Source organism: Erpetoichthys calabaricus, chromosome 13 (assembly GCF_900747795.2).
Source record: "Erpetoichthys calabaricus chromosome 13, fErpCal1.3, whole genome shotgun sequence".
Classification (NCBI taxonomy): domain Eukaryota; kingdom Metazoa; phylum Chordata; class Cladistia; order Polypteriformes; family Polypteridae; genus Erpetoichthys; species Erpetoichthys calabaricus.
The window spans coordinates 84,104,910-84,393,267 of NC_041406.2; the positions used below are offsets into that span (position 1 = coordinate 84,104,910).

At 39.9% G+C, this 288,358-nt stretch overlaps 1 protein-coding gene across 1 annotated transcript; it reads right to left on the minus strand.

Moving 5' to 3' along the window:
* Positions 1–70,069: 70,069 nt before the first annotated feature.
* ctdp1 (CTD (carboxy-terminal domain, RNA polymerase II, polypeptide A) phosphatase, subunit 1) lies at positions 70,070–210,291 on the minus strand. The gene is made up of 13 exons (XM_028817195.2): positions 209,735–210,291; positions 189,471–189,554; positions 187,391–187,484; positions 186,865–186,993; positions 181,600–181,750; positions 174,065–174,155; positions 170,522–170,688; positions 162,924–163,958; positions 155,068–155,209; positions 152,390–152,620; positions 143,398–143,560; positions 132,296–132,480; positions 70,070–71,084 (listed from the first exon to the last, which is right to left on the minus strand). Exons 1-13 carry the CDS (start codon positions 210,085–210,087, stop codon positions 70,928–70,930), a joined length of 2,982 nt encoding a protein of 993 aa, XP_028673028.2. The 5' UTR covers positions 210,088–210,291; the 3' UTR covers positions 70,070–70,927.
* Positions 210,292–288,358: the final 78,067 nt, after the last annotated feature.

A 288,358-nucleotide genomic window follows, 5' to 3' on the forward strand; every position in this document is an offset into this window, starting at 1 on the left:
GTCACCGTCCCTGTGCATAATTTTTATGGACAGAATTTCTAGGTGTAGGATGACCTGTTTCGATGGCCTCAAGATTCCACTTCTGCTTTTTGCGAATGATGTGGTCCTGTTGGCTTCATCACGTGGTGGCCTCAAGAGCGCACTGGTTGAGGCTGAATGTGAAGTGCTCTGGATGAGGATCAGCACCTCCGAGTCTAAGGTCATGGTGCCCTCTCCAGGTTTGACATGAGGTGCTGCCTCAAGCGGAGCAGTTTTAGATTCTTGGGGTCTTCTACATGAGGGAGGGAAGATAGCAGTGAGGGATCGGAAAGGTGTCTGCAGTGATGTGGATGTTGTATCAGTCAGTTGTGGTGAAGAGGGAGCTGTCGATTTACTGGTCGATCTACATTGCTATCCTCAGCTATGGTCACAAGCTGTGAGTAGTGATCAGAAGAACCAGAGTGGCAGAAATGAGTTTCCTTCACAGGGTGTCTGGGCTCAGCATTAGAGATGGGGTGAGAAGCACAGACATTCAGAAGGAGCACAAAGTAGAGCCGCTGATTCTCCCCATTTAAAGGAGCCTACTGAGGTGGTTCGATATTTGATTAGGACACCACTGTTCAGAAGTGTTTCAGGCATGTCCGACCAGGAAGAGACCTTGGGCAGACCTAGGAAACACAGGTGAGATAAGATACTGGCTTGAAACATTTAAAATGAGATTTAACTACTCAAAGACAAATAATCTCCTCAGACAAGCCATCATGAATAGTCATTTGTGGAGCAGCCGTTTAGGATCAGCAAGACGGAGATGGATGGCGTATTACAGAATGCACTTGACCAGTTTAAACATCTCAACAGCACAGAGAAGAGCCAGTTGATGTTCGTGGGGTGCAAGTCACAAGTGCATCTCAGGGCCGGAAAACTCAGAGTCAGCATGGAAATCATAGCTCAGGGTATTCGAATGAGATGCCACAATGAGCAACTCGAAATCAAAGCCTCGGAAATGCCAGACGCCACACAGCCACATGCAAGAAGATTATTTATCATGGCCTTGTGTGGAATTGTGTGCGCCACAGGAGCAAAGTCCTTCTGCTGCTCTGCTTCTCGACAATGGCTGCCTCAATACACTGACTTTATAACGTTCTATCTATCTGCATATCTACATACTATATGGTGCCTTTCACATCCATCAATCTGCACATCACATAAAACATTTTTACATCTATCTGTTCTTTCCATTATAAAGTGCCTTTAACATCCAACAATATATTTATATCTGTACTACATATGTAACTTATTAGCTGTCTTTCCTGAATAGCATGTTACTCTCTATTATACAGTGTCTTTCATATTAATTTATATATCTATCTCAGCACTATAGAGCACCATTTATCACCAATTTATCTTTTCTAAATAGCTCATTCCATTCGAATTAGTGTGGTGCTGAGGTGTCGCCCATTGAGCAGATGTGCTTGGGTCCTAACTTGGGATCCTGAGGTGGTTTGTCATGTGGTGGGTGCAGTAACACGTTGTATCAGTGCATGCTCACAACCTCGCTCTCTTTCTCCCTTTTACTATCTACCGTATTTACTCGTGTACCACACTCCCTCGTGTAAGACGCGCACCCTAATTTTTACAAAGAAAATCACAAAAAAAATTTTCCCCGTGTACGACATGTGTTGTGATTGTACTTAAAGAGTTTAGGGCACGTTTTCCGTGAAATGCCCTTCTGTTTTTGTTGCATGACGAAGAGCGAGAAAGGGAGAGAGCACGCGCGAGCGAGCAAGAGAGAGAGAGAGAGAGAGTGCACAAGAGCGAGAGAGAGAGAGAGAGAGAGCGCATGCGAACAAGCGAGAGAGAGAGAGAGCGCGAGCGAACGAGCAAGAGAGAGAGAGAGAGGGAGAGAGTGCATGCGAATGAGTGAGCAAGAGAGAGAGAGAGCGCACGCGCATGAGCGAGAGAGAGCGCGCGCGAGCGAGCACGAGAGAGAAAGAGAGAGAAAGAGAGAGAAAGCGCGAGCGAATGAGCAAGAGATAGAGAGAGAGAGAGTGTGCGCGAGCGAGCGAGCAAGAGAGAGAGAGAGTGCCCATGAGCGAGAGAGAGAGAGCACACGCGAACGAAGAGAGAGAGAGAGAAAGTGCGAGCGAATGAGCAAGAGAGAGAGAGAGGGAGAGTGTGCGCGAGTGAGCAAGAGAGAGAGAGAGTGCCCATGAGCGAGAGAGAGAGAGCACACGCGAACGAGGAAGAGAGAGAGAGAGCGCACACGAACGAGCAAGAGAGAGAGAGAGGGAGAGAGTGCATGCGAGCGAGTGAGCAAGAGAGAGAGAGAGCGCGCATGAGCGAGAGAGAGAGCGCACGTGAACGAGAGAGAGAGAGAGAGAGAGAGAGAGAGAGAGGGAGAGAGTGCGCGCGAGCGAGCAAACGAGAGAGAGCCCAAGCAGAAGAAGTAAACATTACAGAAAACAATTTCCTCATGTATGACGCGCACCTGATTTTCTAATGCTAATTTTCAGGAAAAAATGTGCGCGTGGTACACAGGTAAATACGGTATTATAAATTGCCTTTCATATACATCTTGTGATGGATGGCTGAAACTCGCAGGACGTTAGATGGTGACTTCCCTGCAGTTTAGCGGTGCCCCAGATTCCCACAGGGCACTATGGGAGATGGAGTTCGGCTTCATAGCCCTGCTGGGTACTGTGGGTGCCACCAGGGGACGCTGCAGGGAGACATGGGGACTTCTGTTTCCCTTATAGCCCGGAAGTACTCCCAAGTCATGGGGACGGAAGGCCAGAAGTAGTTCCAGGCTGAAGAAAATACAAGTCCCCATCTGACCCGGAAGTGCTGGTGAATCACATGGGTGGAAGGACAGAAGCACTTCCGGGTCAAGGACTATATAAAGGACTAGTGGAGACCCAGCAAGAGAGCCGGAGTTGGGAGGGAATGTGATGGAGCTGCTGGGAGGAGAAAATTGTTATAATGATTGTATTGTTATTATAGTTATTGCCTGTTTGTTGTGGTGGAGTTGCTTTGGGGCACTATTGAGAAGACAGTAAAAAATATTCTTAGCACTTTTAACCCGTGTCCAGTGTGGTTATCTGTTGGGGAAAAGGTGAGCAATAGTGCCACCTAGTGTCCACGATCACTATATATTTATCTCTGCTTTATATACTGACATTTATTATTTATTTATCTTTTGTAAATAGCTCCTTTCATATCTATTATATTGTGTCTTTCATATCTGTATTTAATATAAAGTCATTATTTATTAATTTATATCTCTATCTCTGCATTATATAGGGTGTCACACACGTGCACATGGGAGGCAGCTAAAGGGCTGGAGTGAGTGCAGTTCTGAATCATACCGGGATGTGGCAGAGTGCACCGACTCTTTTTCTCCCTTTTCTGCAGACCATTCACGGGAGATCTCACCTGGCCATCTTGACGTCACTTCCGGGTCCAAGCCTATGGAGGAAGACCTTGCCGGCTCCGGCCCCTTTGATGTCACGTCCAGGCTCGCACCTATGGCTGAAGACCCTTGTGAGCCCGAGCCCTTTGACCTCACTTCCTGTCTTCCCCTTTAAAAGCCTCCACCTTTCCCCTAATCCCTCAGTTTGGTTTTGTGCACATCAGTGCTGTATTCATTTTTGGACTTTGCAGCCAGGATACCAATTATACGGGTGGCAGCCCCAAACCTTGCTATGACTCTGTGTGGAGTTTGTGACAAGGGACATTTATTATTTATTTTTCTAAATAGCTCCTTTACAATTGTATAGTGTCTTTCATATACATATATCTACAGGGTGGTCCAGATCTAATTATGCAATTTTCATTACGCTATAACTTATTAAGTTTATTACATAGAGAATTCACAAAAAATTATTTTTGTTGCTGAGAGATGGCAGCACCTGCCCTGCATTCATTTATTGCAAGATATTTCGAACAATTCTTTGGTCTTGCATTGTTTTCCTGCATTACATTAAAAGTTGCATAGTTAGATCTGGACCACCCTATATATTATAAATTGCATTTCATCTAAATCTCTCTCTCTATAAATATAGATATATACACTGTATATATCTGCAGTATATAGCACCATTTATGATCTATTTATCTTTTTATCATACAGTGCCTTCCATATCTATCTATCTATCTATCTATCTATCTATCTATCTATCTATCTATCTATCTATCTATCTATCTATCTATCTATCTATCTACATACATAACATAGTGACCTTTATTATTTATTTATCTTTGACAATCAGTGGGGGGTATCAATAAATGGGAATTCATCAAGCTCTGTGGCGGTATACACACAGTCTGGACTGTGAGCTCCAGGCATTGATGTGCTTCTTGTAATGATGCAGGTGTTCCAATATCAGAGACATTTTCAGGATGTCTCATTATTGTTTGGCTACTAATTAAGGAAAAAGAGACAAGTAAGGGGCCTGAGTCAAGTTAATTAAAACTAAAGCAAAAGAAGTTAATTAGCAATAAAAACGGCTCACTAATGAAGACGATGGTTAGAATGAAAACATGCAGCCACTGCGGCCCTTGAGGACCGGAGTCCGACACCTGTGCTTTAGAGACAGAGGGTCTGCAGTTTACAATGCCAGTGGGCGACTCTTTTATTATTCACTTTGAGTGGCATCTATAGGTTGGACTGCTGGACACTTGACAATGAGTATCTTATAAATCTATAAAGCCACACATAGCGCGTCAGTGGGTCGCCCTCCGGGTTCCTCCCAGGTATGTAATTCCACTGCAGGCCGAGAGAGGGCACTGTCTCTAACTATATCATTCTCCTTTGCCTCTACAATGCCAACAAAGCATCCAGTGAGGGCAACTGACTCCGCCCCTTCCTGCCCCAGGACCATAGAAGCCCAGGCACCCAGAAGGAGGCATCACTTATTGACGGGAAACTTGAAGAGATGGAGCTCCCCAACTAAAGTGATCCAAGATGCCTTTAGAGCACGGGTGTCAAACTCCGGGACTGGAGGGTCGCAGTGGCTGCAGGTTTTCATTCTAACCTTTTCCTAATCAGTGAGTAGTTTTCACTGCTAATTAACTCCTTTTCCCTTCATTTCAATAGCCCCGTTTTTAATGGATTCAGTCCTCTGAATTGATTTGTTTCTTCATTAAATGGCAGCCAAATAAAAATGAGACGTGAAACGAGCCAACAGATGACCAGCTAAACTGGGATTTCCAACTCCAACCAATTTCACTCCAAACAGTCTCTTAATGAGAAGCCGATTCTCGCTGTTAATTAAGCCCGTTATTTAATTCAGTGGCTTGTTGCTGCTCTCATTCTGCCACAGCAGATATTTCCAAATTTGTCGATTTTTCTGTTTTTTCTAAGAACATCGTCAAAATGTTTTGGTGACCTGAGAGATCAACCTTACTGAGACCTTCACCTTTCTTTATTTTCAGATATTGTGTGACGGGCACAGGTGAGCTGGTCATATGGTGGCTTGTTTTGTGTCTCATTATTGTTTGGCTAATAATTAAGGAAAAAGAGACAAGTAAGGGGCCTGAGTCAAATTAATTAAAACTAAAGCATAAGAAGTTAATTAGCAATAAAAATGGCTCACTAATGAAGAAGATGGTTAGAATGAAAACCTGCAGCCACTGCAGCCCTCGAGGACTGGAGTTCGACACCTGTGCTTTAGAGACAGAAGGTCTGCAGTTTACAATGCCAGTGGGCGACTCTTTTGTTATCGTGCCACAGTGTAATATATTTGGTCAAACTTTGGAAGTAAACAGGGATGGCCGGGTTGGATCCCCAGCATTTATCTTGTCTTTCAATTTGTTATTCCCTCAGACGACCTCACTGGATATTTAGGCACAACAACAAGCAGGATATGGTGCTGCAGGAGATGTAAAGAAGAAGACAGGGTGGCTGTCCACATTCAGTGAAGTGCCAGGCACGAAACCTCCAAGGACTGGCATGCCATGACCCCCAAGATTAAACATAATAAATTACAACGGATGCCTGTGTTCTCTGAATATACAGACCCCCTCCAGGGAGGGATGCGTGTCCATCTCTAAAGGGGCTTGACATGCATTGCCATTCACCCAAAAGACTCTGCCTGCCTCCCTCTCAGACGGCCCCCTCGACACACTTCAGTGTGACAAGGACACAGCTGACAAAAGAGGAGAGTGGCACACCTTCTGGGAAAGGAATTCTTCTTCTTTTTTCTTTCTTTTATTCACACTAAAGCTTGGAGCCCAGGGAGATCGTAACATTTTCCTACAGCAGACCTTTCATTGAGAGTTCACGAAAAGGCGTGCTGCTCCATCAGGTGGCTTTGCTGGAAACCGGTGTCATGTCGGGTCACATCATCGTCTGATGAAGGGATTGTTAAACTGGAAAAGGGCGGCTCCATGGGAGACTTCAGAGTGAGTTAGGAGGCATTTGTTTCTGATATCAACAGTAGAAGTAGAATGGTATTCAGTGGATTCAGGAAATATTCAGATCCATTCACTTTACACACAATTTGTTTTGTTGCAGTCTTTGTGCTAAAATCATTTATATTCATTTTTTCCGATGTTCTCAGGCTCTCCTAAAGTATGCGGTACTATCCTGTGACGAGAGGGGGTGCTGTTGCTATCAGTGTTGTCTCCATCTCCCTCACAGCACCTTGAGGGCAACAGAGCCAGAGAAGTCTCGCCCCCTCCAGTCCGACTATTTGGACCTAAGAGCCCAACTGTCAGGGATGACTCCAGACTTGTGATTCTCTAGAACACGCCACTAGAGGGCGATAAGAGGCCACTACTGGTGCTGCTGGTCTGCGCCATCATGCACCTCTTCTCTTTGTCTGTTTTGTTTGAATTTAAAAGAGGTTTGGAACAGCTGGCACCCCAGTTATTTTGGGACTTGTTCTGCCCTTCTCACTCTGCTGCTCAAAACACCGACATCTCTCATCAAAAATTACTCAGTACTCCACAATGTCAAACTGAAAAGAGGATTTTAGGCATTTTTGCTAATTTGTAAAAGGTAAAAACTGAAACATCGCATTGCCACAAGTATTCAGACCAATTTCCTCAGTTACATTATGAACTCGGTGTTTTCCACTGCATGCTTTGCTGTTTTGTTTCTGGGTCATACTGGAATCATTGAGTTCTGTCATCACAACAACAAGTCAAGTGGTTTTAGTGTCATATCATCTGTACACCATATTGCATCATACAGTTACATGAAATCACGTTCACAGGAGTGCATTGCAACATATAAATAAACAGAGGGCAAGTGCAATACAGATAGTGAACTATATCTATATATATATATATGTATATATACATATATCTATATCTCTATCTATAAATATCTATATCTATAACTCTATCTATCTATATCTATATCTCTGTCTATCTATATCTCTATATATCTATATCTCTATCTGTATATATCTCTATCTCTATCTCTATCTATATATATCTATATCTCTATCTCTATCTATATATATCTATATCTCTATCTCTATCTATCTATATCTATATCTCTGTCTATCTATATCTCTATATATTTATATCTCTATCTGTATATATCTCTATCTCTATCTATCTATATCTATATCTCTGTCTATCTATATCCATATCTATCTATATCTCTAACAATATCTTTACCTATCTCTATCTATCTATCTATCTATCTATCTATCTATCTATCTATCTATCTATCTATCTATCTATCTATCTATCTATCTATCTATCTATCTATCTATCTATCTATCTATCTATCTATCTATCTATATACAGTTGTTTTTGAAAGTTTGTGAACCCTTTAGAATTTTTTATTTATCTGCATAAATATGACCTAAAACATCATCAGATTTTTACTCAAGTCCTAAAAGTAGATAAAGAGAAACTAGTTAAACAAATGAGACAAAAATATTATACCATCCATCTATCCATTTTCCAACCCGCTGAATCCAAACACAGGGTCACGGGGGTCTGCTGGAGCCAATCCCAGCCAACACAGGACATGGTCATTTATTTATTAAGGAAAATGATCAAATATTACATATTTGTGAGTGGCAAAAGTATGTGAACCTTTGCTTTCAGTATCTGGTGTGTCCCCCCTTTGCAGCAATAACTGCAACTAAACGTTTCCGGTAACTGTAGATCAGTCCTGCACACTGGCTTAGAGGAATTTTAGCCCATTCCTCTGTACAGAACAGCGTCAACTCTGGGATGTTGGTGGGTTTCCTCACATTAACTGCTCACTTCAGGTCCTTCCACAACATTTCGATTGGATTAAGGTCAGGACTTTGACTTGGCCATTCCAAAACATGAACTTTATTCTTCTTTAACCATTCTTTGGTTTTAGGTCATTGGTTTTGGGGGGGACTGTACAATCTATGACATCCCCCTATCCCAAATCCAACCATCGCATAGCTACGTCCAGAAACAGGCACACCGGGCACATCAGTCCAGTACCATCTCCTAGTACAACAGATATCACTAGTAGTGGAGGACTTTGGTAGAACAGCAGTGTCATATCTGAACCCAGCAGCTTCACAGAAGGCAACACTTCAGCGGTGTGCCACCATACTGCTTACCTTGGACAAACCTCAAACACCTAATATCAGTTACAAACACCAACGTTTGGGGAAAAAAAATAAAAAGGGTCGGGATGTGCATTATGTGCGTCAATTGAGGTAGAAAACTCGTTGAGTGGCGTTCTGTCAGATTTAATTGTGTTGTCAGACACTGAGAAGAAGGCAGTGTTTCCATCCTCATGCTGTTTGAACCTGTATTCGTTTTCTCCTTGATTCCCTAGCAGGCAGTATTTTACATTTAATTGTCTACCATTGAAGACTGTTTTACATTTTACAGATTCTGCTAAGAGGCCACTGTGCTGCAGCACTAAGAGTGCCGACTCATTGAGCCCTGCGTACAGTCTGTCATCATACTGAACATCAGCTTATAGACATCTGTCCATCTTACCCAACCCTTATCCAGGGTGGAGCCAGGGGGGCAGCTAGAAATAGAAATTGAAAAGATTTCAGCACAAGGCCGCATCATAACAAAATGAGAAAAACAGGAAGGGTGTGAAAACTTTCTGAATACACTGTAGAAGTGGGCTCTCTAGCCCCCCATTTTCTGAATCAAGTGAATCGAATTTTCTAGTCATGGAGGTCCACAGCCTAACATAACAGCGTTTAATTTGCAAGGCAGCAGTCATCCCCTGATGCCAATCTTGAGTAATTCTGACCAGGATGGTGGAGCCTTCGTATTTTTTTATCGTTAATCCTCCAAGTCTCAGCGTTTGCACAAGTTGTATGATCTATATCAGCGTTTCTCAACCTTTAAGTATTTGCAACCCGAGTTTTCATAACAGTTTTAATCGCGCCACCCTAACGTTTTTTTGAAACCCTAATAAAATTTATTCCTATATTTTTTGCTGCTGATACACTACTACAAGTTTAAAATTTCCCTACGAATAGCGAAATTATGCCACATATGGCAACATTCGCGACCCTGGGGTGGGCGCCAATGTTCCCTCTAAGCTGAGCGCGTGAGCGATCGCTCACACGAATTCAGAGCGTCGCTCATACTTCCCGCATGATCGCTCATTCCGACGGCGTCGCTCGTACTTATCGCACGATCGCTCACTCCGACCGTCGGAGTTGGTGCTCATAAATTTTTGGCTTAAACAAAATGTCGCTCATAAGCAATGTTTTTTGCTCACTATATGCTACTCCTTAGAGGGAACATTGGCGCTCACCCCACAGTTTGAGAACTGCTGATCTATATATCGATTTTCAAAAAAAAAAAATTGCACCTGCCACCAGGAGAAACTTGAAGTTTAACCGGTTCAGATGCCCGTTGTGGTCTCTCTGGTAGTGCCAAGCTCTAAGCTCAGTGTGAATATTCCAGAAATAGCCAATTCTTAAATTTTTAAAGTCTGTTTAAGATGTGGCCCAACTCCCTGGGCTCCGCTCTGCTCTGCTCTCCTCCTCACTTTGACCTCCTCTGTGCATGTTGGACCGCCTGCAGATTTATAGCAGTGGCCTTTACTTCTCAGCCATTTAAATCTATCGACTCTGTGATATGGTAATCTTACGCCACTGCAGAGAATCCCTGGCTGCTGATGCTGTAGGTTAATAACACGGAATAGCGGGTGATATTTAAAGCCCGCGGTACGCAGGCGTGAGCGGTGGCAGCAATTCAACAAAAGGATTTACGGAAATCTCCACATATTGGATGATTCCCAGTATGACGACAGCTGTTCTGAGGAATGAAGAAGATCCCGTAAGAATATGGGAGATGATTCCTCTTTCAGCTTTATTAATTCCCTACTCTGCCAGCTTTTAGGATATTGGTGTCTTTGCCATCCTTCTCAGCTCAGTCCTCATGGGGCACAGAGCTCAAAAGTACAGGACACAACTCATAATGGCAGACGTTTGATTGAAGCGCAGTTTCCTGACAGTTTCTTACTTACTTATCCTGTACTGGCCACTTATCCTGGCACATGGCACTGAACAACCCTGGCAATGTTGAGTAGTTTCAGAACTTATGGTGAGGCCTTTAGACTACTAGGGCTGAATGGCCAGTTCTTGTCACAGTTTTTTGAATGTACTAAATACCGCTCTCCATTGAACTAATTCTGCGACCTCTAAAACCAGGTGGCGCAACTGTGATGCCCCGGTGCCCGCAGTCATGGGCTTCTTCTTCATAGCTCCGCAGGGACTTTTTCCTTAAGGGGAGATATGTTATTACTACTCAGATTACTTTTTTACCCTTTTTTTCAATAAAACCTCCGGTGCGAAACAGGGCCTTGCATGCACACTTTAAAATTTGAAGGCACAGAAGAATTTCCAATTACATTCTAACTGAACATTTTCTATTGCGAATGGCAAAAAATGTTCCGCTTCACTCATTTATCAGTCACGGGGACAAAACAGCTGCAGCTGCTCATAAAGGCGGGCCTCGGTGGAAAAGTAAAAAGCCTGCCGCCGAGTGCTGTCCCCACTGAATGCGGACCTTCAGTAAGCCAGATAAAATGTCATTTGCCTGCCGTACTAAAGGGCCCGAAGACTCCTAATTAGTTTTGTAGACTTCATCACTGGGATGATTATCATTCAAATCAGCTATAACTTCAAGAATATTAACTTGACATGGCCTCCCAATGGACTGGCCTTGTACCCTCTGGCACCAGTGTCGTCACCAGCCCCCCTCATGAACAACCCCTGAATTGGATAAAGCGGGTTTGAGAATCTTTTGTTATTTTATGTTCTGTTTATTTGATGTGCAAATGAGTCTTTTATATTTTGATATTTGATTCATATTAATCGTCATGAGGATGGTAAAGGAGTCTTCTTCTTCTTCTTTTGGCTGCTCCCGTTAGGGGTTGCCACAGCGGCTCATCTTCTTCCATATCTTTCTGTCCTCGTCATCTTGCTCTGTCACACTGATCACCTGCATGTCCTCTCTCACCACATCCATAAACCTCATCTTAGGCCTTCCTCTTTTCCTCTTCCATGGCAGCTCTATCGTTAGAACCCTTCTCCCAGTATACCCAGCATCTCTCCTCTGCACATGTCCAAACCAACGCAATCTCGCCTCTCTGACTTTGTCTCCCAACCGTCCAACCTGAGCTGACCCCTCTAATGTCCTCATTTCTAATCCAAATCTTAGCATCTCTAACTCTGCCACCTCCAGCTCTGTCTCCTGTGCCACCGTCTCCAACCCATATAACACAGCTGGTCTCACTACCGTCCTGTAGACCTTCACTTTCACTCTTGCTGATACCCATCTGTCACAAATCACTCCTGACACTCTTCTCCACCCATTCCACCCCGCCTGCACTCTCTTTTTCACCTCTCTTCCACAATCCCCATTACTCTGTACTGTTGATCCCAAGTATTTAAACTCATCCACCTTCGCCAACTCTACTCCCTGCATCCTCACCACTCACTCCACTGACCTCCCTCTCATTCACACACATGTATTCTGTCTTGGTGGTCCTACTGACCTTCATTCCTCTCCTCCTCATATCTCCACCTCTCCGGGGTCTCCTCAACCTGCTCCCTACTCTCACTACAGATCACAGTGTCATCAGCAGACATCATAGTCCACAGGGACTCCTGTCTAATCTCGTCTGTCAGCCTGTCCATCACCATTTCAAATAAGAAAGGGCTCAGAGCCGATCCCTGATGTAATCCCACCTCGGTCACTCCTACCACAGACCTCACCACGGTCACACTTCCCTCGTACATATCCTGTACAACTCTTACGTACTTCCCAGCCACTCTCGACTTCCTCATACAATACCACAGCTCCTCTCTCCTCACTCTGTCATATGCTTTCTCCAGGTCCACAAAGACGCAATGCAAATCCTTCTGGCCTTCTCTAAACTTCTCCATCAAGACCCTCAGAGCAAACACTGCATCTGTGGTGCTCTTTCTTGGCATGAAACCATCCTGCTGCTCACTAATCATCACCTCACTTCTTAACCAAGCTTCCACTACTCTTTCCCATAACCTCATACTGTCGCTCATCAATTTTATCCCCCTGTAGTTACTGCAGTCCTGCACATCCCCCTTATTCTTAAATATCGGTACCAGTACACTTCTTCTCCACTCCTCAGGCATCCTCTCACTTTCCAAGATTCCATTAAACAATCTGGTTAAAAACTCCACAGCCATCTCTCCTAAACACCTCCATGCTTCCACAGGTATGTCATCTGGACCAAAGGATGGTGAAGGGGTATTATGGCAAAAATATGCACTTGGAAAAAAATATATACTTTAGGAACCAATTGTTGTACTTACTACAGGTCAGAATGAGTATCTGTTAATTCTTAGGAAAAAACGGTTAAAAAAGCCGAAATTGACTAGCCAGCTAGCCTGGGGGAATACAGATGGCTGAGATGGAATGGGGATGAAATGAGACTGCAATCTTACTGAAAAAGGACTGGGGTGAAGCAGGGAATCGTCTTACACTATCATATCCTATTGAAGGTATAGGAGGTACATCCATGAAGCTGGACTAACATAAGGACAGGTGTATGTGATACTTCGTGTCAAAACGGTGGATGCAGTTTTTAATCAGGCAGGTGCTGCTGCTCAGATTTGTGAGTGAAAGAAGGATGAGCTGACACAGAGCGGTTGATGGGGGAATGGACTAATTAATTATCTACCTGCAAGTGAGAGATCAGAGCAGCCATCTCTCAAATTAGCAGCTCCGGGCAGCAATTAGTGCAGCGCCTACACTAAGGGTATAGAAGCTCCGAGTAAAGGGAGAAAGGTGAGAAAAAAAAAGAAAGAAATTGGGAGAGGAGCTGAGAGAACCAGAGCGTGCTTGGAAGTGTGGACCAGTTGGGTAAAAGTCTCCAAGAGGGAGCATGAAATGCAGTTCTGGGGAGATGGGTCAAACTTGATGAGCAGAAGTATAGAACAGGGGACATCGAGGGCTTCAGTGGACTCATTGTGTGTACCAATGGAGAAGGCAGGGAGAGAGAGCTGAGCTCTAATGAACTCTCGGTGGGTAACAAAGGAGATGAGGCGAGAGAGAGAGAGAGAGAGAGAGAGAACTGGGTTCTAGCAAACTCTCAGTTGGCACCAATAGAGATGAGAGAGAGAGAGAGCTGGGCTCTAGTTAACTCTCAGTGGGCACCAATGGAGGTGGAAAAGAGAGAGAGAGAGAGACGAGACTCTAGTGAATGCTTGGCGGGTACCAAAGGAGATGAGGTGAGAGAGAGAGCCAGGTTCTACTGAACTCTCGATGGGTACCCACAGAAGTGGCAGAGGGAGAGCTGGGCTCTAGTAAACTCTCAGTGGGCACCAATGGAGGTTTAAAGAGAGAGAGAGAGATGGGACTCTAGTGAATGCTTGGCGGTTACCAAAGAAGATGAGGCGAGAGAGAGAGACAAGTTCTAGTGAACTCTCGATGGGTACCCACAGAAGTGGAAGAGATAGATAGATAGATAGATAGATAGATAGATAGATAGATAGATAGATAGATAGATAGATAGATAGATAGATAGATAGATAGATAGATAGATAGATAGATAGATAGATAGATAGATAGATAGATACTTTATTAATCCCAAGGAGAAATTCACATACTCCAGCAGCAGCATACTGATAAAGAAAATATTAAATTAAAGAGTGATAACAATGCAGGTATACAGACAGACAATAACTTTGTATAATGTTAACGTTTAGCCCCCCGGGTGGAATTGAAGAGTCGCATAGTGTGGGGGAGGAACGATCTCCTCAGTCTATCAGTGGAGCAGGACGGTGATAGCAGTCTGTCGCTGAAGCTGCTCCTCTGTCTGGAGATGACACTCTGTCTGGATGAACTCTCGGCGGATAACAAAGGAGATGAGATGAGAGAGAGAGACAGGGCTTTAGTGAATGCTTGGTGGGTACCAAAGGAGATGAGGTGAGAGAGAGTGCCAGGTTCTAGTGAACTCTCAATGGGTACCCACAGAAGTGGCAGAGGGAGAGCTGGGCTCTAGTGAACTCTCAGTGGGCATCAATGGAGATAGATAGATAAAGTATGATGATCGATAAAGATGAAACTCTGTCTGGATGAACTCTCGGCGGGTAACAAAGGAGATGAGGCGAGAGAGAGACAGGTTCTACTGAACTCTCGATAAGTACTCACAAAAGTGGAAGACAGAGAGAGAGAGAGAGAGAGAGAGAGAGAGAGAGAGAGAGAGAGAGAGAGAGAGAGCTTTAGTGAATGCTTGGCAGATACCAAAGGAGATCGGGTGAGAGAGAGAGCAAGGTTCTAGTGACTTCTCGCCAGGTATCCCCAGAAGTGGCAGAGAGAGAGAGAGAGCTGGGCTCTAGTGAACTCTCAGTGGGTACCAAAGGAGATGAGGTGAGAGAGAGAGCAAGATTCTAGTGAACTCTCGATGGGTACTCACAGAAGTGGCAGAGAGAGAGAGAGATAGAGAGAGAGAGAGAGAGAGAGAGAGAGAGAGAGAGATAGAGAGAGCTGGGTTCTAGTAACCTCTTGCCAGGTACTGACAGAAGTAGCAAGGAGAGATCAGAGAAGACCGAGTTCAGTGGTCTGCTGAATGATTGTGAGCGAGAGCACAGGAGACTTGAGGCTTGCTGGTGAGAGGAAATTAGTGACGGCGAATCGGGACTCTAAATTTACCTTTTATCTATTTATTGCATTTACTTCACCACACTGTTTCTATGGATGTAGTTATTTATTGAAGCATTTTATGACTGTACAGGGACTCTTTTGTTTTAAAAAATATACATTTTTTTCCCCTGAGAAGTTGTTGTTGTCTCCTCACTTGCCCTAGTCCATCTTGGTCTATGAACTACTAGATGTCCCGATAGAGGTCAATGCCCATTGGCTGTGTACAAGGGGCATCACAATGTAACAAAGAAGCTGTTTCTTTCTGCCACTTTCCATCCTGAGGAGATGCCATTTCTGCTACCCTATACAGAAGGCAAGATGGACCAAGCTGGTCCAGAGACTAGGACAGCGAGCCACCAGGTAAGCTAAGCATACTGGATGCTTAACACAAACCTGTGTGTATTATTATTATTTTGCCATCGTTTGCACTCTTCTTGCTTATATTTTGGGCAATAGTACCTAAATAAATGTGTAACCTTCTCTCCTGTCTGTTCTAGTGGTCTATCTTGTTGCCTGAGATCATAGATATAAAAGGTAGTGTAATATTTGAGGTCTATAGCAGAGATTCGGGGTCATTTTATTCGGGTCTATGTAATGAAGGGTTAAAGGGAGAACAGGGTGATCCTACCAAGAAAACACATTAAGTATTTGTACATATATTCTCAATTCCCTTTAATTCGATTCAGGGTCACAGTCTGGAGGCAGTTCACCTTTCGTTAAGAACTGGAACCAATATGAGGTTAATCAATAGAACAGCTTTATTGGAAAAAGGCAGCAAGCAGGCTGACAAGCATTTCTGATTAATTAGTCAAAGGCTCTTTCTTTTATAGAAGGTGTAACATTAGTAAAGAAATAAAAAAAAAACAAACTACCTGGGGGTGGGCCACTTCTCCCACTTCTCTGCTGGGAAATGAAGGTCTTAGCCTGCTTACGTGGCTTACTTTGGAGGCCTCACATTCGTTTGCCATATCAAGAACACCGGCGTGTAGCATTGTCAGTGTGCTGACACCTAGTAGACAGATGGGAAGGTTTCATATAAAAACACGGACAGACAGACAGCACTTTATTTGTCTCTGCTCTTTACAGAAACTCAATAAATAAGTTATAGCAAATCCCTTTACTTGCTAAAAAGAATGAAAAATCGTGACTTGGTCAAGGATAACAAAAAGGCAATCATAGTCCCAGTGAGCCTCTATGAAGGCATATTCTTGTTGGTTGGTTGCCCCCATAGTGTTTCTTCACACAGTTCAGCTTAACCACCCAGCTACCCATGATGAAGCAATCTACTATTCTCAGGCCGAAATGACTAACGGGGAGCCTTGCTACTGCACTGCATTGTTAAAATTAGGATCAATTATCTCCTAAGGAGCTAAGTCACCCAGGGGCTTTGGAGGAGATGGGGGGATAGCCTTAATTTGGCCTTGACACAATCCAAATCACGATGTTCCAAAGCATCAATTTTGGACGTCCTTTTATGATTTCAAGACTTCGGCCCAAGCACTGTCTGAGGTCACACTCATATAGAGCATCTAGAAAGTATTCACAGCGCATCACTTTTTCCACCTTTTGTTATGTTACAGCCTTATTCCAAAATGGATTAAATTCATTTTTTTCCTCAGAATTCTACACACAACACCCCATAATGACAACGTGAAAAAAGTTTACTTGAGGTTTTTGCAAATTTATTAAAAATAAAAAAACTGAGAAATCCCATGTCCATAAGTATTCACAGCCTTTGCTCAATACTTTGTCGATGCACCTTTGGCAGCAATTCCAGCCTCAAGTCTTTTTGAATATGATGCCACAAGCTTGGCACACCTATCCTTGGCCAGTTTCGCCCATTCCTCTTTGCAGCACCTCTCAAGCTCCATCAGGTTGGATGGGAAGCGTCAGTGCACAGCCATTTTAAGATCTCTCCAGAGATGTTCAATCAGATTCAAGTCTGGGCTCTGGCTGGGCCACTCAAGGACATTCACAGAGTTGTCCTGAAGCCACTCCTTTGATATCTTGGCTGTGTGCTTAGGGTCGTTGTCCTGCTGAAAGATGAACCGTCGCCCCAGTCTGAGGACAAAAGCGCTCTGGAGCAGGTTTTCATCCAGGATGTCTCTGTACATTGCTGCAGTCATCTTTCCCTTTATCCTGACTAGTCTCCCAGTCCCTGCTGCTGAAAAACATCCCCACAGCATGATGCTACCACCACCATGCTTCACTGTAGGGATGGTACTGGCCTGGTGATGAGCGGTGCCTGGTTTCCTCCAAACGTGACGCCTGGCATTCACACCAAAGAGTTCAATCTTTGTCTCATCAGACCAGAGAATTTTCTATCTCATGGTCTGAGAGTCCTTCAGGTGCTTTTTGGCAAACTCCAGGCGGGCTGCCATGTGCCTTTTACTAAGGAGTGGCTTCCGTCTGGCCACTCTATCATACAGGCCTGATTGGTGGACTGCTGCAGAGATGGTTGTCCTTCTGGAAGGTTCTCCTCTCTCCACAGAGGACCTCTGGAGCTCTGACAGAGTGACCATCGGGTTCTTGGTCACCTCCCTGACTAAGGCCCTTCTCCCCCGATCGCTCAGTTTAGATGGCCGGCCAGCTCTAGGAAGAGTCCTGGTGGTTTCGAACTTCTTCCACTTACGGATGATGCCACTGTGCTCATTGGGACCTTCAAAGCAGCAGAAATGTTTCTGTAACCTTCCCCAGATTTGTGCCTCGAGACAATCCTGTCTCGGAGGTCTACAGACAATTCCTTTGACTTCATGCTTGGTTTGTGCTCTGACATGAACTGTCAACTGTGGGACCTTATATAGACAGGTGTGTGCCTTTCCAAATCATGTCCAGTCAACTGAATTTACCACAGGTGGACTCCAATGAAGCTGCAGAAACATCTCAAGGATGATCAGGGGAAACAGGAGGCACCTGAGCTCAATTTTGAGCTTCACGGCAAAGGCTGTGAATACTTATGTACATGTGCTTTCTCAATTTTTTTATTTTTAATAAATTTGCAAAAACCTCAAGTAAACTTTTTTCACATTGTCATTATGGGGTGTTGTGTGTAGAATTCTGAGGAAAAAAATGAATTTAATCCATTTTGGAATAAGGCTGTAACATAACAAAATGTGGATAAAGTGATGCGCTGCGAGTACTTTCCGGATGCACTGTATATAAAGAGAGTAAACCAGAAGCCCTTAAGCCTCGATCACAGCGACGTGCCGTTCTGATTTTTGCTTATAGCTGCCACACACTGCAGGCTCCTCCTCCTGTATCCCTGTACTGGATTAAGCCAGTTTCCGGATGTCGATTTATATTAAATATCCTGCACCTCCTGTACATTCACAATTTTTTTCTCTCTCTCTCTCATCTGCCTGCCCTTGAACCCAGGGCACGTCTCTTTCCTGATTTATCTTTGTGTGTCTTTCACAGTCTGGTCATGAACAAGCACTTTGAGTCTCTAAATAGCTGAGCTGCGTCACCAGCACTATTTATATGTTATATTTGAACATTTCAGCTAATATTTCAGAGCAGTTTAAGGAAATTTAACAAGACAGCTTGTTAGACTTGGGCCAATGAAGTAGACCGAGTTCCATTAGTTAAACAGTAATTGAGTCAAAGATGTCTGGCATGCGGTATGAAGATGGAAGGAGCCAAGGCACAAAAGGGCAGCAGATGCCATGGCACCGGCTCTCTCAGTCATCTCAATATACTCAAATGTGAATTATTGTCTTGTTTTTATCATGAAACACCAAGTGATCATGGGAGATCATGCTGCTCATGAACGTTGTTGACATCAACTGAACCTTAAAAACATTTTTTTATGGAGAACATGCGAAGTCGGATAATTGAGAAGCATCTATAGTGTTACCTGTAAATCAAATCCCCAAGCAGTGAATGTTCTGTCAGAGAGAACGTGTCAGGGTGCACAAGGATTCGGTTCTGATGTTTCACATAATCCTTAATTTGTCACTGTCACACATGTGTGTTTCTGTGGATCACACTCCTGACGGACTCACATCTTGGGACGAGAGGGGGCGCTGTCGCTGACGGTATCGACTCTTTATATTCTAGCAGCCAGGAGAAGAATGCAAAAGTGCTTTATTGTCATGCCATCCATATATCGAACTGCAGCATACAGTGGCACGAAATCACGTTCCCCAGGGCACCGTGGAGCAACACATAAACACGGGACAAGTGCAAGACCAGTAACAAACTATACTCTACTATAAATAGATGAATAAATAATAGGTAAGCGAATAGACTGTAATAATTTGAAATAGCAGTAAATAAAGAAGTAAATAATAATAACTAATAATAAAAACACAACAGTAGTAACAAGCATAACATTAAATAAGCTCCTAGGAGCAGATCTGAGGGCAGGGGGGCAGCAAGGAGTTCAGCATCCAGACCACCAAGGAGTACAAGCTGTCACAGAACCGGGCAGAACAGGTTTGGATGCTATGGTGCCTTCTGCCAGATGGAAGAGGGACAAAGAGACCGTGGGAGGGGTGGGAGCGGGTCCTCCGAAATGACGTGGGCTTTGGAGATACAGTGGTACCTCGGTGTAAGTCCTGTTTGGACGTGAAAAATTTTGCTTGGTATACAACATTTGTTTGGAATACAACTCACGTGCTAGAACACTGCGTGCTGCCCTTGTTTACCTCTCTCTCGAGACAAAGCCAAGACTGCCTGTGGTATAGCGGGTCTGCGACTTCAAAAAAAAAAGGGCCAGGTTTTAAATCCTTATAGCCGTGTCGTTTTTCCGTGGGCGCGATTGCACGACCGCGGGGAGTTAATGAGGTAGTTGGAGTGAGTCGCACCTGCACGTGTGGGTGCGATCGTTCTCAGTTGCTTCATTGGCTTCCTGCGGCATGTGATTAAGGCGCGGCGCCCACGGAGGCGCGGGTGGATGTATATATACGGGTCGGCACCAGGAACGGGGGGATAGATGGATCGAGGAAAAGAGGAAGACGGGAAAGAGCAGTCTTAGCAGGCACTCGACTCTTCTCAGCAAGGTAAAGTGAGGATAAATTTTCATTTTTTTCATCTAATTGCTTTTGTATTTATGTATTTTAGTATTAAGCAGTGTTTCAATTATTTTATACAACCCCATCAATGTATAATATACCAATAACAATAGGATTTTTTTTTCATGGGAACGGATTAATCATTTTCCTTTTATTCCTTATGGGAAAAATTTGCTTGGTATAAGTCCTGTTTGGTATAAGTCTAAGGATCTGGAATGGATTAAGGACGTATACCGAGGTACCACTGTACAACGCTTTATAAAGTTGTCTTTAATGGAGGACAGAGGTGTCCCAATGATCTTTCCTGCTCTGTGCACTATACAATAAACTTATTTTTTTGTATAGTGCTCTTCACTGAGTGCAGGCGCTGAGCACCGTGAACACTTCTCAATTAAAATACAAGAATAGATTATATCAGCGTTTCTCAACCTTTATTTGTGACCCGAGTTTTCATAACAGTTTTAATCGCTCCCCCCTAACGTTTTTTTGAAAGGAGCCCACTAATACCAGTTTGTTCTTTTTTAATTAATGATATATCATAGATGCATATTTTATTATACCTACTTAACTTTTATCGATATTTACCTAACTCTATATTCATTTTTCTAATATCAGAATGTAGTTTAAGTTAATTTGTTTTGGTTTCAATAGATGAATTTTTCATATTTTCGATTCTTGTTTTCTTTTTTCCACACGCCCCACAGATTGAGAACCACTGGATTATACTAATTACTAAATACAGAACTGGTAACAGCGAAAGGCGGATTTGTTAAAACACAGAGAACAAGACTAGAAACTGATTAGACATCAATGGAAGCCAACGACATCTGTCCATTATAATTGATGAACTACAGCCAGTTTACAATGGTGAAGATTAAAACTATAAAAGTGAAAGTCAATAATAAAAAGTCGCAGTCCTGGAGACCTCGGCTGCCATGCCTGCCCATTCTGATGAGACAATCTTTCCATCCAAGATGAATTTTCCACAGTGGCGGGCCGTCAGGGCCTGCAAGGCCTTCTCTGCTGGCCTAAAAAAATATCTTAACCACAAACTGATGTTAATTATGTTTTGTCCATGAATGCTTATTAAATAATTCCAAATAGTCTGTCCGCTTCCTTTCATAGCTTTTCCGATGGTTGTGCTGCGCCTGCTTCCAGACATGTATTTTCGTATTAAAGCATTTAACCAATCACATTTCAGCCATCATTTGTTGCCAGGCAGGGTCAAAGTCAAAGAAGTCTGCCAGGAGGCCTTCACAATCCGTTCTGCAGGCCCTCTAACACAAAATAAATGTCGATTAAACCGTTGCTTCAACCAATCAGATTTTGAGTTGGTGTCACTAGGGCCCTCAAGCAGGCGTATGGCAACGTCACCGTATTCAGACCCGTTGATTGGATAGGATGGTGTAATATAAAAATGTGAATGAGAGCATCATGGGGCAGCTGTACACATAGGTATGTTTGGCGATGACCATTCCCGTGTCCACTGCTTCTGACGAGCGGACATTTTCAGCCCTAAAGCGAACTAAAACTTATGCCGGAAATACGACAGGGCAGGTTCAACTTTCAGCATTAGCTTCGATGGCGATAGAAAGGGACTTCGTGATGGAACTGAAGTGCACGGATAATCTGTACGACGGAGTAATTGAACTGTTTTTGAGGAAAGAGAGGAGGATGGATTTTGTTTACAAATAATCCGAATTTTTGATGAGTAAAATGTTGCGATTTTCCTAAATAATATTGCAAGTTTATGAGTTATTATTGATGTTTTTTATGTGTGTCGCGGGTATGTAAATTTCCCCTTGGGATTAATAAAGTATCTATCTATCTATCTATCTATCTATCTATCTATCTATCTATCTATCTATCTATCTATCTATCTATCTATCTATCTAGCCTACTACACTAAAATTAGTACCTATCTATCTATTTATCTTATCCTGCCTACTATACTAAAGTCTATCTATCTATCTTGCCTACTACACTAAAATTAGTATCTATCTATCTATCTATCTATCTATCTATCTATCTATCTATCTATCTATCTATCTATCTATCTATCTAGCCTACTACACTAAAATTAGTACCTATCTATCTATTTATCTTATCCTGCCTACTATACTAAAGTCTATCTATCTATCTTGCCTACTACACTAAAATTAGTATCTATCTATCTATCTATCTATCTATCTATCTATCTATCTATCTATCTATCTATCTATCTATCTATCTATCTATCTAGCCTACTACACTAAAATTAGTACCTATCTATCTATTTATCTTATCCTGCCTACTATACTAAAGTCTATCTATCTATCTTGCCTACTACACTAAAATTAGTATCTATCTATCTATCTATCTATCTATCTATCTATCTATCTATCTATCTATCTATCTATCTATCTATCTATCTATCTTATCCTGCCTACTATACTAGAGTCTATCTATCTATCTATCTATCTATCTATCTATCTATCTATCTATCTATCTATCTATCTATCTATCTATCTTATCCTGCCTACTATACTAAAGTCTGTCTATCTATCTATCTATCTATCTATCTATCTATCTATCTATCTATCTATCTATCTATCTATCTATCTATCTATCTATCTATCTATCTATCCTGCCTACTACACTAAAATTAGTATCTATCTATCTATCTATCTATCTATCTATCTATCTATCTATCTATCTATCTATCTATCTATCTATCTATCTATCTATCTATCTATCTATCTATCTATCTATCCTGCCTACTACACTAAAATTAGTATCTATCTATCTATCTATCTATCTATCTATCTATCTATCTATCTATCTATCTATCTATCTATCTATCTATCTATCTATCTATCTATCTATCTATCTATCTATCTATCTATCTATCTTATCCTGCCTACTATACTAAAGTCTATCTATCTATCTATCTATCTATCTATCTATCTATCTATCTATCTATCTATCTATCTATCTATCTATCTTATCCTGCCTACTATACTAAAGTCTATCATATCATATCATATCATATCATGTGAAATGTTTTATTTAGGATGACGTCCCAACAAAGTAAAATGATATCCTTGTCAGCTTATACATTTTCCTATTCTTATCTCCAATTTCGGGCCAGTATTGATCATAAAAACACTGCTATTGATATGGAGGCTCAGTGTCACCATGGCAGGCCGAGTCCTATTGATGCGATTGGCAGGCTCTTTCCATTCTTACCAAGCGTTGTCCCATAGGGGCCACTGATGCAGCCAGCTTTAAATGGTGTCACTGGGATTTGTCATTTGAGGCCTTTTCTTCACGTTCCAGAATTCTCTCCTTCCGGCTCAATTAGCCAACCCCACTCCCTCTCATTTCTCTGCTCAGGCTGTCAATTAGACTCAACAGAAAATGAACAAACACGTAATTATTGAATTATAAATTGTTGCATCCATACTTTTACATTGACAGTCACCAAAGCTGCAATTGACTCCAGTTAATAAATACAGCTGTATGTTCTGCTCTGTCTGGAATAAAATGATCATTAGGAGACCCGTTTGATGTTGTCCAAAGTCCCGACATCCAAAGTACAACAAATGTAGAGAAAAAGAAAAGATAAAGGGACACGTGAGGGAGCTGCGATGTTCAGTATAATAGCAATCCGGCAAGTGTTGTCCAAAAATTTACAAATTACACAAAACCCACCCATCTTCTAAACAGGCCTGTTCAGACGGGGCCTTGGCGCTAATCCGAAATGTAAGGCTGGTAGATCAGCTGTCCAGTTGCTTTCTACGGTACCACTTGTTTAAGAGGGAAGCACCCAGGAGCTCGCTTTAATGACTCTGCCCAGCGTCTTTCTTCAGGGCTGAAGCTTCTCGGCAGAGTCAACTCACTCCTTGTTCCTCATCATTTCATCATCGCCTGGAGGGGAAAAAAGGGTTTCTATAAATAGCGGCCTTTTCTGGGCAGCATTCGTTTTGATTGTAATAACGCTCCTGTAACAATGTGGCTGTTTGGAAAGGCCATTAAAGTATTAATATGGCCGTCTGAAAGTATTGGTTCACTTGAAATAGTGGCTTCATAAGTCCTGATTGCACTCAAGGGGGTCTGAAAGGGCCAAAGGCCTACAGAGAGCGCTGATGGAACGGAAATAACCAAACAAACAATTATCACCGCCATCTATCATAAATGTGACCCCTGAACGAGCTTCATTAGATCGCCCGAATGATGTTGCGGAAGGCGCATTAGTATCAGCTGGCGAACATTTTCTTGATGGGTCTGAGAACGCTTTTAGGCTTTGTGTGTGAGGAAAGTCTTTCATTTCTTTGCCCCCCCCCGCATTTTTTAAATGTGGAATTGCTGATGATCATTTGGTCTTTTGCATCTGCCGTCGTTCGTCTGTTTAAGTTAATTTTCAAAATGTGCACACAGTTAAACATTCACAAAAGAAACAAGACAGAAAGTGATCTTGAACCCTGGGGCACTGAGTTCATTTCGCACGTTCTGTTCAGGTATTCCCCCGTGCTCCTGCCACACTCCAAAGACGTGCACATCACGATCACTGGTGACTCTAAGCCGGCATCGTAGGTTATGGCTGGGGTTGTTCTTTTTCATGGGATTTTAGGTGATTTTTGTTAATACAGAGAGGCAGGGCCACCATGACATCGTGTCTAAGAGACCACCTTTATATTTAAGTAGATGAGATGGAATTCTTTAGAGGGTCATTGGAGTTTGGGGATTGTGGATCTTTGTAATTATTCCTCTGATTTGTTTGTGGATATTTTTGCTTTTTGTTTTTGGGGTTACTGATTATTGGAGAACAGAGCAGACTGGTTTCCTTTGGATTGCCTTTTAGTTAAGTTCTTTTGCCCTTTTTTCCATTTATTGTTCTCTTTTTAAAATACATTTAAATACATCTGTTTATTCAAATAAAGTTTCTGCATTGGCCTTGTCCTTCCACACCAGAGGTTTTATGACTTCCTGTGCCTTCAAGAGTATTTTTGTGCATTTTGAACATGTAAAGTACTTTTTGAACTTTAAAAGCCACTTCCCTATTTTGGGCCTGTGCAGGCCAAAGCCTGCCTGCAAAGTTTGGGGTCTGCATGCCTGTTATATAGCTTATTTTTGGGGTCAGACCCAGTGACAGTCCTGGTCTGGCTGATGGTATTTGCTGGCCTGCTCTCCCTTTTTGCTGTTTGGCGTGCACATATTCACAAATGTGAGTATTAGTTGTTAAAGTCATTTATTGCACAAATGTTACAAAGTTCTTCGCTCACACTGAGAACCATAGTCACATGGAGTAAAATACCAAGTAGTGTGGTGGGCAGCATGACTTTAAGGACCTTCAGAACTCAATATGATGTAATTCAAGAGAAGTTAGGTTGGACTGAACGATCTGTTCTTGACAAAATTGTTCTAATGTAACAGAGTCATATGCATTGCATTTGTCATTCCAAAGGTTGGCACATCACAAAGATTAGATAGATAGATAGATAGATAGATAGACAGATAGATAGATAGATAGATAGATAGATAGATAGATAGATAGATAGATAGATAGATAGATAGATAGATAGATAGATAGATAGATAGATACTAACTTTAGTATAGTAGGCAGGATAGACAGACAGACAGACAGACAGACAGACAGATAGATAGATAGATAGATAGATAGATAGATAGATAGATAGATAGATACTAACTTTAGTATAGTAGGCAGGATAGACAGACAGACAGACAGACAGACAGACAGACAGACAGATAGATAGATAGATAGATAGATAGATAGATAGATAGATAGATAGATAGATAGATAGATAGATACTAACTTTAGTATAGTAGGCAGGATAGACAGACAGACAGACAGACAGACAGACAGACAGACAGACAGACAGACAGACAGACAGATAGATAGATAGATAGATAGATAGATAGATAGATAGATAGATAGATAGATACTAACTTTAGTATAGTAGGCAGGATAGACAGACAGACAGACAGACAGACAGACAGACAGACAGACAGATAGATAGATAGATAGATAGATAGATAGATAGATAGATAGATAGATAGATAGATAGATAGATAGATACTAACTTTAGTATAGTAGGCAGGATAGACAGACAGACAGACAGACAGACAGACAGACAGACAGACACTAACTTTAGTATAGTAGGCAGGATAGACAGACAGACAGACAGACAAACAGACAGATAGACAGATAGATAGATAGATACTAACTTTAGTATAGTAGGCAGGATAGACAGACAGACAGACAGCTCCTAATTTTAGTATAGTAGGCAGGATAGATAGATAGATAGATAGATAGATAGATAGATAGATAGATAGATAGATAGATAGATAGATAGATAGATTAGATCCCAATTTTAGTATAGTAGGCAGGATAGATAGATAGATAGATACAGTAGATCCTAATTTTAGTATAGTAGGTAGGATAGATAGATAGATAGATAGATAGATAGATAGATAGATAGATAGATAGATAGATAGATAGATAGATAGATAGATAATGTTTGTCTCTTATACAGAAGCTCAGGAAATATAACAAATGACAACATGTAAAATCCCCTCAAATATGCACAAGAATTCTAAAAGCACTTTTGAGGTGGCTACTGATATTAAATGATAACATTTTATTTTATATCACTAAACCAGACAGGTCTTGTGTCAGTTGGAGCCTGTCCCGTCAGCACTGGTGGTAAGGTAAGCGCTTTGCCAGAAGAGGGTGTCAGTTCTTTGCATGGCCCATTCACAGACCCCTACATTAGTCAAATGAAATCCACAATGAAAGTAGCAGTACCCTGAACGTGAGGGTTGAGTCCCCCGAGAACATCCCACAGACATGATGAGAATGTACAGACGCTCCACTGACAATAACTGGGTGTGGGATCCTAATTCAGAACTGCAGCGGTCAAAAGTACCGTTATAAATATTTACATTGCCTCCTCCCAGGGAATGTGCAGCAAATTCTTTTAATTAATTGACAATAACTTTCATCTTATATTTTGGCTCCAATTACGTGAAGTTATTTTGATTCTTTAATTTACAATTTTGATGTTATTATAGTTTTGTCCTCTTGATATCGACGATTGCCTGTTAATAAAACCCGACACTGTATCCTGATTCCATTTGTTGCGGAGTTGTTTCAGGATTCATATATTCACACACAGCCCCTTAGCCTCTCATGCTTTTCCAATTTTTGTCACCACTATTAACAGACAACTATGAAACAATAAAAATAAGTTACAAGAAAAGCCAAAAAAAAAAACTTTTTGCTTAGGTGGAAAAAAAAAATGAAAAGACAATTGAGAGAATTATAAGAAATGGTTAGAGCTGCTCCAGATAAATGCCTGCGCTACAAAACTGCAGCCTCTCGAACATTACTGATGAGTCAGGCAGCACATGCACTGTCAGAGAAAATGATAGCCTGCTGCGTTCTGAAGCTCTCTGCATGGCGATTGATACGTAGAAATGTGCGAGCTGGGAGCTGCAGGCCCCGAAATGATGACACTGACACAAAGTGTTGGCGCTTCTGGATTGCAGTCTAATGCTCACATAATCATCAGAGCGGCGGTTTGGGGGGGGGGCGCCTCGTGCATGAATTGACACGTGGCTTTCTCTCTAATATCTGAGTCACTTTTAGTAAGGAACGGGTGACATGGCAGTGATGCCTCACGCATCCCGTGTTTCGAGTTTGAATCCAGCACCTGCATGGAGTCAACGTGTTCTCTCTCTCTCTGTCTGCTTGGCTATTCCTACGGTTACACCAAGATGTGAATTGTTGGGATGATGGCAGACTGCACAGTGGATTCACAAAGCATTCCGACCTCTTCTCTTTCTGCAAACTTTATAGTGCTGTAGACTTCAAGTTTGCCATTTTGGCCCCTCAATCTACACTCAATAACCCGTAATGACAAAGTGAAAACATGCTTTCAGAAATGTCTGCAAATTCTTAAAAATCAAAAACTGAAATCTCTCTTTCATAGAAGCACTCAGCAGTTTGTAGCAGCAATTCCACTTTCCAGTCTTCATGGGTAAGTTCCCCCCACCCCCAAAACTTTACTTACCTGGATTTGGACAGTTTACTCCATTCCTCCTGGCAGATCCTGTCAAGCGCTGTAAACTGCCATCTTCAGGTCTGTGGTCTTTGACCGGGCCACTGAAGGACACTCAGAGACTTCTCTTGGCAGTATGCGTCAGGTCACTGTCATACTGAAAGGTGATCTGTCACCGCAGTCGGAGGTACTGTAGTGTGCACTCTGGAGCAGGATCTCTTCCGAATTTGCCTACATGTCATCCTTCATTCAATTCTGACCAGCCTCCCTTGTCCCACTGTGTTGCACCATAGGGACGGTATTAGGCAGGTGTATTAATGAACCTTACAGGTACGTTTGTCAGATGGGGACATTTTTTTGTGCACTGGGTGGTTCCATTAGGCACCCATTGTTGGGACTGGGGGGTGAGAAGTTAAAAGGCTGTCTGCAGGATGGAGGTATTTGCCGTATTGCAAAGGAGTCACCACTTTGAAGTTTATGGCTGACTGAGATTACAAACAATACCAAGTTGTGATAACAGAACTGCTCCTTCATTGGAGGATGTCTGTATTTACCTGACTTGGAAATATTGGTTTCTAATCAGCAGATCTGTACTCATTAATGGCCGGTAAAAATACAGTTTTGTTAACTTGGTGTTTTCATTAATCATTAAACCCAGGAAATTTAGATGTGCCATTGTTCAATCCGATTGTCCAGAACTGATAATGGCAGGGACTGAAGGAGATTTAAACTTCTGGGCTAGGAGAAGGCAAGAGAGAGGAACCATTCACTGAGAACACTGCCGAGATACTCACAGAGAGCACAGGGGCTCGCTGGCAGACTGGGGTACGTGGCATGGCACGACATGAGGCACAAGGACGGCAACACTTGCTTCCAGGGAGGAAGAGACAGCTCCACAAGGAGACGCCAGTTGTGGGTCCAGCGAGAGAGGAAAGCTGCATGAAAGGACCGAGCAAAGCTGGCGGACGAGAAGTGAGGCGTCTCAAGGTCACACCAACACAAGGAGTGGGAAAAAAAGAATGACGAGGAGACACTGACAGGGATTCCACGATTTGACAAAACTTCTGTTGGGAAACGAGTGTCCTGTGAACAGAGTGCATCGGTGGACAGTTGGACGATTAATTGTTGTTGTTGTGGTGGCTCTGAGGCTAAGGATCTGTGCTGGTATCCTGGAGGGGTAGGGTGGTCAGGCAGGGGCGGGACTTCAGGCTCTGGAGGGGTGGGGTGGTCAGGCAGGGGCGGGACTTCAGGCTCTGCAGGGGAAGGGCTGTCAGGCAGGGGCGGGACTTCAGGCACTGGAGGGGAAGGGCAGTCAGGCAGGGGCGGGACTTCAGGCTCTGGAGGGGAAGGGAGGTCAAGAAGAGGCGGGACTTCAGGCTCTGCAGGGGAAGGGCGGTCAGGCAGGGGCGGGACTTCAGGCTTTGGAGGGGAAGGGAGGTCAAGAAGAGGCGGGACTTCAGGCTCTGCAGGGGAAGGGCAGTCAGGCAGGGGCGTGATTTCAGGGTCTGGAGGGGAAGGGCAGTCAGGCAGGGGTGGGATTTCAGGGTCTGGAGGGGAAGGGCAGTCAGGCAGGGGTGGGACTTCAGGTTCTGGAGGGGTAGGGTGGTCAGGCAGGGGAGGGACTTCAGGGTCTGCAGAGTAAGGGTCCGGTCAGGCAGGGGCGGGACTTCAGGCTTTGGAGGAGAAGGGAGGTCAAGAAGAGGCGGGACTTCAGGGTCTGCAGAGTAAGGGAGGTCAGGCAGGGGCGGGACTTCAGGCTCTGGAGGGGTAGGGTGGTCAGGCAGGGGAGGGACTTCAGGGTCTGTAGAGTAAGGGTCCGGTCAGGCAGGGGCGGGACTTCAGGCTTTGGAGGGGAAGGGAGGTCAAGAAGAGGCGGGACTTCAGGGTCTGCAGAGTAAGGGAGGTCAGGCAGGGGCGGGACTTCAGGCTCTGGAGGGGTAGGGTGGTCAGGTAGGGGCGGGACTTCAGGCTCTGGAGGGGCCTGAACAGAGTGCATCAGTGGACAGTTGGACGATTAATTGTTGGGGTAACAGTGCACAAACTGGACTCGGCACCATTAAAGGTTGTATCCTCCAATTCTTGTTTTTAACAGACTTTTAGAGTGTGGACTGTGTGTTTTCCTTTTTTAAAAAAAAGGAAATTCATTCCTGATATTTTTAGATTTTGTTATGTTCGTTTATCTTTTTAATGTACTTTATATTATTATGTACTGATATTTATATCAGGGCGGAGTGGTGGCTCTGAGGCTAAGGATCTGCGCTGGTATCCAGTAGGTTGCCAGTTTGAATCCCCATCACTGCCAAAAAGAGATCCTACTCTGCTGGGCACTTGAGCAAGACCCTTAACCTGTAATTGCTCCAGGGGTGCTGTACAATGGCTGACCCTGCGCTCTGACCCCAAGGGATATGCGAAAACTAACAAATTCCTAATACAAGAAATTGTATAAAGCGAAATAAAGAACAAAAAAAAAAAATATTGTCTTGTGTAATAGAAGTTACTGTTGCTTTTCCTGAAATTAATGTTGTGTCTTTCATTGTGTGTTTACTCACCGCCCAATTTAAAGAAACCTGCGTGCTATTATCAGTAAATTTCAAGAGTTCCCAGTCTCTTAATAAAACTGGGAGGCGTAGTCGGATATTTTAATGGTGTCTAAGTTAGATTACCTGAAAGTGTGAGCAGACACCTGTCACACGTTTACTAGGTTCATCTACTCCCGTCCTTGAAGATTAACACACACAGAGATACACACATGCAGTCAAAGTCTCGAGTGGTGTCCAATTGCCAGTCACTCTGCCACATTCCGCATAGGATTCTCCACATACTGACTCTCTACCAGCAGCGCTAACAAATACGCGGCCATCTTCGTGACACACATTCTTTTAGTTATATGCCACAAGCAAGCAATTCTCTAAGTTGGAGGCGTGTCTCAGCCAAAATCACGTCTCAAACGATGCATTTACTCAGTAAGCTGCAACCCGCAACCAACCAACTGACCTTCCTCCTTAATCTCCGTCATCTCAAGACATAAAATGTGGCGTTAATGCTGAGCAAAATCAACGTGAAACCTAATCAGAGTCTAGACGGAAAACAATCACAACTCAGGAGAAAAAAAAAAAATTTCCATCGAGATGTATTTGGACGTGGCCGTCTAACGAAGCCGGAAAGCCTTGTAAAACACAGCTGGAAAACTCAACATATCCATTTAACCGCCAACGTGATGAGCAGCTCCGACAAAAACACAAAAGAAAATGTAGCGACACATGCCGAGCTCAGCACGTCAAAACGATCGCAATCCAAGGGGCACCGGCAGCCAACAAATGAAGGCCCCTGATGGGACAATTGAGAACTTCAAAACTGACTGACCGCTCTTCCTACTCATTCTGTCCATTGGGTGCCATATTCGGGAGGAGCAATAATTATGGCTGAAGCTTTACAAATACAAAAGGAACTGTTTTGATTTGAACGACTCGTCTGAGTGCAGCCACTTAACGCTTGCCAATCACCGCTCGCATGCTTAACATGATGGATGTACTGTTGAAAAATTGGAACATTTAAGGAGGCACAATGAAGAAATTATGGCTGACAAAAGAATATTAGTGCTTGGAAGTCTTTTTAAAAGCATGTCAGAACAAACGAGTAATATGCTCTATGTTTGATGGTGTGTTATTCAAGTCACAGATACGGAATGAATCTTTGTGTAGGATGTAAAGAGTTGATCTGATGATGCAAGCTGTGATGACATCCGAAACAACATTCCATGGCAACCAGGAGCAGTGCGCCAGCATGGCCGCGCCCAAAAGCAAAGTAAAATTATGTTATGGTACCATAAATGAATTAATCATTTCATTTGCAAAAACATTATTTTGCATTACGTAGTCAAATAACAAAGCAAAGGTCAACCGCCTGAAAATCAAAGGAACGAAAATGACAACACCAGAATGTTAAGCAAAAATTTTAGTTGAAAAAAGACATCAACAGTTCAAAATCAGAGAGATGTTTTTAGAAAGCAAATTTGTTCAGAAAGGTTTGTGTTATCCGGAATCTCGGGCGAGGAAATGATGTTAATGACCTTAGAGGACATGCCTCCTAGAGACCAGGGGAGGACGGGTCCTACCTAGCAATGAGTACAGAAAATAGCGGAGCCCAATGCCTAAGGGAAATGGCATTATAAAATGGTACAAAATAAAAATAACAAACTCGAAATACTTGAGCTCGGGGCAATTTAATACCATTGATTAAATATTTAATCTTGAAAACCACAATTGGTTTTGGCAAATCTGAGAAAGTGCCACAAAAGGGAATACCTGATGTAAAGACTGACAGGGTGCACATGAAATATTGGGGTACAACCGTGGAAAAACTCAAAATACTGTAAGTCAAACTTATTACAAAGTGGGTGTCAGTTCTATCTATATCGAGTGCTGGTCCCAGAATGAATAGTCTCCACTAGCGGTTTGTCCGGCTTATATAGGGGATCCTTCTGGAAGAGGCAAGACTTCAGGGTCTGCAGAGTAAGGGCGGTCAGGCAGGGGCGGGACTTCAGGCTCTGGAGGGGAAGGGCGGTCAGGCAGGGGCGGGACTTCAGGGTCTGCAGAGTAAGGGTGGTCAGACAGGGGCGGGACTTCAGGCTCTGCAGGGGAAGGGAGGACAGGAAGAGGCGGGACTTCAGGCTCTGCAGGGGAAGGGTGGTCAGGCAGGGGCAGGACTTCTGGCTCTGGAGGGGAAGTGAGGTCAGGCAGGGGTGGGACTTCAGGGTCTGCAGGGGAAGGGCGGTCAGGCAGGGGCGGGACTTCAGGGTCTGCAGAGTAAGGGTGGTCAGACAGGGGCGGGACTTCAGGCTCTGCAGGGGAAGGGAGGACAGGAAGAGGCGGGACTTCAGGCTCTGCAGGGGAAGGGTGGTCAGGCAGGGGTGTGACTTCAGGCTCTGGAGGGGAAGTGAGGTCAGGCAGGGGTGGGACTTCAGGGTCTGCAGGGGAAGGGCGGTCAGGCAGGGGCGGGACTTCAGGGTCTGCAGAGTAAGGGTGGTCAGACAGGGGTGGGACTTCAGGCTCTGCAGGGGAAGGGAGGACAGGAAGAGGTGGGACTTCAGGCTCTGGAGAGGAAGGGCAGTCAGGCAGGGGCAGGACTTCTGGCTCTGGAGGGGAAGTGAGGTCAGGCAGGGGTGGGACTTCAGGGTCTGCAGGGGAAGGGCGGTCAGGCAGGGGTGGGACTTCAGGCTCTGGAGGGGAAGGGCGGTCAGACAGGGGTGGGACTTTAGGGTCTGCAGAGTAAGGGCAGTCAGGCAGGGCCGGGACTTCAGGCTTTGGAGGAGAAGGGCGGTCAGCAGGGACGGGACTTCAGGGTCTGCAGGGGAAGGGCGGTCAGGCAGGGGTGGGACTTCAGGCTCTGGAGGGGAAGGGCAGTCAGGCAGGGGCGGGACTTCAGGGTCTGCAGAGTAAGGGCAGTCAGGCAGGGCCAGGACTTCAGGCTTTGGAGGAGAAGGGCGGTCAGGCAGGGGTGGGACTTCAGGGTCTGGAGGGGAAGGGAGGTCAGGCAGGGGCGGGACTTCAGGGTCTGGAGGGGAAGTGAGGTCAGGCAGGGGCGGGACTTCAGGCTCTGGAGGGGAAGGATGGTCAGATATCTTCTTGGACTTGCCCATCAGTACAGCAGATGAAAAGGGAGAGGCAGTTACCAACAGCACCTCCTCTCAACCCATTATGAAACTGCTTACCTTACGAGAGCCTTGAAGGTGTCTCCTAAGCGTGTGCATGTCCCTGAATATACTGTAATCATAACAGGTGCCAGTCCATGACAGCCCCTGTCAATAGCCTGGCTCAATCAACCTAACATCCAAGTCTTTGGGATGGAAACTCCACCAAAACACAGCATGCAAACTGCTCACAAACAGTGGTCAGACTAAGATTTGAACCCAGGACTCTGGAGCTGTGAGTTGGAAGTGCTCAAATTTCAACAAGACACGATGGTTGAACCAAGTGGACATAAATCCTTTTCAGTTTTATTACCAAACAGACATAAAGGACACATGACTCCTTACAATCTACAGCTCATCCAGCTCTGAAGTGGCATGCAGGCAGGAGGCAAATTGAGGCCAAGTGTAATGGTCCCATTTTTCATAGATAAGCTGCCCAAAGCGACGTTTATATAAATGCTCTACACAGGTCAATTAATAGGCAGCAAATGGTGAACTGTGTTTATGTACAAAGTTAAAGTACAGCAGAGAAAGCCTTGAGCGACGGAGTCTCAGCTCTAGTGAGTGATGAGGATCTGACTTGAAATATCCACGCATAAGCCTAGGAGGCATTTGTCTCTCGATATAAAAAATAAATGTGGTTCAAAGATTCATCATTTAAAAACAAGACAAAGCAATTAAAGCACAGTGAGTTCTGTGACGAATGGAAAGGTCATTCCATAACAGTTGTCATGGTCCTCTGTGCTTTCAACATGTCAGATGCACAGTCGCATGTCAAATTGTTCAATGGTGTATCGCTGGCCAGAGGTCTGCACAGTTGGTACTGGAGGGCCATACAGGCTGCAGGTTTCTGCTCCAACCACCTTTCTTACTGCTCAGGTGACATTTTAGTTGTCTTGTCACCATTAACTGCTTATTTATGTCTTAAAGCAGCTGCCTTGACCATCTTGAATTGCTCGTTATTACCAATAAGGTTCAAATGACAGCAGTTCTACTTCTACCTCATGTCCATGTTCATAGTGAGCTATCTGGTTATTAAAATACTTGGAAAGAAACTTAAGAGAAAAAAATGAAGGAGTAAGAATTGGACATCAGCTTCAGGCTACCACTTTGGATGACATCCTTGTGAAGAAATGCCTCACTGTCAGAAAGTTCACTTTCAACCTGAAGGTCAACTACCAGACATAATCTTCAGTAGAGTACATGGATGGTGAGGTGGCACTGTTTTGAGGAAGATAGATAGATAGATAGATAGATAGATAGATAGATAGATAGATAGATAGATAGATAGATAGATAGATAGATAGATAGATAGATAGATAGATATGAAAGGCACTATACAACAATAGATAGATAGATAGATAGATAGATAGATAGATAGATAGATAGATAGATAGATAGATAGATAGATAGATATGAAAGGCACTATACAACGATAGATAGATAGATAGATAGATAGATAGATAGATAGATAGATAGATAGATAGATAGATAGATAGATAGATATGAAAGGCACTATACAACAATAGATAGATAGATAGATAGATAGATAGATAGATAGATAGATAGATAGATAGATAGATAGATAGATAGATAGATAGATAGATAGATAGATATGAAAGGCACTATACAACGATAGATAGATAGATAGATAGATAGATAGATAGATAGATAGATAGATAGATAGATAGATAGATAGATAGATAGATAGATAGATACTTTATTAAGCAGCAGCATACTGATAAAGACAATATTAAATTAAAGAGTGATAACAATGTAGGTATACAGACAGACAATAACTGTGTATAATGTTAACGTTTACCCCCCTGGGTGGAATTGAAGAGTCACATAGTGTGGTGGAGGAACGATCTCCTCAGTCTGTCAATGGAGCAGGATGGTGACAGCAGCTGCTCCTCTGTCTGGAGATGATCCTGTTTAGTGGATGCAGTGGATTCTCCATGATTGACAGGAGTCTGCTCAGCGCCCGTCGCTCTGCCACAGATGTCAGTCTGTCCAGCTCTGTGCCTACAATAGAGCCTGCCTTCCTCACCAGTTTGTCCAGGCGTGAGACGTCCCTCTTCTTTATGCTGTCTCCCCAGCACATCACTGCGTAGAAGAGGGCGCTTGCCACAACCGTCTGATAGAACATCTGCAGCATCTTATTGCAGATGTTGAAGGACGCCAGCCTTCTAAGGAAGTATAGTTGGCTGGATATATAGGAATAGGCTGACAGCTAGGCTGGATTAAGACCCCCCCCCCCCCCCGCGCCCTATAGGTAAATTTGCAAAGCGGTGTGTGGCCACTGGGTTGTAACGCAGTATTTCTCATTCTTAATTTCACTAGGAGACTTGATCGATTCATCAAGCCCACCTTTTGTCATTCCAGCTTGCAGTTGGTCTGTTGTTTCATCAAGCAGGTGGGAGTGGATTGGTGTAAACAGCCCTTTGCTGTCACGGGCACCTGATTGCACACCTGGAACAACTTTATCATCGATCCACCTGTGGCTGACAGGCAGGTAACCCGTCTTGATGGCCTCACTAGGGGACTGCTTTGCTGGTTTGCTCCACCTGTGCCCAGTGTTGCCAACTTGCCCATTCTGTCACGATATCTGGGGACTTTTCAGAACCCTTTGGCTACTTTACTTAAGAGCTTAGTGACAAATCTAACACCATTTTCAATTGACATAAGCGACTTTTCTTTTCTAAGGTCGCTGCCAACACTTCATGTAACAACTGATTGCTCTGCGCTTCAACAGAGCGCACTGCCCACAGTGTTGATTCGGAATCACAAATGAGCTGCACTTGTGCGAGGCAGAAAGAAGCTAAATGACCGACCATTAAGTGCAACTGTTGCTCCACCTGGGTGGGTGCCCTTTCTTCATTTTAAACTTGAAATGATTTTAGCTAATGGTGAGGCTATATTTTTCAAGTAGCTGACAAAGAGAGCAAACTACTTCTTTCCCATTTTTGCCAAATCTGCGTCAATAAGACACATTTTTAAATACTACACATACCAGACACATTTAAAGAATGGTGATTGTTTGGCATTGGTTGAAAATGCCCCATTCAAAGTTATATTTGCACAAATAGAGAAAAGAATGGTAGTCAAAGCAATGAGATTAGCGATTTTGAGGGGGATTTGATTCTCTTGGTGCCACTTGACGTTCTGATATATGAAATTCATAAAATTTAAAATTGATGGTCAGATTTTAGACAACAAACACAGACTAATATACAGTTAGGTACATAAATATTTGGACAGAAACAACTTTTTTCTCATTTTGGTTCTGTACATCACCACAATGAATTTTAAATGAAACAACTCCAATGCAGTTGAAGTGCAGACTTTCAGCTGTAATTCAGTGGGGTGAACAAAACGATTGCATTAAAATGTGAGGCAACTAATGCATTTTTTGAACACAATCTCTTCATTTCAGGGGCTCAAAAGTAATTGGAAAAATTAAATAACTGGAAATCAAATGTTCATTTCTAATACTTGGTTGAAAACCCTTTGCTGGCAACGACAGCCTGAAGTCTTGAACTCCTGGACATCACCAGATGCTGGGTTTCCTCCTTTTTAATGCTCTGCCAGGCCTTTACTGCACGGCTTTCAGTTGCTGTTTGTTTGTGGGCCTTTCTGTCTGAAGTTTAGTCTTCAATAAGTGAAGTGCCTGCTCAGTTGGGTTAACATCAGGTGACTGACTTGGCCATTCAAGAATTTTCCACTTCTTTGCTCTAATAAACTCCTGGGTTGCTTTGGCTGTATGTTTTGGCTCATTGTCCATCTGTATCATGAATCAATGTGACTGCTGTATTTAGCTGGATTTGAGCAGACAGTATGTCTCTGAACACCTCAGAATTCATTCGGCTGCTTCTGTCCTGTGTCACATCATCAATAAACACGAGTGTCCCAGTGCCACTGGCAGCCATCACACTGCCTCCCTCCACCATGTTTTACAGATGATGTGCTATGCTTTGGATAATGAGCTGTTCCACGCCTTCTCCATACTTTTTTCTTGCCATCATTCTGGTAGAGGTTGATCTTGGCTTCATTTGTCCAAAGAATGTTTTTCCAGAACTGTGTTGGCTTTTTTTAGATGTTCTTTAGCAAAGTCCAATCTCGCCTTTCTATTCTTGAGGCTTATGAGTGGCTTGCACCTTGCAGTGCACCCTCTGGATTTACTTTCATGCAGTCTTCTCTTTATGGTAGACTTGGATATCGATACGCCCGCCTACCCCCTGGAGAGTGTTGTTCACTTGGTTGGCTGTTGTGAAGGGGTTTCTCTTCACCATAGAAATGATTCTGCGATCATCCACCACTGTTGTCTTCCGTGGACGTCCAGGTCTTTTTGCGTTGCTGAGGTCACCAGTGCTTGCTTTCTTTCTCAGGATGTACCAAACTGTAGATTTTGCCACTCGTAATATTGTAGCAATTTCTTAGATGGGTTTTTTTCTGTTTTCGCAGCTTAAGGATGGCTTCTTTCACCTGCATGGAGAGCTCCTTTGACTGCATGTTGTCTGTTCACAGCAAAATCTTCCACATGCAAGCACCACACCTCAAATCAACTCCAGGCCTTTTATCTGCTTAATTGATAATGACATAATGACGGACTTGCCCACACCTGCCCATGAAATAGCCTTTGAGTCAATTGTCCAATTACTTTTGAGCCCCTGAAATGAAGGGATTGTGTTCACAAAATGTTTTAGCTGCCTCACATTTTTATGCAATCGTTTTGTTCACCCCACTGAATTAAAGCTGAAAGTCTGCACTTCAACTGCATCTGAGTTGTTTCATTTAAAATTCATTGTGGTAATGTACAGAACAAAATTAGACAAAAGTTGTCTCTGTCCAAATATTTATGGACCTAACTGTACGTGTGCACCACACTCCACTTACACTGACGAACATTTACACAAAGTAGATGCTTGGGCAGTGCAAAAGGCATATCGTTTAAATTAAAGTAGGCAATAAATCTTACAAAGTGTTCAACTTTTTATTGTAAAAACAGATGTTACCAGGTTGTTAAACTGCAGTAATCGCTGCAACATCATTTATTCTTGTTCCGACCTGTGACTTAAAATGTCGATAAAAGTTATTTCCTTCATATTGTAACTAAATGTGTTGTATTTCTTCATTGGGTCATTAAATGACACACAATATATCATTTTTATTTAACTTTTATTTTAAATGTACCGAAATGGACTTTTTTGTAGACATCTGCCAATACATGAATGTGTGCACACACTTTATGTTTTTAATTAGAGATCTATAATCTACATGGTGGATTTTAATAATAATACAGTGGTGCCTTGGTTGGTGAGCATAATTTGTTTCGGAAATGTGCTTGTAATCCAAAGCACTCGTATGTCAAAGCCAATTTCCTCATAAGAAATAATGGACACTCAGATAATTCATTCCACAACCCAAAAATATTTATATAAAAATGATTAATATAAAATAGAGTAAAAATGCAAAAAATAAATTAACCTGCACTTTACCTTTGAAAAGAATCGTTACGCACACACTCACGTGGTCACAATGCTTTAGTGTACAGTATACGATCATACAGATGTTGACTTTATGAGTGAGGCACGGCGACTGAAATCGAGCATTGGAGATGATTACCCACAATCCCGCAGCGAGAGAGAGATACCATCAGATTAGTTGTGATCACGTAACGCTCGGCAGACAAAGCGTATACTGTTGGGTTTTCAAGAGACCGAAACTTTATTTGAACACAGGCGGAACAAACACAAGTCTCTTTTAGGATCTATCCGGGCCCGCTGTCAAAACTGGTCACCACAGCTCCGCCTCTTCATCAAAAGAACACAGAAATCTTCCTCCTCAAAGGGACGCGGCGGCTCAGGAGCCCCGACCAGAGCACAGAGGATGTCTCAGGAAATAGAGAGACAAGGCAGTGAGAAACTAGGACAGCCGCGGTACGGACTTTTAAATGTTCGAAGCTCCGCACGAGATGCAGATCACGCAACAGGCTAGCAGCTGATCCTACAAAGAGGAGATGAAAAGCTGTGTTTGTTTCCCATTGTATCACTATGTAAGAGGGAGGAGCGGCCATGTCCCCTTTGGGGCTGCGGTCACCGTGTTCACAACACGTACTACTCTTATTGCAAGACCTCACTTGTTTATCAAGTTAAAAGTTCTTAAAAAATTTTGCTCATCTTGCAAAATACTTGCAGACCAAGATTTTACTGTAATAAAAATAATGCTTTACATTTATACCGAGCTTTTCACACTGCTCAAAGCATTTCAGTGAGCCACCTCAACCACCACTAATGTGTAGTATTAACCTGGATGATGCGATGGCAGCCATTTTTGCACTAGTATATGAGACGTCAGCTGGAGAAATGGTGTGAGAGAGAGAGAGACAATCAGAGACGGGAGATGATTAGGGGGCCATGGTGGGCAGTTTAGCCAGAACATCGGGATACACCTTACTCTTTTATGAAGGATGCCCAGGGATCTTTTATGACCATTTTGCTATTCACAAACATCAGGACAGAAACCCATCCATCCATCCATCCATCCTCTTCCGCTTATCCGAGGTCGGATCGCGGGGGCAGCAGCTTGAGCAGAGATGCCCAGACTTCCCTCTCCCCGGCCACTTCTTCTAGCTCTTCCGGGGGAATCCCAAGGCGTTCCCAGGCCAGCCGGGAGACATAGTCCCTGCAGCGTGTCCTGGGTCTTCCCCGGGGCCTCCTCCCAGTTAGACGTGCCCAGAACACCTCACCAGGGAGGCGTCCAGGAGGCATCCTGATCAGATGCCCGAGCCACCTCATCTGACTCCTCTCGATGCGGAGGAGCAGCGGCTCTACTCTGAGCCCCTCTCGGATGACTGAGCTTCTCACCCTATCTTTAAGGGAGAGCCCAGACACCCTGCGGAGGAAACTCATTTCAGCCGCTTGTATTCGCGATCTCGTTCTTTCGGTCACTACCCATAGCTCATGACCATAGGTGAGGGTAGGAACATAGATCGACTGGTAAATTGAGAGCTTCACCTTACAGCTCAGCTCCTTTTTCACCACGACAGACCGATGCAGAGCCTGCATCACTGAAGACAGAAACCTATTAGACATAAATGGAAACCAACAATATCTGTCCATTGATTTCTTAATTGATGACTGACAAAGGTTGAGATTACAATTGTAATAGAGACAGCTAATAATAAAGTCAAAGTCCTAGAGACCTTGGCCAACTGGCGACCTACCTGTTCCTGGGTTTCTGTGCTGGCCTTCAAATCTGATGATTCCAATGTTCCTTGATCCAAGATTACTTTTTCCCCGCACACAGCCTGCCAGTAGAGCAGTGCCACCAAATGCCACATCCAGATATCGAGAAGAGAAACAGAATAGCGGGGGGGGTTAATAAATATTGAATTACTTATATTTCTGGCAATTGATTAACAAACTGAAATGGAGTCTACAAGGCTAATCAGCAGCTCTAGTCAGGGTATGCTAGACTACAATGGCGAGTCTTCAACTGGAATTTAAAAGTTGAGACTATAGAGGCATCTCTTATATTAGCAGGCACTATCCGTTGTAGGACCATATAGCCAGAGACACTGCAGGTCCCAAATGAGGCCTATTCTGGGGTCAGATTGAGTGATGGTCCTGGTCTGGCTGGTGGTATTTGGCGACCCTGCTCACTCTTTTTTGCTATTTAGTGAGCACTTCTTCAATAAAAAGTTGGACATACTGTGATGCCTTAGATTTGGAAGGTCAGGTTGCCTGGGGTGAGGCCTATTCCAAGTAAGCTAGGGAAGGCCTTGGCCTGTTTTTTTTTTTTGTTCTTTATTTCGCCTTATACAATTACTTGTATTAGGAATTTATTAGTTTTCGCATACCCCTTGGGGTCTGAGCGCAGGGTCAGCCATTGTACCACACGCCTGGAGCAAGGGTCTTGCTCAAGGGCCCAGCAGAGTAGGATCTCTTTTGGCAGTGACGGGGATTCGAACCGGCAACCTTCTGGATATCCTTAGCCTCAGAGCCACCACTCCACCCTAAACTGGTTAACAGGTCTTTTTCAAGGCCTCACACCCACCTTTCACTATTTTTGCATTGCACTGCCACTCTGAACGGGTCTGACTTTGTCTGTTGTAACTGGCTGTCGACCGCCCAGAGGTTTATTTTCTCCAGGGATGCTGCTGCTGATTGGAGGTTTTGTTTTCCTCTCGTCCGTTGTCAACTGTCCACAGTTCAACAATTAATGAATGTACTAATAGTGCTAGGCTCCATTTATGTTAATTGGTTTCAAAGTAGTTTTGTTATCCTGTCTGTGTCTTTATGCGGACTCTTTATGTAATAAGCACTCTGCGATCTCTGCTCTGTGCCTGCACTCAGTGGAGGGCACTATACAAACATAAAGTGAAGCGAGTTAAATTAGGAATGCTGTAGATTGTCATTTATTTTCTTTGACGGGTGTTTTGGTGGCGTTTGGTTACTGACATAGTTTGTCACGTATGGACTCTGCATATCTTTCTCCAGGTACTTTCTTCCACATCCTAAAACAGTGTGTGTTGGGTAAACTAGAAGCTCAAAATTGACCCCTATTTGATGGACTGGTGTTTCATGCAGGGCGGGCGGAACTGGACAAGTGGAAGGAACAGAAGAAGAAAATCAACATCCTTTACAGAGCATACCACCACAGGACAAAAATACAACTCCAGGTAATGAGATGAAACACAAGGTCATTCAGTACACGATAAACCTTGGTGAGTCTGAAAAGTGTATGCAGCTCTAAGATATTTTACAGCTAATAAATTCTAAAAATAAAAAAGGGACTTGGGAACAGCAAAGTTGTTTGTCTTCAGAGTCCTTCTTGATGTTTGTACCTGTCCTTAGCGTGTCTCTCTCTGTCTCTGTCTCTCTCTGCTTGGTGGCTCTGGGCCCCCTGAAGTGACAGAGCTAACCGGCATCTTCACAGGAGCTAATGAAGTGCTGCTCTCTGTGACCGTGACACTTCGGAGTCGTCGTCATCTCTGTGCTGAGCCCTGGAGGCAAGAAAGGCAAGGCGGCCGTTTATCATGTTGTGCCGAGTAGACTCCGCGGCGAAAGACCAACGCAAGGCATTGTGAAGGAGTGTGACATCTGGATGGACCGCCAGCTTCGCATTATCTATTTACAGTCACTGATAAGAAGTGGCTGGCAATGAAATAAAAAAGGTATTGGTATAAATTCCTCATATTGAGCCATGGTCTGCCATACCAAGCAGCGAACTGGAATAGGGTAAGATAAAATTTAGTTTGATTAGAAACACAGACATCTAAACCCAGCATGGGCTACAAGGTGGGAGCCAACCCAGGATGGCATATGATTCCATTGCAGGGCAAAGATAATCCAACAATCAGTCGTCAATTTGTGTACTGAACTCATTTAATTCCATTTTAGACTTGTAAGTTCTGATTGTACTGTGTCTGTTTATGAGATAGAGAGATATGAAAGGCACTATATGATAGATAGATAGATAGATAGATAGATAGATAGATAGATATGAAAGGCACTATATAAAATAGATAGATATGAAAGGCACTATATAAAATAGATAGATAGATAGATAGATAGATAGATAGATAGATAGATAGATAGATAGATAGATAGATATGAAAGGCACTATATAAAATAGATAGATATGAAAGGCACTATATAAAATAGATAGATAGATAGATAGATAGATAGATAGATAGATAGATAGATAGATAGATAGATAGATAGATAGATAGATAGATAGATAGATAGGAAAGGCACTATATAAGATAGATAGATAGATAGATAGATAGATAGATAGATAGATAGATAGATAGATAGATAGATAGATAGATAGATAGATAGGAAAGGCACTATATAAGATTAATTCCATTTTAGACTTGTAATTGTACTGTGTCTGTTTATGAGAGAGAGAGATATGAAAGGCACTATAGATAGATAAATAGATAGACAGACATTATATAATATATATATATAACAGACTGACAGACAGACTGAATGGCTAAAGGTATGTGGAATATCCTCCAAATTATTGACTTCAGGTTTTCATTGTTGGCTGCTGCATAAACTTAAGCACATAGCCAAGCAATCTCCTTTGTCACCCACTGGCAATAGAATGGGCCGTACTGAACAGCTCAGGGACTTTAAGTGTCTCACTGTCACAGGATGCCAGTTTTGCCACAAGTCAGTCTGCTAGATCTGTCCCGGTCAACATTATCTCAGCCATGACGTGGCAGACCATGCAGACTTACATCACACACATTTGTAGTAATAATATGCATTGCATTTGTCATTCCAACAGATGATGAATCATAACTATTAACACTGCTTTTACAAATCCCATACCAAATAGCATATAACAGAGACATATGCATTGCATTTGTCACTCCAACAGTTGGCGCATCACACACATGTGTAGTAATAATATGCATTGCATTTGTCATTCCAACAGATGATGAATCATAACTATTAACACTGCTTTTACAAATCCCATACCAAATAGCATATAATGGAGGCATATGCATTGCATTTGTCACTCCAACAGTTGGTGCATCACACACATGTGTAGTAATAATATGCATTGCATTTGTCATTCCAACAGATGATGAATCGTAACTATTAACACTGCTTTTACAGATCCCATACCAAATAGCATATAATGGAGGCATATGCATTGCATTTGTCATTCCAACAGCTGGCTCATGACAAGCAGTTGTAGTAATAAACTCTATTTCACTTGTTATTCCAACAAATGAAACATCACAAACATTAGCACTGTTTTTACAAATCACATACCAAATGGTATATAAAAAAGACATACACATTGCATGATGCACTGCAAACATTAATGCTGAGGTCTACGTTGGTTACTTAGATTTCGGCCCACCTTAGATGGGTAGAGCACTTAGCATTCAAAATAAAACGTGTACCCTCCCAAGGGGATAGATACTTTGCATAGACACTAATTCTTTTCTATCTGTGTTCTTTTAAAACATATTCATTTATTATATGTAAAATAATCTAGTGTACTGTCAGTCCATTTAATATAATTAGACGTAAGGGGCCTCCTGTGTCTGGGCCTTCTCTTCTCGTCGCCTCTCACCCACTAATGAAGTCAGTTCAATTTTTCTACCGATTTACGTCTTCTCTTTTCTTTTGCTCTGCAGTTCTTGTGGTGACACGCACTCCTTCTGTGTTCGGCTGAATAATAATTATTGCATAAGGCCTATTTTACATAAGAAGACCAGCAGCGTACAAAGAATGGGGAGCCATTTATTCGCGGCAGGATTCCATCCTGCTTTGCAGTGAAATCCGCTTTTTATAACTGGCAAATGTAGAGCATTGTGTTCTATTCACCTAATCAATCAAGACCCCACTTACAAGAAATCAGCCGCTGCTGGGTGCTGCTGGCAGAACGTTTGGCTTTTTAAAAATAGGCAGGACTGCATCTGGGAAAGGAGTCAGAGCGACGAAGGCTTGAAAGTTAAATGCGTCGAACTCGAGGGTCAGTTTGTTGACCACAATTTAATAAGGTGACAGTGGGACAGTATGGACGAACACAATGTCCTTTAGGTTATCTGAATTTAAAAGGGACAGGTGTCAGGGACTGCAGACACATAATAAAATATCCTGGTATGTGACGTAAGCAGTAAATATCTCTAACAAATTTCTCTTACATCTTACATGACAACAAGGAATTCACACTTTGTATCATGCACAACATTATGGGATGGTCGAGATATCTGTAGCTACATTAGAGCTGTGTTTACCCTTGGACAAATGAGTCAAAAATGATAGAGAAAGGAAAAAAAATGTGACTACATGTAACAGAAATGTAAATACCAAAATGTCAACGTAATTACGGTAGGAGCAGTATGTCTCGTGTCCACTGCTGTGCTGTCTATCGTGTGACATATTTTCAGGCAGTCAGCAATGCACAGCTCGATGCCACGACTGTCACATCCTTTGCACACTTAACATTTTTCTGTTGACTGAACTTGAGAGGGTAGAATGTTGGTGTCTGACCCACACGATCGACGCGCCCCTGGTGTTATTGTAGGCTACCACAGCGCAAGGCTTAGTGACGTCCACATGTCCCCTGCCACAAATGTTAACAATTGCCGCTTTGTGATGAGTGATTAGGAGGCGAACGTCTTGCTCTCGATCACAATCATTTTGCCTTTGTCGTCACACAGCTACAGTTGCATCACGGTGAAGCTTCACATAACCAAATTCGCCGGGCAAATCGCAGCATTGCAGCTGTACAGTGCCATGTCATGCAGCAGTTTCACTATCCGTGTCATTGTCCGATGACAAGCTCATATTCTCGTCACTATCGCTTTTTTGTTTGACGTTATTTTTCTCATCTCTTTGCATTGGGACGGCTCAAAGAGAATCATCAAGGAAAAACAGAAAAGTCTGAGTATGGTTGGTCATTGATTTGGAGAAGGCTTATGACTGAATGTCACGCCAAGAAGTCTGGAGGTGCATGAGAGGGAAAAGAGGACCAGAGAAGTCTGTGAAGATTGTCTAGCATACGTATACAGGTACAATACATCCATCCATCCATCCTCTTCTGCTTATCCGAGGTCGGGTCGCGGGGGCAGCAGCTTGAGCAGAGATGCCCAGACTTCCCTCTCCCCGGTCACTTCTTCTAGCTCTTCTGGGAGAATCCCAAGGTGTTCCCAGGCCAGCCGGGAGACATAGTCCCTCCAGCGTGTCCTGGGTCTTCCCCGGGGCCTCCTCCCGGTTAGACGTGCCCGGAACACCTCACCAGGGAGGCGTCCAGGAGGCATCCTGATCAGATGCCCGAGCCACCTCATCTGACTCCTCTCGATGCGGAGGAGCAGCGGCTCTACTCTGAGCTTCTCACCCTATCTTTAAGGGAAAGCCCAGACACCCTGCGGAGGAAACTCATTTCAGCCGCTTGTATTCGCCATCTCCTTCTTTCAGTCACTACCCATAGCTCATGACCATAGGTGAGGGTAGGAGCATAGATCGACTGGTAAACTGAGAGCTACGCCTTGCGGCTCAGCTCCTCAGACCGATGCAGAGCCCGCATTACTGTGGATGCCGCACCGATCCGCCTGTCGATCTCACACTCCATTCTTCCCTCACTCGTGAACAAGACCCCGAGATACTTGAACTCCTCCACTTGGGGCAGGATCTCGCTACCAACCCTGAGAGGGCACTCCACCCTTTTCCGGCAGGTACAATACAATACAATAAAATTTATGTTTTGTATAGTCGAAAATCACACAAGACGTGCCGCAATTGACTTTAACAGGCCCGGCCTCTTGACAGCCCCCCAGCTGCGACTCTCAAGCAAAAACTCCCAAAAAAACCTAGTAGGGAAAAATGGAAGAAACCTCCGGAAAGGCCATTCAAAGAGTGATCCCTTTTCAGGTAGGTTGGGCGTGCAGTGGGTGTCAAAAAGAAAAGGGGGTCAATACAACACAATACACAGAACAAATCCTCAATACAATACAAAAATAAAAATTTAAGAAGTACGGAGCAGAATTTAACAGTAGATGATATCCCATAAGAAGATTTGGATATATTTAGAGTTCTGGAGACCTCATCCATCAAGCTGCCTCCCCCATTTGGCCATTCTATGGCTGAAACAGCGCTGGGCCAGCCAATCCGATTAAAGGATCCCTCCTACCCATGATTCCTGCGATCCTCCATCAGAGAGAGCACGAGCGTTTTAAACTGAACAAACGGAGTGCGGCCTGAGAGGTAGGATCTGAACCAGTCTAATAGTCTAATTTTCTGAGATACTGAATTTTGAGTTTTCATTACGTGTAGGCCAAAATCAGCAAAATGAAAAGAAATAAACACTTGAAATATATCACTCTGTGTAATGAATCTATATAATAAATCAGTTTCACTTTTCAAATTGAATTACTGAAATAAATTAACGTTTCGATGATACAGTAATCCCTCGCTACTTCGCGGTTCACTTTTCGCGGATTCACGACTTCGCGGATTTTATATGTAAGCATATCTAAATATATAACGCGGATTTTTCGCTGCTTCGCGGGTTTCTGCGGACAATGGGTCTTTTTACTTCTGGTACTTGCTTCCTCAGTTGGTTTGCCCAGTTGATTTCATACAAGAGATGCTATTGGCGGATGGCTGAGAAGCTACCCAATCAGAGCACACAGTTAAAGTTCCTGTGTGCTGCTGATTGGCTCAGCGACGCAGTGCTGCATTAACCAGGAAGTCTCATCTCACTCATTCAGCATTAATGTGCTACTGCTTCAGGGGCCGTGTCGAAGCGCCAACAGAAGATGCAAATGATTGCAGTAAAGATAAAAGTTTTGGATATGTTGAAGGAAGGGAACAGCTACACCGCTGCAGGACACCATCAATGAGTCCACGATTCTTTTTATTTAAAAAGGAGGAAAATCATATAAGATCTACAGCCGCAGTGTCCTTTAACCAGGGCGCAAAACAAGTTGCAAGTGGATGTGATAAGGCAGTAGTCTGGATGGAATCTGCTTTAGGAATCTTTGCAACAAGGTTGACGACGTCATTACCACCTACAAGCTGCTACGTGTACTTCGCTATAAGTAAGTGTAAACTTATCTACTGATTTCATATTGCTTAGCAGTTGTCCCTGTTATTAATAGAGTAAAGGGTGGGGTGTAAACAATACAGGGAGGGTTTAAAAACGTCCAAATACACGTTAAATAATTAAATAAATATGGTGTCCCTACTTCACAGAAATTCAGTTATCGCGGTCGGCCTTGGAACCTATCTCCCGCGATAAGCGAGGGATTACTGTATTCTAATTTATTGACATGCACCTGTATACTGTAGAAGTGAGGACTTGGGTTATAAGAAGACCAGATCCCAGTTAGAGGAGGTCTGCACCAGGGGTATTTTTCAAGTCCTTACCTCTTTGACCTGCTTATGGATGTGTTGAATCATGGGATACAAGACCAATCCTCCTGGTGCAGGCCTTGTACTGGTGACATTGTGTTGTGTAGCACCAGAATGGGGCAAGACGAGAGTTAGTTGGAAGAATGGAGAAGGGATTTGGGAGATAGAGGGTTGAAGATAAAGAGAGGATATAGGAGGTTTAATGATGATCAGAAGTTACAACTCTTGAAAAGATTGGATAAGTTTAAATATCTGGGATCAATGGTAGCCCAAGATGGAGAATTAGATGCTGAGGTAACCCACAAGGGTGCAGTGCAGATGGAACCAAGGGAAGAAGGTATCAGAAGTACTCTGTATTATCAAAGTATTGAAGGTGATGGTTAAAGGTGAGGTTTTGAAGACAGCGGTCAGACCAGCAAAGGAAGCACAGCAGGAGATGAAGTTGGATTTTGAAGACATGAGGATGTTGAGATGGATGTGTGGAGTTACAAATAAAAAGGACAGAATAAGAAATGAGACAATCAGAGGTGCAACAAAAGTGAGAGAGATATCTCAGAAAGTACAGGAAAGTCGAATGAAACGGTATGGACATGTGATGAGGAGAGACAAGGAATATGTGGGGCCAAAGAAGAGCCGGATGGATAAAGAAAAAGGGTCAGACTGAGGAGGAAATGGGTGGAGGAGGTTGACCAAGCATATCGACCCCACGTACAAGTGGGAAAAGTTGAAGAAGAAGTTCATGACAAAGGTCGAGGAACACCGTAGTAAGACATTCCAGTATCATCGTGCACCATCCAGTCAAACTGAAATTGCCTTCTCCAAAAGAGTTTGTGTAACACACTCAAGGGAACTCTTTGACTAGAGAAGCAGGCTGTTAAAACTTTGATGCCTTCCTAACACATGTTGTTAACTATCAAGGTCATGTCAATTATTTATGATCCGTCACACAGAACGCAGATGGGAGAAATTTGATTTTATGACAGTCTAAATTTGTGCTTTGAATTCTGCATTTCTGACCTTGTAAGCAAAAAAAAAAAAAAAAAAGTTTTACAGTAGCAAAATATCACAACGCTCCTTCAAGGGGCTAGGACTGAAAATCGATGGAAGAGTCACGTAGCGTGATGGGAGCGGACGTTTTCCGACTCTCATATCCAGATCCTTTTATTTAAGGGTTTCTGCTCCATCTGTCCGGACACTCCGAGTCGTGTATGTGTGTGTGTGTGTGTATGAGCACCCTGCTATATATGGAGTGACATTTTACGCTAGTGAAGCTCTGCCACCCACTCGTGACCCCTTGGGTTTTAGAAGTTAGTCATTCTGTGAACCCAACAAGCCACCTTAGTTTAGTGTCCTCTTACAACCATCCATTAGGCTTTTGGCCATGTTGTCTTTATAAGACGCGCGTGTTTACAGCTTCGGAGTGTTCATTGCCGTTATAATTAAAGCCTGCGCTTGCTGCTTCACTTCTTGTGTGTTGATGCCCTACAAAAAAACAGACCCAAACAGTTCAGCGTGTCTTCTCCATAATTGGCTGCACAACAGACTAATCGCTGAGCCTAAACTGCAAAACATCCTTAATTACTCCAGCAGGGTGCCTTGCATTAAAAGCCGACAGACATCATTTTGTTTACCTTGTGCTGGTCTGTGTGACAATGGGAGCTGCTTAGAGAGCCCGTGCCAGGCTGCTCTCCCCATTTATACATTTTCATATTTTCTGTTTGTGTTTAGTCCACTCCTGCTATCTAACTCATACATCTGAAGGAAGAGTTCTACAGTAGCTGACTTCAGATCTAATAGTTTGGGTTTAAAGCCTGTGCCCGTTCACTGCCTACGCACAATGGATTGAGACCCCTTCACTTTCTGCACACTTTATTATGTTATGCATTTCATTTATAATGGGTAAAATTTCAATTTTATATAATTATTATATAATTATATAATTTTATAACCCAGAGGTGGGCAAGTGCGGCCTTCGAGGTCTTTTTTTGTGGCCGTCGTGAAGGTATCAGTGAAAAAAGTGATTGCGGCCTTTTGGCTTGTTCACACTAGCCGAAAATGTTCAATGAAGCAAACATTCGTTTGGTCTGCACGTTCACACCTGACAGAATGGTTAATGACAGCTAACGAAATACAGCCAAGCTGAATGCAAGTTATGCCAATAGCAGTGAAGCTAGATACAGCGCATCCGGAAAGTATTCACAGCGCATCACTTTTTCCACATTTTGTTATGTTACAGCCTTATTCCAAAATGGATTAAATTCATTTTTTTCCTCAGAATTCTACACACAACACCCCATAATGACAACATGAAAAAAGTTTACTTGAAGTTTTTGCAAATTTATTAAAAATAAACAAACTGAGAAATCCCATGTCCATAAGTATTCACAGCCTTTGCTCAATACTTTGTCGATGCACCTTTGGCAGCAATTCCAGCCTCAAGTCTTTTTCAATATGATGCCACAAGCTTGGCACACCTGTCCTTGGCCAGTTTGGCCCATTCCTCTTTGCAGCACCTCTCAAGCTCCACCAGGTTGGATGGGAAGCGTCGGTGCACAGCCATTTTAAGATCTCTCCAGAGACGTTCAATCGGATTCAAGTCTGGGCTCTGGCTGGGCCACTCAAGGACATTCACAGAGTTGTCCTGAAGCCACTCCTTTGATATCTTGGCTGTGTGCTTAGGGTCGTTGTCCTGCTGAAAGATGAACCGTCGTCCCAGTCTGAGGTCAAGAGCACTCTGGAGCAGGTTTTCATCCAGGATGTCTCTGTACATTGCTACAGTCATCTTTCCCTTTATCCTGACTAGTCTCCCAGTTCCTGCCGCTGAAAAACATCCCCACAGCATGATGCTGCCACCACCATGCTTCACTGTAGGGATGGAGTTGGCCTAGTGATGAGCGGTGCCTGGTTTCCTCCAAACGTGACGCCTGGCATTCACACCAAAGAGTTCAATCTTTGTCTCATCAGACCAGAGAATTTTCTTTCACATGGTCTGAGAGTCCTTCAGGTGCCTTTTGGCAAACTCCAGGCGGGCTGCCATGTGCCTTTTACTAAAGAGTGGCTTCCGTCTGGCCACTCTACCATACAGGCCTGATTGGTAGATTGCTGCAGAGATGGTTGTCCTTCTGGAAGGTTCTCCTCTCTCCACAGAGGACCTCTGGAGCTCTGACAGAGTGACCATTGGGTTCAAAGCAGCAGAAATTTTTCTGTAACCTTCTCCAGATTTGTGCCTCGAGACAATCCTGTCTCAGAGGTCTACAGACAATTCCTTTGACTTCATGCTTGGTTTGTGCTCCGACATGAACTGTCAACTGTGGGACCTGAAGAGACAACTACATGAATAATAAAAGCATGCCTATATATTGTTCTCCCTGTGTCTGCGTGAGTTTCCTCCCACAGTCCAAAGACATGCAGGTTAGGTGGATTAGCGATTCTAAATTGGCCCTAGTGTGTGTGCTTGGTGTGTTTGTGTGTGTCCTGCGGTGGGTTGGCACCCTGCCCGGGATTGGTTCCTGCCTTGTGCCCTGTGTTGGCTGGGATTGGCTCCAGCAGACCCCCGTGACCCTGTGTTCGGATTCAGCAGGTTGGATAATGGATGGATGGATGTTGTGCCATGCCAACATTGTCTTTTTTGTATCATCATTATTATTATTATTATTTCCTATACGGTTTTGTATCTGCTATAATTGGATCCACTTAAAGTGGTGATTTCTTGGGGACTGTTACCCATTTAGAATGAAGACAGCCTGTGCTAATTTGCTTCTAGGGCAGCCTTTACAGTCCCGACACCTTTTGATCTGAACAGAAGGATCCCAAACTTGGAAGTATGTTGGCCTGCTGCTCTCTGGGTGGCTTTGCCAAACTAAAATAACAAGCGAAGAGGGCTTTGCCCTGTTACCACCTTTGTCCTTGGCTGCACCATGCCAACTGGAATACTTGTTCTTTATTCATTAAAAGAGTTCCATATTCCCCATCCCTTCAGTAGCACAGATACCGAATATTTATGACTTGATAAAGAATGGAGGTTGTCTCTTAGCAGCTCGGCTCACGAGTGACACTATTAACAGGCGGTGGCCACATCCTCTTTATTTCAGTGCCATATAATTGTCTTTAGATCATGACGCGATCACAAGTAATTTCTCCATGACATTTCTAGACTGCAGCTTATAATTGATATCTTTCCTGTTCTGTCAGTCATCACCATTATTCTGGTGCCTCTGTAATTTAGCATTTTTTTTTTCAGTGACAGGAATAATGATTTTCTTGTAAAAATCAAACGAAAGGCCCGTCACATATCTGATGCAATCCAAGAAAGCTGACAAAAGGCAAGCATGCTTTAAGTCTGGGTGACACTTGTAATGGATGGCCTCCCTTTTAATGGAAGACCCTTCAGGGCCTGCTAGAGACAAAAAGATACGAAGATATAAAAAAAAAAAAAAAAAATCAAACTGCATAAATAAAGGCATAAAAATCAGGCCAGCACAAGTCCTTGTTGATGTAATAAAAGTAAAACATAACCCAACTTTGAGAGCAGTTAAAACTTCATCTGAAGGAAATACGAGAAACAATCGTTTTCATGTTAATGAGTTTTTCTCAGTTTCGTATCCCAATCATGTTTTCAAACACTGTGGCAAAGTCTCAGAGGATTATTTGGATGGGATCCAATTACAGACTAAAATCTTCATTAAAGGATCATTGGATGATATTTTTTACTTTGCTGACATCATACTAATTGGCTACGATGTACCACTTTGCCATAGGAGTGATTCTAAAGTGGCAGCGAGCTAGCAAATTGTTGAAAAACGTTTAATTAAAGGCATAACAACGCAAGGCTAAATGAGCCAGGGTGTAGGCTGTGGAATTTCAAATGCATTACTGTGGGCAGCTAGGCACAAGGAAGCACAACAATATGTAAGAAATCATGAAAAATTACGAGAGGCTGCCTGTTTTTTAGATGTTGGCAAAACAACTCGTTTGTGAGGTGTAAGGATTTGGATATGTGCTCTTAATTGCCTCTGCTTCATTACGGCAGTAAGTCAGAATTTATATTCAGTTTAGTTCAGGCACATTTGCACTTATGAGCACAACGAGCTATAGAATAACTGCAAATGTAAAAGGACAAAAATACAACGTAACCACAAAACGGAATGGTCAAACATAAACAGGGAGTCTTCAGGCTATAGATATATATAAATACTGTATATATTTTTGTACATATGTGTATGTCCATGTAGCACCACTGGTTTTGAGGAAAATTAATTAATTTGCATATAAGGACTGAGGCAGTACTGTGGTGCAGAAGTTAGTGCTCCAGGGCCCTGGGCATTCCATCTTCTTCTTATATTTAAAACATACAGTAAGCATGTTAGGTTACCTGGTAAGTCTATGGGAGCCCAGCAGATGTGAGTGCGCCCTCCGATGGACTCATCTAGGGGTGGCTTTTGCATTGCCACTAAAGTTTCCAGGACAGACTTTAATTCCCCCAAGGCCATACAGTGGAGCAATTGAGTTTAGAACATTACTGGATTCTGTCACAAGTAAATAATCAGATACAGACCTACCTGTCCTCATCTCCTGTCATTATTGCATCAAGATAGATAGATAAATAGATAGATAGATAGACAGATAGATAGATAGATAGACAGACAGACATGAATGGCACAATATAAGATAGACAGACAGACAGATATGAAAGGCACAATATTAGATAGACAGATATGAAAGGCACTATATAAGATAGACAGACAGACATGAAAGGCACAATATAAGATAGACAGACAGATATGAAAGGCACTATATAAGATAGACAGACAGACAGATATGAAAGGCACAATATAAGATAGACAGACAGATATGAAAGGCACTATATAAGATAGACAGACAGACAGATATGAAAGGCACAATATAAGATAGACAGACAGATATGAAAGGCACAATATAAGATAGACAGACAGACAGATATGAAAGGCACTATATAAGATAGACAGACAGACAGATATGAAAGGCACAATATAAGATAGACAGACAGATATGAAAGGCACAATATAAGATAGACAGACAGACAGATATGAAAGGCACTATATAAGATAGACAGACAGACAGATATGAAAGGCACAAAATTAGATAGACAGACAGATATGAAAGGCACAATATAAGATAGACAGACAGACAGATATGAAAGGCACTATATAAGATAGACAGACAGACAGATATGAAAGGCACAAAATTAGATAGACAGACAGATATGAAAGGCACTATATTAGATAGACAGACAGATATGAAAGGCACAATATAAGACAGAGTGACAGACAGATATGAAAGGCACTATATAAGATAGACAGATACATAATTTTAAAGAAGCTGAATAAAAATACTACATTATGACAAACAACAAATATACTTCAAAATGACTAAAAAGAAATAAAATGTCTCACCTGGCTAAAGATAAAAAAAATACAGTGGAACCTCAGTTTGTGAGCATAATTCGTTCTAGAAACGTGCTTGCAGTCCAAAGCACTCGTATTTCAAAGTGAATTTCCCCATAAGAAATAATGGAAACTCAGATGATTCGTTCCACAACCCAAAACTATTCATATAAAAATGATTAATACAAAATATAAAGTAAAAATACATAAAACAAATTAACCTGCACTTTACCTTTGAAAAGAATCATGGCTGGTGTGAGTGACTTTCTAAACTTTTGTGGGATTCCACCCAACGGGGCATGTGGAAGAGCGTCCCAAAGCAATCACAGTCTCCCAGCGCTGTAGCAGTTCGCCGTAAAAGTGAATCCAAAAAGATCGCGGACGTGCTATAAGCGCCTGCCGTCGATGGAAGATACAAGGAACATTATAAATGTGCAGGGCCCTGCCTGACTGCTGTGTCTGTGTATAGGAGAGTGGCAGATCCCGCTACAATAAATAACCGCACTGTTGCTGTTTCAAGCTGAATAAAACTGGTGTTGCTAAAGTACTGAGACTCAGCTTCGTGTTTTGGGGTGCAAGACGGGGACTCGCACGTCACAACACACACACACACAGTCACAATGCTGTAGTAAACAGTATACGCTCGTACGGATGTTGACTATAGGAGTGAGGCACACCGACTCAGACAGAGAATAGGAGACGATTACCCACAATCCTGCAGTGAGAGAGAAGAACCATCAGCTCAGTTGTGATCACATGACACTCAGCAGACAAAGCGTATACATACTACTCGTATTGCAAGGCTTCGCTCATTTATCAAGTCAAAATTTATTAAAAATTTTAGCTCGTTTTGCAAAACGCTCGTAAACAAAGTTACTCGCAAACCGAGGTTCCACTGTATAGTCCCAGTCCCTGTGAGGCGCTATAGAGACATATTGCTGGTGACATAAAGGAGCCAACAGCAGCGCTTCTTGACACACTTCTGCTAATGATTTGTTGGCTGAAAATCATGTTAGCGTTTATGTGTCAGAGAGAGGATGTGTAGCATTGTTCATAATGGCACTCAGTTTTGTCTTTATTCTGTCCTCCTCCACTACCTCCTGAGGGTCCAGCATGTGTCCCATAACTGAGCCTTGTTGCTTTGGTGGGCCTCACAACAACAACATTTATTTATATAGCACATTTTCATACAAAAAGTAGCTCAAAGTGCTTTACATAATGAAGAGAAGAAAAATAAAAGACAAAATAAGAAATTAAAATAAGACAACATTAGTTAACAAAGAAAAAGAGTAAGGTCCGATGGCCAGGGTGGACAGAAAAAAACAAACAAAAAAAAAAACTCCAGAAGGCTGGAGAATTAAATAAAATCTGCAGGGGTTCCAGGCCACGAGACCACCCAGTCCCCTCTGGGCATTCTACCTAACATAAATGAAATAGTCCTCTTTGTTTTTAGGGTTCTCACGGAAGGACTTGATGATGATGGTCATGCAGACTTCTGGCTTTTAATCCATCACTGTTGGAACATCACGGTGAAGTGATGTTACCAGCCCGCATTGCACACACTCGAAGATGGCACTGGCCATCACAGAGTGGGAGAAGATGTAAATATTTTTAAACCTATATGTCAAAAACACGCAAAAAGGTTTAATTTCAAGATTGATTAATTTGTTTGCTGCAGTAGACTTTAACTTAAGGAACACTGTGCCTTTTGAATTCTCCTCAAAAATGATCCATGGATTTCTTCTCAATCCCTCTGAAATTCAGTTATGGAGTTATGAAAGGCTGGAGGCAAGTGAATCAACCACAAGTGTGGTGCGGTTTCCTTAGAATGAGCCATATTCTAATCTACTTAAAACCTTCAGGATACTTGGTGGCTGGAGTTTGGCAAAAAGAACTGAGCATGAGACAGGAACCAACCCAGGATGGGGCTCTAGATCATCACCACTTAAACACTAATAAAATCATGGGGGCCAGTTTAGAGTTACCAATACACTTAAAGAGCTTGAGGACATTGGAGGAACGCTGGAGCATCCAGAAGAACACATGGGAGAAACATGCAAAGTATACACAGACATAGGCAGAAGACTAAACACCACATAGCTACAAGGTGCTAAGGTAGATTTCCAGTTCCATAACATGGCACAATGACAAATCCTCTTTCTACAGAAATACAGTTAAAAGCTCAGGGTTTCATTTTTTATCCTTAGGAAGAAATCTAAAACTTGATGCAATACACTGTGCAATTGAAGCGACGTGCCAGCCTGACTGATTTCATTTTGTTGTCTCCACGCGCTGCTTCATAAAGATTATTCAGCAAGATTCATTTAAAAAAAAAACAACACAGATGACTGTAATGGCGCCAGTTTGATAAACCTGATGAATAGCTTTCATTTTGTTAATTTTAATGAAGCGATTTATTCTTAAACCCTTGTGATCATCTCCAGGAAAATGAATGCTAGTTATCCCCCTTTCATAAAATATGAAATGAAAGTAATTTTATTTCCATAATGCTTGAAGTGCATAATGAGCAGCTAAAAAAAAAAAAATCAACATTCTGATGGCTCAGCGAGATTCCTCAAAATCTCATTAAATAATACTGGGTGTACTTTTACAAACTGCATTTTTTAAATCATGCGTATTCCCATATCTCTTAGAAACTGACAAGTTTAATGCGTCCAGGAAATGAACCAAAGACTTTACATAACTTAGCCAGCCCCCTGTCTTGATATACTGTACTGTAGGAGGTTCAGGCTTCTTGGCCCTTGGCTGTCGGTCTGTCTGCCGTATAACAAACTGGAGTACATTCTCCCTAACGTCTACTAGGCCAGCCACTCCCTTCTTCCTGGGTCTGCCCATTTTTAGGACATCCACTGTACCTGCGGCACAAAGCATCTCTGGTGAGGTGATGTCCTCACAGGTGGCGCAGTGGTAGTGCTGCTGCTTTGCAGTAAGGAGACTGTGGAAGATGGTGGGTTTGCTTCCCGGTTCCTCCCTGTGTGGATAGCGTTTTGAGTACTGAGAAAAGCGCTATATAAATGTAATGAATTATTATTATTTATTATTATACCTGAGGGGCCAATTTCTGTGTTTCTACTTATGTGACCTAGCCAAGATTTTTCTAACCTTGCCTGCCTAAAAACTGCCAGACCACCCATCTCATCAATAATAAAGAAGAAGTGGCCAACAATTACTGGAGATTGTGAACTTGCCGTGGAACATTGACACAGGAATTACAGTTAGGTGCATAAATATTTGGACAGAGACAACTTTTTTCTCATTTTGGCTCTGTACATTACCACAATGAATTTGAAATGAAACAACTCAGATGCAGTTGAAGTGCAGACTTTCAGCTTTAATTCAGTGGGGTGAACTAAATGATTGCATAAAAATGTGAGGCAACTAAAGCATTTTTGTGAACACAATCCCTTCATTTCAGGGGCTCAAAAGTAATTGGACAATTGACTCAAAGGCTATTTCATGGGCAGGTGTGTGCAAGTCCGTCATTATCAATTAAGCAGATAAAAGGCCTGGAGTTGATTTGAGGTGTGGTGCTTGCATGTGGAAGATTTTGCTGTGAATAGACAACATGCGGTCAAAGGAGCTCTCCATGCAGGTGAAAGAAGACATCCTTAAGCTGCGAAAACAGAAAAAACCCATCTGAGAAATTGCTACAATATTACGAGTGGCAAAATCTACAGTTTGGTACATCCTGAGAAAGAAAGCAAGCACTGGTGAACTCAGCAACGCAAAAAGACCTGGACGTCCAAGGAAGACAACAGTGGTGGATGATCGCAGAATCATTTCCATGGTGAAGAGAAACCCCTTCACAACAGCCAACCAAGTGAACAACAGGGGGTAGGCATATCGATATCCAAGTCTATCATAAACAGAAGACTGCATGAAAGTAAATCCAGAGGGTGCACTGCAAGGTGCAAGCCACTCATAAGCCTCAAGAATAGAAAGGCGAGATTGGACTTTGCTAAAGAACATCTAAAAAAAAGCCAGCACAGTTCTGGAAAAACATTCTTTGGACAGATGAAACCAAGATCAACCTCTACCAGAATGATGGCAAGAAAAAAGTATGGAGAAGGCGTGGAACAGCTCATTATCCAAAGCATATCACATCATCTGTAAAACACGGTGGAGGGAGGCAGTGTGATGGCTTGGGCGTGCATGGCTGCCAGTGGCACTGGGACACTAGTGTTTATTGATGATGTGACACAGGACAGAAGCACCCAAATGAATTCTGAGGTGTTCAGAAACATACTGTCTGCTCAAATCCAGCTAAATACAGCAGTCAAATTGATTCATGATACAGATGGACAATGACCCAAAACATACAGCCAAAGCAACCCAGGAGTTTATTAAAGCAAAGAAGTGGAAAATTCTTGAATGGCCAAGTCAGTCACCTGATCTTAACCCAATTGAGCAGGCACTTCACTTATTGAAGACTAAACTTCAGACAGAAAGGCCCACAAACAAACAGCAACTGAAAGCCGTGCAGTAAAGGCCTGGCAGAGCATTAAAAAGGAGGAAACCCAACATCTGGTGATGTCCAGGAGTTCAAGACTTCAGGCTGTCATTGCCAACAAAGGGTTTTCAACCAAGTATTAGAAATTAACATTTTATTTCCAGTTATTTAATTTGCCCAATTACTTTTGAGCCCCTGAAATGAAGGGATTGTGTTCAAAAAATGCTTTAGTTGCCTCACATTTTTATGCAATCGTTTTGTTCACCCCACTGAATTAAAGCTGAAAGGCTGCACTCCAACTGCATTCATTGTGGTGATGTACAGAACCAAAATTAGAAAAAGTTGTCTGTCCAAATATTTATGGACATAACTGTATATCAAAAATAAAGACGATCCATTGGAGGCTAAAAGAAGTATGTGAGCTCTTAGAAAACAGTCTAACGATGATATGGACTGGGGGTCGCCTTTGCTTTTTGGTTGTTGTATAGGTTTAAGTGTCAAATAAAGTCTTTGTTAAACTGCTCTGCATGCTTTCAACATTCCTGTGGTGGGTTGGCACCCTGCCCAGGATTGGTTCCTGCCTTGTGCCCTGTGTTTGCTGGGATTGGCTCCAGCAGACCCCCGTGACCCTGTCTTCGGATTCAGCGGGCTGGAAAATGGATGGATGGATGGATGCTTTCAACATATTGGCATCCAGATCTACTAATCACATCTCTCTCTCACCCCATGAAATGTTGTTTCCTTTGGCTCAGCTGTCAAGCTATGCCAATAAAAACAGATCTTGGCTTTTGTCATTGCTACTGATGGACATCTATTGTACACACAGTACAACTTTGACAGGCTGCAGTACATTTGTCTTCAATAGAGAGAATAATAACTTAATAATTCTTTACATGTATATAGTACTTTTTCTCACTACTCAATCAAAGCGCTTTACACAGTGAGTGGGGAGCCACTTCAGCTACCATTAATGTGAAGCATCCAAATGGATGATGCAACGGCAGCCATTTTTGCGCCAATATGCTTACCACACATTAGCAATCAAGTGGTGAAGGGGGGAGACATAGTCAGGCAATAATAAACAGGGGATGATTATGGGGCCAGAATGACTAGGCTGTGGTGGTCATTTTAGCCAAGACATCGGGATACTCCCTACTCCTTTCGAAAGATGTAACAGAGAGTCAGGACCTTGATTTTTCATCTCATCCAAAGGATGGCGCAATTTTCAAGGCGCAGTGTCTCCATCACTGTAACCCAGCCACAGAGGATGCACAAACTGGTGTGTTTCTTAGTGCCGGTCCCAAGCCCGGATAAATGGGGAGGGTCACGTCAGGAAGGGCATCCGGTATAAAATTTTGCCAAATCCATATGCGGACAGATGATCCGCTGTGGCAACTCCTAACGGGAGCAGCCGAAAGAAGAAGAAGTGTCTCTATGACTGCACTAGGCCACTGGAACTCACATTCAGGCCACAGGGTAAGCGCCACCTGCTGGTCTCACCAACACCTCTTCCAGCAGCAACCCAAGCATTTCCTGGTTGGACTCGCATCCAAGTACTGGCCAGGCCCGAACATGCTTAGCTTCAGGTGGATGACCTGTTCTGAAGTGCAGGTGGTATGGCTGCTGGTCATCACGACGTTCAATAGAAACACACACGACACGACATCCTGAATGAAGAACCCTAGCATCTCATTAACAGATGATGACAACTTCATAGATAGATAGACAACTAATCTGAAAAGAAAATTGAATTCTTAAAACTGGTAATTTACATGTACTAGAAAAGTATTATAAGCACATGAGAAAGTAAGCATTGTTTTATACTAAGCATTAAGATGTAAGAGTTAGGATTAAAAAAATTTATGCCTACATATTCTTTATTATTTTGTATGAGCCAGAAAACACCAGTTTTTCATAAGCCAAAGGTCAGATGTGCTACAGAGTTGAAGAATGGGCCCCTCGCTTAGAGAAGGGAATGTGAACTCTTTGGTTGTAAATCATTGTAGTAAGCAAGCTGAGATAGTAGGGGGAGAGAATAGCCCTTATCAAACAGTTAAGATGGACAGAGGGGGTTTGACACCCCCTTAACTAAGAATTATCTGTAGAATTAATTAGAGCAATGGAATGATAGAAGTTTGATGAGGAACAATAATGGCTTAAATAGTAAGAACTGTAATAAAAGTAAAAGGTGCCCATTGCTGGGTGGGTCATTGTTCCATCTTAAGTGAGTCTGTATGCGCACCATATAATAAAGCTTAATTCTGCTGTCTGTTCCGAATCTCTGAGTGCCTTCATTGGGGCTTAGGCTTCAACAATACCACGCACCATTTCCCATTTGTACCTCTAAGACAATAATAAAGTATCTATCTATCTATTTAACAAGAGCCTTCAAAAGCTCCAACAAATTCAAAATAGTGCTGCAAGAATCCTGATGAGGATGCGGAAATATGAACACATTTCACCAATCCTTCGGTCACTTCATTGGCTCCCTATCCATCTCCGTATCGAATACAAACTCTGTTTGCTCACTCACCAGTGTATTCATGGAAATGCTTCACAATATCTTAAAGAACTCCTTATATTACAATCCACTACAAGAAACCTCCGTTTTACAAATACCCACCGCCTTCACCCCCCTGTGACCAAACTTCATACAATGGGAGACCAAGCCTTTGCAGCCGCTGGTCCACGGCTCTGGAATGGCCTACCAGAGCGCCTGAGAACACAGCAGATTGTGGGCTCTTTTAAAAAACAGCTAAAGATTTTTCTATTTAGGAAAGCATATTAACAAGAATGCTACAATTATTGTTGTTTTATCTGTGTTTTTATCTTGCCTTTCCTTTGTTTAATCTTTTATGTTGCACTTTGAGATTTACTGCTAATGTAAAGTGCCCCTATAAATAAAATGCATTATTATTATTATTAATCTATCTATCTATCTCTATCCTGCCTACTATACTAAATTAGGATCCATCTATCCTGCCTACTATACTAAATTAGGATCTATCGATCTATCTATCCTGCCTACTATACTAAATTAGGATCTATCTATCAATCCTGCCTACTATACTAAATTAGGTTCTATCTATCTATCCTGCCTACTATACTAAATTAGGATCTATCTATCTTGCCTACTATACTAAATTAGGTTCTATCTATCTATCCTGCGTACTATACTAAATTAGGATCTATCTATCTATCCTGCCTACTATACTAAATTAGGATCTATCTATCTATAAGACAGAGATCCTGCCACTAATAATGATCTACAAAGCTGGACATCAAGACGGTTAACCGCAGGAGGCAAAGAGTACAGATAAGAGGAGAATGGAGTCATCAGTGGAGCCCCTCAGGGGTCTGTCCTTGGACTGTTATTTTCTTCTGCTTTATTTAATGACACTAATTTCAGTATTGTTATTAAACTTGTGAAATTTGCAGATGACACTAAACTTGGTGGAATGGCAGACACTGAGGAGGCAGCAAAAGGAATTTAAGGAGACCTGGCGTGAGCTTCAGAACTGGGTGAACACTTGGAAAAAGCAGTTTAATGCAGAAAAGGGCAATGTGCTACAAGTGCGCAAAAGGAACGTCAATTATAAATGCAAGATGGGAGGCACTGAGCTACAGCAAGAGACCATTGAAAAGGATTTTAAGCGTTTGTATTGACACAACATGTTCTTCGTCTAAGCAACAGATGAAGGCTTGAGCCCCAAAGGTTTAATGAATGTATGTGGGGGGCCACGAGAAGATGGGCATCACTGGAGCGAACAGCTTTGTTTGGCACATGATGGTTTATCTAACTGGTATTGTCTTGAAAGTTAATGGCAAAAGTTTAACATGAATACTCTTTTCAATTGGAAACCAATTTAAATGGCATAAGACCAGGACTGGAAGAGAATGAAACATTGTACGAGTGAAAGCATGACTGGTGCAGGAAGGCTGGAGTTGTTCTAAGGTTCTAGGCCAAATCTTAACCCCAAACAATGGTTCATTTTTCTCATTAGAAATTACTAGCTGTGCAAGCCTGTGCTGTAAAAAGCCCGGGGTCCTAGAAACTACTGAAATCATCAGGAAAAAAAAAAATGAAATGTAAAGATGTCAGGTAATTGAAAGGAACTACTCTGGGCTTCTCTCTCCTAGGAGGATTCGTTTTGCCAACGTGCTCACATCGCTTGTGCATTAGTGGCAAGAGGTGGAGTGGTGGCTCCGAGGCTAGAGATCTGCACTGGCAATCAGAAGGTTGCCAGTTCGAATCCCGTAAATGCCAAAAAGGGACTCTGCTCTGTTGGGCCCTTAACCTGCAATTGCTGAGCGCTTTGAGTAGTGAGAAAAGCGTTATATAAATGCAAAGAATTATTATTAAAAGGGATATCGTTTTGCTAATATTAGCAGCTAAGCGACTTTGTCTTACTTCTGAGGTTTCGTTTTGCTGACCTCACGTGTGATTTAGCAGCTAAGCAAGTTTGTGTTTTCTCAGCGGCGGAGCCCTTACCCCAACTGCACCTCTCGCTTCCGGGCCGGACAGACACACACACTTCCACGTGTAGATGTTGATATATAAGATACGTAAGTTTACTATACATAATTTTAACCTTTCTGAAAAGTTCAATTGAAATAATTAGCATCAAAGAGAAAAAACTACATGCTGTTCTCTGTAAAAACAAACTTCAGTTTTAGCTGTTAATTTGGCAACACTTCCCACCTTTTGAATTTATCAAAGCATAACGTTTGATGGTCTCATCCTGATGTCACAGGCAGATGAGTACCGCAATCACTCTCCAACACTATAACTGTAATATTCTCATCATTTTAAACTTAAGTATTTTTGAAATCAAAATATAATGCCAGTCTGGCAGGAAGCACTCATCCGTGCAAAGAAACACTTCTGTTGTTCTTGTTGTTAAATGCCACTGTCTGAGGGGATAAATTATGGTGTAGCTTTTGCAAATTATTAAAAAAAGACAGTTGCAAGGGGCCAACTACCTTGGATAATGGAACAATAAATTAGGTAGCGTTGGAGAAATATTTGAAATAGTTTGAGTCACTTAATTACTATAAGATATCACAGAAGATTATACGACTTTCCGCTATGCCAGAATATTGACCTGAGCTTGTTTCAGCACATTATATGCAGCTTTATAGAATCTGATAATATTTTGTATTTTATCTAACTAGGAGAAATGACTACATTATGACATTGCAGTAATAAACAAGAGATGCAATTTTTTTTATGTACTGCAAAATAAAACATGCAATCTTATGAAATTGCATTTGTAGTTGAATATCAAATGTTCCTCTGCAAATCTGTGGGTAGCATACGCATGTGATGGATGGAGGAATGGATAGATAGATAGATAGATGTGAAAGGTATTATAGACAGACAGACAGACAGACACACTCACTTTATTAATGCCAAGGGGAAATTCACATACTCCAGCAGCAGCATACTGATAATAACAATATTATATTAAAGAGTGATAACAATGCAGGTATACAGACAGACAATAACTTTGTATAATGTTAACGTTTTCCCCCCGGGTGGAACTGAAGAGTCGCATAGTTTGGGGGAGGAACGATCTCCTCAGTCTGTCAGTGGAGCAGGACGGTGACAGCAGTCTGTCACTGAAGCTGCTCCTCTGTCTGGAGATGATCCTGTTCAGTGGATGCAGTGGATTCTCCATGATTGACAGGAGTCTGCTCAGCGCCCGTCGCTCTGCCACAGATGTCAAACTGTCCAGCTCCGTGCCTACAATAGAGCCTGCCTTCCTCACCAGTTTGTTCAGGCGTGAGGCGTCCCTCTTCTTTATGCTGCTTCCCCAGCACACCACCGCGTAGAAAAGGGCGCTCGCCACAACCGTCTGATAGAACATCTGCAGCATCTTATTGCAGATGTTGAAGGACGCCAGCCTTCTAAGGAAGTATAGTCGGCTCTGTCCTCTCTTGCACAGAGCATCAGTATTGGAAGTCCAGTCCAATTTATCATCCAGCTGCACTCCTAGGTATTTATAGGTCTGCACCCTCTGCACACAGTCACCTCTGATGATCACGGGGTCCATGAGGGGCCTGGTCCTCCTAAAATCCACCACCAGCTCTTTGGTTTTGCTGGTGTTCAGTTGTAGATGGTTTGAGTTGCACCATTTAACAAAGTCCTTGATAAGGTTCCTGTACTCCTCCTCCTGCCCACTCCTGATGCAGCCCACGATAGCAGTGTCGTCAGCAAACTTTTGCACGTGGCAAGACTCCGAGTTGTATTGGAAGTCCGATGTATATCGGCTGAACAGGACTGGAGAAAGTACAGTCCCCTGCGGCACTCCTGTACTGCTGACCACAATGTCAGACCTGCAGTTCCTGAGACGCACATACTGAGGTCTGTCTGTAAGATAGTCCACGATCCATGCCACCAGGTATGAATCTACTCCCATTTCTGCCAGCTTGTCCCTAAGGAGCAGGGTTTAGTGGGGTTACAGGAATTGTTAGTGTTCCAGTACTTGTCTAGATGAACTTTCATGGCTGCTTTAGAAAGTTATAACATTAGAGGGCTATGAGCTACTTGATCTTGATATGTCACAGATGCCAGAGACTTGTAATTCACAATTAACACACCAACTTATATTTGGCCACTTGCAAAATCAACACTTTTACATTCAGGCTGAGAATGTTTTGATTACCTCTCTTATTCTTTTCAGCTAAATCCGTTTGATAAATACAATTACATATAATGCACAGTCACCCTCCTCATTAAAATGAACACTGGTTTGGACTGCCTCACATACCCCACACCCGGCTAGTGCTTTGGCGTTCATTTAAAACAAAATTCACAACCTTTTATTGAAAAATAAAGAAAATTTACCTCAGTATGGAGTACTCATCCTGTTTATATGGCATATGATACATTCAAGGAAATCTTTACTCTGTAACTTCTGTAGGTAATGGGCCACATCCCTGCTCTGCTCTTGATACTTGGCCTCAGGATAACAAAATGTAAAGCTTTCTGAAACATAATTTCATTTCGTTTCCTTGCTCTTTTGAAGGTGCCATGATCCACAGATGTCATTTCCAACTCTGCTCTCTGTTCACAGTATGTATTCACTGTTAAGCTTTCTTCATTTCAGGCTGCTTACTGTTATACAACTGATTTTATCTTTTGTTCTTTGTCATTCAAACTAGAAGAAGATAGAAAGAAAAAAAAACAAAATTTAAACTTTTTCAACAGAGACAAAATCTAATTCAAATGCAATAACTAATACAAACAAAAAACAGGCACTAAACATTCTATAACATCAAGAATATTGGTGATGGATTTCATTATACATTAACTGTATATTATCTCCTACCCCTGGGCAGTCTGAACACTGAACTCTATTATTAGTTGTTGTCATTTATTTATTTACTACTGGCTGTCCCCCGTGGCTCTGACCACATAGTAGTGAAACAGGACTAACTTTAAAAATCAATAAAAAAATAAATAAAAAAAATGTAATTCTGGTCAAGTGGAAGGTAGATACACTCCAAGTCAAAAGCTGGCACTGTATCTGTTTGTGTTCAGCTCTGATGGGAGACTGTGAGGAGAAAAGCATGTGGCTGTGATATCTCTGGCAATCAGCAGCTACCCTCTAAAACACACGGAGCTCTGATATCTCTCAAAAACATCAAATGTTACTCCTGAACAACCTGTAGATGATAATGTCTGTTGAACAAACAGATATCACTAGCTAAGCGGTGACAAGGTACACTCCAACAAGTGGCGAGAGGTAGATCGATCGCATGAGTGAGGAGATCCCTCGGCCCGCAGCCTCTCTCTTGGATTTGCGTAAATAAATCGCTACCTCAAGTGAACTATGATACTTAGCGCAATGAGAGGAGTCATTAAATCAACCGGAACGTTCAAGTGAATTATAGAAAAAAACGAATCTAAAATCCATTAAGTAGTTCTCTCAAGAAAGGCGGACAGACATACATACAAGCGTTTTCAATTTTTATATATATATTTCAAATTACTACAATCTATTATTCATTTACTATTATGTATCTGTTTATAGTATAGACTATTTCTTTACCTGTCTTGCACTTGTTCTGTGTTTATGTATATGTCGCACTGCAGTCCTGGGGAATGTGATTTTGGGCCACTGTATGCTGCAATGTGATGTATGGATGGTATGTCAATAAAGCCACATATTTATAAACATTTTAGCTAAGCCTCATTCCTTTATACACTGCAAAAAATATCAGTTGTAACATCCTAAAGGTGTTGACTGATGACAAAACAGAACACATTAGTACATATACAGTACAAGGTCTTGGAACAGGTTTCAAACTTTTATTGGCAAAAAAAGCCACAAATAGTTACCTGCTACGCTGGACATCAATTTTTCAAAGATTTATTTTCTGAAAAACATTTGGTGATTATGCTAGGCAGCTCAAAGCAAGCAGAATGGCTGCACCACATAGGAATTATTCAGAAACATGAATTCAAATTTTATGAAGTTAGTATGCTTAATAAATGAGAAGTCAAGCAAAATGACACCTTTTATCGGCTAACCGAACAGATTACAATATGCAAGCTTTCAAGGTAGCTAAGGCCCCTTTCTTCAGGCAAGTGTGTTTAATCACTTAATGATGATGAGACATCGTTCAGTTGAGCTAAAAATGTTATGCTGCACACTTTCACGGATGGATTCCACTTGCCCCAATACCACGTTCCATTGTTGCAATGTCTCCATGTTTGTTTCTGTCTGGATTAAGTCCATTGTAAATGTAGGAAATTAATTGAAGGTCGATAGTTTTGTATCCTAGAAGCATGTGGTCAAACAGCTGGATGTAACTTTGTGCTCTGTAGTTTTCCAGAAAATTCTCAACATTACTGAATGACTTCCATGCAATTTCCTCCAGTCCCACTAACAGATTTTGGAACTGCATGTCATCGATGATGTGTCTGAATTGTTTATTCTTTACTGCTAGAAAAGAAAAACATTTGCAAGTTTTGAAAGCAGAGACTATTCTTGATTGCTGGTTAATTTCAAACAGCTTGAACATGCAGTTTGTCCTACAGTAGGGCTCAGGGGTACTCAACTGCTATCCTGGTGTTTTGTAGTGGCTGCAGGTTTTCATTCCAACCAGTTTCAAAATAGGATGCCAGGCATGGCAGATAATGAAAATTGGTATTTAATTATATGGCTTGTTAGTGCTTTCATTCTTCCAGGACAAATTTTTATCACAATACTATCCATATGTCTTGTTGTCTGGAACAGATATTTCAGATATCTCTTGATCCTTCCCTTCTCTCTCATTTAACTCAAAACATTTTATTAGCGCAGATACTTCATGATGTACATAAACAGGTTTAAATGGAAGTCCGTTAGCTGGAGAGCTTTGACATTTACATCTAATTACTAACTGATAGCTGAATTTAAAACTTAACAAAGGAGTTCATAAAAATTAAGTCCAAAAAAAAAAAGTCTGCATCTCATGTGTGTTATTTTCATGACCAGGATATTAAGATGCAGGCAAAGTCTGTGGAGAATACATTTTAAAAACATGAGGGTTTAAAATTCATTGTTAAATTTGCTTTTCTGCAAATACTTTCTTCCATTCATCCTTCTCTAAATCGATTAATACAGTACTGGAAACATAAGTATAGTACAAGTTGGATGCAAAATAGTAAACAGGCTGTCAGTTTATCTACAATCTACAGTCATGAACATGGACAATGGCTAAAATAGTGAGACTGCATACTGTACATGTGACTAAAACTAGGCAGCAGGGTTCATTCTCCTCAACAGGTGTCTGAATTTGACGAGTGCTGGAAAATCTTGGAGCGGAGCGTCTGCACCTCTAGACTGACAACAAACAGTAGAGGTGGTATGGTTTTGTAATTGAGGATGTCAGATGGGTGCCATTCATCAGTGGCAGCCCACTGTGAGGAAACAACATGCTTGATAAAACTGTAAAGCCTCAGCTAGCCTACACGAGTCTGAGAAATCTGGATTGTTGTTTGAGACTCTGAACCTTTGTGAGGCTTACTCAACTTATTACCATCCCAACTCTCACCAGGTCAAGCAGCTGTTAATGAAAACCAAAAGAGAAAAACCACAAATAAATGTGCATAAAATCACTCGAAATTTCATCAATATCTGAACAGGTTACAGTCACCACTACTGTTAACAAATCTGTCAACAAAAAAATGGCATTACAATAACAGTAACTTAGTGGTATTACAAGTGGTATTACAAAAAGAGACGAGCATATTAAATAAAGGTGAAATTAGAGAACATCAGACTGCTTTAATCAAGCTAATACTTTTTAGTTAAAATGTATACCAAAGAATCATTATAGTCAAGTAAGTCACAGCCTGCAAACATATTTATTATGGCATGTTTTGAAACTGGTGAATGTATTCCTTTAATTATTAAGGAGAGGTATTCACAATAATTAAAAAAATGAATCTTTATTAAATGAAAAGAATTATTCTGGCAGGTCAAATATGAAATAGAATATACAAAAAACTTTACATCAGTTTTCCCATTCACACAAAGCAAAAAAAAAAAAACATAGAACCTGAAACTACCAATTTCATTTCATTTTTATAAGAGGAACAAAGAATGAAAACACACCTTAATGGCAGTTAAGGATCACACAGCAGTAACCTGTGCAAAATTCCCAAGTTACGGAGGAATAAGAATTAAAATCTAAATACTGTCCTTCTAGAGAATCCAAACTATTTTGAAAATATAGTTAAACTTTAAAAACCATATCCAAAAGTACTGTTGTGAGAAGTAGATACATAAGAGATATGAAGAATGTAAGTTTGATAGCTTTAGAAACCCTGATAATCTAGTCCACTGTCCTTAAAATGTAATCTTTCTTTATTATTGGTAATGAAAATAAACAGATATATCTAGATTTAAATGTCTTGAAAAGTACAACTGGCAAGATTCAGTATGATTGGACAAATAACGGTAAAGACAATGTAAAAACGAAAAAAATAAAAACATTTTTCTTAGTGGTTTGTAAGTGCCTAAATCACATCCTTTGGCATAGCTGACCAATTTTATAATACACTGTTGTTTTGACAAGAAATTAAAAACTAATTGTAATGAAAATAAGAACCCAAAGGTAGTTTTACTTTATTGTACAATAAAATGCATAAAACAAGTTTTCTTATCATTCTGTGTTCATTTTTAACACTCTTTTTCTTTCACTGTCTCCATTCAGATACTTGATCTTCATCATGTATAGTTCAGCCCTCTGCTCATATATATATATTTTTTTAATATAGGTTCGCTGGTATCACATGAAGTCATTAAGTTCTGCCTCAATGGCAGCTGCCATTTCATCCGCCTCTGAGCTGCTTCCCTCTTCATCTTCATTACTTGAATCTTTACTTGATTCACTGTCTGAGTGTTCAGCTTCATCTCCAGCACCATTTCGTTTGCGTTTATGTCCCCTTGAACAAAAAAAAAAAAAAAAAAAAAAAAACAAAGGTGAGGTTTTACTATAGGTAATACTAAAATTACAGACTTGCAGAAAGTATTATAAATGGAGAGGAAAATGCAATACAGAAATAGATTAAAAAAATGATATAGACATAAAATATATGAATGCATGAACAGAAAATAACTAACACCCCTAATAAATGAAGTAAACTTAAAAAGTTGATTACTGCAAAGGAACACAGTACATATACATAAGCGTATAGAATCAATGTAGGCTACAGATTTCTTAAATTTATTCCAGCTAGAATTAGTCATATATTATAATATAGTAAGAAAGTAAGTCAAAATGTATATATAGCACATTTAAAACAATTGAAGTTGACAAAAGTGCTGTAATGAATAAAAAATAATCAATAGTACTCAGGAAAGGATAAATAAACAATACAAAGCCATAAAATATAATAAAATAAACACACACCACCGGAGGCACAAGCCACCTCAACAGATAAAACTGTTCTAACGTTGAAGGGTAATGAGTTCCATAACTTGGGGGCTATAATTTAGCATATATAGTCACCTTTTGATGTGGAACAACAAGCAGCTATTGGTCAGGTGACTGCAAAGATCTACCAGGGCAGTAGGGTGTAATAAAATCAGAAATGTAAGAGGAGTCTTGGCTAAGAAGTGCACTAAATACAAACAATAACACCTTAAACAGGACCCAGTAATACACAGGAGGCCAATAAAGGGAAGCCAGGATTGCGGATATGTAATCTCTTATTTTTACCCGTTAACAGTCTACCTTCAGCATTTTGGACCGGTTACAAATTAGCTAAAGAAGACAGACTGAAACCAATATACATTGAGTTACAATAAATAATTGTGAGGTAACAAAGGTGTGGATGACCATCTTCAAGGTGTTAAAACAAAGGAACAACTTAATTCTGGAAGTCACCCAAAGTTGGCTTTTACCACAGAGTTGACTTACTTATCAAATTTCAGATCAGTGTCAAAAATGACACCCAGATTCTTAGCATCTGGCTTTACAAATGGTGAAAGCTGACTAAAACCGAATGAAGACAGGTCAAGGTATATATTAGGGTAAAACATAAGAACATGTTTTTTTATCATTTAACTGTAGAAAGTGATTGGCTATCCATGCCTTTATTTCCGTTTATTTCCTTATAACAGTTCTCAAGTATCACCACACTTTAAAGGAAAATAAAGATGACATTCCATCAGCATAAAACTGAAAGGATACCTTATATTTTCGAATGAATCTCCCCTAATGTAAGTAGATAAAACAAAGAGAGGGAGGGCCCCAAAACTGAATCTTGGGGGGACACCATAGTTAACAGTCTCTGTAGAAGAGTACTCCTTTCCAATATTAACCAACATGGTTCTGTTGATTGACTATGAAGTAAAACATCTGAGGAAAGTACCTTGAATGCCAACAAAATGGTCAAGGCGTTGAAGGAGTAGGTTTCAACTGAGTTTAATATAGCAGATAGTTCCAACAATATTAAAATAACACCATCTCCAGAGTCAGTGGCAGTCAGCAAATCTAAACATATTGTTTATGTAATTTTCCCTAATGCACAAAAAATTGTTATTTTGTCTTGGTCAACATTATGTAGGGTACTTCCTTTGGGAGGAAAAAAAAAAAAAACTTTAATGCAACTCATAATTGTGGCAATAAAAAAAAATTGCTGATGATACAAACCAGTAAATATTCTTTTTTTAATGCTGAAATGATCAATAGACAGATAGATCATTATCTGTCCAAAATAGGAAATTTAGCTTTTTACAGAAACTCAAATATTATAATAAAAACAAACAAACAACAACATCAGCCAACCGTATGACCAAAGAAGAGTAACACAAGAGAAATCCAGCCATGCAGCATTCAGCTGTTGTCTGCCACTGGCTAAACAGTTCAAATTACTATTAATGTTTATAGATTTACATTCCTGCTAGCACATATGAGGGTCAGGATACAGTATGTGAAGTTGTATTTTTAAAACATCCCTAAATAAGGACAACCAGAAACAGTTATAATAAAACAAAACATGCACATGACCTCCCTGTACAGTTTACTACAGCTGTTATTACTTACTGTCAAGTAGATAACATACAGTGTCAGTCTCTTGGTAAAAGTCCAACCTAATCTGCCAATTTGGTAATACTGTATTTCACTACATGAATAGTCAAAACCCGTATGTTGTCTCCAGAACATTGTTTCATAAACCTAATCTTGCCATCTCATTTGTTTTCTAGGATTACAAAATATTAAAATTATCTATATATATATATAAAATCCCTATGTGCGTACAGGTGTCCATGTGTGGGTGTCTTCTGATGAAATGCGCATGCGCGGGGCACGGTGCGATGCGCGATATTACTGTCAGCGAAAGTTAGAGGCGTTTTATGGAAATACAAACCAGTATTACTGCGAGAGGAAATTAAAGGTACACAATACAGTGACGCATATTACAGCCACATACAAGACAGTATTACTGTCAGAGGAGATTAAAGGCATACTACCGACACGCACTCCTGTATTATCGCCAGAGAAAATTAAAGGTATATTACGGACGTACAAGCCAGCGGACGTACAAGACGGTATCCTTCAATAAGGGCGCGCACAGGCATCCTTCAATAAGGGTGCGCACAAAAAGGCGAGCCTTAAAAGGGCGACCTCAATTGGGCGCAGCGAATAAAGGCGCGCGTAAATAAAGATCTGCACCTTTGTTGCTCTTCACATATTCCAGAGCCATTTGAACTAAATTATCTACGAGCGCCTTTATTCGCCGCGCTCAATTGAGGTCGCCCCTTTAAGGCTCGCCTTTTTGTGCACGCCCTTATTGAATAGAGCCGTACAAGACAGTATTACTGTCACAGAAAATTAAAGACACACAATACATGGCGGCAGCCCACGAAGAACGGTCAGCTCAGCAAGTAAACATCAACAAAAGAAAGGCTGAAAGAAAGAAAAATATGACCAACAAAAAGAATGAGGTCAAAGTCCCTTGCCATTTAATATAGACTGTTCCTACTAATGTTTATGCACTACTGTTCTAGCGCCTGTTATTGTAACGGGCTAAAAGACTAGTTAAAATATATATCCCAAACTCTTCTCTGCTCAATTCTAAACTGATATTCTTGTCTGCTAACTTTTCTGCCACTATCTTAGCTAGGTTATTTTAATGTATTGTTCTACTAACTTTACAGTACACTGGGTGCTTTTTAATATATGGATAGATGTTTCCAGCAGCCTGCCTATATAAAGGAAGCCTTTCTTAAGAAGCCATGCAGCTTGATTAAACCTCAGTAATTAATTTATAGTACAACATAACTCACTGTTACAAGGTGTAAGAAAAAATATATAGGCAATATACAGCTCCTCAGATGAAACATAAGTATGGTAAAGGGTCACTTTTGTTTGATTCCCAAGTACCTTTTATGTACTGTAGGATTTTAATTTTATAATTATTTTACAGTATAATGGACATTTCATTTATAATAAATTCAATTAATATAAAAGATGATGCAGTATATGTGGGCATCTTTTTTCAAATCTTGTGTCTAGTTGTTGTTTTTGGTGGAGGATTCCTGTTTTCCACACATATACACATTTGTCTCTGTATTTCTTCATTTTGTGATTCTAAACAGATCCCATGAACGTATGTCTGCATACGGGTGTGGTTTCAGCTTGTTGCCTGATATCCAAGGTATAAGAAGATGTCAAGTTTCTTCACAAAACCACTGCATAACCCATATATTTCAATGTTAACGACTCACTAACACCAGCGTTAACCAAGGGTATCTCTATATGCTTCCGGTTTCTTTGTAAATTCATATGGCAATTAAGGTTGTTTATATGGGCATCTTTAAATATGCATATAACTACAACAGTGAGACAGGAGTTGATAATATATACTATGTACCTGAAAATGGATATCTAACTATTGTACATTATGAATACAAATAATTGTGGTTAAGAACAGTCTGCGTGAATTTAACTAGTTAAATTATAAATAATAACTGTTTAAACATCCATTTGCAATGACATTATTTAAAATGTATTTAATTTTTTAAATCTTTTATATTCAGTATCTTGTTATTTTGTTTTACTTAGACTTAATTTACAAAAATTGGTGTGTGCCTTCTATCCCACAATTAAGTGATGTTTGGTCACTGACTGGTGCTAAAATTGTAATGCATATACAGTGGAACCTCGGGTCACGAACGTCTCGGAACACATACAAATCGGGTTCGACCAAAAAGTTTGCCAAACTTTTGTATCTGTTCACGGCCACACAGTCGGGTGATGAACAAGCCAGTTTCCCTTCCGGTTCGTACGCGCCAATGATTTCCACACGTGTTCAGTCTCTCCCTGTGCATTCGCTGTGAACTCTTTGTGCTCTATTTCGTTTCCTTTCCGGTTCGTACGCGCCAGTGATTTACGCACATGTTCAGTCTCTCCCTGTACCTGTACAGTACATTGTTCTCGGTCAGACGTGCATCACGCAGAGGGACTTTACCTCAAAACTGTAATCTCCTCTCCACCCAGTTCCTCCTCACTTCCTTCATGCCAGAACTCGACTCATGCAAGGTTAGTTTTCTTGGTTGTTTATGGTTAGTTTTTGTATAAATTATGGATTTGTTCAAATGTTCATTTTTTTAATGAGTTTAAAGCACAGGGGAAAAAAAAGTTTTTACAGCGATCGGTTCGTAAGGCTATTAGTGTGAACTCCTGCAATGTTACTTTCTTGGTTGTTTATGGGTGGTTTTTAATAAAGTTCAGATTTGTTCAAATGTTCCTTTTTTTCCCCCGTGTTTAAAACTCATTAAAAAAAGTGTTTACAGCGATTGGTTCGTAAGGCTATTAGCGTGAACTCTTGCAGTGTTAGTTTTCTCTGTTCAAGGTTTTCTCAGTGTTATTCAATGTTTTCACATTTAGTTTACTATTACACTGTGCATTCTATGGTATAATTAAGTATTGTTGTGCTTAAAAATCTTTAAAAAAATATATTTACATTCAGCTCGTATGGTTCGGAATAGATTAATTATATTTACATACAATCTTATAGGGGGAAATTGCTTCGGGTCACAACCAAATCGGGTTGCGACCAGAGTTTCCACTGTAATTAAAATCTGAGATTAAAGAGAGTATGTATCATGAGTTCACTGTGACCAAGTCTTAACAGATGAAGGCACTACCGGGTTATTTATAATTAAATAATGTATACCCCAAAATAACAGTGATATTAACATAAACAAGAATAAAAAAATGAATGAATAGCATTATTGTATTAAAAAATGTATACATTTTTACCTACAATCCTGTTTACTAACATACTTCATCTCCCTCTAACTAAAACCTTCCAACCCCTATTCACAGTTTAATCAAGATTAATATCTGATTTTATTTGTTATGTACTCTTTATTTATTGTGTTTCTAAACAGGAGTAAAGCTGCTAGACTGAGTAATACAATTGAATAGGCTGCATAAGTAACTGTCTTTTACTCACCACGTCTACACTAGTACTATATATTATATTAATATGCTATTTTTACCGTTATTTATGAGGTTATTTATACTTTATTATTACTGCTCTTCTTTATAATTCTATCTTCTTAAAGTGATATCTATCTCTGCTTATCAGTATGATGACTAGCTCCATTAGAGTTGCCATAGAGTATTCCATAGTACGTATCTACAATAACAATAAAAAGTCTTACTTAAACTACATGAAAACGTTTTCTCTGAAATAATAAGAGAGCCCATCAAATAGATGTGTGGCGACAGTGAAGTTGTAGCATTTGGTGAATAGCTACTTTATCTAAACAAAAGCAATACAAACTAAAGTGGGAGCATAGCCATGAAACATTTGGTGAATTCCTGTGTCATCAATAAATGTAGCACAGCAGCCAGAGGACAGCTAGAAGTTTTTGGATTGCTAAAATCTGAAAATCATCACTGTGTAGCACACATGCAACTCTGAGGGATATGTCTCTTGAACAGCCTTTCTTGGAAAGAAAAACGCAACATTTGTTTGTACTTCACTTACACTCTACAAGTATCAGTTGATCGACACAGTTACAATGCCTGGAGCATAAGAGCAATGGTGTATGCAGCATTTACCATAGATGAAACATACTTTCCAGTGAAATGCTCAACTAAAGCTAGCCTAGTTCAATAGGTTGCTACAGAATATCACTCATCAAGTGTCAGCTTTTTAATTTTAATGAAGAGTTTATGACAGTAATTAGAAAAGAAAAGGAACACAGTTTGAACAGAACTACCAACAACACACAGAGACCATCTATGCCAGGCAACTGATAGTCATAACTGATAGATATTCCAAAAGCTGTGATGGATGGACAGACAGGCAGGCAGAGCAGGAAATCTGGCTTTTTAAAGAAGCTCTTTTATATAAATAAATACATAAATAGATAAATATATACATAAACACACTATGGTTTGAATGAACACCAGAATGACTAAAACAACAATTTATTTCTTTTATAGCCCATAATCACACAAGGAATGGCCTCAATGGACTTTAATGGGCCGTGTTTTTTGACTCCCCAAGATGACAAAAAAAGGAAGAAAATTTAAAAATAAGGAAAACTTCCGACTTGAATGTCACAAAGAGGCATTATACAGGTGTATTTCCGTTGGTATAAAGGAACCCCAGTGGCATTTCTGGACACACTTCTGCTAAATAATTTTTTGGCTGAAAGTCTTCAGTGTTAGCGTGTCAGAGAGAGAATATGCATCAGTTTTGTTTTCTATTTCTCCACTACTACATCCAAGGGGTCCAGAGTGTGTTTCATAAAAGATCCTGCACTTTTAATCAGCTTGTTGATTTCGTGGGCACCTCTTGAAGTGATGTTATCAGCCGAGCACACCACAACATAGAAAATTGCACTGACAATCACAGAGCTGTAGAAGATATAAAGGATGTCATTTCCCACATTAAAGGAACACAGTCCCCTAAAAAAAATTACAGCCTCCTCTGCCCTTTCTTCTATGTTACAAGACCAGTCCAACCTGTCATTAATGTGAACTCCCAAGTTGTAGGAGTGCACCAGCTCTACATCCACTCCCCGAATAGTGACTAGACATAGAGGCTCTTTGGTGTAGCAAAAGTCAATAATCAGTTACTTGGTTTTACTGATGTTAAAATGCAGACAATTCTCTTTACACCAAGAAATAAAGTTCTGAACCCGACTCCTCTCTTCTGCCTCATCCTCCTTATTGATACACCCGTAAGAGCAGAATTATCTAGGAATTTCTGCAAATTACATAATCTGTTATTATATTTATAGTTAGAGGTGTACAGAGTGAAGAGAAAAGGGGACAGGACAGGACTGCACACACATATATACCTACAAATATTTGTATGTGCCTAAGTAGATATATATAGATATCTATATATAGATATATAGATATACACTACCTGGCCAAAAAAAAAGTTGCCACCTGGATTTAACTAAGCAAATAGGTACGAGCCTCCTATTGGATAATTACTGCATGGGCGATTATCTTTCAGCTGGCAACAAGTTATTTAACCCCAACTGGTGCAATGAGTTGCTTCTCATTTCTTAAACAACCATGTCGAAAGACACATCTCGCGGTCGTGGAAAAGATGTTAGTCTGTCTGAGAAGGGTCAAATCATAGGCATGCATTAAGCAGAGAAAACATCTAAGGAGATTGCAGAAACTACTAAAATTGGGTTAAGAACTGTCCAATCCATTATTAAAAACTGGAAGGATAGTGGGGGACCCATTGTCTTCGAGGAAGAAATGTGGCCGGAAAAAAATCCTGAATGATTGCGATCAGGGATCACGTAAACGTTTGGTGAAATCAAATCGAAGAAAAACAACAGTAGAACTCAGGTCTATGTTTAATAGTGAAAGTAAGAGCATTTCCACACGCACAATGCGAAGGGAACTCAAGGGATTGGGACTGAACAGCTGTGTAGCCGTAAGAAAACCACTAATCAGTGAGGCAAACTGGAAAAAAAGGCTTCAATTTGCTAGGGAGCATAAAGATTGGACTCTGGAGCAATGGAAGAAGTTCATGTGGTCTGTTGAGTCCAGATTTACCCTGTTCCAGAGTGATGGGCGCATCAGGGTAAGAAGAGAGGCAGATGAAGTGATGCACCCATCATGCAAGATCTTGTTGAAAAATTAATGCAACACTGGATGGAACTAAATCTTGTGACATTGCAGAAGCTTATCGAAACAATGCCACAGCGAATGCGTGCCGTAATCAAAGCTAAAGGCGGTCCAATGAAATATTAGAGTGTGTGACCTTTTTTTCTGGCCAGGCAGTGTATATTATTTATATATATATATATATATATATATATATATATATATATATATATATATATATATACACACACACACACACACACACACATACATACATACATACACCCTCTCTCTCTCTCTCTTTCTATATACTCTTCTTCCTTCTGCACCACACTGTTACTTCTATCTTACAAACTGTCATTCATTTACAATGTTAGGCACACTGCAATGTTTTCTCTATCACATTTTCAGCATCGATGCTGCTGATACAGGCACACTTTGATCAAGATAAATGTAAATGTGCATAGGATTCACAATATGTAATTTATACAAACATCAAATTTACTTTTATTAATCGGAGTCTAAAGCAAGGCAAGAAATCTTTCAAGAAATAACCTATGTCTCCAATGCAGGAAAAGAAGAAATCTTACATCTGTTTTCTGTGGAAAGATAAACAAGTTGTGATCTTACTTATGTCTGATGATGTTGCAGCCACTTTCAGTTTTGAGAACGGTTGCCTCAGTACTTTAAAAAAAAAAATAAACGTACACTATTTCAAAGCAGTATGATTTAAGGTGGAACTTTAATTGATATTTTTGTTTAGAACTAATCAAGTGGATAATTTAAAATGCATGATAATGCATTCTAAAAAGAGAAACCCATCAGCTTCCCTTATGCATTATTACACTGTTCTTTGCTTCAGCATTCCTACACATTTTAGATGTAGCCTCTTGCTGGTATTTTGGAGTACTTTTGAATTCAATGCAAAGTTCAAGTCATTATAATTTACTTTAAAATATTACTGAGAAAGCAAAAAATACTGTGAGTAAGTTAGCTTATCTGAAAACTTGCTTTTCCAAAAATGTGAAGCAAGTTAAGAGAGATCCTCACCAGATTGTTGTATACAACATTCAATAAACTCCCTGCAATAGTCAGAAGATGATGGCAGAAATTATACACACATACACTGTAATCTGGCCACATAACGCATGTTAATTTGTTACCCTAAACACTGGTTGTGGCTTCAAGAAAGACGAACATAAAAACATAAAAAGTAAACAGCACAGATGAGAAGCCAAAAAAAGAAGCAAAGAGAAAAATTCAGTCCCTTTTAGTCGTTAAAAATTCTAAGACAAAAACTTTTAAATTATTTCTTTTAAATTAGGTGACCAAAGCATAGGACCTAATACAAATTATTTGTCTTAATACTTAATTCTTACACCATTCCTTTATGTGGAAACATTCCACACCTTTAATATCTTTGGGTGTGTGTTTATGGATGAGCCATTTCAATTAAGACAACAGGCTTTCAATGAGAACTTTGCACTATTATTTTAAATGTATTATTATTGTTTTCTATTTCTTAAAACAAGTGTGGTTTACTTATTTTGATTCAGCTCTAACAACTGAGACTTGGTCCAACAGAAGAAGGTCATCCAAGCATGGTAGGAGTCAACAAATTAATGGTTTTACCAAATGTTAATGTGTTAAATAATTAAATACCAAATCCTCACATTTTACTAAATTAAAGACACATTTCTAGGAAATGTTGCTCAAAGCTATTTCATGAATTTAACACTGTGCATTTCAATGGTTAAACTTCTTAAAGGGGAGTAACAATTTTCTCTAGCCTGGAAGCTGCAGCCAAACCAAAACATAAAAAACAATTAACACAATCAAACATAAATAATTAATATATTTTTTGATTTTCTCACAAAGCATTTTCTTTCATACCTGATTGTAAAGTTCTAAGCAGTATGTGATTTGAGCTGTTTAGCGGAGACTTTAAGAAGGCAAAGATAATTTTAACCTTGGCTTTAAACAAACCAGCCACTACACTCAGTGGTGTCATACGGCATATACTAAAATCCTACTCGCGTAATTAAGCATAATATATAATACTGGAAAAATAAGCAACATGACAGCCAGACACAGAGCGTGACATTTGTTGTTACTATTTTAAAAGGTCAAAGCTCCAGCCACATATACATTTTGACAAGCAAGGCGCTTGTCATATTACAAACTAATAGACTATTTGTCACTTGTTATACTTCTTTTTATAAACTGGCAGACAACACTGACAAAAGCCAATCAAAACAAAAAAAAAATGTGCAGTCTCTGCACCTATGGCTTTTGGCACACACAAGTTAGTGTCCAGGAGAATAAATTATAACAAGTACTGAAAACGTTAGGTTTTAAACATGGCTATGTTTTTAAAACAGCATTTTTGGTGCTCCGCTTCTTTGTTTTAGCTTGCTTTACACACTATAATGACTGAATAGTTTTAGGTTATATTACACGAAATGTCAGTAAGGCTCAATTAATCAAAGATTTAATTATTCAGAACGCAGTGAGCCAGACGAATAATCTTCTGAGTGATGTATTACATAGAGACTGAAAATTAAAATTACAATACTGCTACTAGTCTTGGTCTTTCCTTGGAGGAAAGGTTATAGAGTTTAGTTAAGTGCCACAAACAAAGAATACAGTGGCAGCACTATAACAAAGAAGTATAGTATAGTCAGCTCTTTGTTTTCAATTTAATAAATATTGTCCTCAATACAAAGCATGAGCTGTTTACGGGTGAAATAAAACCCAGAAGACTAGAAATGTTGGTGATAAATGATACTTTCACACTATACACTGATGTCTGCAATCAGAAATTACTATCAAGGAAGCAAAAGCATATCTAAGAAAAATAAAATGTAGTTTTACAGACAAGTCCTGCCAGCTAAATGAAAAAAATGGAACAACAACCCATAAAAGTATTAGGTTTCCCTACAGTGAAAGAGTATAATATATATGTTTGATTTCTCAATAAATTAATTATATTTGAACTGACATTATACTTTAGTGGCCTGACGCTTTATGTGGCTTGGGGATATTGGGCAAGTGTTATTTATCACTTTAGATGACAGGTATTCAATTTCCCCAGGCAAAGTAAATATGCAGTAGTGAATAATGCCCAGTTGATGGAACCACATGCACTGTATTTCTTTTTTTAACGTTCTGTCATCAAATTGTAGCCAAGTGATATTCTAGTTAGCTTTTTAATACTTAAAATTCTGTACATGTAAAATGCTATTTGCTTTGAACTTTAGCAATTGCCTTTAACTTGACAGTCTTTTTTTGGTAAGATGTTTTGAAACAGTTCTCTAAAAAGGCTATATACGTAAAGGCTAACTGACTGAAAAATCAATAAACTACTGAGGATGAGTTATTAGCTAACATGTATTAATATTAATTTATCTGTTGCTATTGGGATTGACTGAAAAACAACAATTTAAATAAGGCCACCAACATAAAAAACAATCACTGCAGTCCAAGCAATATAAGTCGAAGTGTAAAAGGTGTTTGGGTGCTTCAGGTAGCTTTATATCATTTCTCAAAACTTGAAAATTAAAGCTATTCTGATGAGAACCTAATGAGTTTGTTTATAGAAACAAGTGTAAATCCCAAAGCTAATATTAACAGAGTATGATTACCAAAGCTATATACTGTACATTATTTATATCTTTCTGATATTAAATATGTTAGACCTCAAAACGCTTTTAACAGAATTGTTTTTAGGGCAAGCGAGGCATAGGCACACTGCAGAGTTTCAATGATTCTTTCATCTGTCTCCAAAATACAAGTAAAGAATGAACAATTTCTTAGCAGGCACTTAATATTTTTAGTAATCTGAAAATTATCAACTGATATTTTAAGATATTCTCTTATAAAGCCATTTGAATCTGAACACAAATATCTCTTTCTTCCTCTCACTGCAGCTTTACAGAAAATCCTGTCTTCTGCATATATTTCACGTATGTCAAAGCTGTAATAATTTAAATATAATTTGACTGGGTCAACAAATTAGAGTGCATTCATTATTTACTCAAAAGACCTTGTGTTCATAATAATGGATAAATGCCTTAATTACTGAATTAAAAAGCTAAAGTGAATGCTAGAGAATTGAACATTAAAAGCATTATTAGAGATGGAAAAAAAGCTGCTTAAGTGCTTATTGTAAATGTTGCTGTAAACAAACATAAGTGCTTTTGTGATTCAGTGTTTTGTATACATCATATGTTCATGATAATTCACTGAAGAAGTACTTATATTTAGGCACATCATGTATTAGAGTTGCCATTTTTTTGCAAGTAGCTTTTAAGAAAAGAGAAAGAAAATTTCAGCTAAGAAGAGCGACTAACGACTAACAAGATGCGCATGGTAAATTAAGACTAAAGTGGTCCTGTGCGAGTGAGTATTGAAGTGTGTGTGAGACTGCCTTGTGATGGACTGGCTCTTCTGTTCAGGATAGGTTTCTGACTTGTGCATGATGCTGCTGGGATAGATGAACAACAGTCATGAAATAAAACTGGTTCAGAAAAGTGAGTCGCAAAAGTATTCTGAAGTAATATAAATATACAGTATTAGTATTTTAGTATATTATATATATACACTAGCCGACGCCCGCCATAGAATACGTCGGTGTAAGAATAGGAACGGAAAACAGTGAGAAAGGAATTCAGAAATCAATAAGAAATAAACACTTCTTGAAAGATGCAGTGTGCATGTAGAATTTCCGGCCAAGCAGGATTACATGTGAATGTGATAAATAAATCAGGCTTTCCGAATTTATGTACTATGGCCATGGCATCCTGATAGCTTTGTTGCATGTATCTTGGGCTTCCTGGAAATGTGGACGGTAATATTATCATTTTGCCTACACGTACATTGTTATTTTCAGCGTTTGCTTGCAGTACGTCTGATAGTCCTTTGTATTGTTCCACGCGCAGCTCTTGTTGATGTAATCTGAGATAGTTGAGACGCGCGCCCTCCGTTTTAACATATGCATCTAAGACGTACTGTTGGAATAGTTTGTTGCTGGAGTGCAAAATACTAAATGTATTCCTCATTGCTAATCTGTACGCGTAAAATTGGCATTGAGTAAGCCTTATTTGCTTGGCGGTTCTTTTATCAGGAACATGTTGTAAATCTTTGTGCCAGCCAATGTCTCCGTAAGGGAATAAAAGTGGGTAAACCATAGAATCGCAATTCATATTGAGCGTGGAAATCTGTTTACAGGAGTTGCCTATGGGATAGATGCAAATGTCCCTTTCGGCAGGCGGTTCGCGATCTTCTCCGACGAAAATCGCTGCAACATTTGTGTGACATGTCAGGGCATTGCATCATCGTAAATCCTGCCTAGGGTTTTCCTTGAAAACCATTCGTACAAATGCTGTTGGATTGGACTGAGCGATTTCAGGCATGTGTTTGTATGATTTAGCGAAGGGGTTGATGGTTCTGAGCATGGAATCTAGCTGGAGAAGTAAATTTTTGCTGCATGCAGAGTTTGCTTTATTTTGTAAGCGTACTTCAGTAGCTTGCGCTGTGTCAAAAATATACAACTGTCCATATCCTGGAGAGGTAGAAGTGTTAGCGAATAGTGAAGAGATTTGGTGATAAATTTGCCTGTGTATTTTAAAACAGTATGGTCCGTGGCCAGGAGGTTGAGTTATCTGCGTACCCATGGAAGCAAACGCTAGAGAAGAGTTGTATTCTCGAATGTGTTCATGATCATTTTTAGCTTCTGATGTTTGCTGTGTAAGAAGCTGTTGTAAAGACACAGGTGGCTCCCGCAAAGGTGGCAAAGCTACTGTACCATTGTGGCAGTACCGGGTGGGTGGGACCGGTTTTGAAGTGGAAGCAGGACGAACCAGAAGAGAAATATATATATATATATATATATATATTAAAAATACACATACATACATACATACACACACCTCTTTATCTGCTTGTTAATGCAAAAAAAATCTAATCAGCCAATCAGCTCAATGTACTTAGGCATGTACACATTGTCAACAAAACCTGTTGAAGTTCAAACCGAGCATCAGAATGGGGAAGAAAGGTCATTTAAGTGACTTTGAACGTGGCATGGTTGCTGGTGCCAGGTGAGCTGGTCAGAGTAGTTCAGAAATTGCTGACCTACTACGATTTTCATTTTTTACAGAGAATGGTCTGAAAAAGGGAAAATATCTAGTGAGCGGCAGTAGTCTGGGAGAAAATGCCTTGTTGATGCCAGAGGTCAAAGGAGAAGGGCCAGACTGGTTCGAGCTAATAGAAAGGCAACTGCAATTCAAATAACCACTTGTTACAATCAATGTATGCAGAAGAAGAGCATCTAGGAATGCACAACACATTGAACCTTGAAGCTGATGGGCTACAGTGGCAGGAGACCACACTGGGTGCTACTCTTCTCAGGCAACCGAGGCTATAATTCTCATAAGCTCACCAAAACTGGACAATAAAAGATTGGAAAAATGTTGCCTGGTCTGATGAGTTTTGATTTCTGCTGTGACATTCAGATGGTAGAGTCAGAATTTCAAGTCAACAACATGAAAGCATGGATCCATCCTGCCTTGTATCAACAATTCAGGCTGGCGCTGGTGGTGTAAAGGTGTGGGGAATATTTTCTTGGCAAACTCTGGGTGCCTTTTTTAAACAACTGAGCATTGTTTAAATGGCACAGCCTATCAGAGTATTGTTGCTCACCATGTACATCCTTTTATGACCAAACAGGTGTACCCATCTTCCGATGGCACCGTCCAGCAGGATAATGTGCCATGTCGCAAAGATCAAATCATCTCAAACTGGTTTCTTGAACATGACGATGAGTTCACCGTACTCAAATGGCCTCCACAGTCACCAGATCTCAAGCAAATAGAGCACCTTTGGGTTGTGGTGGAATGGAAGATTCTCATCATGGAAGTGCAGCAACCAAAATCCCTGAAGAATGTTTCCAGCACCTTGCTCAATCTATGCCATGAAGAATGATGGCAGTTTTGAAGGCAAAACAGGGTCCAACCTGGTACAACCAAGGTGTACCTAATGAAGTGGCTGTTGTCTGTCTGTCATGTGATTACACGTACAACCACTGGAACTAGAACCTTAATCTTGGTCTTAATTGAAAACTTATGGCATGATACATGCTGGAGAAAAAAAATTTGATTGGCAGCAATCTCTGGAAAGTTATCAAAGTAAGCATATTTCTTATGGCAAACTGATCGAGAAAGTGACATAAGAGAGTGAAAAAGAAAAATAGCAACATCTGCCAAGTGTGAAACAAACTGCAGAAGCCGATTACCTTAAAGGAATAATTAGATTGAAAACCCCAGCATTCTTGGCGCTAAACCTGCTAGTACACATTAACTACTAGGGCCAGAACCTCGATTTTGGAAGGACTGCAGGTCTGTGTGTTTTATAATCATACTAGGGGGGCTTTGTGTTGCCCACCTGCCATGACTGGCTGATTAGATTACTTCATGGGTAAGCAGGAGTACTGGCGTATCTGATATACAGTGAAAGTATATTTTAATAGTCCATGTATACTGTCAAAGTTAAAGGAGTAGGACCTCTTTCTTATATCTCTGCATGCCCCAGGCATTACTTGTGGCATTCTGATTAACATGCCAGTGTATTCACATGGTACCTTTAGATCATTGCATTTTTAGAGAATTCCACCAATGTTACCAAATTCATCATTTTTATATATACTGACATTTGAACATCATAATCTAAAAACAGTGCTGGTATTGTCTAATGTAGTTTACTTTTTGCCATAGCAATGAAGTACAGTATAAATAAAATATTACTGCATCTTATAAATGAATTATACCAAAACAAAAACAAAAAAAACTGACTCCCAAGTACTGAAACCTTTGCAATATCTTTTAAAATAGTTTCTAGGGCAGCCAACTGTCTTGTTAAGTCACAGCAGCTGAATAGAGCTATGAAGGTGCAGTGTTCAGATGAAATAAAACTGTCCATGACAAGTCTCACAGTTATTGTAGTTCCTAACAAAAACTACATGATGAGATGGGAGTTTCCATAGAAAACCCTGCACAAGGTTCTTGAAAAGCACCAGTCAAGGAGAAATATTGAAAATATGTCAAAAAAACCATACATTTCATTTTAAAGAAACAGAGAAAATCAGCACCACAATGACTCTGTGTACAACCGGGTATCCATGAAAACTAAGTAATCAGGAGAGAAAAAAAATAATCAGGAATTCAACTATGAAATTCTATGGTTATTTAAAATTAATTATTGCCTTCCTTGGCTGACCAGAGAAACAGTAGTTTGAAAAGAAATGCCCACATACTTAGAAAATCAGTTGATCAAATATGATTAATGAAAAAGTCATATATAAGATCTCATGTGTAAGAACCTAAGACTAAGCTGAGGACATCTGAAAGATCTGTAGCTTTTAAGTTTATCATAGTGTGTTTCAATACTTTTTTGTTTTTGTTTCCACCAAATAAATTTACATTTAATTTTCAGGGGCCTTCCATGGTGTTGATGATTTGGTGCCAGCCTCATACTGGTTTACTAGGGATGGGCTCCTGTTGTGAGGTTGTTGGTGCATGTGGATATATCTGAGATGTATGCCAGGCTATTTAAGAACGAGGGAATGCTATCAGCATTTTTCTGACCTTTACAAATAAAAAATGAAAAGCACTTCATGTTCCCATAAAGATTTAAATGAAAATTCCAGTTTTTTTAGCTTCAAAATGTTCATAATGCCCCACATAAAGGACATTATAACCATCAATACATTGTTTTCTACGAGAATGGCAAAATGTAACCTTTATAAAAGATAGATTGATAATGGAGATTGACAAGTGGCCCAACCTCTTGGTGAAGCACCCACAAAACATAAGAAACAGAGCAGAACAAGCATCCACACAAAGAAACCAAACAATAAATAAAAAAGAAAAAAAATTACAAAATTATACGAATCAACATAATTCACAACATTGACAGAAATTATAATAACCAAAGGACAAAAAAAAGAAAGAGGCCATAAACAGGAATTTAAATGTAAGCTGGGGTAGTGAGCGTAGCTCAAACATAATATTAAACATATAGGGCATTGGGATTTAAGTGAAATAAATATGTAAGGAATCAGTTTGTTTTTGAAATTTGATATTACGTAATTATTGTAATGATCAATGTCAAAGAGCTGCATTTAAATGTTTTATGATTATATACAACAATAAAATGTGAAAAAGTCTGGAGAGGAGTGAACTGTAGGATGTAGTCAAGATAAAAACAATTTTAAAATCATTAGTCCAACAAAAACTGCTACGGAACAATGGGAGTTATTTTGGTTGTTTTATTTTGTTTTTTATGGCATATAAGATCGTCACATATTATTAATGTGCATTAGCTCAAGAGCAAGTTCATAAAGTAGATTGAAATATTGTGACTCTTATTAAAAAATAAGGCATTTTGTAATGCAAAGTCACAGCCTATCTACCTTGAGCTAGACTGCAGGTGTTCACTATATGCATCTATATATATATATAATTCTCTAAGCCGCCACCAGAGCGGGCAAGACACCCATGAAAGCATGCAGGAAGGAGCCACACCCACACCCATGAAAGCACGCAGGAAGGAGCCACGCCCACCAACTCTAAGACCATTGGATACGACGAAAACTCGCAAAGCCACACCCACCAACTCGGATGCGACACCTCAGAAAACACGTCGTCATTTCTGTTTGTCTGTGCTACAGTTCACATGCAGCTCTGAGCCATGTTGACTTTTCGGTTGCGACGCACGATTGCGTGCAACATCGCAAACTGTTTTACACGCTACATTAGGCAATTTGCATCCACAACAAACATGCGTCTTCTTGGATGGTCCTGCAGGAACACAGAAAACGTTTCCCCGCCCACTAACACTCTTCATTCCCCGGCCCGCGTCCACCGCATCCGCGACAAACATGCATCTTCTTAGATGGTCCTGCAGGAACACGGAAAAGGTTTCCCCACCCACCAACACTCCTTATTCCCCGGCCCGCGTCCACACTCGCTCTCTAGGCATTCCCACTGCCTGCTCATGTGCCTGGACGCAACAACTCACCGACCACCCTGCAAGTTGCTTTCGTCTGTGCTAGGAGTCCACATGTACCTCTGTGCCATGTTGACTTTTCATTATTCTTTTCGGTTATGACGCACGCACCACCATCGCAAACTGTTTTACACGCCATGGTCTTAGAGTTGGTGGGCGGGTCTCCGTGAGTTGCTCTTGCGAGCGGGCACATGACCAGGTGGTGTGTATGCTTTGAGAACGAGGGTGGACGTGGCAGGACCACGTAAGAAGAGGCATGTTTGTCGCGGATGTGAATTGCTAAATGCAGCGTCTAAAACAGATTGCCATGGGTATTCCATGGGATCCTTAAAACAATCCTTTAAAACTGAGGTTAAAACACAATGAAGGAAGCAGTCTTTAAAAACCAATAAGCCCTGTGCCTCGGTTTCATTAGCGTCTCACCTGCTTCACCGATGCAGGCCCTGCAACAGTCGAGACGCTCTCTCAGCAGCTGACCTTCTCTGTGCCTGACTCCACTATAGGCTGCAACAAAATTATGAAAGTACGGGCGCATTTGTTTCACACAAGCTGTGCGTGTGGGTGGGTTGGTGTTAGTTAGTTACTCGAAGGATTTCAAGATTTAATATGCACAAGCGGTAACACTGCAAAAGCAGCCCAAACCAGAAAAGACGGCTGGCAAAAAGTGGCCGACAAACGCGTGTGCATTGTACTTACTGAAAGCAGCGTTATGGATTTTGCAAATGTTCATTTTTTCCCTCTGCTTAAAAAACATTTAAAAAGCGGCGTGATTATGCAGCGTGTAAAACAGTTTGTTTGTCGTGGATAATTTGCCTTTTACACGAAGACAATTTCCTGTTAATACTTCATTACATTGATATAGCGGTGTTCTCAGTATTCAAAGCGCTATCCACACAGGGAGGAACCGGGAAGCAAAACCACAATCTTCCACAGTCTCCTTACTGCAAACCAGCAGCACTACTACAGCGCCACAAGGTGGTTAAAGAATACACCGGGCTCGATTTTGTTTTCACTTCTGTTTACAGAGATCGGTTCGTAGATAGCATTGTTGCAATGTTACTTTTCTTGGTGGCTTATTACATGTTTCACATGTTCATTTTTTCCCCCTGTGCTTAAAAGACATTAGAAAAGTGTTTCTCAGCTGTGACTCCGGAACATCTCAGTACGCAAGCTATATTAAGCGTCAACAACGAAGACTCGCTACATCTTAATCTACAAGTACTGACACTTATCCCTACCGATGAAGTAACTTTCACCAGCGTGGCCTTCTTCGTCACAGACGATCCCGCTTTCAGTCACGGACAATTATATGTTGCTCTCTCCAGAGGTCTATCTTTTCATTCACTCACAGTGGTATCCACAAACCCACCCCATTTGGACAACTGTGTCGTTCATGAAGTGTTCACCCATCAATACATAATTATGTGGCGTATGCTACGCCGCGGGTTGCACCTTAAATGCACCTTAATTCTCTTTGTAGAGGTACAGAGATATTCGGTTTCTAAAAATGAAATCCAAACAGAGAAAACTGAAAAGGTGAAACTCATACCTGTCTGTTTGATGATCTTCATTCTCCTGCAGGCGGTTAATCAAGACAATTGACATCATTTTTGCTAACAGCTACTACTCTTATCAATTGTGTCCTCATGTAGAGTGTTGGAAAGTGGCATGTAAATCGTGTCTGCGTTATGTCGACAGCAATGTAAGCAAGCTTGCCTCCCTGGATGTCTGCACAGTTGTCTTTACCTGGATTCAACCTATGAGACATATCTTATGTACAGTAGCATGCACCTTGCACAAGGGGGTAATTGAGAATGTTTCCTAGATTTTGGATGAGTCAAATCTCCGTTAATTGAATATGTGTATTGGGAAGTGCAAAGCTCATTCTCGGTAGACAAATAGGACATACTTGTAGCAAGTCATTTATTTCTTTGCCTAAGGCAATATGACGACGCAGCAAGAAGCTCCAACCAGCCTCAAGAGGCTTTTTCTGAATAAATGTGAAATAAAATGAGTGGCAAAAATGCAGTGAGCAAAAAATACAAAAAGGAGGCAAATAGAAGACGAACCCTAAAGACATCTGTTTATATTCTTCTTTTGATAAGGTGGGCAAAGAATGCAAACTTCTACACAAGCTGGAAGATGTGCAAAAAATTAATAGCTTCCTCACTAGCTAAGCTTTGACAAAACTATAAGTAATACATGGTATGATAAATAAGAAAACATGAAAGGAAGCATTCTCCCTGGCTTCATTAGCCACTTTTAACTGATTAGAAGTTAAAGGACAATTTCAAGCATGCCACCTATATCAACACCTTATGCACAAAAAGCCTAAAAGTTATTTTATATATGTAAATTTTACAACAAGAATATATAGCAAAGAAGATAATATATAGCATTTAACCACTGTTCAAACTGGAACAAACTGCTCAATTGCCTTCCAGCCAGTTACTACCAAAAGTACTCTCACCACACACACCATGTCTATCTTGACCTTTGTCCCTTTATCCAAACTCTAGAGCCATTCTCCTTTAGCCACAGCAAACATGCTTTTTTAATGCTTGCAACACAATTCCAGTTGCTGAAATTCAAGCTTTATATGTGAAGACAAACACCTTCAAATGACACTTTCTTCAGCCACAAACAGTGATTCCTTTGTGCATAAGATGACAACTTGTCCTTGAAGAGTTTTTTACCTCATGATGACTTGTCTCTGAAGACTTGTCTACCCCTTCAGAAATAATCAAAGCTTCTAATATAATTTACTTCAACCAACCTGACAGAGTGCTCCTAGTGTGATGTACCTGTTCCGAGGTCAGCAATGTTATTTCTATCATCTTGAAAACTGAAGTTGTATGTGCTTTTCCCATTCAAAAAAATTTGAGTAAGAAACCTTTAAATTAACACACAAATTTATAAACACTCACCGGTTAAATGGGATATGTTCTGTCACTCTCTTTTTGAATGTTTGCTGTGAGGCTTTACCATACTGTGCACCTCAATGGTAGCCATTTGCAACTGCTTTAAACAGTACCATTGTACATTTTCAGTAATAAAGTAAGGTCGTTGACAACCATGGCATCTTGACAAATAATATTATGCTCTAATTGTAACAACAAATACCTTTACTTTTCCAGTTGTATTGTGTAAACTACAATACTAGTTATAGTGTTTATGTAATTTCCATACAAACTGTGTTGGTATTAAAGTTTCTCAGTTAACATTTGAGAATGCTGTCATGTCAACTGATTTTCAATAGTATTAAACTTTAAAACATAGCTATAAATATCTGCATGTTTATTGAGTTTTGCTCTCTTAAGGTTTATGTTTAACAGTAGAAGAAGCCTATATAATGTTAATGAGTTATGTGTGAACAGAAAGAATACAGAAACCAGCAACATTAAGAAAACCAATAATTAACAAAAACTTGTTTTATGTTCTCTTTTACTGAGATCTAATTTTGTAGGAAGAAAATGATCAAATCTGACAAAAGGGGCAGTAAATTAGGAGAAAGACCATCAAATAAGCAATAAACATAATAAAGAATATCACTTACTGTGCATTTGCAAGAATTAAATTAGAAAGGCACACACTTAATACAACACAGTAAGAAATGTGACTGGAGTCAGAGACCTCACTTATCTTTGTTTGTTTTTGATCATTATTATTTATGAGCCATTACCATTCATTAGAATTCCTAACGTCAAATGCATTACTTTTTGGTAGCATTAGAAGTGCTTAACAGGAATCCTTGTTTTGCCTTCTCCCAAGATAAAATCTGTCTGATGCGCTTTTTAATTTTATTATGTGATTAAATGAGGCAAACAATGACATATTATTGACTAACAGTGTAAAGGTGAAAAAAATATGATAGTCTAGGACAAGAGAGAAAAATAACTGATTAGGAGTGACATTTAATATTTTAAATGATGTAACTGGTCACCTTATAGGACTTCAACTGCCTAAATGGCCAGTTGGTGGTCGTGGTGGTGTTGGGATTGGGGCTATGGGTTTGCACTCATGCTGCAACTGCATATGTATCAGTATCAAGATAGGGCTACTTTTAAATGAGACAATGGCTCTCAACAATGCACATATAGTCAAGTAAACTTGGCTACTGAGTAATACATTCACTCTACATGTGTCAGATATTTTATTCATGTTTATATTTTAAGTTAGGAACACCTTATCTCTTAAAAAAAGTGCTTTTTGTTATATGCACAACTAGGGGGCTTCACTCGCCAACCTCTTTCACCCCCCGTCCAGCGATACTCGCCGTTGTGAAGAGGGGGGCTGAACGCACCTCAAGGAGACACGGTCGCTCCTCCAAAACCCCTCTTAAAACGGTGATACAATGGGAAACAAATAACAGTTGTTTTATTTACCTCCTCTTTGCTCAATCAGCTGCTGGCTTACTTGTGCCGCATGATCTGCATTTCATGCGGCGATTCGAACGTTTAAAAGCCTGTATAGCAGCTGTTCGTTTGTCTCACTGCCTTGTCTCTCTTCTCCCCCAGACATCCTCAAACACTATTCAATCTCTTTTCGCTGTTCCGTTATTTCACTGAGTAATATTTTCCTTTTGTTTGTGCTAATGTGATCTTTACTCCATTTTTTTTTTTGAGACTTTCGAATTTTCCTACTTCTATTATCTCTAACCTGCTCTGCATGTGTATCATGGGACTTGCTTCCAAAGGTTGTAAGTATGACGTGACTTGACCATCTCGCACAATGTGAAAGTGTCTCTTCAAAAGATCACGTCTCATCACAAGAAAAAAGTCTTGTTGCAAGATTTTTTTTTTTTATAATATAGAAATATATTAAGTTTCAGAAAGATTAAAAAAAACTGCAGACAATATTCAGAAGCTCCCTGAAGTAGTATGCCTAATGCCAAAAGAAAAAACTCTCCACCAAAACACATTCTGATGTTTTTTTTTTTTTTAGGCTATAGAATAAAGCAATCCTAAGATACTTAAAGAGATGATGCATAAATGTTTATGACTAGCTGAATCACTCTGCACAAGCATATCTGTTTTTAAGGTTAGCTATTTCAAAAGTGTCTATGGAATGAACAGACTTATTAAGGAAGCTACTGTTCATCTTAGCAAAGAAGTAAATTGTTCAGAATGAATACTATTAGACACAGCCATGACACTTAACAGCTGCTTTTGTTCCCCACTCAGTAAAAGAGCAGCTTGATCAGACAATAGTGAAGCAGCAGAAATGTGAGGGGGGGGGGGGCATGAAGTGATGAGGTGTGATGCTCATCTCGCAGAAAATACATTCCACTCAGCTTTAGGGAAAGATAAGAAGGCAGCAGCACAATCCTTCAGATTGTACCTGCTTCAAATTGGCTTTCAGCTGACCAATCATTTTTCAGCCTGGTACTGTACATGTGCACAAGCAGGTGCTAGTCCTGTCTTCAGCGGTACAGCATGTGTGAAATGAACTACAGAAACTAATTTTCTGGAATATATACATTGTTGTAAAGGTTTTTGTTACATCATGAAAATTTAATGCTTTGTTCCTGATGAGATTTGAAAAGATGAAAAAATCCTAGGAAGACTGACAACTATCCATACTTTTTTCCATTTGACTATGGCAAATCTGACCTACACTTTGCAAACTGCTAGACATAAACAACCATTCTTCTAAAGAATTTCACAAACACCTTTCAATTGTACCTATGTTGTTACAGAACCATTACTGTGATGGTAAGAGTCATAGTTAGTTGTATTAAGTATGGACAAGCTTGGCTTCAATGAGGCCTGATTAAAATTCAAAGTATTTAAGCAGTTGACACTAATTATCTCTTTAAATGGGCTCAACAACAAAAACAGGATCTATCAAATTGTAAAATGAAGCAGTAAAATAACAAGGTTTGAACAGTCAAATCTGACCGACCTAATTAACAAGCACACATTTAGGAAAGCAGAGTGCATTCTGTTAGACATAACCTACCTACTACAGTTACAAGGCCATTTATTGCCATCAGTCCACAGGTTTCTGCTTCAAGGATAAAAAACATTTAGTTCAAATACTTCTTCCTTCCATATGCTATTAGGATCTTCAAATTAAGTTTTACTTTAATAAACATACAAATACTTATACTGTCAATCATCACTTAAGTCTTAGTGTTGGTTTAACTTTTTACATGCAATATGTATAATCAAAGTTTCTACCCTAAGTATTATGTTCATTGCTATATCTACTTATTACTTACAAAAATGTTAGGTGTAAAAAGTACAATGCTTTATTAAAACAACCTAAACTGTGTTTCAAAGTGTGGTGACATGATTATGTTTGATTGCCGAGTTCTTGTTTGTGGTGTTTAAAATGTGATGTCTTGGTCTTTCTGTAAAAACCTCATGACAAACTAAATTTCATTCTTGGGACAATAAACTTGAACTGAACTGACTGAGTTAATCAGAGTCAAAATTTTATTATACACAAACACTGCATGTGAAACAAATGAAAGCAGCACAAGGCTCTGATGTAATTACTCCCCACCCCCCAAGTTCTTCTGTATACGGTACATGAATACAACCAATGTAAAGATCTGCCCAAATTCACTGTCAAAATATGTATTAATGCAGACGATGGGAGCAAACAGATTTAATAACACTTCATACTAGACTCAACTTTAATATTTTATGTAATACACTATCCTGCATTTTTTCTTATATTTGTGTGTGAGAAAAAAAAATTCTCATTCCTTCAAATTAATGTTTGTTTCTTTGTATGGCAACCATGTCATATCACACAATCCTGGCAACTCAGCTCAGCAAGGGATTTAATTTCTGTATTTATTTAAGGACAGTGCTCCTACTGTGTTTTTCTATTTCAAGGAGATACAGTAATGACTAGAGGTCTAGAAAAAAAGGTCAAGAATAGTCAGATGAAAACTATAAATAATTGAGAAGCATACTTCCAATTAGGGTACTTTAAAAACTGCAGACATCCGAGGCTATTATTTCAAGTAGAAATGATGGGGAATTTTGGTTTTCAGATCTTTCTGAGAATACGACTTAACAGTATATTACTGTAAACTGAACTAGGCTGCAGTGCCAGCTTTGGTCAGCACTGAATGTTACCATTTGTGTACACAGGGGAAAGGACTTTGCACTCATTTTTTTTTATTTTATAAAAAAACAACTTAACCAGAAACAGCAGATCATTTTGCTCATAAAACACAGGATGCAACATGAATATCAAGTCAACTCAATCCTGTTTAATTTTGTATACACAGAGGTTTTTGTACTTACTGCACATAACCCTGACAAGCCAACAGGGTGTGTGTCTCTATGTCAGGCTTTTTTTTTTTTTTTTTTTTTTTTTAAACCTTAAGACTAATAATTTAAACAAACTGAAGTCATTGGCCTGTTAGATTGTTGACGACATTTCATTATCAGGCTGACTATAGATTGTAAGAAATTAAATGTGGTTTCTATTTTGAGGGTGCTACAGTGGTGCTAGGATTAGCAATGCTGCCTAACAGCTCTAGGGACCTGCATAATGACTGCGTGGAATCTGCAGTCTCTTTGTAGGGTTCTTCCAAGTACTTTGCCTTTCACCACATCCTCCTAGTATGTGCATTTTGTGAATCGTATGCAATTTACAAGTTCAAATTAGAACTCTGTGTGCATAAATATGAATTGATGGCAAACTTAGTTACCTTTTTCCTATAATTCCTATTGTACAAAACATAATAATAAATGTTTACATTTATATAGTGGTTTTCTTGCTAGTCAAAGCGTTTTAAACTGAGTTGGGAGCTACTTCAATCATCACTAATGTGCAGCATCCACCTGGATGATGAGACAGCAGTCATTATTGCATCAGTACACTCACAAAAAATTAGCTGTTAAGTGATGAAGGGATGCGAGATACAGTAGTTAGTCAGTTAGAGACAGTGGATGATAAGGGGGCCAGAATGACCAGGACCTCAGTTTTATGTCTCATCTGAAGGACAGCGCCATTTCTACAGTACAGTTTGTCCAGTCACTGCACTGGGGTATTGGGATCCAAATTCAGACCACAGGGTAAGCACCTGCTGCTGGCCTCACCAACATCTCTTCCAGCAGCAACACAAGCCTTTTCCTGGATGGTCTCACATCCATGTACTGGCCAGGCCCGAATGATTAGCTTCAGGTGGATGACCCGTTCTGAAGTGCATATAGTATGGCTGCTGGCTGTGAAAAGTAAGTGCCTTTCATAACTAAACCTGTTTTGGGCATAATAATAATAATTTCCTGTGTTTTATCGTATACATAAGGAAACTTTAAATTGCTCATAATATACAAAGATCACCCTTTTGCCAGTTATAGATTTATTTGCAAATCTGGACAGCTTTTTCCATTTAGTTACTTTATACAAGTCCAGGTTGCTACTGGGCAATAATTGACAGATCACAACAGAAAAAAGAGTGATAATAATAGTAACAGAAATGGACTTTGTGAATCTGAAATGGACTTTGTGAATCTGAAATGGACTTTGTGAATCTGAAAGCCAAGGTTCCCAGGCCTTCTAAAAGCCTCTAGGACATAAAAGAATTAAGAACTTTTAAAACACAATTAAAACAATAAGTGAACACACTTTATTAGAAGTTCATTAACAAGGCTTCTTGTTGTCCATGGCTGTTCATTCCTCACTGTCAGTAGTCCACCGCCACTTTGTGATGCCGGCGACACTGGGCTCATTCCTTTATCACAGGACATTGATAGTCATAAGACAGACTGACTAGGGCAACGAGAACAAAAACACTTAAATTAAAACAACCTAAACCGTGTTTCAAAGTGTGGTGACATTCAATAAAGTTTTGAATAAAGAATTGATTAAAATAGTAAAGGTACAGAAGATAAAACTTATCAATAAATAAATCTATCAATAAACAGATAAAACAATGTACAGGACCAATTCTCAATACCTCAGAGTGGTCCACTTACTTGCCTCTCCCCTCAGTCGAGTTGAGACTGACAAATGTAGTCAACCTTTAGATTCCTGTCTCAGACATCTCTGCTAGTAAACCTCAGAGACCACCCGAGTCCGGCTCTCTACTACTACCTCCACAGGTCCAGAAACCACACTGATTTGCAAAGGTTAATTTTACAGAAATGTCACAGGGTATGAAATAAGAAGTTCATGTCTGAAAAATCTTGAAATGTTACCAGGTTGGCAAAGCTAAAAAGAAAGCAAAGCTACACTACTGTATGTTAAGTTTTTCTGTAGTAGTTTTTCCCTCCCTGTACAGTGGTGTTAGCTTGCTGTTTAGCGAAATGTAAAAATAAATCGCTGATACACTAATACAGTAGGCAGTAAAGTCTGTATTGTGTTCTTATCCTTAATGTCACTGGCATTTTATTTCCAACATCATTTTTTCAGTAAATTCATTGCTATATAATGCTGCAGGCAAGCTAAAAAAAATGTTCTGAAAATGGAACATTGAAAACAATATATGAAAATTCAGTGCAATTCCTAAATCTATGGATGGCCCATAGGATCAGGTAAAGATCAAATAACAATGTATTATGTCAATGGTGAATACTGCCTCCACAGAGATGTAATGCAAAAAGCCTAAAGTAAAGCAAGATCAAGTGAGACAGAAAAGCAGACCTAGCAGAGTGTCAAGTAGGTGGCATTTTTAATGCAAATATTATAATGTTGTTTACTGACACTTCTGTGCTTTAATTAGAGAAAGAAAAATCTGGCACAAAACACTTGAAAGGCTGCCAAATACTTGGCACATGCTACAATATTTAAAAGCTAAATGTACTCCAAAACAATATTAATCTCATTATCTTTGACATTATTTTCTAATACCTGTTGGCACAGAAAGAAGTAAATGATCATGAAGCCAACAAGCAAAGTGGACAAAATATTAAATATGTAAAATAAAAAATGGTTATCAAGTGAAAAAAGGAAAACATCTAGCAGAAATTTTAAGGTTGAAGCAAACAAAAATGTAAATAAATAAAATGAATAAGACAGACATTAAATGGAGCAGCAGAGCTAGAGCTATAGGTTTAATACCAAATGTCTGATTTTTGAACAAAAAATGTGGACTATAAAATTGGTATTGGCCTACTTATGGTAGGAATCATTTCACCACACAATAATGCAACCACATACAGTCTACCTAATTATGGAGCATTTACAGCTGTTACTGAACATACTGTAAGAACATGTTATTACACTGATAAGAAACTTCATGGAAACAAACAGAGAACAGGCAAGCTCCATACAAGCAGCACCTCAGCCTCAAAGTGAACCTATGTGTTATCAGGCAAACCCCTATTCACAAAGTCTTCTAAAAATACAGACACGAAGAACAGTACTATATTACAGAAAGCTTTTACTTAAATTAGGTATAATAAATAGTTATAAATTAATTGAACCCATTATTATTATGATGTAGCTAAGCTAGTTGATTCTCTTGGGCAGAACAACTCAAGAGTAGATGATGTTTATCTAACTGGCTATCTAATATCATACAAATTTGGGCTATAGGACTGTAACCAGGTAATTTTCAGGAAAAATAATATCAGTATAAAATAGCAGATTAACACCAGAATTTTAAGTCGTACAAAACCTACCACATTTAAAACATTTTTTTGTTTTACCTGATCATAAAATTAACTTCGAATACCTCATTAAAAAAGTAATTCAAGAAATTGCCTTTTTATTATAGTTTTTACAAGTTAGCACCATTCAAGAATAGCTGAATCATGCTGGTTCTGCATATTGCTTTCCCAAGCAACAATCAGGTGAGCTAATGTGGCAAGAATGACAACTGCTCCCCATTCAACGATGGAGGGAAAATATGTGATGCTTTGACATCATTTTAAATGCGGTATAAATTTGCATTGCACCATTATTGTGTTATGATTTAACAGGTCATACTAGTAAATGGCCTATGAATGACACCAGATCAATTAATGGATGTGTTCACTAAAAATGACCAACATGTCATTCAAAAGGAAATTGGCAACACACTGAGTAGTAGTTTCAGTATCTTTAAAATAAAACAGTACCATAAATAATTAAAACTGATATTTGAACAAGTCATTACTTTATCTGTTAAAACACAAATGGTGGTGTTTATACAGAAATTTTGTTCAGAAATATGGTTTAATTTGTATTTGTTATATAGTTGACTCTTAAAAATAAATTCACTCACCTACTCTTAAAGTAACACACACCACAATGTATTTTACTTCTTCGCCAGCACCCTTTGGCCAGTGGTACCTTTGCAGTTTCCTTTATAGATAGGGTGCACTTTCTAGTGTGAACAGAATACGTTTTAGCATAAAAGGCATAAAAGACGCACAAGTGAGGAAAATTAAATTGAGCACATTCTTGTGAATTATGTACATTACATAATTATGGCAAAAAAAGTATGGTTATGCTTTCTAGGAAGCCTGTTGGGTTGTGGGAAAATGTACACAACAGAAAAACCTTTCACTGTCATACAGTCACATATGACCAATTTTGAGCAGCCAATCAACCAGAGAATTGGGGGAATACAAGGACATAAGCAGAATGTGCAAACTTCACATAAATAGTCAAACAGTATAAATTCAATTCTGCAATTTGCTTGCACAGTGTGTATGAAAAATATTGCTTTTCATTTGCTTTTACATATAAATATTACCATTTGCATTAAATGAATATTTCTAATGATTTTTGTCACCAAAAACCACATGATGCTAATGCTGTTTTTAGAATACCTACAGTATACAAGCATACCATTATCCACTACTACATTTGTTGAGAGGTGTGCACTGTTAGCTGCTAATAATAAAATTTAAATGCTTCTAGTAAGTCTCTTAAATAAGGTCAATAACAGATGCAATCTATAATCATATTGACCTAACACATCTAGTGAACCATAGCCTGAAGGTGACTTTTAGATCAATGAAAAGTTAAAATGTTTTAAGCATACATAAAGTATACAGTACATAGCCTACATACTGTATGCACAATATACGGTGTAAGTATTGCTTTATTTTAACTTCAGAACTACTAAAAATACCGAAATATTCTAATTAAGGGTCACTATTATGTATTTAGATGCAATCATAAGAAACAGTGTTTGTTAACAAGATTAGTGGCTAAAGATAAAAAAAAAAGTCTAGATTAAGACAAAGGATAAAAATGAATTACTATGATTCTACTTAAACTGAAATGTAATCTTGTTTTGTATGTAAGAATAGGTGTTAGAATTTTTTTTGGGAATAGCATTAAAGGGTCAATGTATCGATCCAGATTCCAAAGATCTGAAAGAATCTCAGCCTGGGTCTCAGGGACTTTCATCTGGACCTTTGAATGCTTCTGGTGACTAATCTACACCAAGGGTCATAAAGATCAATCCTTTGAAATCAGAAGTTAAATTATTAAACAGTGGGGTGCATTGATGCTATGAGTTGTGAAATAAATTAAAACTAACCACAGTAGACACAAAAGGGCTAGCTGTACAGCTCACAATATAGAAAACAGGTGTTGCTCACAGTGCAACTAGCGTCCCTCTTTCCCTGTTGTGGTCTCATTTTATTATAGGGAGAATATATTGTACTTTAACTCAGACACTTCCACTTGAAAGAAAGAAAGAAGGAAGTGTGGAATATCTAGGGAGCCCACAATCCTTCTGAAGAATTGCACAAATGGAACATTTACAAAATATGAGATGCGGAAGTACACTGGATTTAAGGGGTATAGCTAATGTGACTCCTACACGAACAGTTTAACCCCACATGCTTAGAGTGAAAAACTTAGCATTTGCTGGAAGTAAACGCCAACTTAATAAAGCAGGTACAGTTTGTTATTTTGAACAACTTCTTAATGTAGAGGGTGCATCAGTACACAGAAGGAGGGAATCAACAAGTTATTATAAAGTAACGTGAAGAAACTACATTCAAGACAGGCTGTCATTCTAAATCTGTGCAATGGAAAAACTGTAAAACATGTAATTTAACACTGTGCAAATAATAATTTGTCAAATTGCAGCTTTTGATTTGAACTACAGAGAGAATTCTCCCCCCCCCCAACTGAAATTATTAAAAAGAAGGATGACTAAATATTTTAATCAAGAACTTACAATACGTAAACCATGTTTGATCCTAGTGTAGAAATATTAAAAATTGTTGAAAAAATGTTCACCATCAACGCAGGAATTAAAAGGCTGACTAATAAAAACGAGCAGTCAATATACCTACAAGGAAAGAGGTGTAATATTGATCAGACAAGAAATCTTGCTGAACATTTTACAGTAATCCCTCGCTACTTCGTGGTTCACTTTTCGCGGATTCACGACTTTGCGGATTTTATATGTAAGCATATCTAAATACATAACGCGGATTTTTCACTGCTTCGCGGGTTTCTGCGGACAATGGGTCTTTTTACTTGCTTCCTCAGTTGGTTTGCCCAGTTAATTTCATACAAGAGATGCTATTGGCGGATGGCTGAGAAGCTACCCAATCAGAGCACGCAGTTAAGTTCCTGTGTGCTGCTGATTGGCTCAGGCGGTCGGAGTGTTGCATTAACCAGGAAGTCTCATCTCACTCATTCATCATTAACGTGCTAATGCTTCAGGGGCCGTGTCCAAGCACCAACAGAAGATGCAAATGATTGCAGAAAAGGTAAAAAGTTTTGGATATGTTGAAGGAAGGGAACAGCTACACCACCTGCAGGACATCGATTCTTTTTATTTAAAAAGGAGGAAAAGCATATAAGATCTACGGCCACAGTGTCCTTTAACCAGGGTGCAAAACGAGTTGCAAGTGGACGTGATAAGGCAGTCAGTCTGGATGGAATCTGCTTTAGGAATCTTTGCAACAAGGTCGACGACGTTCATGACCGCCTACAAGCTGCTACGTGTACTTCACTATACAGTAAGTGTAAACTTATCTACCGATTTCATATTGCTTAGCAGTTGTCCCTGTTTTTTAATAGAGTAAACGGTGGGTTTGTAAACAATACAGGGAGGGTTTAAAAACGCCCAATATACACGTTAATAATTAAATAAATATAGTGTCCCTACTTCGCAGAAATTCAGTTATCGCGGTCGGCCTTGGAACCTATCTCCCGCGATAAGTGAGGGATTACTGTAACTCTTTAACTGTTAAGATATGAAAAACATTTGTTACACACCTTGAATGCTTTGTCTAGTTTTTACTCACTGTTACAGCCACAATATTCCAGTTTATAAAATGATTCTGTAATCACATACTTTACATTTGCTTCTACAAAGAAGATGTTGTACAAAACCCTGTAAGGTGTATTTTTTAAATGTAGAATTTAAATAAAAGTGAACTTGGGTGCAAAGATTTAATTAACCCATTTTCTGTTTACCATAATAAGAACCTACGTTATGACTACTGTATAAACATGTGAAAGAAAGACATTCATTTTGAGATTAACTAAAACTTGACACAGTCTTGATCTTCCTTTATCCACACAAAAGCATCACAAACAGTTATATCACTTAGCCACATTATGAAGACTCTTCCAGGCATCACATGGCTGGTGGTATTCTTGCACACATGAAATAAATCAGTCTTCTGAAAGATGCACCCGTTCATTAACTACTATAAGGCTATGGTATAAGCATACTTCTTTTTTAAGATTAACAAAACCATTTTCAGCACCTGTTCTCTTGGAGTACCTTTTTAAGATATTTTTTTCCTGTAAAGCTAACACTATTATTCAAAACAAACTTTACAATAGCCTTCTGATTCTCCTTTTTGTAATAACATAGGCCTGTTCTAGTCAGTTATTGATCTCTCTTGACAAATACAATGTTATATCTACAACTACCCATTTTGTGGCCACAAGGCAACATACTGCATATGGTGTTCACCTCTCTCATTTATTATCACTAGTTACTATTTGGCTGACATCTTTATCTAAATTTCAAATATAAAGTTAAATTAGCACTTCAAATTTGTTGACAGCTGACAAATACTTGATTGACATTCACTGAAAGCACAGTTATCTCTACCTTACACATGGTGTTTATTTATTTTTTAATATTACATACAGTATTTGAAGTGCACGTTATGTGTTCAAATGTATAAACCTGAGCAAGGGGGAAAAAGTTGAGATACTTTAAATTAATCAATCATGCTGTGTTTTAGTATTGTTCTTTTACAGAAGACAATGGTCTATAAAGTATCAGAAAGTCATTAGTCCATTTTGAACAGTATCAATTGTGAGGGAGGCAAAACTGGACAAATGTTTTTCCTGTAATTTCTGCCATTTCATCCAGGTTTCGACTCGGTCCTTGACCTATGTGGTCCCTGATTTCCTGCACTTGTAAACTGGGTTAAGCAGTTTGATGAATGAATTTCTGTAATAACCAAGTATTGCCTAGTGTCTAAATTAGCAACCATTTCCTTTAAAACCTAATGTGGAATGAGTTGCCAAGATCAACATTTAAAACTTCCATATCAGGAACTACTAAATCACAGATTAATAGTTAGTTCTATTTTAACTGGAACTCGTACACTTCCAAAACATCAATAAACAATAGAATTAAAAGCTGGGAGGAAAGCCAGAAACTTACTCCTGTTTACTGGTCTTTCAAATGCATAGTAAAAATAAAGACTCTTGGTTCACGATAACTTGGCATGGTTTGCACCTGGCTTTGTTCTGTCACACCATTAAACAAGTTGGTGCTAATTATGGAAAGCAATAATGTCCATTGCATTTATCCCAACCAAACTTAAACACACTGCTTTTTATAGACATGTTAGTATATACTGAAAATTACAATTTAATATTAACATAGTATGGTTGAGGCTTTCAAAGATGCTGCATTATAAATGTGCTACAAGTATACTGAATTGCTGGCTGGTTTACTGCACAACAGCCAAATTAACTATTAAAGAAAATTTTAATCACATTGGGAAACACTCACTACCCAAGAAACAGCAGGACTGTAAGAGGTTGCTCCTTGAAGTCAAACTTTACACCAGAGGTCTTCAGTGGCTGCAGGTTTTCACTTCAACCAATTTCTTAATTACATACCCATTTATTTACTACTAAAGCAATCCGATATTTGGACTTAATTTTAGTTACCTTGCCTGTTACAATTCAGAACCCCTAACTTGCCTATTTTAATTTTTAGGAGCTACATTTATGTTTTAATTGTTGCCTGTTTTCTTAACCAGAAATTACTTAATAATGAAATGCAGATAAACATTAAACCCAGCAGCTCTCCAGCTAACGTGCTTCCTTTTAAACCTGTGCATATGCACCATGAAGCATTTGTGTTAGAATAAAAGTGAGGGGAATTAGAAGGACCGTGAAGTTTGAATCTGTTCTGGTCCACAAAACACATGGAGAGAAGGAAACTCAACAGTGCAATTAAAATTTCTCTTGGATGAATGAAAGCACTAAGAAGCCAAAAACATAAATACCAAATTTCATTATCAGCAAAGACCGAATTCTAATTAGGAAACTAGTTGGAAGGAAAACCTGCAGCCACAGCAACCCTCGAGGACCATGGTTGAGGACCCCTGCTTTACACTAATCTTTCAACATGCAGTATGGATCATTGCATCTCTTAACATCTGTCATTCAGATTAAATATTTTCTTGGAGATCAATAAAACGTCAGCTGGTTTCCACGCAAAATAATACTTACCAATTATAATTTCACACAAAATACGTATGTTTTTAGATAAATCTAAGGCTCTGATGATCACTTAAAAAATTAATGTACTTCTTTATTATGAAAAATAGCTGCTACCATATTATGTACCATACACTACATTGGTTAAGTTAAAAACCTACTGTCAACAAATGGCTCTCTGACACTACCTTATCAACCATCCCTCGAGACTGCAGGGAGCTGCAGGGAGCTGGAGAGTTTGCTGGATCTTAATTAACCTGGTGTGACTGAATGAGTCCTGAGATAGGCCTCATCCAATATGGTACTATATTATTTGGATAATATATTTGTCCTGTTTTCAACCTAAAGTAAACACTGTCCAAAGCTTAGTATTCTTAGTATCCCCAGGCAGCACTAAACAATACATGAGTCGAGTACATAGTTAGAAACTTTAACAGAAGAAATTCACTTGCACCTGGATAACACTTTAGTTCAGATATTGCAAAAGTGCATCTGTTCTTCATTTACTCCTGTGTAACAAGGCCTTAACAAAGGCTTCTTTTGGTCTTCATAACATTTATAAAATGGCATGGCAAATGGACATGATGGTAAAATGATTTAACATGGACAATTTACAGGTTGTATACTAAATATGTAATATCAAGAGAAATGTGTCTTAATTAAGCATCTCAGACCACTCCAAAGTGACGTGTTGTTAATGGGTAACATGGCAGAGATGGATAAACACTTTACTGATGCTTTGCAAGTGTTATGAAGATGTACAGAAGTGTTTGTTAAGGTTAGTTTACATAGTAGTAAATGAGTAATGGATGCATTTGTGCAGTACCTAAATGAAAGTTAACTGCAGATAGACAGAAAATAAATAAGAACAGCTGACAATTAGAAGCGTGAAATATGTCAGACAGCAATATACACTTAATATTTGACTTTGTATGCTGTGATGCCTGCTATTTTCACCAGTTTTTATGTCAAATGTACATGGTGAAAAAGCCAAAAATGTTTTGTAAATATTTACTTTAAACCCAAGAAACAACACATTTGAAAAGCAGCTTTTAGGAAAACATTTCACAAATCACAATTAAAATAAAATGCTTTCTTTTAAATGACTGAAAGTTATTTAAATATAAATTTTAAAGCTTTCAAACTGATGCATTAGGGCAATCATTAACATTTTAGTATTTACTTGGAGTTAATAAAAGGAACATAATTCATTGATACCTATAAATACCTCCTCATGATCGCTTTCAAACAATGCAGCCAAAAAAGGTTATTTATTGTAGATTAGGATGGGGGTTACAGTATCAGCAACGAATTAAAGGCTAAACCAACCCAGAACTTGCTCAAATTGTGATAAGTTAATGCCTGAAATCATTTTGATAGTATGGACCTTGGGAATCACAAAAGTCCTTAAACGAAAGTAATATGAACATAAAACTAACACATGAATTCCACCCAGAAGGTACCTTAAACAATAATTGAGCAGATGTTCAAGTGCAGTGATGAATCACAGTTTATGTTCTTGCATATACCTGCACAATAACACAGTATATGCATCATGCACTCTCTATATCCACAAATGAGCAGCACAGGGTTTTACACTGCTCCAGGAGACTACATTTTTCCTTCAATGCACAGGATTTTCTCTGGGTATGCTGAGCTTCCAAGAGTATCAGTTTCAAACTATGGGTGACTTTAAACTATCCTGGAGAGAGTGATTGTTTGGTATGTGCATAAGTGGGTCTTCTGATGTTCAGGTTTCCCTTCATGGGTTCGTATCTAAACCTTCCACATAGGCTTCTGCAACCCTGAAGTTGATTTAACAGGTTTGATAATGGATGGACAGAGATTTTATTTAAATAGTTAAAATGCTATACAAATCTACTTCCTTAACTGGCCTAAAGAACTATGCCAGTACTTATTGGATGAATGCCTTTAATTTTAGGTAAAAAAACAAAACAAAACAAAACAAAAAAAAAATCACAAAAGCTAAAAAATTACAATTAACATAATGCAATGCAAAATCTTTTTTTTCCGTTCTGAATTATGCACCGTTTCAGTTTATGTACTATTAACTATAAGGAATAAACGAGTTTTATCACAATCCATTAATACCTGTGCATTTTAGAACCCAGTTTACTTTTGTTATTTGATGTGTGGAATGTCCCAAGGAATCCTTTGGCCGTGCTTGCTTGGAATAAAAATAAAAACACCCAATAACCTTTTACACTTATTAATGATGCAAAGTTACTATACCATTAAGTCAAACTGTACAGCCTTATTATCTAAAGTGATAATAATGTCCCTTTAATGATTGTGCCTCCGTGGGTTTAAAGGTGGCCTCTTAGCTGTATTTCGTATTCACTGTTTTTATATTAAATATATTTGCCTGCCTGGTGAAGAATTTCACATCACATGCTGACCTGCAGTTTGTTAGACACACTTATACAGAAGTCACTGTACTCTCCTCAATATACTATATTGAATATTTTGATAGGGTACAGTAACCATTCCTTTCTATCTCAGAAGAAAAACACATCTTATGAAAATAATGCATATTTCCTTTTTGAGGGTAATCAAACTCTGTATTTAAAAATTCCCCTCTGCATAAGCTACTCATTCGACCAGGGATTCCTGGTCGCAAATACTTGCACTGTTAAGGATAATCTTCCCCAGAGTTTGAATTGATAAATTTTCCCCTTGAACACAGGATTAAATAATGATTCTTTCAGTCAGGCTTAGAGTCTCTTTATTATTCAAAACATTAACTTACTAAAGCAGAGCTGGAACAGTTACCTTTTTCATGACAACACAATCTCACTAAAGCCTTTTTTATCGCACACAGACTTGAAATGGCTCTGGTCACAACAGTGGTCTAAAATTCTGGCATCAGTAAGTAGATGGTTGAAGCCACTTTACAATAAAAAAACAGAAGTCTGTGCAGAAAGATAGTGCTAAGGGCAATCAAATGTCAACTATGATGCAGACTTATGCATGTTATCTAGCAGCACAGACAGACCCATCTTCATTGAAGCTTTCTTTCACGAATAAACTATGAAAGTGAACAACTTTCAGTTTCTTAAAAATAATTGATAAAAGATGCAGCTGGCCATATTACACACTGATAAACAGATAAGCCAGAACTGAGCATTAGCACATTATAAACGTCTTCAACATCTAGTAGGGCTGCCAGCATTGCTTAAATGTTTTCAATTTTAAGAAGCTGAAGGATTAGACAGTGGGGCAGATGAAATTGAAGGAGCAACTGTATCACTCAAGAAATGTACTTTGTCAACTCAGATATGAAAAAACTTTTTTTCTTTTGGATATTATAATATATAGGAAAAAAGTCAATAAAACAAAACAATTCTGTGACATTCAGAAATAATTTTAAGTTTACTAGTGCCATCTTTTTTTAACTTTGAATCTCATGCTGTATTAATATGAGTAATTCTAATTAATTTTATGCAAAAATGAGATAATAAAAATATAATGTAAAGGTTATGAGCTTCTGAAAACACCGTAAAAATTAAATTAGAGGTAAGGACTTTAACTTTTTCTGTATTAATTTGGCTTTTAGATATAAACCACTTTGTAACCCTCATTTGCTACTGCTGTTGTTACAGGTATTATTATGTTCGTTGACCATATTTAAATTGTTTTTAAAGAAAAAAAAAAAAAAAAAAAAAAATAAAATTATATATATATATATATATATATATATATATATATATATATATATATATATATATACACACACACACACACACACACACACACACACACACACACACACACACACACACACACACACACACACACACAGTACTGTGCAAAAGTTTTAGGCAGGTGTGAAAAAATGCTATAAACAAACAATGCTTTCAGAAATATAAATGATTGTTTATTGTTATCAATTTACAAATGCAAAGTGAGCGAACATAAGAAAAATCTAAATCAAATCAATATTTGGTGTTACTACCTTTTGCCTTCAAACCAGCATCAATTCTTACAGGTCCACTTGCACAAATTCAGGGATTTTGTAGGATTCTAGTCAGGTGTCTGATCAACCAGTTCTACCAAACAGGTGCTAATGATCATCAATGTCACACGTAGGTTGAAACACAGTCATTAACTGACAGAAACAGCTGTGTAGGAGGCTTAAAACTGGGGTGAGGAACAGCCAAACTCTGCTACCAAGGTGAGGTTGTGGAAGACAGTTTCATGTCATGGCAAGACTGAGCACAGCAACAAGACTCAAGGTAGTTGTACTGCATCAGCAAGGTCTCTCCCAGACAAAGATTTCAAAGCAGACTGGGGTTTCAAGATGTGCTGTTCAAGCTCTTTTGGAGAAGCACAAAGAAACAGGCAACACTGAGGATCATAGACACAGTGGTCAGCCAAGGAAACTTAGTGCAGCAGATGAAAGACACATCAAGCTTATTACCCTTCGAAATCGGAAGGTGTCCAGCAGTGCCATCAGCTCAGAACTAGCAGAAACCAGTGGGACCCAGGTACACCCATCTACTGTCCAGAGAGGTCTGGCCAGAAGTGGTCCTAATGGAAGAGTTGCTGCCAAAAAGCCATACCTCCGACATGGAAACAAGGACAAACGACTCAAGTATGCACGAAAACATAGGAACTGGGGTGCAGAAAAATGGCAGCCGGTGCTCTGGACTGAGGAGTCAAAATTTGAAATATTTGGCTGTAGCAGAAGGCAGTTTGTTCGTGGAAGGGCTGGAGAGCGGTACAATAACGAGTGTCTGCAGGCAACAGTGAAGCATAGTGGAGGTTTCTTGAACGTTTGGGGCTGTATTTCTGCAAATGGTGTTGGAGATTTGGTCAGGATTAATGGTGTTCTCCATGCTGAGAAATACAGGCAGATAATTATCCATCATGCAATACCATCAGGGAGGCGTATGATTGGCCCCAAATTTAAACATACAGTCAAAGTCAATAAGAACTATCTTCAGCGTAAAGAAGAACAAGAAGTCCTGGAAGTGATAGTATGGCCCCCACAGAGCCACACCAAATATTGATTTGATTTAGATTTCTCTTTTGTTCACTCACTGCATTTTGTTGATTGATGAAAATAAATGATTAACACTTCCATTTTTGAAAGCATTCTTTGTTTACAGCATTTTTTCACAGCTGCCTAAAACTTTTGCACAGTACTGTATATTTATACATTGCTTACCCCATTTATTTTTGTAGGGATAGTCAAGAAAATGTTTTAATGTTATGATTTCATGCAGGAAGAGAGAAAAAAGTTTTATATAACAGAATCCAATGGAGATCATCACAGTATAATGGCAAATGATTTGGAAAACATCCATTGAAAGAGAAAAAAAAAAAAAAACTCATGTTACTAATGTCACATACTTCACTTGTCCATTACCCAGCCGTGTGCTCAAAACGTGCAAAACACATGCATTTTTTGCTAAAATATTAATAGTTACTTCCATAAAAATCACCTTACAACATAAACAGGAACGGCTTTGTCATCTATATATATAATTCACTAAGCCGACAGAACAGGCAAGACAACCATGGGATACGCACAGAGCCACGCCTGCAGATAACACAGAGCCATGCCCAGCAACTCTAAGAATTCACTAAGTCCATGGCAAGCAAGAACAATGCAAGACAGAGCCATGCCCGCCAACTCACAGAGCCAAGCCCACCAACAATTCACTAAGTAGCCGACCATGGCACATGCACGACAGAGCCACGCACGCAAACAATTCGAGCGAGGCGAAAGCATTTGCCAAGAATGTTATCATTAATCAAGAACAAAAGTCGGAGGTTCGAAAATGGTCACATACCGTTGTACTTCGGACCATAAACGATGCAGACTGGCGATCCGGCGGCGTCATTCCCATGACCCGCCGGGCAGCCAACCGGGTAACCAAAGTCTTTGGGTTCCGGGGGGGAGTATGGTTGCAAAGCTGAAACTTAAAGGAATTGACAGAAGGGCACCACCAGGTGTGGAGACTTTCGCTTAAATTGACTCAACACGGGAAACCTCACCCGGCCCGGACACGGAGAGGATTGACAGATTGATAGCTCTTTCTCAGTTCTGTGGGTGGTGGTGCATGGCCGTTCTTAGTTGGTGGAGCGATTTGTCTGGTTAATTCCGAAAACAAAGTAGGACAAGTGGCTTTCAGCCACGTGAGATTGAGCATTAACAGGTCTGTGATGCCCTTGGATGTCCAGTACTGCACGCACGCTACACTGAATTGATCAACGTGTGTCTACCTGGTGCAGAGAGGCGTGGGTAAACCGTTGAACCCCATTTGTGATGGAAACTGGGGCTTGCAATTGTTCCCCACGAACGAGGAATTCCCAGTAAGTGCGGCTCATACGCTCCCACTGATTACGTCCCTGCCCTTTGTACACATCCCCCCACCCTCGCTACTACCATGGTCGCGTGACTTGGTGGATTATATACAGAAAAGCAGCTGGAACCGCAAAGAACAATGAAAAGTCAACGTGGCTCAGACGTGCATGTGGACTGTACACAGACGAAAACAACTCGGGTGAGGAGTTGGGGGCGGGCACATGAGCAGGCAGTGCATTCTGAACGATGGATTTTTTCAAATGTTCATTTCTTTCCCTGTGCTTAAAAATCATTAAACAAGTGGCGTGATTATGTGGCTTAGCTAGTAATAGAATATTTCTGAACTGAAGACAGGTCTCTAACCAATGAATGAGGGGGAGGGGAAGCAACACTGATGTTATGTTCTTCCCTGCAGTGATTTAAGTCAGATCTTTTACTGTAAAATACCATGAAATTGCAGGTCTCTACTGCTAAACACGTACAGACTTTTATTTTGTGTGTTTCGTTTTGAGTTAAGAAGGACCTGTAAGCATTTTTGTTTGCTCAAAGACAGAACAAAGTTCTAATTAAATACATTTACATTACTCTTCCTTTAGAGAAAATGATTATTTCTTGTTTATATTGGGTGTGTCTGGCAAATAGTTCTATAGTAAATGTTCTCTTGTTTGATATCAGATTAACTGAGAAATGAAATTGCCAGATGTTCTGAAATGAAGACATTCTGAAATGAATTAGCTTAGGAAGGGGTGTAACAGTTGGAAGCAGAGAATGCCGTCTAGCACTACACTGTGGCATTTTCATTACATTCTCAATACATTTTCATGTAGTTGTCTCTTCATCACTCTTACTGACAGTGCAATGACTTCAAGCTAGTAGCAGGACTCGTTTGCATAGTTACTCGATATCACCTGAAGCATCTTCACAAATTTCTCATTAGGATATGATTACATAACAAGGTTTAGCAAACAAAGTAGAAAAAAATTTAATTTACAAATATTATGCTAGAAGCAGTCAGAAACATAATAGAAAACAATTTCATTATTATTATATACAGTGCTCCTGGAAAGTATTCACAGCGCATCACTTTTTCTACATTTTGTTATGTTGCAGCCTTATTCCAAAATGGATTAAATTCTTTTTTTCTCTCAGAATTCTACACACAACACCCCATAATGACAATGTGAAAAAAGTTTACTTGAGGTTTCTGTAAATTTATTAAAAATAAAAAAATTGAGAAAGCACATGTACATAAGTATTCACAGCCTTTACCATGAAGCTCAAAATTGAGCTCAGGTGCATCCTGTTTCCCCTGATCATCCTTGAGATGTTTCTGTAGCTTAATTGGAGTCCACCTGTGGTAAATTCAGTTGACTGGACATGATTTGGAAAGGCACACACTTGTCTATAGAAGGTCCCACAGTTGACAGTTCATGTCAGAGCACAAACCAAGCATGAAGTCTAAGGAATTGTCTGTAGACCTCAGAGACAGGATTGTCTCGAGGCACAAATCTGGGGGAGGTTACAGAAAAATTTCTGCTGCTTTGAAGGTCCCAATAAGCACAGTGGCCTATTTCATCCGTAAGTGGAAGAAGTTCGAAACCACCAGGACTCTTCCTAGAGCTGGCCGGCCATCTAAACTGAGCGATCGGGGGAGAAAGGCCTTAGTCAGGGAGGTGACCAAGAACCCGATGGTCACTCTGTCAGAGCTCCAGAGGTTCTCTGTGGAGAGAGGAGAACCTTCCAGAAGGACAACCATCTCTGCAGCAATCCACCAATCAGGCCTGTATGGCAGTGGCCAGACGGAAGCCACTCCTTAGTAAAAGGTACATGGCAGCCTGCCTGGAGATTGCCAAAAGGCATCTGAAGGACTCTCAGATCATGAGAAAGAAAATTCTCTTGTCTGATGAGACAAAGACTGAACTCTTTGGTGTGAATGCCAGGCGTCACATTTGGAGGAAACCAGGCACCGCTCATCACCAGGCCAACTCCATCCCTACAGTGAAGCATGGTGGTGGCAGCATCATGCTGTGGGGATGTTTTGCAGTGGCAGGGACTGGGAGATTAGTCAGGATAAAGGGAAAGATGACTGCAGCAATGTACAGAGACATCCTGGATGAAAACCTGCTCCAGAGCGCTCTTGACCTCAGACTGGGTGACGGTTCATCTTTCAGCAGGACAACAACCCAAAGCACACAGCCAAGATATCAAAGGAGTGGCTTCAGGACAACTCTGTGAATGTCCTTGCGTGGCCCAGCCAGAGCCCAGACTTGAATCCGATTGAACATCTCTGGAGAGATCTTAAAATGGCTGTGCACCGATGCTTCCCATCCAACCTGATGGAGCTTGAGTGGTGCTGCAAAGAGGAATGGGCGAAACTGGCCAAGGATAGGTGTTCCAAGCTTGTGGCATCATATTCTAAAAGACTTGAGGCTGTAATTGCTGCCAAAGGTGCATCGATTAGAATTCTGAGGAAAAAAATGAATTTAATCCATTTTGGAATAAGGCTGTAACATAACAAAATGTGGAAAAAGTGATGCGCTGTGAATACTTTCCGGATGCACTGTACTTGTAGAATTATGCAAGCATTTGTTTCTTCTTTAGAAATAGAGGCCAGCAGTCTTTCTTCCAGTTTCCACATCCGCAGGTAGTTTGGAACTCTATTTTGAGTAATGCAACATAAGACAGGTAATTTACGCATTATGTGCTTCAGCACTTGCTGGCTTTGCTCTGTGAGTTTGCATTGTCTACCACTTCATGTCTGAGCTGCTGTTGTTCCTTAATACTTCCACTTTACAATAATAGCACTTACAGCTGACTGGGCAGATCTGGCAGAGCAGAAACGTTATGTGCCGACTTGTGGCAACAATGGCATCCAATGACAATGCCATGTTTAAAGGCACTGAGCTCTTCAGTACCACCCATTCTAAAGCCAATGTTTATCAAAGTTGATTGCATGGCTATGTTTGATTTTATGCATCTGTTAACAATGGATGTAGATGAAACACCTAAACTCAATACATTTGGAGAGGTTTCCACATACTTTAGGACAATAAAGTATGCCTGGCATGTTAAAATGACTTTTCAGTGTGACATATCAAAAGCTCAAGTGCTTTTAGAATATGATGTTACATGACCAGTTCCAAACATTATTATACTGCCTTATACTTTGCAATTTTAGGTAAACCAACATAGTGAAGTGGTTTTACATTGTTATAGTGTACCATATTCAGTGCTACAACTTGGGGTGCAGCAGGTTGTGATCCAGACTCTTTAATTTAGAACTTATCATCAACCTCTGTAACTGCATCTTGGACTTTCCAACCAACACACCTGAGGATATGAGGATTGGTAGCATGACATCCTCTACACTGACCCTTAATACATCCCAAAGGTTGTGTGCTGAACCCCTTTCTGTACTCCTTCTTCACCTCTGGCTGTGTGGCCAAATACACCTTTAACTCCAACAATATATTTGCTGATGACACCACCATGATAGACCTGATTACCAACAATGAAGAGAAAGCATACAGAGCAGATATCTACTTGCTGATTTAGTTGTGCTAGGACAATAATCTCACCCTTTATGTCAGCAAAACCAAGGAGCTGGTCATTGACTTCAGAAAGCAGACCATACATTCATACACATTGAAGGGGATGTGTTGAAAGAGTGAGCCGCTTAATACTTCTTGGAGTGGACCATAACTGACTAAATGAAGCAGGCACAACAGACTCTGCTCAGCTACTTTTCATACTCCTTCCTTGTTGCGAACAATACAGAACCACTGGTAATTACACCAGAATACTCAGGGATAGTTTCTACACAGAATTCTGAAGGTTGCTAAACAATCAATCATAAAAGCAAATACTGTAACATAACAAACAAACAGAACACATTTCTTTAAGCAAGATTATATCATTCACAGGTACAAAATACCAAAAAAATGAAAGGGACAAGAAGCAAAAGTTTGGGCATCCGACATGGTCGGTACTTAGTAAGACCCCCTTTGATAAGCATCACAGCTTGTAAACACTTTTTGTAGTCAACTAAGAGTCTTTCAGTTCTTGGGGTATTTTCGCCCATTTGTACTTGCAAAAGGTTTCTAATTCTGCAAGATTCTTGGGCCACCGTGCATGGACTGATATTTTGAGAGCTGTTCTCAGATTTTCAATGATGTTTAGGTCAGGGAACTGTGAGAGTCAAGGCAAACCATCAACTTGCGTCTCTTGAGGTTTTCTATTGCAGATTTTGAGATGCGTTTGGATGATAATCTTGTAGTAGGATAGGGATGCACCGATACCACTTTTTTGGAAAACGAGTACGAGTACTTGCATTTCAGTACTCGCCGATACCGAGTACTTGCCGATACCGAGTACTTAATAAAAACATGATTTAAATTTACAGGTAACAGCTTTAGTCATATAATTTAACAAAAAAAAACAAGAAACTCTCATTTATCCACGGGAGGTTAGGCTAATTAGCGACACGGGGCTAACACTGCTTGTCCAAATATCCGTGGTGAAACTAAACGCAGAGGAGGCTTGCAGTAGGCTGTGGATATGTTTTTTCACGGAGTCGTGTAGTTTAGGCAGCTCCGTGTCAGTCACGTAGCGGCGGCTTGGGACATCATATCTGGGCTCCAGAACATGGAGGAGACATAGGAATCCCACATTGTCTACCTCCGAGAGTGGCTGGTCACTCAATGCAATGTACTCGATAATTGCCTGTGTTATTTTCACAGCACGTGGATTGTCTCTGGACATTTTCTCTCGTCTTGCAAGAGTTTGCTGCAGCGTGGGTTGTGTTGGTTTAGAAGCGTGGGTAAACTCTTTGTACTCGTTGTCGTGTTGGGATTTTAGGTGCTTGATTAAATTACTTGTGTTAAATGCGCTACCTTTTGAGCCTCCTCTGGACAATTTCGCTGAGCACAATTTGCAGTCCGCCTTTGTTTTGTCATCTTCATTCACTTTGAAATAGTTCCACACGGCTGACATATCTCGCCTCGCCTTCTCCCCGCTCTGAGCAGCAGCCGGGGCGGGCACTCGGTGCCTGTGATTAACCCCTTACACGCCGCTCAAACATAGACATTTCTCAGACCGTGGTATCGGTCCCCCGGTATCGGGGGACTTTTAACGAGTACGAGTACTTTAGAAAATGTGGTATCGAGGCCGATACCAGATACCCGTTTCGGTATCGGTGCATCCCTATAGTAGGATCCATCCTCTTTTTAACTTCAACCTTTTTTTTATTTTTTTTTTTAAACAGATGGTGATATGCTTCCAGAATTTGCTGGTATTTATTTGAATCCATTCTTCTTTCTACAAATGACATGTTCCCTGTACCACTGGCTGCAACACAAGTCCATAGCATGATTGATCCATCCCCATGCTTAATAGTTGGGAGATGTGGTCTTTCCTAGAATTCGGCACCCTTTTTTCTCTCCAAATATACTGTTTGCACATTGTGGCCAAAAGTTCTATTTTGACTTCATCAGTCCACAGGACATTTTTCCAAAATGCACCAGGCTTGTTAGGATGTTCATTTACAGACTTCAGGCACCAAATTTTGTGGCTAGGACCCAGGAAAAGTTTTCTTCTGCCGTCTCTCCCATTAAGGTCATACAGAATTTGTTTAGGTGTTGCTGCACAGTAGAACAGTGCACCACCACTCCAGAGTCTGCTAAATCTTCCTGAAGGACTTCTGCAGTCAAACAGGGGTTTTTTATTTGCCTTTGTAGCAATCCAACAAGCAATTCTTTCAGGAAGTTTTCTTGGTCTTCCAGACCTCAACTTGACCTCCACCATTTTTGTTAACTGCAATTTATTAATAACATTACAAACTGAGGAAACAGCTTTGCTAACTTCTTGTAGCCTTCTCCTGCTTTGTAAGCATAAATTGTTTTATTTTTCAGAGTGCTGGCCAGAAGCTTAGAGGAGACCAGGGCTGCTTATAGTTCAGACAAGGTTTGAGGAGTCAGAAAGTTTATACAGTTTTGCAATTTGCATCACTTGGGTTTGGGGTTTCCTAACAATGACAGTGAACAAGCCATAGTCCTAACGAGCTAATTAAGGTCAGAGACCATTATCTGAGATCTCAAATATCTTGGGCTGCCACAACATTTGCATGGTGCAAGAAATTTGCAGGAGAGCCCTGAAACACAGTGTACAGTATACCATGCAAAGCATGCCCAGCTGTAAATGTGGGACAAACATCTAAAACACTCGCAAACCATATATGAGAACATCGCAATGCTGTCGGAAAGGAAGGACACATGGTCTCCGATATATGCACATACCAATTCAACCAGACACATGTTTAACTGGGACACAGTGCAAGTAAGATTCAGGGCAAATACTAAGAATGTCAGAGAGCTTGCTGAATCATGGCTATCAAATTAAAATACTATTAACAGATACTTGGACATGAACCCAGCATATGCAGGCTTAAAAAAACAACAACATCCAAATAACTGAAGAAAAAAAACTTTAAGACAAACATCCTCCGAACCACACCTTGCTAATCCAATTCTCTTACACTCATGATTCCTGTATGTTTAAACATTTTCCTCTGAGGATAAGACCTGGTAGGTGTTGAAACCCAGGAATATTATATCTCTCTATTATATAAAAAAATCTTGGGACGAGACCTGTTCAGAGAGACGAGACGTGACTTTCTCAGAAAGACACTTTCATGTCCCGCGAAACGAGACTTTGTGCCAAGAGATTTAACCAGGCCCAGAGCTGGAAAAAGACAAAGAGTAGATGACAAAGTAGAACGTCGTAAAGAATTAAAAAACATTGGTGTGATACACATGCAGAGCAGGTTAGAGATAATGAAAGTAATAAAATTTGAAAGTCTCAAAAAAAAGAGTGTAAAGATTGCATTAGCCCTAACATACGGAAATTATTATTCAGTTAAATAATGGAACAGCGAAAAGAGATCGAATATATTGTTCGTATTTAAACTTTAAGTCAGAGACTTGTAGATCGTTTAATTCATGGTGCCAGGAGGGGACAGTTCTGTCTCTCAATTAAAAGAATAGAAAATCTTTCTCTTCATAGGGACCCCCAACAGGAGCAGAGGATGTCTAATGGGGCAGAAGAAAGACAAGGCAGTGAGACAAAAGGACAGCTGCTATACAGGCTTTAAAATTTTCAAAAGCACCGCATGAGATGCAGATCATGCGGCACGGCAGCAAGCTAGCAGCTTATAGAGCAAAGAGGAGGTTAAAAAAAACCTAGTTGTTTCCCATTGTATCACTGTTTAAGAGGGGGTTTCGGAGGAGTGACTGCATCTCCTTGGGGTGCATTCAGCCCCCCTCTTCACAATGTGAGCGGCAGAGACGCGAAGTGGCTGGCACACAGAGCAGGCCGGGGGTGTGGGGGTTGTTGAGCGAAGCGAGCAGGGGTCAAAGCCCCATAGTGTATATATATAGCCAGGAGAACCAAGGGAGAGAACCTCTTTGGGATGGTATCCTGCCCGAGACAATACAGGGCAGTCCCCCTGGGTTGCTACTGCACCACAGGTCCCCGCAGAACATGCTGAGAGTTGTTGTTTGGAGGAGCCCTGTTGGGCTCCATGGATGCCGCAGCTACAGCTGAACCCTTTGGATTTGGGAATGGATATTTTATTTTTTTTTTAATTGATAATGCATCTAAAATACAGTTACCGTATTTTTCGCACCATAAGACGCACTTTTTTTTCCCCAAAAGGTTGGAAATGTCTGATTCTTATGGAGCGAATATTGCGTCACAGACCATGATGTGTATTACCTGACAAAAGTCGACATCCAGGGGTAGAGGGCGATAAAACTCACTGTTACGTTACAGGCATTCCCTCTGTGCTTGGAGGAATGTTAGATTCATTGACTCGGCATCTAATCTTTGCGTGTGCGTGAGTTGCGAAATGTAAACAAATGTAAGCAAAGGCAAGATGGCATCTACATCTCATGAGGGAGCGAAGCGAGTGCAGAAAACAAAATAATGCGCAAAACATCATCTGCTGAGTATCACTGTGTCGGACTCTGATTTTTCAGAATCTGATTTTGTTGAGAGTGATTAGGAGATCGAACAAGAGAGTGAGGAACTGGCATCAGCTGATCGGGACACCAGCCGATGCCGCCCCAGCTGAGCATATTCGTGTAGCCGATGCACCTATGACAAGGTTCATGTGGGAGGAATACCTAGACATTGATCCGTGGGAGCCAAACTGGCTACCGGACTTCACAAGACAGTATGGCTTGCTGTTGGACTCGACAGATTACCAGCCGCTGGACTACTTCAGGCTGTTATTTCCTGAAGCTGCCTTTCAGCTACTGTCAGACGAGACAAACAGGTATGCAGAGCAATTTTTTGAATCGAGGGCTGTGCTTGCACCGCATTCTCGTTTTTCACACTGGAAACCCACAACAAAACACGAGATGAAGGGCTTTGTGGCATTACAAATATAGATGGGACTAGACTGGCGATATAACAAAACACGAGATGAAGGGCTTTGTGGCATTACAAATATAGATGGGACTAGACTGGCGATATAACTTCAGGGAGCACTGGTCCAAACGTGCTTTGTCCCCTGGTGGCTTTGGACAGGTTATGCCGCGTGATGATAGGTACGTGCTCCTGCAAAGTGATTGTGAGCAACTGAGCTTCATAAATTCTGACACTAGCGATGAGGAGTTCTTGAACCTTGAAGTCTCTCCTTATTTGTTAATGACAGTGATGATGTTTCTTAATACCGCTGTACACCATTTGGTTCAGAATATTTTTTTTCTTGTTTTCCTCCTCTAAACCTAGGTGCGTCTAATGGTCAGGTGCGTCTTATGGTGCAAAAAATACGGTAAACTAGAAGTGATAAGTACCTCTTTCCTCTTTTGATGACTAAACAATATGACAAAAGGCTTCTTATGTGCCCTTACTGCGCTAAATAATATAAAAACAATGCAATTCTAAGTATTTTAAAAATAGCTGATGAATCTCTATTGCCAATGTTAACATGTTATTCACTCTCCAATCCACATATAAGTATAGTTCTGAAAGGAAAGACAGAATTAATGAAATGAACAATTCTGAATGTGCTGCTAGTACACGTTAACATTATTAGCTTGGTAAGGATAAAATAAGAAACAGCTGCTTCTTAGTTTTACAGGTAGATTAAGATGCAAAATAATACAACCAATTTAAAGCGTGCTAAGCAGGCTTATTAGGATAGTTGTTTCCATAGCAGTCCACATTTAGCTTAGCAACGGTTGCTTATAAATATATTTGCACAAGCCCTAGTATAACTATACAACTAAACCAAAAAAAGAGAGGTAAACAAGAAACAAACATTAGGACATGAACCTTACAGTGGTCACCATCCTCACAAAAACAATGCCTTCTGACTTCATAACTGTGCCATTATTTCACTAGCAGTTTGCAGATTTTAATTCCCTATAATTTGCTAATAATGCACAGCTCAAGCATAGCTTTTATATTCAGTGTTAATGTCTTTTTAAATGACTGCAGTTTCAATTTCATATCTGATGGTCAGTCATAAAAGCTTAATTTTTTTCTTTTTAAATCAAAAATATAAGCAATGTTTCACTGCTATCCTCAATTTCTCCTGTGAGTGGGAGTTAAAGGCAGTTTAAGCAAATCTGTTTACAGTATACAATAAAAAAAACAGAAAATTCAGATGCAGGAAACACTAGCTGGAACACCCTATGTTTTCTGTAAAAGGCAATCAACTGTATATTACATTAATGTCAAAGCAATGTCTGCCCAGCCACAAAAAGTACAGTTTGAACAGCAATGTTATGCAGCCTAAGGGGAACTGAGCACTCATCAAATGGGATTTTAAAATAAACTCTTAAAGTGCAGAGTAGATTTGGTCCCATATGGCCTGACGGCAAGAGTACATCAGGTGAAGAGAAACAGCCTATGAAGCTAGAGATTAGGGTATTTTAATTTTTACAGTTTACTAACTGCTGAGCAAATGAAAAAAATGAAATACATAAAAAGGGAACATGAGAATTATTAATATAAAAATAAGAAAGGAAGACGTGTTCTTGTTGAAAACGTTTTATAAAAAGTCCCCTTTGACCATTAAATGGTTTGCCAGGCTAATTTAGAAATGTTACATCTTATGCTTCAGAAATGAAAGTCATTTTGCACACCACAAAACTCAAAAACGAATCAACAGGCCAGCTGAATGGAGCCACTTGTTTATTTATTTATTTATTTTTTTAAAGACAAATATACAGTGCATCCGGAAAGTATTCAAAGCGCATCACTTTTTCCACATTTTGTTGTTACAGCCTTATTCCAAAATGGATTAAATTCATTTTTTTCCTCAGAATTCTACACACAACACCCCATAATGACAACATGAAAAAAGTTTACTTGAGGTTTTTGCAAATTTATTAAAAATAAAAAAAATTGAGAAAGCACATGTACATAAGTATTCACAGCCTTTGCCATGAAGCTCGAAATTGAGCTCAGGTGCATCCTGTTTCCCCTGATCATCCTTGAGATGTTTCTGCAGCTTCATTGGAGTCCACCTGTGGTAAATTCAGTTGACTGGACATGATTTGGAAAGGCACACACCTGTCTATATAAGGTCCCACAGTTGACAGTTCATGTCAGAGCACAAACCAAGCATGAAGTCAAAGGAATTGTCTGTAGACCTCAGAGACAGGATTGTCTCGAGGCACAAATCTGGGGAAAGTTACAGAAAACTTTCTGCTGCTTTGAAGGTCCCAATGAGCACAGTGGCCTCCATCATCCGTAAGTGGAAGAACTTTGAAACCACCAGGACTCTTCCTAGAGCTGGCCGGCCATCTAAACTGAACGATCGGGGGAGAAGGGCCTTAGTCAGGGAAGTGACCAAGAACCCGATGGTCACTCTGTCAGAGCTCCAGAGGGTCCTCTGTGGAGAGAGGAGAATCTTCCAGAAGGACAACCATCTCTGCAGCAATCCACCAATCAGGCCTGTATGGCAGAGTGGCCAGATGGAAGCCACTCCTTAGTAAAAGGCACATGGCAGCCCGCCTGGAGTTTGCCAAAAGGCACCTGAAGGACTCTCAGACCATGAGAAAGAAAATTCTCTGGTCTGATGAGACAAAGATTGAACTCTTTGGTGTGAACGCCAGGCGTCACGTTTGGAGGAAACCAGGCATCGCTCATCACCAGGCCAATACCATCCCTACAGTGAAGCATGGTGGTGGCAGCATCATGCTGTGGGGATGTTTTTCGGCGGCAGGGACTGGGAGACTAGTCAGGATAAAGGGAAAGATGACTGCAGCAATGTACAGAGACATCCTGGATGAAAACCTGCTCCAGAGCGCTCTTGACCTCAGACTGGGGCGACGGTTCATCTTTCAGCAGGACAACGACCCTAAGCACACAGCCAAGATATCAAAGGAGTGGCTTCAGGACAACTCTGTGAATGTCCTTGCGTGGCCCAGCCAGAGCCCAGACTTGAATCTGATTGAACATCTCTGGAGAGATCTTAAAATGGCTGTGCAACGACGCTTCCCATCCAACCTGATGGAGCTTGAGAGGTGCTGCAAAGAGGAATGGGTGAAACTGGCCAAGGATAGGTGTGCCAAGCTTGTGGCATCATATTCAAAAAGACTTGAGGCTGTAATTGCTGCCAAAGGTGCATCGACAAAATATTGAGCAAAGGCTGTGGATACTTATGTACATGTGATTTCTCAGTTTTTTTATTTTTAATAAATTTGCAAAAACCTCAAGTAAACTTTTTTCACTTTGTCATTATGGGGTGTTGTGTGTAGAATTCTGAGGAAATAAATGAATTTAATCCATTTTGGAATAAGGCTGTAACATAACAAAATGTGGAAAAAGTGATGCGCTGTGAATACTTTCTGGATGCACTTTGTATTTTGGAGGTAAATAAAATAATTAATACAATTGGTATAAAATTATTTCTCCTTTCAAACAATTCCTGCATTTAACACAATGACAGCATATTGTTAATATAACACATGGTTTGGTGGGTGGGGGCAAACATGTTAGCATGTTGCTAACTTGAGTGTGAAAGGGTGGAGAAATGCTCGAGTGCTAAGCTGTACTATGTAGTAGTTGTAATAACAGCAACACCACCAACAAAAACAATGTTATTCATATAGCACATTTTCATGCAGAAATGTACCTCTAAATACTTCATGAAAGTAAAAGAAAAATTAAAGTTACTAAAGAAACCAAAATGAAAGAATGCCTAGTTTCTAAGTCTCCAATGGTTAAAATGGTCAATGTCTAAATTCAACTTAATAACACATTCTATTGTCAGATGGCAAAGTTATTAATAATTTAAAAAATATACATGTAAATATTATTATGTTGCATTCTGTGAAAACAGCTATACCTGCCACAGTGAACATATGTAAAGCTATGTAAGGGTATCCTCCACCTTCATGACACTTTAGTCAACCTGTAGAGAACCTTTAACACAAGGCTGATTGTACCATGGTGCTCCAGGAGGCACTATCAGAGGTCTTTATCCGCAGCAATTACAAACCACTGCATAATCTTCGACTAGACTATTTTTTTCTGCTATTTTAAAAATATTAATTTTACTTATGGACATTTAGTTGCTGTAACCCTCTTCACCTAAAAATTCAGATTTTGCTGACTCAATCAAGTACCAGGAAAGAACCAGCCCACACAGTGATAGCAACCCATCACAGATGACAAAAACACACACACTTATGCTCTCTTACATTCAGGCAGTTTATAAATTCAATTTAAACAATACAGAAACAGAAACATATGTAGTTGGTAAAGCTCCACATATACACGAGGAGAAAGTGCAAACTCTAAACAGACAATGCCTCGCTGTTTGTAATTATACTCCAGTTCATGGACCAGTAAAACAGCAGAATAAACTACTTTATCAAAAAAACTCCTAACGTTGTTAGGGTTCAAGTACCTGTAGTTTCCACAGTGTATTGTTTTATGTTTCTATTTTATTCTTCTACTGTCTTTAAACCATAATCTATTTAAAATGGAATAACAGAGGTTTTGTAAGGAAAAAAAAAAGTGTCACTAGGCCTAGGAACCAAGTTACCTGAACTATTCTATAATATTTCAGTAAATATTTACTGCTCTGATGATGATCTTTCTGATCATAAAACAAGTCATTACAATAGCAACTGAAGAGAAGAATTCATAATTAATTGCATAATTACGGCATTAGAAGGTTTCTGTAGAGTGCCTTTTTCTCTTGGGACAATTTGGCTCAAAAACTAATCAGCACATTGTCATCTCATAACAGGCTTACATTTCGAGTTTGGTATTTTTCCGTTCAGCCATTTCAGCTCTAGACCATCCTGAAGAAACTGTGATAGACAGACACACATACACACACAGACAGACAGACACCCATCATTGAGATATCAATGATTTCGGTGTCAGGGGAACCTAAAATGTCGAAAACCGGAAATCGAAATTTTTGATGAATTTAAAGCTTTCGCTCCACCCCCATAGACAAAAGGTTATGGAGGGGGAGGGCGCAAAGCAATAAAATGTTAGGCTCTATACTGCAATTGCATTTATTTAAATATTTTTCACAATTTACAGTTTATTCTTTTGTTTTCTTCTAAGAGTCTAATACAATTCTCCCATAGTTACTTCTCAAGATCACATGTACATGAAGATGCTTTATTAAACTGAATCCTATACTGTTCATGTGCTCACGCATGTGGAAGCACAAGTGCGGATGTAGTCGCTGCTGATCAGTATTTTGGAAAGTTATCCGATAATCTATTGAAATTCTATACAACCCATTTTGAGTATTTAACATACAGTAGTAAACAGTACTAGTAATGCTAATTCAAACAGTATTAATCTTCCTAAATGTAAGTTAGTAACTTTTCCAAGTTTTGCTTCCCATCCAAGCTCCACTCTATTAGGTGTTTCAATAAATATTAAATGTATAGTTTTTAATAATATAAGTATTTCTTACCCACATAATAAAAATGGTAAGAGATACAATTAAGTTTACAGATATAGAAATTAGAACAACTGCATCCATTTTGTCATTTTCAAATCCAAAATTAAAGTCATACTTGGAACAGTTGGTCTGTAATGAAGAAGCTGTTTCACATCAGTTTGACAAAATGAGGGCAATATGATTAAGTACATAATGGGGAACTTCTGAATACTTTACGAATATTGTCTTCAAAGTGATACTCGTCCATAAATATACATTCAGAATTATCTAAAAATAGTCCTTCAAATAATGCAATACAAATTGAAAACTCTGCTAACAAGGTCAACATGTAAGTTGTTCACTTTAGTACTGCTATCCTTGTCACAACAGGAGCAAAACATTAAGTTGCAAAGTTTTACATTACTAAAAGTTTTAGTGCATATCTGAGAAATATTCAACCTACTATGAATAGAAGGTACTTTTGTACAATGATCTCTAAATTACTCACTACTTTAAAAAAATGTCAGATTAGTGACGATAATGTCAATTAGATACCAGATGTGCATTATCAATATCATGCACATTTTACCATTATTGTTTATATAAAAAAAAAAGATGTCATTAGGCAATGGTAGCACTGCATTGTTAATGTTTATGGATTTAAAGCTTAACTCTATTTTCTCTTAGGAGCTTGCATGTAATATCCTAAAGCGAGGATTTCAACTTGAATAATCATTTAAGAAAAGAATCTTTCTTATTAATTTTTTTTATTATTATTATTTTTTTTATTATACTTTATTACTCCCGAAGGAATTTACTTGGTTTTTTTCGCATACCCCTTGGGGTCAGAGCGCAGGGTCAGCCATTGTACAGCGCCCCTGGAGCAATTGAAGGTTAAGGGCCTTGCTCAAGGGCCCAGCAGAGTAGCATCTCTTTTGGCAGTGACAGGGATTTGAACCAGCGACCTTTGGGATACCAGCACAGATCCTTAGCCTCAGAGCCACCCCTCCGTCCCCAAATTTGGATGGCAATATACTTTTCTTATTCAATGATATCATCCACAGATTTCATGAGCTGTGCCCTTTCATGCTGATGTACAACTAAAATGCAAGGTGGTATTTAAGAATACGCTGCCTTGTTTGATTTTCATCTTCTGCTTGTAACTCAATGAGTCATAAAGTGCACCTGTCACTCATTCATTCGTTCATTATTAAGTTTTCAGGAGCAAAACTGAATTAATAGATTTAAAGCTACTGTTATTAAATAGTTTTTTTCTCAAAAAGATATATTTTGATATAAATATTCCAATGTAGCCATGTTAACAGTAACCATTTTGATCAAGTTTGTTCAGAAAGAAGAACTGAGTATGAGAGTTAGAAGGCAGTTGATTTGCATTAGGAATAAAATTTAGAGAGATGCATTTAAAAGTCTATTTCAGTTTGCAAAATCAAAAGGAAACACTCACTGACTATGGAAAGGGCAGTCAGTAAAATGTCAGATTTACAAACTGTGTAACACAGGATCTTTGCTTACTTTTACTCATAAAGGTAGCAATTGAATTCTGATGCTTTCTCTTCATTTTGTTTCCTCTCAAACATTTTTATACCCAAGTTGCCTGGATAATGCTATGGCCTTAATGTGGCTTATTTAATTTGTGCTTTTATTGTTGTGAGAAAAATGAGTGTATGTTTACAGAAACAGAAGTTTTTATGAAATACACTTAAAAGAAAAAAAAACTGGTTAACCTTAGGTTGAACAATATAAGCACAACAACTAATGCATTTGCAATTAATGAATTGTATAATGAGATAATAAACCTATATGTAAGATGCCCAACTCCAAGTTGTAGCCAGGCTGGAGCATTAACAAAAATGTACAGTACACCATTCTAACAATATTCGGTATATTAGGAAGTTAAACACATTCTAAAAGGCACACTAAAACATTTAGACAAACTGTCACAAATAAGATGTCAGATTTTGTTCATTGGGTACAGTACTAACCTTGCTCACTTTCCCACTTATATCTAATGTTCACAGAATTATTGGTTACCAGGAAGCATTATTTTATTATTTATACTTAGGATGTCTGTCTGACAAGAAATAAAATGCTCAGACTTCTTGGAATGTGCCTTGACTTAATTACTTATTATGCTGAATAATAGCAGGTCCAAAAAAAAAAAAAAAAAAAGAATCTTTCTCAGGAACAAAGGTACTTTGAAGAATAAAATAACTACTGAAGAAATTCTACCTTCAAATGCCAAGCACGGGTAATGAAGAAGGGTTGAAAGTTTTATAAATTACTACAAAATGTGCATTAACACTGAATTGGACAAGTAATGCTCATTATTTCTTAGGCAATAAAATGTGTGTTTAATACAAGAAACTAATCGTTTTAATCATATTAATTGACTGGTATGTTGTCAATCTAACTGACATTTTGGTGAGCTTGCTGCATGTTATGTTAAAGGTTACCCTCTGTAGAAACATATTTTTGTACTGCTACATTCCTTGTAAAGAACATTTCCTTACTTTTTTTAATCAAAATAATATGTTTTGGCTTCTCTATTTCAAAAATTATAATCTACTAAATAATAAAACCCTAATGTCTGCTTGTGATCAAAAGAGGAAGTGCAAGAGTGAGACACGAGGAGTAAAAGGCATAGGAGGCACACTGAGATTCGCTTTTAAAGATAGAAGGTATAAAAGCAAACCGGAGGTAAGAAAGGCACCTTGCAAATAATGACGGCATGAGAAGCAGGTTTTACTTGGAATGTGCTTGAGAAAGGATACCAAGAAACAACACTGACTGTACTCATAGGGCAAGAGATGTCAAATATTTTTAAATGTACTCTATTACCTGTGTTTGACAGGCAATATGGTGAGTTTTGTATATAAACGTCTACGCGTGGAAATGTGTGTGTCTGTCCGGCCCGGAAGTGAGAGGTGGAGTCTGGGTAAGGGCTCCACCTCAGAGGAAACAGAAAACTCACTTAGCCGCTAATAACACAAGCGGGGCGAGCACGTCAGCAAAACAAAACCTCAGCCTCAGAAAAAAGACAAAGTCTCTTAGCAGCTAACAACGGCACAACGGTACAGTAGCCTCTCACTTAAGTATGCACCTGTTTAAGTATGCATCCCGGTTAAGTACGCATATTTTCCCCTAAAATTCTGGGTTCAAGATTTATTAGTTAAACATGTCATGAATCGTCATTTGGCAAAGGTTTTGAAGTTTCTTGCGTTTGGCTTTGAGGGAGACAGCCCGGATCTTGCTCTGAAATGATTCAAAACGATTTCTTAAGATCATCGAATGTATCATCAGCTTCAATTTGAACTTCAGAGCAGAGCAGCTGATCCTCGATGTCGAGAACCTGCTTGTAATGGGATTTGAACCCCTGAAATACAACTCCACTTTCTAAACCGGCATTCAGGTCTTGAGGATCAACGTTGTCCTCATCATCATCCATCACCGTTTCAACAATTTTCATCGACTGACTCCAAAAGATCTTCAACATCTTCCAATACCGCAGCAGCAACATTTTTGATCGAGCTTGGCAAAACAGAATCCCAGGCTTCTTTCACATAACTTGCAGCATTGAGCAGGTGCGCTGGGTTTCCGTAAAAGACCCCTGCAGCACCTCGTCGCAATCTTTGCCCCGATCTTTCTTTCGACTATTCGCTTCCTCGTCAAGTTCGTAAAAGTCAACAACATCCTTGAGATACAATTATTTGTATCACAAATTTTCAGAGCTGCGATTATTCCCATGTCACAAGGCTGTTTCCAGCTTGTACAATTCGGGGGAAAGAAAACTATCTGAATATTGTTGCGTTCGAAGGCTTCAAAATGTCCCAGAGCGTTGTCCATCAGCAATATGGAACACGACGTCCTGTTCGCTTTTTCACTTCTGGAAAAAACACCTCATTGAACCACTTCCAACAGGTTTCTACATCCATCCAAGCTTTTGCTTGATTGAAATAAGGAACTGGCCAATGTCGGTCCTTAATACAAGCTGGTTCTTTGTGTTTTCCAATCAAAGCGCAAGGAATTTTGTGAGTTCCGGTTGCGTTGGCACAAACGATCAGAGAAACTCAATCTTTTGCTTTCTTTTTGCCTCTGGTGGTTGAGATATCCTCGTCTGGCATAAGACGACTATATCTTGGAAGCAATCAAAAAAAACAAGCCGGTCTCGTCCATGTTGTAGACATTTTCAGGGTCATATTGTGCGATAATCGCGTAAAGGTTTTCTAAAGCAGCTAGCAATTCCGGATCGTTCTTGTTGACTTCTGCTCCCTCTCCATGAAGGAGCATCTTCTGCAATCCACGCCGAACTCTGAATCGACTTAACCATTGCCAAGATGCCTTAAAATCTGATTCTGGAATTGACAGGCTGGAAGCAATGCTTTTCGCTTTGGCAATGGCGAGGGATGGCGATACAGGAAGGCTGGCACGACGCATGCTGTCAATTCAGACATAAAGCATGTCTTCAAGCTCAGTAAATCGTCCAACTGAAGCTCGAAAAGTCTTCTCCTTAGCCTTTTCAGTCAACAGGGCAGATCGTTCTTGGTCACTTCACGATTCCCCCAAATCTTTCGGATAGCGCCTTCACTAACCTTGTACTCCCGCGCTATGGCCCTCTTACTGGGAGCAGACATTTTGCTTAGCTTTGAGATGATTTCGCAGCGTTGAGACGCTTGCTGTTTGGTTTCTTTGACATCGTAGCGAAATGCAAGCAATTTGGGAGTGGCAGCTAAGTACATGCAAACTTTGCAGGTTCAAGTTGCGTTTGGGAGTGGCCAACCTAAAGTACGCACCTACTAGCTAAGTACGCACAAATTTCGCAGGTTCAAGTTGCGTACTTAAGTGGGAGACTGTATCCCTTTTACTTTTCCTCCTCCCACTGCTAATGCACAAACAACGCAAGCATGTCGGCAAAATGAATTCTCCAATTTGAGAGACGCCCAGAGTAGTTCCTTTCAATTACTGGACATCTCTACATTTCAGTTTTTTTCCTGACGATTTCAATAGTTTCTAGGACCCCAGGCTTTTAACAGCACAGGCTTACACAGCTAATATTTAATAATTACAATACGTGTGTTTCAAATGATTTCAACATATGTAAAGGAAACAGAATTGTAATAGCCACATATTTTCTGTTAATTCACATGATTTAATATAAAATCTGCCTATGAAATCAGTGTGATCCTTCCAAAATTGAAAGTCTAAAAAATATATTGTTATAAATAAATAAAAGTATAATTCTAAGAAAAGTCAAATATTTTACATTTTGGGCCTTGTAGGCACCAGAAACATACCAGTCTTCTTCTGATAATGATCATATTGTATATGATCACAAATTCATATGCACCTCTGAGTATTAGTCACCATTAGATATACACAAATGATAAAGTATTGGGATTTAAAGAACTATGAAGATTCAAGGTCAGTCTACTGTCAATGAGACACTAAATATTTATGATGTTTTTCTCCACAGTCTGCACTTTCATTGCTGTAGAGTTGTCTAAAAGCCATAGCCATGGTCTTCGTTTTAGAAAATTGTAAAAGAAATGCTCAACCTATTCAACAGTGTGGTTAACAAAAGATCCGTAACTGTCCAGCTCTTGTAAAACACTAACAGTGACAGAGTTGTCCCAAAATTTTAGAATATACCTATGATTGTCCTTCCATGTATTGAAGTCAAAAAACAACAATGAAAAAAACAACAAAACAGCAATTTATTGGACTGGACTGCGCTAATGTGTAAGATTCTTATCATAGCCATTTAGCTGAAGAGTTAAGAATTTAACATTTGATAAGGATCTGTTCTCTTTAATGAACTGTAAAAGTTTTTATATGGATGCATGGCATATTTAGGTGCTTAATAGTTTCCTCCTCAATACATAGGACTACCAGAATGGCCATTCTCTTATAATTCAGTATGTGAAGACATAAAATAAAACCGTACGGACAACTAACAAAATACTTAAATTTTATGTGAGTAAGAAATCCTTATTATTAGAACAGATTTAGGGAAGGTGGTTGATATTGATATGTGAAAACTACCTACAGTGTGATTTATAAAAAATACACAATGAAAACATACCTCTGTGTAGCATCTTTCAAACTGCCTTCTTCACTTGATGGTGTTGAATGTCTTTCTTCTGTTGCAGTTTCAAGATTGTCCACGGGTATACTCTTTGGTGCAGGTGTTAGTTCGTCTTCCTTAAATTTCTCCTCTTTTCCACCTTCACTTTCATTGTCACTTTCTTCTCCTAAAATGTCATCCACCTGTAACATTACAGTACATTTTAGTTGATAATGCAACCACTTGAAAAATAAACCTCAATATATCAAAACAATTCACCATATTTATTAAAATGCAATAACTGTATTAGGAACAAAAATTCCTTCAAATATATTAACTATGTATAATAAGAATGCAAATAATAACTACATCTGTGGAATCTTTTTATGAAATGAAATTTACAATAATGAACATGGTTATTTTTGTTTTTTTAGTCAGAAGACTAAATGCAATAATACTTATATATATAACTCAGAATGGATGGTTTCATTCTTCCTTCTGGTCTCAAGAGACCAATAAGGCTGCTTTTTATGTGATTCATATTTTCGATACAGCATCTAATTAAGGATTAATCAGATGGTCTGTTACTGCTTGTAGTCTGTAACAATTTAGAAAATAATGAGAATACCAAACTTTTAAAAAAAAAAAAAAAAAAAAAAACAAAAAAACAAAACAAAAAAAAAAAACGTAGGAATCATTTTTATATATATTTTGCACATGATCTGCTACAGTACATTGAGCTTTTGTTAAAGACTTGGGACATGGCTACTAGAAAGCCCTACGTTCTGTGAGTGCCACCTAAGGCCATTCAAGGTAATTTAAGGTAGGTTTAAAACCATGTATCAGTGTTTCTCTGTAATTAGAATGAGTAATCATTCCAGTCCAGGTTTCCTATTCCTTCTTCTTTTTTTATTATATACGTATCTTCAGTGGAGGTCTATATTTAGAACAAATAAAATCCCTCTCAGCTCTCCTCTCATATTCACTCATGTTATACTTTTGCAGTGTCTTTATCCCCTAATTCCAAACCTATACACTATCATTACTTACTGCTGATGCAAAACCTCCTAGAAACTTTTACCATTTTCCATTACCTGGTCTGGTAAATTCCTTTCCCATACAACAGTGTGTTTGAATTTTGAATTCAGAAATGTTAAAATCTCTCTCTTCCAATTCTTTCTATGAATGTCCCCTGCCATGTCAGATTTCCCTTATTTTAGATTCTCCACTCCCTCCCCCAATGTACTCCAGAAGAGGGTATTGTTTGTTGGCAGATAATATAGAGAATTTATGCATTTATATTTTAGTATTAAACATCACATTGTGTGTGCTGCTTAATTCCCTGATTCATTGTGTTTAAGTCCTAGCCTGCCATGACACAGCTTTCATGTAACTTTATTCTTATGTGAGTGACAAAGATTACAGACAAAATATATTAAAAATAAAAATAGTGACTATAATAATAAGAAATCTGGAGAAAAGTAGTTTTTAATTTGTTTTTAATGGTATTTAGAACTATAAAACACAGCAAACTACAAATTGATCTCAAAGAGGTGGACACATAACTTGAATTTTTTGCAGTTCCCTTACAGCCACATGGTTTCTCTGAATTTTATTTTAATCATTAATACATCAAACATGTTAGTACCTCCCAAGTTCTCTTTCCAAGTTACTTACTGATTAATATATTTTAGAATGTATGAGCACCCCCAGGCTCCTCTTCCATTCAAGTTCCTTGTATGTAGTCATAATTTATTAAAAATTAAAACAGCACTTGTGGGGCTAACTCAAGATAGGAGTTAAAAACGGACATTTCTGACATTTTATCTTTAACGTGGTAATGAACTAGAACTACTTCTGAAACTCCTAAAGTGATGAAAACTAAAATCATGATTAGATGGCCACAGAGCTAAAACCAGATGTAGACATGACTTTAATATTAAGGAATCTCTTTTTTACCACCTTAAAAAAAAAACTAAGAAACTTGATTAATTTCAGATGATCCTGGAGCTGGAATGACATCAAAGTCCTGCAAGTAATTTTCCTTTCCATGTCTCATTATTATACACACATTCTTGCCCACAGACAACCTCTTTAACTGCAGCAAATATAAGGGCACTGTAGTAAGAGTTACAGACTATTTAAAGAACAAACAGGGGCTGCCAGGCAACCTGGCAAATGTAATTAGTGCTTAAAATATCCATTCTAACAGGGCGTTTCAGGCAGTAAACATGCCATCTTTTTAGAGAAACACTCAATAAGACCGCCAATTGTACTATAATTACATAAAATACAATAAATAAAAACAGCCAGTTTAGAGCGTCAGCCAGTAAACAATACATGATGTATAAATTACAAGAAATGCAGTGAACATATTGATATTGACACAGTTACTGCCTGAGGCTTTGCTGTATACAGGATAGCTTGTTCTGCTACCTCTGTAGGGGGGAAATTAGATTTGTAAGATTTACCAGAGGGATATTCTCTTCACTCTGCATCATTAAAAAATAACTTTAATGTTGAAGTCCGAGTAAATCTACTACTATAAAGAAGAACCTGCAAAGCCTGACCTTTGACTACTCAACAGACACAAGTAATTTTTGTGGATTACAACCAGTAATTACAACCAGTGTCGAACTGTAGAATGAAAATACAAGCATCAGTCATTCAGTTACAGAAAACACAACGATTAGCCATAACATAAAAACCAGTGACAGATGAAGTGAATAACACAGATTATATTGTTACAATGGCAGCTGTTCAGGAGTGAGATATATGAGGCAGCATGTCAACAGTTGGCTCTTGAAGGTGAGGTGTTGAAAGCAGGAAAAATGGGTAAGCTAAAGGGTCTGAGCAACTCTGACATGGTCCAAATTATGATGGTAAGATGACCGGGTCAGAGCATCTCCAAAATGGCAGGCTTTGTAGGGTGTTCCTGGTATGCAGTGATTAGTACCTACCAAATGTGGTTCAACGAATGACAACCAGTGAAATGGTGACAGGGTTATGGGGGCCCAAGGCCCACTGATGCACGTGGGAGTGAAGGCTAGTCTACTGGGTCTGATCCCATAGTACAGCTACTGTTGCACATATTTCTGAAAAACTTAATGCTGGCCTTCAGATACCCATGGCTTCCACAGTGCCCATGCTGACCTGTCTACCATCAAAAGTGCGTACAATGGGCACATGACCATCTGAACTGGAACATGGTGCAATGGCAAAAGGTGGCCTGTCTGATGAATTATGTTTTCTCTTAAATCATATGGACGGTCAGGTGTGTGTGAACATCAGTAGGACGGGAAGAAGGAAAGCCGATGGAGGCAGTGTGATGCTCTGTGCAATATTTTGTCAGGAAACCTTGGGTCCTGGCATTCACGGGGATGTTACTTTGCTACATACACCATACCTAAAGATTGTTGCTGACCATTGCATCCCTTCATGGCAATAGTATTCCTTGATGGCACTAGGCTCAGGTCTATGCACTTTGCATACACAACTCCAGAAACTGTTTAAAACTGGCAAATATATACAAATAAATCACTTTTTCTGCTGTATTTATTAATACAAATGAAATTTTCTGTAAGTTTTTGGCTCCATACTTTGCCATTATAAGATTTTTGCTGTGCAATTTTTGTAGAAAGATTTTATTTTCGCATAAACTTGTTTTAAATTGAGAATTATGTAATTTTTCGCACTCTGGCTTTAAAACTATCTCCAGGCTGTTGTAAAATACTTATGCTTATTATTATATATGATTATTACTGTAATATGCAAGTCATGTTTATAGAGGCTGTGTCATTAGTGACTATAAACCTTATTCTGCACTCTATGCTGCTTCAGAGCACAAATATTTTCTTTGCTAATACGAGATAAACTACAGTATTTAACATTCCTGTCAAGCTCAGGCCCCCAGTTTGGCTTTGTCCATCCATCCATCCATCCTCTTCCGCTTATCCGAGATCGGGTCGCAGGGGCAGCAGCTTGAGCAGAGATACCCAGATTTCCCTCTCTCCGGCCACTTCTTTTAGCTCTTCTGGGAGAATCCCAAGTCGTTCCCAGGCCAGCCGAGAGAAATAGTCCCTTCAGCGTGTCCTGAGTCTTCCCCGGGGCCTCCTCCTGGTTAGACGTGCCCGGAACACCTCACCAGGGAGGCATCCAGGAGGCATCCTGATCAGATGCCCGAGCCACCTCATCTGACACCTCTCGATGCGGAGGAGCAGCGGCTCTACTCTGAGTCCCTCCCGGATGACTGAGCTTCTCACCCTATCTTTAAGGGAAAGCGGTTTGGCTTTGTGCCTTAAGAAAACGCTGCACGTCTTAATTTGTGATTTTTTTATATGGAAAAAACTGACACTGCAGAAAATCAGTTACAACTTAAGCTCCCTTATACTAAAATCTGAAAGTGCTCACAATATGGCCTTTTAAAAATGTATTCATTCATAAAAATCAATAAATTTAAACCAAAAATGTCAACTGGCCAGAGGTCAACAATTATTCAGGCAGTCATTTTCTAACTGGCTTTGAACAGGGTTGCTGGGGTTCTGCAGGAGCCTATCCCAGCTAGCATAGGGTGCAAGGCAGAGAACAAAGCCTGGACACGGTGCCAGTCCATTGCAGGAAAAACACACACGCGTACACCACTCCCCTCACCATCACATACTAGGGCCAATTCATCTAACCTGCATGTCTTTGGACTATGGGAGGAAACCCACAGAGACACTGGGAGAACATGCAAACTCCACACAGGGAGGACCTGGGATGTGAACCCTGGCCTACTTACTGCGAGGCAGCAGTGCTACCACTGTGCCACCAAACAATTAATTAATGGTCAGATATTGTTGGTTTCCATTTATATTATTCAGTTTTTACTTTGTTTTCTGTGTATTTTAACAAATCCATGTCTTTACGTATAGGAGGAAGAAGTTGTGAGCATGCACAGATACTGCGTGTTGCCACAACCAACCACATGATGAACCACCTCAGGATCCCCAATTAGAACCCAAGCGGTGCCGTGCAATGGGTGGCACCTCAGCACTACACTAGTTCAAATACTAATTCTGTATTTAGTAATTTGTAAAATCTGTTTATCTACACTACACATTTTCATCAAACACTAGAATTTTTTTTTGTAAATTGAAGAGGGGTGTTCATCTGAGCTTTTTTCAAATATGGTTTCCTTCTTCTCACCACTCTGACACAAGTACCTGAAAAACTGCTGTCTGACTCACAGTTCTCCCACCTCAGCTATGACATGCTAAAAATCCTAACGGTTGTTTTCAGCCTCCTGACTGCATCTCTGACCAGTTTTCTTTCTACATAGCCTTTGTTTTTGTCACGGCAAGTTCTTTGAGGATTCTTAGCAGCTTTTTTGACCTAAATTTACTTATAATTCATTTATCAGTTTGCCTTTTTATTTTTAACTATAAAACTCATCTTATTCATGTCTGTCAAAATCATTGTTGCTCAGTAATTAGTGATGTTCGTTTGTCTTCATATTGCAATAAAGTGATCTCGCATACACAGTTGCTTTTAACCTTACACAGACAGAAGACTTCAGTTTAAAGGTTTAAATGAACACAGGTGGCTTTCTGTCAGAAGACTGTCTCAATTCTAGAGGTAGCAGCTGAGGTTATGCACTTTACTAAGAGTATGTGCTAAGGGTTGAATATGTTTCAAAGTTTATTTTTTCCAGTTTTCTATTTTATTTGATTTTCATTTATAATTAATGCAACTATGGTACATCTAAATGATTAGTATGCTCTGTCATCCAAACAAAGATAAAAAATTAACTTAAATGTGTCATAAGAAAACATTGCGGTAGCAGTGGGGTGAGATATTATACACAGATATCAAAAATATAATGTGGACTTGTATGTTAATACAGTAGTGTTTTGCCGAAATGTACTGTGTAAATCCAAAGGTATATTAAAATCAGGATTACAATCTGATTCCACATGAATACCTATGACAAAATGTAACCTGTCATACTTAAAGTTTACATATTTATTTATTCACTTTTGCCACAATGGACACATATCTTTTCAGGCTCAGACCAATGACTTTTTAATTGCTAAAATAGAACTGGGAATGCTAAAGTTGTAACACCATGTCAAAAGAAGGCAGACTTGCTCTTAGCTTAGGCCAATGTACTTCCACCTTTGGCAAAATGTATCCTGCTACGCACGTGAATCACAAACACATTCATTACCTGAACTAAATAAGATTAATTGTCGTCATACATAGTAGCATCATCACTGCATCAAGCCATATTTGCATGTTAAATGTTGCTGGGGTATAAATTCTTAACCCTGAAACAATATCAGGTATATTGTTTTAATGGTGTTTTCATATGACAGTGAGGGAATGCCACCAATAAAACTATATAAAATGGATTACAAGTCCAAGGAATGCATTTACATTTGAAAGCTGACAAAGGGGAAAGTAAAGAACAATCACATAACCTTTGTTATAATCAGTATACATTTTTTGAAAAACATAGTACAATCAAGGTTTTAAAATAAAAAATAACAGTAAGTAAAAAGATAAACTGAAACTTGCCTTCTGTAAATGTGATCCTACAGTATATTTGTTCTTTCACGGTTTTTTGTTCATTTCTGCCCCCTGCCGAGTTTCACCTATTAGGACATGTTATGCTTTTCTGCATAATTTAATACAGTTGTGTGTTAACATGATACTGTATCCAGTTGCTGCTGCCTTTTAGTTTTAATGTGGCATCACAATTTTCTTATCTTTTTTTTTTTTTTAAATATTTGGTCATAATACTCTCCGGTGTGTCAACCAGACGGCTGAAAAGTGTTACAAAACGAACTTTATTTGTAGTAGTGCTCAGATTTAATTGGTAACTACAGTGTCATTTTTTAAGTATAAAAACTCTTGAAAATTCTCCTGTATTATTTATAGGAAAGCACACTATACCTCAAGATGTCAGGACATTTTTTTTTTAATATGAGGAGAAGAGATAAAGAGAGCAACTTATAGGCTGCCACGTTAAATGACAAGCCAGTAAATAAATAGCAATCTAGAGGCTAAATTTTTTCTTATATCTCAGTAAACAATATTTAAGGTCACTCAGCTTTTGGAAAATGTCAAAGTCAAGTATTAATGGAAAATGGACAGGCCCACAGGAACAAGTTCTGTCAGTCATGTTGATAAGAGGCAATGATGGATCCAAACCTTCTGTGATCCTGCTTCTTGCAGCAAGATAATATCGTATGTCTTATATTATGAAATTTTGGTTGATGGCATTAAACAAATAAAACCAATAAAAATTGGGTTTATAAATACACATTTTCAATAACGCTACAACATCTAGATTAATAAAGGCCATCTTAATATTGACTAAAGGTCAATAAAGTTAGCACAGAAACAAACAAAGCACAAATTTCTTTTATTGTGCTTCCTGAATGAAAGAGAAAGCAGATATTTTTATATAAGGAATTGTTATTAAAAGTAAAATACTATCTTGCTGTCCACAGCAAATCTGGGCCTAACACTGAGTGGCACCAGGCAATTGCATTAACATAGTCAGTAATTACATGCTGTAAATGTTTTGATACAATAACTGAAGTGTTTGTTCATACTGTATATTTAACCAAATATTTACCAAACACACACAACATTATTTACAGACACAATCTATGTGTCTATCTGTGTTGGGATGTTCAAATGATGTATTATAAGTAGTAAAATATTTCCTTGCAGTGCCAATATAAAATTCTATACTAAACATACAAAGATATTTTTTTTCCAGACACATATGTAAATAGAACCTACATGCTAAAAGAGGCAAGGAATATATTTGTACACCTAACCTGTTATACCCGACTTAACCTGTTATAAAGAATAATGTTTATAGTACCATTAGTTATAATGAATGTAAATCTCAATGCTCATGTTATTTCCCCAGCTGGATATTATTTACGTTATATATAACATACACTTATATGCATATACTTTATAAACATATACAATATTCATTGAAATATACAGTAAATCTCTGTGCATGTTAGGGATCTTTTTAGTCTAAAGGAAGAATGTAAAAATGAACAAAATCTCCAAGTACAAGTAAAATCCACCTTAATAAAAGGACAAGTGTCTGTGTGTCTCTCTGGTTTACTAGGGCTTGGAGGAAAATTTAAAATAAAAAAAACATGTAGAAGAGTAAAAAAAAAAAAACAAAAAAAAAAAACAAGGATCTAAAAGTAAGAAAAAATGGTCTTATCAGCTTATTTTGTTGGCCAACATTATACACCAACAACAGGAGCATGGTAGTGACTTTCTTGAAACCCTTGGGCCGCATGAACGAGGTTTATAGCTGTAATGTTAATGACTGATAATTTCAATGGATGAGTGAAAATAACAAACTGATGCATATGTCAGGAAACCGAAGCCTTAACATGACTAAGCTAGAGTTGATAAAGCAGCCCAATGTGGTAGCAGCCACAGTTGCATTTTCTCAACAATGACTATATGAGTGGTCAGCTCGATGAGCGATGCTGAGAGAAGAGGTGAAAATGGGTAGCTCTGTCCAAAGGGAAAAAGGTTGCTGTGAGGGAAAGGGATCAGGTGTGTATTATACATGAGGCTATGCTGACTACTTAAATTTCAAACCATTTTAGGTGGATAGCGCAGCTAGTCAGTAATATTACATACAATTTAGAAAGCAAATTAATTAATTTGAAACAATTGGATTAAAGATTTTAAAAAGTAAATTTCTCTTCATAAAAATTACAAAACCAAAAAAAAGTCTCTAAAATGAACTCAATATTGCCTACTTTTGAACCATGAATGACCCTTTCATCAGCAAATAACGTCAACTGATGGATCCCAAGAGTATGCATTGAGCATGGTAGGTGCATAGGTTGACAGCTGAATTGTGTAAAGATTACACCACAAGCAGCTTAAAGGCACTTTACTGTGACAATATGTGATCTCATTAACCCAAAGGACTTGACATAAATTAAGAAGAAAGCAAACTTTTACAGTTAAATGGAGCTAATAATCAATGTTCTAACAGACTGACCATCTCCCTTCAGTAATAACACTGTTTGCTATGAAGATATTGTAATGTCTGCATAACAGCCAAAACATGCAGAGTTTCTTGGTTCCAGAAATTAAAATCTTAGAAAAAAATGCCAGGTCAAAGTTTAAAATGTGCAATTAATATGGAAAAACAAACAGTATTAATACTAAAACCTATACTAAAACCACTGTCAGTGTGAGAACAGCCAGGCACAATGAAAACTGAGTTGGTAGAAAATAATTTAATCCTTGCTACAATGAATAATGACAATCATTTAAGCTAGTTCGATATTATTAGAACATCAGAACTGTGACAAAGGCCAGCTTCTCAGCCGAACAAGCTCATCCATCTTATTCATAATATTCATTTATGCGTTAAAAATCAAATATTCTCACTTTTTAAAATGTTTCTATAAAGCATTTCAAAAAGTAATTCTTTACTAAAATCCTATAGGCTTAATCAAAATGTGTCAAAATTTGATAATATGATAAAGTATTTATAATAGTGATGCAACTACTTCATCAAATAAAGAACTTAAAAAAAGCTCACTCATCCATTCACAATAATGCAGACCTACTCAACATCAAGCTGAGTGGTTTACAACTTGAGCTTTTTAACTTTAAAAAATAGAATGTTTGCCTATGCATACTTTAAATGTTCACTGCTTAACTGAAATCATTTGCTGCTCTCCTCTTCAATTTGAAACAGATCCAGATGACTGAACACACTCTCCAAATATATCTGCAATACTATATTATTTTTTATTGATTTTAAGAAGAGAGAGAACTCTTTAAATGAGTTGCAAAAGGAAGTACCACCAGAAATGACAGACTCACTGTCAGAAGCATTGTTGTTTATACAATGACATTACAGAATTAAACAAGAACTACCTTAAAATAATTAGAAACAACATTTATTTCTATAGCACATTTTCATACAAATAAAAGGCAGAGTGGTGGCTATGAGGCTAGGGATCTGCACTGGCAATCGGAAGGTTGCCGGTTCGAATCCTGTAAATGCCAATAGGGACTCTGCTCTGTTGGGCCCTTGAGCAAGGCCCTTAACCTGCAATTGCTGAGCGCTTTGAGTAGTGAGAAAAGCGCTATATAAATGCAAAGAATTATAATTATTAAACAATGTAGCTCAAAGTGTTTTACATGATGAAGAAAGAGAAAAAAGACAAAATAAATAATTAAAATTAGGGAACACTAATTAACATAGAATAAAAGTAAGGTCTGATGGCCAGGGAGTGAACACACAAAAAAACTCCAGACGGCTGGAGAAAAAAATAAAATCTGCAGGGATTCCAGGCCATGAGACCACCCAGCCCCCTCTAGGCATTCTACCTAACATAAATGACCTCAATCAGTCTTCATTGTATTCAGGGTTCTCATGGAAGAATTTGATGATGACAGTTATGTAGACTTCTGACCTTTAATCCATCAATTAAATAAATAAATTTAAATAATTAAATTTAGCAAAGCTAACAAACTAGACCTTACAGCTTGAACTATTAACTAATTTGTGGATTGCATTAGAATGGTAGTAAAATTACATTTTCAGGAAAACTTAATTACCCATTAGGAACAATTATAGGAATATTTACAATAAATGAAAACACATGACTTCAATCTTAAAAACTAACATTCTCATCATTCTTTTATTAAACATATTCCTCAATGTGCCACTGACACTCCAGTAGGAATGCTTTAAAATGTTTACGAATGTAATTCACAAATGAATGTATATAATAAAACACAAATTGGCATCACTTCAGCGCTGAGTTTGCCTATTTCCAATGAATCAGAGTTGAACATGTTATGTTATTTGAAAACCTTATTATCTGAAACCACAGATAAAGTATCACAATTTGATCAGCATTCGTGTTATTTAATTGACATTCATGCAACTGATGGCTGTAAATAATTGGCTCTATTTTTGAATTTGTCAGACGAAATTTTGACAGCAGATTTTGTAATAATGAAGTCAAGCCAAGTGGCTTTGAGACCATTACAGTGCAAAACTTTAGCTGGCCTCACACAACTATGATATAATACAACATTAGCTGTATTCTAACCTCTTTATCCATGCTTTCCAGGTCCTCTTTGCACAGAGTGTACAGCGGCATTGTCTCAGACATACTTGGCTGCCGCTTTCTACGTGATGGACCAGGCTGGTCATCATCCATGCTTGAATCATGCAATGCTTCCTCTCCTAGGGCTTGATAAGGCTGGACCACTCTGAGCAAGAAAGGAGGAAGAAAAAAGAAATATATATATATTAATGAATAAACTTTACTTTGTGAAAACAAAATCTGGAGATCTTAGCAATCGAGAGTAATCAACAGAATCACACAGTAACAACAAAACCAACCAACCTGTGAATGTTGCACTGCACCTCAAAGCACATTACCAAGCCCACAAATTAAGAACCTGGAAGAAATATCCTGCAAGAAACTAGATCACAGGAATTGTAAAGCATAAAGCTATATTTTCATTAAATACTTTAGCAATGCAAGTGAATTCCAGAAATTCTAACTAGTAAAGCAAGTTGAAGTATAGGTGGGTGTTAATGGTGATAGCTTTATTTTGACAGATATAGATTTCATATAAAGTATTTGTTTTGCTTAGTTAAATCAGCCATGAAATTCTGAACACTGATATTTTGGCTTTGTCCAAGTTGTTTCCATTCATCTATTCTAATCCTTCCTTGTCATATGTTTCGTTTCTGAATTGATCTGCTATAAATCTTTCCTAATTTGAGCACTTCTTGCATTTCACAACTGTACTCTTATGAATCTCTGTACAGTCATATCTCAAAGCTATACCATTAAAACACTCAATATTTTATTCAGGTTATTATGGGACAGACTATTCCAATTGCTATCACCCCTTTACAACTCATTACGAAAGCTGCTGTTCACCTAGTATATTTTGCTCTACCTTACACTCAGGCTGTTCCTCTGATTTTCTTTATCCACAGGTTTGCTGGATCCAGTCAAAACCTCTTATTCTGGTTGACAGCTTTCTGCGCCTGGTACTTCTCACTATCTCCAATGAACCGTTCTCAAGTTTGCTCCTCCACGAAGACACCATTACATTTTCTTTATAGCTTGCCCTTTTCAGAAGCATACAACAGAATGTCTTTCTTTCATGCCCTGGTAAGAGCCTCACCTTAACAAAAGAACTTCTCCCAAATCTGCTGATGCTCTTCATGTGACATTCGGAATGGTGACATTTTCTAGCACTTAACTCTGCTTTGGTGCTAAATGCAGTTCAATACTTCTCATACGCTATCAAAGACTGCTGTTCTCAAATGGCTGTTAATGTTTTATCTCATCAAGCATTTAAACATATTGAATATATTTTGATGGTATAAAAGTGTCTGCTAAATAAAGGCTATTAAAGAATAACAACCTCAACTAAAAGTAGATTCTTATGAATGATCTAATAACTGTGTGTTCTGGTATTACTTTAAGGAGTTGTTTATCTGAAACATATCAATCTGAGATTTCTTATAAACGGAATCTTTTCAGCTAGGAACAGCTCAACACCTTTTATTCATACTGGAAACATCCTCTTCCTAATTGCATGCACATTTATTTGCTTAGCAGATGCTTTTATCCAAAGAGACTTACAAAAAGGGTCAACATAAAGAGTAAAAATCAGTCTGGGGGGCTGTTTGGAGAAAAAGTGTTACAGGACAAGGGTACAAAATTGATCATCACAAGTAAACAGCTCAGAACTAAATACAAGCAAGTTACAATTCCTGTATTACAAAACATAACTGCCAGTACCAGTTAGACAGAAATTAATTGCTTAAGCGGGCTCTTCCTCTTCATTTGGACCTGACTGTAATCTTTAAGACTACTGATTTTTGATTGACAGACTAGGAATTGCTTCTGAATGTGTTAATTTTCTCCCTTGTTGCTTGCAATCAGTCTTCTTTGGTGGAATTCAATACAGATTTATTGTCCCAAAAGGAACATAATTGTCAATGGGGTTCTTACAAAAAGACCAAGACATCACATAAAAAGCATAGCAGCTAAATAAAATATAGAAGTGAAAATAATATTTCTAATATGTATTCATATGTAATACATATAAAATTAAACCAGCATTAAGACTTAACCAATGGGTATTACAATGAAATTGGAACTACAAGATAAGCATATGGATATTTAGAGCTATTTAGAAGATTAATAGCATTTGGGGGAAAAAGGAGTACTTGAACTTGCTGCTTTATATCCTAAGAAACAAAACCTTGAGACAAGAATGCAACAACTGGAACTGTGAAGGTAGCAGGTAAGTTTTCTTTAAGAATATACACTGATTTCCATCAAACCACCTCAAAAATTAGGCTAGCGGACCCTGTTATTTTATTCTCCATTTTACTTTGTACCCTGTCTGTTACAATAATATTTCCAAACAGATTAAATTTATTTATTTATATTCATCAAAAAGAAATAACAATGTTGGACTTGTCTTCAGGACACACTAGAGGCATTGTTGAGCACTTTTTACAGTTGGCCTCTGTGTGTTGATTAACAGTCAGTTTTAAGTCTATGACTGTCCCAAGATATTTATAACTTATCTTTCAGCCATGTTTACTATCTGGCCTTTGGTGATTGTTTCTTGTGGGCAAATGGAAAAAGTTCTAAAGAGTTTCTTCACTAGACTTTACCATAAGGCTTCATCCTGGCCCATTTCTGTGTGGATTGCACTTTGAGTACTGAGAAAAGCACTATATAAATGTAATGAATTATTATTATTATTTCTTTTAAATAGCTAAATTAACAACATAAAAATATGTTAAAAATGCTTGTTTTCCTAAAATCTACCATTTTCTGTTTACTGAATAGAAACTTAAGAATGTGAGAAAAACATTTATGCAGTGCAGATATGTACATATTACTAAAACAACGCAACATATTGATCAGCCCATGCAAGTTAACAAATTTCACTGTAACCTGTACACATGACAATGACGACCCTATAAACCTATGAACAAATTACCATACTTTTTGCTCCACAGGACACACCTGATCATAAGACGCACCTAGGTTTAGAGGAGGAAAATAAGAAAAAAATATTCGGAACTAAATGACATATCTTCATATATGATACTATCTTCAGTTCCATCTAAGGCATTGCTAATGGCAGCTTCTACCTGCAGCTATAGACTCTTCAGTACCTGAGCGACTCTAAGTTAGTGTTTAAATCTGGACAGTGCATGTGCCAAAAACATTAACATTTATATGTTACTTACATAAAAGCCAGATTGAATGTTATTTACCTTGACTTATTTATTTACTTCCTACAGCGTAAAGTCACAAGTACACTGCAGAGCTTCCCATGTACATATACTAAGTACAGCAATGGCAAAAGAGCGATGTGCATTCTTTCTCTGATGTAGAACCCTCGTCATCATCTGAGTCAGGTCAGGTAATACACATCACGGTCTGTGACGCAATATTTGCTCCATAAGACACACAGACATTTCCATCCATTTTTGGGGAAAAAAAGTGCGTCTTATGGAGCGATAAATAAGTTAAGTAATCGTCTAGCAGTATTTTAGGGACTAATTAAAGACACATCAGTGCTTTTTAACTTTAACTAAAATTAGTTAAAATTAACTTCAAATAACAAATTACCATTCACAAATATTATTATACCAATGTTTGCAGTAGGTACTCTAAGTAATCAGTCTGTGGCAAACTAGTTAAGTGAAGCCAAAAGAAAATTTTTTTATTTTGAGATTCAATTCTGAGTGTGGGAAAGATAAAGACGTAAAAGGCAGCTGTATATATATTATATATATATATATATCGTAGTGTATATATAGTACTATGCAAAACTTTTAGGCAGGTGTGAAAAAATGCTGTAAACAAAGAATGCTTTCAAAAATGGAAGTGTTAATCATTTATTTTCATCAATCAACAAAATGCAGTGAATGAACAAAACAGAGAAATCTAAATCAAATCAATATTTCGTGTGACCACCCTTTGCCTTCAAAACAGCATCAATTCTTCTAGGTACACTTGCACACAGTTTTTGAAGGAACTCGGCTGGTAGGTTGTTCCAAACATCTTGGAGAACTAACCACAGATCTTTACGCTGAAGATAGTTCTTAATGACTTTCGCTGTATGTTTGGGGTCGTTGTCCTGCTGCAGAATAAATTTGGGGCCAATCTTACGCCTCCCTGATGGTACTGCATGATGGATAAGTATCTGCCTGTATTTCTCAGCATTGAGACCACCATTAATCCTGATGAAATCTCCAACTCCATTTGCAGAAATGCAGCCCCAAACATTCAAGGAACCACCACCATGCTTCACTGAGTTTGGCTGTTCCTCACCCAGTTTTAAGCCTCCTACACAGCTGTTTCTGTTTCAGTTAATGACTGTGTTTCAACCTACATGTGACATTGATGATCATTAGCACCTGTTTGGTATAATTGGTTGATCATACACCTGACTATAATCCCACAAAACCCCTAACTTTGTGCAAGTGGACCTATAAGAATTGATGCTGGTTTGAAGGCAAAAGGTAGCAACACCAAATATTGATTTGATTTAGATTTTTCTTTTGTTCGCTCACTTTGTTTATTGTTATCAATTTACAAAATGCAATCATTATTTATATTTCTGAAAGCATTCTTTGTTTACAGCATTTTTTCACACCTGCCTAAAACTTTTGCACAGTACTATAATATATATATATATATATATATATATATATATATATATATATATATATATATATATATATAGAGAGAGAGAGAGAGAGAGAGAGAGAGAGAGAGAGAGAGAGAGAGAGAGAGAGAGAGAGAGAGAGAGAGAGAGAGAGAGAGAGAGAGAGAGAGAGAGAGAGAGAGAATAAATGGACGAGGTGCTGTCTTTACTCACTTGGAAATGGCCATAAAAATCCTATTTGATGAATCTCTTGAATATGGAAGAAGTTTTCAGAAACAAGCAGTAATTTATTTGACATTGATTTTAAAACTTTACTAATGTATGCAAATGCTCAATAAAATGTTATGAATTAATTTTGCCCACTCTGAATCTCCTGCAGTATCAGTTTTAGCCGCTCAAGTACCTAATAATGTCAACTTTTCACCTGTTTCAATAATATCTAGAAACATAAGTCAGGGAACTATACAGTTTAAGATAAAATTAAATTATCCGGCAATGACAACAAAATGAAAGTGATGGAGAGGCCATCATAAAGCCCTGACCTGAATGTCACAAAAATTTTAAGGGCTAAACCTAAAAAAGCATGTCGAGTAAGGAGGCCCACAAACTGACTAACACTAGCTCTTTCAGGAGGAATGAGCAAAAAATCCTGCCATGTACGGTGAGAAGCTTGTGAAGGCAATCCTAAGTGCTTGATTCAAGATAAGCCATTAAAAGCCAGTTCCACAAAATACATGTATAGAAATTTTTGACTCACTAAACATCTGATAAAGTAAATAAAGGCTAAAAAATGTCTCTTAACCATTACTTGATGACTACTCGCAGAAATAAAGTTCATACCCAAATGAACTTAACACAGGGAATGAACAGAGACATGGCATGTGCAGAGTTGTGAAACACCGAGTTTGAAAGTGTTTAGTCCAAGTGTATAGAAACACGTAGTTTAAACTGCATATATTTTGATAGACAATATTTTTTACATTACTCTCATTCTACCATGACTCTTTAACTTAGACTTGATCAAATATTTGTACAGCTTAACCCCCCCCCCCCCTTTCTGGTGTTTTAACATATTAATGTTTAGTTGTCAAGAAATATATTTAGCCCTGGTATTTCTCATTCCCCACCAAGATACTTATGTTTGTTTGTGCAGTTTATTCGTTTATTAATACACACACCACATACAGGGCCTACTCAGAATTGCCAATGTTATGTTGTTGAGCATGGTGCTGAAGGGCAGCAATGTATTAATTAGATGTGCAAGTAAAAAAAAATGTCACTATACTTTCTAAACATGACAATACACTTCACATACTTGTTTACGATGAAAAAAAAAATAATTGGTAATAACAGTGACATAAAAAATGTAGCCTTTAAAGAAATAGATGTATTTGATGTTGGTTTCTTCTACATTGATGATATCTTTTATTTTCCATGAATGCATAAATATAAAATCTAGTTTTTCCTAGAAAGTCTACCATAAACATTCTGTATGTAAAATAATTATTTCTTGCTCTTATAGAAGAAACATTTCTTGAAATGGTTATTTATGTATCATTTAAGTCTACACATGAAAGAGCTCCAACAGCATTTGTTGACACACTCTTAACGAATAATTTGTTGGCTGAAATTATGTGATTATAGAGTGTATATTTAAACATATCCACCTGAATAAAAGGATAAGTGTCTGCATATCTGTGTGTCCTTCCGATTCTATTTTTCTGTCATTCCAACAAATGGTACATCACAAACATTTGTAGTATTAAAATGCATTGCATTTGTAATTTCAGCAGATTGTAACAAATATATGTTCACGTGATGATAGATATCAAACAGATGGTTACATACGTGATTACTTAGATTTCAACCAGTCTTAGATAGCACAGCTTAGTTTACTAATTAAAAAAGCATGTCGAGCAAGAAGTTTTATATTATATATTATTATATATACATATATATACATATATATATATATATATATATATACATATATATATATATATATATACACATATATATATATATACACATATATATATATATACACATATATATATATATACACATATATATATATATATACATATATATATATATATATATATACACACATATATATATATATATATATATACACACATATATATATATATATATATATACACATATATATATATATATATATACACATATATATATATATATATACACATATATATATATATATATATACACATATATATATATATATATACACATATATATATATATATATACACATATATATATATATATATATATATATATATATATATATATATATATATATATATTATATATATGTATATATACATATACACATATACATAGATATAGATATATACATACACACACACACATACAGTATAAAATAAAGCTTTGCTATATTTTTCATGCTTTAAGTTAATCTATTTGATTCAAACTTTCAAATGAAAAATTTCATCCCAACTTTTCACTATTGCATTATAAAAACACATTGAGCATGAAATTGTCAGCTTTGAAATTTATGGCACTTACTGAGCATTTGCTGAATTAAAGGACAACTTTTGTCTCTTAAACATTCTAAGATAGTTTGTACTTGTTTACAAAAAACTTCTGCAATATATTGAAGTCTTGCACTGAAAAGTTTTGTAATAAATACAGAAAACATTAGAGACAAACAAGGAAAACATTTCAGATTTTAATGCTACAACGTGATTACTATGAAATCAACCTTTTCGCCTCAATAGGCCTTTCTGCTATGACACATCCCACCCCAGCCCCCCCCCCACCCCCCCGCTCCTTTGTAGGAAGGAAAACTTTCTAGTTTGTTTTTGTAGTTGTAACTGCAGCCGCCTTCTTACGCTAAAATGAACTAAGGGATTGTAGTCTATATTTGTGTTATTACCATTATCTTTCCCTTGCATGTGTGGATGACTGTCATCCACAGAATGATTTTTGGATCCAAAAATGGCTGTTGTGAGAAATAAAAGAATGATGCATTGCATCCAAAATTTTGCAAAACAGTTATTGTATGCTTAATCCTTCTCATCTTCTTTTGTTCTTCATATGTGCAATGCCTGGCCCTGATGCACTGGAACTCTTTCTCTCTGGCTGAATCCAAAGACATGATCCTAAAATGTTAAGAGGTGGACAATCTTGAAAGTCTGGGCACCCAAGACTAATTTTTAATTTTTGGACAAATACTCTATAGACGACTCACTCAAAGCCTGCCAGACTGCTGGATGTTTCAAATCTTTGGTCTATACAATGATTTCTTAATCAAAAGCAATTTGATAAAAACAAAAGACCCAAGTCTTCATGTATAATCTTAGCTGGGTATCGCTATTAAAGGCAGCTGCTTATAGTATGCCCAATATCCATAACCACCATGTCACACGCTCAGACCTACTAGTGAGCAATGTAGCCAAACTAAGTTTATAAAAATGGCAATCAAGACCTAGTCAGAGAACAACACCTTCCTCTAGTGTACTGTTGGCTCTGAAAAAGCTCTGCACTATTAACCCAAACACTGCAGAGTGTGAATATCATTTTTCCATTTATGGCAAGGATACCCAAAAACATCCTTTTTTTCCCCACCTTGCGATTTCTTTAATAAATTATACATTGTGAAAGGAGAGTGATTTCTCCATTTTATTAAAATAAAGCATTTCTTTCACAAAGGAAATGCAAGGCAATGATTAAGAATAATTTGATGGAGTACATGGAGTAAAGTCCTTTAGTTTTCCAATGGACTTTATAAAACACATTTTATCTATTTACTTAAAATATTTCCTTACTCATACTAAAAAAAGCAAGGTTTTACGTTAAGTGATCAGCATAATGAATTTAGTACAGAACATTTACAATATATCAAACTTTTAAAATTTAAATTAAACCTTGAATAAAGAAATCTTGAAAATTATGAATCAAGATTTCTGTAATGATACTGTACTTTTTCTGAAAATGAAACACACAGCCAGATGCATCCTTGTTAAACAGTTTTCACAAAGTTTTTGAAAATTTCCTCATCAGAAAGTCTTAATTTTCATAGCAAACAATACAAAACCAGAAGTATTATTTAAAGAGACAGGCTGGCACCATAATGACTGAAGATATAATCCTGAAACACTACAATTATTATGTTTGAAATACAAAGTGATCAAACAGCAAAAGTTCTTAATAGTGAGACTTTTATTATTTATCTTGGAAAAGAACATTTGAGAGCAGACAATATTCAAACCATAAAACATACATTTAAAAAAATCAACATTACTTCAATTATAAATGGAGATGCATACATATAACTCAGTTATAGTTAAGAGAATACTCTGAAACAGACAACCTTCACTCTACCTGAAGGAAGACTGTTCTCCATGGACTGAGAGAGATACAGGCGGTGCTGGAGACTGGATATAGGATGGCTGGGTAGAGCTTTGTGACCCCTTTCTGATCAACTTTCCAGTAACTGCATCATACGTTCTAATTTCAGGACCCGGCTGTCCCTTTGGGTGGATTGGTGTTGGGTGAAAAAGTGGTGTCTGAAATGCACCTTGGATCTCAGGAAATGTTGCTGGACTGTTAGTCCTAAACATTAATCACAGAAATAATAATTAGTAAGAATAGAAGGAGCAGACTGATTTACCACACTTCACACAAGGTCATTTAAAATCTATTGATTTATTTATTTCTAAATTTATTGATCTTGAAAATTGAGTATGTGTTTAGCATGAATCCAACAATCACGCAAATTATACAGCTGCATCTACCAATCTAATAACTTCAAACTGTTGGTGGTCTTAAAGCACTGAGTCTCTAAAAATTACCAGTATATTTATGAAATGCATTAAATACAAATATTAAATGGTTTTATATTTATGAAATGCATTAAATACAAATATTAAATGGTTTTATTTTCTTGCCAAATTTCAGGAATAAGTACTTAAAGCTTTAAAAGACAACAAAATAAAGGGAAAACATGAAAAATGACAAAAGAAAAATGGAATTAGCACCTACAGTGCAGGCTCTTTAAGCAAAATATTAAGGTTTTATTAAAGAATGTGAAAAGGTAAATTAAAAAGACATTTCTTATTATATAAAACTTGGCAAATATAATAGAAATGTGTATAGCTGACAGGTACACAGCTTAATAAAATAGTTAATTAAAACCAAATATCTGGAAATGTAAACAAATACAGATATCTTTATTATTACAATAATTTCCTGAACTATGCATTAAAAAAAAGCTAAAACCTTTGAGTGAAGTGTGGCTTTAAATAACATGAAATTGCAACTTTAAATCATAATTAAATCAACCAAAAAGAACAGTTTAATTTAATTTTGCCTCTAAGGTACAGGCAGCATTCTAACAATTATATATTTGCCAGGTAAGCTTTTATTCATGAGAAGCTAAAAGAAGCAAAATATGGATATGAAAAACAGTCTGCTCCTCTTGCTCATTACCACAGGTGACCAGTTCTAGAAATGATGTCATGCTATTATTACTACTCTCTTTTTTCACTCAAGTTAGGTGATTAAGTGAGGAAATTAAATAATAGGGCAAGCAGTTTACAATTGTTAGCATTTCTTAAGCACTTTTTACTTCAAATGGTGTTTAAGACTTTCCCACCGTTTCTTTACTTTTTATTTTTTTTCAGATTTTTTTTTTCGCATATATTGAACTAATAAAGTAAGCAAAAATTACTTCTAGTATATTGACATGATCAGTGCTTTCATTACCTAATATACCATTTAAATTCAAACAGGAGTGTGCTGTGTTTAGAAAAAAGTTGGGATAGTATGGAAAATGGGGGGTGAGGGGAGATGCACACAGTGATTCTTAAATTTGCTTTGACTTTTATTTAATTGCAGACAGCATTAACCCGAGATATTTCATCTTGTGTCCAGCTAAAAGACACTAGGGGGAACACTGCTGCATAACCTTCCTCCTCTTCCATGGAGCTTGCAGAAGGCTGCTATACTTCATTTGATAAATGCACCACACCAACAGAGGGTTTTTTTTATTTATTTATTTATTTTTTTAAGTATCCATCTTTGGATATCTGCAGCCAATTCTGGTTGAAGAACTCTCCAACCCCGCCCATGGGCTCGTACACTGTGTTCAATGTCTTAATTACTGCTTCTGTATAATGAGATCACATGCATTTGCACAGAATGAAACCACAGTCCAGTCTCTTCTCTTGAATCCCATTCAGGTAAACTCACTAACTGGCCTCTCAATTATCACTCTTTTCAATAGGTGACAGAGTTCCACCAAGGTGTTGGCACCTCCCACAGACGCATGTGCCACCTGATAGGCCTCTTGCTGACACAGACACTAGCCCACCACCTCCATCCACAGAGAGCTCCTGTGCAGATTTCCAGCCACTCGTGCTGGTACTCCACACTGCACCTGTGCAGGTATCCAGCATCCTCTCCAGGCCTCTAGAGCTACAACATAATTCTTTCCACCAAGGTACATTTTTTTTTTTTTTTTACTAACAGAAGGGTATGTCACCAACACCCAGCTACACTATCCAGGGCTTCCACCTTACTCCACGACATGGCCTTACCACATCTAGTTCAAATTGTCCTTGAAATGGATTAATAATGGATGGACAATGGTGGGATTACAGGTTGCCCAAGCTGACAGGTGGATTTCTTCCAAATACTAGGGACAGATATCCTAGGATTGTCTTGGCTCTTTATGAGAGATGAGAGATTAAGTATTGCTGGAATTCCAAAGGCCAGTGGGAGTGCTCTAGAAGGACAGCCCCAGGAGATCAAAAGGGTATATGAAACATAAGAAAACCTATGAAGGGACAACATGAAAACAAAGTTGAAGCACAGCTACAGTAGATTGCTGTTTTTTGTACACCAAGGCAATATAGAACCAGAGGTCCTCTAGAATGCTCCAAAGGGCCACCTTCTGAACAAAAGTACTTTATTTGGAACAAACCAACATACTTTTTTGCTCCTCATAAAATACATGCTTCTTTAATAAAAAATAAAAAAAAAAAAAATCATAAATTTACCTCTGAGTTTTGACGTAGTCCTCCTTCAGTGGAAAAAGCGGTTCTTCTACTTTTTCCCACCGTTCTAGACATGCCCATAACCAATCTGGATTGACAATGCAAAGGTGTTTGCAGCCTTGTGCTTGCCTTACTTTTTCTGTGCCTAGGTAAAATATAAAAAAATATCACTTTGACAAATATAAATTTCTTTGTGCTATAAAAATTGTTCTGCATAATACAACAGTGCTTCAGGAAAGCAGAATGAAGGACAAATTCTTCAGAAGTAAGATATTAAGTGAACAAGCATACTTCAAGGAAAACTAACTCATTCTGCTTCTGTCTGAGAGACAATAAAAAATATTTTTTTAATATTGGATGTTTACACTAATGCTATACAGTAATCCCTCCTCCATCGCGGGGGTTGCGTTCCAGAGCCACCCGCGAAATAAGAAAATCTGCGAAGTAGAAACCATATGTTTATATGGTTATTTTTATATTGTCATGCTTGGGTCACAGATTTGCGCAGAAACACAGGAGGTTGTAGAGAGAGACAGGAATGTTATTCAAACACTGCAAACAAACATTTGTCTCTTTTTCAAAAGTTTAAACTGTGCTCCATAACAAGACAGAGATGACAGTTCTGTCTCACAATTTAAAGAATGCAAACATATCTTCCTCTTCAAAGGAGTGCGCGTCAGGAGCAGAGTCTGTCAGAAAGACAGAGGAAAGCAAACAAATCAATAGGGCTGTTTGGCTTTTAAGTATGCGAAGCAGGAGCAGGGGGAGAGGGAGAGAGAGAGAGAGAGAGAGCCAGAGAAAAACAAACAGTCAAAAATCAATACGTGCCGTTCGAGCTTTTAAGTATGCGATGCACCGTGCAGCATGTCGCTTCAGGAAGCAGCTGCACAGAAGATAGCAACGTGAAGATAATCTTTCAGCATTTTTAGACGAGCGTCCGTATCGTCTAGGTGTGCGAACAGCCTCCCTGCTCACACCCCCTACGTCAGGATCAGAGAAAGTCAGCGCAAGAGAGAGAGAGAGAAAAGTACGTTGAGTAGCTTCTCAGCCATCTGCCAATAGTGTCCCTTGTATGAAATCAACTGGGCAAACCAACTGAGGAAGCATGTACCAGAAATTAAAAGACCCATTGTCCTCAGAAATCCGCGAACCAGCAAGAAATCCGCGATATATATTTAAATATGCTTACATATAAAATCCGCGATAGAGTGAAGCCGCGAAAGGCGAAGCGCGATATAGTGAGGGATCACTGTAACAGTTACTTGGGTGTGTAGAGATCTTAAGACGCCCATTATACCCTAGATGTTTCATACAGGGCTATTTTGTAGCCCCCAAGTAACCCAATACTTGTGCCTTTGCCATGTTACAGAAAAATCTAGATTCTTTCAGATCCCTTTCTGTGTAACAAATGGATACACAAGTGATGATAAAACCACAGAGTCCCAGAGATAAGAGTATGGAGCTGATTTCTATTCCAAGAGGAGCCTTTAGTTGATTGCAGCTGGTTAAATACATAATAAACAAACAAATGTTTTATAATCACTTTTATGAAGTCTGACTGTCAAATACCACTCATATATTTGAAGGTAGCAGTAAACTAGCTTTTTCATTAACATAGATGCTCTTTCTTACCTGAAACATCTTAGCACACTGGTTACAACACTACCATTAGGAGACAGATAAAGAGGCACAAGCATACTGTGTATTTTAAACATATATTCTTTTTACACACACACACACACACACACACACACACACACACACACACACACACACACACACCATGAAGATATAGAATGTTCAAAGCAACAGTCTTGTGAACATTCTTCATTTATTTAGAGTTCAATTATGTAAATATATTCTTTCAATATTAAATGAAAAAAGTGACAGGGTAAGGAAAACATCCTAGCTCACTGAAACTACAAACTAACCACTACAATATGCCACATCTAAAACAAGACAGGAAATAAAATATTTTTTGCATCATATCTACTGTATCTCACTGGAAAAAATAAGGATATTATAGAATTTATTTCTCAGTTAATTTTGAAGACTGACAGAACAATATTTACCAAAACTCATCTTGGTTACACTCTCACTGCAACATTCATTGTTGAAGTACACACTGCAAAGACAGGCTGCCCTTAGCAGAGGAGTTCAAGTAGCCTTAGGCTTTGTTTTTGTGCTGCATGAAGTTACAGACTGATTAGGATGGCACTGGTACTGTCACTTTTGTGGATAAACTATTGATCTACTGTACTGAAAGAGAAGCTGAGTTTCCCAAAGTGCTCTAAGGTAGGTGGTAGGTAGGTAGACATTTTAGACTTATTATCCCAGAGGGAAATTTGTTTGCAGCAGGAATGTACAAAATACATAACAATTGTTGTTGCAATCAATAATGATTTCTAACCGTACATAGAAATAATTCTGAACTCAGCAGGATCCCTAAAACTAGTAGAATTCAAAATGCTTATTCTTCTCAGGATAAAAGATTAAAATCTGTTGTTGTTCTCCCTTGGGAATCTAAATCTCCAGCCTGGTGGCAATAAATGAAACTTAGGAAACAGAGGATGGTTGCTGTCTGAAAGAATCAAATTGGCCTGCTTTCTAACTTGTTTGTGATACAGCCGTGGTACAAAAATAATGTTATTGATAATTTTAACAATGTTGTTCAGACAATTTTTGTTCTTAGTACAAAGATTCCCAAACCAAACCTTAAAAGTGAATATAACAACAGATTCAACAAATGACTTATAAAAAGGTATCATCATTTTGTCTATTTTAAAACAACAGAGTTTTCTTACAATCTTAGCACTAGTTTGGAAGGATTACATCTTGCAGCAGAACACAATAAAAAATCCTAAGTAAACAGGAGGAGGCAGTCAGCAGGAAGGCAGGGAACTGGAAAGAAGCACAGCAGATGGGGTTCTAAGGCTTCATGCCACCAGACTAAATATAAAATTCAATTTTTAGTTATTTTACTTTGTAATGTATATATGTCTTCAAACTGTGCCTTTGTGTAAGCAACCCTCTCAAACATTAGGAATGCACAAATGGGCTACAGCCAGGGGCCCAATTTGAAATTAAAGCAATCACAAATATGAACCCCTCCCAAAGAATAACTGAATATATACACTTACGGTTTCCCCTACTTATACCACTCCACATCAGGTTGACTTTATTAACAGTATAGTCAGTAACAAAAAAGAAACTGCTGTACTATGACAAGTGTCTATGAACTGATCAGCCAAAACATTATGATCACCTGCCTAACATGCTATTGCTTGTTTTGTGTGCTGCCAAAACAGATCCTGTCCAGATCAGTAATGTTTATGGCTATAGAAGAATACTCCAATATATTTAAAAGACTTGGATGTGCTTAATTCATTTTGGCTTGGAAATTATAAAGAATCATTTCATCTTGACGCTCTTTCTTAGTATGAATATTTCATTCTCAGCTGGAGAAACAAACTCAGAAGAACAATGTCAATTTAACAGCACGTTTAATGATATTGATCAGCTCCTTAAAAAAAAAAAATTTTTTTTTTTTACACATTTGTATCTTTTAAATTCAAAATAATAAATGCAGATCGTGTGGAGTATACAGCCTACTTCCCCATTGTGCATAAAATGATGGTATAAAGCACATCTCAGATCATTCATAATCAATATTAAAAAAGGAATTTAGCATGCCAAACAACCCAGAAAAGTTATTAATCTGCTTCTGAATGCTAAACAAACATATGGTACAGCATAAGAAATACATTAAAAGTGGGAGTTTGACTTGTAATAAAAGCAGTTTCCATTTACTTTTTTATCTTAACCATTCAAGCTCTAAGCCTGAAATGAGGCTTATTTTCCTTCATTCACCTCCCCTATTCCAGCCTCTCTTCCTTCCCACACAATCCATTTGTGCAGCTATGCTACACTTGGAGAAAGCGGGGGTGAGCATTATTATTATACTCGGCTGGAGATTTCAAAAAGTTTCAGTCCAATTTTAAGCAAAAAAAAAAAAATATGTATCAGTACTTCCAGCCTTTCCTTCTTTGGTTTAAACGTTTACTTTAATCTTTTTAATATTTTAAACATGAATGTATGTATTTCTTAACCAGGATGGACTAACAAAGCTATTTAATTAGTTAAGGCAATTCCTGGGGTTTTCAGAAATAATTGAAACTACAGTAAGGCTTTGTACTTAGCTAAACATTTTTAAGTAATTACTTATTTAAATTTTATAATTTTGATGAGCAACTGTACAATCAATACTATTTAATCCATGGCATTTTTAATTTCTGTTGGTATACTGTATATAATTTACAAATACTGTAACTACATCTTGTCTATGAAACATTGACACTTCAAGTAAAAAGGGATTCATTATAGTTTTAAAATGTCACACTTGTTCTTAAATTAGAATGACAATGGAGAAAACAAAATGTCAGGTTTATCTTCAACAGGGACATTAGCATTGTATGTTTTAAGGCAGGCCTCTTACATGGACTACTCTGAATAATGCTTTAAATTACAACAGGAAAACAGAAGCAACCAGCGACGTCCTGCCTAGTTGGGGGCAGCAGAGAACAATGTGTTCTGAACCAATACCTGCTGCACTTTAAAGAATGGTCCCTGAGAAGTTGCAAGGTCAATATATTCCACTAAATGGAGCTCTGAACTGGTACAGTGGAACCTCGGTTCACGAACGTCTCGGTACACGTACAAATCGGTTTACAACCAAAAAGTTCCCAAACTTTTGCCTCGGTTCATGACCACACACTCGGTATACGAACAAGCCAGTTTCCCTTTCGGTTTGTACATGTTCAGTCTCTCCCTGTGCATTTTCTGTGCAGCGAGCAAGAAAGAGAGCGAGAGCGCGCGACACACACATACACACACACACACACACACACACACACACACACAGCGTGAGAGAGAGCTGGACTCATAAGAAAGAATGCACTGGGCTTGATTTTGTTTTCACTTCTGTTTACAGCGATCAGTTCGTAGTGTGCATTGTTGCAATGTTACTTTTTTTGGTGGTTTATTAAATTACGGATTTTTTCAAATGTTCATTTTTTCCCTGTGCTTAAAACTCATTTAAAAAAAAAAAAAAAAAAAAAAGTGCTTTTAGCCAGCGGTTGGTAGCACTATATCGCGAACTATTGCAGTGTTTGTTTTCTCTGTTGTTCAAGGTTTTCTCAGTGTTATTCAATGTTTTTACATTTAGTTTACTATTACGCTGTGCATTCTGTGGTTTAATTAACTATATTTGTGCTTGAAAACCTAAAAAAATATATATTTACATACAGTTCGTATGGTCTGGAACGGATTAGTTGTATTTACATACAATCCTATGGGGGAAATTGCTTCGGTTCACGACCAAATCGGTTTACGACCAGAGTTTCGGAACAAATTATGGTCGTGAACCGAGGTTCCACTGTATCTTAAACTGTATTAAACTAGCCAGGTGTTTCTGAGAGAACTAGAATTGACATTGGAATTGGGCTTAAAAGAGTAATCTGGTCATCTTGAAACTGAACAGTTGGAAGGACGAATGTTTAGCTGACAGAAAAAAGAGGGTGAAAAGTGACGAGTTAGAGAGGAGGTGGTGATGCAGGTTAATAGGGTCATTATTATTAGGCTGACGCCTGTATCCAAGGTGACTTACAACATTTCAGATACAGCTGGTTATATTTCTCTTGTTTCCCCAACTGGACACAGGCAAGTAGAGTGACTTGCTCATGGTCACAGCAGCAAGACCTGAACCCACAAACTCAGGGTTGGGAAATATGCCACGCTGCCTACCACGTTATTGTGAAATGTACAGCATTCACAAAAATTGATTATACTTTGCTGGAAAAGTGCATGTTAGGTAGATAGGAGGCTATACTTGTGATAGGTAGATCGTGGGTTGTCACTTTGAGGGACTGCAAGGGATTTGTTTTATGCATTAAACTCATATATTGTGCTTCTTGTATTGTTTCCCATAACTTGTTATTAGTTAATAAAACAAGTTTATTTTGGAATATATTTTGTCATCCTCCGTTTCTTTTATGATGAGTGGACTAAAATACACATCTTTGCAAATGAACCAGCTCAGTGCTGAACCTACAATCTAAAGTGTGAGGCATAATATTCAAATTGAAATTTGCTCAACTTGGCAGGTTAAGATCTGAACACTTATTTGCAACTTTATAAGCAATAATTTCTCTCCCAGACTACACCAATGCTGTTATAGATCAATCCTCAATGTTTAAAAGGATGTTCAAAAATATAATAAACCAAAACTACTATTTTACTTATAAAAAACAAGGACTTAAGGCTTAGTGCTTATTTGAATGAAATTGCCGCAGGACTCCCATTTCTGTGCCAATAAATGTCATCTAAATATGAAAACAGTGAGAGCTAGCTATACCTTTCCCAACTCCTTCTTCTGCATTAAGCAGTATTTACAAGGAAATGGAAACATTCTCTTTTTCGACCAAACATTATTGTAATCTTGCAACACACCTCAGTGTCTGCTACTGCAGGTGAGACATTGCATTCATTAACCACTGAGGGGCTTTATGCCATCACACTCTGAAATTCCAAAAAGGCAAATGACCAAAATGTATTAAGGCCTCCAACCAGTAAAAATGGGCAAACTAACTTCATATCCCAACGAGACATTTCACTTAATCTAGAAGCATTCGCCTTTTTAAATGTGTCAGTTGGGAAATCATACGGCACAAGAATGGCCACCTTAAAACAGCAGATAACAATGGGGAGACTACGGTTTCCACAACCAGTGTACTGAGGATCAGCTAATGATTACTTTTTATTCAGCTAATCTGCTTCAAGAGTTTAAACCAAATAATCATATTGAAAATATGATTAATTTAAATTTGCATTGAGAAAATAAAATGTCTGGCTCCATTGTAAAACCAGCACAGCCATATTCTCACACTAACCTAAAATTAAAATATTGTTAAAGTAAATCAGTCTTAGCTGACAGGTTAATAAACAATTTAATATGCAAGGTTAAAAGTGAATCAAAGTATTAATATGTTATGTTGGTAATGTATGTGATAGTAAAAGAAAGTGGAAATCATTGTTGGTTAATCTGTAGTCCTTGCAAATCCTCATTTTTACAACTTGAAAGGAAACAGCTAGAGTCTTCTCTTCTTCTGTTTATATCACAGCCTCTCTAGCTTTTCTTATTGACTTCCCAATGTGATAAAATATACATGCTGTACTTCTCAAGAGAGAATTGTAACACTATACAGTATGCAGATAAAAAAATGTGATTTAAGCTTCAAGACTGAAAACATGCGAAGAACTTTGACATAAAAGCTTGAAGAAAACACTTTAAAAGAGGTAAAAAAAAATGAGTAATGGCCAGAATGCAACACTGAAAATATTACATTTTTTAAACAGGATTTAAAAGGGACACATACAGTTTAGTGCAGGCGTGTGTGCAATTGTGCCTCACAATGGATTGTGAATAATAAACAGCGGGTTTAGAAATTAATCAACTGATAAAGATATCTTATACATGAATTCTTGCAAAAAAACTGGCTCTAACATTTTGCATTTAGTGTACTACTCCATAACCAGACTGCTTTCTCTCCAGTTAAACAATGTAAGAACCCTTTCAAATCCAAAATGACACACCTGACCAAAATTAATAATGAAACTACAGCACTACTTCAACTTTTATGATTCAGCATCAGATCATCCACATCCAGCCATATCTTATGGGTCAACTACAAGTGAGATACTCAGAATTTCCATCTAAAGATACCTTTGTAACTATTTTAGACAAAGTAGATTCATGGAATGTACACACTATCTGAAAATATAAAAAGGGATTGTTAACTCACCAGGTCTTGCCGCTATTAAGTGTGTTGTCCGGTTAGGATCCTTGGGGTTGAGCACAAGGTGTTTACTGATTTTCGCACCAAGTGCAGTTGCATGATAGAATTCCCTTGTTCTTTCCATGGGGTAATTGGTGGGATAAAGTCCACTAAAAGTAACAGTCAAGCCTGCAAGCACCTTGCCTTTTAACTCTGGGACTATCTTTCGGATATCGGGCATTTCGGAAGACTCTTTTAGAAGGTGTGTGTCATACTTTGAGTAGTACTCCCTGTGTATGCGGACCAAAACCTCTTCCAAATATATCAAATGATCATCCCCATCCATGTCCACTTCCTCATCTTCATGTACCTCTTCTTCCTCCATACTTTGGTCTAGAGACCCTCCCAATGTCAACTCAGATTGCTCACTATTTTGGGACTCTGTCTCAGCCTCTTTCTTATCAGAGCATCCATTTTCCAAATCATCCAAGCCATCCTGTTCAGTGTCTACTTGACGCGGCAAAGCTTTTTCTGTAGAATCTTTGTGTTTATCCTCGGATAGCTGCTCTTCGACCTCTTTATCTTCACCTTTACTCAAGGAGGATTTTTTTGTACTGTCAGGGTCACTATCCGATGAGTTTTTACCTGTTCCCGATTCATTTTCACTGTCACTGGACAGATCAAAGTCCAAATCATTTGTGACACAGTCATTGCTCCCGCTTTTACCGGACACGTTATCCATTACCGTAACAATACTATCTTGCTCTGACAAAGTAGTGTTCTGTTCCCTTACATTCATACATTCATTATTCCTGTCGGAGTCTGTCAAAGTATTGATGACAGCGGCCTCCTTCCCTGATTTTATCTTGTCACAGCCTTTACCCTGAGAGCTTGTAGCATCACACTTTGTGAAAGTCTTTTCACATGACACACTTTTGCTGCCATTCTGTTCCTTGCTACAGTTCCTGAGCCCATTGCTCCGTTCCTCAACTGAGGAAACCAAAGAGTCTTTGGGAGTCGTCGTAGTTTCTGAGGTCTCTGCAGATTTATTCACATGATTTGCTGTAAGCACAAACAAGAACACAAAATCAACTGGGTGACTGAATGAGATATTTAATTTTTACATTGCTTAATTTTGATGGGATTGTTGAAGTTTCTATTTATCTTGTACATTGCAACTTTAGATTGCACTACACCTGTCCAAAATAACTGCCTGACATAAATTGCCATCTATAATCATGACTCTTGTGAAGTACTCTTCTGGTTGGGTAAGTTACATTATAAACTTGGATAAATGAGAAGGAAACCAGCTTAAAATCATTACCTGTACATTTCTGCCTGTAAGCATATTCTCTGTGAAATAACATAACATGTTGCCAGTTTCTGTTTTTTATTTATTCTGTGAATTTTATCTTGAAACAGATGCCAAAAATTTACTTGGCAAGTGCTGGTATAGGAAAGGAAAGGACATGTGTATACAAGAGTCTACAATGAGAATAAAGCCTTAAATCAGAAAGTAATCATTTGGCAGAGAAAGTTTCTGTGGTTACTAGCACCTGCCATTGTGGGTAGGGTGGGTTGTGTACTGTTTTCTAACTCTATAGCAAACGATCAAGGCATTAACCAACTAAAATGTAGTATAATGTATCAACAAAATATTTTAAAAACACAGGTAAAAGTAAACTCAACCTTATTTAAAAAAGCCCCTTAAGTTTGCACCTTCATTACCTTCCAGGTTTTGAGTGTGGTGGTAGATGGAGTGTTTATAGCAAATAAATAAAATAAATTTAGTGATGTGAACTTAAATATGCCATGCTACAGCTCACATTATTTCGAGAACACTTCACTATTGTGCAAGGTAATCAAATTTATTAACATTATAAAGTACTGTTCTTCTTATAGTAATGTAATGATTTGTTGACCATTTTCAGATGTCCTTAAAACTTCTATCAGAAACAGTGCTATTGCTACAATCAAACCTTACCTCCATTTTAGAAGTTGACTCATAGTTTCATCCATTATAACTCTCAGATGGACGAATGCAAGTCTTTCCATAATGGCTGCATGGCTTTATCAGGTAATCCCATCAGATGAGCCAATTACTTGCATCTCATGTCCATTTCAAAATGCTTTTCAAGACCTTATTCATTCTCAAGGCCCTTAAATTGAAGACCCCAAAATGTCAGAGTAGTAGACAGTAGAATGCTGGAGACTTTCAAATATCCACCATATTTTGCAAAAAATATGTGAATTGGGATTGATGAGTAAAAATTGGTCTGAAAGACCTGTGCTCATCAAAATAATTCTTACTTGGCTATGATGAGGAACAAAAGTTTAACTCTGAAGCAGATTTCCTGCACTAGATGTTACTAATCCAAATTTGTAACTTCCTTAACCAAAAACATACATTCTCTTTCAGCAGCAAAAGCCTCCAAATTATGGAGTCTTAAATAGAGAAATTTGAAAGTGGTAAGAAACTCGCTTTACTGATAATAAGACCTACCTTCAGACGGTATTGCTATATTTCAATTTACTACTTTGTCAAAGGACGGAAAAACGACAGAGAATGCTGGGTTATGAGATTTTCTTACTCTGTGACTTATTCTCAGAGGGTAGCCATTTTACTCTTCATTCTTACATGAAACTCATCCTATTGCTCAAGGAGAATGTGGCCCAAATAAATATACACAAACTGAAAGAACAATTTTGCCAACTTATGTTAACATTAACTATGTCCATTTCGACATATACAGCATTAAAATTAAATCAAAATCTGAAAACAACATTAATTGTAAAAATCTATGCTTTGGGAACAAGTACACGCCAAAGTGATCTACTGCATCACTGGCCATGAAAATATAGAAATGAGCAGATGAAATTACATATTAATATTTTTATGGTTTAACAAATACACTAAAATGTTAAAATCAGAGCCAACATATACTTTGATGTTAGACCCTGATGAAGCAGTGAACCTAAGAAAAATAATTTCATGATCCTGCTAAATGGCGCTTGTATGTGATTTATAAAACTGAAAATCTTTAATAACTAAGCTACAAGTAGGAGATTTGATTAAGTCAGCGTTTCTTAACCTTTAAGTATTTGTGATTCGATATTTATTTTTCTAGTATCAGAATGTAGTTTAAGTTAATTTCTTTTGGTTTCAATAGATATATTTTTCATATTTTCACATCTTCGCGCCCCCCCCCCTTTTTGTTACTTCGCACCCCCTTAGGGGGGCCCGCCCCACAGGTTGAGAACTACTGGATTAAGTGATTATAATGTTTTATGCAAGAAAGTAAAAACAATGTCAGGACAAAAGAAATTAAACTATTTTCCTTAAAAAATATTCATAACAGATCACCCCGAAAAAAGGAACTACTTTCAGAAAATATGAACAGATTGCCTATGATAACAATGCACTGTTTTTAATACAAGCATAGAACAGTTAAATGTGTCCATCCCTGCAGCTCATGTGGTTAAAAAAAAAAAAAAAAAAAAAAACACCTAAATGTACATTCAAAATTTTTGCTCATTTTGATTTACATTGGCTATTGCTCAAAATATTATTTCTTCCTCGACTTCTGATAACTATGTGCCTGGACAAAATGCTCTCCTCACTGTGTCATTTCATCTACATGTTTCTTCCTTTTTCTTATAAAACTAGGGGGCTTCGCTCGCCAACCCCTGGCGTTGGGGCATGACAAAGAGTGAGATGTATGAATTAGATATAGAATAGTGTGCAGGTGTGGATGATGCATATAGAAAGCCAAAAATACAGTGTTTGGCACAGAGTAATGGTTTATTGGAATATTTCTTTGTACACAACATTAGTAGTAAAGATGGTGTCCTGTCCTTGAATGAGTCTTCCTTGACATGGAGCATTTATAACTTTAACGTCAGATGAACGTCGAACACGTGAGAAGGCAACATAAAGTTGTCCATGTCCAAAAACGGGCTCAGAGAGGTAGATGCCAACCTTGTCCATGGTTTGTCCTTGTGATTTGTTGATGGTCATGGCAAATGCAGGTTTAATGGGGAACTGTCGGCGTTTCAATGTAAAAGGTAATTCTAGGTCAGAACTCGTAAGGTCAATTCTAGGACTGAGAACAGTATTGTTAGCATGTGATCCTGTAAGAACTATTGCTTGAATAACATTGTGTGTCATGGTGTTGACGACTAAACGTGTGCCATTGCATAAACCCTGTTTAGTGTTAAGGTTTCTTAATAGCATGATTATTGTTCCGTTTTTAAGGCTAAGATTGTGTTGTGGTAATCCAGCTGGGTTAATAGTGTTCAAATATTCTAAGGGGAAATTCAGATGTTCATTGTCGTCATCAGAGTCAACTTTGTCAGAGCTTAGAAAGAGCCGTGCCTCTCCAGGAAGTAATGAAATGACCTGGTTATTAATGTGATCAACATTAATATTTTTTGGACATAATATAGCGCGTTGTGTTAAAAAGGGGCATTTGGTCTAATGAGACCGCTGTTCCAAATATCTCCGTAAGTAAGTCGTCGCAGATGAAGGGTTGAGGAATTGTAATAATATCTGGGTGAAGTCCATCTGTATTGGTGAGTGTACAATGTTCTAGTTGTAATAACCAATTGTTATATTCGGGATTTGGAAATCGCATGTTTTGTACCAAGTGTATCTTTAGAAAGCATAGGCAATTGTTCGCGTAACATTTTTTGTTCCGCGGTTTTAGAAGCGCGCCGAGGTGAATTTTTTTGTTTGATGCGGGTTCGTGTTTGTGGTCCCGTTACTCGAGCCGTCTAGTTTTGTATCCGTGATCGTGAATTGATGACTTGTTTGATCTTTATCGTTAGGAATATGGATAAGTAATAAGTAGGATCGAACTCGCTGTTAATATGCGGACTGTTCGTTTCTTCGTATTATCACCAATCAGGTCTCGCGCCTGTATATGTATTGTAGTTCGGTCTCGTGTTGTTTATATGACGTCGTCGTGTATTTTAAGGTGGACTGAATAATAGCTGAGCCCATGGCATGTGGAGCAATAGGTAAGCACTGTCTAAAATCTACTCCTAATAAAAGTACCTTTACTCCAAAGGGAATATTATTATTCATCAACGCAATGCCAATTGTCCGCGTATTTTAAGGTGGACTGAACAATAGCTGAGCGCATTGTAAGTGGAGTAATAGTTAAGCTCTGTCTAAAATCTCCTCCTAATAAAAGTACCTTTCCCGCAAAGGGAATATTATTATTCATCAACGTTTGTAGAAGTTTATCAATGGTGTTGAGTAAGTGACTGGATGCCATTGTACATTCATCTATAATTAATAGTGTGGCAAGACGGATGTCACGTGCATTGTCATAGTGGATACCGATGTTTCTGTGATTGGGACCGGTATTTGGAATAAGGAGTGACATGTGTTTTTGGAGCCGAGACATTTTTTCTTCCGCGGTTTCAGAAGCGCTTTGTAGGTGCCGACGTGATTTGTGCATATTTGCGTTCTTGATTTGTTTCAGGGTGCACTGTTCCAATGCGATGTAATATTTGTCCACATACGCGAAAGCAGTATGGGTCATTGCCTTTTGGTGACCTGATATTTACTCCGGTAGATGCAAAATCAAATGAACTATTGTAGGATGTAATGCAGATGCGCCGCCGTGTATTTTGTTGTTTCATGCGGGTTCATGTGTTTGGTCCCGTTATCCGAGCCGAATCGTTTTGTACCCGTGAGCGTGTATTCATGACTTGTTTGTTCCTCAGCATGCGAAATATGGATAAGTAATAAGGAGGATCGCACTCACTGTTAATATGGAGCCTTTTCTGCAGTTGAACGGTTAATAGTGCTTTATTGTAAGGAGATCCACCTATGCTGCCTAGTGTGAAGGTGTTGAGATGACGTATGTTTAATATGGACGGTTCCTTTAGAAATGGGGCTTTGGGTATCACTTCTTATTGATGTTAGTGTGTTTGTGGGTCTGATTCGTCGTTGTTGTGAACGTTTCGTGTGCCATGTCTCGTCTCTAATGGGCCTGGCGTGGCGGTCACGGCTTCTTTTTTTTGGTGAGTTAGGAGCTTGTTAAATCCTCCTGTTTGTGTGGGTCCCGTTTCGTGTGCAATGGGATTCGTGCGGCGCTGTGTGCTTTTTTGGCGTCTGAGCGGGGTGGGTGAGGATTGGTGGGGCGCGAGCGTCTTCTTTCTTTTTGTGTGCCAGGGGCTTGTTGAATCCTCCTCTTTGTGTGTGTCCGGTCCGTTGCTTATAGGGTGGGTGGGGTGGTTTTGGGTTCTTTTTTTTTTGTGTGCCAGGGGCTTGTTGAATCGTCCTCTTTGTGTGTGTCCCGTCCGGTGCCTGTAGGGGCTTGCAGGTGGGCGCGAGCGGCTTCTTTTTTTTTGTGTGCTAGTTTCGTGTGCAATGGGTTTCGTGCGGCGCTGTGCGTCGCCTGTGTTTGACTCCTTTTTTCTGTGGTCGCGGGGCCTCATTTCTTTGACTCCTTTTTTCTGTGCTCACTCCTTTTTTCTGTGGTCGCGGCCGCCTCTCGCAGAGCCTCATTTCTTGGGGCGCCTGCGCAGTACGTCTTTTTGCGGCTACGGCCCATGGCCGGATGTCCCTGCGTCCATCCGGTTTAGCATTCTCGGTTAGTAATATGGATGCTGTATTACAAATGTCCATTCTTAGCATGTCTCTGCCATAATCTTTCACAAAATCATTAAAATACACTCTCAAGGGATAGGAAATATTTCAAATAATGTGAAATACTTCTAACTCCGTACCAGTCTATTCCAAATTAACCAATATATATATTTTCTACAGCTAAAAATCACGTATTTCCTATCAGTAAATACTTTAAAAACATTTAAAGACATACAGCTTAAGCAAAAACATGTGCTCTATATGTAAATGATCATTATATTAATGTATTAAAAGTCTTCAGGAACATTAGAACACTCTAGACGAGAACAGGCCATTCAGCCCAACAAAGCTCGCCAGTCCTATCCACTTATTTCTTCCAAAACAAACATCAAGTCGAGTTTTGAAAGTCCCTAAAGTCTTACCGTCTACCACACTACTTGGTAGCTTATTCCAAGTGTCCATCGCTCTTTGTGTAAAGAAAAACGTCCTAATGTTTGTAAGAAATTTACCCTTAACAAGTTTCCAACTGTGTCCTCGTGTTCTCGATGAACTCATTTTAAAGTCACCGTCTCGATCCACTGCACTAATTCCCTTCATAATTTCAAACACTTCAGTTAGGTCTCCTCTTAATCTTATTTTGCTAAAACTGTAAAGGCTCAGCTCTTTTAATCTTTCCTCATAGTTCAACCCCTGTAGCCCTGGAATCAGCCTAGTCGCTCTTCTCTGGACCTTTTCTAGTGCTGCTATGTCCTTTTTGTAGCCTGGAGACAAAAACTGCACACAGTGCTCAAGTACTCATTAATTCAGTACAACTCAGATGAAGCCAAGATGTATATTATTGTTTAAGAACATTATATCAGGAGGTGCCCAAAATAAGTTAAAGCTACAGGATGCCGATAAAAAACTGAAAAAAAAAAAATTTCCATTACAAAAAAATAGGCTGGAAATTAGTTTAACCTCACCCCAGATTTATTTTATTGTCTCAGTATAATGCATTTGAGGGGAAAAAAAAAAGTATATTTACCTTTCTTCTTAACTTGAGCTTCCTTTGAACCTGGTGGTGCATTGATGTCTCCTGTCCCTTGAAAATACACGTATTTCTTTACTGTTATGAGGTTAGGTGCAAATTTCCAGACATCCTCTCGATCATCGATAATACAAACCATGGAATCTCCACATGGAAACAGATTTCTGAAGAGGGGAAAAAAATGGGGTGGTGGAATGGAGAAATAAAAATTGTAATGTACTGCCTCCAATGAACATATCATATACACCAAACACCAATTTAGAGAACACACTATTTTTGCTAATCAACATTATTTTGTTTTGTGATCAAATTTTCAAATTTACTTCGGTAAATAACAATCATAGGAAAAAGTAACAGTCACAATATGCAACAACAACAAAAATCACCCTATAAATAGTGTCTGTAAAGGACTCAAAGTTTCGGATGCCTGTGTAGAACGATGAGAGACGACCAACACACACAACGAGCCCAAAATCAGAAAAAGGAAGATTTAGGGATTAAGATTAATAGAATAACAGAGACCCTCAACTGCAATGGTAAGTTTAATGCCCTGTAATAAAATGCTGGGTCTGGTAGCGACACTCCCTGCTCCTCTTTACCAAAGTCTCTTACAATTCCACAGAAAGTTAGAACAGACCTGATTTCTGGCCTATATTTTATGAGGGAGGAAGGGGAAGCACATCACTAACAAATTAAAATGTGGCACTATATTAATTTTCATAGTTGCCTAGAGTGTCTAGATTGGAAGGGTAGTGGAAGAAAGGATCATGGAAAATTGGATTCCTTGACACTTTTAAAGATACAAAGATAATTAGATGATGCAATGTCCTGCATAAAAGGAGAAATGTTACTGCCAAAATATTTTAATGAGCTAGTTAAAGAACTGTAAGGTGGAAAACGGACTGATGGCACAGGAAACTTTATAGAAAGAGTAGACTTGGCTTAAATGATTTTATAATCAGACAAGGTTCCAAATGTACTAAACAAACCAAGAAAATGAAAAGTCAGGATCATTACGAAGAAAAAGCAAAGCACTGTAATCAAATAAAGAAATGATATAGTATGGCCATGAGCTACAATAGGGGTGATCAAATCAATACCAATATGAACAATAGCAAAAGCCCCAACTCAGATATTAAAAAATAAAGGAGACAAAGTCAGGAAAAATTAACATTTGATGGCCTTAGTAGGGCTATTCAGGTATTCTTCTATCCTTCTTCAAAATTACATGGTGGTTGGTGAAACTTTAATATTAACGGCCTCAGCTGGGATGAAATATGACTAGGTGTATAAAACGGCGAGAGCTGGAAACAAAGTCGACCAGAGCTAATTTAGAAGTTCAATGACATTTCCACTTTCAGCATTCTTTTTATTCTCAGGATGTGAACATCGTTTATGCAATTTCTATCTTCCAGTTCAGTGAGCTTAGTACCTAATGATGCCACCAAACTGTCCAGCCAAGTAATCTATTATCATGGTGGCAAATAAATTCCAGCAGCATTTTCAAGTCCAAAAAAAAATGTTTTCCTCAGTTTTTAGTTCTTGTATGTTATTTCCAAGCTCAGCCTGGAAGCTCTGTTATATGGATTGTTCTTGGCAGAAAGACGATTGACAACAAACTGCTTAAAATTATCAAAAAGAATCCACATATCTGGACAGCCAGTGTATCCTCACTCAGTATGCAAAGACTTCTTTTCAGGGATGAAGACTTCAGAGTAAGATGGTCTTGAACTGGACACCATCTTTTGGTTCCAGAAGGTAAGTAAAGGTTTGGTTTTTTTTTTTTTTTTTTTTAAATAAAGTTATGCAATTCGAGGGATGAGAATTCTAAAGTTAAGAAACAGAGAGTATGGCTGAAGAACCACCTTAGCGCATGTCCACTAGCCACCAAATGCTACATGATCTTTTGTTATATGACTTTATAAATGCCACATATACAGCGTAAAATATTTGGTTAAATACAGCATTTTGAAGATTCCCTATTAGTGAAAATATCAGAATGTGCTGTTCATAAAAGTGTTTGGAAGGAGGAATGCAAGCAACACACTACAAGTACACATCTCACTGGCAATAAAAACAGGAAGGCAAAAATAGAATTTGCAAGGAAGTATAACCCGTAAATTTGCCAAATTAAAATAAAGGCATGCTGGCACTAAGGTGCAGCTGACTCACTGGTAAATATTGAAAGTGTAAAGATGAGAGCAGCAAAAAAAGATTCCGAAGTGTTAGAGAAAAGCCTTCCCCAAAAACAAAAACTATACAAATGGTATTGAATAGGAACTAATCATTGCTGAAAACAATAACCCAAAATCTTTGATATGCTTAACCATGAATCTCGCTGGAGATACAATAACCAACATTATAAACTGGTCAAGTCAATCTCCTTATTTAAATTGTACTAACTGTGCATTTCACTTGTTAAAAGGAGAAGATGGAGTTAAATTAGACGTCAATTTTACCCCACCCAGGGCAGATGGAAGAATGCTTACTTGATATATTTCAGCTATCACAGTCCTGCTTTAAGACAGACAAAGCTACTGCATCTTTATGTATATCATAAAATAAAGTGAACATTCAGGGGGATTTAGTGAATGCAAAAGCTATTTCTCGGCCTTGAACATGGCAATGATAGAACCTGTCTCACTCAAAGTCAAAAACATCTAGTAATAAAAGTGCTCTAGCTCAGTTGGAATAAAAAGAGAGGGGCAGGAGCCAGACAAGTACAGAGCATTATACAGCTCACATTATCAACTACACTTTCTATGTGAACTATGGCTGTCACATTCATTTCGATTAGTTCACATCACTGCTACAACAGAGGGATAGATAAGGCTAATTAATGTGAAAACAACATATTTAATGTATATTTGATTATACTTAAAGTTTCCTTATAAGAAATACTCTGGTTTCAGATACTACTTTAGATGATAGCTCTAGTGTGAACTTTTAGCCCAAGTGGAATAATTTAACACAAAGTTCATTAAAGGCTTGCATCATTTGAAGCAATTTATACAAATCATCATCTTTCAGCAGTACTCTGGAAGTAGAGCTGAACAAATGACGTCATGACAGTGAGGAACAGTTTAATGGCTGTAAGTGGCATTGAAAAATTATGTGTAGCAATCCCATTTTCATCACACTTTGACTTGATAAGGATCAAGCACCAAATGCATCAGTGAGGCAGGAAGAAGAAAAGATGCTAATGACTTGAGAATCAGAACTTTCATTGTCTTGTAGAAAAACTCAGATTTATGTGCTAATAATCTAACTGTGTTACTGTTTAATATTTTAAAAATGTATATGACATGCAGCTCAACTAAACAAAAATTTAATTCTATAAACCTATAATTAGCATATAGCAATTTAACCAATTACATCTAAAACAAGAGAAAAGGGCATATCAGCCTTCTAGAAGCTAATTCCAGTGTATAGTGGGATTACAGGAGATACATGGATTCTATATTAAAAACTGCACTATGCAGTTGAAATGTGTTATATAAATACACATATACTGTATAAACAAACTCACAAAAATTCTACCTGAGATTCCCAGTCTTAGAGAAAGGATCAATACATTCATCTCTTGACAAGATTCGATGTGAAAACAACTTCTTTTCAGGATCTAAAAATCCTTTAAAAATGGAAAAAATAAGATTTACACAATTTGGAATAAATATGTTAACATAATTTTGAAAATAACCGAGTCAAGAAAAAGAAAGCACATCCTAAGAGTAAATATTTATGACTAAATCAGCTTATTAAGAAACATATTCAGTTTGCATTAAATTAATTTGGTTAATGTGTTAGTACTCAAGAATACTTTTAAGATGGAAAAACCTCACACAAAATGGGATTAAGCACATAAGTTTGATTAGCGTTCCCAACAGATATCTCTCAGATCAGTATTGTCATTAAGTTCCAGTTCCCTTTCAATTCCCTGCAGGGCCCGAATTGTGCAATGTCAGGTCTTGCAGCGACACATTCAGAAAATTACATGTATTAGAACATAAAGAAAAAAAATCGCAATAAACAAAAATGTAGAAAAACTGAACATTTGCTTTACTAGTACTAACCTCCTTATTTTGAAATGCAAGAACATCTCAGTTTTAGAGAAGGTAAAAAAAAAAAAAAAAAAAGAAAAAAAAAAAAAGGCATTTACTTTATTTTCATATTGAATGAAATCAGAAGCTGTAGAACCTCTCTTAATAATGTAAACTAGAGAAATGCTGCCACCCAGTGATCAGTTTTTGCAATCTTCACTACTGAAAGAAAATCTGGATATGCACAATATATATCCATGACCCTGCTCAGGACAAAGGGGATTTGAAAGATGGATCAATGGTTATGTATGTGCATTAATAATTAATAATTTCTTAAATGAATATAAGGGAGGCACACTGGTGCAGCAGCTCTTTCTCCCAACCACCAAATGTGTGCGGGTCAGGTTACCTGGCAACTTTAAACTGACTCCACTGTGAATCTGAGGGCCTGTGTGTATATACAGTACATTAGCCTTGCAATGGACTGGTGCTCAAAACATGTACCACTGAGCAGCCCTATTTGATATGTTATAGAGAAAGTATTTACCATCTACAGTCATATGAAAAAGTTTGGGAACCCCTCTTAATTCTTTGGATTTTTGTTTCTCATTGGCTGAGCTTTCAAAGTAGCAACTTCCTTTTAATATATGACATGCCCTATGGAAACAGTAGTATTTCAGCAGTGACATTAAGTTTATTGGATTAACAGAAAATATGCAATATGCATCATAACAAAATTAGACAGGTGCATAAATTTGGGCACCCCAACAGAGATATGACATCAATACTTAGTTGAGCCTCCTTTTGTAAATCTAACAGCCTCTAGACGCTGTCCTCCTATAGCCTTTGATGAGTGTCTGGATTCTGGATGGAGGTATTTTTAACCATTCTTCCATACAAAATCTCTCCAGTTCAGTTACATTTGATTTGAATCATCCCATAGATTTTCGATGATATTCAAGTCAGGGGACTGTGACACCATTCCAGAACATTGTACTTCTCCCTCTGCATGAATGCCTTTGTAGATTTCAAACTGTGTTTTGGGTCATTGTCCTGTTGGAATATCCAACCCCTGCGTAACTCCAACTTTGTGACTGATGCTTGAACTTTATCCTGAAGAATTTGATGATATTGGGTTGAATTCATCCGCCCCTCGACTTTAACAAGGGCCCCAGTCCCTGAACTAGCCACACAGCCCCACAGCATGATGAGACCTCCACCAAATTTGACAGTAGGTAGCAGGTGTTTTTCTTGGAATGTGGTGTTCTTCGTCCGCCATCCAAAGCAGTTTTTGTTCTGACCAAATAACTCAATTTTTGTCTCATCAGTCCAAAGCACTTTGTTCCAAAATGAATCTGGCTTGTATGCGAATACTCATTTAGACAACAAGCAACTCTGTTTGTGGCGTGAGTGCAGAAAGGGCTTCTTTCTCATCACCCTGCCATACAGATGTTCTTTGTGCAAATTGCGCTGAATTGTAGAACGATGTACAGATACACCATCTGCAGCAAGATGTTCTTGCAGGTCTTTGGAGGTGATCTGTGGGTTGTCTGTAACCATTCTCACAATCCTGCACATATGCCGCTCCTGCATTTTTCTTGGCCTGCCAGACCTGCTGGGTTTAACAGCAACTGTGCCTGTGGCCTTCCACTTCCTGATTCCATTCCTTACAGTTGAAACTGACAGTTGAAACCTATGAGATAGCTTTTTGTAGCCTTCCCCTAAACCAGGAGACTGAGCAATCTTTGTTTTCAGATCTTTTGAGACTTTCTTTGAGGATCCCATGCTGTCACTCTTCAGAGGAGAGTTAAAGGGAAGCACAACTTGCGACTGACCACCTTAAATACCTTTTCTCATGATTGGACACACCTGCCTATGAAGTTCAAGGCTTAACAAGCTAATCCAACCAATTTGGTGTTGTAAGTAGTGCTGGGCGGTATGACCAAAATTCTATATCACGGTATTTTTTAAAATTATACCGGTTTCACGGTATTCAACGGTATTTTTTTCCCCATGCATAAGCAGATATTAACCACATTTTCCACTGCAATTACTGCGGTAGACTAGCTAAGAATAACCTATTCCACTGTCATGAGAATTGTACATTGCAAAAAAAAAAAAAAAAAAAACAATTTAATGAGCACACAAGTATTAATACAGGTTTGCCTGGTCCCATAAAGTGATAGTTTTCAAGGGGGTGGCACTAATGTAGAGAAGGATCACATTGCATGACAGTTGCAGTCAAAATATAGAACCTTTTTATTTAACAAATTTTGCAAACAACTTGAACTAAAATTTTGACAACATATCTTCAACCATCCAAAGAGGCATTTAGACTCCAGAGGTGCTTGTCAAAAGTTGTATTGCACTGAACATGTCTTAGAAAAGGAATAAATAATAAATATTTTTGTAAACCAACTACACTTTCTATTAATGTTAACAATCTCTGTCCACTGACACATTAAAGTGACTTTTTAAACAACTTTACCATCATTAAACTGCATAATATTTAAACTAATAAATAATAACAAAAAAATAAATAATAGTGCAACTTCCAGTAATAATACTATTACTTCAAGACTTTGAGCCCAGGTGCATTACACAGTATTCACCAAATAAAAATAAAATAAAACAAGTGCAACTTGGTGATTACATCTTTACAAACTGAACCATCATTAAGGCAAATTGCATTAATATGGACCTTGCTTCAAGCTGAGCTAGATACATAAATAATAAAACTGCAACTTGCATTTATAATGCTTTGTGGTATAACCCTACAGAATTGTATTAGGGCCATAGTAAAGAAAAAAAATACAGACACAGTGAAGAAGAAAAAACCTAAATGTCGAGAATAAAGTCGACATGTTGATTTTATTCTAGCCGTTTATGTCGAGATTAAAATCAACATGTTGACTTTAATCTCGTCCTATTCTTCCTTTTTCTTTCTCCACATAACCAATCGCCACACGATTAACGTCCTTGTGAAATTACAACTAGTTATAGACCATGGAGTGTTCATCCATCCATCCATTTTCCAACCCGCTGAATCCGAACACAGGGTCACGGGGGTCTGCTGGAGCCAATCCCAGCCAACACAGGGCACAAGGCAGGAGTGTTCAGAACTTTATGTATATATATATATAAAAAAAAAATAAACCTTCGTTTTACATGTTTAATTATGCCATCCATTCAGGGTTGCGCCCATCCCAGCAAGCATTGTGTGCGAGGCAGGAGGAAAGCCAGCACATCGCAGGGTGAATAGGAGCAATATAATCACTAACAGGGTTAATATAGCATAACAAAACCTGACATCCTACATGACTTTGAAAGGAAACTGAAGCATGCCGAGTAAACCCACCAGAAAAACATGCCAATTCAAAGAAGGGAACGCCTGGGACCCCATTGCTGCGAGGCAGCAGTGCAACCTCCACATCACCGTGCCCCCACATGATTAATACATGCTTTAATGCATTTCATCATGAAAATTATATCAAGTATTTATCTTAGCATTCTAAATGTTCAGGGAGCAGGAATATCATGAAATTAATGTATTCTGTGTGCTTCCTGCGCCTTATCTCAGTGCAAGAGGAAGTCAGTTTAAGAAGCACGTAGCGATTAACATGGCTCTGGGAACACTTAACACAAAGCATTTAATGTGCTACATAACTTATGACGGGTTTGAGAAAATCTAGTAAATTAAATATTCATTTTAAGATGAAGTTTAGTTTACGATGTTCTACTTTAATAACAAATTACGAGAATAAAGTCAACATCTCATCACACTATTACACAGTACCCAGGTACATTACACAGTATTGAAAAAAATAAAACAAGTACAACTTGGCTTGCAGTATTATCCAGTAGTATAGAAGCAGTATTCACACATTTGAACATAATGGTCCACATCCGACCTTTTAAATCCAAAGTATCTCCAGATAACAGACGCGACTCCTTTTTCCAGCAAAAGTTCCTCTGTGTCATCATGTTCTACTTTATCGTCTGCTACAGCTTCAGTTTCGGAATGTTCTCTGTCCATTTCACCGCGCAATACCTCCACGATCGCATGTACTCTGTTGCTTGCCTGTTTAGCAGTGTGGCAGTGAAAAAGAGCCCCCGTGCAACACCTCCACTAATGCATGTACTCCGTTGCATATGTTTAGCGGTGTAGCAGTGAAAAAGGTCCCCCTTGAACAGTTTCCTGTTGTGCTACAATCCAAACGTTGTTTATGAAATTTAAACCGGTGTTGCAGTATAAGAAAAATCCATATCATAACAAAAATAAAAAACTTTTCGGTATGAACTGGTATACCGCCCAGCACTAGTTGTAAGCAATGTTCCCAATGTTCAGAGCGTCGCTCATACTTCCTGCACGATCGCTCATTCCGACGGCATCGCTCGTACTTATCGCACGATCGCTCACTCCGACCGTCAGAGTTGGTGCTCATAAATTTTTGGCTTAAACAAAATGTCGCTCATAAACAATGTTTTTTGCTCACTATATGCTACTCCTTAGAGGGAACATTGGTTGTAAGTAATCAGTATTCAGCAGTTACATACATTCAAATCAGTAAAATTACAAGGGGACCCAAATTTTTGCACAGCCAGTTTTTCACATTTGACTTAATTTCCTACAACTAAATACTGCTTCACTAAAAATCTTTGTTCAGAAAACACCCAGTATTCAGATGTTCCTAGGAAATGAAAGACATACCACTGTTATCTTTTTTATTGAAAGTAGAGTAAATTATTATGCAGGCTGAGAGGGGTTCCCAAACTTTTTCATATGACTGTATGTTTGTTTCTCTTATCTTTGAGCCGTACAGAGGGGTCTCTGCCTTTTGCAGACTCACCAACATTGTTATTGTTTTTTGAAAAGATGTACAACCAACATACAGTTTTTCAGCTTCATACATCATGTCCACGTACAGTATACATTATGAAGATGAGCAGAGACATAATACTCCATGCATCAACTGTTATTGATAGCTCAAAAAATGCTAAAACAAAAGTGTCCTTTTTAGTGACAATATCAGAAGAACAAAGTGTAAGCAGAGATTAGGCAAATCCACATCTCAAATTTGCATCATTAAATGTGAGGATAAAGAAGCATGAAGAGGAGGACTACAGACAGACAGATGTATCCTGTAGCACACATATCGACTACAGTACTCAACAAGTCATTTAATAAATTAACAACTCAGAAAACATAAAAATTGCTTTTTGCCATACTTTGTTAATCTTGATATTATTACTGCACTCATACCAAAGCTATTAAGGTTTCACAAACTGTAAATTACTTCCAAGTAGTTTTGCAATAACTTACTGATGTCAGTTTTAAACAAGAGACATGCACTTAGAATACAATTATTCTCTAAAGAGTCGAGTAACCAGAAAATGTATAGAAATATGCTACAATGCACAAAGTCAAGCAGCAGGGGAGACTGGCATGTATGACAAATTTCTGCCCTTGTTTTTGTTGAAGAGGCATGTGAATGTTACTTGATAAGCAGACAAAAAATGGATGTTGCCAACACAAACAGTTTGACAGATTATTTTGTGTCAAAAAATGCCTGTGTGTACAATGTGCGGTAAACTTTTTTTTCATTTTTATAAACACTGCTCACTAAAAGGGCTAAAGTTAATGGCAACATTCACCATTGGTGAGCAATGTATTAATGATTTATACTGTAAAATGAACTAGGCTGTTCAAAGTGGATTACCAGTGGATTTTAATAAAATTAAAACACCATCAGAAAAAAGTGGGGAAAATAACCTTGTTTGAATGAAGTTAAAGGAAATTTGTACTGCAGATTCTGTATGATATACAAAAGGTGGAAGTTATCATTAGTCTAAGGGTCACATCTGGCATACTCCATTAGCACTGGGAAATTAACTTTTAGCTCCCAAACATTACCATGTGGAGTAAAAAGCAAAGGTTGGAAAGGTTCTGCAAGGCCTGAAATATGTGGACATATTTATTCTCTCTCTAGAAGATTATGTACAGATGTCAAACATGTTTGAAATGAATTTGTTAAAAAGACACATTTTTGGAGAAATAACAAACCTGTTTATTAGTAATTTAAATATTTTAGAGTCACAATCACTGATGAACTAATGTGGCTACTGTACATCTCAGCAATCTAAAAGGCTCACCAATGCTTTTACTTACACACATGTATAAGGAAAACCTCAAAGTGTCCATCTATGCTTACCAAATATTAAAGGTGGATAGCTGAGTCTGTATGTTAACAATCCATTTCAATATGACACCAGTTCAATTCAGTGCCTCAAAGTGTGATGGATAATAAGGAAATATTACTGGTACGCACTTCCTGTTTCTTTTTTTACCCCCTACATCATGTCACAAGTTGCCTTAAAAAGGCAAACAGCATTACTAAAGACACTGAGACTCCTACACAGAATCTTTTTCATTCGTCCATGCTGGCAGAAGGCTCAGAACTGCTAGTGCTTGCAGCAGTAGATTCAATGACAGTTTTTATTCTACAGTTATAGGGCTACTCAACAGCTGCTTGTATTGCTAAGTGCATGATGTGTGTTCTTATGTATGTTGTCTGCTTTTATATTAACTTATGATGTCGTACTCATAGTCTTTTGTTGATATTGTATTACTATGACTGCTATGTAAATATCTGTGGTAGACAAGCAAGCGAGAAAAGAAGTGTGTAGAATGACATTAAAAATTAGTTAAATTTTGGATTCATGTTAAAAACACCACAAAATATTTAAGAATATGCTTTACTGAGTTATTGCTATTTAAACAAACACAGAAAATGTCAAATCAACAAGTGTTGATTTTTTACACCAGACAATCATCTAGTGCATCTGAGGTTTCAAAATTTGTCACACTGATTTCCCTGTCTACTAACAAACTTTGCTGTGTAGACAAAAAGTGTTGCACTGTGAACTGAATTCAATTGAATTTTGAAGCAATCTTAATTACCTTGGCTTCTTACTGAAATCTACTAAAACAATGTGAGAATGTCTGTTCTGCTTAAGATAAAATTATTTTCTCACCTGCAATTGTGTGTGCATATAGTCTGCTACCAAAAGTGAACACGTGCAACTCATACAGTTTGGCAATCTTCTCAAGGAAGTCTTTGCAATGAGGCCGTAGTCGCGTGTGTAACATGGGTTCTCCTCGTCCCAGCTGGAAATGGAAGATTCCCTGTGGATAAAACAGAAAAGATCAACTCAGCGGTGTTGGGAGAGGCGGGGAGGAAACCACTAACAAAGGTCACACCACAAAAATACAGTAATGACTAGTGTTGATTGGTGAAATGTGCCAAAGTATTTTTTGCAGTGAATATGCTGTATCTTCCAGTGATCTTGTTCACTGAATATTTTCATGGAAATTTGCTGTGTGGTCAGCTTATGCAAACATTAATTTTCCCTGAATCCCATGGTTCTCTTTGAGAGTCCAACAGAACTGTCGTGCATGACCACTGTAAAGGCTCAGTCATAATTAACATGTTCACATCACCATGCAGGATTGCTACAGTGCGAGTGGCATAAATTTTGTCACACCCAACATCGTGTCCACAAATTCAAGGCAGTAAATTGCCCAGACCCTGGGCAAAACTGAAATATCTGCAAGATTGATATGTAAAAGCAAAGAAAAAACATTGAGGAAAAGCAGGGGGATACTCTGTTGTGCACTTAATGTTTGAACTATAAGCAGACCAAGGTGTGCATCCTCCTTGTACCACAGTATAAATGGGCTTTGAGATTGTTGCTGCTCTGTTTTGGGCATGTATGATTTCACAACCAGATCAGTACTCCAGGTTACCAACCCACATGCATCAAAGAAAAAAAAAAAAAAAAAAAAAAAAAAAAAAAAAAAACACCTTGTAGTATTTTTATTTTTGTGTACTGCCACCAGATATATAAACACTGGTTCCTATGCAGCATCGCAAGGCTATATGCATGAATTATTACTCATGTTCCCAGCTACCATGAAACAAGCTTTAAAAGGAGCCCTTCCCCTTCCTGAGACAGAAAAAAACATGAGACCCTGTGAAATAATAATAATAAGAAGTAAAGATTTATTATTATGCTCAATCCTCTTTATGAAAGAAGAATTCACAAAGATCGGGGGGGGGTAGGGTTTGTGGAAAGACATTACAGCTGGCTCAAAACAGAAGACAGTCCCATGCCTCCACTTTGTTGTATGGCTAATGTGTGTCCACGACTGACACTATATATACAGTGGTACCTTGAGATACGAGTGCCCCAATGTACGAGTTTTTTGAGATACGAGCCATCACTAGGTCAATTTTTTGCCTTGAGTTACGAGCCAAAATTCGAAATACGAGCCATCAAAGAGCTTGTTGCCGCACATTCCGAGGAACTGATGACGGAGGAGTTGACGGAACTACAAACGCGGAAAACATTTGGAGGTTCTGCAGGAGATCGGTATCGCGGAGGAGGTTACCTCATAAAGTGAGATAAAGGAAGTGTTTGCAATGTGGGAAAAGTTTCGAACTTTAAAGAAAAGAAACACCCTGAAAAAGTTGCAACTGATCGTGCAGCGGCGCTATTTAATGACACTTGCCTAACTCATTTCAGAAACATTCTAAAGGGGAGGACTAAACAAAGCTCCTTGGATAGGTTTCTATTGAAACGCCTTGAGAATGAATGTGAGGAAAGCGTGGCAAAAAAGAAAAAAAACTAGTAAAGAAAATTAAGTTAAGCAAAAGTGAAAGAAAAAAAACATTACAATACGCTAATCGGCTTCTCCAACATCTGTTTATTTCTTGAGATTCTCTTTTATGTATTAGGTTTTATTTTGTTTGTATACAATATTTGTTCATTATAAATACATTTTTCTTATGTTGAAAACATTTAACAAAAAATTGGGGTGGTTTTTGGTGGCTGGCACGAATTAATTTCATTTCAATAAATTTCAATGGGGAAAACTGATTTGAGATACAAGCATTTTGACTTATGAGCTCGGTCACGGAACGAATTAAACTCGTATCTCAAGGTACCACTGTATTTTACTCATTGCTAGTTTGTGGCTATTTGTTGTATTATGTTGTCATTAACATTCCATCTGCATCTTTTGTTATTTGGGTCACAGTGGTGCAATTGTTACCACTGCTGCCTCAAAGTTCATGTCATTTTTTTATCCATTACAATCAGTACAACAGAGTTGGCAGATGCTTTCCTAGCCCTCAGGGACAATTAAAACACCATTGCACCTTTATATTCCACTTAAAACTAGTTTGATTCCTTGTTCGCCATCAATTTCAATATATTTCAGTTTTGTGAAGTTCCCAACCACTTCCATGATTTTTTTCACGGAACTCACGGCAAAGTGAACTCCACAATCAAAGGTACTTTGTGTGTGCTTTCAACTTTTTTTTTTTTAGTAGAGACACAGGGATTAAAGCATAGTGGATGAGCTACCTACTTCAACTAATTGTCAGGTATAGAGGTAAAAACGTCCCAGTGATTGTTCTTTTAAATTAGTGTTTGATGCCCACTCTCTGTTGCTGATGCTTTGCTGCTGCTTTCCATATTCTATAGATTGTCAGGCCAGTGATGTCACCACATTACTTGTCAGTATGATGCATGCTGTGGGGCATGATGACATAGAGTTGCTTTAAGCACACATGAGCAGGCAAGTGACATTGAAGTAGTCATCCTTTATAGTAAGGGGACAGGTAAGCTATCAACTTTTCTGAACATCACGAAATTGCTTGACATCATTTGTGTAATTCTTTCTATGTTCTTCTTCAGCTTTTAAATAATCGGTTCCTCGCTTTGAGCTTGTATTTTTGTGGCTGTTCACACCTTATTATTTTCCTATTATTGTCTGCTGTTTGTCCTTATGGCCTTTAGCTATTTGATGCTTCAGGGTGTCTCTTAGCAAGTTAGTGATAAGAACTGTCCATGTCCTCAAAAGGCCTCAGAAGTGAAGAAGCTCTTTCAGAGTCAATACAGTCTAACCTTTACCTCCTTTCCTGTCAGGTTTAATGCTAATGTGCCCTCATCATAAACTCTAAACATTCAAGTGCCACAATTTTCTGATTCATCACCAAGAGGTAAAAAAAAAACGATAAATCAACATACATCAATGCTCTCAGAGAAACAACTGCAAAATAAATTTTAGTAATAAAAAAGTCCTTCCTACAAACTGAAGGGAGATGAAAATGCTTTTTTCAGTAGCAAGATAAATGTTTAATGTAAAATAAATCAACTGGGCAAGGCACAAGAAGTAATGTTTTATTGAAAATATGCCAATGATGCATAATGAAAAATGTGTATTCTTTCCTATACTTGAAATCACTTCAATGTATCATTGTATTCTTATTGGAGTTTGCACTTTTTGCTCACTGGCAAATCCAGAATAATTTCATATTCTACCTGGGAAATTTAAAACTGTTTTAAAAATATGTACTATACATGACTGTAATACATTTTTGGTAAGTAAGACTACTATTTAAACCCTCTGGTGAAGGAAAATGTGACCTCCTCTCTTGTCAATTACCAATGAATATACATTTTGGAACAATATAAATCAGATCTCCATTGTCACCTACTTGTACTTATTGTGGGTTTTGTCATTCAGCCTTTCCCTAGGCATTCCAACACTGCACCACAGTTTAAGAAAAGCCTCAAAGACTGTTGACAAACAAATGTCTTAAGTTTGAACTTATTTAGTATGGAATCATTTTGGATAACATTTTAATTGATAAAGAGGTGTACTTTTTATGTTTAATTCAGTAGGCAAGAGAAATGTGTTGTGTTCTTTTGATAAATGTTTCGCATATGCTTAGATTCACATATGCCAAAGAGACTATTTCTCTTGACTGCATAATTTAGGAAGTGTTGCAACTCTTTAAAAGTCATGTTGTTGTTTATGTCTATCCAATATAAAAGAATAAACAATTTCATACATTATACCGAGTTTTACAGTAGTGTCAAGTATAGAAAACTTGGACAAACTGTACTGCTGCCAACAAAATTCCTTAAGCAAGGCCATGCTGCATCACACTCACTCAGGAAAGATAAAATTAATGTGCAAAGCTATGTTCCATTGATCACTGAATCATATGTATTTGGACAAAAACGGTTCAAACCACAAACCCATATTTGTTGAGTTTGGATCAGACATTCTCCCAGCATCTATATGAATTTAAATCTGAACTTGCCAAATATTTGCTTATTGGGTTCAATGATTATTCCAAAATGAACATGTGAAAGTCTGAGCGTTTAAATTTGTGGGTCCTGCTTTCCAAAATTCTGAACTGAATAAAATTCTATTTTAAATCAGGCTTAGCATATGTTAATAAGATATTTTTAACCCCTATCACATTTTAACAAAAATGTTTAATCACAGATTAAATTTGCTTAACAAAAAAGATCCACGGTCTAAAAGCTATAGAAGGGGTGTAAAGAATTATTTCTTAATACAATCTTCTTGGAATGAAAGAAAACCTACAACATGGTATGATGGGTCTCCCCTATAAATCATTCCATAGTGATATGCCTTGAAGTGCATTTATGACTGAAGCCAGGAAGCACTTCTTTACTTTGTGAGAATTTGAAACAAATTACACAAAATATATAGCTGAAGTAGAAACTTCGACAACCTTTAAGAAGTATCTGAATGAGATATTGGATATTAGCTAAATAAATGTTTGAGAAATTTCTTATGTTGCTCTCAGATGACCATAGGAGTCCCATAATAATGTGACTAAAGTCAACCTAGTAGTTTTTTTTTTACTATGTAAAAGCACGCCCCACATATGCACTCATCCACTTGTTAGCACCACAATATAGGATGATTTCTCTAACTTCATTACATCTTTAAATATGTACTCAGAAAAAGATTGAGTGTATTTGCAAATAAACAGTTTTTGAGTATTTCCAATACCATGGTCCCATGCCGCCAACACCCCCCCCCCCCCCCCCCATTTTCACAGCATATGTTTTGGATGTGACCCATTTAGTATACAAGCTTCCTCAAAAAAAAACAAAAAACTCCAGCTTCTTTTCTTACTGTACATTTATTTTTTATTATTATTTTGATTTTTAAAAATATAGAAAACTCTTTCTGCATATACAATTGCCTAATTCAGTTGCCTTTGAATTTTATATCAAGCTGACTTTTTGACTTCCGAAACAAAGATACTAAACCACAAAAAAGGTTGTTAAGTTTTGGTTAAAATGTCCAATATCTACATCTAAAGCAGGCATATGTCAAGCATAAAAAACTACTTTCCTGGTGTCTGGTAAAGCTACAATGAGCTCACATTATTTGCCATGGCTTACCTTGTTCGACATTCTCTGGCAATGCTGCTCTGTTGTGTGGATCAGAGTCTGGTCCAAGTCAACCATAAGCACCAGCTTCTTATTTCTGTGCAGGCGGTGTTGGTCTTCTCTTCCTAGCTGCTCAGCTTGCTAATGAGAAGAAAGAAGAGTGACAAGGGAAGTTGTTTTTCTGGATTTGGTCTTTGTTTGGAGATTTTGTAATTTAACCAAGGTACTTTATTTAAAAGGCAGTAGCTAAGATACTCGAAGGATAAACTAAATACCACAAATGACAAGTTACATAAGAAAGGACAAGAAAGATCATCTTGAAGGGAATACAGAAACGGGCTGCTAGGTTGCACTTGCTTGTTGATGCTGAAGAAAACACGGAAGTCACAATATAAACGGAGAAAACAAAATTGTAGAAGCAACAAGAAAAACTAGAATGTTGAAGTGTTGATGCTTACACAGGACAGAAAAACAAAATCAAAGAAGTGAATAACATGCAAGAAATTATTAAATAAAGCAAAGCTGAAAAATAACTTACCTCAGAACTGACCATGAGCTCTGGAACACTGTGAACCATTGATACACTGGCTGTAGAAAATGGAATTTGCTGTTTCCCATTTTTGTTTTGTAATCTGAAAGTAAAAAATATAAATACACTAAAAAAATTACAATCTTCCATAAAATATCTTTTTTTAATTCATTAACTTTATGAAACAGTTTTACTCCTGTAATATTTTACTTTATTATAACACAAGTTTTGTTTTAAAGGAATACTATATTTAATACTATAACAAAAATGTAAACTGAATATGAAAATCTTTACGCATAACCTTCCAATGCAAGTCTTATTAGCAACATGAACTTTAATGATTTGTACATGCCTTTCAATAATATTTCTGTGTTACTTTCATTAATTTCACAAACAAAAAATTTAAATGAAAGTTAATTTCTAGTTAAAGATACATTGAACCTAAGAATACGGATATACCACTCAAAGAATTCTACAAACGTTAATGCCTTTGTATCACTGGCTCTAAGTTTAGCCCACTTGTACCAGGAGTCTATTTTTGTCCCCAACAGTACAAAAGAAAGCCCACCGTACAACTGTACACAATTAAAGAAAGTTTCATTTTTTCAAATATCTAGTTAATTTAGACAAGCAGTAAAATAAAGGTTGCAGTTCCCAAGCCTGAATAGTGTCTAATAAAGTAATGCATTTGATAATCTTAATGAAATGTATAAGGTTATCTCAAAACGTTTTCATAAAGCATAAACAGTAAAATTGTAAATTCCCTTTGGGGACGAATAAAGGTATCACCCATATCATATATATTCCATATTATATGGGTGGGCAAAAGTAGGTTTACAGTTGTGAGTATGTGAAACACTGAGTTTATTCTTATACCAGTAATGGTGCACTGCACGATAACATGCAGCGAATACACTTGACTTGAGCATTCATAGTTTTCATACGCCCTCTTTATGTTTAGCATTCGTTTGCTCAGAGGTTGATGTGCTTGCTGCTTCTTGAGCAGCTCTTCTTTTCTCCACCCTAGCAGCCGCTTCTTCTTTCATCGGCATCTTTACGTGTTAAAACTGATTAAGTCGATGTTTGTGTTGCAATTACTTAGTACGTTTTTTCTTTAATTTTTCACTTAAGCTGGCACTTAAGTCTTCAATCTGCCTCAAGAATGATTTAAGATATGAAGAGGTAGGGGATGTGACGGCGAAGGTGGTAGTGATGAGAATGGCATCTGTACGCACGCGCTGCGTGGCTGCCCTGCTGGCTGCTGCCGAGAGTTGATTCTACAATAAAATAAAATAGAAATAAAAAGAGGAATAACCCTGGAGGTCAATCATCACCCCGAAAGCGGACAGTAGAGGTTACGTTGTATATTTGTACCAAATTTCAGGTCTATAGGTCAAACGGTGTTTGAGCCACAAGTGATTTAAAATCCTGGACAGACTAACGAACAGCCACGGTAGCGTATTATATATAAAGATTATTATTTATTAATTACTGTATTATTTATTTGTGTTATTGGTCATCTTCTGCTGATTATTACTAAAGTATGCTTGAGTGTAGCAATCAAAACCTGCATGCCTTTTTCCATACGAACAACCTTAAACCTACTTTTGCCCTAACCCACACACACCTATATATGAAAATAGATTTCTAAGTTACTTTATTACAAAACCTATGATGGGTAAGCTTGCTATCTGGATTTTCCAAGTCAATCATCTATTTGTTGCAGTATCTTGCTTTGAATACGCACGTTTCCTTTTCATATAATCTACAAAAGTAAACATTTTTGTTTAATTTAGAAATCTCCAAAATATAAAGGCAAAAATAAGAGGTCTTTCATTCACATCATTGGGTTAAAAACTCAAAATTAGCTATATTATATATAAAAGAGATTAGCTCTTGTAGGAAGCAAACTAATACAAATTCAGTAATAAGAAAGAACCATACTTATCAACTTCAAAACCCAACTGATCCTAAAAGTGTGCCAGTATACTGTTGATTTTATTCGAATAACTAACAAAAAAAATAGTAAATGACCAAAACAATCTTAACAAACACTATATGTTTATGAACAGCATTCTGTTTTACTTACTGTGTGAGGTCTTGACCACATTCTGCACACAAACCTTTCATTACAATTGGGTGGCTACATTCTTCCACTCTGACCAACACAGCTCTGAAAAACAATGCAAATAAAATGTTTCAGCACTTAATATACATTACATGCTCAGCCATTGTTTCTTTAAAGCTTGTGCCTTTTACATTTTATATATACACACTGACAAAAGTGAGGTTTAAATTTGGGAGATCATCATGGTCACATATAAAGTAACTAAATTACGTGTCCTTTTCACATTCACAACCACTACCAGTGGGTGGTCCATCAGGATCACTGCAATAACTTAATACAATACAAATTTGAACATGGCACGATACAACCATTTCACGATTTTCAGTACCAGAAGTACTTTGCTTTGGAACCATTCTGGTACAGGTACTGTAGACTGAAAGCTGGCATTGACACCAAAGTGAAAATGTTAGTACTGATACAACTCTACATCAGACAGAGGTGAGATACCTGTAACGTGGATTCCTCTGTTGCCTTTCTGGAATGGCAATTACAATTCACTCTACATTAATGTCATGTTGTAGGAGTGGGTTACAGTAATCCCTCGCTATATCGCGCTTCGCCTTTCGCGGCTTCACTCCATCGCGGATTTTACATGTAAGCATATTTAAATATATATCGCAGATTTTTTGCTGGTTCGCGGATTTCTGCGGATAATGGGTCTTTTAATTTCTGGTACATGCTTCCTCAGTTGGTTTGCCCAGTTGATTTCATACAAGGGACGCTATTGGCAGATGGCTGAGAAGCTACCCGGCTTACTTTTCTGTCTCTCTTGCGCTGACTTTCTCTGCTCCTGACGTAGGGGGATTGAGCAGGGGGGCTGTTCACACACCTAGACGATAAGGACGCTCGTCTAAAAATGCTGAAAGATTATCTTCACGTTGCTATCTTTTGTGCAGCTACTTCCTGAAACGACATGCTGCACGGTGCTTCGCATACTTAAAAGCTCGAAGGGCACGTATTGATTTTTGATTGAAAAACAAACTCTGTCTCTCTCTCTCTCTCTCCCTGCTCCTGACGGAGGGGGTGTGAGCTGCCGCCTTCAACAGCTTTGTGCTGCGGTGCTTCGCATACTTAAAAGCAAACAGCCCTATTGATTTGTTTGCTTTCCTCTGTCTTTCTGACAGACTCTGCTCCTGACGCGCACTCCTTTGAAGAGGAAAATATGTTTGCATTCTTTTAATTGTGAGACGGAACTGTCATCTCTGTCTTGTCATGGAGCACAGTTTAAACTTTTGAAAAAGAGACAAATGTTTGTTTGCAGTGTTTGAATGACGTTCCTGTCTCTCTACAACCTCCTGTGTTTCTGCGCAAATCTGTGACCCAAGCATGACAATATAAAAACCATATAAACATATGGTTTCTACTTCGCGGATGGCTCTGGAACGCAACCCCCGCGATGGAGGAGGGATTACTGTATACGATGCCTGGATATGTTTCAGAACATCATTTGATGCACAAATTCCTCTGTATAATGAAGAAAAGCTACTTTTCTTACCTATTGTGGGGGTTTTTACTCAGTAGCAGTGACACCAATCCTTAAGGACCTATAGTATGAATAATCTTCTCAAGTTTGAATTTATTTGAATAACAGCTCTCAACCAAACTAGACCACTACATCTTTGCAAATGAGTATTATTTAGCCTGAAACTTTAGCAGAAAGTGGGTAACAAATCATTATACAAATGTTTACAAATTTTAACAGTTGCTGATATGGCAGGTTAAGTTTCTTGCTCATGGTGAGAGCAAAGGTATAAACTTTGAGCATTGCAGTACAACATTTAAATCTCAAAGTGGAAAGTGTTTTAATTTAAAATCACTATTAAAAACTTCAGTGCGCTACATTTTATTTAGTAATATAAAAAACGTAACGAGCAGTGAAAAGTTAAACAGTGGTTGCACACACCAGACCATCAGCAACCTCTAAAGACATTTTCATTAATTCCTTCACATTTCATATTGAGAGGCAAGCAAAGCACATTTAAATATAAGAGACACAACCATTTATTTTACTATTACATACAGCATACAAACAAACCCATGCACACTCATTCCTATTGTTCCATTCTCTAGAAGGCAAACAGTAGTATAAAGTCATGGAGGGAATAAAAGGATAGTTGGTTTTGTGTTTGGGCTCTTCTCCTAAGGCTCAGGTTTCTTGCAGACTGCATCAGGTTTTCCTCCATTCATTTAACCCTCACAAGTCTTCCAGGACCTGCTGCAGTGAAGCATCCCCAAAGCAGAATGCTGCCACCACCATGTTTCACAGTGGGAATGCTGTGTTTTAGATAGTCTGCAATGTTCAAACATGGCATATATTCTGATAATCAAAAAAGTCAATTTTGGTGCCTCAAAGAGATACTAGGAAAACAAACTTGTGTCACTCTTGCTATCTCACAAGATATCTTTATCAAGCGTTTGTTTTACAAAAACAAAAAAATATATACTGTCCATATTAATTTGCATCAGTGTTTACTTATACTTGGAAGCTACCTCAGGATGCCTGCAACTTTGGTGCAGTAGGGCAAATGTTATTCTCAGATGCTAACAAAAGGACCAATTTATACTTTTCACAGATGTGGATCCAGTCACGTGCACATACAAACTAACATTACAGCAGAAACACCTGCTCTCATTAGAAGAAGTGTCTGTGCACTTTCATTATTTTGCATCCTTGCTGAAGGCACATGTCCTGTGACTAAAATACTGATGCTTTTGAGAAGCAGCAGAGATTCGCATACGCAAACTGTATGACACACACTTGAATATAGTATGAAAGGAGAACTATTGACTTTATGTATATGTGTAGGTAGTTCTGGTTTAACAGCCAGTTAATTGCGTTGCCTGCGTGACTTTCCCGACTGCATTCCTGTCATCTGCTCTACCAGTTGCATACAGCACTCATCGCGCCCGCCTGTGTTCAGCATGCATATCCTAATCACTAATCCTTTACATACCATTACTAAATAAAAGTGATAAAAGTACACCATTATTTTAATCAGCTTTTTCCAATTGTTTAGATGTGGTAGATGCTACCTTTATGACACATCTTTTCTCATGAGTGAGCTTGTGGCTTGCAAGCTGTCTACTTTATAGTCTAATTCACAAAGTCTCACGTTTGGTTTCTATACAGCCAGTTGAGTGAAGCAAGCTCTTGTAGATTCAGCTACAGGATTACTGTTTTAGTGTCTCCTTTTCAGGTTAGAAAGCAGGGCAGAAAAGTTTTACACCACACCACCAAAATATTTGCTACTTTATCTCCTTATCAGACGGTTGGTGAACACTTGGCATCACGTCCTGTAGTTCCTGCTAATTTTTTTTTTTTAGGATAGCGAGTGCGAACAGCATGTACAATTCACGTCCACTGAAGTACAGAAAATAAAGTGTGCATGCAACTGACTCACGAGTACATCATTATACTACCATTCCTAACCCAAAAAGGCATTCAGCCAGTTGCAGTGAATATTTGTGACATATGTTTTAACATTAAGTGAGAAGTCATGTGCATAATGGATAAATAAAGCTTTTGCTGGGAGATTTATTCTTGATATATTTTTTGTGCAATTAAGCAGGGAGTTCCCTTTTAAAATTGAATAATTAATTATTGTGAAATGTGATCAAAATATACATTCCTAATAGCAAGTTTAACTAATCTGTGCAAAAAATACAAGACTTATTATATTTGCAAGTCATTAAAATATACACTGGAAAGCGGATTGCTTAGGGCTTTTTTTAACCAAAGTGTGAAAATGATTACAGTTGTGTGTACTGGCAGTACTGCTTCAATCTAAAAACAAACCTCCAACATTTCTTACTGTATGCCATGCTAGTCAAGGCTATAACTGCACATGTCAAATCTGAAAAAGCTTATATCCTAAAGCAGTAACTTAAGAAACATCATCTCTTGAACCTCACAATCACCATAGTTGGCATTATGAATACAAGGCACATTCATCAATTGACCACATGTTCCTATGTGATTACTAAATGCTTAGTGCAATGTTTCTGAACTTTATTTTTATTTTTGCAATTTCTGCATTTTCTTTTTAGACTTCACTTCCTGTCACCACAATTTCAACCCCAACGAGTGCTTGATTTAACCAGTTAAACCAGACAACTGCATAAATGGTGCCAAGACTCAGGTTTGCACCATAAGCACTGTTACAAAACTTTAAAAACACACTGTGTTGAAATATATCAATGCATACTCAACTAAACATTAATAAAATCTAACATTGGACAGGAACTTTTATTCTCACAACAGTAAAGAAGCACACTCCAAACTTGCATATAAATTCCGGTTGTAAACTATATTTATATTATTATTAAAAACAAACAAATTAAAGGTTCTTATATTAAAATATAATGCTCAATGGCTTATACATTTTTATACTTGGATTACACTTGTTAGTCTTGTGAAAATATAATGAAAAATTATAGACTTAATATATTTAAAATGACAGCATGTTGGCACAGTGGGTAATAACCCTGCTGTTGCACAGACCCACCATCCCAAGTTCAAAGTCTGAATCCTGTTATTTGTGTGGAGTTTGCACACTCTCCTGATGTGTGTATGGGTTTACCACTTTCCCAAAAAAATGTGATTAATTGGCGACTCCAAATTGGCCCTGTGTAAATATGTGCAGAAGTGACCCCCAATGATAGACGGGCTCTTTATCCAGAGTGGTTTCCTGCCTTGCACCACGTGCTGCTTGGAAAAGATACAGCTGTCCGCTATCCTTAACTGGACAGTAGTGAGTGAAACAAGGAATTGGTATTGATATTAGCATTATCAAAGATAATTTATAGGAAACAGCTTGCAAGTGCAGGGTTTTTGAGTTATTGTTTTATTCAGTCTTTATTGAAATATGAAAAAAATATTGCAATGCCTTTGGTATAAGACCACAGAAATAAACATACTTTACAAAGAATATACAAGATCTAAAGCCAGAAACATTGTCAAGGCTTGGCAATACAGAATGTATGATTTGTTTCAATTTTTAAGAGAACCCAATAAGCAAAAGCCAAAATATCACGATGTTCAGTACTTTGATCTTCCACAACGTTTTCTGAATGTTACATAAAATCTCAAGAGGTTCACTGCATCGCCTCCAGTTATGATGTTTTAGTGATGCAGTTTGCTAATGGTTTGGTTTACCCAGTATGTCATTTCAAGCAGTAGACTATCTAAACAAATAACTAAAAAACACACTACTGCATATGACACGTGGTGCCTATTTGTCCTACCACCTCCCTGGCAAAACAGGTCCCTGCTAAGCAAGATAATAAAAAATTTTCACTGTTCTGTTGCATACTGTATGAGCGGACAAGTAGCAGGTGAAAACAGTCGCAGTGACTTACCATTAAAAAAAACAAACGCTTTCTCCTTTTTAACTCACACCCTAAAAATACCCACACTTTGGCAGTGGCTGAATAACTACAATAATTATCACACCAGAAGCGACACATCCATACAGCATAAGCCCTCATCCATCCAACCATTTCATGCCACCTTCACTCTGTACTGAAACACAATAAGTATGAATACAAATAGCAGCTTTCATAGTTTTCATTTGTGTGACTTATTCCATATGGACTCATGGTGTAAACTGTGCTGCTGGCCATTACATCACTGTTCGCTTGGATTAAAAGTGCAAGTAAAGTTTCCCTGGGTAGTTGAAATGGTTCAGTTTCCAACAAAATATCACCACCCCTGCCAGAATTTCAAGTACCCCTTTGCAGATCCTTGTGTAAAGTACCTACATAGTGCAGAGAAATAAGGATTCAAGAAGCTGGATGTAAAATACAAGTTGCTCAGACACTAATATAGTGTTTACTATGCTGGTAGTTAAAAAAAAAAAAAAAGTACCTGCACACATCATACAGATCGTTACAGACAAGAAAATAAGAAAATGCACATACTGTATATGCAAATCTATCATTTGGAATTATCACAAATTATTTTATGATTTACAATATACATATGTGCATGTATTGTGATTTATGGCTAGTATATTAATGAATCAAGAGATTGGTCTTTCCTTATGTAAAACAGACAGGGAGAGAATGTGCAATGTTTACTGAGTGGCAGACACAGGCCAGCAAGATAGGCAAGGTGATGAACATAGTATATATAATAAAAACTGAAAATAACTATAGGTGATTAAAAAAAAAACAATAGTTGGAAAAATATATCATTTGAGTTGTTTCTTTGAGGCACAGCTATTTACGAAACTGTTACATTTTTTGGGGGAAAAAAAATTCTGTTTCCTTCGTTAATATTTCATATTATTATTGTGAGAAAATATACCAGGTCTGTACATAAAATACATATATACATGCTACTGCATATAGTGCTCATTTATTTTCAATCATTAAGGTGTTCAGAGAAGATACGGAGATATATCAAATATCACATCTCGGTTCAAAATAATCACATCATCAGTTTAAGCCCTAGCTGCCAAGCAGTAGAATGAATTAAAGAGTGACAAAATAAAAAAGTGACATTACAGATACTCTGACTCCACTATTAGTGATTAGTATTGTTAAATAACACATTTGACCCGCAACACAACATTTGTAGATTCCACGCATGTCTGCTTGAAACTCACTCTGAATAGTGCAGTTTTCCTCTCATAACCCCAAAAAAAGGTTAGATTTATCTGTGGCTATACAGTAAACTGTATTGTCCAATGAATGAGAAAAAACGTTTGACCCTGTGACCGAGGTTGTTCCTATTTTTTGCCTATACACATCAAAACATGGTCCATTTTTCAAATATACAGTAGGTTTGGATGAAGCAGGTTAGGAAATAGTTGAATGGATAGAAGTATAAGTGGTTACTTATATTAAAAAATTTTTTTTCATGTTTTGCAATTTAAAACTAAATCTAAGCATTTTCATAAAGTCAGGTGAAAATTCTGAGTTGTGAAATTGGCAGAAATCCATTGAACATGTAGCTATGCTATTTTGCAGACATCAGCACATTTTGTACTGGTTACTGCAGCAGCTGACTGTAATACTGACTGCAGAGTGGAGCACTTTAGCTATTAAAAGAGAGGCAGAACCATCCACCAAAACAACTTGGCAGCGCACCAAACAGCAGATTTTCATTATTTATCCACCCATTTCTCAAACCAACTTTTCTATTACACAGTCACAGCAGAAACTTAGTCATTAGGCAAGAAAGTTAGTGACTCTTCAGCAGTAATTAAGTGCAATGGCATCTCATTACCAGTCCTGAAATTCATTGTTTATATACAATTGCACTACAAAGCAAATGGGAGGATCGTTAAAAAAAAGAAATCTATTAAGAAATTGTATTGTTTAGGCCAGGCAGACAACAACACATACTGTATAGTGTATACTGTGCTACCATTGCACTATGTATTTCTTCTTCACATTCATTAGAAAACATCAAAAAAGGGTCAATTTATACACAAAAACACAATATATATATATATATATATATATATATATATATATATATATATGCGCACAAATTTTATTTATACAGTGGTGTGAAAAACTATTTGCCCCCTTCCTGATTTCTTATTCTTTTGCATGTTTGTCACACAAAATGTTTCTGATCATCAAACACATTTAACCATTAGTCAAATATAACACAAGTAAACACAAAATGCAGTTTGTAAATGGTGTTTTTTATTATTTAGGGAGAAAAAAAAATCCAAACCTACATGGCCCTGTGTGAAAAAGTAATTGCCCCCTGAACCTAATAACTGGTTGGGCCACCCTTAGCAGCAATAACTGCAATCAAGCGTTTGCGATAACTTGCAATGAGTCTTTTACAGCACTCTGGAGGAATTTTGGCCCACTCATCTTTGCAAAATTGTTGTAATTCAGCTTTATTTGAGGGTTTTCTAGCATGAACCGCCTTTTTAAGGTCATGCCATAGCATCTCAATTGGATTCAGGTCAGGACTTTGACTAGGCCACTCCAAAGTCTTCATTTTGTTTTTCTTCAGCCATTCAGAGGTGGATTTGCTGGTGTGTTTTGGGTCATTGTCCTGTTGCAGCACCCAAGATCGCTTCAGCTTGAGTTGACGAACAGATGGCCGGACATTCTCCTTCAGGATTTTTTGGTAGACAGTAGAATTCATGGTTCCATCTATCACAGCAAGCCTTCCAGGTCCTGAAGCAGCAAAACAACCCCAGACCATCACACTACTACCACCATATTTTACTGTTGGTATGATGTTCTTTTTCTGAAATGCTGTGTTCCTTTTACGCCAGATGTAACGGGACATTTGCCTTCCAAAAAGTTCAACTTTTGTCTCATCAGTCCACAAGGTATTTTCCCAAAAGTCTTGGCAATAATAGAGATGTTTCTTAACAAAATTGAGACGAGCCCTAATGTTCTTTTTGCTTAACAGTGGTTTGCGTCTTGGACATCTGCCATGCAGGCCATTTTTGCCCAGTCTCTTTCTTATGGTGGAGTCGTGAACACTGACCTTAATTGAGGCAAGTGAGGCCTGCAGTTCTTTAGACGTTGTCCTGGGGTCTTTTGTGACCTCTCGGATGAGTCGTCTCTGTGCTCTTGGGGTAATTTTGGTCGGCCGGCCACTCCTGAGAAGGTTCACCACTGTTCCATGTTTTTGCCATTTGTGGATAATGGCTCTCACTGTGGTTCGCTGGAGTCCCAAAGCTTTAGAAATGGCTTTATAACCTTTACCAGACTGATGGATCTCAATTACTTCTGTTCTCATTTGTTCCTGAATTTCTTTGGATCTTGGCATGATGTCTAGCTTTTGAGGTGCTTTTGGTCTACTTCTCTGTGTCAGGCAGCTCCTATTTAAGTGATTTCTTGATTGAAACAGGTGTGGCAGTAATCAGGCCTGGGGGTGGCTACGGAAATTGAACTCAGGTGTGATACACCACAGTTAGGTTATTTTTTAACAAGGGGGCAATTACTTTTTCACACAGGGCCATGTAGGTTTGGATTTTTTTTCTCCCTAAATAATAAAAACCATCATTTAAAAACTGCATTTTGTGTTTACTTGTGTTATATTTGACTAATGGTTAAATGTGTTTGATGATCAGAAACATTTTGTGTGACAAACATGCAAAAGAATAAGAAATCATGAAGGGGGCAAATAGTTTTTCACACCACTGTATAGCACTTTCCCATAAAGTGCTTCACAGAAATTGATAAGGAGCAAGGAGAAATGTACAACATTGGAGACAAATACCACCTGCATAAAACACTACATAAACACAGAAAAGAAAAAACTCTGAATTTCAATAAGAAACACAACATACAACATACACAATATTCTACAAGAAATCCATGAACAAATAATTTATGATACACATGGAAATCATCTACTAATCAATAAGATAATCAATAATAATAATATCAGCATTTCAGTGTGGCTGGAACTTATTCCAGCTACACAGGAGGCAAAATAGTAAATCTACCCAGACACAGTGTCAGGCCGCAGCAGGACCTATGCGTTCACTCTCTCATGTTTCACTACTTGTTTATTTTGTTAGGGTTAGGGGTAGGGTATTCTATATGAAATTGTGGCATGGGGGTAAAAGCTATTAGTACTAATGGCTCACAACACCACAGGCTCTAGTTCAAATTCTGCCCATGTCTGCATGGACTTTTTTCTACTTAATTTTATGCTGTGCCACATCCCAAAGATATCCATACTATAGTTGTAGGTAATTCTGAATTGTCCCTACATAAGTGAGTGTGCATTATTAAAGACTGGTGTCTCATCCAGAGCTCATTCTTGTCTTAAGGCTAATGGTACCAGGATAGGCACAAGCTAGCTATGACCCAAACTGAGTAAGTGGTCTGAAAAAACAAATGAACAAAAAAAAAATATCTAGGGTTGATTGCTGATTAAAGAGAAATTTACATATAATTTGTAAAATATTATATACATGCACTATTAATATATACAGAGTAAATAAATGAAACTAAGTGAAAACAGCCAAACCATAAATAAACATTATAAACAAATATAACAAACACAAACAAATTAGATTTCAAAAGGCTAAATAAAATGCATAATTGGAATCTCTAATTCTATGTTACATATACTTTGTTAAATGTGAATTTTAATAAAGAAACAATAAAAATAGATCTAAAGTAAAACAAACATACCAGTGCACATTATTCCCTAGCAAAGCACCTTTTTCAATTATAAAAAAGATGGAATAGATTTAAGCAATGCTCTTGGAAAAACTAGTGTGCTGATGTAACACAAGCAAAGAAGCTTATGAAATAGTACCATAATGGAAAACACATAATTGCATCACTCTGAAAGATATGCACCATTTACCCACAGGGTCACAAGCACTTGTTTTAATTATCTATTACCAGTGGGAATAGCAGGAGCAAAAACTTTGTATTAGAGATGTAACTGGCAAGATTTATTTTAATAATAATAAATAATAATAAATTTTATTTATATTGCACTTTATATTTTAGCAATCATTTTTAAATACATTGCTATTAACCTGAATATTTGAAAATTTATTTTAAATTAATACCAGCTCGAATTTTAGCATGAGAGTCTGGGAATCATATATTTTATATTAAAATACCTCATACTTCACCTAAATAAAGCAAGAAAATCCTGTTGCTCTTCCAATGTAAAAAAGATGGCTATCATTTTCCACTTTAATCCAACTACGGAATTTGTTCAGAAATACAAAAACAATATTCATACAAGCTTTGAGAGAAGGTTGATGTAACCAATCAGCTGCGACTTGCAAATGATTTCACATGTTGTGTTACACATTTAAATAAGGATGTCTGAAAGTATAGCAAGATGTGGAGATTAATCACTTTTTAGTACAGCGCCAAACATAATGCAACAGAGGTATCTCCATTCATCCTCCGATTATAATGGACATGGCTATAGTTATCCGTCCATCCATTTTCTAGCTGGTTTATCCAGCTCAGAACATGGCAAGCAGGTCCTACTCCTGCTAAATTGGTCACGAGGAAGGAACACACCTTGGATCTAAAACTGGACTCTTTCCCTCTCCCTGTTGCTAGGGAAAAGAGCTGTTTCATATGTTCACTCCAAAATCAACTTTATGAACTGGAACTTATTATTGATAGGAAGCATAGCTGCTAGGAATTTCTCTTGGTGTTACAATAAATAATATGTAACAACACCACAACATTATATACATTAGGGAAAAAGCACAAAACACACACAGTATATAAAACAATATAGTAAAGCAGAATAACACTCCTGTCTAATAATATATCAAGTCCTATATAGAATAATGTTAAATGTTAACTTATATTGAATGGAGGAGTTTAATAATTAGGAAAGACAGAAATGAATCAGACTGTATTTAACCAAAGTGACTGCAGTAGGACAGAAACTGTTGATATGTCTAGCAAGAACGCAACACTTTTCCTCAACAATACTAAATGAAAGAGATGGTTGCCTAGGTGTGTGTAGTCTTTTATTTTAAATTCCAGCATGTTTTCTGACCCATGATTTCTACAGAACTTAGGTTGAGTTCCGTTTCAGGCCTATAATCTTTTCTGCCAGTCTGAATAACATGCAGTTTATGCCTAGACTGAGCCGATGCATTGCTATACCAGCCTGTTATGGAGAAAGTGAGGAAGCTTTTAATACCAGCACTGATTGGGACAGGTTACATTTTTTAAGTTTAAGAGGAAAAATATTAGTTGCTGAGCTTTTGATAAGAGCAGAGATGTATTCATCACAGTTCAGACTATGAGCGATAGTTGTGCCAAGAAACTTAAAGATTCCACCCTATTCACAGTGACATCATTTACAATTACAGGAGTAGGAGGCGAGTGTCTCCTAAAAGCCACAAGGTGAATCCCGCTACCGACACTGTGTGACCGTGGGTAAGTCACTTCACCGGTCACTGTTCCAACTGGAAAAACCAAAGGAAATGTAGCCAATTGTATCTTAAAAGTTGTAAGCTGCCTTACATAAAAGCACCATCCACATAAGTAAATAATAATAATAATGATTACTAGTATAACAAATTAAATGTGAGATATGTAGTGAAAGCACACATGTGAATGATATTTAAGTGAATGGGAGACACTCTTTTTTATTTATGAGTTATTACTGAAGTTATGGACAGCCAAATTCAATGGCTAATTCTGCATTATTACCCAGGTGTAAGTCAATGACAAAATCTGATCACTTATGTGAGGAACCTTAAAAATAATGAAAGCCAACCTACAGAATAAATAGCAACGCTAATCACCGCACAACAGTGCAGATAATATATAAGATTTTAGACTAGGACTGATATTTTTTGATTAAATATGTATACAGGGCTTGAATTTTTGGCATGGGATTGTGGGTATCTCTCCTATACAAAAAACATATACCACTTTTTTTAACTTAATAAAGTGTGACCCACTGCTGTTTCAAGGCTAAAGTAAGTTCTGAAATAAAATTGATTATTTGCACGTTTTATTTAAGAGCATGATGCAGTGACCAGTCATTTGTCAGTTGAAAGAGTTGAGCAAATGTCAAAATTATTTGCTTTTTAAACCAGTGGCATACACAAATGCAAATAAAGAAATATAAGTTTTGCATTTACCCTTTGATTGTTATGAACGTGTCTAAACTTAACTATCCACTTTCTGACCAGCATATTAAGTTCAGGGTCTCTAGGTGTCAGCGCCTATCCCAGGTGCACTGGACAGGATCCAGCCTTGAACAGGAAGGAGGAAAAGATGTGAAAATGAAATCATCAGGTCTGTAATACTTAAAATTTGAATTAATTTGCCCTGGTATTTCAATATACTGATGTAAACAAATGTGTCCAAAAACTGTACACAGAGTTTTCTAAAAAGCCTTTTATGAATAAAGCATTTTTACTAAAAAGTTTATGTAAACAAATACATTGCTGAATTGTCCTGGTATTCAGTAATCCATGTGACAATACTCTTGGTACTGATTTTACAAAGTATGTACTTTTCATTTACTGGAGAGAAAACGTCTAGATAAGATAAGTCAGGTGGTCCCATACAATCATACCATTCATAGAACCTATACTCTAATGTAAGACTGGCATACGATTTTTATCAAGTAAAACTTTTAACAGGTGTGGTTTTAATGTTATTAAGTAACACTTTTACAAAGTATGGCTTTTAGGGCTGAGGGGCAATGCCACCCATTGCACCCCAGCTGATACTACACATAATGTTGTTTTCTACATGGGGGTTTCAGTGTTGGGAGCGGGAGTGTTTTCCAATATTTGTGTATTATGTGAGAGGTCTTGAAATCTAACTGCTGATAAGCAGAGCAATGACTGTATTACATAACTGTATGGAAAAGTATTTTTACATTATTCTGTACTTTTCTCCTTTAATGTTTTAAGTAATTTACAGATATGTAAACTGCAATCATGTGAATTAAATTTGTGCAGCTTTGGAAGCTGTTTCCTGTCGGACTCTACATGAAGCAGAAAAATCTACACACCATGGGACTGACCTAGCCATGAAAAAGTCAGTTGCTCCATATTCCAAAAAGCTGAGTTAACTCTTACATTTTTGTTTTATTGTGCCAGCGTGATAGTAGACAAGTAATGCTACCATTTCACTTTTTTTTTTTTTTTTTTTTTTTTTTTTTTATAAATGTGTATGAAAACAGCTGCCTCATTTTAACTCACAATGTTTTTTTAAAGCTAAACATGAAAGGACACTTTTCATTATTAAATGACAAAAATTCCAGAGTGTTCTCCTTTAAGGACTGATAACAGCTTTAAAAATATGCTTCAATAATAAACCAAATTAATGTACATCACCTCAGTCCTCACAGGTTAAATATGAACAGCCAGGCCATGTGACACGAGAAATGAGCAAACACAGAACTGGAAATCAGATTCGGACCAAACGATTTGCATTTAATAATGAACTCCAGTGGTTTGTGCTGCTTGCTCACTGGTCCACGGTGTCGAGTTTAGATTCCAGCACCAGGCCTACTTGTGTTGAATTTTCACATTCTCCCCTGTCCAAGTTCAAAATAAAAACTGGAAGTTACTCTAAACTGATACCAATGCAGCCTAACAACTGACTTTTAAAAGTACTCAATACTTTGCTCCTATGCCACCATGACTATTAACTGTCATTCTCTGATCAACTTATTTATTCCTCGGTAACTGTCCTACAAAGATGGAATCAGAACTACGATTAGTAACATGCTTGGAAAAGACAGATAAAAAGTGAGTTAAACATAGACCAAAGTCAAAAGAAGAAAAAGTATGTGCATCTCTCTTCATAGCTAATAAAAGCTAGTGAAGAAGATGAAGACATTTACCCTAACACTCAATATGTAAAAGGGTTGATAACCTTTTATTTTGCTATAACAGTATTTGGTTCAAATTTATTTTTACAAATGCATTGGCCATAGTTGTTATACTAAACCTTAAGGTTGTTTCACCAATGCAGTTGCTTCCCAGCCAGTGACGAGGTCTGTGCCAGGAACTAGAGATGCTACATGAAGATGCACAGACCTTTATGCTAATCTGCTAGACACCAATGTTAAATGGTGGGTACCATACAAGATCCAAAGTAAGGCAGTATGGTGAACTTTCACCTTTAAAACTCAAAGCATTTATGTTTAGTAAAAGCAAATGCTAGTCCCCACCATTTTGCCCAAAAGACATGAAACTTGGTAATGACCATCTTACTGTAACTTTTCTTTTGCAAACAGAAGAAATCTGAATGTGTTTTCAAGGCTGGACCAGAGATACTTGTTGAAATGATAATAATAATATGCACCTTGTCATTATAGTTTCTTTGTGTGTGTGAAATTAAGAAGCACAAATATTTAAGCAAACTGCTATTTTTCTCTGATTTTTCAAATGGTCTGTATTTTATAGGTTGTTTTACTTGTGTATTTTTAAGGGATAGCAACTAAATAGAATTATCAAGCAGTGTGTGCTGCTACAAAATATACTAGTGTTCTCACACCCCTCAGCCTTTGTTTGATCTTACATAGTCTGGTGTCCTAGGCTCCTTCCAAGCTAGAACTTACAAAGGCAATTCCATCTCCTGCAGCTTTTAGCCTCCTTCTATTAGTCATGAAGTGCTCCTCATCATCTGGGATTCTTACCCCTGGAAAACTTTTGCAAACATAAAACTGCTTCACAATGCATAACAGAACAATGTTTGATGCCACTGTCTCACAGCTGCAGGAGACTGGGTTCAAGTCTCAACCAAACCACTTTTAACACAAAGCCCTGTGTCTGCATGATTTCTTTTCTCCAGGTATTCAAACTTCCTCTTCACATTCCACAACATGTGTGAGAACTTGACAGGCAACTTTAATATTGCCCAGTATAAAAGAGAGTTTGTGCACAAATGGTTTAGATTCCAGCCTGGTAAATAATGCTTCTAGCACAGGTCATGGCTCTCCGTGATCCTAATACTAGACTAATTTGATTTTCAAACAAGTTAATTGACCTCTTTAACTCATTCAGAATACTACTGTTCTAGTAGCATTCTCTGTCAGTCACTAAAATTACATTACTGTTCTGCTTCTCTTTCTTCACTGGCACCCAAATTCTACTAGGATCCATCTCAAAACATGTCTGACCCGCAGCTCCATGTGCTACTCTATTCCTTACTACCTTCTGTCCCTGGTCTCTCTGTGCTTCATACCAAGAAACCTAATGCTTCCTTTTAACTGTGCTTCCTCTGTGCAGACAAACTTACATGTCAGACACTTTGCTTTATCATAGAAGCTACAAAAACAGCTGGTCTTGACCATCTGAATTAGGGGATTCCGAGGGTACAGGATACGACTTAATTCTATGAAGCCTGGAAATAATCTCATTGCTGTGCTTGGAGCAGATGGGACTGTAGTTGGTCCTATGCAGGAAAAAACATTTTAAAAGGGAACAGGAGATGTATTTAAAAAAAAAAAAACCTATAGAGTTGCATGTCATCCTCCGACTTCGACTGTCCCAATTCTACTAATCCTTTACAGCCTCTAGAAGATGAACTTCAAACGTTACTACTGCATTGTTTAAGCTTTTGACTCTCTTCTGTCCTCTAGTTATCTATAGCTTTGTAACTACATCAGCCATCATTTAACTCTGCTTTTGGTATACGGATAGTCTTTAAGAATGGACTACAGTACTAAACATTTTGTATTAGAAATATTGCTCTCTACAGCCTGATACCATATTTCATTGTCAACCATTCAAATATGTTTACATACAGTTTCCATAAAATGCATTCATCTCCCTTGAACATTTTCACGTTTTTACTGTTATACATCATCGATCAAAGTGGATTTAATTTGGCTTTTTTGACAAATGATGATCAGAAAAAGACTATTAAATTTAAAAGTGAAAACAGATCTCTGCAAAGGGCTCTCAATTATAAATTTACGAAAAAGGCAAAGTGTGCGATACAGCAGATTGAACCACCACAGAATCATCATGCCTTTAACAAAATGATAATTTATCTTGTCGAGGACATGGCAAAAAAGAACATAGGATGTTTTAGAATAAGTAAACTCACTGACACTCACTTCTGCTAATCTGTACATACAGAGTGAGAACATGCAAAATTCATGCAGTCCCTGGTGCTGTGAGGCATGAATGTCAGCTCTGTGCAACCATTGTTCTTATACTAAAACATCTTTACTGAACTTGCTAAACTTCAACATGATTAAATTTAGTTGAATGTGTGTTGATAAAGTAATTTGAGTGTTAGTGTTTGCCCAGCCCAATCCAGGAGTTGTTTCTGCCTTGCTATGACTGCTGGGAAAGGCTCCAGGTACCTTTCAACCCTGTCCTTAATAAGCAGGTTTGGAAGATGGATGGATGGATGTATACGTATAAAGTCTGTTCAGTTCTTGTCGTTCTATTACATGCTACATGAATGCACTTTCTCACTGAAGTACACAAATGTTTTATCAAACTAGTGGCAGCAGGCAGCATCTTTGCAAAATAAAAAAAAAAAATTATTTTATAATACAGCAGGTTTATTAAGTGACCCAAGCATACCCTTTTCAGTTATTATTATGCAGTTGTGTACATTCATTGTCAATAACAGTACTTGGTAAAGATTTTCTGAGGTGAATTCACGCCCCTGGCCCTAACTGGTGTTGCGGAGGAACGACAAACTTGGCCAAGTTTGGTGCACAGCCGATCTCCTTTAAAAAGGCTGACTCTCACAACCATGGTTTGCTATTATATCTTCATAAAACATGGTTATGCTGTATTGCAGCATGTGTGCAATATCAAAAATTGTGATTTATCCCTTAGGATTAATATAGTATCTATCTATCTATCTAGAAGCGGATCAACACTTGGCTTTGAAATACGTACGTATTTCGTAAGTTTCAAGGCTTTTCTTTATAATAGGATGCCTGTACCCTTCATCTCCATTACATTACAAAACACAACAGCGGGCTAGTTACTTATTTTTTTTTTATTTTATAAAATTTGTTTCACCTTACAACACCATTTAATATGTGAAACTAATATATAACAAGATTGTGAAGAAATGACTTCAACTTGAAAAAACAAAATACCAAACTGATCCTTTAACCTAATACATACCAGTGTTGAGGGTAGAGTGTTAAAAGCAATGTGTGTTATATAATCAGACTACTTTTTAAAGTAACAAGTAATACTAATTTAATGAATTAAAAAATGTTACTTAAAAAAAACAGATAAACTTACTACAGAAGTTTATTCCAATCCCTCCATAAAAAAGTGCAATCAAATGAAATAAACTGAACAAAAGTTGTAAGTATATATTTAATCTTGCATGTGCTGAGGGGCAAATTTAACCAATCCAGTTTGGGGCCACAGGGAATCAGTGACTATCAAAGTAGCACTGGGTGTAGGGCAAGGCATAATGGACAGTATGGAGAGTTGTAGAGTTCAATCAAGCCAAGCAGAAAAGTGTGTTCTATATGCAGTCCAGTAGCAGAAACCTATAAATAAACTAGTGTTTACTTTTCACCCAACTTTTTTCTATAGATCTGCTGAAACAGTGTGAGCAGATGATGCAGTGGCCAGCGTTCTTACCATGAATTATTGGAAAAAAAAGATGGATGTTATTTATTTTGTGAAGGACTAAATATATTTATAAAATATATGAAGGTACACAGCTGGGTTTAGAATTTAATCCGTGCTTGAAGTGGGGGGAAAACAACAACATTTATTTATATAGCACATTTTCATACAAAAAAGTAGCTCTAAGTGCTAAAAAAAAATACATGCAATTGCCAGTAATTTCAGTTTATTGGATTTTTTGCATTTCAAACTTTACACAAATTCATAATCAATGAGGGGCTTAATCCCTCAGAGTTTTGCGATGATATACACACATTAGATCAGTGGGTGGGAGTGGGGATGTGCGAGATTTCCTCTTGGAGTGTTAATCAGGATGACATTTGGAAATTAGAAACAAGACTGTAGGAGAATGTTGGAAGTTGAGTGGCAGTATTCAACTATTTACTGCAGTTAAGCAGATACACTATAGATGTACTTCAAACGCTGCATTTAATAACAAATGCTGCCCAGTGAAAATATGCAGTTTTTCATACAAAAGAATAAAAAGTTACTCACTGTTTGTGAAGTGTTAACTAAGTATATAATTACAAATTATAAAATTTATTAAATTTTTGTAAGTAATGTAATGATATTACTTCTAAAAAGTAACATTTCTCAACATTAATAAACACACCTCTTGAGGATGTGGACAGAACTGTTGCATCCATGTGGAGAAGGTGCAAATGCAACATCTATGAGTGGGAGAGGCAACAAAGCAACCCACTGTGCCACCGTCCTGACCTCAAAAAACACGTTTAAAAGTTACATTTTATCAACTAAAGCTTACGAAAAGGTCCAAATCAAGAACGTTTGCAATTAGTTGATACTGAATACCATCCATCTGTTCATCTTCCACACCCGCTAATCCAGAGAGGGTCGCAGAGGTTCTGGAGCCTACCCAGCAAGAACAAGGCGCAAGGAGGTAACAATCGCACACACTTATGGGAGCCAAATTAGCGTCGCCAACCTACTTAATCTGAATGTTCTTAAATTGAATCAATAAATCTATAATCCACGGAGCCAATTTCGAATCAACAATATACCTAACATGCTCGTGTTTGTAATGTGGGCGGAAGACCCACGCTGTCACCGAAGCGTTGAGAATGTTTATAAATATGACGCATTCACTACAAGAACCCATCTGTCTCTTCGCGTTCATTCACACTCCGTCCATCCCATCAACACTACATCTATCAGTCTTTAAACAACGGCAGGGCATAAACTTCAAAGCGGACAAGCTAGCATTCGTAACGAACCGAAGCCAGTGAGCCGAGATCGGATCGAGAGTGGCCCACAGGCCGGAGTCTCGGCGCACCAAGGCAACTGGCGCCTGGCGATACGCTACGCGAGTAATCACGTGGGCTGCCCAGCTGCCGCCTCCAACACCCCCCCCCCCCCCCCAAAAAAGTGTCCGGGAGGCCCCCTATCCCGCGTGGCGTCAACAATGACATGCTGAAGTGTCGAGATAACAACAATATGCAACTTTTTAGGCGAAAGGACATGTACACAGCGGCCTCGAGTGAGATCCTGCACTCCAACATGCACGCACACACCCACCCACTGATGCCGAGGCAGAGCTCTCGCTTCTAGGCCTTAATCTGTAACTGCTACACTGTTTTTAAATATATAAATAAATGAGGCATCAGGGTTAAAAAAAAGGCGATATGCTCGACGTAAGACAGACTGTGGCACGATAAGCCAGAGTTGCCCTCGCTGGGGAATACAACGCGTCGTGGGGCAGAACTGCACGTAGCCGCGTCCTGCCTTCCTTGCCTCCCCATCCATCAAGAGTTGCTCAGCTGCTGCATGCTCCTTTATACTTTTTAGTTTAAAAACAAAACGCGCAGCTTTCTCCCCCTTCCGCATGTGTTTGAAAAATCGGCATGGTGGTCTTACACTTTAAGCATTCACTTCAATTAAAAACGAGTCCCCTTTCCCCATACCAAGCAGAAGCGGGCATTTCCATGGAACCATTCGGTCCAAACCCGCTGTCACCAATAGCCAGTAGACGGGCCGTTTGTTTCCATGGCTACAGGGTGGTCTCGAGAGTGGTGATACTTTTTACTTTTCCAAACCTAATAGTACATTTTATGTATATAGCACTTTTCCAGTGCACACCTGTCAACTACTTAACCATGTGCACCCAAACATAATTTTTCTTACCCTGGAGAGATGACCTGTCCGAGCTGACAGCACAAATCCCGGACTATACCGGCGCGGTCCGACTTCACCTTCCTTTCTGCTGACCGGTTCAGTCTCTCGCCGCTGCTATCGTCTCCGGCTTCTCGTTCTGCAGGAATAGGTACACACAGGGCCAACACCGAGTCGATGTTCACCTGCGAGCCGGGCTTCACTTTCCACTCCACTAACCGTAAGGGACGGGCCCCCGCCGGGCAGCGGATCTCCGTTACCTGCTTGGAAGGGGCCGTAGAAGTGGCTCTCACACCTCCACCACCACCACCACCACCGCCGCCGCCGCCGCCTCCTCCTCCGCCTGAGTCCGCAGGGTCCTCCATTCGCGTCGCGCACGGCGAGTCCCTGGACGGTGCGTGGCAAAGCGACGGGGATCAAGCGCGGCGTTGGGTTTAAAGAGACAGCTCCGCGCGCGCGGATACAAACAGAAGGACACGGGCGCTGCTGTTGCTGCTTCAGCTTCACGTTCGCTCTTCCCGCCCGTCAACAGGAAACACAAGACTTCGAGAGACGACAGCCGTGCACGGCTTCCGGGCGGCAGCGCTCGCCGCGGGAGGAGGGCGGGAGCGAAATTTCACCTCTTGCGGGGCGCCTCTTCACTTCGTCACCACGGCCGAGGTGATAACGCAGGCGTTGAGCTGCCCGGCCTCAGATAAGAGAACAGCGCTTTGCTTTTTAGGAAAAACTGGAAATTTGTGCCTGGACATCTTCATAAACTTTGGCGCTTCCGTAGGCTGAGGAGCCCAAGCTCTCCAAGGTAAAAGGCTGAGCGGAAGGCTATAGTGGAGAGCTCGATTTATTAACATTTGAGTTGTATAGCAGACAGTTCCGTGGTGGCGTGCTGTCAGCAACTTCTCATTCATCACTTTGAATCGAGCGTGCATTTTTCGTCTGAATAGCGCTTTCCAAATTTCCACCTACTTGGGACATTTTTTTTTTAAAATAAGAGTTTGATTTATTTACGTATTTTCTCCATAATGTGAAACTATCCAGTTTCATTCAGTCGCTAACACAAATCAGAGTAACTCTTTGACGATTCTTCGACCAATGAATGTTACACCACAACAACAGATAGATATACTGTACACCTTGGATACAAGTTGCCAGCCATCCGTGAAAATAGTCGTATATAACCAAACGCACTGGGTAAATGGAACGGGACCGTGACGTTGCCGTTACGTCACATCGGTGTGCGTGATCTACAGCTGTGAAGTCTGAACTAGGCGTGGGAATGTACAAATAGTGTCAAGTGTACACTCATAAAATTATTAGGTTAGTGTCATTTAAAATAATCATATTTGTTGATTTTACGTAGCATTTTAAAGTTACGACAGAATTCTCTTAGATGTCCCATGAAAACAATCAAATCATGTTACAACAAAAATATAAATGCTCTTTTAACAGATTCGTAATCGGCCTCATAGATTGTTGCCTTTACTCACCTGATTTAAGTTAATCGTACTCAAAATTAACAATTTTGTAATACACCAAACATGGTATGCCCATTTTCACAGCTGATTTACGTAAATAAACAACTTTTATAGATGCGGCTTTCCTATATTTGCATAAAGATCCTCCGCTTTTGTTGCATTGTGGTACAAGCTGTGTCAACACCTTTGCAAAACTGAAAAGAAAGTCAAAAGACTTTTATTAAATGGATTCTTTCCAAATGCCGTAGGTTTTTGCGTGGCCGTGGAAGCTGATTTATGATAACTTTTTGGGCTAAATTTGTTGCCCACCCTATCTCACAAAAGAACCTTTTTCTTTGCCTCCTATACGACAGAATTAGTATCGTTTAAATTACCCAAAAAGTGCAATCAATCAAATTAAAAGGTAAAGGTATTCTATACTTTTAAATATCTGCATTAAAGCAATACAAAGGATTATGTAAATATTAATTATACCAAATATCTATAGAAAGTTTTAAATAATCTCAGTGAATTGCATTGGAAATAACCATTTTTTTTGGAATTATTAAAGTCATCAATGTGCAGGTTAAAATAAAACAGATATGCTTAGGCCAACAAATATTAGGCAGTTTTGAACAATAAAAGCCAAAAAAGCAACGAGTGAATATGTTTGAATTTAGTTCCCTTAACAATTGTGCTTTATGTTGGCGTTTGTATATGTTAAATCAACACTTTTTGATTGAATGAAAGTATGAGGCATAATTGATGTAAGTTCATTCAAATTGTTTTTGGAGTATATGGAGGAATATTTTTGGCAAAATAATAATAAATACATTAGACATACAGTATATAAATGAAAGACCTGTGTGTGTATGGTGCAGTCTGCTCTGCTCACGCTTAATCACAGCCACTAGATGGCGCAGGCCTGCGCTTTAAATTTTTTTCAGTGCTTGCATGCACCTCACTTCTCACTACAATAGACGTGTGTGCTGCATACGCCGCCGTGCAACAATGACGTCATGCTAATGACACAGAAGAAGAGACACAACATTTAAGCAATGCAAATGCTGCGACTCAACAACGTGCAAGTGAAACACCTCAGCAACGGAGGGCAAGGCTTGAAGTTTTCACGAAAAACGTTGTCTATCTGGAGGGATTTTCTCAAGGCAAAGATTAATAGGACTCTTATGCCAGTGGTACGGTTAAGATATGGTGTCACCAGTGTCCTCTCTTACAAAAGCCAGTGGGGCAGCAAACACAGGTGGGTCCACATCCTCTGCCCTGGGTAATTCTTAAGAGTTAATCGACACCTCTCCAAGTTCATAATTTTAAAACTGCTAGGGAGTCTTTGGGTTGTTTTTTGTCCTGAAAGACCACACACAGCTAATTTTATATATATATAGCACCTTCCCCATGCTCAAAGTGCTTCACAGAAATTCAAAATTAACAAGATTGTGGGTTCGCTTCCCGGTTCCTCCCTGTGTGGATAGCGCTTTGAGTACTGAGAAAAGCTCTATATAAATGTAATGAATTATTATTTTTTTTTTGTTCTTTATTTCGTCTTATACGATTTCTCGTATTAGAAATTTGTTAGTTTTCGCATACCCCTTGGGGTCAGAGCGCAGGGTCAGCCATTGTACAGCGCCCCTGGAGCAATTGAAGGTTAAGGGCCTTGCTCAAGGGCCCAGCAGAGTAGGATCTCTTTTGGCAGTGACGGGGATTCAAACCGGCAACCTTCTGGATACCAGCGCAGATCCTTAGCCTCAGAGCCACCACTCCAGGACATATACACCACAGGATACTAGATACACATAAAACACTAAATAAAGATAAATACTGCACATGAAATGGAAAACCTAGGCTTAGAATAAGAGTCAAAAAAAGTCTGAATTAGTTTAAGCTGGCCTAGTTTGGGGTGTTCATATGGAATGTAATGATTTACTTCATGAGGTAGAAGTACATAATAAATAAGAATAATTGCATCAGATATTTGAAATATTCAAATTTGTGCTTCAATTTAAATGTTTAAAGTCTAAATAGTCTCGATTCTAACAGAAATTTGTAATTTTTCGCCCTCTGATAGAGGTCCATAGACAGCTACATCCTTAGTAAAGAATGAAAAATCACATCATAGTGATAATCACTGACCTGGAAATAGCTTAAAACGATACCCCACTTGATTATGTTTGAAATTTGTCATTTCGAACCTTCTGGGAGTGGCCCTTACAGGACTAGGACCACCGGTAAACGAATAAAATTTCAAATATATTACCATTTTCATGACCGGCAACCCCCAAATAGCATAAAATGGCACTCCACATGCCCATATTACTAATCTCAATTTTTTCAAGTGAAAATGAGTAACTTTGACCCCTTGTATCCCAATGGGGGTGAGCCCTGATGTGGCATGAACATCTTCAAGACTTTTTGATCATTTTTGTATTCAACATCAATTGAGTTACTCTTTATCATAAGGGTGTAATTTCTTGCACAAAATATAGCCCAAATTGGCTTAAAAATGAGGATTTTTATGGAGTAGAGGGCCAAAAATAAGGTGGAACTGCAAAAAGGTTGACAACTAGACACTGAGGTAAGTCAAATGGTATATAATATGTTGGGGTTTTCTCATATTGGTGAGTAAGGAGGTGCTGGACCAAAAAAAAAAACAAGTGATTTTAAAGTGTTCATAACCTAGAAACCTGAATAAAAATATGAAAAAAAGCTTTAAGTAGACCCTAAACAAATAACATAATTTGTGACACAAGTGTATATCAACTTGAGCACCTGGACAGGGAGGGTAAACTTAGAAAGAAAGGTCAGAACGTCAGGGTAAGTTAAGAGGGTTATGGTTAGAGTTAGGGTTAGGATTAGGGGTTCACTTCCCGGGTCCTCCCTGTGTGCAGAGCACTTTGAGTAGTGAAAAAAGTGCTATATAAATGAGTTTTAAGTTTTGTGAGGGCTAAGGGGTGCCAGTGAGCCCCAAACACAAACACACAAGACAGTCCCAGGTTCAAAGAAAGGGTGTTTTATTACAAAAATACCTTGTTCACAGAAGCACCAAACAAGTTGTTTTCTCCTCTCCTTTCCTGTCCTCTCCATACCACACTGCACTGCACTGCTCTGCTCTCCTCCAGTCGAATGTTGCCTATCAGCTCTGACTCGCCTGGTCAAGGCAGTGTGGTCCATTTTATTGAGAACCCGGAAGTTCTTCCGATGCCAGGGCTTCACCAGTTGGGAGCACTTCCAGATCATATGAAAGACCCAAATAGTAGGGAGTGTATCTACCTGCAGCGCCATCTTGTGGCACCACTGAAGACCCCAGAAGGGTTGCGTTACCGGACTATAATTCTTGCCATTCCCTACTGGTGTCTGAATGGGCATTGATTTCCAGGGCTGCTGCCATCTACCATCCTGGGGGATAAAACGGCTCTCGGAGACAGTCCTTTATTATCTTTCTCTTCTGTCCTAGCTAGGAAAGGTACCAGAGGTATAACGTGTCGGGATGCCTGTCCATCCGACTTGAGCTTCTTGTCCGGGTAAGGATTTTTCACCTCTCTTAGCTGGGATGCCAGTCCATCCTATATGTTAGTTTCAGTTGTTTTTCAAAAGAATGAATTGAATCAGCTGATCTCGTTCACAGGTCTGCAAAATTAAATTAATAAAAATTGTTTTAATTATAAATAATAGCTTTATTTGCATTCTTGAATACAAATAAAAGACAAAAAATTTCCATCATGTCACATTTTAGTACAAAATCCATCCATCCATTTTCCAACCCGCTGAATCCGAACACAGGGTCATGGGGGTCTGCTGGAGCCTATCCCAGCCAACACAGGGCGCAAGGCAGGAACCAATCCCGGGCAGGGTGCCAACCCACCGCAGAGTACAAAATTGAAAAGAAATTTAATAAAAATTTAACAAATTACCACATATTTATGTATACAATATTATTCTAAAGTACTTTAACATAAAAATATTGAGTCAGGCTAATATTTTTAAACATACTGTATATATGAATAAAAGATGAATACATATGTATTGACTCACATATAACTTCTCTAGCTTTTGCCACTTTTTAGTGGTTTTTTTTTTGGCGGCCCCTTGTTTGTACACTTATTTTTTTTGGTGTGTCCCTATGAATCATCCAGCAGTAGTCCGACACCAAATTCACATCCCAGTGTCCCTGCTACCTTCTTTCCATTTTCTTGATATCCTGATTGAATCTTTTACCCTGCTCTTCACTCACCACTCCAAGATTCTCTGGGAAAATTCCCAACTGTGAATCCAAAAAAGTGAACCTTGAATCATGTTTTAATCCAGCTGCTTAATAATAATAATAATCCTCTTTAATAAAATCCCTGTGTGCGTCCAGGTGTCCGTGTGTGTGTGTCTTCTGGTGAAGTGCGCATGCGCGGGGCACGGTGCGACACGCGATATTACTGTCACAGAAAGTTACAGGCGTTTTACGGAAATACAAACCAGTATTACTGCGAGAGGAAATTAAAGGTACACAATACAGTGACTCATATTACAGCCACATACAAGCCAGTATTACTGTCAGAGAAGATTAAAAGCATATTACCGACGCGCACGCTTGTATTACCGCCAGAGAAAATTAATGGTATATTACGGACATACAAACCAGCGGACGTACAAGACAGTATTACTGTCACAGAAAATTAAAGACACACAATACACGGCGGCAGCCCACGAAGAACGGTCAGCTCAGCAAGTAAACATCAACAAAAGAAAGGCTGAAAGAAAGGAAAATACGACCAACAAAAAGAATGAGGTCAAAGTCCCTTGCCATTTAATATAGACTGTTCCTACTAATGTTTATGCACTACTGTTCTAGCGCCCGTTATTGTAACGGGCTAAATGATTAGTAATAACAATAATTCATTACATTTATATAGTGCTTTCTTTGCTACTCAAAGCACTTTACATAGTGAGTGGGGATCCACTTCAACCACCACTAATATGCAGCATCCACCTGGATGATGTAATGGCGGCCATTTTTTTTTTGTGACAGTACGCTCACCACACATCAGCTGTTAGGAGATGAAGGGGTGAGAGATAGTTAGCCAATCAGAGACAGGGGATTATTAGGTGGCCAGAAGGACGAGACCGTGGTGGGCAATTTAGCCTGGACATCTGGATACCCCCTAGTCTTTATGAAGGAAGATCTTTTATGACCACAGAGTCAGGACCTCAATTTTACGTCTCTTCCATAGGACAACACCATTTTTAGAGTACAGTGTCCCCATCACTGCACTGGGGCATTGGGATCCATATTCAGACCACAGGGTAAGCAGCAACCCAAGCTTTTTCCTGGTTGGTCTCCCATCCAAGTACTGGCCAGGCCTGAACAGGCTTAGCTTTAGATAGATGGCCTCTCCTGAAGTGCATGTGGTATGGCTGCTAACTAATATTTCTCCCCACTATTTCTTTATAATTTGCATCTTTATTGTTTCCAAAAAACTAAAAAAATACTTCTATGAATGATACCCAAGCCTCTCGTTCCAGGTCTTTCATTGCACCATCAAATTCTGCATCTGAAATCCATTTTCTATATCAGGTCCGGCAAAAATGCCGTCTTTCCATTTAGCCTAAGACAGGCCTGGAATCTTTCGGCACAAATCCATAAAACAGGCTCCATCTTTTGATTGGGCTTTGACAAGATACTTGATTAAACCAAGCCCAATATGAAACAATGGCAGCTGCACTTTGCAAGGATATACCAAGCTAGATCCAATGGTGTTTTTGACATCAAGATGTAGCTTTCTTCTAGTTGGCCATTCCTTCTGAGCTCAATGTAAATTCTTGGCTCTGCTGTCCAACATACATAAAAAAGACCTGAGAATTATGTATGCCTTGACTGCTGACCCAGTAAAACATACAGAATGTTTTGGTCCCAACTTATAAACCTAAGAACGTAAGAAGTTTGAGAAACGAGAGGAGACCATTCAGTCCATCAAGCCCATTTGTTTAGCTGTGATAGAACATTAGAAGGTGCACCAGCCAGTTGGGACTTAACAGTAGCTGGTATGGGATGTAATAAAAGCAGGTGATAAAAGATTAGAAGGAGCACCTGTGAAAAGAGACTTTGAGTAGTTGGTGCAGGATGTAGTAAAAGTAGGGACACGTTTCTCAGCCTCAGAAAAGGAAAGGAATGAGCGAACACAGGATATGTTGCTGAAGATCCGCCATCTTGAAACGGCTCCATCCAAATACCATCCAAAGCGGCAGGTTCAATCTTTCTTAGGTTTAGCAGGATACTACTGTGCCTTGTTTTTATGAGAGGGCGGAACCTTTGACAGATCTTACAAAGGAGTGGGCTCCTAACACGGTGGTATGGGATGCTAAAACAGAAGCCCCATTCTGTGACTTAAAACAGGCCCTAATGTCATCACCTGTGCTAATAATTCCTAAGTTCTCTTTACCTTTTATCTTACAGACTGACGCTTCAGACTCAGGCCTTGGTGCTGTGCCGAACCAAAGCATTAACGATGTTGAACACCCCATCATGTTCCTGAACCGGAAACTACTGGATTGGGTGACCAGGTATGCGGTGGTGGAAAGAGAAGGCTTAGTGATAAAGTGGGCTATTAACCAGCTGAGGTACTATCTCCTGACGGACCATGCACTCCCTACAGTGGATGGCATATCATAAGGAGTCAAATCCACATGTCACCAGGCCCTTCTGCCTTATTGGTCCAAGGTCCTCCCTCGTTGAGGTGGTCTCCATACCAAAGCTGATGCTCTCTTTCATATTCATGACCTTACAGGTCTAGATAAAGGTTTAGTTGTCCCTGACACTCGCGTGTGCATAGGAAACAGCTTAAGGACCCTAATGGTTGTAATTCCCCACCGTTCCAGGGGTTGGCGCTGTGTCCTAATGCTTTTTCCTCTTCCTCCCTCAGCAGACTGGATGATTGGCAGCAGGCAACACCTCTGACATCACTTCTGGTGTCCTGATCCTGCCTTTTCCTTAAGACTGTCCGTCCATCTTCAAGCAGTTCATTTTGGAACTCGTATCACCATTTTCACAATTATGTGTTTTCTTTTTGTGTTGCTGCATTAAAGTTTTACACAGTCACCAGGGTGGTCCTCCAACTTTTTATTGTGGTCTGTCTTTGGGTAGAATAAGGAAGGAAAAAATCAAAAATGGCACCAAGATTCCTTGCAGAAGAACAAGGTCTGGTAATAGCATCAGCAAGAATGATTGAAAAGAAGTTCATTTTCCTAACCTGAGCTTGAGTGCCGATTAGCGTGAGATAAGTTTGTTGTAGTTTAATTTTAATGAGTTATACTCCATCCAGATTTTAATTTCATGGAGGCAAGTTATGAACTGAGAAAACTCCGATGAACTTTCACTCTTAACACTGAAAAAGATCTGAGTATTATTATTCAATAAATAACTATTGTGATATATGGCCGGCCATTCATCCCGGCCAATACTCCCAGGCCGCTAGATGGAGCACTCCTTGCAGTATGGAGGTGCCCCGAATTCCAGCAGGGAATCATGGACAATGGAGTGTTTATTCACAGCCATGGGGGCCGCCAGAGGATGCAGCAGAGAAGATCAAGGACTATTTTCCCTACAGCCCGGAAGTACGTCCCAGTCACGTGGACAGAAGAAATGACGTACTTCCGGGTTGAAGAAAAAAGGAGTTTTCATCCGACCCGGAAGTGTTGCCAGTCACATGAACAGTGAGAAGAGAAACACTTCCGGGTCAAGAACTATAAAAAGGACTGTGGGAGATCCCAGGGTTGAGCTGAGTTGGGAGGAAGGGTGACAACACGTCTGGGAGTGGAGAATTGTTTATTGATTATTGTATTGATTATTGTGTATATTTATGAGTATAGTGGTGTGGAGGGTGCTTGGTGCACATTATTGTCCAAATAAAAATAATTATTGGACTTTTATCTGGTGTCTGGCGTCTGATCTGAGGGTTCAAGGGGACGACAGCGCACCCTATCTGTCATACTATGCAAATAAATAAGAATACTGTGAAATGTGACAGTTCATAAATAATGGAATCTGAGCGGGGTTCCATTTTTCATTGTACCATGATCTCAAATTCAAACGCTCATTCACATCTGAGTGCAGTTCCATTTTCATTCATTAGTGTTTTGCAGAAATGGTTTTATTATAACAATATTTTAGAACAAAATCTATGTGTTTAGGATGTTGTGAGCATACAAGTGGATGACTTGCTATACAAATTATGCAACACAAATAACGTGAGATTTTTTTATGGACGTGTTTGGTGTTATTTTCTGTTGTCCAGCGTTGGCCCCCATTGGCTGTTATTCTATCAGACACTTTGTTATCTCCGTTCTGCATGATAACTTGAGGATGAAAAATTTTCTCGGCCCTCACTACAAACTACATGGGGTAAGTATTATATAATTTTTTTTATTTTATTGATTTTTCTATTGAAATCACACAACATTCCATACAAATAAATACATTTTTACAAAAATAAGATCAAAACAAATCAACCCCCACCCCTGAGAAAGAAAGCTAAGCCAGTAGAGTAAAACTTAAAGCTCGTAAAAATAAGTAAATAGATGAATTAATAAGTGAATAAAGATAAATGGAGAAGTAAAATCTGCTTCGTCAGTGCTTTAAAAGCTTATTCTAAAATGTTATCGATTAGATCCTGCCATGTTTTGAAAAAGTTCTGTACAGATTCTCTAAGTACGAATTAGATTTTTTCCAGTTTCAAATAATCTATAACATCAGTTACCCGCTGACTTAAGAGAGGAGAGTTAAGATTCTTCCAGTTGAGCAAAATAAGTCTACGTCCCAATAGTCTACAGTTTGTTTGTCCTTCTCCACATTAAGCCCCTCTGGGAGCCCACCAAACACAGCTGTTAATGGGTTAGGAGGGATTGGGACCCCAAGGCTGTCTGAAAGGCATTTAACCCTTTAACTGCCAACTCCCTAAATATTCCCCAAGCCAGGCGAAATCTGAACAATTTTTGTTTTTTTACTTTTTTACATTTTTTTTACATTTTTTACATTTATTCAAGCAGTATTGACCACTAAATGTTGTGCAAGTTGCCAGTGTATACACGAAATCTATAAATGTAACCTGAATTCTCAGCTAAGCAAAACATCTTGATACCAAACCGTGCCCTTTTCAATGGTAGATACTGTCGAAACTGTAAGCGGCCCTTCCACGACAATAAACTTTCATCAACTGCAACTGACGGTCCTGGCATGTAGGGCAACTGAAATGCTTCAAATAAATGATCAATCAAAGGACGTAGCTTGAACAAGTGGTCGCGGTTTGGATCTTTCTTATCTGGCTCGTTTCTGTTGTCATTCAAATGAAAGAATTTCAGCAGCAAAGAGAATCGGTTACGTGTCATGACAGCTGCAAAAATAGGTGTTGCATACATAGGATCTGTAGACCAGTACATCTCAATATCTGGTTTTCTGATTATTCCCATCAACATCAAAATCCCAATGAATTTTTTCATTTCGTTTTCATCAGTGTCAAACCAAGCACGAACACGGGAATGTGGAGGTAAATTGGGATTTTTCTCAATAAACTGTGCTGCATACAGATTTGTCTGATGAACAAAATGTCTAATCAAATCAGGTGACACAAACAGCTCATAAAACTGCTCAGCAGTGTAATTGTTTACATCAACAATAAAGCCACACGTTCCCTCAAACGAATGCAGAAAAGGTAGTTCACCACGGGCAGCAGCCCAGCTGAGATGCTGGGGATACACCCACTCAGCGCCGTCATCCGATGCGTCTTCATTCACAATATCATGCAGCGCACGTTGCTGCTCATCACTGTCACTAAAATCTTCTTCAGAACTGCTACAATCATGATCAGAACTGTCCAAAATCGCCTGCAAAGCCTCACTTGAAGTCAGTTTACGTTTCGCCATATTCACAGCTGTTACATGCGAATCACGTCACATGACCGGCCAAAACAACCACAGACTTGTCGAAATACAACGTAGTAATAATACCCACGCCAAACCGTCAGTTATACTACTTGCCAGGCATTCATATAACCACAGGCAAATGTGCCGGATAATTCCGGCAGTATGGCGTTAGCATTAAAACAGCGGTGCCGGATATATCCGGCAGAGGGCGGTGAAGGGGTTAAAGATTTTGGTCCAGAATGATGTTAATTTGGTGCAGGCCCAAAACATATGACCCAATGAGGCTAGAGCTCGATTGCAACGTTCGCAGGTTGGATCTCGCCCTGGAAACATTTTGGACAATTTTAAGCGAGACAGATGTGCTCGATATATAATTTTGAGTTGAATAATTGTATGCTTTGCACATATGGAGCTCGAGTGAATTCCCCGCATTGCTCCCTTCCACTCCTTTTCTGAGATGTTGAGTGAGAGATCCTTTTCCCAATGTCCTCTTGGATCTTTGAAAGGGAGGGACTCTAGAATTGTTTTATATATTGCAGAAATACAGTTTGAGTCCTCGAGACTGATCAATATTTTTTCCGGCATAGAGGTAGGTGGGAGGTGAGGAAAATCGGGCAGGTTCTGTTTAACAAAGTTTCTAATTTGTAGGTAGTGAAAAAAATGTGTAGCTGGAAAGTTACATTTGGAGTGTAATTGTTTGTAGGATGCAAAGACGTTGTCTGTGTACAGATCTTTAAGTGATTTAATCCCAAATGTTTTCCAGCCATTAAAAACTGCATATGTTTGAGAGGGTGGAAAAGGTGGTTTTCATGCAGAGGTGCCACAGATAAAAGCTTCTCGATCTTAAAATACTTCCTACATTGGTTCATATTCTGAGTGAATGAAGCACATTTGGGCTGTTAGTTTATTGGCGATGACTTGTTTTTATTTGGGCGCAAAGCAAGGAATATAATGAAGTACTCCAGGATTTTATTTCTATGGCAGACCAAGCCTGTGTATGTTCATCTGTTTGTGTCAATGTCCAGGTTTTTATAGCTTGTATATTTGCTGCCCAGTAATAAAACTGAAAGTTCGGTAGAGCCATGCCACCTTCCGCTTTAGGTCTTCATACGGTCTCTCTTTGGATACGTGGATGTTTTGAATTCCAAATAAATGAGGTTATGGTTGAATCTAATTTCTTAAAAAATGATTTATTGATGTTGTGGTGGGTGGCTGGGCACCATACCCATCCGGGACACCTGGAAGGACCGGGAGAGGGATTATACCTCCCCCAGGCCATGAGAGGACAGCCACCCTGGTTACTATGGGGGCCACGGGAACTGAGCTGAGAAGCTCAACCCCATAGGGGCCTGTGGCCACCACCAGGGGGTGCCCAGTGGATCCTAGAGTCCTAGAAGCCAGCACTCCTTCCACACCTGGAAGTGCTGGCAGAAGGAATTCCAGGGTCACCCAGAGTGCTTCCGGGTGCCTGTGCGGCACTTCTGCCACACCAGGAAGTGCTGGCGCAGGTTCATCAAGGGGCACCTGGAGCATATCTGGGTGAGCGTAAACAGGGCCGCCTTCCAACAGTCGAGAAGTGAGAGCCGGGAGTAAGAGGACTAGGCTTCGAAGTGAGAAGAGAAGGCGGCCCGAAGAGGACCATTGAGAGGCCCAAGAAAGGGTGTTTGGTGCTGGAGCACTGTGTGCTATGCGGGACTTTAATTTGTAAATAGTGTAAATAAACCGTGTGTGGTGGACTTAAGAACGGTGTCTGTCTGTGGTCGGGCTGGCTCTCACAATATATATTAGAATGTTTTGAAATAAAAAGAGAAGCTTAGGAAGGATATTCATCTTAACAATGTTAATTCTTCCAGATGAAGGGTGGACCATCTATGCAAGTCTTGCTTAATTTTTTCCATAGAGACAGCGAAAGTTTGTTGAATTTTATTTTTTTTAGGAAGGAGTATTTCTTTATGCATTGTTCTCACTGACTTTGATTTTTGGGGTTTGTATCAGATGGTTATCAGCAAGAGTGAAAGGGAAGGTCTACAGGACGGTAGTGAGACCAGCTATGTTATATGGGTTAGAGATGGTGGCACTGACCACAAAACAGGAGACAGAGCTGGAGGTGGCAGAGTTAAAAATGTGAAGATTTACACTGGGTGTGACGATGATGGACACAATTAGAAATGAGGACAATAGAGGGTCAGCTCAAGTTGGACGGTTGGGAGACAAAGTCAGAGAGGACAGATTGTGTTGGTTTGTACATGTGCAGAGGATGGATACTGAGTATTTTGGGAGAAGGGTTCTAAGGATAGAGCTGCCAGGTAAGAGGAGAAGAGGAAGGCCTAAGAGAAGGTTTATGGATGTGCTGAGAGAGGACATGCAGGCGATGGGTGTGACAGAGCAAGATGAAGGGGACAGGAAGATATGGAATAAGATGATCCGCTGTGGCGACTCCTAACGGGAGCAGCCGAAAGAAGAAGAAGATTGGGCTCTGATGAACGATTGGTCTGACCTCCCGCGAATCAACTTGTCATGAACCTCGACTTACACCTCCCTCCTAGTCCTTCCTCATTAAAATACTAGTCTTCAGGGCATCAGTCCATTGCATGCCCATTTATTTTTTTGGTACACTGTATTAAATCTCAAGGGAACTTATTTTTTTTGGATGAGCTTTGGGGATCAGAGTACTTTGAACAGCAATTTTCAAGTTAAGGGCCTTGCTCCAGGGCCCAGCGGTGTAGGATTATAGACCTACACTCTCGTGCCAGTTCAAAATCATCAAATAACTTAACCTGCACGTCACTGGAGATGTGAGAGATAACTTAAGAGTACCCATATTTGAACCCAGGATGCTTGTTCTAGGAATTGGTGGGCGCTATATAAAATAATAAGTAAGGGAATTCAGGTGGGCAGCCAGGATAGGGTAGACAGTGCAGACATTAGAGGCAGGAGACTTTTCCCTTTGATTTTCTTTAACATTATCTGCTAATTGGCTCAGGTGTTTGTTCCTTGCTATAATAATTCTACTGTATTTCCATGTTTAAATTTGCAAAGTAAATTTTGAATTCAAGGTTTAGTGTAAGTCAAAAGCTTCCTTTAGTTCTAGTCCCAATAAGCTCTTTTCCACTCCAACTCCTTGTTGTTTTGTATGGCAGTATAACAAAGAGAGAAACAGTGGAGCTTGTTCTGGTACAGCCTGCAGAATGGACCAAAAACAAAAATGGGGGGGTTTCATTTTCCCTCCAAAACTCTTCAGATTTACCTCACACTGGTATTGAATACTTTCAATGAATAATTGTTCAGCGTTAATGTGGCACCAGCACTGGAAAGATAAGACCAAACTTCTGACAGAAGCCAACAACTAAAGGATGACAGATGAGGAGAGGAAAAAGAATCAATATGAGAATTAGAATGATTAGTGAGAAACAAGAAGGCACGTTCACCAGATTTATCACCATAGATATCCAAGGGCTTATAGTGATTTGCCCAAATGAATGCTAATGATGCCGCCTTCATTTTTATGTGCACCTTGTGATGGGCCCTGGGCGTCGGAAAGCCCAAACTCCGACACGAATATAGAATCACAGTCCTGGGTTCAAATAAAGGTTGTTTATTAACCACAAATACCTTCTTTATGGTACAAAAAGCACAACCCACAAGTTTTCCTTCTCTTCCCAATAACTCTGTCACCACCGCACCACCCTCCTCCAGTCAAGTGTTGCCTCCCTACCACTCAGCTCCGACTCGCCTGAATAAGGTTGTGCGGTCCCTTTTATTACGGACCCGGGAGTACTTCCTTCCGGGTTGTATGGAAGTCCATAATAGGGAGCTTGTCTCCCTACAGCGCCTTCTCATGGTACCCAGAGACCCCAGGAGGGCTGCTCTGCTGGACTACATATCCTGGCATGCCCTGCTGGTTCCTTACGGTGCACTGAACTCCAGGGCTGCTGCCATCTAGCATGTTGGGGGAATATAAAACCTCCATCCACATTTTCTCTTTTTAATGGGCTGTCCGTCCACCTTTTCCGATTCTTCCTCCCAGGTCTATTCCCTTTCCTGGCCGGGATGTCCATCCAGCCTGTGTGGCATCTACAACCCTAAAATGTCTTTCAGATCTGCATTACCATCAAACCCTGAGGGCTTATTAATGATACTGTAAACCCACTCACAACTGAATATAATAATTCTTTGCATTTATATAGCGCTTTTCTCACTACCCAAAACGCTCAGCAATTGCAGGTTAAGGGCCTTGCTCAAGGGCCCAACAGAGCAGATTCCCTTTTGGCATTTACGGGATTTGAACCGGCAACCTTCCGATTACCAGTGCAGATCCCTAGACTCAGGGCCACCACTCTGCCTCTAAATATCACTGGGAATCAAGGTAGGAGACGACCCATAAAGGTATCTGTGCTGTCTGTCCATTCTGGAGTGGAGGCTATTGAGTCTTAAGAAAGTTTTGTCTGTAGTGGTAAGTGTGTTGTACCATGTTAGCCATTGTGGATGCAATGAGAAGTCAAGCAAAATGACCCCTTTTATTGACGCATTAAAAAGATTGAAAGTTTTCAACGCAAACTGACTGAAGAAGGGGCCCGAGTTGCCTCGAAAGCTTGCATACAATAATCGTCTTTGTTAGCCAATAAAAAGTGTCATTTTGCTTGACTTCTCAAAGTTTTGTCTGATACGTTTATAGCTTGTGGAATAAACGGGGGCCGTACTGTGCCCCGAACCCGAACACAGATAGGGAGACCACACAAGTCCAAAAGTATGCGCTTTTCTTTTCTTTTCTTGCCTTTTCTCAGCACACAGTGCACAAACCAGGAGCAAATAATGCTCAGTCCCTTCTTCTTCTCTCTTTGTTTCTCTCTTCGCCGCCTCCACTCCTCCACGCAAGCTTTGTCCTCCACCTCCCGACTCTGGCTCCCCGAGCAGTGGGTGCTGGCCCCTTTAATAACGCCCCCAAAAGTGCTCCAGGTACTTGATGGCCTACTTCTGCCCATGATGGCTCAGCAGCTGCTGCAGCACCCTCTGGTGGCGCCCACGGATCCCAACAGGGCTGTACCAAACTCCAACTCCCATGGAGCCCTGTGGAAGTCCTAAGCACCACTGCAACCCATTGGGGCTACCATCTAGCACTCCGTGGGAGGTAACGCTCTGGCCACGCTTGCTCTCCCGATCCTCCCAGCATGGAGGCGTCCCGGACGTCCGGCACAAGCTAAATGTTTAATGTCATGAGAGTATTTGAGTCAACCACCCAACTCAGTAGATTCCTCCAAACTCCCACAATCCACTATCTGAAGAAGTGTTTCCAGGTTCCGATTCGAAACTTGACAACGAAGCAGAGGTTACTCAAGTGGTTATCTAATGTTACTCCCACCATCCAAAGACATGCAGGTTTGGTTGAATTGGTGACGATAAATTGGTCCTGGTGTGTGTTTGCCCTTGAGATGGACTGGCACCTTGTCCAGGGTTGGTTCCGGCCTTGTGCCCTATGCTAGCCAGGATAGGCTCCAGCCTGTGATCCTGGCTTGGATTAAGTGGAATAGAAGATGATGCGACATTCTGGAATGAAATATCAGGTATTTTCAGCTGTTAAGGTAAAACCAAAAATATAAAAACACATCAGCGGGTTTAGTTGTTCGCCTGTTTGCACACTCAGAGAACTTTGGTCAAGCTGCCAATAAACTTCACCTGCAGACACCCTGCCAAGTTAATAATTCTACATGGTAATAATGATTATTATGAATAATTAATGTGAATTTCCCCTTGGGGATTAATAAAGTATCTATCTATCTATCTATCTATCTATCTATCTATCTATCTATCTATCTATCTATCTATCTATCTATCTATCTATCTATCTATCTAATTCTTTAATTTTATATAGTGCTTTACATAGTGAGTGGGGAGCCACTTCAACCACCACTACTGTGTAGCACCCACCTGGATGATGCGACGGTAGCCATTTTTGCGCCCCGTGTTCTTGCCACACATTTGCTATTAGATGGCGAAGTGGTAAGAGAGAGAGCCAATTAGAGACAGGGGGTGATTAGGGGGCCAGAATGACTAGACCGTGGTGGGCAATTTACCCTGGAAGTATGGATACCCCCTACTCTTAACAAAGGAAGCCAAGGGATCTATTATGACCACAGAGAGTCAGGACCTCAGTTTTATGTCACATTAAAAGACTGGCACCATTTTTACATCACGGTGTCCCCGTCACTGCACTGGGGCATTGGGATCCACATTCAGACCAAAGGGTAAGCACCCCCTGCTGGCCTCACCAACACCTCTTCTAGCAGCAACCCAAACTTTTCTCAGGTGGTCTCCCATCCAAGTACTGACATGCTTAGCTTCAGGTGGGTGACCTCTTCTGAGGTGCATGTGGTATGGCTGCTGGTTATTAGGGTCTTACCGCTTTATTGCCAAACGACTTTTCCAAGGCTTTAATGATTCATCGACGACATCACTCTCAATTGATAAGTGAATGCGAGTGAATTTTTCCATCAGTGCAGTGCTACTGCAAGGACACAGCTAAGCTGTTCAAACCCCTAATAAATACAGTTAGGTCCATAAATATTTGGACAGAGACATCTTTTTTCTAATTTTGGTTCTGTACATTACCACAATGAATTTTAAATGAAACAACTCCGATGCAGTTGAAGTGCAGACTTTCAGCTGTAATTCAGTGGGGTGAACAAAACGATTGCATAAAAATGTGAGGCAACTAAAGCATTTTTTGAACACAATACTGGAAATAAAATGTTCATTTCTAATACTTGGTTGAAAACCCTTTGCTGGCAATGACGGCCTGAAGTCTTAAACTCCTGGACATCACCAGATGCTGGGTTTCCTCCTTTTTAATGTTCTGCCAGGCCTTTACTGCAGCGGCTTTTAGTTGCTGTTTGTTTGTGGGCCTTTCTGTCTGAAGTTTAGTCTTCAACAAGTGAAATGCCTGCTCAGTTGGGTTAAGATCAGGTGACTGACTTGGCCATTCAAGAATTTTCCACTTCTTTGCTTTAATAAACTCCTGGGTTGCTTTGGCTGTATGTTTTGGGTCATTGTCCATCTGTATCATGAATCAATTTGACTGCTGTATGTAGCTGGATCTGAGCAGACAGTATGTCTCTGAACACCTCAGAATTCATTCTGCTGCTTCTGTCCTGTGTCACATCATCAATAAACACGAGTGTCCCAGTGCCACTGGCAGCCATCACACTGCCTCCCTCCACCGTGTTTTACAGATGATGTGCTATGCTTTGGATAATGAGCTGTTCCACACCTTCTCCATACTTTTTTCTTGCCATCATTCTGGTAGAGGTTGATCTTGGTTTCATCTGTCCAAAGAATGTTTTTCCAGAACTGTGCTGGCTTTTTTAGATGTTCTTCAGCAAAGTCCAATCTAGCCTTTCTATTCTTGAGGCTTATGAGTGGCTTGCACCTTGCAGTGCACCCTCTGTGTTTACTTTCATGCAGTCTTCTCTTTATGGTAGACTTAGATATCGATACACCTATCCCCTGGAGAGTGTTGTTCACTTGGTTGGCTGTTGTGAAGGGGTTTCTCTTCTCCATGGAAATGATTCTGCGATCATCCACCACTGTTGTCTTCCGTGGACGTCCAGGTCTTTTTGTGTTGCTGAGTTCACCAGTGCTTAATTTCTTTCTCAGGATGTACCAAACTGTAGATTTTGTCACTCTTAATATTGTAGCAATTTCTCAGATGGGTTTTTTTCTGTTTTCACAGCTTAAGGATGGTTTCTTTCACCTGCATGGAGAGCTCCTTTGACCGCATGTTGTCTGTTCACAGCAAAATCTTCCACATGCAAGCACCACACCTCAAATCAACTCCAGGCCTTTTATCTGCTTAATTGATAAGGACATAACGACGGACTTGACCACACCTGCCCATGAAATAGCCTTTGAGTCAATTGTCCAATTACTTTTGAGCCCCTGAACTGAAGGGAATGTGTTACAAAAAATGCTTTAGTTGCCTCACATTTTTATGCAATCATTTTGTTCACCCCACTGAATTAAAGCTGAAAGTCTACACTTCAACTGCATCTGAGTTGTTTCATTTAAAATTCATTGTGGTAATGTACAGAACAAAATTAGAAAAAAGTTGTCTCTGTCCAAATATTTATGGACCTTACTGTAAGTGGAAACGTTTTTCAAGTTGTGATCTGCCGTCCATAAGGTGCTTCAAGTAAAGGTTTTGTCAGCTGGCACATTTCAACTTCAGACTTTTTGAATGATGCCTTGATATATAAAAACAGCAGTTGGTTTCATTTGATATTGGCTTTTCAACAGAGCAGAGGCTGTGGTGGTCAATAGCCGGACCCTTGGCATTACTGACATCAGACCACATGGATGTGCACTTGGTCAGTGGGTTTCAGGGTGTGCTGCTGCATCAGTTCCTGTGCTTGTCTCTCGGGCTCAATCACAATTACACGGCGCCACTTATGAACAGATTGAAATTCTGTATGGGATCATCTTGGTTTAATGAGAGTCGTCCAACACTCTTATCACACCGGGCACATTCAGAAAGTGATGTCTTCGTTTAGTGTTGGAGCAAAATCATCACTTCTGTATGCTTCAGTATGTCTAGAACTAGAATTGAAAATGCTGCCATTGTGTATTTCTGAAGGACTGCCGCTGCTCTCGTATGATAAATGCTTCTTCTTGACAGGTCTTACGCTGCGTCAGCCCATATTCAGCTCAGCCTAGTCCCACAAATTGTGTTCCAACACACGGGCTGCCATCCAGTAAACTCCAGAAGTGCATCCCTGTTACTACTGCTGGTGGTCGAGTTACCTCAGGGATACAATAAAGGGGCTAAAGAGGATGCAATCTGCCAGTCTAGAGGCAGGAATGTCAGTCTGTCAGTCAGTCAGTCAGTCATTATCCAACCCACTATATTCTAACACAGGGGTCTGCTGGAGCCAATCCCAGCCAACACAGGGCGCAAGGCAGGAACAAATCCCAGGCAGGACACCAGGCCACCACAGGGCACACACACACACACCCAGCACATATTAGGACCGCCAATGCACCTAACCTGCATGTCTTTGGACTGTGGGAGGAAACCCACACAGACACGGGGAGAACATGCAAACTCCACGCAGAGAGGACCCGGGTAGCAAACCCAGGTCTCCTAACTGCAAGACAGAAGCGCTACCACTGCGCCACTGTGCCGCCCAGAGTGATAGCCTTCCTATGGAATTCAATTCTGCACGACAGAAACTCCTCATTCAACAATGATTTCTGTATCCTTTGACTGATTGGCTCGTTAAGCGAATTGGTTGATAAGCGAGGCGCTGCCCCCCTATCGATATTTCAAGCATACTGTACTGGTAGTGGGTTTGTGTTATTATGGCTTTAAACTCCACGAAGGGAGGACCCAGGAAGCGAACCCAGGTCTTCTTACTACAAGGCAGAAGTGCTACCACTGCGCCACTGTGCCGCCCGGAGGCAGGAATGGATCTTTGAAAAACAAAAACCATATATTTTGGTTAATTTTCTGGCCCCCATGTGGCCCACATGGTCCTGCACTGCAGCCCAGGTTTGGCCAAAATCTAAAGGTTCATTTAACACAGAAGCCTGCTGTATTAGCTGCCAACTGAAAATGTCTGAACCACTGTCTCCTGGCAGTGACTATGTGGAATTGCCAAATAAATATATATATATTTTTAATGTAAGATCTTTTGTATTGTAAAATAAGTGCCATAATAATTAATTATTTTGGTGTTTTGACCTTTAACTTCAACAAAGCTACTTGATGTGAATTTCCCCTTGGGTATTAATAAAGTATCTATCTATCTATCTATCTATCTATCTATCTATCTATCTATCTATCTATCTATCTATCTATCTATCTATCTATCTATCTATCTGATGAAGAGTATTCTTGATTTGATTTTAATTGCTCCTTTTGCCACTAGGTGTCACTCAATGCATTCATTTTTCATTTTAGGACATGAAAGAGCTGAACACTCAAGCAGATCCCAAAGTCAAAAATATCTTTAAGCATTTTTATATTCTTAATTTTATACCTTCTTACAAATACAAATTAAACACTGAAACCTTACAAAAGTCATTCAGTTATTTTTAACAAAATTTCAAAAAATGGAAGCTTTTAAGACCTAGCAATAACAACAAGTTAGATGATATTGACATAGCGTAATGCTCAGGTGCTCTCGTGAAGTACCAACTCACGTTTTTTATTTACTTTATCCAGGAGTCAGTTATTACATTTTTATTTATTAAATAATTGGTGTAACAATGAGTTACATTCAACAGTCAGTCAGTCATTTTCTAACCCACTTTGTCCTGAGCAGGGTTGTGGAGGTCTGCTGGAGCTTATCCCAGCCAGCATAGGGCACAAGGCAGGAACAAACTCTGGGCAGGATGCCAAGGCAAACACACACACACGCACCCCAAACCACACACCAGGGCCAATTTAGTATCACCAATTCACCTAACTTGCAATATTTTGGACTTTGGGAGAAAACCCACACAGACCCGGGGAGAATATGCAGACTTCACACAGAGAGAACCTGGAATGTGAACCCTGGTCTTCTTACTGCGAGGCAGCAGCACTACCACTGTGCCAACATGCCGCCCATATTCAACAGTAGCTGTGATAATACAATGCAGTTCCATGTGTTAGTAGACTCCATTTAATATGGGATTTTTAACAGCACTTTACAATGTGGTTCAAAGCGGAGCACAAATAGCCTTATGGCGGCTCAGTAGCTTTCATACACAGCAGACTGCAGTTCAAGTGATGTGACGATGGCATCCACTGATGTGTCTTAGTGGTGGAGGGTCTGTGACTAACTGTTTTTCAGTTTTCTTAAACATTCTTTGAGGGTGGCACGAGGAAGTGGTGCCTCGCTGTAAAGAGACGATGGGTTGCATCCGATGTGTGGAGTTTGCGTGTTCTCCCCATGTCTGCGTGAGGAAACTTGGTGGTCCAGTTTCCCCTCAGTGTTCAGAGACCTGCATGGTTAGGTGAACTGGTGATGCTGAGCTGGCCCTGGTGTGTATTCTCTCTGCAATTGACTCGGTTTGTTCCTGCCTTGCCCCCCTATGCTAGGTGGGATAGGCTCCAGCACCCCCCTGTGATCCTGTTCTGGATTTAAGTGGGTTACAAAATGAAAGGAATACAAATAAAATAGCATTTTGGAAAGTACACCCAATAGAGGAGTATCTAATAATTAGCAGTTTATAAATAGCTATTAATACAAAATGACTAATTCCTATCACAGTCTCAAGAGCATGGAGGAGATACCAGGACATGGGCCGTTATACGAGGAGAGCTGGACAGGGCTTTAGAAGGGCTTCAGCCCAGCAGCAGGACTGGTATCTGCTCCTTTGTGCAAGGTGGAGCAGGAAGAACATCACCAGAGCCCAACTACTTTAAATGACCTCCAGCAGGTTACTGGTGTGCCTGTTTTAGAGCAAACTTTCACAGACAGACTTCATGACTCCATGAGGGTGGCATGAGTGCCCGACGTCCTCTGGTGGGACTTGTGCTCTCAGCTCATCACGGTGGTATTCGCCAGGGAAGACACAATTGGCAGCTCCGCCAATGGCGCCCCGTTCTCTTCACAGATGAGGACAAGTTCTTACCGAGCACATATGACAGACGGGAAAGAGTCTGGAGACGCCATGGTGAATGTTATGCAGCCTGCAACGTCATCCTATGGTCGGTGGGTCAGTGATGGTCTGAGGAGGCATATCCTTGGAGGGTCTGTGTGCTAGGCAGTGGTACCCTGACTGCTGTTAGGTACCAGCATGAACTCCTTAGAACGATTACACTGGTCAACAAGCATTTTGCTACTGGGATTCTTTCATCTGGTCTTTCACAAATTTCACTTGCTGACACCAAATCTGAAAACCGTTTTTGTCCAGCAGCACGTCCCATTTTTTAGTTATGATGTTCCAGGTCTTGGACAAGTAGGGTGACTGGACAGTAAAGGCGATGCGTTTCAGCATTTAAGAAATAAGTTTGGTCTCGAGAAAAGTGAAGCCAAAATTAAGGAAGGTGTTTTTGTTGGCCCTGAAATCCGTGAACTGATGCTCGACGATGAGTTCGAAAGGAAACTGAAGCCCACTGAATCAGCACCCTCATTCGTGCAGGTTGTCCAGAACTTTCTTGACAGTCACAGTGCAGAGAATTATGCTGAGCTCGTGGAGAACCTGCTGAAAGCGTATCAGCTTACGGGAGACAGAATGTCACTGAAGACGCATTTTTTACATTCTCATCTCGACTTTTTTTCCACCAAATCTAAGCGATGTCAGAGATGAGCATGGGGAAAGATTTCATCAAGATATAACGGTGATGGAAAACTGATATCGGGGAAAATTCACTCCAAGCATGATGGGTGACTACTGTTGGTTCTTGCAAAGAGAGACAGCTGTGCAGTACAAGTGCAAAAGCCAGAGTCTCCAACATTTTTGGGCACGCTGACCTCACTTTTATATTGAGGTAAATTGACATAAATATACTTTAACGTGTCTCTGGTATCGTCTTCTGGTTTGTTTTCAGAATAAACACATCAAAACAATTTTGGTAGGACAGAGTCCAAACTCCAGATATTGTGTTGATATATTATTAAAAGTGTCAAAACGTCAGTGATGTGGATTTCAAAAACCTGACGTGCTAGCTTAATTCTGATTTCAGTGTAAACAACTTAATAAAGAGCTGCTCTGAAGTTCCCAGTAGCAAAGAAAAAATATATTTTTGTAGACCATTGTTATCAGATCTTACGCTGGTGCAGTGGGCCCTGGGTTCCTCCTGGTGCTGGATAATGCCCGGCCTCATGTGGCCAGAGTTCCTGGTTGACGTAGGCATTGATGGCATTGACTGGCCCGCACGTTCTTTAAACCTGAATTCAACTGAGGACCTATGGGATGTTCTGTATTGCTGCGTCTGACACCACCAAGTAGTGCCACAGACTGTCCAGGAGGCTCACTATTTCCTGATCCAGCTCTGGAAGAAGATCCTACAGGCCACCATCCGCCGTCTCATCAGGAGCATGATGTCGGGACTAAATACAGACACGTGGGGGCCGTACACACGACTGAGTCACATGACGAGTTGCCGTGATGAAATTCACACCAGGTGGATCAGATTGTGATTTCAGTTTTTGACTTTGATTTTCGATATCAGATCCTGTCCTCAGTGGGTTGGCGATTTTGGTTTCCATTGACCGTTGTTCTCAACCACAGTATTACTCATTAAAGGTTTTCCACTTGAATATTTCGTTCACCAAGATCCGATGTGGGGTGGCACGGTGGCGCAGTGGGTAGCGCTGCTGCCTTGCAGTTAGGAGACCTGTGTTCTCTTCCCGGGTTCTCCTTCCGTGGAGATTGCATGTTCTCCCCGTGTCTGTGTGGGTTTCCTCCCACAGTCCAAACACATGCAGGTTAGGTGCATTGGCGATTCTAAATTGTCCCTGTGGTGGGTTGGTGCCCTACCTGGGGTTTGTTCCTGCCTTGTGCCTGTATGGGATGATCTTGGTTTAATGAGAGTCGTCCAACACTCTTATCACACCGGGCACATTCAGAAAGTGATGTCTTCGTTTAGTGTCGGAGCAAAATCAGCACTTCTGTATGCTTCAGTATGTCTAGAAGTAGATTTGAAAATGCCGCCATTGTGTATTTCTGAAGGACTGCCGCTGCTCTCGTATGATAAACGCTTCTTCTTGATGGGCCTTACGCTGCGTCAGCCTGTATTCAGCTCAGCCTAGTCCCACAAATTGTGTTCCAACAACTGCCTTCCGTCACGGGCTGCCATCCAGTAAACTCCAGAAGTGCATCCCTGTTACCACTGCTGGTGGTCGAGTTACCTCAGGGATACAATAAAGAGGACGCAATCTGCCAGTCATTATCTAACCCGCTATATCCTAACACAGGGGTCTGCTGGAGCCAATCCCAGCCAACACAGGGCGCAAGGCAGGAACAAATCCCAGGCAGGACACCAGCCCACCACAGGGCACACACACGCACACACACACCCAGCATACATTAGGATTGTCAATGCACCTAACATGCATGTCTTTGGACTGTGGGAGGAAAGCCACGCAGACACGGGGAGAACATGCAAACTGGCATTCTAAATTGTCCCTAGTGTGTGCTTGGTGTGTGGGTGTGTGCCCTGCCCGGGGTTTGTTCCTGCCTTGTGCCTGTGATTGGCTCAAGCAGACCCCCCCCGTGACCTTGTTAGTTAGGATATAGCGGGTTGGATAATGGATGGATGGATGGATCCGATGTGTGATTTAAGCGTTCCCTTCATTTTTGTTTTGAGCCGTGTATTTATCTTTTGTGTTCTGTGTTGTCCTTGTATGTTCACCAGTACTGTGGGTGAACATACTGTGGGAGGAAAGCCACACAGACACGGGGAGAACATGCAAACTCCACTAAGGGAGGACACGGGAAGCAAACCCAGGTCTTCTTACTGCAAGGCAGAAGTACTACCACTGCTCCACTGTGCCGCCCGGAGGCAGGAATGGATCTTTGAAAAACAAAAACTGTATATTTTGGTTAATTTTCTGGCACCCATGTGGCCCACATGGTCCTGCACTGCAGCCCAGGTTTGGCCAAAATCTAAAGGTTCATTTAACATAGAAGCCTGCTATATTAGGTGCCAACTGAAAATGTCTGAACCACTGTCTCCTGGCAGTGACTATGTGGAATAGCCAAATAAATATATATATATTTTTAATGTAAGATCTTTTGTATTGTAAAATAAGTGCCATAATAATGAATTATTTTGGTGTTTTGACCTGTAACTTCAGCAAAGCTACTTGATGTGAATTTCCCCTTGGGTATTAATAAAGTATCTATCTATCTATCTATCTATCTATCTATCTATCTATCTATCTATCTATCTATCTATCTATCTATCTATCTATCTATCTATCTATCTATCTATCTATCTATCTATCTATCTATCTATCTATCTATCTATCTATCTATCTGATGAAGAGTATTCTTGATTTGATTTTAATTGCCTCTTTTGCCACTAGGTGTCACTCAATGCATTCATTTTTCATTTTAGGACAAGGGCTGCCATCCAGTAAACTCCAGAAGTGCATCCCTGTTACTACTGCTGGTGGTCGAGTTACCTCAGGGATACAATAAAGGGGCTAAAGAGGACGCAATCTGCCAGTCTAGAGGCAGGAATGTCAGTCAGTCAGTCATTATCCAACCCGCTATGTCCTAACACAGGGGTCTGCTGGAGCCAATCCCAGCCAACACAGGGCGCAAGGCAGGAACAAATCCCAGGCAGGACACCAGCCCACCACAGGGCACACACACACACACACCCAGCACACATTAGGATCGCCAATGCACCTAACATGCATGTCTTTGGACTGTGGGAGGAAACCCATGCAGACACGGGGAGAACATGCAAACTGGCATTCTAAATTGTCCCTAGTGTGTGCTTGGTGTGTGGGTGTGTGCCCTGTCCGGGGTTTGTTCCTGCCTTGTGCCTGGGATTGGCTCCAGCAGAACCCCCGTGACCTTGTAGTTAGGATATAGCGGGTTGGATAATGGATGGATGGATGGATCCGATGTGTGATTTAAACGTTCCCTTCATTTTTGTTTTGAGCCGTGGATTTATCTTTTGTGTTCTGTGTTGTCCTTGTATGTTCACCAGTACTCTCCTGGCCAATTCCCAGTACACATGAGTGTACCACCCGGGCAATTAAGTGAATTCTGATCCTGACTGTGAACATTTGAAGAAGAAGAAGAACATCAACCCTCCTAGCCTGCTTCACCTATGAATAGCTCGATGGATTGGATGAACATCTCCTTATATCAGTGTTTCCCAACGCCATACTGCAGTCCAACAAACAGGGTAGTTAGTCCCAAAGGGGGGAGTTTGCATCTCTTCATCTTTTGTTCATCTTATCTTATATAATACCAGGTCTTTAAACCTGATGCCCTCTGTAGCCCACCGGGGTATGCTTATCCACTCAAGTACCCAAAGTGTGACGTCACCCAGTTTGGTTTGCACGCTATACTATAGGCGTCTCACACAGGACGGCCACCGAACTTTAAAAAAATAAAACAAAAAACAGCTTGGGGTTGGTTAATAAAGGAATTCTTCAAAGTTGAACAGACAGCAGGAGGCGGCGTTGAAGGCCTCGGGAGTACACACAGTAGTAATTGCTACTTGTTCATAACCATAAAGAAGCTCTTCTGCCTCATAGACTCCGAAAGGACTGGTAAACAAGCAAGAAAACGAGTTTGCATTTGTTATTTCTAATAATAATATATCATATCATTCGACATTTCTGGTAGGCAGGCAGGCAGGCATTAATTACTAAGCAACATGGATCACTGTGTGGTGGACGTGTGGTTGAAAGGAGAAGGCGGTGCTGACGTGAAGTGCGCACATCTGGAGAATCTCTCGCCTAAATGGTTTTTTATTTATTTTATTTCCAGAAGGTGACCAGAGTGATAGTTGGCTAACATTCTCCAACCCCCTTATATCAGGAAGATTGCTTGGCTGACTACTGGATGTAAGAATGGAGCCATCAGAGGGCCCACTAGTGTAATCCAACCTGCAGATCTTTAGGAATCCATCCATAAATCTGTCCATCTTTATCCTGAGCAGGGTCGCGAGGTAGCTGGAGATGATCCCAGCAAGCATGGGGTGCAAAGTAAGAACAATCCCTGGATGGGACGATGCCAGTCCATCACAAGGTGTACACACACACACACACACACACACACACACACACACACACACACTAGAGAGCATCGCCAGTCCACCTAAGCTGCATATCTTTGGACTGTGGTAGGAGGAAAACCCGTCCGATACCATCAGTGTAGCTTCTGGTGACAACAGATTGAGAAGGTGCACACTCCACACTGGAAACGAGCAGACATGGGATTCCAACTCGCTGTGTGATCTCGGTGGTTCCCAGCTCACGTGTTTGTTTTTCCACGTTTAAATTGACTGGCTGTTGGCTTAGTGCCTCCCAGCTCCAGAGTGCCGGGTTCAGATCTTGCCCTGGTCACCACCTTTGCAGACTTTAAACCTTTTCCTGTGTCTGTTTCCTGTCTGCAGTTTTCCTAATGTGACTGAGCCCTGTGATGGACCCCCTTTCAGGGTTAATTTTTGCTTTTCACCCAATACCATAGGTATAGCTGGGGAGGGTGAATTTCAGGTTTGAACCCACCCTTGGAATATATTTTATGCCAATTCATTTATCACACTAATTATCATTCATGTGAATTTTCACAGCCTCCCTCAAATAAATGGCTGATTAGGCCTCAGACTGCAACTGACAGTATAGGCTCCTGTCCCAAGTGAGAGTAAATTTGATTAAGAAGGCCCAAGAAGTAGTAATAGTAATAAAATGCATTGAATTTGTCATTCCAACAGATGGTGCATCTCAAACATTAACACTGCTTTTACAAATCCCATACCAAATGGTATCTAACAGAGACATATGCATTGCATTTGTCATTCCAACAAAAGGCGCAACGCAAACATTAACACTTGCTTTTATAAGTCCCATGCCAAATGGCATATAACAAAGACTTATGCATTGCATTTGTCATTTCAACAGATGGCACGGCACAATCATTAAAAGTGCTTTTACAAATCCCATGCCAAATGGTATATAACAGAGACCTATGCATTTCATTTGCCATTGCAACAGATGGTGCAGCATAAACATTAACACTGCTTTTACAGGTCCCATATCAAATGGCTGATAACAGAGCCATATGCATTTAATTTGTCATTAAAGCAGATGGTGCATCACAAACACTAACATTGCTTTTACGAATCCCATACCAAATGGTATGTGACAGAGATGTATGCATTGCATTTATCATTCCAACAGATGGTGCAGCACAAACATTAATGCTGCTTTTACAAGTCCCATATCAAATGGCATATAACAGAGACATATGCATTTAATTTGTCATTAAAGCAGATGGCGCATCACAAACACTAACATTGCTTTTACAAATCCCATACCAAATGGTAAGTAACAGAGATGTATGCATTGTATTTATCATTCCAACAGATGGTTCATCACAAACATTAACTGTGTTTTTATGAATCCTGTACCAAATGGCATATTGCAGAGACATATGCATTGCATGGTGCACTAGGAAATGTTAACACTGAGGTCTATGTTGATTTTTTCAGTTTCAACCCTTCTTATATGGGTAGCACAGCTAGTTAAAAATGAATGAAAAAAAAATAAAAAATGAATTTAAATCTAAGCCAAGGGGGGAACCTATGAGTATACAACTGAATGACTTGACGTGTGGATTACGGGTAACGTGAGATTTTTTTTATGGTTGTTTTGATAATGTTTGCTGTTGTCCAGCATTGGTCACTCTCCATTCTGTATGAAAACATGAGATGACTTTTTATTTCTTGGCTATCAGTACAAACCACATGGACTCAAAGTAAGTAATTTTTAAAACATACCTTTCCTTGGTGGAGTATTCTGTTAAAATATTGTAAGAGGGTCGACAAGTTGCATCAGCCTGTGGATGCTATCAACAGTGAGTCACCAACTGTATGAGCTGGCATTCCATCTTTGAAATGAGCAGCTTCAGTGCCAGCTGCTGGGGAGCCCATAAAAATGGCAAGGCTACCACAGTCACATGATTTACAACGGCCGCAGCTAAAGTTGTCCTCTTTCGGAGCCATCAAGCACCATGTTGCACTACAATGTCTAATAAAGTGCCCCCCCCCGCCCATCCCATCTAGTGCTAAAACTAAACAGATAAGGGTAAACATCTGCCATTTACAAAGCCCAAGAGAAACGTGTAGATTCCCACTGGATGCGTCTCCAGATGCGTGTCCAGCACTTTTCTTTTCTCCCTCGTCCTCTCATATTCGGAGCAAGCGCAGGCTCAGGACTGCCAGGATCTGTCAGCTCCTGACGGGGCTCATCTGCAGTACATTAAAAAAATGCAAATGCTGCCATATTGAAACCCTGCCTAGAGTCTGGCTTCTAAAATGACACATCTGTGGTTGAAGTGCTGTTGTTTGCTTTCCACCAGACGCACAAATTCCTTTTCATCAACTCCCTGATAAATGAACACATTTGGACTGATGTGAAAATAATAGGCTTTTACATTTCACATGCTGTTGCCGATCAGCGGGACACATCGAATGACACAGCTGTAAGAACGTCAAAAAAGATTTATTTTATATAGCCACTTTCTTGTATGTACGTGGGCACTGGTGAATGTTGCACCCTCAGAGGAGAAGCAGCGTTCCTATTTCTGCTATGATCGCTTTGTGGAGTTTTGGGAATTATTAGTCATTCTATAATAATGATTTTTTATGACTGTTAAAACTTTATTTTATTCATATTATCGCAATGCAATTTTTATTTACCATTATTTTAATGGACACTAATTTGTGAAGGTTTAGGGTGGCTGTGGCCATCTTATTATGCTGTTTGTGTGTCAATCACTATCATGTGAGGGAATGTCAGGTGACACGTCAATGGGTGAATGTGACAATTGCCATGCTGGTCACTATCATGTGAGGAGATGTTGAGCAAAGTGTCATTGGGTGAACGTGACAATTAACACACCGGTCACTGTCCTGCGAGGGGATGTTAGGCGAAACATCATTGGGTGACATGTCATCAGGGGACTGTGACAATTAACATGTTGGTCACTGTCCTGTGAGGGGATGTCAGACAAAGCGTCATTGGGCGATATGTCATTGGGTAACTGTGACAATTAACATGTTGGTCACTGTCCTGCGAGGGGATGTTAGGCGAAACATCATTGGGTGACATGTCATCAGGGGACTGTGACAATTAACATGTTGGTCACTGTCCTGCGAGGGGATGTTAGGCGAAACATCATTGGGTGACATGTCATCAGGGGACTGTGACAATTAACATGTTGGTCACTGTCCTGCAAGGGGATGTTAGGCGAAACATCATAGGGTGATATGTCATCAGGGGACTGTGACAATTAACCTGTTGGTCACTGTCCTGTGAGGGGATGTCAGACAAAGCGTCATTGGGCGATATGTCATTGGGTAACTGTGACAATTAACATGTTGGTCACTGTCCTGCGAGGGGATGTTAGGCGAAACATCATTGGGTGACATGTCATCAGGGGACTGTGACAATTAACATGTTGGTCACTGTCCTGTGAGGGAATGTTAGACGAAGCGTCATTGGGCAACATGTCATTGGGTAACTGTGACAATTAACATATCGGTCACTGTCATGTGAAGGGATGTTGGGCAAAGTGTTGTTGGATGACATGTCATTAGGTGTCTGTGACAACATTTCGGTCACTATTATGTGAGGGGATGTTAGGCAAGGCGTCACTGGGGGACATGTCATCAGGAAACTGTGACAATTAACATGTCGGTCAGTGTCCTGTGAGGGGATGTCGGGCAAAGAATTTTTGGTTGACAGGTCATTGGATGACTGTGATAATTAACACGTCGGTCACTTTCATGTGAGTAGATGTCAGAGAAAGCATCATTGGGTGACATGTCATTAGGGGACTGTGACAATTAACATGTCAGTCACTGTCATGTGTAGGGATGTTGGGCAAAGCATCATTGGGTGACACGTCATGGTTGAAGATGACAATTAACATGTTGGTCACTATCATGTAAGGGGAGGATGGGCAAAGTGTTGTTGGGTGAATGTGACAATTAACATGTTGGTCACTGTCATGTGAAAGGATGTTAGTCAAAGGGTCATTGGGCGACATGCCATTGGGGGACTGTGACAATTAACATGTCGGTCACTGTCCTGTGAGGGGATGTCAGACGAAGCGTCACTGGGTGACATGTCATTGGGTGAATGTGACAATTAGCATGTTAGTCACTGTCATGTGAAAGGATGTCAGGCAAAGCGTCATTGGGCGACATGCCATTGGGGGACTGTGACAATTAACATGTCGGTCACTGTCCTGTGAGGGGATGTCAGATGAAGTGCCATTGGGTGACATGTCATTGGTTGAATGGGACAATTAACATGTCGGTCACTGTCATGTGAGTGGGATGTTGGGTTTGATCAAGGTATGTGATATCCCACCAGGGCAAGAGAGGGCGCTGTTGCTAACATTCTTTTCTCCTTCTCTCCCAAGAAGCACAGACAACCCGCCCAGTGAGGGCACTTAGCCCCGCCCCTTCCACTTTGTGCCTTATAAGAAGCCCAGCTGCCTGGAAGGAGATGTCATTTGCACTAAGAGTGACCCACCGGACAGAGCTCGAGTGAACGACCCTTATTCAATTGCCAAGAGACGGATACTTTGTTGTTGAGTTTGAGGGGCTATTTACCAAAGAGGTGCATCTTGTTTTGGACTTTAGTTATTATTATACAGTATAATGCTGCAACCTGTCACTCCTACACCTGGCCAATATGTATAAATATATATATACAGTACTGTGCAAAAGTTTTAGGCAGGTGTGAAAAAATGCTGTAAACAAAGAATGCTTTCAGAAATATAAATAATGATTGTTTATTGTTATCAATTTACAAAATGCAAAGTGAGCGAACAAAAGAAAAATCTAAATCAAATCAATATTTGGTGTTATTACCTTTTGCCTTCAAACCAGCATCAATTCTTACAGGTCCACTTGCACAAATTCAGGGATTTTGTGGGATTCTAGCCAGGTGTCTGATCAACCAATTCTACCAAACAGGTGCTAATGATCATCAATGTCACACGTAGGTTGAAACACAGTCATTAACTGAAACAGAAACAGCTGTGTAGGAGGCTTACAACTGGGTGAGGAACAGCCAAACTCTGCTACCAAGGTGAGGTTGTGGAAGACAGTTTCATGTCATGGCAAGATTGAGCACAGCAACAAGACACAAGGTAGTTCTACTGCATCAGCAAGGTCTCTCCCAGACAAAGATTTCAAAGCAGACTGGGGTTTCGAGATGTGCTGTTCAAGCTCTTTTGAAGAAGCACAAAGAAACGGGCAACGTTGAGGATTGTAGACACAGTGGTCGGCCAAGGAAACTTAGTGCAGCAGATGAAAGACACATCAAGCTTATTACCCTTCGAAATCGGAAGATGTCCAGCAGTGCCATCAGCTCAGAACTGGCAGAAACCAGTGGGACCCAGGTACACCCATCTACTGTCCGGAGAAGTCTGGCCAGAAGTGGTCTTCATGGAAGAGTTGCAGCCAAAAAGCCATACCTCCGACGTGGAAACAAGGCCAAGCGACTCAAGTATGCATGAAAACATAGGAACTGGGGAGCAGAAAAATGGCAGCAGGTGCTCTGGACTGATGAGTCAAAATTTGGCTGTAGTAGAAGGCAGTTTGTTCATCGAAGGGCTGGAGAGCAGTACAATAATGAGTGTCTGCGGGAAACAGTGAAGCATGGTGGAGGTTCCTTGAACGTTTGGGGCTGCATTTCTGCAAATGGAGTTGGAGATTTGGTCAGGATTAATGTCTCAATACTGAGAAATACAGGCAGATACTTATCCATCATGCAGTACCATCAGGGAGGTGTATGATTGACCCCAAATTTATTCTGCAGCAGGACAACGACCCCAAACATACAGCCAAAGTCATTGAGAACTATCTTCAGCGTAAAGAAGAACAAGAAGTCCTGGAAGTGATGGTATGGCCCCCATAGAGCCCTGATCTCAACAACATCGAGTGTGTCTGGGATTACATGAAGAGACAGAAGGATGTGAGGAAGCCGACATCCACAGAAGATCTGGGGTTAGTTCTCCAAGATGTTTGGAACAACCTACCAGCCGAGTTCCTTCAAAAACTGTGTGCAAGTGTACCTAGAAGAATTGATGCTGTTTTGAAGGCAAAGGGTGGTCACACCAAATATTGATTTGATTTAGATTTCTCTTTTGTTCATTCACTGCATTTTGTTGATTGATGAAAATAAATGATTAACACTTCCATTTCTGAAAGCATTCTTTGTTTACAGCATTTATTCACACCTGCCTAAAACTGTTGCACAGTACTGTATATATTATATGGTGTTTATTGGTGAATGGGTTTCAATGGGAGAACTATGTTTTTTTAAATATACAGTATATTTCTACTGGCCAGGTATTAGATTAGAAGGTCAAGTACTGTATATGCTGTATATATTAATATATATATATACTGTATATATATATATATATCAATATATCCATCCATCCATTTTCCAACCCGCTGAATCCGAACACAGGGTCACGGGGATCTGCTGGAGCCAATCCCAGCCAACACAGGGCACAAGGCAGGAACCAATCCCGGGCAGGGTGCCATCCCACCGCAGATATATTAATATATACAGTATACATACTGTATATATACATACATATATACATATTTATATATACTATATTGTATATATATATATATATATATATATATATATATATATACACACACACAGACAAACACATACAGCCACACAAGCACACACATTGTTAGTTATGTTGCAATATTTGTTCTTATGATTGTCTATTCAGCAACTTTAAGATCTGTGGTCAGAAACTGTCCCTGAACAAAGTCAAGAGGGTAGCAGACCCCGTCCTTCCTGCAGACTTTTTTCCTGGTTTAACTTCCTAGAGTTTGTTAGAGTAGCTGTGAACTCTTTACTGTCTTCTGTTTCAAGGGAAGCAGCCAAGTCATTCATGGGATCAGTCTAGTAAGATCCCAAAAATTGCGGCAAGTATCCCCCTAAAAAGTTTAACTTTTTTTTTTTTAGTTAGCGTTTTTCTTCAAACACTTGAACTACTGCTGACTGTTGTTATACAGGTCGACCAGCAGATGGAGACAAACAAACAGACAATCGTGCTCTGCAATTTTAAAAATGTGTTTCTCGGTTTCTTTGGACTATAATTGCAATATCTGCTTACGAATGTCTTTTTCAGGTAATTAGAAAACATATTTATTTGTGAACATCATCATGTGTTTAATATAAAAGGGTCATTTTATGAGGTGAATGCAGTTTATGTATATATACTATAACGGTATGACCATTACCTGCATATCTTTAGGTTTCTTTAGCTGGAATGGTCCTGATCTTCCCAAGCAGGAAGGAATCATCAGCCAAGTAGGATGTGCTGTGTGCCATAGACTTGGTGGCTTGTACGAGCCGTCACTTCTGCAGGGCCTCTCACAGGTATGAATGGCTCCATGACAGTGGTGTAAAAAGAAAGGAGAAGAAAGGTGAAGTCCCAGTTCGGAAATTCTGTTTAACTGGTTCATTGTTTTAGCCAAAAACTCACAAAAAGGTGATTATTTTTATTAAGATTTTGGCGCCCTCTGGTGTCAAAGACAGGTAATAGCGATGCGAGAATTTCATCCACTCTGCCTCGTCTTCTGGTTGAAACCTTACCTTCATCATGTGGACTTTTATTCTTCATGGCCAGAATTAGTGGTGCTGACAGTGACACCGGGTCTCCTCCTCTTTGTGTTTCTTCACTCTGTGGAAGGAAACAAAAAGAGAAAGAAGAAACGTTCTGCTGCTCCACCTGCACCCTTAAAATGGGATTCATCAAACCTACTTTGAGGATCGACTTAAATATAAAAGAGTTTTAACGTGCTATCAGATGACCTAACGTGAAAGGTACCAACTAACCTATAAGGTTTTTTTCTTATTGGAGGAAATGAAGAAATGTCAAAACCAGCTGTGTACCTGTTACCTCTTCCCTGCCTCAATGTCCATATTGTAACCCGCAAATCCCAGCCGACACAAGGCGCAAGGCAGGAAACAAACCCCGGGCAGTGCTCCAGCCCACCGCAGGGTGCACACACACACACACACACACACACACCCACCAAGCACACACTAGGGACAATTTATGGACAATGCACCTAACCTGCATGTCTTTTGACTTTGGGAGGAAACCCATGCAGACACGGGGAGAACATGCAAACTCCATGCAGGGAGGACCCGGGAAGTGAACCCAGGTCTCCTAACTGCGAGGTAGCAGCGCCACCACTGCGCCACCATGCCGCCCGGAGTGATAGCCTTCCTATGGAATTCAATTTTGCACGACAGAAACTCCTCATTCAACGACGATAAAGACAAGACAAGACAAAACACCCAACTTTGAACCCCAGCCGGGGAGGAAATGCTGGCTGAAACGTGACATGTGATGCCAGTTGTCCCAAACGTGATGGGGGGGGGGGGGGGGGGGGGGACCAAGTTTAAGAAAGCGTGGTGTGACCAAAATGTGTGCACATCCACTTAAATGAAAGTGCACTTTCATCATGATGTGCGAATTATTTGAATGTGTGAATTTTAAACTGTGGAGCAGATGGGGGGATCATCATGAGCTGATAGAGCACTGCAACTGACCCCATGAGTCCAGTGTCCTGGGTTAGGCTTAGGGTTAGGGTTAGGGTCAAATCTCATTTGCTCTCCATCTAAAGTTTGCTTGTTTCCCTTGGGTTTCCTCCGATATCCTCAAAGACATGCAGTTTAGGTTGACGGGTGACAGGCCCCCCTGGAAGTGTGCATGAATGGTGGGTTCCTACCTGACCTCCAATGCTGCTTGGCATGGACCTGAATTAGACTGAGCAGGTTTTGGGATGTTAGCAGAATATTTAAAAGTGCCAAGCCAGTGAGGTTCATAGTGAGGAGGAGGAAGATGTCTGTCACTCCAGGGGGGGTTTCATGGCGACTTCTCAAACACAAAGTGATTCCAGACCTTCCACTTGAGGTGCTGTGTTTCTGGAAGCCACATTCTGATCTGAAACCTGCATGCAATTGGAAGTCTTCAGCCTCTGAAAAACCAGCACTTGCAACACACCTCAGGACGTCTAGACAGGCGGCTGGCATCGGTCCTTCTTTAAAAGAAAACTCCTTCTGTCAGGCAAGCCGGTGACTCAGCAGGTCGATGGTATTTTTAGAATGTGGTCACACTAGGATGAGAGTGACCACCCCGGGCCTTCACAGAATGGGCCAGACGGTGACGTCCGGGGAGGATTCCTCCATCATATAAAAAAAAAAAAATGACTGTCATTGGAGAAGAGTGAAGGTAAGTTTCTGTTAGGACAATTTGTATTATCCAACATCCAAATGTTAGCAAGCAGCACCTTTAATGGAGAGAAATATCAGTAAAGTCATGATGAGAGAAAGAAGTACGTTTCGATTGTGAAAATGACACAAAAATTCATTTTGCGGCTGATTTCTTCATTGCGAAATGCAAAACTCACTAAAAAAATAATGGCAGACGTAATCTGTCACACTCCCGTCAAGGGTCCAGCTGCCATACCACCTGCGCCTCAGAATAGGTCACCCACCAGAAGATAAGCATGTTCAGGCCCGGCCAGTACTGGCAAGGGAGACCCCTCTTTATGGGACACTCCAGGTGTCCAATGTCCTTCTTCTGGCAGCACTTCCAAGTGAGGCAGAAGTGCTGCCCAACAGGGCTCAGTAAAAGTTCAGGCGCCAACTGGCAGTGGTCACAGGCCCCAACAGGGCCTCCATGCTCCAAACCCATGGCCCCAAGGGGCTCTATTGGTCCGGTGGAGATACTGTATAAATGTAAAGAATTATTATTATTATTACTGTCCAAAATAAGTCCTCCCTCTCCAGTCTTTCAGTGTTGAAAGCGTTCTGGTCAGGTAAGGGCTCTGGCGGCCCCCCACAGTTGATAAAAGTATTCTCTTGGTTATGTTAAATGTTTGCCTCTATATTAACAATAATAATAATTGTTTGCATTTATATAGCGCTTTTCTCACTACACAAAACGCTTAGCAATTGCAGGTTAAGGGCCTTGCTCAAGGGCCCAATAGAGCAGGACATTTACAGGATTCGAACCGGCAACCTTCCGATTGCCAGTGCAGAGTCGTTAGCCTCAGAGCCACCACTCCGCCTATTAGTGCCTGGTACGAGGGTTGTCTGGGTTCCGCGCAGAATTTTATCGTTTGTCGAGTGTCAGCCTGTCGAAACCTGTTCTGCTGTGTAGAGGGATTATTCAAGTGGTTGCATGTTTTTGTTCAGAAGTTTTGCTCCCTGTCTTCCTTCAGAATGAACACGAGAAGCAAAACGAACTGAGAGTGTGCAGCCGGCGCTAGCGGCGAAGCTCCTGACTCCGTGCGTGACTTTCGAGTGATGATTTTTTACGACTTTTCTGATGGTTTAATCCGCTCGGTGGAACGCACCAAGTTTGCCATCTTTTTCAACATCAATGACATTGTCGCGTCAATTCCGCTGATGGAGAGGAAAACTGTGACCTCCGAGTGGTACACCACTCAGTGCCTGCCTGACGTTTTTTGTGCGATGGCTAGAGGCCGGTCCAAGAACTTGCGAAGGCACTTCTTGCATCATGACAATGCGCCAGCCCACACGGCTAATGCGACGAAGCATTTCATTGAAGACAGTGGTGTCAACGTTTTGAACCCGCCACCCTACGGGCCTGATCTTGCACCATGTGACTTTTGGCTCTTCCCGAAGGTGACAGAACCCCTGCGAGGCCACAACTTCGAAACTCGAGAGGAACTGATTGCAGCTGTCAAAGAACAGCTGGACAACCTCCCAAAGACAGCCTTTCGCGAGTGTTTTGTGGCGTGGGTCAGAAGAGCCCAAAAGTGCATTGATGTTGGCGGTGAATACTTGGGAAAAGTTTAAAAAGGATCAAAGTACATGAGAAAAATAGAAAAAAAAAATCCTTGGCTACTTATTTCGAGTGATTCCGCGCGGAACTCAGACAACCCTCGTATATGGGAGGGTCTGCTATAACTGAACTGACCAGTTCTAGTCCCTCTGCCTCCAGATTAGTCTCAGTTAGTGACCTGCCTTGCCATTGGGAAGGCACTGAGGGCACACAGTTTCAAACCGTGCCCAGTTCTATGTAACATAACATGCTCTATTGAATGTGCAGCCCCGTACGTATAGCTCATACTGAACGTATGAAGTAAAGCATAGAGAAATAACTCATCTTTAAGTGTAGAAAACAACTGAAGATTAACAAGAAAATCTTAAGTTTGAAGAAGAAACATCCATCCATCCATTTTCCAACCCACTGAATCCGAACACAGGGTCACGGGGGTCTGCTGTAGCCAATCCCAGCCAGCACAGGGCAGGAACTAATCCCAGGCAGGGTGCCAACCCACCGCGGGACACACACACTAGGGACAATTTAGAATCGCCAAGCCACCTAACCTGCACGTCTTTGGATTGTGGGAGGAAACCCATGCAGACACGGGGAGAACATGCAAACTCCACGCAGGGAGGACCCGGGAAGCAAACCCGGGTTTCCTAACTGCGAGGCAGCAGCGCTACCCACTGCGCCACCGTGCCGCCCAAGAAGAAACATTTTTTCCTTTTTTGCCTTTTGTTCATCGTGTGTAACAGCTTTCCTCTTTTCTTGTGTGAACCATTTGCCTTAAATTTTATTGGACGGAGAATTTTCTTTTGGTACGCACTTTACTGATACTTGATCCTGCCTCACCAACTTAGCAGATACACAAAGTGTTTTATTTTTGAACTGCTAAAAGCCTTAGCCCCTGTTTGATTGCGGTGCAGGCTGGGAAAGCCTGATGTTTTGAGTTTGGGGCCTGGCTGCCTGGGGTGAGGCCTGTATTGGAGGCAGACTTAGGAGATAAGAATATAAGAAGTCTGACAAACGAGAGAAGGCCATTCAGTCCAGTTAATAGTTGAGCTGTTCTGACAGCTCATCAGATTCTTCAAAACATGTCTCACGACTTGTCCTGAAACATAAGAAATTTGACAAACGAAAGGAGACCATTCATTTGCCTCTATATTAGTGCCTAGTATATGGGAGGGTCTGTTATAACCCCCATGAGCTGAACTGAAATGCATATTCTAACTAGTTCTCGTCCCTCTGCCTCCAGATTAGTCTCAGTTAGTGACCTGCCTTGCCGTAGGGAAGGTACGGAGGGCACACAGTTTCAAACCGTGCCCAGTTGTATGTAATGTAACGTGCTTGACTGAAAGTGCAGCCCCATACGTATAGCTCGTACTGAACGTATGAAGTAAAGCATAGAGAAATAACTCATCTTTAAGTGTTGAAAACAACTGAAGTTTAACAAGAAAAAGGTAAGTTTGAAGAAGCAACATTTTTTCCTTTTGTTCTGAGTGTGTAACAACGTTCCTCTTTTCTTGTGTGAACCGTTTGCCTTAAATTTTATTGGATGGAGAATTTCATTTGGTACGTACTTGACTTGAATTTGATCCTGCCTCACCAACTTAACAGATACATAAAGTGTTTTATTTTTGAACTGCTAAAAGCCTTAGCCCCAGTTTGATTGCGGTGCAGGCTGGGAAAGCCTGATGTTTTGAGTTTGGGGCCTGGCTGCCTGGGGTGAGGCCTGTATTGGAGACGGACTTAGGAGATAAGAATATAAGAAATCTGACAAACGAGAGGAGGCCATTCAGTCCCAAACCCGTTTGTTTAGCTAATAGTTGAGCTCTCCCAATATCTCATCCAGATTCTTCATAACGGGTTCTCAAGACTTGTCCAGAAATCTGACAAACGAGAGGATGCCATTCAGTCCATCAAGAACGTTTGTTCCACTACTACACTACCCTGTCCAGATCCTTCTTAACGTTTGTTAACGACTTGCTAGTTTGTTTGTTTTACATTCCCACAACTCTTTGAGTAAAGACGCTCCTCTTAAATTAGGGTTAGGGTTCTTAAATGCTGTCACACACGTGCGACTAGGAAGACATTGTATGGACCAAGCAAAGGTAATTCCACGCCAGGCCAAGAGGTGGCGGGGTGCACTAAACCTTTCTCCTATTATCTCTACAGACCAGCCGCGGGCAAACCTGTCTGATTTAGAGCAGATGACGACACTTCCGGTTCTGGCGCCCAGAAGAATATCACTTCCGGCACAATATTCCCTTACGTCACTTCCTGTCCGATCCCTTCAAACCGCCATCTTGACAGTTCTGTTTTGGACTCTGTATCGAGAACATCCATCCATCCATTTTCCCAACCCGCTGAATCCGAACACAGGGTCACGGGGGTCTGCTGGAGCCAAGGCGCAAGGCAGGGAACCAATCCCGGGCAGGGCGCCAGCCCACCGCAGGACACACACACACACCCACAAACCAAGCACACACTAGAGACAATTTAGAATCGTCAATCCACCTAACCTGCATGTCTTTGGACTGTGGGAGTAAACCGGAGCGTCCGGAGGAAACCCACGCAGACACGGGGAGAACATGCTAACTCCACGCAGGGTTGACCTGGCAAGCAAACCTGGGTCTCCTACCTTGCGAGGCGGCAGCACTACCCACTGCGCCACCGTGCCGCCCTATCAAGAATATCCATCCATCCATTTTCCAACCCGCTGAATCTGAACACAGGGTCACGGGGGTCTGCTGGAGCCAATCCCAACCAACACAGGGCACAAGGCAGGAACCAATCCCAGGCAGGGCACCAACCCACCGCAGGTCACACACACACACACACACACACACACACCCACAGGCCAATTTAGAATCGCCACTGCACCTAACCTGGACTGTGGGAGGAAACCGGAGCACCCGGAGGAAACCCATGCAGACACGGGGAGAACATGCAAACTCCACGCAGGGAGGACCTGGGAAGCGAACCCGGGTTTCCTAACTTGCGAGGTGGCAGCGCTACCCACTGCGCCACTGTGCCGCCCTATTGAGAACATCTCTATACTATTTAAAGAATCTTTTGCTGCCAGGAATAATACACGGGTGGCTGCCCCAAACCTTTTTAAGTGTGTCAAGTCTTTTCCATTACAATGCACAAACCCTCAATTTCCAATCCTGATCAGATTTTCGCGTACTGTAAGGCCTGTTCATCTCTTTTTTCTGTTGCCATTTTTAAAAGATAAAAAAGAACAAAAAGCACCAGCAGAAATATCAAATAAAAAGAAAGAAAGACTTGGGCCAGGGATCAAGCCCCCTGTGTATCCCTTAAAGCTAAGAGACCCCTGATCTGAGTTCAGTTAAGCAGGTTTGAAAAGGGAAGGATGGATGGATTTATCGTGCAGTGAAACACAATAAACACAAGAAATGAAAGCAAAAAAATAGAAATTTGACGTTTCTGATGGGGGACGCAGTTGTGAAAAATGACCACTGGTTGCACCCTGAAGCTTTCCTTCTCCGTGTTTCTGCCATATGGCCGAGTCTTTCTGCCCTATATCTCAAACCCCCCCCCCCCCCCCCCACAGACCCTGGCGTGGGTGTGATTCAGCTGACGTAACTGCCATCTTGACCCAAATGAAACCCAGATGTTCCAGGGGGCTCCTCAGCTGGTGAGTCATCTCTCACTCTCGCTCCCTGACCAGACTCCTACACCGCCAGCTCTGGGGATCTCAATTTAACCAAACCGTCCCCACCGGGCCGTCCCACACGCTGACCCCACCTCCACTTTCGTATTGTTTCTGTGTGGAAGAGTTGAAAAATGAAACAAAATTCAAACAAATCAAAGCACCAGATCAGAGCAGAGAGGCTCACGTCAGGATTACTGGACGGTCGCTAATAATGGTGACTCACAGCATTCGAGTTGGGAATCATCAGGACTGAAAGATAAAATCAGACTTATGCCCACCAGTTACAATGCAGCATTGTTCTTACAGAGGGTGGGATTATCAAAGTCCGTCCATCCAGAAATCTCTCTGCTTGTTGACCTGTCACTCCATTACGTTTCCAGTTATGAAGGAGCCAGGCCCGGTCTTAGGTATTATGGGGCCCTAGGCGAAAGGGGGGTCCAGGGGCCCCCTGAGGGGGGCAGAGCCCCCCGGAAGCTCTGTGAAATGCGTGAAAATTAGACCAAGGAGTCGATCCAGGGCCCCCCAGACGCCGGGGCCCTAGGCGGTCGCCTACTTCGCCTATGCCTAAGGCCGGGCCTGATTGGGACAAATAATGCTGTAGTATATTTAAGTATATATGACAATTGCTCACTCGGACAATTTGTTTTGGGGGCCCCCAAGAAGGCAGGGGCCCTAAGCTATAGCTTGTGTAGCTTATACATAAATCCTGCACTGGAAGGAGCCCACCTTGGGTGGTCTGCCTGTCCTTTAGCATTTGCTGGTATTTCTTTCACTGCACAATCTCATGGGTATGTGTTAGGTAGCACAGTGGGCTACTGGAAAGCGTTACTGCACTCCCCCCCCTCCCTGGATCTAGTGGACTGGGTCCAAACCACAGCCGGTGTACTATATCATCCACCCGCTACCTGCTGGGCACCGTTTACGAAAGTCAGCGCCAAGGGGCTCCTTAAACTGAAGCATAGATACACAAAGGGGTGCCGTTGATGCTATTGAAGGAACACACACACACACTCTGGACACCGAGGGGGTCCATCCAGGAGATCAAAGTCTAATAATATCAACTACCCAGCAGGCATACCACCTACACTTCAGGAGAGGTCACCCGCCTGTTCGGGCCCAGCCAGTACTTGGATGGGAGACCACCTAGGAAAAGCTTGGGTTGGTGCTGGAAGAAGTGCTGGTGATGCCAGCAGGGGGCACTTACCCTGTGATCTGAATGAGAACCCCAATGCCCCAGTGCAGTGTGCTGTAAAAATGGTGCCATCCTTTGGTTGAAATATAAAACCGAGGACCTGACTCTCTGTGGTCATTTAAGATCCCTGGGGATCCTTTATAAAGAGTAGGGGGTATCCCAACGTCCTGGCTAAACTGCCCACCATGGCCCCCTAAATTATCCCCTGTCTCTAATTGGCGCTCTCTCTCACCCCTTCACCACCTGAAAGCTAACATGTGGTGAGTGTCCTGGCACAAAAATGACTGCGGTCACATCATCCGGGTGGGTGCTACACATTAGTGGGGGTTGAAGGGGCTCCCCACTCACTGAAGCGCTTTGAGTAGTGAGAAGAGTCCTATATAAATGAAATTAATTAATTATGGTCTCCTTGTGTCCAGGTATGCTTTATTCTTTCTGCGGGTGCATCCCTTAGTGAATACATTGGACATGAACATCATTTCTGTCTTCGACCCAATGCTGCTGGGAAAGGCTCCATCTTCTCAATATCCTGTACAAAAATTGAAATGAAGAGGTCCATAAAATAGTTTGATTGAACCGTATCACAAAAATGCCATCCGTCCATCTGTCTTCCGAATTAGCCTACCCCATAAATGTGACGGGCAGCGCGTTCTAATCACAATGCCGCATGACATTTATGTGGCATCTCTTTAACAAGTACTCTGCTGTTTCTAAAGTGTTAAAAGTGTTTCAGAAAATAAAATAAAGAGTTGAGTCGAAGGGCAAGTAGGTTAACGGGAGCGCTGCAGGACACTTGGAGAGAGCTGATGAAAGAAAGAGCGGATAGAATGTGGAGAAAAACAGATGGGGACATATTAGTGATGCCCTGTGCCCACAGACAATGGGCACCAACCACCTTCGGGATGCCTTGTAAGGCACAAATGGAGATGGACTTGGACAAGGAAGGAGATAGCAAGAAGTTACTTTGAAAAAGTGCAAACAGTGCACGTTTATTACAAAGCAAAACTCAGCGGCGTCGTTGTGCAGTCGTTTAAAAAACGATCCTTTACTAAATCAGTTTGAATCAAAACCAACCGTCTCACAGTTTCTGGCACCAGTGCCCCTTTCTCGTCTCCCTTGCTCTCTCTGAATTTGTTCAGCAGGTGCCAAGCGCCACTGATGGTGGTCTTCTCGGCTCTCTGTTGACCACCTCAGCCAGTAACCATCAAAAGTCCCTAGAGCCTGTCTCACTCTCTCTCTCTTTCCCTGCCACCTCCTTCAATAACCATGGAGAGATGCCCAGAGCCCTCGATCACCCCTGCTCCGTCTTACTCAGCGCCTTGTTTCAGCCAAGGCTCTCCCTCCCCAGATCTCAATTATGTTTATTTTGTTCCTTTTTACTTTCTCGTATACGAAGTATAGGGAAAGTATTGTAATCGTCCAAAAATTCGACCTTGAGATTTTGATGAATCTCAACATTTTTAGACCTCCCTGAATCCAATTTACTTTCTTGTAGGGAAAGTATTGTAATCATCCAGAAATTCGACCTTGAGATTTTGATGAATCTCAACATTTTTAGACCTCCCTGAATCCGATTTACTTTCTTGTAGGGAAAGTATTGTAATCATCCAGAAATTCGACCTTGAGATTTTGATGAATCTCGATATTTTAGACCTCCCTGAATCCGATTTACTTTCTTGTAGAGAAAGTATTGTAATCATCCAAAAATTTGACCTTGAGATTTTGATGAATCTCAACATTTTTAGACCTCCCTGAATCCGATTTACTTTCTTGTAGAGAAAGTATTGTAATCATCCAAAAATTTGACCTTGAGAATTTGATGAATCTCGATATTTAGACCTCTCTAAGTCCGATTTATTTTATCTTACCGAAAGTATTGTAATCGTCCAAAAATTCGACCTCAAGATTTTGATGAATCTTGACATCTTTAGACCTCGCTGAGTCCGATTTATTTTATCGTGGGGAAAGTATTGCAATTGTCGAAAAATCGGACATTGAGATTTTGATGAATCTCAACATTTTTAGACCTCCCTAAGTCTGATTTACTTTCTCATAGGAAAAGTATTGTAGTCACCCAAAAATTCAACCTCGAGATTTTGATGAATCTCAATGTTTTTGACCTCCCTGAGTCCGATTTACTTTCTTATAGGGAAAGTATTGTAATCGTCCAAAAATTCGACCTCGAGATTTTGATGAATCTCGATGTTTTAGACCTTCCTGAGTCCGATTTATTTTATTGTGGGGAAAGTATTGTAATTGTCCAAAAATCTGACATCGAAGATTTTGATGAATCGCAACATTTTAGACCTCCCTGAGTCCGATTTACTTTCTTATAGGGAAAGTATTGTAATCGTCCAAAAATTCGACCTCAAGATTTTGATGAATCTCGATGTTTTTAGACCTCCCTGAGTCCGATTTACTTTCTCATATAGAAAGTATTGTAGTCGCCCAAAAATTCGACATCGAGATTTTGATGAATCTCGATGTTTTAGACCTCTCTGAGTCCGATTTATTTTATTGTGGGGAAAGTATTGTAATCGTCCAAAAATCTGACATCAAGATTTTGATGAATCTCAACATTTTTAGACCTCCCTGAATCCGATTTACTTTCTTGTAGGGAAAGTATTGTAATCATCCAGAAATTCGACCTTGAGATTTTGATGAATCTCGATATTTAGACCTCTCTAAGTCCGATTTATTTTATCTTACCGAAAGTATTGTAATCGTCCAAAAATTCGACCTCAAGATTTTGATGAATCTTGACATCTTTAGACCTCGCTGAGTCCGATTTATTTTATCGTAGGGAAAGTATTGTAATCGTCCAAAAATTTGATTTCGAGACTCTGATGAATCTCAACATTTTAGACCTACCTGTTTCCGAAAATACCGTTTTTGGAATTACGTCTGTGTGTCTGTCTGTCTGTGTGTGTGTGTGTGTAAACATGATAACTTGAGTACACTTTCACTTCGGTTAACCAAACGTTTCATACAAGTATTTGGTACAAAACGTACATTTCTGTTACGTTTTGAGCTATTTCCGTTAACCGGAAGTGGTACTCTACCTTTTATTCATGCAGCTGCAGAGTCTTACTTTTATAATAATTGTTCAATATACTATTACTTTGATTTGATTTGTTGTTGATGGTTCTTTAATGTACATAATAAAAAATGTTTACTCCTCAAATATCCATCCCCATATACGAGAAAGTTGAGGGGAGACCACTGTGGCTTTTTTTACGTTAACACTGTTGATTATTTAGTTTCTACATTAAGATTGTATTCTGCTATGTTCTTTGTGTTTTGTGGGTGGTTCTCCAAGAGGCGGGGCCACCTGCCCATCACCACAAGGGACTGCCCCCAGCCCAAGAAAATCCACAGTCCTTTGCAGTTCATTGAATGCGCTCAGGGTGTGGAGAGCTTCTCTAGTGTTTTTTCCATGCTTCCCTGAAATTCTGGATTTTTCTTACCGAGATTGTAAAAATTGATTACTATTATTTTAGACTAACAGCATCATAAGCCCCCCGGGCAAAGCAGAGAGCAAAACAGAAACACACATAGGCATCAGAAACATTGTAGGCTCCTGTGCTTCTGGGGTCCCCAGCCAGTGCCCATTGTGTCCATACGTTAAGACGGCCCTGATTTTAGGGTAAAAGTCTAAGTTAGTAAGATCAACAAGAAGAAGGCACTAAATACAAATCATTTATTTAATTCTGACCCTCTGCATCAAGAGGAGCCAACTGAATTGGTTCAGGGCATCTGATACGGATGCCTCCCAGGCGCCTCCCTGTAGAGGTTCTATGGGCACAACCAGCTGGGAAAAGACCCCGCAGATGACCCAGGGCATGCTGGGAGGGATTATATCTCTCTGATGGCCTCAGACCACCTTGGGGTCCCACAGTTTGAGTTGGCAAGTGTGGCTGGGGAAAGAGAAGTTATGGGCCTCACTGCTAAGATGGCTTCAGACAAGTGGTGGAAAGTGAATGAATAAATTATTTCATTTTGTGAAAAATATGTTATAAATAAAGCAGCATTAATTACAGCATTTGTATAGGAAATAGAAAAACAATAACCTAAATTAAAAAAATACGAAAAAGTAAATGCAAACTAAATGTAAGGTGCACATGGTAATAAAAATGCATGCAAAGTGCAAATCATAATGTTATAAAAAATGTAGAGAAAAGTTCTTATCATAAAAATTAAAACCACCGACAGCTCACAAAGTTATTTCTGTAACGTTCAATCTCCCTCTTTGCCCTTCAAGCAGCCTCATTGAGTGAAGTGATGAAAAGGTCGGGAGTTTTTGCTGTTATTGTTTGTTTGGATATTTTTTCTTTATTGCCTGGTTTATTATTGATGGACGCGCTTGTGAGATTTTTCCACTTTCTTTGACTTTTTATATTTCTGTATGGATCAATAGCACAAGTTTGTAGTAAAGAACTGTCTAGTTTTGTGCCATCCTGTCACGGTCTCTCTCACTCATCCTGGTTCATCCTTGGCACAACTGCTCTATGACCCCCCCTTGGTTGTTGGTGGGTACCAGGGCCTCACAACCACAGCAATCCCATAATGGTTCCCATTAGGTCAAATACAAAATGAATGAATGCTGTGTGGGCATGAAAGTGCCCTCTGATAGGCTGCTACCCTGCCTTGTACCTGGTGTTGCCTGGCAGAAGCTCTGTCTGCCAAAAAACTTGGTTGGATTAAATGAGTTTGGTGACAACATGGATCATTTGGTCATCAGATATTTTAGAGCAATAAGTACAATTTTTAGACTGCTGACCTGTCCAGTGCTATTTTACCAGCTTGTGCCCAGTGCTGCCAGGATGGGCTCCATCCCCCCATGACCCTCTATTAAACCAAACAGGTTTGAGAACGTGTGGGGATTTCCTTCAAGGTGTGAATTTTGTTTCCGCTCTTTGACAATCAGTCCTCCTTACTCATAAAATGTGAGAAGCTGTCTGAGGAGTGCATTGTAGCCCTTCAGCTGGGATTCTGCAAACAGTGGAAAATCTGAGTGGTTAACACACACAAGCGTGTGAGTCAGAGACCTGTGTGAATTTTTAATGGATTATGAAGAAGGCAAGAGAAAATATAAAAATAACTTCAAGCAATGTGACCGAAAGGGAACAGAAACACAGGACTGAACATCGAATGTAGGCACCTGCACTGACAACCTCTACAGATACAACCGAGCCTGTCCACTAGAGGGTGCTGGTGGGCCATGCTTTGGGTTTCCGAAGGCCTGCCAAACTTCACAGCGTAGGCGACATTAACAAAGAGCAGCCAGGGGCAGAAGATTACTGCACCGGCCAGGAATATTTAGGACAAATCTGGGCAAGCCTCCGTCTAACAAGGCGGACAAATTAAGAAATGCCTTGGGGCAAAGAAAATACAATGCTGGTGTGGTGGCTACCTGCAGATCATCGCTGAGTAATCCCCATGTAGCTGATCCCTGGGATATAAAAGTCTGACTCCTGGGAAGACGTTTGAGCCTGGGAGGCACAATTGACTGACAAACACTGAATGAAGACTTGGAGCTAGCGCCGAAAAGAGAGAGAACTGAGCACAGAATAACTTAACTTTACATCACAAAACTTAACACAACTAGCATAACATAACATACCATCATATGAAATGTAAAGTGACATCACAGAACAGAACATAATAAAGTAATATGATGAGACATAAAGTAACATCACAGAACATAGCGGAGTCACATATCAAAACACAACATGACATCAAGTAAAATAACACGACAGATCATAGCAATGTTAGTTACATAGATAGTTAGGTGTGAAAGGCACTATAAAATAGGCACTGTAGAATAGAAAGAGGTGACCTTCACTGAATTGGATGAATAGGTAGATAGATATGAAAAACAGTGTATGATAGCTAGATAGAAATAGAAACCTGATACATGTGACGTAGATAGATAGATAGATAGATAGATAGATAGATAGATAGATAGATAGATAGATAGATAGATAGATAGATAGATAGATCCTAATTTTAGTATAGTAGACAGGATTAGATAGATAGATAGATAGATAGATAGATAGATAGATAGATAGATAGATAGATAGATAGATAGATAGATAGATAGATCCTAATTTTAGTATAGTAGGCAGGATTAGATAGATAGATAGATAGATAGATAGATAGATAGATAGATAGATAGATAGATAGATAGATAGATCCTAATTTTAGTATAGTAGGCAGGATTAGATAGATAGATAGATAGATAGATAGATAGATAGATAGATAGATAGATAGATAGATAGATAGATAGATAGATAGATAGATAGATAGATCCTAATTTTAGTATAGTAGGCAGGATTAGATAGATAGATAGATAGATAGATAGATAGATAGATAGATAGATAGATAGATAGATAGATAGATAGATAGATAGATAGATCCTAATTTTAGTATAGTAGGCAGGATTAGATAGATAGATAGATAGATAGATAGATAGATAGATAGATAGATAGATAGATAGATAGATAGATAGATAGATAGATAGATAGATAGATAGATAGATAGATAGATCTTTATTTGTCCCCAGGGGAAATTTGGCTTTTTACAGAAGCAGAACATTGTATAACATCATAACATAGCACAACATAACAAGATTTAACATTACATGACATAACATAATAAAGCACAACATTATATAATGTAGCATTTAGCATAATAACATAAAATTACATCACATAACATAATATGGCATGATGTAAAATAACATAACAGAATGTAGCATTGCAAAAGCATCCCATGACATGATGTAACATACCACGATGTGATGTAAAATAACACCAGAATACAACAGAACTACATAACATAGCATAACATAACATTTTATCACATCATATACCATAATGTTACATGATATAACACAATATAACACAACATGAAATTACATAAAATAACAGAACATAGCATAACAACATACCACAACATAATTAAAAATAATGTAACATAACATAACAGAAAATGACTTGATGTTAAATAATATAGAGTAACTTAGTCTGGTCATATAACATAACATGACATGACATGATGTTTCATAAGTTTGCATGATATAACACATCACAACATGACATTACATAAAATAATAGAGCAGAACATAGCATAACAACATTGTATAGCATGTCATGATATAACCTAACATAACACAACATGATGTAACCTGTCTTGATCTTAACCTGATACAACATAACGCAGTATACAGTATAACATGATATCACATGACGTAGCATAACTTTGCATGATATAACATAACACAACATACCATAATGTAAAATAACATAACAGAACTTAGTATGGCCGCAGAACAGAACACAGCATAGTTATATAACACAGCATTACATGATGTAACCTAACTTGACCTTAATCTGATAAAACATAACACAGTATAACATGACATGACATCACATGATGTAACATAATGTCACACAATATTACATAAAAAACAAAACAGAACACAGCATAGCAGCATAGCACGGTATGATGTAACGTACCACAACATGACATAACAGAAGATAGTGCAGCACCATAACACACCAATGACATCACTGAACATGGCATAACAACGTAACACAACACAACCTAACACGTGACTTGAGATAATTCAGCCCTACATGACAGATGTAACTCTTTCCTCATCCCCAGGCACTACATCAAAGGCTCCTGTTAAGAAGCTGGACATGGTGTTTCATGTAGTGCCAGAACCCCTGTACCCTTTTGTCCATATAAAGGACTCCTTTAATGCAGATTAGAGTAGTGCCACCATGCAATTGTAAGTATTGAGCTACAATAAGCACCATCAACATACACAGTCACAATTATAACAATCAACACATAAAAGACGCGATGCTCAGTCACTCAGAGAGTCCCCTGCAGCCAGCATGTCTGAAGGTCACTGGCCATCCAATAATTGTGGTGTTTAGATGAATTGTTTATCGCACTGCCAGATCGGCTACTCTGAACAAACAGATGCTCCGGTGCAGGGTCTCCATAAAGTTTAGGTGAGCCCATCTCCCACAGCTCCAGAAGACGGGGCTTTCTTGTTAGCAGCATTTTGTCCAAGTGAGCGGAGATCTTCCTCCTACTGGTAACGAGCATAAAGCTGTCAAACTCTCACATGTACCCAGCATCAACCCACCGTGCTGCTGTCAGTGGATTAAACAGGTCTGGCTGAATTCCTATGTGAGTATGGCGGACCACCTGGGATTTCTCCATTTAAATCAAGAAGGCAAGCTGACAAGACAGATGCAGACAGACACCATGTAATGCACACACTATCTGGACGTTTCGAGTATACATATTCCATACAACTCCCTAATATATGCCCTTTTGCTACCACATGACATAACGTAACATAAAATAACATAGCATGATGTGACGTGACATAACTTGACATTCCCAAACCTGGCTCGCAGGGCCCCAGTGCCTAGCACTGACATCAATTATGTTCTAACTTTACATGTGCTCCATATCCGACACTCAGTACTTTTGCCATGTGTTTGGTTTTCTTTCCCGGTTGATTGCCCGGTCTTGCCAGTCTTTTCACTTTATAGTTCTGTTTTATACACTTTACCCCGTGTCATAAGAATATCAGACTTGTTACCTATGCTTGTCTTTTTCATTTAACTCATATGCAGAAGAGGTTAAGCATAAAGTCACAATTTGGTCAAGATTTGACAATACGGTACAGAAGACAGAAGCCAATGCCCAGAATGCCGTGTTACTGACAAGTCTTACTGTGAAGGACCCTGCTGTGTCATCTCGACGTGAAGAATGACGTCTTCTGGAGATCTGTAATCTGAGGCCAACTGTCTCCTTTGATAAAGATCAGAGCAAGACTCTCAGGAATTCAAAAGCAGCCCACCGACTCTACCCATGACGATCATCGATTGGGGAAACTGCTCTTAGTGACACAAAGCAGCCCACCAACTCGGGTTGAGGATAATCAGGGCCTCATTCTCAGGAATCAGAAGTAGCCTACTGACTCAGTCTCTCTCCTTTCTTTTCTATCCGAGACAATTGAACGGTGCCGTCTCTAGCCGAGTTCCTTCCTTCTGGACTGCTTGATCTTAACCAGCCAGGCTTCACCATGGGCCGTTCTACTCGCTGTTGTCATCAACGTGTTACGGCTGGCTAGAGCTACCAACATGTCATCTGCCCTCATTCTTGTAGATCTCTCTTCTGAATTCAACACCGTCAACCATCAGATCTCCTCCATGCCACCCTCTCTGATCTTGGCATCACTGGGACTGCCCTCAGGTGGCTTGAATCCTACCATTTCAGCAGACCATGTAGTCTCATCCACCACTTTCTGACTCTGACCGCTCATGCAGGAGAAATGGCGTCTTTTATGCTGAACTTGGGAGTGCTTCTGGTGCCACAGCATTGCACATTGGCAGCACTTCCAGGTCAGATGAAAGCCCCTCAAAGAAGGTCCAACGCTCCCAGTTCATGCCGGTCCATTTCAGACATGTTTAACAATTTTATTAATATATATTAATTATTCTATTATTTTTATTAACTAGCTGCACTGTCCATCTAAGACAAGATGAAACCCAAATAATCCAAGTAGACTTCAGTGTTTACCATGCACCATCTTTAGGAAAGTATTGTGTAATGCATGCAGTTGCACATCACAAACATTTACACAGCTTTTACACATCCCATGCCAAATGGCATATAACAGAGACATAAGCATTGCATTTGTCATTCCAACAGATGGAGCATCACAATCATTAACACTGCTTTTAGGAATCCCATACCAAATGGCATATAACAGAGACTTGGGCATTATATATTTCATTCAGATAGATGGTGCATCACAAACCTTTTCAGATATTGCAATTGTCATTCCAACAGGTGGCACATCACAAACATTAACACAGCTTTTACTCATCCTATGCCAAAAGGCATATAACAGAGACACATACATTGCATTTCTCATTCCAGCAGATGGTGCATCACAAACATTTGTTTATAATAAAATGCATTCCTACCAATGTTTCTGATGTGCCACCTGTTGGAATGACAAATGCAATGTCTGCAAAGGTTTGTGATGCGCCATCTATCGGAATGAAATACACAATGCCCAAGTCTCTGTTATATGCCAATTGGTAAGGGATTCCTAAAAAGTATTGTTAATGATTGTGATGCTCCATCTGTTGGAATGACAAATGCAATGCTTATGTCTCTGTTATATGCTATTTGGCATGGGATGTGTAAAAGCTGTGTAAATGTTTGTGATGTGCCATCTGTTGGAAAGACAAATGCAATGCCTGCAAAGGTTTGTGATGCACCATCTATCGGAATGAAATATACAATGCCCAAGTCTCTGTTATATGCCATTTGGTATGAGATTCCTAAAAGCTGAGTTAATGATTGTGATGCTCCATCTGTTGGAAAGACAAATGCAATGCATTTTATTATTGCAATTGTTCTGTTGGAATGACAGAGATATAGCTCTCAAATTCATGCTTTATGCCTGTTTTGCTCATTTTCGATTCTTTGATTTATGTTGTCATTATTCTTTACTTTTGATTTTGGCTTTGTATGCAAGCTGCCTGTGTTATTTCTCATGTGTTGTGAGGGTGGTCCCCCAAGAGGAGGGGGCAACCCTCCACCCTGTAAATCCAGAGGCTCCTTTTTGCTTAGTGTGCTCTTCATGTATTTCCAGTGCCTTATTTTGTGAGATAAACCCTTTTTGTTTTATAAAGATTTGCTGCTTGCCCTTATTAGTTGCTGGGGTTTGACAGTGATATCTCCCTCTAGTGGCCACTATTAGAAGTGCTTTTGGAACTTACTTGGGTTTGTATGTCCTTTGGGACTCCACGTTCACGACAATAGCAACCGGATGGACCGACAAACCCACAGACCTACAGACTCACAGGCCGACAAACCCACAGACCCACAGACCGAAAGACCCTCAGACGCTTATCCTTTTTTATGGTGGATTCGGGTTTTTCTTCTGAACACATCTTCGATTCTTGTCAAGCCTTACAGGTCGCATTTAACGGGAAGCACTCTGGTCTTCCGCATGCGACATTGGATTTATAATGGACTTTCATCTTCTCATGGCAACCTCGAAGTGTTGTCTTTTATCTAAGTGCAGCATCTTCACTGCTCTCTTTTTTTAAATTTGTTTATTAAAATAAGGAAGACATTTAGGATTTACTTATCTTATTATTCTCGCAGGAACAGCTAATGGCTAACCTCTGACCACATTTAAATTCTTAATTCGCTATGGGCACGTGTTGTCTTGCATAAATGTGCACAGCCTAGTAAAATGTCTTTTTAATAGACTATTTTATGTATTAGAAAGAAAAAGAAATGTACTGGAGATCAAACTGGGTTAATCGAGAGTGCTTAGCAGGCAAACCACCTGCAATATGGTGAATCAAAAAAAAAAAAACTTCCTTCTGTTCCCATAAAATATCAGCCTTGGGATGAGATGGGCGTTCAGGGCCTTGGTGACTCAGCAGCCATTTCCATTAGGGCATAGATTTTTCTTTTTCTTTCATCCGTTCATCCATGTGCCCAGGTCAGGGTCCCATGGCATAGGGTCTATCCTGGAAGTGGCATGGTGGTCCATCACACCGACTGGGCCATCTTAACAGCATCATAGGCACCCGGGCAAAGTAGAGCACTGGGGCCCCTGTTTTGATAGCAAAACTGAAACATACATAGGCATCAGAAAAAATGTGGGCCCCTATACTTGTGTGGCAACTGCCCAGTGTGCCCATGCATTAAGACGGACCCATTTCGAATTGTTAATTCTCCTAACACAGGAGATAAAACAGGACGAAGGGACTTAGACATAGGAGAATACAGCTAGCGACCTACCAGTTGGTATAAACTCGCGGCCTGGAGGTATGAGGTGGCACCAGCTGCATAATCCAATGCTCTGTTCCAGGGTGGCGAAGAAAGTAGGAATTTTATTTCTGCTGCAACCCACCCTCTAAAGAAATACACTTATTTTTACAATGTCCCACCATTCTCAGGCACAAGGCCAGAATCAGCTGTGTGGGGTGTGCCAGGCCATCAGATGGCACTCTCATGATGGGCACGATGCCACTTTAGAGCTCTGAACCTCTGCGCTTTTGGGATGTGGAGGTAAACTGAGTCAGAAAAATTCTCATAGACAAAGGGCAGGAGTGTGCCATCATGGCAATCAACGCGCATCCAAGATGGAATACCACCCCCCCCTAAAAATTAGTGATTTTTTCACATGTCGCTTTGTAGAGCTGCCCAAGAAAAATTGTAATCTCATGTTTTAGTGTCCGGCGGCGCTCCTGAAATAAATACGGAAGAAACACACGGGTTTTTCTTTAAATAAAAAATCACTTTGCTGTCATGAATTTCGCAGATAAAACAAACTTCGCTGTAATGAAAACGAAGGGGCAGTTAGGAAGAGTTGGAGCACCTCGAAGGCAAACAAAATTAAAGAAAGGAGGCAAAAAGATTTGAGTGGCCTTTCCAGACTGGAGTCGGATCGTTGAATGAGGCAAACGTGGCGGCGAAGCCCCTTGAGAGGAAGCCAGAGGGGCGGGGCCAGGAATGCGACAAGCCGGAAGTGATGTCACGGGGACTGGCGGTCGTCTGATCTGTAGGAGCAAAAGGAGGAGAAGCCTTAAACAGCAGTGCCAACCGCTGGCTTGGGGTGGAACTGCAACTGGATGAGCCCTCAAGTTGTGTCCCAACTGCAAGTATGTGACAAGGTGTGTGACAGGGAAATTAGCTAGAACCAAAAAATAAAAATGATAAAAATGAGGAGTCTATTCTAACGGAATATTAGACCTGTATATGTTATATCTCTCTATATTATAAAATCCAACGTCTGTCTGTATGTCTGTCCGCTTTTTCTACTTAACGAATTTAGATCGGGTTTATTTCTATAATTTGCTTGAACATTCTGCTTGATTTTACGACTTCTCTTATTGTGCTAAGTATTATAGGTCAGTTGTCGCACCGATTTATTCCGAGACAGAGGTTGTGGGCCGAGGGGGAGGGGGAGGCGGGACCTCAGGAGTAGGGAGCCGAGCAGGGCACTCCTGCCTCACACGCCAGCCTCCATTCGAGTCGCTCTGCCTGTCGCCACATGTTGGAGCGCACCTTGCCTTCGCTTAGCTAACCATACCTGTTTGTTCAGCAGACATCATCATCTAGAGATTGTTAAAGAGTAACATTTGACGTTTTTGAGAGAGAGAGATCAGAGCTACGTGTGTTTTAGACGGTAGCTGCTGATTGGTACGCGGTACTCGTCACAATCAGATACAGTGCCATCGTTTGACGTCAGAGTGTACCTACCTTTGCTTGGCCAGAGATACCTTGCCAACTTTGTGAAGTGTTATAGTTGGGTTGCGGCATTGATTTATTCGTGCGAATCCGAGAGAGAGGCAGCGGGGCGGGGCCTCAGGAGTAGGGAGCCAGGCAGGGCCCTCCTCACTCATGCGCCAACCTCCATTCAAGTCGCTCTACCTGTCGCCACGTGTTGGAGCGTACCCTGCCTCCGACTTAGCTAGCGATAGCTGCTTGTTCAGCAGACATTATCATCTAGAGATTCTTAAGGAGTAACGTTTGACGTTTCTGAGAGAGAGAGATCAGAGCGCCGTGTGTTTTAACGGGTACCTGCTGATTGGCAGAGATATCATGGCCATGTGCTGTTCTCCCCACATGGGGGATGCTCTCCCGTCAGAGCTGAACGCATTCAGGTACAGTGCCAATGTTTGACCTCCTGCTTGGCCAGAGATACCCTGCCAACTTTTTACATTTTTGGCAAAGAGATCTCAGCTACATTCTCGCCTCCTGATAGCAAAACCAGAAATATCGTATAACAGCGTTTCTCAACCTCTAAGTATTTGCGACTGAGTTTTCATAACAGTTTTAATTGCGTCCCCCCTAACGTTTTTTTGAAAGGAACCCACTAATACCAATTTGTGCTTTTTTAATTAATGATATATCATAGATGCATATTTTAGATAGATAGATAGATAGATAGATAGATAGATAGATAGATAGATAGATAGATAGATAGATAGATAGATAGATAGATAGATAGATAGATAGATAGATAGATAGATAGATAGATAGATACTTTATTAATCCAAGGGGGAAATTCACAAATTCTTTATTATACCTACTTAACTTTTATCGACATTTATCTAACTCTATATTCATTTTTCTAGTATCAGAATGTAATTTAAGTTAATTTGTTTTGGTTTCAATAGATGTATTTTTCATATTTTCGATTCTTGTTTTCTTTTTTTCACATCTTCATCCCCACTTTTAGTTACTTCGCGCCCCCCTAGAGGGGCCCGCCCCACAGTTTGAGAACCACTGCCATAATCTGTACTTATTGTGGTGGGCTGGCACCTTGCCCAGGATTGGTTCCTGCCTTGTGCCCTCTGTTGGCTGGGATTGGCTCCAGTAGAACCCCGTGACCCTGTGTTTGGATTTAGTGGGTTGGAAGATGGATGGATGGATGGATAATCTGTACTTAGCTTCTTGGTTACTATGGTGTTTTTTTTCCCAGAAGGCACTTGGCCCCCCCCCCCCACCTTTTTGTTACTTCGTGCCCGCCCCACAGTTTGAGAACCACTGTCGTATATCAAGAGGCCCTCAGATACGAAAACTATGAATATAAATTCTTCTCAATACAATTTTTTTTTAATTTATTTTATTGATTTTTAAAGTTTGTTCCGTTTCACTACTACGCAGGCGGAGCCGTGGGGGACAACTAGTAGTTTATAAAGTAATGAAGGAGACGAAACATGCACAATGATTTGGAGTCCTGAAACTTAATTGCCGCCTCTGCTACGTTGTCATTCCAAATTTTCCATTATACTAAGTCAAGTAACTGGCGCTGACTTTTTTGGTACCGGAAGGGCGGGGCTTAGGGTAAGGTGGAAATGAGGTCATCGCTCTTCTTTGTGGGAGGGGTCTTCAAGGCTGAGGAAGCAGAATACAGGTTAGTGATTGTGTCACATCTCCTTCTTTAACCTTAAAGAAATTGTTCAGATATTCATTGAAAACTACAGAAAAGAAAAAGTCATCCAAAACAGAAGATTTTTTTTTTGGTTCCTTATTTCGCCTTATACAATTTCTTCTATTAGGAATTTGTTAGTTTTCGCATACCCCTTGGGGTCAGAGCGCAGGGTCAGCCATTGTACAGCACCCCTGGAGCAATTACAGGTTAAGGGTACAGGCTTAAGGGTAGATACAGTGCATCCGGAAAGTATTCACAGCGCATCACTTTTTCCACATTTTGTTATGTTACAGCCTTATTCCAAAATGGATTAAATTCATTTTTTTCCTCAGAATTCTACACACAACACCCCATAATGACAACGTGAATAAAAGTTTACTTGAGGTTTTTGCAAATTTATTAAAAATAAAAAAACTGAGAAAGCACATGTACATAAGTATTTACAGCCTTTGCCGTGAAGCTCGAAATTGAGCTCAGGTGCCTCCTGTTTCTCCTGATCATCCTTGAGATGTTTCTGCAGCTTCATTGGAGTCCACCTGTGGTAAATTCAGTCGATTGGACATGATTTGGAAAGGCACACACCTGTCTATATAAGGTCCCACAGTTGACAGTTCATGTCAGAGCACAAACCAAGCATGAAGTCAAAGGAATTGTCTGTAGACCTCCGAGACAGGATTGTCTCGAGGTACAAATCTGGGGAAGGTTACAGAAACATTTCTGCTGCTTTGAAGATCCCAATGAGCACAGTGGCCTCCATCATCCGTAAGTGGAAGAAGTTCAAAACCACCAGGACTCTTCTTAGAGCTGGCCGGCCATCTAAACTGGGCGATCGGGGGAGAAGGGCCTTAGTCAGGGAGGTGACCAAGAACCCGATGGTCACTCTGTCAGAGCTCCAGAGGTCCTCTGTGGAGAGAGGAGAACCTTCCAGAAAGACAACCATCTCTGCAGCAATCCACCAATCAGGCCTGCATGGTAGAGTGGCCAGATGGAAGCCACTCCTTAGTAAAAGGCACATGGCAGCCCGCCTGGAGTTTGCCAAAAGACACCTGAAGGACTCTCAGACCATGAGAAAGAAAATTCTCTGGTCTGCTGAGACAAATATTGAACTCTTTGGTGTGAATGCCAGGCGTCACGTTTGGAGGAAACCAGGCACCGCTCATCACCAGGCCAATACCATCCCTACAGTGAAGCATGGTGGTGGCAGCATCATGCTGTGGGGATGTTTTTCAGCGGCAGGGGACTGGGAGACTAGTCAGGATAAAGGGAAAGATGACTGCAGCAATGTACAGAGACATCCTGGATGAAAACCTGCTCCAGAGCGCTCTTGACCTCAGACTGGGGTGACGGTTCATCTTTCAGCAGGACAACGACCCTAAGCACACAGCCAAGATATCAAAGGAGTGGCTTCAGGACAACTCTGTGAATGTCCTTGAGTGGCCCAGCCAGAGCCCAGACTTGAATCCGATTGAACATCTCTGGAGAGATCTTAAAATGGCTGTGCACCGACGCTTCCCATCCAACCTGATGGAGCTTGAGAGGTGCTGCAAAGAGGAATGGGTGAAACTGGCCAAGGATAGGTGTGCCAAGCTTGTGGCATCATATTCAACAAGACTTGAGGCTGGAATTGCTGCCAAAGGTGCATCGACAAAGTATTGAGCAAAGGCTGTGAATACTTCTGTACATGGGATTTCTCAGTTTGTTTATTTTTAATAAATTTGCAAAAACCTCAAGTAAACTTTTTTCATGTTGTCATTATGGGGTGTTGTGTGTAGAATTCTGAGGAAAAAAATGAATTTAATCCATTTTGGAATAAGGCCGTAACATAACAAAATGTGGAAAAAGTGATGCGCTGTGAATACTTTCCGGATGCACTGTAGATAGATAATTTTTTTTTTGTTCTTTATTTCACCTTATACAATTTCTTGTATTAGGAATTTGTTATTTTTTGGGGTCAGAGATTGTACAGCGCCCCTGGAGCAATTACAGGTTAAGGGCCTAGCAGAGTAGGACCACTTTTGGCAGTGATGGGGATTCGAACCAGCAACCTTCTGGATACCAGCGCAGATCCTTTAGCCTCAGAGCCACCACTCCGCCCTAGTAAAGATAAAACTGAATGTGAAATGACGTCATAACTCCCCTCGTTTCACTGATGTCTTTGAGTCGTCCTTTATTTCAATGACCTTATCTTCGACTTATAAAAGGTTGACGGCCATTCCAGCATCGTTTCTCATAATTCTTTCCTCGGTCTTGACACTTTATTTTGTTTTCTTGTTTTCCTGACTTTGGGACTTTCTGATTTCCATCTTGTCACATGCATTTGGGAAGCAGCTGAAGGGCTTGAGCGATTGTACTTCCCCACCGAGACATGAGGTGGCGCTGTATAATAACTCTCTCTCTCTCTCTCTCTCTCTCTCTCTCTCTCTCTCTCTCTCTCTCTCTCTCTCTCTCTTCTCCTCCCTCTGCAGAAAGGAGGATTGACGTCAGTTCGGGGGTCCGTCCACCTGGGTCCTCTTCTTCCTCCCAGAATGCATCATAAATCGAGGAAACGCCATTTTCAGTGGTCAGCCCAAGCTTATGACAAGAACGACTCAACTTTTCTTTTTCATTTTCAACTTGTTTAATTCTACGGGGTTGGCTACAAGGTGCCCCAGAACACTTTTCTGCCTTTGTTCTCCTTTTACATCCATCTTTGAGGGTTGGTCTATGATGTTGTATTTGCCTTTTTGTGAGAAACTGAATCCTGATCTTCTACATATGGAGACAGGGATGGATGTTCAGACCACAGCCAGATTGGGATTAAGACATGGAAAATTCTCAGCTGAAATTTCAAACTAATCGTACGATTTCCTAAAGCTGCCTTTTATTTATTTATTATCTATTTATTTTCTCTCTCAGTATGACTCAGTTAGGAAACAAGCACTTGTACTGTGACTTGAGTCAGAGGCTGAATAATGAAGCTCGCTGCTGTATTTACATCTGTGATCATTAAGGCCTCGTCTTCTCAAGCATCATTACTTGGAGCCTTAATGCAGCGTAATGTATTACAGGGCTGTTTAATTCTTTCCTCTTGGACTTGATGTGATTTGACATTACTCAGGGTAACCGAGGAGCTAAAAATCAATAAGGCTCTGTAAGCGTCTCAGACTCAGACTCGGCCTTCAAACATTAGTAGCCGCGTGTATTTATAAAAAAAAGGGTGACAATAACTTGAGGTCTTTTTAAACAGCAACTCCGGTGGTCAATTGAAACAAAACTGAAGCCATTAAGGTCTTGGTGTGACCTTACAGGGACGAGGAGGAGGCCACAGATCTTGGGGTGGAAGGTCTTGTTTGGGAAACGGCTGCAGCATGTCTGACTTTCTCTCCATCTCCCCTGTTATGAATTTAACCTGAATAGGAGAGGGGGAAACCAAGGAAAAAACCCTGGCCAGTATGAAATTATTATAATGGAATGAAACGCTAAATAGTAACAGTAATACTATAGGAAATACTAAATAGTTCACTAATTTTATTAACCCTTAAACCGCCACATACTTGGGGGTTAATGCACCAAGTCAAGTCAAGTTAGGGAGTATGCACTGGTACAGTGCGTTTCCACACCCATTACACGACGAAACAACTTGGGATCCCGGTTGGCAACTCCCCCCCAGTCCCACCCTTTGGAAATGACCCTCTATCTGTCGCAGCCAGGTGTTACGTGGGCATCCTCTTGGTCTGGTCTTACGAGCTGGATCACCCTTGGGGTAACGCGCCACATGGCCATAGTGCCGTAACTGACGCTCCCTCCTCACAATGCAGGTAATGTGCCTCATGGACTCCATGAGCAACACAAAGTCAAACCAACAGTACCCAAGGATTTTCTGGAGAGACACAGTACCAAAGGAGTCCAGTCTTCGTCTCAGGTCACTGGATAGCGTCCATGTGTCACAAACCATATAGCAGGACAGGAAGCACCAGGACTCTAAAGACTTGGACCTTCGTCCTTTTGCATAGATATCGGGAGCGCCACACACCCCTTTCCAGCGACCTCATGACCCCCCTACTGACTTCATAGGAAGAGTCACTAGAGACATGAATGTCACTGCCAAGGTAAGTAAACCTCTCGACAAGGTCGACACTCTCTCCGCAGACAGACACACTGCTGATGGTCATGCCCAAGAGGTCATTAAAGGCCTGGCTGTTGGTTTTTATCCCGGACCCTCACAAGCTCAGACACTCCGACTCTTCGCTCAGTCTCTCGAGCGCCCTGATCAGAGCCTCCATTGACTCCGCGAAGATCACAGCATCATCAGCAAAGTCAAGATCTGTGAATCTTTCTTCACTGACAGAAGCCCCACAGCCGCTGGACCCCACGACCTTACCCAACACCCAGTCCATACAAGCATTGAACAGAGTAGGAGCAGAACACACCACTGACGTGTGTTAATGCACCCCCTGGACGCCAAATACTTTTTTGCTGCACTTTTTAAGGAAACGTCACAATTCACCAAGAAAAAGTGAAATTTTAATGGAACACATATTGTTTTCATGCAAAGAGCATCACAATTACTGCAACACTGATCATTTTATACACTGACAATGAGCTGTAAAAATGACTGTAACAATCTATTATTATATATATACAAAGTGCAACTGACGCCATTGATGAAATCCAGTAAATCACTGACTGTCAACTGCGCTTGAACAGGCTTCACACAGCACACAGAGGCCAACACTGACCCTGGCAGGCTAGTCTAGTGCAGTGGCTCAATCCCCAGGACAGTGATGCTGATTCGCTAGGGGGCGCCAGTGGTCACAAGCTGGCTGATCAACCATTGTATGGTATGGACTGATCAGCTCCGGTGTGTTTGCAAATTGCACTGGGAACCGACTATATCCAGTTGCGGCATTCAATGAATGGACGTTTGCTGAATATACTTGGTTCCAGGGTGTTATCAAATTGTACTGGGAACCGACTATAGCTGGTTCCGGCAGTTTAAGGGTTAAATACGATATAATTTGTTAATCCCCTGGGGGGGGGGGGGGGGGGAGATTGACTTTCCACATGAATCTTTGGGGGTCTTAGGGCAGGGTCAAGCATTGCACGGAAGCCCTGGAGTAAGTTTCAGATTAAGGGCCTCGCTCAAGGGCCCAATGGGTCCTTCTGGCAGTAACTGGATTTGAACCGGCCTCCAACATAAATGTTCCAAAGTTATAAAATGAAGAAAACAAACATCTTCGAGGCTGTTTGTTTGTTTGTTTTTTTTTTTTGGAGAGCCAAATGATGGCCCTACCCAGAATTAGTATTAGTATTAAGGTCCTAAGAATTTGCTCAGTGAGTGCAAAGGGTGCTAAGAATAGAGCTGCCAGGCAAGAGGAAGAGAGGAAGGCCTAAGAGGAGGTTTATGGATGTGGTGAGAGAAGGACATGCAGGTGATAGGTGTAACAGAGCAAGACAGGATGATATGGAAGATGATCCGCTGTGGTGACCCCTAACAGGAGCAGCTGAAAGAAGAAGAAGAAGAAGAAGAAGAAGAAGAAGAAGAAGAAGTAGAAGAAGAAGTGTACATTTGCCCTCTTTGCTGAGCTGGGCAAAAGTTTACGATATATGGGCTTGGGAAATTTTATTGCAAAAAAAAAAACAGACAATAAAAAGAATTCTGCGCATTGGCGTGCAACTAAAGGTTTTGAAAGATGAATATTAAAACACAGACTCCTTTTTGAATTTTAACGAATATTCTTATGGTTATGCTTTATTACAACGGTTTCCAACGACAGGACTGGCATCCTGTGAAACGATCCTCAAAGCCCTTTTTATTTTTATAGGTCCATGAATGACACGCATAAGCCAAGTAAATTGTGTTCTGAACATTTTTTACGCTTTGAACGATCGTGAGTTACAGCAAACTTTGTCGTCTTCTCTTGATGTGCAGTTTTTTGGGGCTTCTTTGGGGAAAAGCTAAAAAAAATTAACTAGGAGAGAGAAAATGTTTAACATTCCTTTTTTTTTATTCCGTGAAAAAAACGAAAAAAAATAAAAAAGCCGTCTGCATCTCCGTCGGCGTTGAAAATGTCTTTGTTGTGGTTTGATTAGAGGCCCTCGTATTTTTCGCAGCCCTGCTTGTCTATTGGTGTCGGCCAGTTTTAACTTTTTTTTTTCATATATTATTTATTTTTACGGTGATGTGGCTTATTGAAGTCCCAGCTGTTAACTTTTCTTTCTCACATGCATTTAATTAATCCCCTTTTGCAAATGATTGCCTTTAAACACCATGCGCTTTCCCAGATATTTATAAAGTTTCTCGGTTAATTTGCATTGCCTGATAAAAAGGCAGCTCATGGCTTTGTGGTGAGGTTTGTCCTACAGTACCTCGGTGACATCAGAAGCCAAATTCTCTTTTTTTATTATTATATTGTTGTTATGCCTCCACAAAAGTCAACATGTCAATGATGGCAGCATTTCAAAACAAGAACAAAAGTCGCACTATCTGAAGACCAAGAGCGGAGTGTGCTGTGCCCGTCGATGTGCAACAGATGAGTCAAGTTGAGTGGCTTTACTCTCAGGCCGTCCACACAGCTCATTGCAGCATACAGTGGCATGAAATAACAGGACTACAGCGCAACACAGACAGTCACGCATACGCATCTGAGGATCACCGTCTGGGCAACACCACTCCAGGATGAGAGGGGGCGCTGTTTCCAACAGCGTTGCCTCACTTTCCCTCCATAGAGTGGAGAAGACACCCAATGAGGGCAACTGACTCCACACCATTCCGGTCAAAGCCCTATAAAGCCCATCATTCGGACCAAGCACATCTCCGGATGGGGCTCCTCTGAATACAGACCCTCGCACGAGACCCCCTTTAACCTTGACTCGAGAGGCTCCTTTATGAGTTTCTTTGTTTTAAACAGCCTTTGCTTCCCCAGCGAGCGCTTGTTTTGCTTAATCTGTTTGTAACTAAATGGAAAACCGGAAAGTTCGCTGAACTCTGATGATACTGAGTGGGCACAGCTACCTGTACAAAAGGTGTACAATCCTTACACCAAGGGGCTCCTTAAATTCAAACATAGAGGGTGAATCAAAATTATGTTAACACTAGTGGAACTTCTATGTATATACTTATATACAATTTTTTTGGACAATTTATGTGCCACATATTATATATTATATATTATTATTCTTTCTTTATCTTCTTTTGGCTGCTCCCGTTAGCGGTTGCCACAGCGGATCATCTTCTTCCATATGTTTTTGTCCTCTGCATCCTGCTCTGTTACACCCATCACCTGCATGTCCTCTCTCACCACATCCATAAACCTTCTCTTAGGCCTTCCTCTTCTCCTCTTACCTGGCAGCTCTATCCTTAGAACCCTTCTCTCAATATACCCAGCATCTCACCTCTGCACATGTCCAAACCAACGCAATCTCACCTCTCTGACTTTGTCTCCCAACCGTCTAACCTGAGCTGACCCTCTAATGTCCTCATTGCCACAGCGGATCATCCTTTTCCATATCTTTCTGTAATCATCATCTTGTTCTGTTACACCCATCACCTTCGTGTCCTCTCTCACCACATCCATAAACTTCTCTTAGGCCTTCCTCTTCTCCTCTTACCTGGCAGCTCTATCCTTAGAACCCTTCTCTCAATATACCCAGCATCTCACCTCTGCACATGTCCAAACCAACGCAATCTCACCTCTCTGACTTTGTCTCCCAACCGTCCAACCTGAGCTGACCCTCTAATGTCCTCATTGCCACAGCGGATCATCCTTTTCCATATCTTTCTGTAATCATCATCTTGCTCTGTCATACCCATCACCTTCGTGTCCTCTCTCACCACATCCATAAACCTTCTCTTAGGCCTTCCTCTTCTCCTCTTACCTGGCAGCTCTATCCTTAGAACCCTTCTCTCAATATACCTAGCATCTCACCTCTGCACATGTCCAAACCAACGCAATCTCATTTCTCTGACTTTGTCTCCCAACCGTCCAACCTGAGCTGACCCTCTAATGTCCTCATTGCCACAGCGGATCATCTTTTTCCATATCTTTCTGTCCTCATCATCTTGTTCTGTTACACCCATCACCTGCAGGTCCACTCTCACCACATCCATAAACCTTCTCTTAGACCTTCCTCTTCTCCTCTTACCTGGCAGCTCTATCCTTAGAACCCTTCTCTCAATATACTCAGCATCTCTCCTCTGCACATGTCCAAACCAACGCAATCTCGCCTCTCTGACTTTGTCTCCCAACCGTCCAACCTGAACTGACCCTCTAATGTCCTCATTGCCACAGCGGATCATCTTTTTCCATATCTTTCTGTCCTCATCATCTTGTTCTGTTACACCCATCACCTGCAGGTCCACTCTCACCACATCCATAAACCTTCTCTTAGACCTTCCTCTTCTCCTCTTACCTGGCAGCTCTATCCTTAGAACCCTTCTCTCATTATCCCCAGCATCTCTCCTCTGCCCATGTCCAAACCAACGCAATCTCGCCTCTCTGACTTTGTCTCCCAACTGTCCCACCTGAGCCGACTCTCTAATGTCCTCATTTCTAATCCTATTCATCCTCGTCACACTCAGTGCAAATCTTAACATCTTTAACTAAAATTTTGTAAAATTTTGCCAAATCAATATGCGGACAACAATACAAATTATTATAATCATTATATTATTTATTATTATTATATATGTGTTGAACATGATGGCGAACAGGTTGAGACATTCGTGTAAATCATATGAAGTATGTTTTGTAAATGAATTGTTTCCACCATTCAAATGTTAACGTAATTTTGACTCAACCTGTATATACACAAAGGGCCGCTGTTAGTGTTATTGAAGGGACGTGTGCAATCTGGACACCGAGGGGGACCATACAGGTCATCAAAGTCTAATAATGTCAACTACCCAGCAGCCATACCACATGAACTTCAGAAACCTGAAGATAAGCCTGTTTGGGCCCGGCCAGCACTTGGATGGGAGACCATCTACGAAAAGCTTGGGTTGCTGGTGGAGGAGGTGTTGGGGAGGCCAGCATGGGGCGCTTACCCTGTGGTCTGAACGTGGGTCCCAATGCCTCCTGTGTAGTGACGGGGACACTCTGTTGTAAAAATTTGGATGAGGCATAAACCCGAAGTCTAAACTGTTTATGGTCAAAAAAGATCCCGGGGCATCCTTCATAAAGAGTACGGTGTATCCTGATGTCTCAGGCTAAATTGCCCACCACATTCTAGTCATTCTAATCATCCCCAGTTTTCTCTCTCTCTCTCTTGCCCCTTCACCACCTAACAGCTAATGTGTGGTGAGCGTACTGGTGTACAAATGGCTGCTGTTGCATCATTCAGATGGGTGCTACACATTAGTGGTGATTAGAGTGGCTCCCTACTCACTATGTAAATGTAAAGAATCATTATTATTACTATTATTATTACCCACTATGAACAATGAGGGGCAATATCCATCAACCTTACCTAGGGCTTCAGATGGGCTTCGACTGGCACTGGCAACCACAGAGGAGCTTCTGGTGAACAACAGGCTTCCAGCATATAAAACCATGAAGAGCTCATTTTCTCTATTCACCCTTGGACTTCTTCCCTGCTGATCTTAGCACAGGGACTGACGAACGTAGAGGAAGGTTTCACCAAAACAACGAACAACGATGGAAAAGCAGCAAGGGGACAAGTGGACTCCATCAGAGCTGACACTTGGACCCTGAAACGAGAAACATCAGATGCTGAGTACAAACGAAAAACCAGATGTCAAACGTGTAGCTCAGTTGAATTAACATAATCATTAAGTGATTAAACACACTAGAGCCAATACAAGTTCATTTCAAGTTTCTCCAGATTCCTACGTTGTACCATCAATCTGAAATTATATTTGCGTTTAGCTTGAAGCTCATTAGCACAATCACCACAAATGTTTCAGGAAGCAAAAACGTTGTTGTCCATTGTTTTAATACACTACTGTAGTATATTCTGTATCAGTGTTCTCTAAATCAACATGGAAGAGGAGATTCATCTGGTATACCGGATCTACTGGGAGAGCATGGGGGGGTCATGAGGTCACTGGAAAGGGGTGTGTGGCACTCCTGATATCTCCACAAAAGGACGAAGGTCCAAGTCTTTAGAGTCCTGTCTTGCTATATGGTTGTGAGACATGGACGCTAACCAGTGACCTGAGACGAAGACTGGACTCCTTCAGTTCTGTGTCTCTTAGGACCTGAGTGGCTGGACCAGGCCACCTAACACCTGGTTGCAGCAGATAGAGGGTCATTTCTGGAGGGTGGGACTGGACTGCCTGTCTTGCCAACCAGGATCCTGAGCTGTTTCATGGTGTGGTGGGTGCGGCCACACTCTGTACTCTGACCCTGATACCGGATCAATGGATATTCCACCCAGGACTGATCTGAAGGTTGGGTTGACCCGGTATGTCCATTCAAGTTTCATTTACTCAATACTCACTCTTGTTAAATGTTCCTCACAGTTTGTTCTGCTGAGATTCAATCCACCGACTAGAGAAACACTTGCTAGTTCTTTCTTCTGTGATATGTGCGGGTGATTCACGGACATATAGGCGGGAGACGCTTTATTGTATGGAAAACTCTGCTAAGAAAGAGGAACAAACTTAAAATACGTGCATCGGTGTGGGAATGAAACAGATGAGTCATTTATTCAAGACGAAAGACAATAATGCAAGATGACAAACCATGGAAACTTATCAGCCAAACGTAGCAGTCCAACCTGGAGGAGAGGCGACTTGTTTGTTAGAAATAAAAATGAAAACAGTTGGGAATCCCAAAACAGAAACAAACCTGCCCAAAACTTAATAACCGCTTATAACAATACATTTCCTTAGCAGCAGATTTAGGTATGGGCGACATGGTTGCCAGCTTTGGTGCCCGTGTCAAATAGCACTACACAGGCTGAGCCAGTCAATCTGTTAGGGGCACCGTTTCTGAAAGTTAAGGGGCACTGTGATGGTCCGAGTCAGCGCCACACTCCCTTGTCTCTTCCTGGAGCCTCTTCAACCCCAAACTATCGATAGTCGTAGACCGAGGTGAGCCGGGCAAATGAGGACACACACATGGTGTAAAAAAGGGATAAATGCTCTTATTACAGTCTCACAAAAACAGTGTTCAGAAAGCGCAGTTCAAGTTCAATCAAATCCATAAAATTCAGTGACCGTGGAGGCTTAAATCAACTCCATCAAGGCTATTAAAGCGAGGTTTAAAAAAATCACAGGCAGATGCGACCAGTAGGGGGCACTGCAGCATTTCCAATCTCAGACACCAGCACAACGGACACAGTCCCAGGTTCAAATAAATGTTTTATTTCTCCATTAATTGACTGACAATGAGGTACACTGAGCACAATACCTTTCCTCTCCTCTCCTCTACATCTCCGGGTCAGCTTTGTCTTCCTCCCTCCCTACTCTGCCTCCCCAGAGTCAGACTGGACGGCTTGCTTTTATGTCAGACCCGGGAATACTTCTGGTACCGGGACATAGTCTGACGGTCAGACAGGAGCCTGCTGAAACAGGGAGTCCCTCTCCCTGCTGTACCCTCTGGTGACACCCAAGGACCCCGACAGGATTGTCCCACAGGACTACAACTCCCAACATCCCTACTGGGTCCACGCCAGCAGAGCGCTGCCATTTATTACACTGGGGGAGGAACTGCCTTAAGTGCACCAACCTCCCCACATTATCCATTTGCGTCAATCCCATCCCGGCCAGATTATGCCTCCTACCATGTTGGTATGGTATCCCAGTCGGGAAGAGCACTCACACGGGAAACAGTCCTTTAAAAAACACACCAGCCCCAGTGCATCCTTCTAAAATTCCTGACTTACCCTGTTTGGATTCCGCAGCACGAGGAGACGTCCACCAACAGGCCCAGACAACTCTAATATCCTGGTCTGAGTTCCAGCCTGCCAATCCCTTGACGTTCCACGGGGTGCCAGACCCTCATCGTCTTCACCCAGCACAGCTCCCTCTGGAGCGCCGGCCACATGTTCCTTCCCCAGGGCTCACTTTCCCATCCACTTGCTTCCTCTCGGTCTTGCGCCGGCTCGCTCTTACTCCTGCCCTTCTCTCCATTCGTTTCTTTAACCTCCGTCTCGCTCTGTTCCGATTCTTTTATTCTTTCTCTTTCTGTTTCTCCCTCTCTGCTCTGCTGGCTCTTCTCTATATGGCCTGATTAGCGATACGCCGTTACACTCCGAGGCGGGAATGAGGCACGCGATCAGCTGAGCACCACAATCAACCCAAGTGCAGCCTGCGTGTTCTCGGGATGCAGCTCTTTATTTAAAAACTGTTAAAGGACACACCTTCACCACACAACACGCACCTTTATTCTTCAGCTGCCAGTTCCCAGAAATATACAAATAATGTCCACAATGACAGCACAGTCCTTCCGTGCCTCCAGTCCACCACACAGGCTTTGTCCTTCTTCCTCCCGACTCTGGCCCCTTGAATGGAGTGAGGCGGCTCCTGGGAGTGCTCCAGGTGGCTCATCAGGTCTGGTGGAAGTCCACTGTGGGGCTCTGCAGCGCCCCCTGGCGGCCCCCACGGAACTCAACGATGCTCTACCAGACTCCAGCTCCCAGCATGCCCTGCAGGAATCCGTGGTGCCACAGCCCTCTAGTGTCCCAGGGGAGGCAGTGCCTCGCAGATGCTCTCTCCCCCAGTCCTTCCATCCAAATGGGGTCCCGGCCTGGGTTATGGCCGAGGCGGACCGTCACAAATCATAACCAGAGAATTCAAACTACACAAAAACAGGATTATTTAAACTTCATTTTGTCACATTTTGTTTAATAAATCAAACACATTCTTATGAAACCCATAAAAAGTTGTTGTTCTCCTCAGTTGCCTCTGGTCTATCTCAGGTCCTAGGTGCCAACTGAGTGTTGGGTATGTCCTGGCACGGTGATCCCTGACAAAAATTATCAGCATTACTTGATAGAGTTTTGTATTTTATTAGTTTGCATCAGTTTGAATTTTGGTGTTCTGCCCTGAGTGGACTCTCAACTCAGATCACAATGGCCGCTGTCATTTAAAGCCTGAGCCTGTTGACTTCATCAGTTATGGTGTTTGTGCTGTAAAGAGCCTAATGAAATTATACATTTGGTTAATAATTCATTCTTTAACATGTGGCATTTGTTACATTGCATTTGAATTTAATTACAATTTACTGCTGTGCTGTGGATGAAACTGCCAGCAGCGTCTTTATGGTGCAAGTCTTCCAGCTGTGGGACGCTTTCCTGCAGTAGCGCTATGCTACCTTGTCTAGAGCCGCGTGCTCCTGGCCTACACAGGCCCAACAATGGAGCAATGGCTTGTAAAAAGATAGATATATGTGAAAGGCACTATATAATAGATAGATAGATAGATAGATAGATAGATAGATAGATAGATAGATAGATAGATAGATCGATAGATAGATAGATAGATAGATAGATAGATAGATAGATAGATAGATACTGTATAATAGGCAATAACACAAATAAATGGTAACATATTGTGACTGCAGGGGGCACTCACGAGTCAATTCTGAGCCCAAATAAAGAATCAGGTAGCCAAAAGTATAAAAATATAATAAAAGACAATGCAGGTCTGAAAATGCAAGAAAACACAAGACTTCCTTTCTTTACAGGTCGGGGCCCACTGGATGGGTTTCATCCAAAGTAGCCTGGCTCCAAACTCAAAAGGCAGGTGTGAGGCCCACAAAGGCCCCAAAAAATAGGAAAGGCTTTTAAAATGTTGTGTTTTCAGCCATAGAGTTTTCTATAAATATTGGCACTGAGGGCAGAAGATTTAAAGCTCAGATATGAACGAATTGACGGTCACAGCCTGATGTCTCATTCAGTAGCTCCAGGACTATGAGGACTTCGTTTTTAACTCCATATTATCTTTGAGTGTTTTCTTTGCTACCTTAAAACAAGTAAACTAGCAGTCAGAGCAGAAAGTGGAGGAAGAGCCCCTGAATACTGTAGTAGCCTGGGGGTCAAGGACTGATGAAGACAAGAGCGGCACAGTTGGTTATGGTCTTTTGGGGGCTGTCAGTTAAGTGACTATCAGTCTGACGCACTCTTTACGTAGGGGGGAAAAGAAAAGGCAGAGAGAAGATCCAGTTATGAATGGCAGGCCAGTGCTGTCCATCCATTCTGAGCCTGCTGAGGCAGCTGCTTGTGAGACAAACTTGACCAGGCCAATTAATTAAAGGGTTTAATAAAAAGAACAATGAATTGTTGACTAAACAGAGGTGAGGCAGGCCATTGGGGACATAAAAAAATGAACCAGCTCTTCTTTTAAAAAAAGCCCCCCCAGCTGGCCATTTTATTTATGTTTTCCCCTTAAGGGATTTCCTCTTTTTTGTTCCTTTTTTTACGCATGTTACAGACTCAGCAATGCATCATCGTCATCATCATGATCAGCATTGCTGAAAATAACATTTAGCACATGTGGCTCCTGCTTCAGGTAGCTGTATATTAGTCAAAAACGTGTAACTAAAATTTAGTTTTAACAGTTTGTTGGCACTTCGGGACCCAGCATGTTGTGAACAGTGCAGCCCTCTGACCACTAGGTGGAGCTGTGCCTCCAAGACCACAAGTACTATTGGCCAAGGGTGGGCCGTGACCACTATGTGCCCATCATCAGTGGCCAACAAAACAGTTTGTGAAGAGAAACACTAATAAAACCTGACACTTTCTACGTCTCCAATCCCAGCTTCGACTGTATCTCAGTTTGATATATTTTATTTTATATATATATATATATATATATATTTGCTTCTAATAGATTGGAATGGAATAAGAAGGCAGTATAGCAATTGGAGCACTCTTGTCCACTAACATTTCAGTTTTTGCCACTTTCAAGCTGTTGAATTCTTTCATACTTCACTCCGCTAAAGGAGGTCATTTGGATATAATTTGGTAATGATAGTCATAAAGGGTAAGATGGGCACCATTCACTACATCTGTCTCTCAAAAAAGAGGATGTACGTCTCAAAAAAATCAGCAAAAGGCCTAACTTGCCATTACTACAGGTCTGGGCCCACTGGAGAGCCTGGCCCCAAACTCAAAAGACAGGCATGAGGCCTGCACAGGCCCAAAATGGAGCAATGTCTTTTAGATAGATAGATAGATAGATAGATAGATAGATAGATAGATAGATAGATAGATAGATAGATAGATAGATAGATAGATAGATAGATAGATAGATAGATAGATAGATAGATAGATAGATAGTATTATATTTCATCTGAACGTTCTCCACTAGCTGGGCTTCAGGTTCCTGTTTTATGTCTCTGTTGCCTTTCATGCATGAGTACAGTACTGCCATCTCACACTTTATGGCGCTGCCTGATCTGCGTCACCCCACATAATGAGCATACTATGAACTTACTTCATAATTCTGCATAGATTCCTTGTACATTGTGCCCTCACTGCTGGGTTAAGCATGTTGTGCCCCTCGCTATGTAGCGCAGATGGGGTAGCGACAGTGACAGCCCCCCCCCCCGAAGTATGTAACACTGATCGCTTGCATTATGGACTCTGTGGGAGTGGTGGTACCCACCTGTATGTGTACATTTACTGCCAGTACTCCCAAGCTAAAAGAGGGAAGTGCCAGTATGGCAGGCCGGTGCAAATGAAGCAGACTATTTAACACCGATCATTGTGTGCTTCTCAAGCTGAACGCATGGAGAATTAACCACACTGCGTGGTGTTGAGTCATATCAAACCATAAAAAAGTCTGATTCAGAAAACACATGAGCCCTATGATATAGGAATCACAAAAGATGTATTACTATTTATATTTCTATGCTTCGTTTGTTGTTTTCGTTCCATCTGCATCTTTGGTTGCTTGAGGCCTTGTGTCGCAGTGGCCTCACAGCTCAGGTCACATTAGCCAGTCCAGTATGGGTGACAGACACTTCCGTAGCCCACAGAGACATTTAAGTGACCACTGCACCATTATGATCCACTCAAAACCGCTTCACTTTCTCCTTCCCTGTCGACATCAATGCATTTTTCTCCGTTTGGCTAAGATCCCGAACATTTCAGCCATTTCCCTAAACTCATGGACAGCTCATGCCAAGGATTCACAGCTCCACAGTCCCACTTGTTCTACTCAAGACCTGGCTTGGGCACAGTCAATGTGATGTTGGCACATTCTTCGCATTCCCATTTGGGTTTTTTTCCATGTTTTTTAGGAGGGTGTGTGCCCCATGATGGAGTGGAACCACAAACCAGTGGACCCAGTATCGCCTGGAAAGGCTCGGCCCTGAACTGGATTGCTGAATGTCTAAGAAATGTGTAGGTTGATAGTTTTGATTGAGTTTCCGGATTGTTTTATAAGAAGAAAAAATAAAACCAAAAAGAGACCACAACCTCCCTCCCCTTTAGTCCGCCATACGCAGCACTTTGGTGATGGCCTGAAGTTTTAAGCTCTCCATAATTTATCATCATGTTTGCTCCTGGAGGTATTTTAATGCTAATATAACTGAGAGACATTACTTGGTGTTTCGAGATGAAGCATCATCTATTTTTTATGACATGTAATATAGAAATCGATAAAGAAAAGGGGACAATAAGCTGGTTCCGGATAAAAAGAATCCTTCACTTGCCAATTTAAAAGGAGGCAGTGGGGCCCAGTAGGGACTCTGTACCTTATTTGTGAGCCTCTGTTGGCAGCCACCGCGCCGTCCTAATGCCCACGGCCTGCCGCTCTCCTCAGATGTTCTCCATTTTCCATCTCTTAGAGCTTTGCCCTTGGACCCTGGCGCCGGCCTGGGTTCCAGCTATTTACTTAAGTTCTTTTTTTATACTTCAGTTTGGGAGACAGAGATAACATCGACATTATTATCAATTAATCAACGGGTAGAATTTAATTAAACGAACACGCAAAGAAATAGCAGCATTGACACTTGGCAATTCACGGTGATGCGTCAATGCCATTCCACCTACGTGAGAGAGAAGGCAGGCTTCGAAGCAGAAGATGTGATGTAATCGAGAGTCGGGGTCCGATTTAACACGGGGACACAAGTTGGAAACTTATTAAGAATAAATTTCCACAAATGTTAACTTTTCTTCACACAGAGAACCACAGATATGTGGAATAAGTGACTGAGTAGTGTGGTAGGCAGTAGGACTTTAGGGGTCCCTCAAAACCCAACTTGATGTGATTTTGAAGGAGTTCATAAATGCCAGATGTGCATTGGGCCCCTGAGCAAGACCCTTAACCTGCAATTGCTCTGTCCCGGGTATGAAGTTAATCTGCATCCCACCCTTCAAGCAGGTCCTCCAACTTAACAAGGAAAACCTTGGGAGGTTGGTGGCAGGATTGGCACTCCAGCTACCATCAAAAAAACCTCCCACTGTTCCAGTGTGGTGCTGAGGTGCCACCCGTTGCATGGCTGCACTCGGATCCCAATCTGGGTGGTTCGTTGTGTGGTGGGTGCGGCAACGTGCTGTAAAATCAGCGCATTTATCTCCTCTCTCTCAGTGGATAGGATTGGAAAGCTTGATGGGCTGAACGATGGCCTGTTCTCATCCAAAATCTTCTTCTTCTTCCTCTACATCTTTTCCCACTTCTATGTGGGGTCGATGTGCTTCATCGACCTTCTCCATGTGCCTCCTTGCCATTCAAGCTCCTTTTTCCTTCAGATCTTCTTGTACTTTATCCTGATGAACTCCATTTGGGCCTCCCTTTGCTTTCTCTTCTCCCTGACTTCCACTCCCATCATTCTTTTGCCCACATCTTCATTGTCTCTCCTCATCACAGGTCTACACCGCTTCAGTCTTCTTTCCTGTACTTTCTTTGATATCCTCTCCCACTACCTCTGTACATCTGACCTCATTTCTTATTCTGTCATTTTTTCATAACTGCACACACATCCATCTCAACATCCTCATTTCTGCCCCATTCCAAATTCTTCTCCTGCTGTGCCCCCTTTACTGGCCCTGTCTCTGCTCCATACATCATTGCTGGTCTGACCACTGTCACCTTGAAGTCTTCAATCACACGGCACTCCGGATACCTTCTTCCAATTGTCCCATCCACACTGCACTCTATGGGTTATCTCAGCAGGTGATGCTCCATCTTGGGTTACCGCTGGTCCTTGATGTTCAGACTTCAGCCCTCCATGCCGGCTAACTTCTGAATTCTGATCCTCATTACACCTCATAGATTCCATCTTCTTCCTATTTATCGTCAATCCTCCATCTTTCAAAGCTCTCTTCTATTCTCCCAACTCCCTCTCCACGTCCTCCTTTCTGGTGGTACACAACACAATGCCATCAGCACAAAGCAGCACCAGGGGGACTGATCTTTAACCCCATAAGTCAACACATTGTAAATGATCCACAAAACACGGGAAAAAAGGTTTGCGGGCAATTGGCTGCCAAAAATGACGCAAAATGGTGGTTCAGATGATACAGATCAGTCCATAACAGAGAACCAAGCAAAAGGGCAAACATGGTGGTTATATAGTGGGAAACGGAAAATGATGTCATCAGACAGGAACCGGAAGTGATGTCCTCGGTGCTAGGGCCGGAAGTGCTGTTCTCGGGTATGTGGGACCGGAAGTGATGTGGCTGGACCAGGAAGTGACGTCCTCAGGGGGCCAGAACCGGGAAGTGACATCTTCGGGGGCCCGGAAACCAGAAGTGACACCTTGGAACCAGAAACGGAAGTGACGTCATTGGACCCAAGCAGAATTTCCCCGTGATCGGTCTGTCAATGGAAAAGAACAAGGATTAGTGCACTCTGCCGTCCCCTAGTTTGGCGAGGAAGTACCGTCTTTTGAGCCTTTTAGATGACTCCCATGCGCATGTTTGTGACAACATCCATAAGCGAATCAAAGAGGTAAGGACTTCAAGAAGACCCCCAGTGTAGACCTCCTCTAACTGGGCTCTTGTCTGGTACCCCAACACTACTTTCAACCCAAGTCCTCACTCCCTCGTACATATTCCTGGACAATCCTCACACACTTCTCGGGTCCTCCTTTCTAAGTCGTGCACCCCTAGACCTCTTGATGTGAGACTCCACCATAAGCCTCCTCCAAGTCGATAACCACCATATCCAATCCTTTCTGTTTTTCTCGATTCTTCTCTATCAGCTGTCTCAAGGCAAAGCCTGCATCAGATGTTCCTCTCCCTGGCATGAAACCAAACTGCTCCTCCCCTGTGGTGGTCTCTTCACTAAGCCTTCTCTCATTGTGTGTGACATCAGCCTCTACCTGAACATCACCCTTCTCCTTGGGTACAATCCCACTGTTCCTCCACTCCTCTGATATTCTGTTCTGTTCATAGATCCTCTGCAGGAGATCCCACACCATGTCTACCCCCTCTTCTCCTAAACTCTTCCACACTTCTGCTGGCATTTCATCCAAGTCTTAAAAAATCATCACAACACAAATTGTAATGCAGAATCATCATCATCATCATCAACATTAGTGCAAAGGTTCAACGTAAACTGAATCCACTCCTAAGCACACACCCAACAAACAGTCTTTTGTTTTCATACCGATCACCCAGAGATCCTCGGGACTATCCTTTATGCAGTCGCGTCAGTGATGTAACGTGTCGCCGTGCCCGAGCTAGCAGCCATGTTGATTAGCGCGACAAATTTTGCTGTTCTACCTTACCAGGACATGGTGAAAAAAATGTTTATTAGAGGATCAGGAGATGAAACCCGGTCAAAAAATACATGCAGCGTCGTTATCAAAAAGACAAACCGAGCTTTCAGCAACCTGCAACGTTTACACAAAAGTCCAAAACTGCAAAACCAAAAAGAAGTCAGGGAACTGAGACAAGTGTAACGCAGAGAATCGCCCACCAGAGGTGATTTTTATTAAAAACGTGGATAAGCTGGAAA

Bases quoted from the DNA above. Each gene is read 5' to 3' on its own strand.
- ctdp1 (XM_028817195.2), bottom strand. From the start codon at position 210,087: ATGGAGGACCCTGCGGACTCAGGCGGAGGAGGAGGCGGCGGCGGCGGC. The intron at 186,994-187,390 runs GTAAGTTATTTT...TCTTCTCATTAG, and splicing joins AGCTCATGGTCAGTTCTGAG to CAAGCTGAGCAGCTAGGAAG. The intron at 152,621-155,067 runs GTAAATTTATGA...ATTAATGTTTAG, and splicing joins GACTACGTCAAAACTCAGAG to GACTAACAGTCCAGCAACAT.